Source organism: Leucopleurus acutus (genome assembly GCF_964270905.1).
Source record: "Leucopleurus acutus genome assembly, chromosome: 5".
Classification (NCBI taxonomy): Eukaryota; Metazoa; Chordata; class Mammalia; order Artiodactyla; family Delphinidae; genus Leucopleurus; species Leucopleurus acutus.
This window is the reverse complement of record NC_139147.1, coordinates 125,239,534-125,527,891: the sequence shown is the minus strand read 5'-3', so window position 1 is coordinate 125,527,891 and position 288,358 is coordinate 125,239,534. Positions and strand designations below refer to the sequence as shown.

The 288,358-nt window shown below is 43.7% G+C and overlaps 5 protein-coding genes across 12 annotated transcripts; 2 read left to right on the top strand and 3 right to left on the bottom strand.

Annotated features, from left to right (window-relative positions):
- Positions 1-14,242: 14,242 nt before the first annotated feature.
- On the bottom strand, positions 14,243-18,455 carry A4GNT (alpha-1,4-N-acetylglucosaminyltransferase; the record flags this gene model as incomplete). Its single annotated transcript, XM_082840574.1, has 2 exons — positions 14,243-14,857; positions 18,045-18,455. 2 exons carry the CDS (start codon positions 18,453-18,455, stop codon positions 14,243-14,245), a joined length of 1,026 nt encoding a protein of 341 aa, XP_082696700.1.
- A 27,701-nt stretch (positions 18,456-46,156) lies between these two features.
- DBR1 (debranching RNA lariats 1) lies at positions 46,157-57,704 on the bottom strand. The gene is made up of 8 exons (XM_082839137.1): positions 57,418-57,704; positions 56,668-56,792; positions 54,755-54,835; positions 52,511-52,596; positions 50,768-50,992; positions 47,894-47,974; positions 47,496-47,641; positions 46,157-47,012 (listed from the first exon to the last, which is right to left on the bottom strand). The coding sequence occupies exons 1-8, from the start codon at positions 57,612-57,614 to the stop codon at positions 46,319-46,321; spliced, it is 1,635 nt and encodes a 544-aa protein (XP_082695263.1). The 5' UTR covers positions 57,615-57,704; the 3' UTR covers positions 46,157-46,318.
- Positions 57,705-70,152: 12,448 nt separating this feature from the next.
- On the top strand, positions 70,153-173,781 carry ARMC8 (armadillo repeat containing 8). Of its 4 annotated transcripts, none has more exons than XM_082840478.1 (22): positions 70,153-70,217; positions 90,759-90,835; positions 106,652-106,723; positions 108,077-108,219; positions 108,324-108,421; positions 113,294-113,386; positions 118,073-118,153; positions 120,135-120,210; positions 120,307-120,397; positions 122,094-122,154; positions 124,169-124,342; positions 127,385-127,480; positions 144,520-144,602; positions 144,914-144,995; positions 149,020-149,106; positions 152,924-153,016; positions 155,576-155,725; positions 156,416-156,511; positions 163,210-163,305; positions 167,900-167,972; positions 169,374-169,467; positions 173,643-173,781. In XM_082840478.1, exons 1-22 carry the CDS (start codon positions 70,173-70,175, stop codon positions 173,674-173,676), a joined length of 1,995 nt encoding a protein of 664 aa, XP_082696604.1. In that variant the 5' UTR covers positions 70,153-70,172; the 3' UTR covers positions 173,677-173,781. The 4 variants fall into 4 exon arrangements, with proteins under 4 accessions (XP_082696604.1, XP_082696603.1, XP_082696605.1 ...); XM_082840477.1 differs by having other exon boundaries at positions 124,169-124,369; XM_082840479.1 differs by lacking the exon at positions 90,759-90,835 and having other exon boundaries at positions 124,169-124,369.
- Positions 173,782-173,814: 33 nt separating this feature from the next.
- NME9 (NME/NM23 family member 9) lies at positions 173,815-202,769 on the bottom strand (the record flags this gene model as incomplete). Its single annotated transcript, XM_082840481.1, is given in 12 exon segments — positions 173,815-174,817; positions 180,887-181,036; positions 182,451-182,605; positions 183,521-183,547; positions 183,551-183,613; positions 183,929-184,008; positions 186,825-186,900; positions 188,255-188,371; positions 190,323-190,394; positions 191,647-191,750; positions 196,323-196,380; positions 202,740-202,769. Coding segments are annotated over 12 exon segments (996 nt in total). The 3' UTR covers positions 173,815-174,753.
- Positions 202,770-217,713: 14,944 nt separating this feature from the next.
- MRAS (muscle RAS oncogene homolog) lies at positions 217,714-276,044 on the top strand. 5 transcript variants are annotated; one of them, XM_082840363.1, is made up of 6 exons: positions 217,714-217,867; positions 242,602-242,812; positions 264,404-264,557; positions 265,905-266,004; positions 270,947-271,026; positions 272,736-276,044. In XM_082840363.1, the coding sequence occupies exons 2-6, from the start codon at positions 242,620-242,622 to the stop codon at positions 272,833-272,835; spliced, it is 627 nt and encodes a 208-aa protein (XP_082696489.1). In that variant the 5' UTR covers positions 217,714-217,867; positions 242,602-242,619; the 3' UTR covers positions 272,836-276,044. The 5 variants fall into 5 exon arrangements, with proteins under 5 accessions (XP_082696489.1, XP_082696490.1, XP_082696488.1 ...); XM_082840364.1 differs by lacking the exon at positions 217,714-217,867 and adding an exon at positions 218,202-218,306; XM_082840362.1 differs by lacking the exon at positions 217,714-217,867 and adding an exon at positions 218,219-218,548.
- Positions 276,045-288,358: the final 12,314 nt, after the last annotated feature.

Here is a 288,358-nt window from a genome sequence, read left to right as displayed (position 1 = left end):
CACCAACAAATGGCTCCTGAGCCCCTACTAAGTGCCAGGCACCATGACTGGCCCTTGGGACGGATGGTGACCCAGGCAACGGTCCCTGCCATTGTTTTTGTTTGTTTGCTTGTTTTTGGCTGCGTTGGGTCTTCGTTGCTGCATGCAGGCTTTCTCTAGCTGCAGCAAGCGGGGTCTACCCTTCGTTGCGGTGCACAGGCTTCTCGTTGCGGTGGCTTCTCTTGTTGCGGAGCACAGGCTCTAGGTGCATGGGCTTCATTAGTTGTGGCGCACGGCTCAGTAGTTGTGGCTTGCGGGCTCTAGAGCACAGGCTCAGTAGTTGTGGCGCACGGGCTTAGCTGCTCCGCGGCATGGGGGATCTTCCCAAACCAGGGCTCGAACCCATGTCCCCTGCATTGGCAGGCAGATGCTTATGCACTGCGCCACCAGGGACGTCCCCCCTGCCATTGTTAATAAAAATCGTGAACACTTCTGGAACTGTGCGCTTCACACACAGTTATAAGACTTTGCATGAATTATCCCATTTGATTCCCACAACAACCCAGTGGACAGATGAAGAAATTTCAAGGTGAATACAGAGGGCAGATGACTTTCCCACAATCACACAACTAGTTAAGTGTTGGGGTCTGGCTCCAGATTTTGTTCTCCAGAAAGTCAGAAAAATACACTGAATTACCCCCCCAGAGCATTAAGTGCCAGGGAAGGAGCTAGGACAGGGAGCCCCAAGGAGGGGCCATACAGGACATTTCTGTGTCCTTTCTGCCCCCCACCCCTGTCCCACCACATCCCCAGCTGTGAGCTCCACAGGGGCTGAGACCATGGCTTATTCACATCTGTTGGATTCCAGCCCTTAGCATATTACCCGCAGCCCAGATTGCTATTGATCTGAATGGAACTGTCAAAATCTTAGAATACCTGCTTCAAGATTCTATATTCTCCGGGTCTTGGGGAACTGAGGCTATGGACCAACAAGAATTAGGATAAAGCATAAGAATGGACTTAGGGGCACTTAAGTTGTGCTCCTTGGAGAGAAACGCCATTTAGACTTAGTGAAATGCTTGATGTGCTGACCATCTGTGTCCACAGCCTAATCCTCCAGGCCGCTCATGAAAGCTTAGAGGGCAGGAGCCCTCGTGGGTGGGCACAGGCTCATCAGTGAGTAAGTGTCCCACACTGACTGTCAAGAGGTGGCAGCAGTGCTCTAGCTGGCTTCCTGAGCAGCCCATAAACCCTCATGTTTACACTCTGAGCACAGTCTGTAAATACCCAAGGCGGCAGCCCCACTCCCAGTTATACAGAATTCTGAATCAGGGATCTGAGTTCCTGAGTTTTTACTAAATCCCAAAAGTACCACCCATTTTTGTCACTAGAACCCCAAGAGTCCAATTCTCAGAAGTCCTAGGGTTCTGACATCAAATGGTGAGCAGAACTGTGGGAATTTTTTTTTAATTGGAGTAAAATTGCTTTACAATGTTGTGTTAGTTTCTGCTGTACAATGAAGTGAATCAGCTATATGTATACCTATATCCCCTCCCTCTTGGACCTCCCTCCCACCCACCCCCCATCCCACCCATCTAGGTCATCACAGAGCACCGAGTTGAGTTCCCTGTGCTATACAGCAGGTTCCCACTAGCTATCTATTTTACACATGGTAGTGCATTTATGTCAAACCTAATCTCCCAATTCGTCTCACCCTCCCCTTTCCCCACCGTGTCCACGTGTCCATTCTCTACGTCTACATCTCTATTCCTGCCCTACAAATAGGTTCATCTGTACCATCTTTCTAGATTCCATATATATGCGTTAATATACGATATTTGTTTTTCTCTTTCTGGCTCACTTCACTCTGTATGACAGACTCTAGGTCCATCCACATCTCTACAGATGACCCAATTTCATTCCTTTTTATGGCTGAGTAATATTCCATTGTAATCGTACATATGTACCACATCTCCTTTATCCATCCATCTATCGTTGGACATTTAGGTTGTTTCTATGTCCTGGCTATTGTCAATAGTGCTGCAATGAACAATGGGATACACTCTCTGACAAAAACCACAGTAAGATCTTTTTTGACCCATCTCCTAGAGTAATGAAAATAATGGGAACTAATTAAACTTAAAACTTAAAAAATAATGGGACTTAATTAAACTTAAAATAGCAAAGGAAATCATAAACAAGATGAAAAGACAACCCTCAGAATAGTAGAAAATATTTGCAAATGAAGCAACGGACAAAGGATTAATCTCCAAAATATACAAACAAAGCTCATGGGGCTCAATATCAAAAAAACAAACAACCCAATTAAAAAATAAGTGTAAGGGCTTCCCTGGTGGCGCAGTGGTTGAGAGTCCGCCTGCCGATGCAGGGGACGCGGGTTCGTGCCCCGGTCTGGGAGGATCCCATGTGCCGCGGAGCGGCTGGGCCCGTGAGCCATGGCCGCTGGGCCTGCGCGTCCGGAGCCTGTGCTCCGCGATGGGAGAGGCCACAACAGTGAGAGGCCCGCGTACCGCAAAAAAAAAAAAAAATAAGTGTAGGACCCAAATAGGCATTTCACCAAAGAAGACATACAGATGGCCAAGAGGCACATGAAAAGATGCTCAACATCACTAATTATTAGAGAAATGCAAATCAAAACTACAATGAGGTATCACCTCACACCGGTCAGAATGGCCATCATCAAAAAATCTACAAACAATAAATGCTGAAGAGGGTGTGGAGGGTTCCCTTTTGGAACCCTTTTGCACTGTTCGTGGGAATGTAAATTGATACAGCCACTATGGAGAACAGTATGAGGTTCCTTAAAAAACTAAAAATGGAGCTACCATATGACCCAGCAATCCCACTGCTGGGCACATACCCTGAACTGTGGGAATTGAAGTTGATGAGGATGATAGCAGCTATAATTTATTAAGTATCCGTGCACCAGGCACTGTGCCAGCCTTTAATATTCCTATTTCTAGCCATCATACAACCTTGTATGTAGCTATGATTTGCCTCATCTGATAGATGTAGAAACTGAGGCTCAGAGAAGCTAAGGGCCCTGCCCCAAGTCCTTCAGTTACTAAGTAAGGAAGCCAAGCTCCAAATCAAGTTCTGACTCCAAAACTTCTAATTATGCCAAACTACCTCCCAATGATGATGATGATACATAAATCCCTTCCCATTTTGTAAATTACAATACCTGAGATTTCTTGACCAAACTGTAAGGACTGAAAGAGTTTACAGCAAATCACAACAGGGTCTATGCTGGAGACCCTAAAGTCTCCCTGTATCCTGGCAGAACTTAGCCAAATACAACTCAGCTCCACAGCTTGGGTCCTGGTTGGGATGGGCAGAAGACAAAGCCAAATGAGAATGCTGCTGGTTACCTGGAAACTACACATCCCAGAGGGCAGGCACGCCGTACTTTCTGCAGACTGAATTATCAGCAGACTTCTTTTCCCACATCTGGGAATAGAAACACAAGGCAAAAATGACTCACTGTGGGACTTCCCTGGCAGACCAGTGGTTAAGACTCTGTGCTTCCACTGCAGGGGGCGCAGGTTCAATCCCTGATTGGGGAACTAAGATCCCACAAGCAGTTAAATAAATAAATAAAATGACTCGCCGTCATTAGGAAATCTAGAAGTATTAACCATCTCTAGACGTTTTGATGGGTCCCAGGAACTTCCCAATCTTAGACCATTGTCATGAATTAGTGGGACCCAAAAGAATATTTACGCTAGCATTCCAAACTCACTTCATTATTGAAGAGACAGTTTCTACCTGGGGCAATCCCACGGCCAAGAAAACAAGCCTGTCTACCACCTAGCTTTGCACACTCCCAGTGACGGGATGCTCACTACCTCACAAGGCAGCCATTCCACAGTGAAACAACTCCTGGAAACTTTACAATTCTTCTGAAACCTGCCCACCTATAATCTGTCAAAGAGAACATCCACAAAAATGACCAAAGAGCTGATTTTTTTAAACAAAATTCTGGCTGATTTTTTTAACATAAATTAACAGATAGACTACACCACCACCGCTGCCACCTTGCTGTCTGTTCTGCTTCCTCAAGAATGCTGCCAAGCTACAAGGAGCACTTGGAGCAGCCAAGCTTCCAAGGCAGCTGCCAGGCGATCATTTACAAGCCTGCCCTGACTCCCAGCTAACTTCAGCGGTGCCGTCCCAGGAGCTCAGGCGTGTCATTAGTGCTAAGTGTTCTGGCTGCCAAGGAAACCCTCGCACAGTTTGCACACAGGCCGTGCACACACCATAGGCAAGGGAGCGCTAGAGACCCCAACGGAGACAAGAGTGACCCAGGAGCTCTCCTGAAGCACTACCATTACAGACCTTGTTCTGCTTTGCTCTCTGTTTCTGCTGTTTTCTAAAGAAAGGAGTCCCCCTTTCCACTCTTTCTTACCCATAAAGTAGCAAGAGAGAGATCCACTCTACCAGGCTCACAGCTGTCCCTTACACCAGGTCTCCCATTTCCTCCCTAGAAACTTTGGAGATACTTTTAAGAGATGATGTCCTTGGTTTGGTCAAAAGCCCATTTTAAGTTTTTGCCACAAAAGGATTTTCTTTAAAATAAAAATGGGAGGTAGGGATTTGACTGACGTCTCTTCAAAGTATTTTAGAGACAACTACATACTGACAAGATCTATCTTCCCAGGTGCAAAATTGTGAAAAACCAACACTAGTTTTCACATCTAAAAGAATAGCACTTTAGAACATACTGGTGTTTTCTTTCCCACGGAGAAGTCATTGCTTCTTGGTAGTGTTTCTCCAGCTTCAGAGCCTGGGACATCAGACCCCACAAAATCCTCTCTAGAGGTAGGAGGCCTAGTGACAGATGGCACTGCAAGCGGTAAACCCTGTTGACCAGGACTGGCCCTCCCTGCAAGGGGCCCACAGGGAGGTTCAGAACAGCCCACCAAGTTGTCCCCTTCCCTCCTCCTGTGTCAGTTGAGCAACAAGCCTTTGGACCAAATTCCAGCTCCCTGGCAGAGCCCAGGTATTCTGCACAAGTGAGTTCAGGTTTCTGTTCCCAACCTGAAGCAGGTAACTTCATGCGACCATTTTATCAAGTTGGATGGTATCCAAAAAGATTCCCACGTGAGGGAGAGGTCTCCAGAGCGTTGGTGCTGACAGAGACAGACAGAAGACCGCTTATCAGCTGCTTGACTGGAGAACCAGCCTTCTCTAGGTGGGGCTGTTCTCACTGGCCAGTCCCCAGCTCTAGGGGCAGGTGTGAGGGGCTGTGACAAAGGAGAGAAACCACCCACCCCGTCTGTGGACGGAAGTGTAGGAGGCCACAGTCGGAGCACCTCACACTCATCAGGCCTCTCTTCCAAGTCCTGTTAGATACCACATTTCAAGAGACCGTGCAGGGGCAGGCAGGCCCTGCGCCTTAAGGTACAGGCCTGGGTAACCCCTGCCCAGGCCCCGCAGACCCCTCCTCTGACCCGCCTTCCGGGCCCTTGTCCCGTACCCAGCAAGTTCCCCTGGCCTTTTATCTGCAGCCACCTCAAAAGGAAAATACGGTGGCTGCCTCCTGCTACACTCCTGCCTCGGAGTGCAAGGCGGAGGAACCAGAGATGCTAATCTGTTTGTTTTTATCAATAACTCATCTCATCGGTAAAAGATCCCCCTTTTCCTACAGAACGCAAAGCAGCAACCCCACCCCCGCCCCCAATCATTTTACTTTTTTGAAAATCTGAAAATCCGAGGCCATCCTCCCAGCGAAGGCCAGTCCGGCGGGTTCAGTCATTCTTGCTCCCCTCCGGGTACCTCGGTCCGGAGCCGGCCAGGCTGGAGGCCGCGGGGCCCAAGGCGCAGCTCCCCGCCTGGACCCCGCAGGGCGCCCGAGCCGCTGCTGTTGAACCCTCTGCGGCCCGTGGCTCCGGTCTCGAACTGCACGACGCTCCCCACCCGCGCCCCTCCCGGGCTGCATTCCTGGCATAGCTCTCCCACGCGGCGCGGCTCACCTGGGGGTCCCCGGAGCCTGGGGAGCGGGCAGAGGTCGCGAGCCGGCGGCTCCGCTCCTCCGCCCCGGCCCAGCCTCCCGACTCGCTCCACCGCCCCGGACAGAGGCCGTTCCCGGAATCCTCGCCGCCGCGCCGGCCTGGGCTGCTTCCTCGGCCCGGAGTAGCGCGGGCTCTCGAGGGCGCGTGACAGAGCCTCCCGCCCACCCAGTGCTGCCAACCTGCGGGACCGGGGACGCAGAGAACCTTTGGCGCCAGCAGCCGCAGGCCCGGGGTCTCTGATGCCTCCCGCTCCCGCGACCCCAAAGAGGGGCGGAGCCTCTTCCGAGCCCCTCCGTGACGAGCTATTTTTAGGCCTGTTACGGAAGCGGGAAGGAGGGAATGCCACGTTTAATCCGTCAGGAAAATCCGGCATCCTAGTGAGTGGCTCCCAGGCCTTGCTGAGAGGCGGGGACGTCCTCCCGTCTACACACACACACACACACACACACACACACACACACACACACCCCGCCCCCCACCCAGTACAGCTGCCGGCATGCTGAAAGCTGGGGGCAGCTGTAGCCTCCTGGGCAGACAGCCCTGCCCCACCCGTCCTAAACTAAAGGGACCGTGTTGGTTTCTGATCCGAACCCCTACTGGTCCTTTGAGTAAATCCCAGGTCTGTTCAGATGGCAACCATTTTCCCCCCAACTCCCAACCTTCTGGCCAGCCTTGTGGATCCAGCTGGGAAACCCAGAACCAAAGAACTCTTTCTTTCTGGATAACAGTCTCTGACCCCTTCCTATAACCATCTGTTGCTTTACTGAGACTCAGATTTCTGGGAATTCTTTTTTTCCTTAAGCCTTCCTCCCACCCCAGCCTCAATCTGCCAAGCTGTGTCACGGGGTATTCAAAACAAAATTTCATGGGAACAAGTGTTGGCAAGAATGTGAAGAAATTGGAACGCTTATGCACTGCTGTGAGAATGTAAAACGGTACAGCCACTGTGGAAAAGAGAATAGTGGCTCCTCAAAAGATTAAACATGGAATTACCATATGATCCAGCAATTCCACTTCTGGGTATATACACAAAAGAATTAAAAGCGGAGACTCAAACAGGTATTTGTACACCCACGTTCATAACAGCATTATTCACGATAGCCAAAAGTTGGAAACAACCCAAGTGTCCATTGACAGATGAATGGATAAACAAAATGTTATGCATATATTATATACATATGTATATATTTCAGCCCTTAAAAGGGAATGAAATTCTGACACATGCTACAATATGAATCAACCTTGAAAATGTTATGCTAAATGAAATAAGCCAGACACAAAAGGACATATATTATATGATTCCACTTACACAACGTACCTAGTATAGTCAGGTTCACAGAGACAGAAAGTAGAATGGTGGATGACAGGGCTGTGGGGAGGAGGGAATGGAAATTATTGTCTAATGGGTACAGATTTTCAGTCAGGGATAATGAAAGCTTCTAGAGGCAGATGGTGGTGCTGGTTGCACAACAATGTGAATGTTCTCAATGCCATTGAATGGTACACTTGAAAATGGTTAAAATTGTAAAGTTTACGGAATGTATATTTTACCACAATTTTTTAAATGTAAAAAAAAACTAAAAGGGTGGACAGGGGCCAGGCCCAAGTAGGGATGACTGTCAGCCACCAGTTCTTGATGGGGAGTCTTGTTCATCCTCTGCTCTCCTGGTTGGGGCACCCCTTTCCCTCCAGGACTTCCTGCAGGAGGGCAGAGAAGAATCCAGGCTGTGGAGTCAAAGGCATATTTAAGTTCCACCTTCCCAGGCGGTGTAATCCTGGGAAGTCACTTACCCTCTCTGTAAAATGGGGAAAATAAACTCTACCTAGCAGGTAATTATGAGAACCAACTTAGTTAAAACATCTCAGCCCAGGGCCTGGCAGTCACGGGTGTGTCCTCCCAAGTTCAGTCAAGTGTCAGGGTTGGTAGCTTTTGCTTCTCAACTCGCTTCCCTGAAGTATACAAAAAGTAGCTCTGTGCGTGTGTGTGTGTGCACGCACGCGCGCGCGTGCACGCATGTGTCATTCCCACCAGCTTCAATTTCCCCCTGTGGAAACGGGTGCCATCTTTTGCAGGGCTGCTGTGAGCAAGGGAACTTGACGTGTACCCAGAACCACCTTTTCGGTAACGCCAAAAGCAAAAGTATTTAGATTCCTTCCTCAGCTGACCAAGACCTCGCGTGCGTGGAACCCTCACACTCTCCCTTTACTGGGCCACAGTTTGACATTCAGTACAGCCAAGAGTTACTGAGTGCCTACTACGTGCCAGGTTCTGTTCTAAGACCCGAGGAAACCAAGAGTTTATAGAGCACTAGATCACTTAGCACTAGGAAACTGTCACCTTCTGCTGTGCCACCTGTGCCACAACACACAAGATTTGGTGGCACAAGTGGGAACGGGTGTATCATCCAAGACACAGGAACAAGCCAAAGGAGACTGGCCCTAGTGGGCCACTCCCGGGGACATTCCTTTCACCCTGAGCAGCTGAGCTGTAGCTATTGGATGGACAGAAGAGTGGGTTCTCGATATCTGTGGTTTCCATTTTGCCGTGTAGCCCCTCACCTCTTCCTCAGGCCAGTGCCAGATACCAGCTCTCTGACCAGCATAGACACCATCACAACGGGTCTCCTTCTTACACTTAGGGATGTGTCAGGAAACAGTGGGACATGTCTGCTAAATGAGGGTCTACTTTACACTCTAGGGAGCCCATAGTAGTAGTGCCCTCTGCTGTCAACTGCTGGCATCACACCTTGTAAGTCAGCTCCCGTTCCAGATCCCACTTTCCTAAAGGGCATATGAGGTATAGAGGACAGGCCTCTCAGTGCTGGGATGCTGGCCACTAATGGTCCTGGAGGTGATTTTAGGTCAAAGGTGTATTGTTGAGTTTTCACAGTATTGGTGTATAGATAGACAGACAGGCGTATAGTTCGAAGGGCATTTTACATAAAAACCTGGTTTGCTGGTTTCTTCTTGAAAAATCTGAGAATCTAGCAACAAAAGGCCCGCACTCTCACATGTCAAGAATCAGCTGGAACTGAGGGGGAACCTCTTCCCTAGGCAGAGCTTACACTCTAACCCCTTCTCTGAAAAAGATCACTTTGGAGGATGTCTCTGCACTTAAAAAAAGACCTCTTTCCTCCTCTTTTGCAAAATGAGAATGCAGGGTCATTTTAACCAGGACCCACTCTCTGAGTCTTGAAACAAACACTAGGTGGGGAGGGCTGAGACAGACTGCACAAATTGCGACAAAATAGTAAACTGTTTGTGTCCTTGATATACAAAGACTAGTTAAGAAATAGAAAAACAATCCCATAGAAAAGTGAACAAAAGATTAGGCAAGACACAGAATAAAAAAATATATCAATTGAACATGTGAAACACTCAACCTCACCAAAAGTAACATAACAATTAGAGACATTTTTAAACAATAATATTGGCTAAAACTAAGTAGTGTTTTGGCACTGGTGAAGGATGGGAAAATGAGCAATTTCAAACAGGCGCTTTGAAAACAATTTTGCAGCACATATCACAATTTAAAATCCCCAAAATGTGGTAATCAGGACTACAGTATTTCTTGTACGATTAAAATTAGAATCAATTTAAATGTTCACCAGTTGGGGTTTAAGTAAATAGATTATGATATATCCTACAATGAAACACTCTGCAGCCCTTACGAAGAATATATCTTGGTATGTTAATGAAAAAAAGGTGTCCAAGACAAATGTATTGTTAAATTAAAAACAACTGACATAATAATATGTATTACATGAATCCATTTATGTTTTCTTAAACTATACATATGAGAAATTCAGGGGTGATATTCAAAATATTTAACCACTAGGCTGACACAGGGACTAGCACGCTGGGGCTGGTCTTCACGCGTTAACATGTTCTTTTTTTTTTGGCTGTGCGGCATGCAGGATCTTCCCCAGCCAGGGATTGAACCCGTGCTCCCTGCATTGGGAGTGTGGAGTTGTAACCACTGGACTGCCAGGGAAGTCCCCATCTTCACCCTTTAGTTGCTGCATTATGGGGGTCCTGGCGGGAAAGAGCTAGGGCAGATGAGGCCATAGTGGTGGATACTCGGAAGCCTGTGGCCAAGACTTTTTACAAATAGCGTGGATATATATGCAGAGAAAAGTGAGAGACATACCAAACTTGACAGTGGTACAAGAGAGACTTTCACCTTTTCCTCTGTACAATCTTACTGTTTGAAATTCTAAGAACGAGTGTCGGATTTGGAAAAAAATTAACATAGGGGAAAACACCAGAATGGCCTATATTCAAAATGTATCATGATGTAAACGTGTGGCTTGGACTCACCGAAGGCCAGAAGGAATCCAGGATCATCTGGAATCCCACGCTTCTTACCACTCACTACTCTTTTTACTTTGCCCAATACCCCCCTCACCACCATGTTTTCTTTCCAGCTTTACTGAGAAATGATTGTCATACATCACTGTATAAGTTTAAGGTATACAGCATGATTTACACATATTGTGAAATGACAACCACAGTAGATTCAGCTAGGATCCATATTCTCATACAGATACAGTAAAAAGAAAGAGAAAGAGGAAAAAATATTTCTCCTTGTGAAGAGAACTCCTAGGATTTATTCTCTGTTTTTTTTGTTTGTTTGTTTGGGGGTTTTTTGCGGTATGCAGGCCTCTCACTGTCGTGGCCTCTCTTGTTGCGGAGCACAGGCTCCGGACGTGCAGTCTCAGCGGCCATGGCTTACGGGCCCAGCCGCTCCGTGGAAAGTGGGATCTTCCCGGACCGGGACACGAACCCGTGTCCCCTGCACCGGCAGGCAGACTCTCAACCACTGCGCCACCAGGGAAGCCCTAGGATTTATTCTCTTAACAACTGTCCTATATATCACACAGCAGTGTTAGCTGTAGTCATCATGTTGTACATTACACCTCTAGTGCTTATTTTTTTTAATCATATACGTTTTAGTCTATGCATTTTTTCCCAGCACCACCAAGTTTTGAAATATTCTTTTCTACTTAAAAAACTGCATTTATTAAGTAATACATTATTAACTTATTCCCCACATTTTATTAATCAAAAACATTTTGCTGCGATGTAAAACTCCCTACAAATGTCAAATTATCAATATTGCCACAGTGAATTCATATAATCACAACCCAGCATAAAGAAATGTGACATTCAGGTTGACTTATTTGGTCCCATCATAAAACAGTTCATGTATTTTTGAAATATTGAAAATGTTTCTAATTAAACCCTTCCAAACCCTAGGGACTGGGAATGTTAGTTGGAGGACCATTTGTCATGCATTCTCCAGACGTGGAAATTAGATCCAGCGTGTGTGACCCTTCTCCTCCCTCAGAGGGCTAGCCCAAGAAGCCTCACCTGTGGAGAGACTCAGGTGAGCTGAAACCCAGCAGGGGTTCTGGGGACACAGGTCAGAGGGCAGCCATGGGGAGTAGCAGCAGGCCTCAAAGTCTCACTCTGGGGTCAGGCTGGACCTAAGAATCCAGAGCAAGTAGCTGGGAATAAATAAAGCTGGGGCAGGAGACATGACTTGCAGGTAGTTTTTAATAAGACAGTCAGAACAGTGATTCTCAAAGCGGGAAATATCAGAATGAAAGGGGATGGGTGGATGTCATTTGAAAAAGCATCATAATTTTATATATGGAGAAAAATATAAACTTATGTTTATATTAGCTGCTTCCGTTAAAGCAGCTACCAAAAAGGAAGTTCTAGAAAATCTTGGTTGATGAGTATTTGTAGAAGAAATATTAATTCTCATACCTCCTAGAAAGGGGAGGTAAACTTTTATGTGACTGTAGAAGGGCCAGCAGTTTTTAAAATTTGAATTTGTAATTTGCTTTTATAAGCCAACTGGGGTAGAGTAGGGAATAGCAGACACCCTGGGGAGCAGAGGACACTATCCCAGGGGGGATGTGGCCAGTTATTAAGATGTAAGTACTAGGGACCTGCAATGGACTGAATGTTTGTGTCCCCCCTCCCAAATTCAGATGTTGAAGTCCTACCCCCAAAGTGATGATATTAGGAAGTGGGGCCTTTGGGAGGTTTAGGACGTGAGGGTGGAACCCTCATGAATGGGATTAGTTCCCCTATAAAAGGGACCCCAGAGAGCTTTCTTGCCGCTTTCCACCATATGAGGATTCAACAAGAAGTGTGCCATCTGCCGCTCAGAAGTGGATCCTCACTAGAACCCAACCATGCTGCCGACCTGATCTTGGACTTCCAGCCTCCAGAACTGTGACAAATAAATTGTTGTTGTTTATAAACCACCTGGTGAATAGTACTTTGTTATTGCAGCCCAAGCTGATTTAGACAGGACCTTGTCTGCTTGATCCAGCAGCATCGTCAGCATCTAAATCAGTGCTTGGCACACAGAAGGGACTCAATTAATATTACTGACTGAATGTTTTAATGAATATCAAATTCAGGACTAGACATCAAGTCTCTTTTTTCCCCAGCCAATTCTCTAACAGATCCTGTAATTAACCTTACAAAAGTAAATATAACACGTAGCAAAACCATTAGCTGCCTATCCTAACACCCATTTTCTCTTCCTTCTTGAATGTCCCAGCCTCTCCTGCAGCTATATTCTGGTCAATGAGATGTAAGAGGAAGTGTTATATGGTACTCGCAGGAAGTCTTCATAAAATAAGGGAAGTGCACCTTTCCTCTTTCCTTCGTCCTGCTGCCTGAAATGCAGAAATGATGGGCTGGAGATCAAGCTGCCATATGGACCATGGGCAGGATGGCAAACAGAAAGGTGGAAGAAGCCTAGGTCCCTGATGACTGCAGTGACCATACCCGCCCTGATCTGCCTGCCTTCAGACTACTCTTACGTGAGAGAGAAATGAACTTCTATACTTCTACGTCAACGGTCTTCTTTGGGATTTTTCTATTATACTCACAGAAAGCCCACTCTTACTGACATGCGCTACCTGCACGTCCCCACTCCTGCCAGCAGGAGGCGCTGATCCCGCCTCTATGACACGGAGCACGTGAGAGTTTCATCCTCGCTCAGCTACCAGAAGCTCCACCTCCTCCGGCACCTGTAGGACTTTGGCTTCCGGAAAGGGACGGCAACGTAGCTGTCAGTGCTCAGTCTCCTTAGAACCCGCTGGGGTTTCAGCTTGAGGACAACACTGGGCTGCATCCATGCGGACAGGAGCACAGTTTTCTCAGGACCGTCCCAGGGAGGTCCCACTGGGAGAGAACGGTGAGGAAAAAAGTGAAGAGAAGTGAGGAAAAGTGGGGAGAAACTTCCTGTGTGCGACTGACTGCTGGGGGCTGGGGGGAATCCCTCTTCAGAGGACCCAGGAGAGAAAGGTCTCAATGTAGAAAACTGTGGGGTTTTAGTCCCTGTTGTGTGCAGTGTAGACTGTGTCCAGTGTGGTTCTTTGGTGTGTGGTGTCCAGCTTTCCTGGTGCTGTTTATTGAGGGGACTGTCCCTTCCCTGTTGTATGTTCTTGGCCCTTTTGTCGTAAATAAACTGATCACACCCGTGTAGATTTATTTCTGGACTCTCTGTTATGTTCATCTGGTCCGTGTGTCTGTTTTTGTGCCAGGACCACACAACTGTTTTGGTTATTGTAGCTTTGTAATATTGTTAGAGGTCAGGGAGCGAGATGCCACCAGCCTGTTCTCCTTTCTGAGAATCGCTTTGTCTATTCCTGGTCCTTTGTTGTTCCACACAAATATTAGGATCCTTTGCTCTATTTCTGAGAAATATGCCATTGGAATTTTGGTAGGGATTGCTTTCAGTGTGTACATTGCTCTGGGTAGAATGGACATTTTAACAATATTCATCCTTCCAACCCATGAGCATGTGATATCTTTCTATTTCCTTGTATCTTCTTCAGTTTCTTCATCAATGTCCTAAAGTTTTCAATGTGCAGGCCTTTCACATCCTTGGTTAAACTTATTCCTAGGTGTTTTGTTCTTTTTGATGCAGATGTCATTCGGATTGTTTTCTTTTTCTTTTTGATGGTTCATTATTAGTGGTTAGAAATGCAGCTGTTTTTTTGTGTATTGACTGTCACTTTACTGAATTCCTTTACTAGTTCTAATAGTTCTTTGGTGGAATGATGTGGAAAATTGTAACTGTAACTGATATGTGGGTGAGCATCCGCACACCTAGGGGAAGTGGAGATCAGGTGAAAGTCTGGCACTCCAGGAAGTGGCCAGTTCCACGATGTAGCACCAACGACACAACATTGGCTCTATTTGTTACCTGGGCCCCGCTCCCCAGTCACCGAGCTCTCTGGACCTTGAAGCAGGTCCCTATAAGACTTGGGACAGTGCTTACGGTAGAGGTTTTCCACCAGTGTGTTGCTTCCTCTGACCACAGCCCTCCCTTCCTGGTTCATGTAGTTCCACAGATGCAGTGCGTAGGAGTCGTTGAAGCTCGGCTCTGTGTCCCAGGCTTCATAGTAGCGCCTCCACGCTGCATAGGAGATGGGATAAAATCTTTGGGGGTGTAAGAAGGAGAAGTTTAAACACTTGAGGTCGCTCACCTCCTGGAAGTCTCTGAGTTTGCACCATACTCTCAAAATCCTTGTCATCAATTCGGGACCCTGGTGGCCCCAAATATCTGAATTGTAATTTTCCACAAAGTTTTCCATGCACTGCCACAGGAAAGGGTGGTGGGGGAGGAATCCAAACACCCCATTACTGGAGAACTGGGATGTCTGCGCAGCCAGAAAGTTGTCCTCGGGGATGGGTCTGATGGAGATGACATCAGTATCCATGTAGACACCGCCGTACTTCCAGATGAAGGCCAGGCGGGATGCATCTGAACTGACGTGGAGCCAGTATCTCTCTGCGCTGCTGTTGATCTGCAGGAACAGGTGCAAATCAGCCCCCAGGCAGGGGAAGAGGGAGGGATGTCACAGCAGGAGGCCAGGCACAGGGTAGCTGAGCAGGAAGCAAGCCAACTTCCCAAAACTCTATTTGCCAAAAGCCCAATATTGCAAATGTACCAAAATTACCTCCACCCAAAAAAGTTGCCTTTAAGTGAAAAGTGTACAGCAATCAGTATCAATGGGAAGGTTTTAGCAGCTTTTAAAGATTTCATGAAATTGTTTTTTGAAAAAAGCAGTAGAAAGATGAAACCCAGAAGGGATTTCACAATGAACCCTATGAGTCACTTTCAGCAGGATGGAAATTAACCACAAATATGAAACTGTGAAGGAAGAATTTTTTGGTAAGTCCTAAAAGTGCTGAGAACTGATAAAGAAAAAAAAATAAATATGAAAATATAAGATAGATTAATAGCTATGCTCTTTGAGAAATTGATAAAAGAATCTTAAAATGCATCCATGCCTTCATCCACTAATTAATTCCTTTAATAATATTCATTGAAGGCCTACTTGCTATTTGCCAAGCTCTAAGCTGCTAAGGATACAGCAGTGAACAAACAGATAAAAATCTTTACTGGCAGGAGATAGACAACAAACAAATAAATATATCATATGTTGGGTGTTCATAAGGAATATGAAGGAAAAAAAGTCAGGCGAGGGGGCTATGAAGGGGGCAGGATACAGCACTATCTTATCTTGTGTTCGAACAGAACACTGGATGAAGTGGGTGGATGAACCATGCTGCTACCTCCGAGAAGAGGGCTCTAGGTAGAGGAAACAGCAAGTGCAAGGGCCCTGGGGCAGGAGCACGCTCACTATGTACAGGAACAGGAAAACAGCAGTGCAGAGTAGTGAAGGGAGAAGGGTAGGAAACCAGATCAGAGCGGGGACAGGGGCGGGAGTGAGGGAGGATCCCGTAGGCTGGGGTAAAGACTGAAATGATTTGGAAGGTTTGAAAGAAAGGAGTGGTGTGATCTGAATTAGTCTAAAAGGGGTCACACTGGGTCCAGTGTGGGAAATAGATGGGGGCAGGGGGCAAGGGCAGAAGCAAAGAGGCAAGTTAGGAAGCTGTTGAAATAATCCAGGCAGGAGATGATGGTGATTTAGACCAGGGTGACGATAAAGGAGATGAGAGAAGTGGTCACATTCTGGGCACACGGTAAAGATAAAGCTGGTCAGGATGTGCTGATGGATTGGATATGGAGCTGGAGACAGAGGAGTCAAGGATAACTGAAAACGCTGAAATGTGAACAAAACAGAAATTGACTTTGAAACGAATAAAAATAAACCATTATAAATGCCAGTGTTCCCAAATGGAATGCTAAAATTTTGAATACAGAAAACACAGTAGATTTTTCTGAATTTAAATATGTTGATTAAAAGATTAAACAATGACCCTTGGCTTTTGACAAAAGAAACATTTTTTTAAATTCTACTATAAAGCCAAACGAAAGCAAGTCCACTAAGACTTTGCAGAAATCTTCACCTGAGCTATTAACGTCATTATATTGTATACAGTTGCTGAAAACCTCATGAATAATAATAGCTACAATTTATCAATAACTGTGGTGGTGGGATGAATTGGGAGATTGGGATTGACATGTATACACTAATATGTATAAAATGGATAACTAATAAGAACCTAATGTATAAAAAAATAAATCTAATTCAAAAATTCAAAAAAAATTTATCAATAACTGTTCTGATCTCTTATAATCTACACAAATCCTCAGAAATAGGTGCTATTATTAGTCCTATTTTTCAAGTGAAAAATTAAAAGGAAAGACCAAGAAGTTCAGTCATTTGTGCAAGGTAAGAGAGGCAGAGGTTAGATTTTAACCCAGGCAGTCTGACTCCAGAGACCCACTTACTTTCAGTAAAAATAAGTAAAGTTGATTCTTTGGTAAATTGGTGATTATTAGTGAACAGACCCAGATATCAAAAGCCGCACAGAAGGAAGGAAGCCTACCTTGATGTGGGCATTGGACTAACATCAACGTAAAACACGAGGCTCCCCCAGAGGTGAGCACCAGAAAGGAGATTAGGATTCTGTTTGCTCATTCCCTCCCCACCCCCTCAGTACTCATCCCTGGGCAACTTCAAGGGCTACAGTTGCCCAAATCAGTGCAGCAAATCCAGTGGTCACCAGCAAGTGATGGCACGCTAGGCCATCCTAACAGCTGGCCACCAGCTATCCTATTGTAGCCTAACTGGAGCAGAAGATACCACAGCCCGACTCCCCCAAGGTGCAAGTGTGTCCCCCACCCAGGACAGCCCACCCAGTCCCCAGGTGAATGAGAGAGGGTGGGACAGGAGTTTTCTCTTTTCTTATACAAATACCGTAGTAGGCTGAATAACAGCCACTCAGCGGTCCTAATTCCTGAAACCTGTAAATATTACCTCCTATAGGAAAAGGATCTTTGCCAATGTGATTAAATTAAGGATCTTGGGACTTCCCTGGAGGCCCATGCTTCCACCACAGGGGGCGTGGGTTCGATCCCTGGTCGAGGAAGTAAGATCCCACATGCCACACGGTGTGGCCAAAAAAAAAAAACAAAATTAAGGATCTTGAGCTGAGATTATCCTGGATTATCATGGGCCCTAAATGCCACCACAAGTGTCCTTTAAAGGGAAAGGTAGAGGGAGTTTCGCACAAAATTACAAAATTCCTAAGAGCTCCAGGAGTTTCTTGATCATATCTCAATGTAACCCAATCTCATACAGCAGCACCCACCTGATCTTTCATGAATTTTCTATTTACATCATTTTCTAGTTAAATATTGCCTTATTTCCCCCCTTAGGTGCAAAAAAAGTTTAACATAGATGGGTTTAAAACTGTCAGTGAAAAATGAATGGTCTATACACCTAGAAAATATGTAGAAACTCATTCAGTTAAGAATAGTCTCAAGAAATTCTAAGAAATAAGGTGAAAGCAAAAGGCAGCAGGGTAAAGATAAGCCTAAATCAAGTCTCTCCTGTTTCCTTGAATCAGGACTCAACACCGTAGAATGAAGACCAGGCAAGAGTCAAAAGATCTGGGTTCTAGCCTATCTCTGACAATCTAGCCTTACCCTCAGTTTACCCATCTATAAAATGGCTAGATTGGACCCATTTTCTATGGTCCTTCCCAACACCAACATTCTGAGATTCTCTGAACACTTACCTGCGTGTACCACGAAAACAGCGGTGTGTCTTCAAACAGGCTTTTCATATCCAAAGGGAAGAGGAAAACATTGTCTATTGCCGAGAGGAGGGAAAGGGCTGGGGAAGTGGAGTTTGGGGGCAGCTGCATGGAATTGTTGAGCCCTTTCATAAGTAACAGCACAGGCTGCTCAGCGTAGACCTTGGCCGCAGACTCCACAGCACAGGAGACCAGCGGGGATAGCTCCATTCTCTCTGAGGTCTCTAGGAACACGATGCTGCGCCCATGGCCCAGGAGGGCTTCCAGCCCCTGCTGGGACTTGTAGGGAGGCAGGTGGGGGAAGAGGCAGCTGGACTTCTGGGTGAACTGGTAGAGGAAGCCACAGGCAAGCAGCAGGATGACCAACAGGGAGAGCTGAAGCTTCATCGGCATGTCCACCCCTCTCTCCTGTCCTGCTCCCTAAAATCAACACTATTAATTAAAAATTATAGTCACAAAACCTGATAAAGATAGCACACAAGAAGATGATACCTGAATATCACTTTCAAGCTTAGATTTTTTAATTGAAATATAGTTGATTTATAATATGAGATTACTTTCAGGTGTATAGCATAGTGATTCAGTATTTTTACAGATTATATTTCATTAAAAATTCTTACAAAATAATGACTATAATTCCCTTGCTAAACAATATATCCTTGTTGCTTGTCAATTTTATACCTAGTATGGTTCATATTTCTTAATCCCCGACCCCTGTTTGCCCCCTGGCCCCTTCCCTCTCCCCTTTGGTCACCACTAGTTTGTTTTCTCTACCTTTGAGTCTGTTTTGGTGTTGCGTGTGTGTTCATTTGTATTATTTTTTACATTCCGCATGTAAGTGATATCATACAGTATTTATCTTTCTCTGACTGACTTATTTTAGTAAGTATAATATTCTCTAGATCCATCCACGTTGCTGCAAATGGCAGAATTTCATTATTTTTATGGCTGAGTAATAATTCCATTGTATATACATATGTATATACTGCACCTTCTTTATCCATTCATCTTTTGATGGACACTTGGCTTGCTTCCATATCTTGCCTGTTGTAAATAGTGCTGCTATGTGCATTGGGGTGCATGTATCTTTTCAAATCAGTGTTTTTGTTTTCTTTGGTTATATACCAAGGAGTGGAATTGCTGGATCATATGGTACTTCTGTTATATTTTTAGTTTTTTCAGGAACCTCCATACTGTTTTCCATAGTGGCTGCACCAATTTACATTCCCACCAACAGTGTATGAGGGTTCCCTATTCTCTGCCTCCTCGCCAACATTTGTTATTTGTAGGCTTTTTGGTGCTAGCCATTCTGACAGATGAAAGGTGATATGTCATTGTGGTTTTGATTTGCATTTCTCTAATAATTATAAGTTTTGATTTTTTAAATTCTAAATAAAATATGATCAAATCAAATCCAGCAATGTTAAAAAGAAAGGTGCATTGATTAGGTTTTATTTGAGGAATGTAAGGATGATTTGTAATAGGAAAATAACGAATTAATAGGAAAACTATTAATGAACTGCATTATTTCCACAGATTAAAGAAGAAAAGCTGTATGATCATTTTGGCTCAGTAGATGCTAACAACAGCATGCTAAAATTTGACATCCATTCATGCTTTTTAAAAGGCACAAGGAAACTTTCTTAAGCTGACAATGTCTACCAGAACATATAGCAATGATCATCCTTAATGTGAAGCATTTGAAATATCCGCATTAAGACCAGGAATATGACATGGATGTCCATTATCACTGTTACTTTCACCGTCATTCTGCTAAGTCTAACCAATGCAGTGAAACAAGAGAAAAGAATTTCTACTATGAATATTAGGAAGAGACAAAAATATCACTAGTTGTAGAAAATATGATTGCCTACCTAGAAAATCCAAGATAACTTACCAAAAAACTAATAGAACTAAGAAGAAGCAAACTGAAGGTTAAATAACTTGCCAAGATCACACAGTTAGCGGAGCCATGACTTTAACTAGGGTCTGCCTGTCCCCAAAGCTCAGGCTCTGAGCAGTTACCTGCAGTACCACCCTCTCCTTCACCATAAGCTCTAACTCCAGCCAACTCCAGGACAGCAGAGATCTCCATTCATCAGTAGTCTATTTTTTGCTTGACATGTAACTCTTTCAGAAAATACAAATCCAGTAAATCAGAGCTTACCTTCCAGCCAGAAACTTGTAGTTAGCCAATAGCTGCTGTCTTAGCAATGATGACTAGATTTTTCCTGCAACACTTTCTGATAAATCACCACCTACCCTTCAATTCAACAGTGCTGAAGGAAGTAAATCATTGACAGAAGATTATGCCAAACACAGGAAGTTCCCAGGAAGCTCCTCCCTTTGCTAAGTTGCCCTAAACACAAAGACTTGCATATTGTAAGGCGTTCACATGATTTTTCGGGTGACCTACACACTAATCCTGCTGGTTTGTGGGCCTATCAGGAGGGTTACAAGGCAACAATTTCACCTGAAGAAAACTGTATAGTAGCACAATCCTGGCGCCAGCAAAGTGTGTACCTAAGCAGTTTGGCCTCAGTCAAAATCATGGGCAGAGACTTGGGGAAGTTCCTTCACCAGACAACCCTGTAACTTGGTCCAAGCTTTGCAAACAAAAGATTTTGTTGAACGAAAAGAATATTCATCTCCACAAATAAGTAGGTAATGTAGAAACCCCAGCAGTCCAAGGGCCTGGTGATCTGGAACGAGAATTGATTCCCCGATTTCAGTTATGGTGGCTTCCCTTTGCCCAGAAGTCCCCCCTGTGGGATGTGAGCTTCCTCCCCGTCTCACAAGGTCGGCGTCACCACACTCCACTGATGTGGTAATCCCCACATTTCCCAAAATAATGTGACTCTCCTGTGGTCTGGTCCCTATCACCCCTGACAGGCACGCTTAGTAATCCTCTTGCGAGCCACCCTCTGCTCTGTCTTCATCCAGAGCCTTCTCTCAGCCATGAACAGGTATCCACAGAATGCTCTGGTGTGAACAGGGAGGTTCCCTTCAAAGCAGACATTGGATCCTGATATAGCAGCTCCTACATCAAGGGAAGTAAAGCTGTCCCACTTGTCAGTGGCTTCTCATTTTCTATGTGCCTGAGGTTCTCCAGGAACAGCTCTTTGGGTCTCCACACACTCCTATTCCTTTTGGAGCTGAATTTCTTCTCTGGACCTTGTCATTTCTAGGGTCAGGGTACCTTGGCATCTTTGCAAAAGTTCCCTGGCACTGGATAGATTGGTCATTCTTTCCTTATGGAGGGGCAGAGGAAGCAGAGCTCCTGGGCCGCACTCTGGGGTAACCAGAGGACTCCATTTGTGGGAGTGATACGTTCCTAGTGCCCACATTTCAGGTGGGTCACAGATCCTGGTGCCTTCTAGCTGCTTGCAAGATAGCCAACACCATCAAACAAGTGGTCGAGGCAGAGAGCAGGGAAGTAGTTGGTGATCTTTGTCACAGGGATGAAAGTGAGCATTAGCGATGCAGTGAAATGCTAAACACAAAAAAACGTAGGACCTGTCTGACCAAGCACCAAGTAGAGGGTATGATGAAAAGAGCAATGACCTTGGAGTCATGCCTCTACCCACTGTAGCCAAGAGTAGCCAAGAGTACTAGAGCAAGTCCTGAAACTGCCCAGAGCCTCAGCCCCTCTGTACAGTGCTGACCGCAGGCTCATTGTGAGGATGAAAGGGCTCTATAAGCCAAAGAAGCAACCCCCACTTTCCACCAAGGATAAAAATAGAATACTATTACTGTAGATGGCCTGGACTCCCTGATGACAAACATGAAGTCATTGTTGCTTTCAGATGAATGAAATCTGTTTCCCAGTGAACAGCTGAGAAGGAAATCCTCAGCCCCGTGTGAGAATTGTTGAGATGTGTGCAGAAGTCGGCAGTCAGCCTCTGGTGTCTGGGATCCTTCTGGGTCACAGCCTGATGTCCTTGCTGACTCTTTCCAAGGAGGTCTCCTGTCATCTGAGGCACTCTACCAGGAACGTCCCAGGGACCCTGGATCCTTTCAGCCTTCCCTCTCGTGTTCAGAGCAGAACCGCCTTCCCTTCCGTCTGCTCCCTCTTCTGCCTTCTCTGGACTGTACCACACTAGCTTTCTGTCTGTGCAGGCAGATGGCACAGCAGTGGCTCCTAACCTGGACTCCACAGATCCCTAGAGGCTCAAGGATACGTTTCAGGAGACCCTGGACCCTGAAGCCATAGCTTTCATCAGTACCTTTACCCTGGACGCCATTTATCCACAGTTTCTCCTACATATTCCCTGAGGAAGGTCCCTGCTCTTTGACCCTCCGTGACATTAATTCTGTTTAAAATTCCCACAGATATCTTCACCATACAATCTCAGGCCTTCTTCAACCAGCCAAGCAACCCCTAGGTACCTCAGTACAGATATCTGAGTAGAGATGTACCCAGAGCTATTTACCTTTAAGCAATGGATGGGTCTGAATACACTGGTGACAGTCACACACGCATCCAGCTATTATCTACTTTCCTAGAGTTTAGGTCTCCTGTGAGAGAGCTCTTACTTCCTACATTGCAATGTAAGCCAGACTTGGTCAATCCAATGGATTATGGAGCCTTGGTAATTGTTGCTGAGTGATGAGACCTTAGGAAACATGGATTGGTGTAGCCCCAAATAAATGAACAGGATGGGAAAAAATTCTGAATCCATTGTTCTTTCTATTGTATTTTACAATGCTGTTCTTTGGATGTTTGAAGCGAGTACAGAGAAAAGGCAGTACTGGGAAGAAAATCAAGGAACCAGCAGAGATCTCGGCACTCGTTGGCTCTGCAGATAACCTCTGATAACCTCAGTTGGAAATAGTTCAATGTTTGGATCTAGACTCCCTCTGCTATAAAGGACACACTGTGTCAAGAAGGAAACATTAAAGGAATGTTTAACAATAAATTTTTGTTTCCTACAATTACGGGTGAAATGCCTACCACTCAATTCTGTAGCTTCTTTGAACTCCAATTTACTGCAAGAAGGAAATGTTCAAGTTTACAACCCTTGTCCTGTTTTCTTTGGAGCTGTTGGAACCACAGTTCTGGTTTTTAACATTTATTAAATAAGTGGGACTGATAAGCTTGTTAAAGCATTCAGCCATTCACAGGGCAAAACGAATACACAGAGGGTAATAGCTTATCAACGTTGCCAATTCCTTTCACCACTCTTCTGACGCAGAAACAGAGACTGGAGTGTTGGGTTTCCATGACAAGAGAGGAGACCGCTGGACAGAGGCAGTTCACTGCAGACCGAGAAAGAATCCATAACCTAACCCTTGGGACACATTGAGGAGTGACATTATCAACATCAAATCTGGAAAAAAAATTTTTTTTTTTTACTAAAACTCAGTGAGTTCGTGCCAGAGTAAAATCTCCTTGTCCCATGGCAATATTTTAAACTATTCTGCATTTCCAAGAAAAAATGCTTCTGGCCTTGTGTTTCTGGAGATAATGGTTTTTGTTCTCCACACAGCCACACTAATCAAACATGCTTCTGCTTATAAAACCTTATATAGCCACCAAGAATGTGCTTCTGGGTTTTTTCTGGGTATTACTCGATTCACACATGTAATTTCCTATAGCCACCAAGAATGTGCTTCTGGGTGTATTCTGGGTATTACTCGATTCACACATGTAATTCCCCCCCCCCTTTTTAAATTTACTTGCAGATAAAAAAGGGGTTGGGGAGAAGGGCAGGGAGATAAGGGGAAATAATTGTTCTCAGTGAATCAGTTGTGCCTCAGATGCCACCCTTCCAGCTTGAAGAACAGGGTCTGCAAGAAGCCCACAGAAGTCAGTGCAACCAGTCTGATCATGGAGGGCTGTTCAAAGGGGCTTTGCTATTAACTTTTACAAGTCAGTGCTTAATCTCTTCTTCCTGTAAGGAATTGGGAACATCTTGGAGCCACCTACACCAAGTGTCCACATGACACGGGTACCTTTATAAAGACTGAGTGGCCACGAGATTGAGCACTTCCCATTCTGGCTGAAAGAAACTGTTATGGACTGAATGTTTGTGGCCCTACCCCCCAACCCGTACCATCACCAAAATTCCTATGTTAAAGCCCTAACCCCCAATGTGATGGTATTTGGGGGTAGGGCCTTTCAGAAGCCATCAGCCTTAGATGAGATCATGAGGGTGGGATCATTATAAGAAGAGGAAAACAGATCCCTCTCCCCATGAGCACAAGGAAAGTGCAAGGGAAGACCCAGCAAGAAGGTAGCTGTCAACGATCCAGGAAGAGGGTCCTCACCAGGAACCCAATCTGTACCTTTATCTTGGACTTCCCAGCCTCCAGAACTGGGAGGAGTAAGGGTCTGTTGATGAAGCCACCAGTCTGAAGTGTTTTGTATAGCAGCCCAAGCTGACTGAGACAGAAACCTCACAGTAAGCTTCTTCTCTCTGATCTCCATCCATATGCTTTCCTGAGAATCTGTTTTTGCAGTTGGAGCTGCTCTTTAAGGTTTGGAGAACTGAGACCAGGCCTCCAGTGGGGAAAGGGCAAATTCATCTGCAACAGAAACCCATAATAGGTGGAAGCGTCCTCCTTACCTGAGACCTCTCTGCCTTCTCCTCCTCTTGTCCTTCCGCACACCCCACAATCTGTCCTCTTGTTATACCTTTTCTATTTAAATGGAGATCCTTGGTCTCCCTTATCTCAGTGCCTGACAATCACCATGCACCCACTACCCAAGTCAGAAATCAGGGAGTCATTCTTTTTTCTTTAATCCTCTTGTTAATTGAAGTATAATTGATTTACAATATTACATTAGTTTCAGGTGTACAGCATAGCGATTCAATATTTTATAGATTATATTCCATTTAAAGTTATTATAAAATAATAGCTATAGTTCCCTCTACTGTACAATATATCCTTGTTCCTTATCAATGTTATACATAGTAATTTGTACCTCTTAATCCCCTACCCCTATCTTGCCCCTCCTCCCGTCTCTCACCCTCACTGGTAACCACTTCTTTGTTCTCTATATCTGTGAGTCTGTTTCTGTTTTGTTATATACGTTCATTTGTTTTATTTTTCAGATTCCACATATAAACAATATCATACAGTATTTGTCTTTCTCTGACTTATTTCACTAGGCATAATATTCTGTAGGTCCATCCACATTTGTGCAAATGCTGCAGAATTTCATTCTTTTTATGGATGAGTAATATTTCATTGTGTGTGTGTGTGTGTCTCTCACATCTTCTTTATTCGTTAATCTTCTGATGGACATAGGTTACTCCCATATGTTAGCTCTTGTAAATAACGCTGCTATGAGCATTGGGATGCATGTATCTTTTCGAGTTAGTGTTTTAGTTTTTTTCAGATATATATATCCAGGAGTGAAATTTCTGGGTTGCATGGTAGTTCTATTTTGATTTTTTTGAGGAACCTCCATACTGTTTTCCACAGTGGCTACACCAGTTTACATTCCCACCAACAGTGTGCAGGGGTTCCCTTTTTTCCACATCCTCACCAACATTTGTTATTTGTAGACTTTTTCATGTTAGCCATTCTGACAGGTGTGAGGTAATGTTTCATTGTGGTTTTGATGTGCATTTCTGTATTGGCAATATTTAACATATTTTCATGTGCCTGTTAGCAATCTGTATATCTTCTTTGGAAAAATATTTATTCAGGTCTTCTGGCCATTTTTTAATCGGGGTATTTGTTTTTTGATATTGAGGTCTATGAGCTGTTCATAGACTTTGGATGTTAACCCCTTATTGATCATAACATTTGCAAATATTTTCTCCCATTTAGTAGGCTGTCTTTTTGTTTTCTCAGTGGTTTCCTTTGCTGTGCAAAAGCTTCCAAGTTTAATTAGGTCCTGTTTATTTATTTTTGCTTTTATTTATTTTTTTGCCTTAGGAGACAGATCCCAAAAAATATTGCTACAATTTATGTCAAAGAGTGTTCTGCCTATGCTCTCTTCTAGAAGTGTTATGGTTTCATGTCTTACATTTAGGTCTTTAATCCATTTTGAGTTTATTTTTGTATATGGTATGAGGAAATGTTCTAATCTCATTCTTTCATGTGTAGCTGTCCAGTTTTCCCAACACGACTTATTGAGGAGACTGTGTTTTCTCCACTGTATACTCTTGCCTCCATTGTTGTAGATTAATTGACCATAGGTGTGTGGGTTTATTTCTGAACTCTCTATTCTAATCCATTTAATCTGTTTTTGTGCCAGTACAATGCTGTTTTGATTACTGTAGCTTTATCATATAGTCTGAAATCAAGGACCATGATACCACGAGCTTTGTTCTTTTTTCTCAAGATTGCTTTTGCAATTCATGGTCTTTTGTGGTTTCATATAAATTTTAGGATTATTTGTTCTAGTTCTATGAAAAGTGTCATGGAGACTTTTGGGTTTCCTATATATAGTATCATGTCATCTGCAAACAGTGAGTTTTACTTCTCTTCCAATTTGGATGCTTTTTTTTTTCTTGTCTGATTGCTGTGGCTAGGACTTCCAGTACTACATTAAATAGAAAAGTGGCAAGAGTGGGAATCCTTGTTTGTTCCAGATTTTAAAGGAAAGGCTTTCAGTTTTTCAGCATTGAGTATGATATTAGCTGTGGATTTGGCCTTTATTATGTTACGATATGTTCCCTCTTTTTCAACTTAGGTGGGAGTTCTCATCATGGATGGATGTTGAATTTTGTCAAACGCTTTTTCTGCATCTGTTGAGATGATAACGTGATTTTTATCCTTCCTTTTGCTAATATGGTTATCACATTGATTGATTTGGAAATATTGAACCATCCTTGCATCCCCTGAGTAAATCCCACTTGATCATGATGTATGATCCTTTTTATTTATTGTTGGATTTGCTTTGCTCATATTTTTTGGCAATTTTGGCATCTATATTCATCAGCAATACTGCCCTGTAATTTTCCTTTTTTGTAATATCTTTGGTTTCGGTATCAAGGTTATGGTGGTGTTGTAGAATGAATTTGGGAGTGTTCCATCCTCTTCTAATTTTTGGAATAGTTTGAGAAGGATAGGTATTAGGTCTTCTTTATATGTTTGGTAGAATTTACCTGTGAAGCCATCCAGTCCTGGACTTTAGTTAGCTGGGAGTTCTTTTGATTACAAATTCAATTTCACTACTAGTGGTCAGTCTGTTCAAAGTGTCTGTTTCTTCTTGGCAGGTTGTATTTTTCTAGAAATTTGTCCATTTCTTCTAGGTTGTTCAATGTGTTGCCATATAACTGTTCAAAGTATTCTCTTATGATTTTTTGTATCTCTGTGGAATCAATTGTTATTTTTGTTCTTTCATTTCTTATTTTACTTATTTTGGTCCTCTCTCTTTTCTTCTTGATAAGTTTGGCCAAAGGTTTATCAATTTTGTTTATCTTTTCAAAAAACCAGCTCTTGGTTTCATTGATCTTTTCTATTAAGTCCAACTGGTCTGTTGTGTCATTTAAGACCACTGTTGCTTTATTGACTTTATTTCTGGATGATCTGTCCATTGATATAAGTGGGGTGGTAGAGTCCCCTACTATTATTGTATTATTGTCAATTTCCACCTTTATGCCTGCTAGTATTTGTTTTATATATTTAGGTGCTCCTATATTAGATGCACATATGTTAATGAGTGTAATATCTGCTTCTTATATTGACCCTTTATCATTATATAATGCCCTCCTTTGTCTTTTGTTATAGCCTCTGTTTTAAATTCTATTTTGCCTGATATGAGTATTCCTACCCCTGCCTTCTTGTCATTTCTGTTTGCATGAAATAGCTTTTTCCATCTCTTCACTTTCAGTCTATGTGTGTCTTTAGCTCTGAAGTGAGTCTTTAGAAGGCAGCATATAGAAGAGTCTTGCTTTTTTATCCAATTAGCCACTCTATATCTTTTGATTGGAGCATTGAGTCCATTGACATTTAAAGTAATTATTAATAAGTATGTACTTATTGCCATTTTATTGCTTGATTTCTGATTGTTTTTGTAGTTCTACTCTATTCATGTGTTTTTTGTTTCTTTCTTTCTTCTTTCTTCCCTTGTGGTTTGATGATTTTCTTTAGCAGTATGCTTGTGTTTCTCTCCTTTTAGTTTTTGTGTATCTATTGTACACTTTTGATTTGTGGTTATCATGGGGTTCGTGTACGTTTACCTATAACTATATCTATTTGTTTTAAACTGTTAGTCATTTAAGTTCAACCACATTCTAAAAGACCTACCTTTTTACTCCCCTCCCCCACATTTTGTGTTTTTGATGTCATATTTTACATCTTCTCATTTATCCCTTAACTGCTTATTGTAGTTATAGTTGCTTTTATAATTTTTTGTCTTTCAATCTTCATACTGGCTCATTTAAGTGGTTGAGCCTCAGTCCTAACTATGTATTTGCCTTTCCTAGTGGGATTTTCCCTTTCTTATTGCTTCTTACTTCTTTTCCACTTACAGAAGACCCTTTAACATTTATTTTAGGGTAGGTTTAGTACTGATCAACTCTTTTAGTTTTGGTTTGTCTGAGAAGTTGTCTCTTTTTCCGTTCTCATGATAAACTTGCTGAGTAGGGTATCCTAGGTTGCATGTTTTTCCCTTTCAGCACTTTAAATATACGATGCCACTTCCTTCTGCCTGCAAAGTTTCTGCAGAGAAATCAGCTGATAGCCTTCTGGGGATCCCTGTGAATATGGCTCTGTTTTTCTCTTGCTGCCTTTAGAATTATCTCTTTAACTTTTGTCATTTTAATTATTATTTTGTTGGTGTGAGTCTGTTTGGATTCATCTTGTTTGGGACACTCTGTGCTTCCTATGATACCTGGATGCCTGTTTCCTTCTTGAAGTTTGAGAAGGTTTCAGCCATAATTTCCTCAAATACATTTTTGACCCCCTTCTCTCTCTCGCTTTTCCTTCTGGGACCCCTATAATGTGAATGTTGGTACACTTGATGTTATCCTAGAAATCTCTTAGACTGTTCTCAGTTTTTGTTTGCTTTTTTTTTTTTGGCTGTTCTGATTGGGTAATTTCCATTATTGTATCTTCCAAATCACTTGTGTGTTTTTCTTTATCACTTAGTCTGCTATTCATTCCTTCTAGTGTGTTTTTCACTTCAGTTATTGTGTTCTTCAGTTCTGGCTCATTCTTTTTTATATTTTCCAGTTCCTTGATTCTCACTGTTTCCATCTATTCTTTTCCATAATTCAGTTAGCTTTCTTATTGCTAATGCTTTGAATTCTTTATCTGATAAATGGTTTATTTCTGTCTCATTATTTTTTCAGGGGTTTCCTCTTGCTCTTTCAATTGAGAGCAGTTCCTCTGTCTTTTCATTTTGCTTAACTTACTCTGTCTCTATGAATTTAGGTGAAACAGTTACCTGTTGCAGTCTTGAAGGCGTATCCTTATGTGGGAGCATCCTTATGCAGTCTGCATGTGCCCAGTGCCTTTGTTGAGACAGCTAGATTTGACATGAACAGGAGTCACATTTTTCCTCAATGTGAGCTGGCAGCTATCACCTTGGTAGGAGGTGGGGCAGGAGATGGAGGGAGTAGGGCCAGAGCCAAGTGTGAGTCAGGGATTCCCCTCTGCTCAGTGGCCATCACCACCCTACTGCGGGCAGGGGTGAATCCCAAGTTGATTCAGGTCCTTCAAGAAGCAGACCCCAAGATGAGATTAACTGTGCAAGGATTTTGTTAGGAGAAATGCCAGTGTGAGAAAACATAAGAAGGGAGCTGTATAAGGCTGGGACAGCTGTCAAATGACAGGGCAAATCTGAGAGAAGCTTGGGTGGAAGTGTCCTAGACTGCCTTGCCCAAGGCTGTTCTTGTCTAAGGAAGGCTCAGCAAAGTCATCAGAGAGTCCTCAAACCAAAGTCAGCCACTAGAGGAGTCTTGTGTCTCCCAGGAACGAGTCTACCTCAGTATTCTTGCTACACACAGTGACTGCTGGGAGAAGCCTGTGGGAGGAGTGGTCTTGGCACAGCTCAGTGATGGATTTCATAGTGCAGTAGCTGGAGCCATTGGTCACTTATGCTCCCTCTGGTTGGAGAGCCATGAGGCACAGTCTCATGGCTGCCACAGTTCACCCCTTGAGCTGCACAGATCTACTTTTCCAGATAGCTTTGGGGAGCAGTACTTCCATGGTTCCCATGGACCTCTCTTACTGAGGGGAAACTAACAAGAAGGAGGTTAGAGGAATGAACTACAGCCCCTGTCACTGTAGTTAAGTTGATCTCAGGGCTGCAACTCATCCTCTCTGTCCTCCAAAATCCATTCTGAATTCCTTTCACCCTCAGAGATTACCTCATCAGGTGTTGGTAGCTTAGCTGGTTGTGCAACTTACCTCCCTGAAGTGCCTGAACCCTTGATAGTCATACTCTTCCTTAGGTCAGCATTGCTGCACATGTCTGTTCAGTTATCATGGGGCCAGGGAATACCAAGAGGCCCCAGATCGGATCTCCTGGGTTCAGTTCATATTCCTCCCTGCTACCATTATGTAAAAGCAGCCTGACCTCCTTCTGCTGATCAGGATCAATTACCTTTACCAGTGAAACTGTCCCCTTTACTTGCTGGTCCCTGTCACAAGAAGTCCAATGTGCCCTGCAGCGATTTGTAAGACCCTTGCAGTATCACCTGGCAAGAATCTGCTTTATTTGAGATCAGAACCTATAATACTGAAGAGTGAGTGCAGAGTTACAGGGACAGAAGCACAAAATCCTCCAATAGGTCAGTGGGGCCACTCCTATTTATAACCCTTGATTCCCAGATCCATCTACTCTTTCTATTGGGAACAGAGCACCATACACAGGTCTCTGAATTGATATGAATACACTGTGTCCTGAAGGATAGCACCCAATTCTTTCAGAGTGTTTTCTCCAAGCTAGCACTTCAGCTGCACCTTTAAGAATGTCTTTCTGAAAGCTGCCTCTGGATGGTGCAAAATGTGATACAACCAGTAGATCCCATGGGCTCACCCCTGCACCTCCCTAACTGTAAAGCGAGTCCCTGGTCAAATGCTATGCTATGTGAGATCCCGTGCCTGTAGATCAAGCATTCCATAACCCCAGATAGTGTTGTAACTGAGGCTTTGCAGGCAGGAAAGGCAAACTCATACTTGGAATATTCATTCCTGTGACAATGAAACTTTCATCATCAGGGGCTTGATGTAGTCAATCAACTGGGCACCAAGTTGCCAGTTGGTCTCCTCAAGAAATAGTGCCATACCAAGTACTCAGTGTTGATCTCTATTGCTGACAAGTTAGCTCAATCTTGGGAAGTGGGAGTCTATAATATTGGACAATACATGGCCTCCATCTTTGCTACCATATCCATTCTATTCAGGTGCCCATCATGCCAGTTCTGGGCTGGTAACCAATTGCTAGATTGTCATCAGTACACCAATGTTCCTGTGAGATATCTCACTGTTGCTTTAACTTGCACTTCTCTGATAACTAATGAGTTTGAGCATCTCTTCACATATAAGTTAGCTGTTTGTTTTCCTCTTCTGTAAATTGCTTTTTCATATGCTTGGTTCATTTGTCTGTTGGGTTCTCTGCCTTCTTCTTATAAATCTACAAATCCCTTGTAGAATCTAGATATTAGTCTTGTGTTGGTCTTAAATATTGCAATTATCATTTCCCAACATATCATCTGGATTAATTTGTCTTTGATGTCCTCTATTTAACAGATATTTTCATTTTGATGCAATAAGTACAACAGTTATTTTGTTGAATGATTTACATTTTGGGGGTCCTATTTTTTTTAAGATTTATTATTTATTTATTTATTTATTTAATTTATTTTTGGCTGCGTTGGGTCTTATTTGCAGCACACGGGATCTTCGTTGAGGCATGCAGGATCTTTCATTGTGGCACACGGGCTCTCCATTGTGGCACACAGTCTTCTCTCTAGTTGTGGCATGCAGGCTCCAAGGCACATGGGCTCTGTAGTTGTGGCACGGGGGTTCCAGAGTGCATAGGCTCTGTAGTTTGCGGCACATGGGCTCTCTCATTGAGGCACAGGAGCTCAGTAGTTGTGGCACGCAGGCCTAGTTGCCCCATGGCATGTGGGATCCTAGTTCCCCAACCAGGGATTGAACCTGTGTCCCCTGTGTTGTCAGGCGGATTCTTTACCACTGGACTACCAGGGAAGTCCCTGGAGATCCTATTGAAGAAGACTTTCCATACTCCTAAGTCACAAAGATATTCTCCCACATTTTTTCTTTTTTTCTTTATAATTTCATAGTTCACATTGTTTATTTGTTCATCTGGAGTGTACATTTGTACATGGTAAGATATAAAGATTGATTTTTTCTTTTTCTGCCTGTAGTGAACTAGTTTCTCCAACATCATCTACAGAATAGTTCATGCTTTCTCCATTGGGTGGTGATGCCAGCGCTATCATATAGCAAGTCGCCATATGTATGTCCCCATATATATGCACATCTGTCTTTGAGTTTTCTCTTTTGTTCCACTGGTCTATTTTTCTGTTCCCATAACTGTACTTCTTAAATTCCGTTGGCTTTTTTGTATGTCTTATTCTGTGGTAGGTATTGAAGAACTGCTCCTTTTTCTGATTTCCCCACATGCCTTTGGAGCAGCTGTACTGGCAGCACAGAATAGCGATGGTGAAACACTTTTCCCTAGAATAAATTGATAGAAATAAAGAGTTAAGAAACAGGCAAAAAGCTGTGACTGAATGGAACATATTCTTGGAAGAAATGAAAGAGAAAAGGAAGAGGAGGGGGTGGAGGAGGAGAAAAAGAAGCAAGCAGCCACACCTTTTGGGAAGAAAGAATTTGAAGAAGAATTTCAATTATTTAGGAGGAAAAGACCACAAACTGTTAGTGAAAATGACAGTCCAAAAGAAGTACATGACATGATAAGAACATAAATTTCTCTCGAGAGATTTCAGCAGGATTCTGGGAAAATGATAACAGCAGCAGTATATAATTTAAATCCAAATCCCCATGTAAAAACAGGCAGAACAACTAAATTGTACAACCAAAATCCCAGACAACATTTACAACAAAACTCTGTGACAAGTTATCCCCATAAATCCCAAAATACAAGTGGATGGTGACAGACCACACATAGCCCCGAGAACTCCATGGTTTCGGTTTCTATCCTAGAGAAAGCAGAGCGAATCAGTCAAACCTCAGAGGAGAAGAAACTCAAAGGATCCAACAGATATTTACTGGAAAGTGTGGCCACACTGAAAGTGGGAGGGGTTTTGTCCAGTATAATAGTGGATGAGAGCGAGGGGCTCCCAGTAAAATCTGAAGGGGCTGGAATAGCTCTGTGAGGCTTCTCTCCAACACAGAGCCTCACACTGAGGAGATACCGATAGAAATGGAACAATCAAAATTGTACAGGATAAGGAATTCTACTTCCAGAGGCAGAATAAAGGAACCAGGTTTACCCTCTCACCTGAAACAAACAAAGAATAGACAAAATAAATGAAACAATGGTTTTTCAAAACACTGAACATCAGGCAATAAAGGACAGTCATCCCTGACTGATGGGAAACAAACAAGGTAAGCCCTGTAGTTAACTCAGCTTCCTGCCACAGTGAGGATTTCTAGCCTCAGTGCAGGGAATGGGAGCCAAGGTAGAACCCATATTTTGCATTGAAAAGACAGAGCTGAGAGTCCTGGAAGATTGAGGTAAGCAGAGTACTAGAGAAAAGAGAATCACAGAGCAAAAATTCAGAGACCCACAGAGGGTTATGCTTGAGAATTCAGCTGAGTAATAATCAGAGCAGGTGTGTGAGGTAACAATCCAAGGCTGAGGAAAGAACCACCAGAAAGGATTAGAGGAAGAGTGTGTGGCACTCACACAGGACCAGAAATAGCTCCTGTCCTCACCAGTCAGGCTGAAAACCCTCATAATTCATAGGATGTTGGGTAGAGAACTCAGAATGCTCTTGTCTCAGTACTGGGGGGAAAAAACTAGCTTTACACAGCTCTGATGCTGCCTAACAGATTTTTTTTCTGCCTAACAAATTTTAAAAGCAAGAACTGAGAGGATCAAGCAGAGGAGGTGGCCAAGGTGGCAGAGTAGGAGGACCCTGAGCTCACCTCCTCCCACAGACGCACCAACATTACAACTACTTACAGACCAACTATAGCTGAGAATGACCTGAAAACTAGCAGAAAAGATTTTCCACAACTGAAGACCTGAAGGAGGAACCATAACGATTCTGGTAACAGAGGTGGAGATGGAGTATAGTGAAGACCCACACCCCTGGGAAGGCAGCTCACAGATGGGAGGATAAGCACAATTGCAGGGGTTCTCCCCAGAGAGAGAGAGGGATCCAGGCCTCAATCAGGCTTCCCAGCTAGGGAGTCCTACACCAAGAAGAGGACTCCTAGAACATCTAGCTTTGAAGGCCAGTGGGACTTAGGTTTGGGCTGCAGGGAACAGAGACTCCACTCTTAAACTGTACACACAAACTCTCACACTCTCTAAGACTCAGCACAGAGGCAGTAGTCTGAAACAACACTGGGTCAGATTGACTTGCTGATTTTGGATATCCTCCTGGAGAAGCAGGAGGCAATTGGGACGCCCCTTACGGACATAGATGCTTGGCAGCAGCCACTTGGGGGAGCCCATCTACCATAAGGACACGGGCGCTAGCAAGTGCCATATTGCAGTACTCCCTCTAGCCTGTGAGTGCTGGGGGCTTGCCTGCTCACCAAAGACCCAGCAGCAGTCCTGGGCCTCCCCAGCCACCCAAGACCAAGACCTTCTGATCATCGGGCCAGCACCAGCTCCAGCCTACTCAGGCCCACAGCCAGCTGCCCCAGGACCTGGCCCACCTCCCAGCAGGTGAGCACCAATCCCAAAACCCCTGGGCCCTGTGGCCAGACACATCAGGGTCCAGCCCTGCACACCAGTGGGCCAGCACCAGCCCTAGGACACCACCCCCCCCCAAGATTATGCACCCAGCCAAAGCAGGACCCAGCCAAGCCTGCCCCACAGAATGCCAGTACCATCCTGGTACACCCTGGGACACACAGCCAGCCATACCAGGACCCAGCCCCACCTACTAGTGCACCCACATTAGTCAGCCCCATCACAACAGAAGGGCTCATGCAGCCCACATAGCTGGCACCCCCAGAGCATATAGCTCTGGTGACCAGAGGGGAATGTGCTGCTGCTGGGTCCCAAAGGACGTCCCCTACATAAGACCACTTCTCCAAGATCAGTAAACATAACCAACTTATCTAATACAGAGAAGTATTAGGCAATACACAGAAAATTAGGTAAAATTAGGAGACATTCTGACATATTCCTCTGAGGAAATAGAAGAATATGTTACAAATGAAAGAACAAAACAAAACCCCAGAGGAAGAACTAAGCAAACTGGAGATAAGCAATCTAACCAATAAAGAGTTGAAGGTAATGAACATAAAGAGGCTAAACAGACGTGGGAGAGGAATGGATGAACACAGTGAAAAGTTTAACAAAGAGTTAAAAAATAGAATGAATGAAATATGAATATGAATGAATGAAATGAATAGAAGAATGAAATAGAGCTGAAGAATACAATAAGTGAAATTAAAAACATACTACAAGGAGTTGACACTAGATTAGATGATAAAAAGGAACGGATCAGTGAACTGGAAGACAGAGGAGTGGAAATCACCCAAGCAGAACAGAAGAAAGAAAAAGAATTTTTGTTTAAATTAGGATAGTTTTAAGAGGCCTCTGGGACAACATAAAGCATACTAACATTTGCATTATAGGAGTCCAAGAAGGAGAAGAGAGAGAAAGGGGCAGAGAAATTATTTGAAGAAATAATAACTGAAACATCCCTAACCTAGGAAAGAAAACAGACATCCAGGTCTAAGAGTCACAAAGAGTCCCAAGCAAGATGAACACAAAGGAGTCTACACATTATGATAAAACTTCAAAATTAAAGAAAAAGAATATTAAAAGCAGCGAGAGAGAAGCAACTAGTTACATACATGTGAACTCCAATAAGGCTATCAGCTGACTTTTCAGCTGAAACTTTATAGGCCAGAAGGCAGTGGCACGATATAGTCAATGCAATAATAGAAAAAACAAAAAACTACATTCATGAGGTTAAGGGAAACATCCTGCAATCCTGACTTTAGATTGCAAGTATCAGTGTGAATGCATGAGGTGTTTTGTCATGTGTGTGTATGTGTGTGCCCTTTTCCTAGCTCTGTCCATTGAAGAGGCCTAGAAACAATGACCAATCCAATTATAATTAACAATGTTTGTACCCAGATTATGGTCTTGAGATACATTGTCTTACTAAAAGAAACAAGGGCTTTTGGGGGGAAATGATTCATTTCATGCCTGAGGCAGAAAAAAGGTACAAGACGAGTCTGGAATATATTTTCACACCAGATAGCAAGGAAAGAGTCATGTCAAAATGATTCAGTAGTAGGGGTTTCTACTAACAAAAATGGGACACTCTTTGCTTTCTAAGGCATAAGTGCAACTGATTGAAACTCATTTAATATGTTTTAGTCCATAGGTTTTTAAAACTGATTGACCAGTTTTGGACTGTGATAGGGATTCAAGTCACTATCTGAAGACTGGTAAGAGAAAGAATCAAACATTTATCCTATATTTCCCATACACAATTGCACTATTGTTTACTGGCTATAAAAATAGCATTGTTATAAAAGGTATTCAAACTAATAAAAAAAATTACTGAATTAGAATATCACTATTTTTCAACTCCCAATAAATTATTGGATCTAGACATTGGGCATCAAATGCTGCTAATATCACAAAAAGAATGAAAAGCAGACATGGTGCGCCTGCTGATGAAGGAACACAGCACCACCTATGGTCTTTTCCAAGGAATTTGACCTAAGTCTGATCAAGCATCTGGCTCCAGCTGCCAATCTGCAGGAAAAACAGAGGATAGAGGAGCATGTTGAATTGCACCAAAAGCAAAATCCAGACTGTGGGATTCCAGACACCAAAAGTCCTTGAATCTCCAGCTGAAAAAGTGTAAAGAAAAGAAAAAATGAAGCGAAATCATGAAGATTAAAAGCCCCTTAAAGACATAACAATTTTTTGAATGGACAAGACTCAACTACAGTATGTAGGATTGCCCACAGGTGAAAAACTACAAAGAAACACAAGAAAGTGATTACTATAAAGACAGGATAATGGATACTTTTGGAAGAAGGGAGGATATTGAGATCAGAGTGGAGCCATGGAGGGACTTCTGGGGTAAATGGCAAAGTTCTAGTCATCTGGGTGACCTGGAATATAGTTATAAGGGTGCTCACCTAACAATAATTCAGTAACTATACATTTGTCTTGTTTAGTATTCTGATTCTGTGTTTTATTTGATTTTATAATTTTATTTTATTAAAATGACCTAAAGGGGCTTCCCTGGTGGCGCAGTGGTTAAGAATCCACCTGCCAATGCAAGGGACACGGGTTCAAGCCCTGGTCCGGGAAGATCCCACATGCCGTGGAGCAACTAAGCCCGTGCACCACAACTACTGAGCCTGTGCTTTAGAACCTGCGAGACACAACTACTGAGCCCACGTGCCACAACTACTGAAGCCCACATGCCTAGAGCCTGTGCTCCGCAACAGGAGAAGCCACTGCAATGAGAAACCCGTGCACCTCAACGAAGTAGCCCCTGCTTGCTGCAACTAGAGAAAGCCCGTGTGCAGCAACGAAGACCCAATGCAACCAAAAAAAATTTTAAATAAATAAAATAAATAAATTTATTTTAAAAAAAAGACCTAAAGACCCCATGATTACAGACTCCTTAATAGTAAGTCAGAGACAATCAAATAGTGAAGTTATACATTGCCTGTTACATAAAAACCTTATAAATAAGTAAGAAATTAAACTTCAACCCAGTAGAAAATTAGGGAAAAGCAATGACCAGGAAGTCTACAGTAAAAGAAATACAAATAGATTTCAATATATATGAAGACAGTCTTACCCATAAGATAATTAAAAGCTGCCCTGAGATACTATTTTTTATCTCTCAATGCCTATAAAGTTTAATAAAATAAGGTGTTGGAAAAGGTGTGGAGAAACAATCATTTTCACACATTGCTGGAAGCATAAATCTGTATAGCCTCATCAGAGAACAGTTAAGCTATACTTATTGAAATTATGAATTAATATATCCTGTGTCCAGTGATTCTATTACCAGGAATTTATCCTAGAGATCTAGTTGCACATGAGTGAAATGACATATATTTTCATTTGCATTGTGTTTATTTTCAAAGGATTGTGAAAAACCTAATGTCCATCAGAAGGGACTGGTTTAATAAACTTAGATACATCCATACAATGGAATAATATGCTTCCATAAAAAATAAGGAAGACATATATGGACATGCAGTCACCTCCAAGGTATATATTTTAAGTGAGAAAAAGCACGGTAAAGAAGAAAATGCGGGCTTCCCTGGTGGCGCAGTGGTTGGGAGTCTGCCTGCCGGTGCAGGGGACGCGGGTTCGTGCCCTGGTCCGGGAGGATTCCGCGTGGCGCGGAGCGGCTGGGCCCGTGAGCCATGGCCACTGGGCCTGCGCGTCCAGAGCCTGTGCTCCACGGCGGGGGAGGCCACAGCAGTGAGAGGCCCGCGTACAGCAAATAAATAAATAAATAAATAAATAAATAAGAAAATGCGTGGATTGCCACTATCATTCTCAAAAGAGAGTAGAAAAAGAAATTCAACTATTGATTGACTCTAGGGAAAGCAACTGAGTGACTAGGAAACAGACAGGAAGAGATTTTTCATCGTATGCTACTTGTACTATTGGAATTCAATACTATGTGAATATGTAAGCAATTCAAAAAAAAAAAAAAAAAACAAAGTTTGAATAAAAACAATTGAGTATCCCAACAGTGACTGATGAGCACAGACTTATGATGAGAGTTGAGAAGTTTGATAAAATTACTAATGAAGAATTCAGGCAATCATCAGGAACTTCCTATCTTGGATTCAATAAGTCAATGGAGAAGTCCAAAATGGACAAAGGAAAGCAACTGAAATGCTTTGGAATCCTTTGATATTCTTCTCTAACATTTCCTTTCCACATTTTATACATTAAAAATAAAGATAGTGGTCACATCAATAATTCACAGCATTCTTTCTTGTTACCATTGTTTTATACACTTTTAGGAACTGATTTTGAATCTTCTTTATAATTTCACTACTATAATTTATACTAATATTTAACTTACCAGATTTGCTAAATTCCCAGGATGGAGTCGATATTTTCTCCCAGGTGGTTTGGCAAGAACTGACACCCTTGCAATGTTAAGCTATCACATCCAGAATCCTAGACCATTTCCTCATTTATTTAAATATTAAATTATTTCCTTTAATACAGTTTTCAGTTTTTCTCTACTGAAGTCTTGTGCATTTTTGATAAATTATTTTCCAGAAATGTTTTCATTTTTCTTGTTGCTGTGTTGCTGTGTCTGTCACTTTTGCTTACTGATGATTGCTGTTATAGAAAAAAAAATGCTATGATTTTTAAAGTTTTCTTTGAATCTGGTAAACTTTTGTTGACCTTGTTTATTTGTATGAATCTTTTTATTTTACGTTTTTTCTTCCTATATAGGTGATCTAGATATAGATGATCTGCAAATAATGTTTCCTTTCCAACCTTTGTATCTATTTTCTTTTCTTTTTTTTAGAGATACAGCTGTTATTTTATTTCTGCTTATAGCATAAATATATACTCATTTGCTTAGGGCAAAGCCTTTTTCTCTTTCTTTATAATTTATTTATTTATTTTTGGCTGTGTTGGGTCTTCGTTGCGGTGCACGGGCTTCTCATTGCGGTGGCTTCTCTTGTTGTGGCGCACGGGCTCTAGACACGCAGGCTTCAGTAGGTGCAGCACTTGGGCTCAGTAGTTGTGGCTTGCGGGCTCTAGAGCGCAGGCTCAGTAATTGTGGCACATGGCCTTAGTTGCTCCACGGCATGTGGGATCTTCCCGGACCAGGGCTCGAACCCGTGTCGCCTGCGTTGGCAGGTGGATTCTTAACCACTGCACCACCAGGGAAGCCCTCTTTTTTCTTTTTATACAATTTTTAAAGGTTACTTTACATTTACAGCCATTACAAAATATTGGCTATATTCCCCAGGGAGTACAACCCTTCTTATTTTATAGCTTGAACCAAGACCTCCAGTAGGAATTATATTAAACAATACCTGCGGCTCAGATATCCCATTTGATTTGCTCTTGTAGTACTATGTTCCTGTCACTTGGCACACTGCCATAGTTGGAATTTCACAATTTTGGATGCGATTATTTTATTAATATTAAATTCCCTCATTGTACTTTAAGCTCCATGAAGGCTGGAATTATAACTGGTTTTTCTCACCATTGTATCCCTGGTATAGTGACTGGGACATATTCATCTCAATAAATATTTCTTGAATGAATGAATAAATATCTGGCCTAAGCTGATAAAAAAAAAACCTAATAGATGAGGGCCATACTTTTCTTATTTTGCTTTTTCTTCCCCTATCCTAATTACAAGCCCATTAACATCCAGGAGCACATGTATCAGTCAGGGTATTTGGCTTGCAAGCACCAAAACTCATGCTGGCTAAATTAAACAAGAGGGGAATTTAGTGGAAGGAGATCAAATAGGGAGTTGGGATTAGAAGATGAAAGGAATGCTGAAACACTAGGTTAAAAAAAGAGCAATTCTGAGGGTGTAGAATAGATAGTAGAAACTGCTGTAGAGTTTTGTCTGGGTACTGCCACTGGAACAACCATTTTCATCTTTTTATCTCTCTGATCAATACCCATATTCCAAGGAGGGAGCATCCAACTGTTATAACTTGAGTCACATGACTGCCTTTGGACAGGTTAGGGCAGGACACCAGTGCAGTAGTGGTGATTCCCAAAGAAATAATGTGTGGTGCCGCTACCAGAAAGGGGAATTAATGCTTGCAGGCCAAAAATCAATGACCTTTAAAGGTCCACCTGTGACATCACCATTTCAGACACTAGGATAAACTAGAAACTAATGCAAAGAGTTGGGAAGGGAGTAACAGGATGAAGGGGTTCAGAATGGGAGGAAGACATCTCTGAGTATACCTTTTTTTAAAATTTTTATTGGAGTATAGTTGCTTTATAATACTGTGTTAGTTTCTACTGTACAGCAAAGTGAATCAGCTATATGTATACATCTATCCCCTCTCTTTTGGATTTCCTTCTCATTTAGGTCACCACAGAGCCTTGAGTAGAGTTCCCTGTGCTATACAGTAGGTTCTTATTAGTTATCTATTTTATACATAGTATCAACAGTGTATATATGTCAATCCCAATCTGCCAGTTCATCCAACCCCGCCACCCCGAGTATACCTTTTAAATATAGTTTTGACAACTACAATGAAGTACCCCCTCACACTGGTTAGAATTGCCATCATTTAAAAGTCTACAAATAGGGCTTCCCTGGTGGCGCAGTGGTTGAGAGTCCGCCTGCCGATGCAGGGGACACGGGTTTGTGTCCCGGGCCGGGAAGATCCCACATGCCGCAGAGCGGCTGGGCCCGTGAGCCATGGCCGCTGAGCCTGCGCGTCCGGAGCCTGTGCTCCGCAACGGGAGAGGCCACAACAGTGAGAGGCCCGTGTACCGCAAAAAAAAAAAAAAAAAAAAAGTCTACAAATAATAAATGCTGGAGAGGGTGAAGCCTCTCCAGCATTTATTAATAAATATTATTATAAATAAATATTATAAATAAATATTAATAAATTAATAAATAAATAAATTAATTAATTAATTAATAAATTAATAAATAAATATTATTATAAATATTATTATAAATAAATAAATATTATTTATTAATAAATGCTGGAGAGGGTGAACAAAAGGGAAACCTCTTGCACTGTTGGTAGGAATGTACATTGGTGCAGCCACTATGGAAAATAGTACGGAGGTTCCTTAGAAAACTAAAAATAGAGCTACCATATGATCCAGCAATCCCACTCCTGGGCATATATCCATAAAAGACAAAAACGGCAATTCAAAAAGATACATGCACCCCAATGTTCATAGGACCACTATTTACAATAGCCAAGACACAGAAGCAACCTAAGTGTCCATCAACAGATGAATGGATAAAAAAGATGTGGTATATATACAGTGGAATATTAGTCAGCCATAAAAAATGAAATATTGTCATTTGCAGTAACACAGACCCAGAGAATATCACACTAAGTGAAGTCAGACAGAGAAAGACAAACATTATATATTACTTATATGTGAAATCTAAAAAATAATACAAATGAATTTATTTACAAAACGGAAGCAGACTCACAGACATAGAAAACAAGTTTATGGTTACCAAAGGGGAAAGAGGGGATGGGGAGGGATAAATTAGGAATATGGGATTAACAGATACATACTACTATATATAAAATAGATAAACAACAAGGATTTACTGTAAAGCACAGGGAACTATATTCAATATCTTGTAATAACCTATAATGGAAAATAATCTGAAGATATATATATGTATGTATACATATATATATATATATATGAATCAGTTTGCTGTACACCTGAAACTAACAATATTGTAAATCAACTATACTTCAGATTTTCAAAAGTTTTGACTTTTGAAACATGTAGATGTTTTACAAAGTCAAAACTAAAAGAAAAAAAGCAAAGCAAGGAAATTTCCTTCTCACACAGAAAATATACACTGCTCTCTACCTTGATTTAACGTAGTATAACCTAAAACTCACTCTTTATCAGTTCATGAGAATCTCCCATTTTTTTTAGTGTACAATTCAATGGTTTTCATATTTACAGTATATTCACAGAGTTGTGTAACCATCACCATAATCTAATTTGGGAACATTATCGTCACCCCCCAAAAAAATCACATATCCATTAGCAGTCATTCTTCATTACCCCCCATTCCCTTCCCCCAGCCCTGGGCAACCAATAATCTACTGTTTCTATGGATTTGTCTAATTGGGACATTTCGTATAAATGGAAATCAATCAACATGTGTTTTCTTTTTTTTTTTTTTTTTGTATCTGGCTTCTTTCACCTAGCATAATGTTTTCAAGTTTCATCCATGTTGTAGCATATGTACTTCATTCCTTTTTATTGCTGAATAATATTTTGTTGTGTGGGTATATATTTTATGTATTCATTCATCAGTTGAATGGACATTTGGGTTACCTCTACTATCTGGCTGTCAAGAATAGTGCTGCTATAAACATTTATGTACATGTTTTTTTGTCCCACATCCTTTTTTTTTTTTTTTTTTTTTTTTTTTTTGCGGTACGTGGGCCTCTCACTGTTGTGGCCTCTCCCCTTGCAGAGCACAGGCTCCGGACACGCAGGCTCAGTGGCATGGCTCACGGGCCTAGCCGCTCCGCGGCATGTGGCATCTTCCTGGACCGGGGCACGAACCCGTGTCCCCTGCATCGGCAGGTGGACTCTCAACCACTGCGCCACCAGGGAAGCCCGCCCCCCCCCCCACCCCTGCAACCCACATTCTTTTTTAAAGCTGTGTGTTACTCCACCGGGTATTTGTTCAACCAATCTTCTCCTGGTGAACGTTTAGACTGTTTCCAATGGTTCGTTATTACAAATAATGCCACAATGAATACTCTTGTGCTTATGCTTTCTTTTATTTTGGAGATGTATCTTTAGGACCTATTCCTACAAGTTTAATTACTGAGTCTATATAAAGAGTTCTTTATATTTTGGAAGGATGAGTCTGTGATATGAGTTGCAAATACATTCTTCCAGTTTGTCATTTATCTTTTAATATTGTTTATGGTGTTTTGTTTTGTTTGCCGTGCAAAAGTTATCTATTTTTGCATATAGTGAAAATGTGTCAGTCTTGGGCTTCCCTGGTGGCGCAGTGGTTGAGAGTCCACCTGCCGATGCAGGGGACACAGGTTCGTGCCCTGGTCCGGGAAGATCCCACATGCCGCGGAGCGGCTAGGCCCGTGAGCCATGGCCGCTGAGCATGCGCGTCCGGAGCCTCTGCTGCGCAACGGGAGAGGCCACAACAATGAGTGGCCCGCGTACCGCAAAAAAACAAAAAACAAAAAACAAAAAAATGTGTCAGTCTTTTACTGTGTCTGGATTCTGAGATACAGTTACAAAGGCTTTCCTCAGTTCCAGATTAAAAGGAAATTTACCCATGTTTTCATCTGGTATTTATATGGTTTCATTCTTCACATGTATATCTCTGATCTATTTGGAGTTAATTTTGGTATATAAAAAAAAGTTTCTTTCCCAAGGCCCAATCCTATTTATTTAAAATGTCATCTTTTTCCTCAGTGATTTGAGATGTCACTTAAATACTATACTAAATTCTTATATATGTTTGGGCCTATTTCTTGTCTTTCTGTTCCATTGGCCTGTCCTCTAATGAACCAGTACTATGTTGTTTTAATTACTGTAGAGGCTTTGTATTACGTTTTAATAGCTGTTATGCCCAGCATATGTCCATTACTCTTTGCAGGGGATTTTCCTGTCCTAACTTACTTATCCACAAGCATTAAAATCAACTTGTCTAGCTCCAGAAAGACAAACAAAAAACATGTGTTGATATTCTGATTAGGATGTTAAATTTATATGTTAACTTGAGAATTGGCATCTTTAAAATGTTGAGTTTATCTATCCAGGAATAAGAGATGATTTTCTATTAGCTCAGGTTTACTTTTGCATTTTTCGGGTGCATTTTAAGGTTTTCATTACAGGTTTTATGCATTTCTCATTAAGTATTTTTGTTGTTTTGCTTATATCATGCCACTCACTAGTAATTGTGTATGTGAAAACTATTGATTTGTATGTTCAGTTCATAACATTACTTTGCTGTAGTACTTTATTTACATATTACTTTAGTGGTATCTTAGTTTTAGTTTTAATATTCTGGTGTTTTCCAACGAAACATTCAGGTCATCTGTATAAAGATGCTTCTGCCTTTACAATTCTGATTCCCCTCATTGTTTTCACCAATATTAAAACATAAAGGAGGTAGTGGGTATCTTCTTCCTTGATTTTGCTCTCACTTTCCTTTGATGGGAATGCTTATAGTATTTCCCTTTTAAACAAGATGCTAGATTTTACTTTTCAAAAAAAATCAGAAATGGGTGTTGCATTGTTTGTCCTTAGAGCTATTACTGGGTGAATTATATGAACAGACTTCCTAATATTGAACTATCTTTGTATCAGTCATGCTGTATCTTAAAATGTGCTATAGATTCTGTTTGCTAATATCTTATTTAGGACTTCAATTGGGACTCAATATTCATATGTGAGATTGGTTTGTGGTTTCTTTGCGCAATCTTTGTCAGATTTAGGTATCAATGTTATATTAGCATCATGAAAAGAAACTGAACTTTCCTTCATTTTCTATATTTTGGAACACTTTGCATAATATTAGTGGGTACCTTTAAAAGGTTTGGTAGTTACTCCTGAAACCATCTGAACCAGTAGTCCCTCGATAACACTATTCCTTCTACAGAAATTACTTTCACTTTCCATCTCTACTAGGATAATTCTTTTCCCTTATAGGTTATTACAAAATACTGAGTATAGTTCCCTGTGCTATACACTAGGTCCCTGTTGGTTATCTATTTTATTCCCTGCTAGTAATTAATACTAAGCTGAACTGTGCCCCACATGACCTGTATAGTCACATTAAAATTAAAGCTAAAGCTAAAATATAATATGTAAAAGTCAGCAGGGTTATATTAATCTCATCAACTAAGTATAAGATTTTATGTTTGCCAATGTTTAGTACTTATTTCCTGAAATCTTATCTACCCTCTTCAGCTTCAATTATATTCGATAGACATTAAGAGCTGACCAGAGAAAATATTTATAATAAATGAAAAGGGAGCATATATAAGTATATATACAATAATGACTTAACTGTAAAACAAAATATGCCATATTTTATACACCAAAATATTTATAGTGATAGTAACTCTATGAAGGTAAAAACCCCTGTCTTACTCATCTTTGTAGTGCCATCTTATGGAAGAGTGCCTGGTACAAAGTAGGTGTTCAATAAGTGCTTGCTGAAAAAACTGAAAGTGAATAATATATGTTCTCAGAAAAAGGGGTCCTCAATCAAGTAAATATATGAAAGTTTAATATTTTTTTTATCCGAAACATACAAAGGCCTAAAGATAAAGTCGATACCTAACTAAAATTTATGTAACTTCATTATTACAAAGTTAAGTCTTGAGTCAAAGATCCAGCTCTAAAAATATAGTCTCAAAAACCACATATCTACATATAACACTAAAACAAGTAAATTGTCTTAGGCTGTATCATCATTATCCACTGCAGCATAGATGGCTTGATTCCTCCTCTTGATTTTCTTTCTTTGTTCAGGTTCATGTTCATCACTCAGCCTCTTCAACGGCACCTTGGTTAAGTCCTTTCCATCCCCCAACTCCACAGGGTCACCGCGATTCCCCTCCTTGCCAACTGGGGAACCGGATGTATCATCAGAAGATACAGTCATGGAACCTGGCAAGATCCTGATGTCAGAGAAGCTTGCAGAAAAGTCAGAAGCTTGATCAGAAGATGGTTCTACAGGTGGTGTATTCATGTCACTGTGTGCGCTTACAATACTATCATCATATTCCTCTTCTTCATCTAACATTATTTCGTCTGGATTAATAGAGGACAGGGCAGATGTGTCTGTGTTATACTCACTAGGGTCTTCTCCAGAGTCATTACTCTGCACGTCATCCTGCTCTTCATAGTCACCACACAAGTGCTGTTCTTCCTTGGCCTTCTGAAGCCTGATGTTAATGTCAGTGATGCCAAGTTGGGCACAAAATTCAGTAGTCTGAGGATTGATCCTATGAACCAACTGCATTTGTGTCTGTGGCTTGCTAGGGTCATAACAAGCAGCCGTTACACTAAAGTTACATGGAACTTTGAGGTCATGATTCAATTTTTCCAATACTTCGTTCATAGCTTCTTTTGTTGCACTGTAATCCCACCTAGAAAAGTCCAAAACAATAGCTTTTTATATTTTATCAGCTTTGGACAACAAATGATGAGCTCTAACTATGGACGGCAGGTGCATTAAAAAATAAACCACATTTCAGAATTCCACTTCATAAAATTATAGTTAACTTAGCAAAGGACCATTTTGAGATTAAAACAATTCTTAGAAAAAGCTGTCCTTAACTCACTGCCTAAAACAAGTACAAATTATTTTAATGTGTGAACCAAATCTCCATGGTCTTAAAGCTTCATGCACTTATGCGCTTATAGTTTGATGCACTTATACACTTCTTTGGGTTGGCGCTCAGCAGTCTATTTTCTTGGATCTCTCGGACGGAAAACTTGCAATTTTCATACCAGTCTATAAACTCTGAATTGTAGCAATAACTCCCTTGATTTAAAAAAATAAGAAGGTGGAGGGGACAACAACTGTGCATACAATGGAGAGGGAAAATCCGAAAGAAGGTCAGACTCACCTCGTATGCAGGCCATTATTTTCAGGCATATTCCATAGGCGCTCACTCACATTCATAAGATCATTAGTAGCCCTGAGAATGGCGAGCCATTCGGTATCATACTCCAAGTAATCAGGAGCACTGGGGTCGTGTTCTATATCTATTACCTACAAGAAGAAATTGGTGATTTTAAGAAGTACATATCTATTTTTAATATTCTAAGAATGTCAATATAACAGTAAAGTTTGAAAGGAATTTAATTTAGTAGCTTACAAACATGAATGTAACTTAAACATTCCCAAAGAAATCTCAGAACACATAGATTACAAACAGCACCGATAATTTCTGCAAGGAGACAATTTTTTTTAATCACTGGAAGAGTAAAACTATATTGCAAAGTTATTTCATTTTCTTTTTACCTGAAGAAAGTCTCTGTGTGGTAAGCATTTGTCCAGGGCTAGAAATCTGGTTGCTTTGGCTGACTGTCCTTTATCCTTGGCCTAGACAATAGGAACCATGATTTAAGAAAGAACGTTAAAACATCACAAGCAATTCAGACATTGAAAAGGATGGAAATAATCTTCATTACCCAATCCCCTAAGTTGTGTGTCAAAGGAACAATGGTTACTTTTCCAAAACAAGTTTGCTCTATACCCCCTGGTGCAATGACAAGCAAGGCACTTACACTCTCTGGGCCTGGGCTTCAATTTCCTTACAATAGTCAAAGCAGAAAGAAATGGTGGTAATGATAATGTTAAATCAAAGCAAATAACACACATAAACCAAAGCATATAACACAAAGGTTAAAGATCAGACAACGGAAGAGCTTAAAAGTAAACTGGCAGAGCTAAAACTATACAACTCGTAGAAGAATTCATAGGAGAAAATCTTTGTAACCCTGGGTTAGGCAAAGATTCTTAGAAACAACACCAAAGTAGATGTATATATATATATATACTCCATAGGATGAAATACTATTCACCAATAAAAATGAAAGAAACACTGACACATGTGACAAGAATGAGCCTCAAAAGCAAGTAAAGGAAAGAAACCAGTTACCAAAGACTATGTATTTTGTGATTCCACTTATATAAAATGTTCAGAAAAGGCAAATCCATAGAGACAAGACAGATTAGTGGTTGCCTGGGGCTGAATGTTGACAGAACAAAGACTGACAGCAAAGAGGCACAAAGGATCTTTTGGGGTGATGGCAATGTTCTAGAACTGGATTATATGATGTTTGCACAACTCTGGAAATTTACTAAAAATCACTGAATTCTACACTTAAAGCAGGTGAATTTTTTGACATGGAAATTATACTCCAATGAAGTTCTTTCTTAAAAAGTGAACCAGCAGAAAGAAACATGGGAGGATCACAAACATGAAGGTCACACTGGAAGAAGTAAAAAGTGACTCACTAAAAACAGCAAGGCAGGGCTTCCCTGGTGGCGCAGTGATTGAGAATCCGCCTGCCGATGCAGGGGACGCGGGTTCGTGCCCTGGTCCGGGAAGATCCCACATGCCGCGGAGCGGCTGGGCCCGTGAGCCATGGCCGCTGAGCCTGCGCGTCCGGAGCCTGTGCTCCGCAACGGGAGACGCCACAGCAGTGAGAGGCCCGCGTACCGCAAAAAGCAAAACAAAACAAACAAACAAAAAAAACCAGCAAGGCACATGGAGAAAGAAAGACAAGGAAGCAAGTGATGGGACACCCTGCTGAGGACCAGGTTTCAATTCAGTGGTGGGGAGGGACTGAGAGGTGGGATGCACAGAGATCACGGGCAGATCCTGGCAGCAGGGCAGTTCTGAGGAAAGATGACCTTTGGTGTTAGTAAAAGGGCTCAGACAGAATACTGGTGAAGTAAGAGGCAGTTGAGGAGCAACAAAAAGGGATTAAACATACTAATTCAGAGACACAAGTCCCCAAGGTTGACAACAGAAGACAGAATCAGGGAAAAGTAGCAAATTAGGTGCTTCAGTAGCAATCCAAGAGCATCATGAGCCCCAAGAGACAGAGGAGAGTAACACAGATGTGGGAAAGGTGACTGACAGAAACAGAAGACTTGGACGTGAGAAGAGGATAATCACGCTGGCAACAGCCCAAAGGAAAATGCAAGAGTAACCTCGCCTTCTTCTCCCAGTGAAGCTGGGGAGTAAGAATAAGCCCACAACAGAGAGGGCCCACAGGAATGTTTTCAGACAGAATCTTCCAGACCGTGTGCGAAGAGCATCACCGAAGTGTACCTCTACCGCAGAAAAGGGTTTGGTCAGGTAAGTTCAGGAAGCGCTGCACAACCCCTCCGCCATCTCAGAGAAAGGTAATGCGCATTAGCACACTGGACTCTCAGAAATTCTACAGAAGCCTCTGGGAAGAAATCCCGAACTTTGTTAACCCAGCATTTTCTAAACGTATTTCCTATGGGATACTTTATGGGAAAGTCAGAATTCAACCAGAATCAGAGGTGAAAGGAAGAACTGCATAGTTCCATTAAAGCCTAACTCTAAGTAGGTATTTATTTTCTACTTTGCATCAAGCACCATCCCCATGCAATTACCAAAGGAAAACTCTGGGAGTCATTCTAGATTCACTCCTCCCTCTGTCACTAAATCCTGATGATTCTGCTTCCAAAATCTCTCTGGAACCTGCTTCATTCTCTGTGTTCCCTCTTTGCCTTAGGTTAGAACCTCATCTTTTGCCTCCTCTGCCTCCCATTTAACATTACTCCAATCCACACACAAAACTGCTGCCAATCTAATCCTTCTGAAATGAAACTCTGACTTCATGACCCCCAACCTTCCCCATTACCTCCTGGTTAAAACCCAAACTCCAGAGCATATCCCAGAAGGCAGCTATGATCTCGCTCCAGCTTCATCTCTCCCTGTGCCTCAGCCCCAGGGACCAGCTGCACTTCCCCAAAGGCACCACGCTCTCAGACCTTCCAGCCTGTGCACACATCGGTCCCTGGGCCCAGATTACCCTGATAATCTGCTTCTTCCTGGCACCATCAACTCCTTTAGAAAACCTTCTCTATCCCTTCCTCTCTGTCCACATCCCCATCTCACCATGGCCTGGCTTAGGTGTTCCCACAGTATCCTAAGCACTTTTTGTCACAAACTTATTACACTATTTTATAATTGCTTGCTTGTCCCTTCTCCCCACTGGATACTGAGTTATTCACAAAGGGAAAGTTATCTTTGATCTCTTTCTCTAACTTTCCAACTATGCCCATAGGGCCTAGCCCGTAGAGGTTCAATAACTGCTTGTTAAATCAAAGAATAAGCATTGTGTTTTCTACCTGATGCTGCATCAAGGCTGCAAACTTCACATGAAGGTGTGCAGAAAACCAGTAAGTAGGTTTTAAGTGCTCTAAAAGTTCTGAGGCAGCGGGACTTCCTAATGTGTTATTTTCCACTTCTTGTCGGAAAAAAGATTTAGTCTTAAGAAGTTGCTTCTTATTTCCATAATGATATATACTTCTCGGCCAATCATGAGATAAGAATATGTCCATAGGCTGCTTCAGCTTTAACAGACAAAGAAAAGAAAGAAAGCTCTTAGAAACAGATTAACCAAAAGCAATCCCCTCCCTTCTCTCCACCGCCACACAACCATTTACCCACGGAGATCTGTAGATTTCTGTGTAATTCATTCTAAGAACACTTTATTTAAGGAAGTCACAGAAATACTGAGCTACTCACTCATCGAGGCAAAGAGAAACACCTTTCTCTCTGCCTGACAAATCAGCTTTATTTTCCGTGGCGAGGCAGTTCAATAGAGACACACTTTGATTAGATTGCCAATCAGCTAAGGTCTTTAGCACTGGGTTTCCAAAATCTACAACATGCACTGTTCTTTTCCCTTTTAGTACAGAAACTACTGTTTTAAGATCAATGTCCAGATTTCATGAGACTTGTAATGTAAATGATACAGTAAACCTAACCTACAGTAAATCTTTTTTTTTTTTCTGATGGACTCACATAGTAAACACCAAAAAAACCTCTCCGTTTACTACAAAAATTATATTAGAGGTATTTAAGGTAGCTGGTGTCTTCTTGGGGAGAACACAAAATATACTCCATACTGTCAAGTAATCCAAAGCAAATACTTGGACAACTAAATTAAAATAATTTAAGTAAGTGTTCAAGAAAATACAAAAGGTAAGATAGACATGATTAACCACTGAAAAGCTGGTATGGGCAATAAGCGCTACAAAAATTCAGAGAAGGGTGAGGACTTTAAACTAGAACACTGGTTGGGAAGTGAAATCTAAGCTGGGTCTCCAAGGACCAGTAGGATTTAGATGAGTAAAAGTAAAAAGTAAAAGGTAAGTAACTGTTATGAATGGGGCATACCTGTAAACATCTTTATGTTCCAGTCGAGGCTGTATTTATGATGGGAAGGGCCTGAGTTCAGTCTGGCAGGCTCTACCAGCCTGGGGGCTCTGGCAGGCTCTTAACTGTGTGGGAAGTCCGGGCAGGTTACTTTATCTATCTGAGCCTTTGGCCTCTCTCCCTTAGTGTGACAAAGTTGGACACGCTGCATGACAGAATTTGAGTGACAGTTATATGAACTATCACGGATGAAAGCTGCTTAGCCCGGTGTCAGACATTTAATGGGTTCACAAACAAAAACCTAGTTTCATTTACTCTCCAGTTGAGCCAGTGCTTCGGTTATCACCTTCACAATTTTCCCATATCATCTTCACTATTATTTTCTATTTAATATCATTATTTAAAATAAAATATTTAACACTTTCTTTCAAGTATCACTTTATTCCAATATATATTCTTCAGCCTTACCCTAAGGAATGGTAGCTGAAGTCATGGATCAAATATTTTATTTTATTATTAATCACTAAAATAAATGTATAGCCATTAAAATCTAAAAAATGTTCATCTGTGAACCTCCTAAAAACAACTCAAGATCCAAATTGTGGAAATACAGAATTGAGCTCTTCTTGGAAGTAGTAGATCAAAATACATTCTGGTAGAGAATTAGTTTACCATTTTTTCAAGTCTGCCGTAATGTACTTTTTACATACCTGTTTTAATTTGTAGACTTCAATATTTCTCACATGATAGATACTCCTTATTGTAGCTGCATTATAGGGGGGGCACTCAAAATGACCTTAAATTGAAGAAGAGAAATAAGCTATTATCAATTCCCTTAAATACTGCAAGTATAAATACATACGTACACTTCTCCAAAACTGATGCTTGTCATCAATGCTTTTGGTTCTTGAAAATTTTATTAAAAAAACACTCAAAATGCTGGTATTTTCTAATAACTGATCACCAACTATAAATCTAAATAAGTGGGAGGCTTATGATTTTTTAAATTAAATTATATTTAATTTTGGAATACATTGTTTAGTCACATAGTTTAAGATTTAAAAGATACCATCAGAAAGGTATAGGGTAAGGGGGAGCGGGGGTGAGGGAAGGATGGATTGGGAGTTTGGGGTTAGCGGATGCAAATTATTACATACAGAATGGATAAACAACAAGGTCCTACTGTATGGCACAGAGAATTATATTCAATATCCTGTGATAAACCATAATAGAGAAGAATATGAAAAAGAATGTATATATATGTGTAACTGAATCACTTTACTGTACAGCAGAAATTAACACAATATTGTAAATCAACTATACTTCAATAAAATAAAGAAAAAAAAGAAAGGCATAGGGTAAAAAGTATTCCTCCTGGAGGGTAGACCCTAGTGGGTACCTAGGGCTGGCGTGGGAGCAGGGATTAAGTTTGGCACAAAACTTTTAGGCATGATAGAGATGTTCTAAATCCAGATGGTGCTAAAGGCTGCATAACTCTACAATTTACTAAAATCACTGAATTGTATACTTACAATGGTACATAAATTTTACGTCAATCAAGCTGCTAAAACAAGCGGACAGGGTTCTCCTATTCCTTCCCCCATCCATCAGTAACCCTACCTACAGGGAACCAGTGTTAATCAGGTTTCAGTATTTTATTCCAGGGATGTCATCTATGCATATAATATACATATTTGTTTATCCTCCCTTTTCTTTCTATACAAGTGGCAGTATAATTTATACACGTTCTGTGCCTTGTTTTTTTCACTTTATTTTGGAGTTCTTTTCATATTAGTCACACATAGAGCTGCTTCTTTTTTCCTTCTTTTTGACTTCATAGCATTGCACTGTATAGTTATATCATGACACATTTAACTAGTTCCTATCTTTTGCTATTACAAACAAGGCTGAAATACATTTGTTTATATCATTTTGCACTTGTGGAATATATCTGTAGATAAATTCCTGGAAGTAGAACTCCTGAGTAAGAATACTTCTATAATTTCCACAGATGTTACTAATTTTCCTCCAAAGAGTGGTTCCAATTTGTGCCCACACCTGCCATGTAAAAGATGGCCTATTTTTGCAGACCCATCACAATAGTTCAGAATCATGGAGAACAGGGCTGCAAGGAACAGACTTGTGATTTAACAGTTACACTGAGGATGTAAGTTTTAGCTGTCAACTTAATTCATGAAATTTTAAAATCAATGTGGATCCAAGCTATTCCTTTAACTTTAAAATCAAGATATAATTCATTCAGATACAGTGTGGTATATTTATACAATGGAATACTATTCACAAATTTAAATGACAGAGTTAAATGTATCAACATGGATTTAAAAACATATTAAACAAAGAAGCAAGTTGCAGAAAGATACATGTAAAATGATACACTTATATGAAGTTTAAAACATGCTATATAATACACTGTTTAAAGCTGTTACTGATATGGTAATGATATAGAATAATCAAGTGAATGATGAACACCAAATTCAGAATAGTGACTGCCTGGTGAGGTAAGGGAGGAATAAAAGGAGAGAGATGGGACTGAGGACAGATAAACAATGAACTTCGATTGTATCTGTACTCTTTTATTTCTTAAAAATCAAAACTAAAAGTGGCAAAATACCAAATAAAACTAGATGGTGTATACACAGATAATACGTTCTAGTGTTCTCTATTTTTTCATATTTATAAAATATTTTATAATATAAATTTAAGAATAAATTAATCAGTTCATAGGAGAAATCCAATGAAAAAGTCCAACTGTATATTATGCTTAAGTTACTATGGGGCATGGAAGTTCTAAGTTTAAAAACAATTCTCAGAATAACAATACTCACTTTGCTGTATACCTGAAATTAACACCACATTGTAAATCAACTGTACTCCAATTAAAAAAAGAAAAAAAGAATGTAATAAAATATAAAAAAAAAAAAGCATAACAATACCTTTTCGATAGTCATGAGATTTAAAGATACCAGAGATTCCACCAATCCTTACACCTCGGTATTTTACTACACCTGCCAAGCCTGAAAAATTACATAGTTAAATAAAATTACTGTAGGCAAAAGCAATCATTTTTTTAAAGCAATCTTTACTAACTGAACGAACAGTTTAGAGGCCTAGAATATCATGCAGTCTTAAAATTATTTGAAAATTAAGTGTCATGATGAGGTTACTCTTTTACATAGAAAATATGCCAACAATATATAACATAGAGTAGGGAGACAGACTACGGAGGCAAGAGACTGAGCAGAAAAGAAGGAACAAATGAGACAGGGAGTGTGAAGAGGGAAACAGACATACATAAATTTGGTACCTAAAGGAATGTGGGGATGGGGCGGGGGAAATAGGGGAAAATGTCCTATGATGGATTTATATGTTATATATAAGGTATAGATAACATATACCTTTGACTTATAGAATATAGAAACCTGCAGTTTCTCTATTTCATTTGATTGATCATCTTCAGACAATTTCACCTTCTCACAATACTACAGTTGTCAAAAGTTGATCCATCAGTAATGACATAGAGAAATTAAATTTCTGAAGTTATAATGTCATCACTAGAAACACCTATAAACATTTAAATAAAGAGATGAAAGGACTGTATAGTTTAAAAGGACTAAAACTGAACCTGAACCTAATCAGGTCTATAAATCTAAATGCAGATTATAAGCAACACAGAGGATAAAAGGAACACGTTAAACAACCCAAGGAAATCCAATCAGCTAAACCCAGAATGTGGGAAATTCTGCCAGATAAATTTCCCATATTCTTCAACAAATAAACAGCATGGGGGTTTGGGGGAGAAGAGAGTGCGAAAAGGGACAGTTATAGTCTAAGAGACTTCAGAATCATGACAATCAAATGAAAGTGTGGACCTTGTTTGGACCCTATTTGAACAAGTCAACTGTAAAACAGACATCTTTGTGATAATCAGGGAAATCTGAACATGAACTAGGCAACAGATAATGATAGGTAATAGGTATAATCATGGTACTGTAGTTGTGGTATTTTTTTTAAATCCTCATCACTTAAAAACACATGCTCAAGTATTTACAGGTGAAATAATCCGATGGCTGAGGTTTGCTTTAAAATACTCCAGTTGGGACTTCCCTGGTGGTCCAGTGGTTAAGAATCCACCTTCCAATGCAGGGGACATGGGATTGAGCCCTGGTCAGGGAACTAAGATCCCACATGCCCCTAAGCCCCTAGAGCCCTCATGCTGCAACTACTGAGCCAGCACACTCTGGAGTTCCACAGCGCCCAGGCGCCACAACTAGAGAGAAGCCTGCCCACCGCGAGGAAGATCCCGCGCCGCAAGGAAGATCCCACATGCGACAACTAAAGACCTGACACAGCCAAATAAATAAATAAATAAATAAAATATTAAAAAATAAATAGATAAAATACTCCTGTCACCTCCTCCCACAAAAGAGTTTAGGTGGGGAGTGGGTTGAAAGAAGGATGGCAGAACAATAATTGTTGTTAAAGCTGTTTAATAGGTACAGAGATTCATTATACTATTCTCTGCTTTTGTGTATGTTTAAATATTTCCATTATAAAAAGTTCATTTTTTTTAATTTAATAAGAAGAGTAAGAAAAAAATTAAGGGATTGCAAATCGTACAGAAGCTCTTTGCAGTTATATTAAGTATTGCTTAAAGCACTAGATGATGCATGGACATATTTTCATGATTACCTACTTAAATGAATTATTTTAATTAAATTTTCATGATTATTTAAATCAAGAGACATTCCCAAAACACCATACATTTCAAGATGCTGATCAACTGATAAACAAATCCTGACAGGCTCTTCCATGCCATCAGACCAAGAAATTACCCACGAACACATACCTAAATAATAAATGTTTGGTGCTACCCAGCCACCATAGGGTAACTCTTGCAAATGATTTGAGGCTTCATGGTTACCCCCGATGAAAATTGTAAGAACTGGGGCCTTTTTCTCTCCAGAGTAATACCTAGAACATAAGGGTAAAGTTGTCAATTGGCATAGCAGAAATGAGACATAGAGAAAAGAAACTGGGCATGCCTGTACTATTAGGCATAGCAGAAAAGCTAAATAAGGTCCGAGGTAAAAAAAACTTGAGCTCATCATAAAAAGTTAAGCCCTTTCTAAACGAATTGTCCATCCTTGTCCTTAAGAATGATTCAGGGCCGCCACCTTGGGTTCAAGCCAACGTATATTCAATGAGGTCAAAAACTTTTGTCAGTTCACTGCAACAACCTTAGTTTCTAGAATGAGGACTAGCACATAGCAAGCGTCCAATAAAAACTCCTAGATCAATAAATGAAGTAGTCCCAGAGTCCTATTAAGCATAAAGTAGATTAACCTGTCAGTTTCTTCCTCCAGATTTTCCCCTCAGGCTGCGATCCCTTCCGAAACAAAACAGATGAATGGAAAGAAGAAAAGTAACATTTACTAAGCGCCAGTTCCTAGACACACAGCGTAAACAAAGACGGGAACTAAGAGAGACAGCTGGTCAGTGGCAGACAGGATTCCAACTCAGCCCGGGTTCTCAGCCCCCACCGCTGGCTAGTCACACCTCGCACCGCGGGGGCCCGGGCCGAAGCCACGCCCCTCACCTGTAGAAGGTCTGCATGTGGCGGTACTTGGGCGGCACGGCCATGCAGCGCAGGTCGGCCTCGTTGCGCACAGCCTGGAAGTCGCCGCAGCATAGCAGAAGGTCTATCGGTCCCGGGCCGCGCCGCTCCGCCAGCGCCAGCGTCTCATAGATCTTGTCCAGCTCGCCGTGGCAGCAGCCGGCCACAGCCACCCGCATGCTGCCGGACCAAGGCAGGGAGCGCTGCCCGCAACCCCCTAAACCAGAGCCAGCCCAGGCCGGACAACGAAGACCCGACTGATCGCTCAGATCCCGCCAACCTTAACTGAGACGCCGCCTCTTGCAATTGAGACTCCAGCAATATAATTCACTTCCGGTTTCCAAATCTCGCGAGAGAGAGGTCGGGAAGGGAACGACCAACACGGATTCCACGGAGCTTTTAAATCGTCTCGTACTCTGCCTGTTGTGGCAGGTGGTTCTTGAAGTCCGAGCAGCCTGACAGGTGCTAAAAATCAAAACCAGAGTAGTAAGACAAACAAACAAAAATTCCCGGAAATAGTGTAGTTTATAAAATCAAACTTAGGATGAACTTCTCACGGCAAAGATAATTGCCTGAAAGTGATTAGAAACGATTAAACAAACGATTTTTTAAGACACCCGAAATAAAAATAAATTTAAAATAAAACGTAAAAACTCACTGAGGATTTTGAAATTATCTCCTCGAAGAGTTTCTAAAATTATCAGTTATTTTTTTTTAAAGGGGCCAGGGACTCTTCATTTCCCTACCAAATGGTTGTTTGTGTAACTAGACTGCAAGCTCAATGAAAGCAGATGAATATCTCGAAAACATCCAGGAGGGAAAATGACCAGACTGGCAATTGAAGAATTAGTGGCCAAGGCAGAAACAAGCAAACAAATAAAACCCTTATGGCAAATTTAATCAAGAAAATAATCAAGATAATACGGAGAATAATAAAACCATCTCTGCTCATTAAAAAAAAAACTAGATAAACAATTTCTAGGAATAAAGACACCAAAGTTAATTCAAAATGAAGCAGAAGATGTAAACAAAACAATGACAATAAGAAGACACTGGGATATATACACTACCAAATGTAAAATAGATAGCTAGTGGGAAGCAGCCACATAGCACAGGGAGATCAGCTCGGTGCTTTGTGACCACCTAGAGGGGTGGGATAGGGAGGGTGGGAGGGAGATGCAAGAGGGTGGAGATATGGGGATATATGTTTATGTATAGCTGATTCACTTTGTTATACAGCAGAAACTAACACACCATTGTAAAGCAATTATACTACTATACTAAGATGTTAAACAAAAAAAAAAGACTGGGAAAGTCAAAGACATAAATCCATTGAAAGACATTTATGAGTGATTTATAGGTGATTTCTTTCAAATTTACAAAGAAGATACACTTTTCATGATATCTAAATCAATCAAGAGGGTAGAAAAAGATGGAAATCTAATATTTCCTATTAGTTTTTAATGTTTTATTTTCCCTTCTGTATTAATTTTTTTGAACTATATAAAGAACAGATAACTTTTTTGACATTGTTAAATTTAACTTCTAAAAAAAGATTTAACTTCTTCCACTTGATTTTCAATCTACAGGAATTATCTTTTTCTGGATCTTTTTTTCTCAATTGAAAAATTGTTAATTTTAATTAACTTAAAATGCCATGAACAAATCAAATCTTAAGTGCACATTTTGATTAATTTTTCCATATATAATCACCCATATCAAGATATAAAACATTTCTAGCATTCCAAAAGACTCCCTTGTGCTTCCTCCCAAGCCTATTCTCCCAAAAGAAAAACTCTAGTCTAACCTCTAGCACCGTAGATTAGCTCTACTTGTTTTTAACTTCATAGAAATGTCAGTGTATATTATGTACTCTTTTGTGTCTGGCTTCTTTCACTTAATATCTGTGAGGTTCATCCATGAATCTATGTAACTGAGCAGGAGGACCCTATGGGGCCTTCGCAGGACAGATGACCACCACCACCACCCCCCGCAATGTCCTCCACCTGCCTCTTTGTAGAAAAACTAGCCACCTAGGCCTTCTCCAATTTCCAAAGAATAAATTTAATTAGAGAAGTGAGAAAATGCAGAAGCAAAGGAAAACAAGCAGGACAAAATAATAATAGTTTAGCCATTAAACAAAGTCAAGGACATTTAGTTCCTCCTCAAGGGCTATAAATAATAATCTGAGCCAGGGAATTCCCTGGCGGTCCAGTGGTTAAGGCTCCGCACTTCCAACACAGGGGGCATGGGTTTGATCCCTGAGCCATACCATATCCTTTGAGCTATTTTGCAGATACTGAAACTCCCACCAGGTGGAAGAAGTTAACTGTATGCTGATCACAAGTACAGAGACCCCAGACTGGTTGGAATCAGAAGGTTGATGATGTTGACTCCCAATTACCTCACCACCAACCAGTCAGAATGTCCACAAGCTGATCACGCACCCACAACCCCCTCCTTCACCCTGTCTTTAAAAACCTTTCCCTGAAAGCCATCGGGGAGTTCGGGTCTTTTGGGCACTAACTACCTGGAGTCCTGGCTTGGCGCCCTGCAATAAACACTGCACTTTCCTTCAACATACCCTGGTGTCAGTAGATTGGGCTTTACTGTGAGCAAGTAAGCAGGCTCAAGTTTGGTTCAGTAACAACTATACTATAGATAGATACAGCCATAGTATACTATTTCTTATTGCTGTGTTGTTTTCCATCGTGTGAACATACCACAGTTCATGTATCCATTTTTCTGTTGAAGGACATTTGGATTGTTTCTAACAATTGTTATGAATAAAGCCACCATATACATTCTTGTAAAACCTTTTGGTGGACATAACACTTTTCCCCCTTAGATTATGCCCAGGAATGGAATCTCTGGATAACATAGTAGGTATATGTTTAGCTTTAATAGATAGTGTCAGTTGTGCTAATTTACACTTACCTATGTAATATGAGTGTTCTAATTATTCCATGTGCACAACAGCACTTGGTATTATCTGTCTGTTAAATTTTAGCCATGTTGTTAGGTGTGCAATGGTGTCTTCTTGTTATTTCCATGTAGTTTTTTTTGTGTGTGTGTGTGGTACACGGGCCTCTCACTGTTGTGGCCTCTCCCGTTGTGGAGCACAGGCTCCGGACATGCAGGCTCAGCGGCCATGGCTCACGGGCCCAGCCGCTCTGCGGCACGTGGGATCTTCCCAGACCGGGGCACAAACCCGTGTCCCCTGCATCGGCAGGCGGACTCTCAACCACTGCGCCACCAGGGAAGCCCTCCAATGTAGATTTTACAACAACATTTTAATATGTCAATTTGAATTTTCTTCTTCTGTGACCAATAGGAAACAATAATTTAATGCCATAACATTCAAAATCTCATGGTCAAAGAAGGAAATAGAAGATTATGAATAGGGATGAAAAAGTGCATCATGGCTTAGCTCTTAACTCTATTCCCAACCAACACCCCATTTCCAGAGGTCATACCGGTATGTTAATAAACTTAAGAATTCTCACTGACTTTCTCAAATCCAGAGAGAAAAAAACTAAATCAATAGCCTCAACTCCTTCCCATGCTGAACGAGGTGAAATGGGAGGATTGTGGGAGAAAAATGGATGTGTGAACAATGAAAATTCTTTTTGCAAACATGAAGGACCATTCACTGAACGGGTAGGTAAACCCTCTCCAATTGTGTGTGTGGTCCATGAGGAAAGTCCCTCTTATCGGGTGGGAAAGGAATTCCCTGATTCTGTCAGAGCAAAGACAGTATCTAGATAGAGGCACCCAATGATGAGCAAGATGAAAAAAGAAACCACATGTCAACTATGGAAACATGCTAGAAAGAGCATAAGCTGGGATGAACCTGAGCAGGTGTTAATTAAAACTTCTAAGATACAACCAGATCTTTCTCCTTTAAATCAAGTCTTTTTGTTGAAATGGTTGATTCCAAGACAGAGAAAGTACAAGATGAGCATGGATCATCTTGTGCCAGAAAACAAGGAAGTGCTCAAAGAACCTGAGACATCAAAAGGACATTGAGTGAAGGCTTTTCCACTGGCCAAATCTGAAACAATTTCAGCATCAAAATACACAATCATAGTAACAGACTTTAGCCCATTGAATAAAGTAGGAATCTACTATTCCATCCTGACATAAATAAGTAAATAAATAAATAGGAAAAGAGAGGTCTTATTTACACAAGAATGCTGATTGATAAGCATAGAAGGAAAGTTGGAGTTAGAAAATCAGAAAATCACCATAAACCATCATCATCATCATCATCATCATCAACATCACTTGTTACAAGGAAGAATTTTAATGAATGCTAAAACAATTGGGGAAAACTTTGAAGAGTAATAGGATACTTACATTGTCTCAATGTATCTATTATTTGAGACTATTTATATGATCTCAAAGTATCTTTCCAAAAGATACTAATTTTAACAAAGAGAAAAATAAGGATTTTACACTAGAGAAACCTGGCAGACACCACTTAACAGAGTGACCAAAGTTAATCTCACTAGGAATGGACAAATCCACATCATGTGCCCCTGATACATTACTTCTGTGGTATTCCTGCCAAAAATGCATAACCTGAATCTAACCTTGAAAAATAGGAGACAAATTGAAATAGACAAAATTTTTTTTAATAACGGGCCTGTCTTTAAATATATATATATAATAGTCATGAAATACAAGGACAGACTGAGAAAGATTAAAAATTAAATGATACTGAAGATTCATGATAACTGAATGCAATGTGTTGCTATAAAATACATTAGTAAGATTATTGCCAAATCTGAAGAAGATCTGTAAATTAGATAGTATTGTATCAGTGTTAATTTCCTGATTGTGATCATTTTACTGTGGTTACATAAGGGGATTCCTCGTTTTTAGGACACACATACTGAAATATTTAGGAACGTATATATCTGCCCATCCATGTATTGCAGAGGCTAGAAGCTAAGAAACTATTGGGCAGGCCAAAAAGTCCCTTCAGTTTTTAAGTAAAAATGAAAGACGCATTTTTCATTTTCACCAAGAACTTTATCGAACAGCGTATTCACCCTTTTGTTCCACTACCTTCTGCCATTTTTCAGCCAACTTCATAATTCCTTCTTCCCAAAACATTTTACCTTTTTGAGCAAAGAAATGTTCCAGGTGCCTTTTACAGTCTTCCAGGGAATTGAATTTTTTTCCATCAAGAGAATTTTGTGAAGATCTAAATAAATGGTAATCCGAAGGTGCAATGTCTGGTGAATATGGTGGGTGAATCAGAGCTTCCACAGCTAAGCTGTAACAGTTTTTGCCTGGTCATCAAAGAAACATGTGGTCTTGCGTTATCCTGATGGAAGATTATGCATTTTCTGTTGACTAATTCTGGACGCTTTTCGTCTAGTGCTGCTTTCAGTTGGTCTAACTGGGAGCAGTACTTGTTGGAATTACTTGTTTGGTTTTCCGGAAGGAACTCATAATAGAGGACTCCCTTCCAATCCCACCATATGGACAACATCACCTTCTTTGGATGAAGACCGGCCTTTGGTGTGGTTGGTGGTGGTTCATTTTGCTTACCCCATGATCTCTTCCATTCCACATTATTGCACAGTATCCACTTTTCATTGCCCACCACAATTTGTTTTAAAAGCGGAATGTTTTCATTACGTTTCAGTAGAGAATCACATGTGGAAATACGGTCAAGAAGGTTTTTTTCACTTAACTTATGTGGAACCCAAACATCAAAGTGATTAACATAACCAAGATGGTGCAAATGATTTTCAAGGCATGATTTGGATATTTTGAGTATGTCGGCTATCTCCCATGTGGTATAAGGTTGATCATTCTCAATTAATGTCTCGATTTGATTGCTATCAACTTCAACTGGTCTATCCAACCATGGAGTATCATCCAGCGAGAAATCACCAGCACGAACTTTGCAAACCACTTTTGACATGTTCAATCAGTCACAGCACCTTCTCCATACACTGCACAATTTTTTTTTCCATTTTGGTTGTGTTTTTACACTTCTTGAAATAATAAAGCATAATATGCTCTGAAAATGTTTCTTTTTTTCTTCCATCTTCAATATTAAAATGGTTACACAAAAATTCACCAATTTTGATATCTTTTTTTAATGCACACTGATATGACAGCTGTCACATACAATCTAACAAAATCGTTTTGAATGAAGTTAAAGACAATTAAGTGCTACTAGAGCCATCTTATGGAAAAAAACTGAAGGAATCTTTTGGCCAACCCAATACATTTCTTAGACTCCCTTGCTGGCTGAGGTCTGGATTGGCTTTTGCAAATGAGAAACACTTGTGTGAGGTTAGAAGGTAGAAGAAAAGTAAAAGCTGTTGCTTTTCTCTTCTGGCTCTGGAAATGGTGGTGGCAGCTCAGCACCCCAAGTTCATGCAGTGATGGTGAATTTCTCACTGTTCCTGATCTCAAGTGAAATATTCCCTCCCTGTTTGCCCTTTATTCCTTCCAATAATTTTGTAATCTTTTTGCTTAAAATACAAAAAAATGGGTTCTTTTTTTCTGTATGTTGTACCAGCCAAGATGTCATTCAAGTAAAAGGCAACAAGCAAGATGTTTTCAACCATGAAAGTGCTCCAGGGAGACAATACCCATGAGCCCCTCTTAAAAAAATGTTACTTGACAATGAAATCCAGCCAAATAAGACTTGAATAAACATAAATGACACAGGAAGGAAGAACTGTGTTTAAAAGGTGATTGGGACCTCCCTGTCTGTTCAGTGGTTAAGACTGCATCTTCCAATGCAGGGGGTGCCGTTCGATCCCTGGTCGGGGAGCTAAGATCCCACATGCCGTGTGGTGTAGCCTAAATAAATAAATAAAGTCTCTTTTTAAAAATGGAGTGGAGTGGGCGCGGGGGAAAAAAGAGAAATTAAAAATGGTCCACATCAAAAAAATCTTTTTAAAAAATGGATGATTTAAAACAGAACAGAGTGAGGGGATTGGAAATGCCATGGTAGGGGTAGGGTACTTAATGAATATAGGGTGGTTCTGGAAGACCATGTTGATAGGGTGACATATTGAGCAGAAACCTTCATTAAATAAGGGAGTGAGCTGTGGAGATATCTGGGCAATGAGTTTTCAAGTCAGTTTATAAATAAAATGTTATACACATCAAGGTAAAACATCCATCCCTGCTATCTGTATCTTATCATTGAACCAGGTGATTATGGCACCTACCACCACCTGATGGCAGCACATTCCACAGGAAAACTAAAGAGTGAGCTAGTCTGTGGTGGTAAAACTAAAGAGCGGCAAACATCACAGAGAGATAAGAGTCCTGTGGTGTCTCTAGCCTCTGAATCTTAAACTTGTCAGACATTCCATCTGGATTTCCTGATTTCATCAGATTTTTTTGTTAAAAAGCAAGCAATATCTCTTGTTTATAGGTTTAATGACGTCCAGATTCCATTCCGGTATTGTAAATGGTGAAGATTGGATTTGCTTTGCCTAGATTGTTACCTTCACGTCTCCATTTTCAAACTCATCTGCCTAATGTGGTCATCTTTGCTCGGGGTGGGTGTGGAGTTGTCTTTTAGTACCCAGGTAATCCAGAAGATGGCAACCCATCTGAAGACCTGCTGATTTTATAGTGTCTCTTTTCCTATAAATAATCGGAGCTCTTGTCTGAGCACTGATTTTGCAAGATCTGCCAGTGTTTCCACAGCTAAGTGCAGAGAAGGGGATGTCTTAATTGTTCCATTACACAAATGTTTATGGACAAGCCAAGCTCTGTGTGGAGCAACGCACAGAGCTTTGCCTGGTCTGTTCCTGTTGACACTTCAGGTCAGAGCTTGGGTGCCACCCCCAACAGAAAGACTTCCTGTGACTTTAGTCCTGATGAGTTTCCCTCATAGATGTTCCCTTTGCCCCACACCTTTTCACATATCATCCTACATTCTAATGACTTGTTCTCTTGTCTCTCTTCCCTTTTTTAAAAAAGTTTATTTATTTATTTATTTATTTATTTATTTATTTATTTAGGGCTGTGTTGGGTCTTCGTTGCTGCGCGCGGGTTTTCTCTAGTTGTGGTGAGTGGGGGTTACTCTTCGTTGTGTTGCATGGGTTTCTCATTGTGGTGGCTTCTCTTGTTGCAGAGCACGGGCTCTAGGCGTGTGGGCTTCAGTAGTTGTGGCTCTCAGGTTCTAGAGCACAGGCTCAGTAGTTGTGGCACACGGGCTTAGCTGCTCCGCAGCATGTGGGATCTTCCCGGACCACGGCTCGAACACGTGTCCCCTGCATTGGCAGGTGGATTCTTAACCACTGTGCTACCAGGGAAGTCCTCTCTTCCCTTCTTTTGAAAGCTCTGTGATAACAGGGAATGTATCTCTCTTGTTAATTGTATTACACCACCACCACCCAGCACTGTGCCTGGCACATAGCAGGTACCTAGTAAATATATTTTATTGAATGAATTAATTTCCAGGATCCTTGGTCCTCTTATTATTATTATTCTCTAAATGAGTCCCTTTTTCATTATTAAAGAAAAACAATTGTTTAATACATAGTGACTCAGTTTTTTACACTTAAATTCTTCACTCTGTGTTTCCTAAGAACAAAGGTATTCTCTTTATAACAACAGTACAGTTATCAAAATAGGTACATTAACGATGGTACCTCATCTACAGAATTTGTTCACATTTTGCCATCTTTCCCCTTGATGTCCTATATAGCAAGAGGGAAAATGTTTTTTTCCAGGATTCAATCCTAGATCACAAGTTGTATTTAATAAGTGTCATGTCACATTATTTTCCTTTCATCTATAGCAACTCCTCAGCTTTTCTTTGTCTTTCAGGCCAGTTTTGGAGGATGTAGATGTGTTGTGTCTCTCAAGGTTTGTCTGATGTTCCCTCATGATCACACCCATGCATTTTTGGCAGGAATACCACAGAAATGATGTTGTGTCCTTTTCAGTGCATCATATCATGGTGTCTATTTATCCCATTAGTGGTGATATTAATTATAATCACTTGAATAAAGTGGTGTCTACCAAGTTTCTCTACTATCATTAGTAACTTGTGGGGAGGTTCCGTTTCTCATCATATTCCCACCAGTTAGTTTCAGCATCCATTGTTGATTCTTGCCTCAAACAAGTATAACTCATATGGTTGTCAAGGGGTGGTTTTCAAATTCCATCATTTCTTCTATATTTGTAAGTTGGAATTCGAGCACAGCAATTATTCAGTTATAAAAAGAGCATTTTCTTTTTTTTTTACTGTGGTTTCTAATAGAGGACTTTTTCAACATCTTACTAATTCTGCTTTATGTATATACATATTTTACACCCACCAAGCACCTGAATTATGGATGCATTATTTCCCATTGCAAAGCCCTTGTAGATTTTCCTTAACTGGCTGGTTGCTTAAGTGAGTGCTCAGTAATCCCATGTGGGAGAGTCCTATCAGGTCCCAGGGGATTATGTATGAGAGAGCAAATTATTGAACCTCTCAGAGTCTCACATTTTTGTCTGCTTGAAGGCAGGAACCATGTCTTTATTCCACTTTGAATCCCTAGTACAATGTGTGCGCCAGTAAACCCACAGTTAGTGTCTGTTGAACTGAACTGTATCTCCTCTGCACAAGTGTTAGTCTATTTTCTCTTATTAATTTATTTAAAGAATCTCTTCTGTTTTCAAATCTTTTAAAGGGTCTTCTAAATTCCTTTTGGGATCACTCAGTTTTTGTTTTGAATCTTTCTATATTTTAAGCTTTCCTTTTTTTTTTTTTTTGCATAGGTATGTTTCTACTTTCAAAAATACAGCTTTATTTCTCTACCCTGGCAGTTCCATTTAGATATCTATAAATACTTTTCAGATTTCTTTCTTGCTACTTACTTTCGATTGTGTATTTCTACTTTTTCTTTATTAAACTCGCACTTTGTTGTCATTATTTTTTCAGAAATTAATACTGCTCTGAGATAGGGGAGGATGGGGAGAAATTTCGTTCCTGTTTTCAGGGGAGTCCATGTGGCTATTCCCGCTCTCCACCACTGGGCCAAAGTTTTGTTGTTGCTGTTACGTGGAGGCTGAATCAATTTTTTTTATTACCCTCAATTTCTACTCATTATTTAGGTTTGAAGGATGTACCTAAGATTATTTAGTAGCAAAATTTGAACTAGAAATGGGATTCCTGATCCCAAGCTTAGGACTTTGCTAATCAATGCTTCTTTCCTGTAAAATGGCTATGTCAGTTTTCTGGAAATAAAACAGAAAAGCCTGGATGCTTTGAGTCATGTTCCCTAGCCCCTCCTCACTCTGATTTCAGCCACAGCTGTAATGATGGTTCTGCTGCAAGTTCAGGTGCATGCTGCCTGTATCCTACCTCAAAGGAGAGCCTGCAGATTCTGCTTTTCTGCATCAGGTTAAGGAAGCCCTCTCTGTTCTGTGCACAGGTACAATCCAGGAGGGTAGGGAATTAAAAGCTGAGGGGAAACCCTCAACTAATATAGGATGGGAGTGGTGGATTAATACTCCAACCTCAAGATGGATAGCTAGGGGGTGGGGCATGCTGTATGTTTTTCAGGGGTCCTTAGGGAATAGGCAGTGACTTCAACAATGGACCCTTTTATTGACTTTTTCTCCTTTCTTTTCTCACTCTGGCTGATCCATCAATTCTGTTGCATGGAAACACTTTCCAAATAAACTACTTGCACCCAAATCATTGTCCCAGGATCTGCCTTTGGGGGTGCCCAAACTAAGCCAAAAATTCATTCAACAAACATTTACTAAGTGAGTAGTCTATGCTAGGCAGTGAGATAAAAGACCTGGAAGATAAAATTACTAGTGCCTGCTCTGAAGTGTATAATGGGGAGACAGACAAGTAAAATATTACCCCAAAAGTTAGAGTCTATTGTTGGAGATGCTATGTTAGAGGCAAGAACAGAATGATGTGTGAAGACATGAGGGAGGGGTCACCTAACCTATACTTAGGGGAGGGGCTTCCTGGAGGATGTATTGCTTGAGCTAATTAATGACATGTGGATCAAATACAGCTGCAACAACTCTATATCATACAAATGTCAACTGAAAATTTAGTTGATACCTCTGTACACTCTGTGTAAGGGCTATGCTCTGCTCTGTTGTGGTATGTAGTACATGACATGATTCTAGGTGATACACGGATGGACATTTGAACATTTTTGTAGTTGTTATGTTAATGTGTACTAGAATAAAAATTAGGAGCACAATACACTTGATTTTTCAGAGTATTATGATTTAGGATGAGGCTAAAATTATTTAATCAGTTGAAATTGGCTTTAAAGAAAAATATTGAATAATAATACCTGGGTGCAGATTGGCAAAGATTGTGTGGGTGGTATGCAGAGTACTGAAGTTTGGGAAACAGTGCTGCAGCAGGAAGAAAATCTACAATGAAATCACTTCTTTCCAGAAAGTCAACAGTTTGTTAGGGGGCACAGGCCCATAAGCGAGATTAGTACCACAATAAATTCAGAAACCAAGTACAGGGGGAAGATAGGAAAGCAATGAGGAGCAAAGTGAAGGAGAGGCTAGCTACAACATCAGTTGGAAGACAATTGCTCTAGTACAGGGGAGAGGTAATAGCAGCCTACATTAAGGAGCGGCTATAGCAATGAGAGAAAGACAAGTAATATAACAGGTTAATTGCACTCATCCTGTGAAAACCTTGCTGGTTGTGAGCAGCATGAAGTTGAAACCTGTTTAGCCAAGTCCAGGGCAGTTTTGTTCATATACACCCAAACACACAAATGGAGTGGGAGAGCTGAATTCATCAATCAGAAAATAGAATTAGAAGCATATTTTTATTTGGCCTCAATTATCAGAGGGTTTTAGTGTGAATTATTCAGATATTTGACTCCATTTTTTTCTGCTTGACTCAGAGGCTGCAGAAATGCTAACACATATATAACGTTTTCTACGTTCCAGGCATGTTCTAAGAGCTTTATATTTTCCATCTTCATAGCCCCTTATTTTGCACAAGAGGAAACTGAAGCATAGGAGTTTAAGTAACTTGCCGAGGTAATGCAGCTCTGTGAAGTAGCAAGGATTAAACTCAGGCGTTCTGGCTCTAGAGTATCTATTCTTAACACTACACTAGAATAAAAGGGTCGGGCAGATAATGCTGAAACAGGTCACACTTCAACGTTGGATCGTGAAACACTCTTACTGGTGGCAGGAGCCCTGGTTCTGAGATCACAGTTTCTCCATCTGTAAAATGGAGATAATAACGACACTAGGAGTTTGGTGCAAAGAAGGAGTGAGATAATGAATGTGAAAGTGAACTTCAAATTATGTATTTGGCTCTACACACCAGTTTTTCGGAATAATGAGTACGCGAGCTCAAGAAATTGCAACAAATCAATCTGTGACGCTTACAGCAAGACTCCGCCCATGAGGCTCCGCCCCTGAGGCTCCGCCCACCGCGAGCCGCAGGTGGGGCCGGCCGATCTTCTTTGCGCATGCGGAAACTGCTGCGCGCTCCCACCTCTCACCCAGGCTGAGAGTAGCTGCCGTTTCTGAGAGGACGATTCGTAAGGAGGCCCCTGGTGCGGTTTCCCTTTGCTCTCCCCTCTGCGGGCCCTGGCCGTACTTCAGCGGTGTCTAGAGCGTGGTCCGTTCTCGTCTACCTGCCTGACTTTCTTCAGAGGCAACTGTGGTTGGCCCAGTAGTCGGCTGTCGAAAGTGCCGGCCCCGGCGCCGGCGCCGGCCGCAGCCGGGTGGGAAGGCTCAAGATGGCGTGCCTGTTGGAGACCCCAATCCGCATGAGCGTCCTTTCGGTGAGTTACCGGCCGCAGCCGCTTGGCTGCCCGCCTGCCCGAGAGCTCGGGCCCAGCCCGCAGCATTCACCACCAACGCGGCGTGCCTCCTGGGCACCACTCCTTGGGGTGGCCTCCGGCTCAGCTCTAAGCAGGGGAGTTGAGAGAGGGTGGGCGGGGGGGAGAGACGGGACCCGGCCGAGCCCGAGACGTCTCCAACTCCGGGAGCGCTCACCGGTGCAGGTTCTCAGGACGGCGTCGGGCGGGCCGGGTGGTTGGACACACGGGCAGCTGGCCCGGCGGCGCGGCTTGGGCTTTGCCAGGCGTTTCACCGAGCCTTCTTACCGATGCCTCTTTCCTGGGGCCGAGCGCTTTGCCGTGTGAGGCGCCGGGTTTGCCGCTGGCCTGGGGGTGAGCGCCCACTCAGCCCTCCGCGGCTTTGGCAAAAAGAGACGGAGGCTTCTTGGCTCCCACTGTCTCGGGCTGCCAGGCCAGGTCTGTGTGGCTTCTATCGCGTCCCAGCACCCGGTCACAGGCTAGAGCTGCTTGCTTCTTGGCAATGGGAATTTCTTATCAGCTGCAACGTCTCCTAGTGTATGTGGTTATTTAAGCCCCTTTTCTCCGCTCTGCTGCGGAGTCTAGAGGAACCTGTGACTGGCCTTCCTTTTTCCTTCACGGGGAGTCAAACGTTGAAAAAAGAGATCAGATTTTCCTACTATTGAAAGAAGGGAATGTGTTGACATGCTTGGAAGTAATACCTAGTTTGTTCGCTTAAATTTAAAAATGAAACTAAAACCTTCACCTTTGCTGTGTTGCTCTTGAGAGAACCAAGGACCGGGGGTGAAAGTTACTAGGAGATAACTTAGAAGGGTTTTGCAACAAATGAGAGCTGTCCAGCTCTGAGAATGGTCAGTTTACCAATGGTCCATTTGCTGTTGTTGGAAACAAGCAGGCAAAGACTGGTTGACCATCTTTTAGACTTATCGTGGAAGTCAGTCTGATGTTGAGAGGATGGTTGGATTATAGATGCCTTGTCAGGTACCTTGAGGCTGTGGCTCCAGCGGGTTTCTCTTCCCTGACTTCTCCCACAAACACAACTCACCTGTCTGGAAGCACTTAGGACATTTGCTGCAGTTCACAGAGCATTGTGGCATATTCCACCTTGATTTATTTGGGCGGGAGCTGTACACAAATTTGTCCTCTGATCCATTTCAATAGTCCCTTTTCTTATTTTTAAACTGTAGCTGGGGAAATACTGCTCACCTAAGCATTGAATTAGCTTGTTACTCCACCTCTGACTGACACCTAGGAACATTTTGTGGGAGAGCAGGCCAATGACTTTCCCTCATTAGCTTTTTGTTGTTTTTTTAAGTATGCATCTGGACTGTTCTCAATTTCCTTAATTATCTAGCTTATCCTTCATTTGAAGCTTCTTTAGTTTTTGTACGTTGTCAACCCATGTAGTGTACAGTTGAAATTTTGGGGGTTTTCACTCCCTCAGTAAATAATATTTCCTATTTTACTTTATTCAAAAACTTCTTGAAGAGTATTCCCTACTTCTAGTGGGCATTTGCTTTAGCCCTAGTCTCATTGGGGGCTTTTTTTTTTTTTTTTTTAAGGTTTTCACAGTCCCAAAGTTTGGTCTTTCAGTTCTTCAGTTCTGGAGCCTTGGGAAAACAGACCTTTGGATAAATGATTTAAACTGTCTAAACTCACTGATTATAATAATTTCAAGTGAAGCCTGTACCTTTCAAAGTTCTACCTAGGGCACCACTTTTTGAAATACAAAGTGCAAGTGGAACAGGAATTAATCATCAGAAATTATCTTGAAAATAATTGGTTCCTTTAATAGGCTACTATTTTGCACAACACCCAGTGCACAGTTGAGCTCAGCTATGCCTTCAGGAAGCTCACCATCTGAATGACTCCATAACCTGAGAAACATAATTCTCACCAGAGGCAGATCAAATGGTTTTAAAGAATTTCCATTCAAGGCCCTTTATACCTTCTCCTCTCTGAAAGATCTCATTCATTTTTATAACCTTAACTGTAATCAACTCACACATCTACATTGGCAGCCTTGACTGTTCTCCATCTAGTCTCACGTCTTCAGTTGTGTGGATGTTACCCATCACTTTCCAACAAAGCACATTCCTTCTCCTAAGAGAACTTAGTCCTGACTTCTCATTTCTGTTAATGGTATTATCTTTCATGGATCACCCACTGTTAAACCACTTGACTCATCATTGACTCTTCCCCCTTTCATGCCCCTATAGCTAATCAGTTCTTAAGTTCTGTTGGCTCTTCATTCTCAGTGTTTCTCACATCTGTCTTTTCCCATGACCACCCTCTCATGCCGGAACTTATCATTTTGTGCCTGCATTACCACAGTTCCTTGCAGTTATTTTTACTGCCTCTAGTGTCTTATCCTCTTAGTTGAATTCAGTTCTCTGCATTTATTTCCCTATACAGCACATCGGATGCACCGGTTCCCTGTTTCAATTCTTCAGTGGGTTCCTGTTGCTGAAAGGCTGATGTTCATATTCAGCTTTGGATATAAGATTCTTTATCCTCTGCATGAACCTCCTATCCCATATAAACTGGCTTTCTCAAGTTGAAGTGATCTTGGGTTCTTACAAAACCCAGTAACTCTTGTTGTCTGCCTGCTCATTTGCACATATGAATTAGAGCTTTGTATAGGTTTATTCATGTAACATATTTTGAGCTTCTGTCATTTGCCAGGCATGGCATTGGGTTTGGGAATACAGTGGTGAGCTAGACTGTCTTTGCCTTCTTGGAGATTAGCCTAATGGAGAAAATAGACATCAAAATGTCACACAGTTTTTTGTGAATGGTGATTAGTGTTATGAATGAAAAATATAGGGTGCTGTACAAGCATGTAATAGGGGAACGTGTTCTAATATGGAGAGCAAAGAGAGCTAGGGAAGGTTTCCCTAAAGAAGTGACAATGAGCTAGAGTTCAAGGACAAGTAAGAACTAACTAGAAAAACAGAAGAACATTCCAGGCAAAGGAAACTGCTTTTGCAGTGGCCCTGAGGCTTTTAATAATTAGTCTGTTTTATCTTCTTAGAGAGTAAATTAATTCAGAGGTAAGTGCTTGACCTTTTCTTCTTCTTAACCCAACTACTTTTTATAGCACTATGTCTTTCATATATTAGATTCTCAATAAATATTTGATTGAACTATTTATTTGGAGGAGTTGGACAAAATCTCCAGGTGTCTTTCTAGGCTACACCATGATCACCCCATCCCTGTAATGCATTTAGCATTACAACAACACTGTTTTCAACAAATTTATAAATTTTCCCATGTTTCCCAAACTTTTGGGTGATTTTACATTGATTGCATTTTTTTAAACTTTTTATTTTGAGATAATGACAGATTCATAGAAAGTTGCAAAGATAGTACAGAGAGATCCCTGGGTATACTGTACCCAGTTCCTGTGTTTGGTCACATTTTATATAACTATAGTACAATATCAAAACCACAAAACTGATATTGGTATAAATATGTATACAGTTCTGTAATACCATAGTCAAGATCTCCCTCATGCTACTTCTTTATAGTCACACCTGCCTACTGCCCCACACGCACTATCTCTAACCTCTGGTGACAACTAATCTCTTCTCCATCTCCATGATTTTGTCATTTTCTATAATGTTGCATAAATGGAGTCATACAGCGTGTGATCTTTTGAGATTGGCTTTTCTCGCTCAGTGTAATGCCCTGGAGATCCATTCGAGCTGTTGTATGTATCAGTAGTTTCTTCCTTTTTACTGCTGAGTAGTATCCTGTGGAATGGATATATAATATGGATGTTTGAAAGATAGTTTGCTTAACTGTTCACCTGTTAGAAATTTTGGGCATTTCCAGTTTTTGGCTGTTATAACCTGCTATGAACAAACATGTACAGGCTTTTGTGTGGACATAACTTTTTGTATCTCTGAGATAAATACCCAATAGTTCAATTGCTAGGTTGTATGGTAAATGTATGTTTAATTCTTAAAGAAACTGACAAACTTTTCCAAAGTGGCTGTACCATTTTACATTCCCATCAGTTATGTTTGAGAGATTCAGTTTCTTTGCATGCTCACCAGCAATTTGGTATGTCATTATTTTTTATTTTAGCTGTTCTAATAGATATATAGTGATATCTCATCATGGTCTCAATTTACATTTCTGTAATGATTAGTAATGTCAAAAATATTTTCATTACTTACTTGCCATCCATATTTTATTGAAATATGAATATTCTATTGAAATATGAATAAAATATTTTAGTGAAATATGAATAAAATATTATAGTGAAATATTTTTTCACGTCCTTTTGCCCACTTTCTAGTTGGACTGTTTTTTTTTTTGTTTTTTTTTTGCGGTACGCGGGCCTCTCACTGTTGTGGCCTCTCCCGTTGCAGAGCACAGGCTCAGTGCTCACGGGCCCAGCCACTCCGCGGCATGTGGGATCTTCCTGGACCGGGGCACGTACCCGTGTCCCCTGCATCGGCAGGCAGACTCTCAACCACTGTGCCACCTGGGAAGCCCTGTTTGTTTTTTTACTGTAGAATTTTGAAGTCTCTTTATATATTCTAGATGTGAGTCATTGGTCAGATGGGTGCTTTGCAAATATTTTCTCCCCGTCTGTAGCTTACCTTTTCATCCCCTTAAACATAGGTTAAAAAATGAACTTTGATCTTAATTTCACACCTTGTACAAAAATTAATTCAAAATGGATCGTAGATTTAATTGTAAAATATAAAACTTTTAGAATAAACAAAATTTGCAGAACCTTGGGCTTGGTAAAGAATTCTTAGACATAACACCAGAAGTATGACCTATTTTTTAAAAAATTGGTATCAGACTTGAGATGAAAATTTATGCCTTTTGAAAGACCCTGTTAAGAGGATGATTACACTTTACTTTGGTCAGTTTGTAGTGATTTGAGAGAGACAAGATAATAAAATGCTTTTGAATCATACTGTAGGCTGGCACAGACAGCTAAGGCCTTTGTTACATTTATTTCCCAGTGCCATTATGCCTATTTGATGAGCAGTTATTTGCACTGTATAGTGTATTCCAAGTCTGGATATTCCTTGATTATGTTCTGTTCTTGATGATTATAAGCATTTGTTGGTCTTCAGGTGCACAGTGATTTGCTTTCTTACATGGACAACTGACAAGAGCTAAAAAAATTTTTTTCTGTGAGGTTAAGCTCAACTATCTTATAAGTATGAATTTGCCCTCTCTTGGTTTTTAGTAGTAAATGCAAAGTAAAATCTTGTAAGCACATTTTAAAGTTTCCCTTTTGTTTTCTCTACAAAACACCAGCAAGCACAGGATATGTCAGGAGGCGGTCCTAAAAGAAAACCAGTATGAACTTCCTAATCTTTAATGGCAATGTGGGAAGAATGGGAGATGCTCATCGTATGTTTCTGGACATCTTCTATCTTTTTAAGGAATGATTGCCACCTGAATTCAGACAGCGAATGCTCAGGAAGTCTTTTAAGCTTTACCAAGAGTTAGGTAAGGTCTTCAGTTTCACTTGGATATTTATATCTAGCCTTCTTGTCTCCTCCCATTCTCATCAAGAATTTTAAAGTAGTACCAGGAGCCAGGAATTTCAGTTACTCTGACTTGTATCTTTTTGATTTCTGATTTGGCCGTTTTTTGCAGTGTAATATGTTATGTTGGCTTCTAGGTAAAGATATGGATTTATTGACAAAGGATGATTTCTGTTATCTTCTGGAAATTGGAGAGCAGCTGCCTTCCCTGAGCTGTAGTGCTATGATCCTTAGGACTGTTTAGCTAGGAATGAAAAGTATTCCAAATAAGAGCTGTTTTGCAGAAACAGCCCCCACTTGTCACTTTGGTAGAAGAAAACTGTTTTGATCTCATTTCATAAACTCAGAAGAATAAAGAGTTAGCTACATTCTCTGGCATATTCATAAAGCAGTTATTGGGGGAGGGGGAATGATGAGACGGTGTTATGCTTTCTATTAAAAATGAAAAGTTATGGTCCAGTGGGAAGAGTTTCCAGCCTATAGAATCTATTAATATTTGGAGATCTTTACCACCTGCAAAATGATTAGAGAACACATGATTCTTCTGTTTCTGGAGTGTTTTAAGAATTTATTAAGCTTTCAAAAAGTTGTAAGATGTGACTGATTGGATGAGGGGAATGAGGAAAAGGAAAGAGTCATAATCATGATCAAGCATGATTGACAAGATTTTTAGTTTTATATCTAGGTGGTATCCTCTACTGAGATGGTGAGGATTAGGAGCTGAACGTGTTAGAAGAGTAAGGAGGAAGAATGAGTTTCATTTTGGACATGCTGAGTTTGAAGTGTTTTATGGGAATTCATTTAGAGGTGTCCAGTAGGCAGCTGGATATTCTGGAATGTTTTCCACACCACCAAGCAATTCTCTGGTTCTCTATGGATACTAGCTGGGTGTCCTACAATTTAACTCAATTCTGACACTATTTACTTGGAGATAGTGTCAGATTCCACAGGTTAAGTCCTGCAAGACTGCCCCCACCTCAGACAGCAGTTGCAAGTCCAGGTTGTTCTCCTGTCCTCTGACTGACCAGTTATAAATCAGGGGTTCCCACTGCTCCCTCCTCAAATTCAGTCATTTGTCAGAATGGTTCACAAAGCTCAGCAAAACATTTATCTTATAAAAGATTCAGATGAACAGCCAGGTGAAGAGGTACATAGGGCAAGATCCAGAAAGGTCCCAAGTGCAGGAACTTCTGTCCATGTGGAACTGGGGTGCACCACCCTCCTGGCAGGTGGATCCATTCACTTACCTGGAAACTTAATCACGTTTTATTCAGGAGTTTTTATAGAGCGTTAATCTCCAGCCTCCCACTCTTCCACTTCCCAGAGGTTGGTGGATGGGACTGAAAGTTCCAGCCCTCTAATCACTTCGTCTTTTGGGTAACCAGTCCCATCTTGAGGCTACCTAGGGGCCCCAGCCTATTCGTTCATTAGCAAAACTCTTGAAAGATGTTCCTTATGAATAAGTAAAGACATTGATGTCACCCAGGAAATTTCAAGGTTTCAGGACCTCTGTGCCAGGAACTGGGAGAAAGACCAAATATATTTATTAAACCACAGATATAGAAGTCTAGTGCTTAAACCTGGGGAGATGATTATTATTGGTAGTCATCAACACATTGACCGAGTTCTTAACGTTTTAAGGGTAAGAGGCTTAACACCATCTTCCCCAGAAAAACATGCATCTGCCTAAAGAATCACATAATTTCAAGGGGCTCATAGATTCCCTGAAACCCACACATAAATCTTGAGTTAACAGTTCCTATTCTTTATTCATTCCAAAGTCAGTCACAAAAGCATAGAGCAAAATTTAAAACTCATTTTCAATCATTTTGGAATGGTAAAAATTGTAACAACAAGGTTTTAAAACTCACGTAAGGTATCATATGGGGGATTTGGCTCTGAAGAACTGTAATCTTTTTCCCAGATTATGCCAGTGATCTTCCCCAAGGTGTACTGTTTGTACAGAAAGGGCTTTGTGTAGCAGATGGTATAGCAGGCCTGGGAGGCAGAGCTAGATGAGAGATCTAAGCCAGGACAAAGTAAGGCACTGTGGATCTGGGCATAGGCAAAGTGGAATAGACAGAAATTACAAGTGGCCCGTGATACTGGCATAATAGTCACAGGCCACAATGTGGGTGATGGGTCAGGCAGATCCTGAGTGGTACTGTAGTCGGAAAGCTAATGCACCAATTGCTGGAAGTGACGGGCTGAGTATGAGTCAAGCACCATGGATAGCTCTGAGGCAAGGGTGTTTACTGCCTCTAAGAATCTGAAGCAAATAAAGCCTTTTGGGGAAAAAAAAAAAATCAGAAGGCAGCTAGCCTGTCTGGACTGTACCACCTCTGAGGTGTACCATGAAAGATGGTACCCTGGATCTCAAAGTCATTACATGATTGCAGTCTTGAAGAATAATTTAAACTATTCTTATGGTCAAGGACAACATCACCCGTGCCTGAATGGCCTCACTTTGTTATGTCAGGATTAAGAAGTAGGCATTTGAATGCATCCTAGTGGATTTCCTGGGCTATCTTATCATTTTGGAAGGCATCTAAATGAACCTTTGCCAACCCAGAGAATACCTCAAGCTTTATAAAACTCACAATCCTTGTCACTCTAATGTCCCATATTAGGTTCTTGCTCCCTTGGACTTCCAGATTCTGCTGTTTTGCACCATAAATCCTTACATGGTCCACTTACTCTGTCCAGAGGGATCTCTTCTTGGTCCTCAGTCTTCAGACATTCTTGTCTACATTGAAGAGTAAATGAATAGAATTTAATAGTGAGAAAGAAATCGTCTAGACCCAAATAGCTCTTTGTGATTTGTACCATACTTTAAAGGGATAAACATTGCAGTACCTGATTAGAAAGAAGCATGAATGCTAAATTGCTTCCAGTTCTTGAGACCACCTAAGCATCTTTATAGCATGTTGATACGACATACAAGGGCTATAATAATATTTTATTACATTAAAAACTCACTACTGTGCTCTGGTTTTCCTATTATGAAAAAAAATCCCCCTTTGGGTAAGTAAAGTTATGGAATCTTTGCCTGAAAGAAGCCTGCAGATAATCTTTAGTTTGTCCTTGTCTGTTTTTTATTGATGAAAACTGAGAACCAGAGACTGACCTGTCCACTGTCATATACTATTGTCTATGAAGTGTTGTAGTCAGATTTCCAAACACATAGAGGAAAAATTTGTGTGCACAGCCTTACATTTTAGAATTTTATTTTCAAACTTTATATGACTACTGATTTATTAGCTCTTTATTTTAAAATAAGTTCTCTTAACATGTGAAATCTGATTTTCAGTCTTAATTACTTATTGAGAGGTCAGGGCTGCTTCTTATCCAAGTAGATTAAGTTTAAAATTATATATTTCAGTATTTTCATAATTGTGTTTATGAGATTGAAACATTATATTCTAGGAATTTTGGTTGTCATAAGTATGTTACATTCTGCACTGATGGGACCCAGCCAAACTGAAGTGCCATTTTATAAACTTCCCAAAGTTGCTAGAGACTGCAGAAAAGCAGGGCTTTGGTGAATTTTGGGAGGAAGGATGCTGCAAACCTCTAGGATCACCTAAGAATTAATCCCATAATAATAAAAAAAAATAGTTTAGGGCTTCCCTGGTGGCGCACTGGTTGAGAGTCCGCCTGCCGATGCAGGGGACATGGGTTTGTGCCCCGGTCTGGGAAGATCCCACATGCCGCGGAGCGGCTGGGCCCGTGAGCCATGGCCGCTGAGCCTGTGCGTCCGGAGCCTGTGCTCTGCAACGAGAGAGGCCACGGCAGTGAGAGGCCCGCGTACCGCAAAAAAAAAAAAAAAAAAAAGTTTAAAAAATACTATGTGATGGGTCTGCAAAAATTGAATGAGAATCTGATTGAATCCTAATGGGGCCAGAAGTTTACTAGAATACAAAAAAGTAAAAGAAAGGAAAAATCAAAATATCCACAAAATTTGGGGTTTACTTAGGCATTTTCTTCTAATTTTTCTTCCTTTTGGAGGCAAGTAGGAATTTTTTAATACATAGGGAGGGCATGATAGCCATCTGCAAGGAAAAGGTCAGTCTTTGTTATATTATCCTTTTTTGTATTGTTCCAGAGGGAGGTAGGGTTTTTTTCCCCTCAAAGTTAGGAAAAAATTCTCTAGTTCCTGGACTTCAAATTGAATAATTGTGAATCTGTGAGTGATCTAAGCAGTACAGTTCTTTGGCATTTCAGAAAATTGTCAAAGTGACAGTAGGAAGCATTTGTTTGGACTGAGAGTTGGAGGCATCAGAAAATCAAATTTTCGTTTCAAAATGTTTGGGATGGAGAAGAGGTTCTGGAGCTCCCAGCTGACTGGAATGTTAAGAGCTGTTTCAGTCAGTAGTTCTCAACTCTGCTAGACTCCACATCCCCTTCTTAAAACGTATTTTGAAGCACCTCCTTGGCTCTCCTGGAGTGAAATTCATAGATAACTGCTCTTACATGTAAATTTTTAAGAGTTGGCATAATGCCTCAGCTGTGTTAAGGGAGAAAGAGCAGGAAACTAATTTATATTATTTAAATGAGTAAATACTCAGGTACTAGAAAGAAGTAATAAAATAGTGATATATTTACAAATAAGGGTAGTTTAGCTGTAAATACGACTGCTATAAGACAGTGATATAGGTATGATGTGATGGCTACTTAAATACAATAAGTGATACTGTTTTTGATGTGATTTTTTTGAAGTGAACAACTTTTGATAAAGTTCCTAACAACACAAAGTACACCCTTTCCTGTATTCATGTGGGAGTTGCATTCTTGGAAAATGGTATAGTAAAATGATGCGAAACACATTTTTTGTTTATATGTAAAATGGAGTTAGATTCTAGGCTCAGGCAATTAAAGTTTATTTTCCTACATGACTGCATAGTGGAAAGTCTTTTCGAGTATGGGCCTGTTGTCCCACTCACTGCAGGACATCTAGCATCCTTAGCCCTTGCCCACTAGATATCAGTAGCACCTATTGCCATTTTGACAACCCAAAATCACTTCCATAGATTTAAAGAATATATCTTAGGCAGTAGTGTCCCTGTTTAGAAGTACTGTTTAGAACTACTGAGATGCTGAGTGTATGGGGTTCTCTGGGGGGGGATGTATTAGTACACTTCCCTCTTTCTCTCCTGCACTTCTCCCTCCCCGCAGCTTGTGCAGTGTATAGTAAAAGGAGATGGAAATAAAATGTGCTATTAAACATTTCCCCCCATAGCATGTATAGCCCTATAATATTCTATATCGTTTATTTATTATGTTTATTGCTTTTTATCTTTCTCCCCTTGCTGAAATGTAAGCCCTGCAAAGTTGGGCTTTTTTTGGTTCTTGCCTAGAACAGTGCCTGCATAGCTGTCTAAATATTTGTTGACTGAATTAAAGAGTACAACTTTAGCTTTGTTTTGTATTCCCAAGTGTATACTATATCACTATAATACTAAACTGCGTTTCTCAAACACACCACATTGCTTCAGAACTCTTTTGCGTGTGCTGTGCTCTCCGCCTAGAGTCCTTATCTTTTTTTTCCTCCCCATTTCACCTAGCAAAATAATACTAGTCTTTCAGATTAATCATCCTTGCTGCTTAGATACCACCTCCCATTCCACCCCTAACTTCAGTTAATTGTATCTTCACCTTTCTTTTTATCTTGTGTTCACTTTTATGGTTACACTTATCCTGTGTTAGAAGTGACAACTGTAACTTTCTTACCTATCTGTTTCCTTTCTGTGCTGTGAATGAGTTGAGGGTAAGGGACTCTATCTTAACTCTGTTACCAGCACCTAGTAAATTAAATATATTCACATGTTGAATTTCAGCATGAAATAGGTTTTAAACTGAAGCTTTATAGAGCTCAAACATTCTGTTTTTCGGGTTGTGCTCCTTTCATCTCTTCCCTAAACCAGGATTTTCCCTGACAATGCTGAATGATCAACATTATGAACAATTTTATCTTGAAGTTCCTAGTAGTTTGTGGAATAATTGACACATGAAATTTTGATTAATATGGCAACAACTAGTTTAAACATTCATTTCTCAGGGGTCAGAATTCCCCAGTGAGATTTGTAATATTCCAATTTCTGAAGAACATGTGAATTAAATGAGAAAATAGATATGAAAATACTTTGTAAACTGTAACATACTAAACAAGTGTCAGGTATTATAAAAATATTTGTATTCTGTCTACCTTTTCTTTCTGATTTGGTGTATGGGTACGAGAACACTATAAATTGATTATTCCTTGCGATTTCCCTGGCAGTACAGTGGTTAAGACTCTGCGCTTCCACTGCAGAGGGCACAGGTTCGATCCCTGGTCAGGGAACCAAGATACCTCATGCCAAGGTGCAGCCAAAAAAAAAAATTACTCCTTGAACTATATATTGGTATTCGTAGCTGTGATTTTATATTGTCTGAGTCCATGGTTATACCTACAGTTATAATGCAAGTTAGTAATAAAAAGTGCACTAAGGATTACCTTACATATTTTTAACAGTTATTTTAAATCTCAAGTAATGAAAGTTTAGATTTCTAAGGTCAGCATTCAAATGCATATTTATTTCTTGCTAAGTACTTAGCTTGGTCTGAGAAAAAAGCTGCTATCGGGTGAGGAAGGGTATGTCTGAATAATTAGGCTTTAATCATGAATATGACTATAAATAACTGAGAAGAGCATTAGTACATTTGTTAAGGCAATTATATTTTTTATACAAAAATAGGCTTTTCCTGAAATCCGTGTTTATATGGTTCATTTACAGTTTATAGGGGTTTTTCTTGTGTGTTATCTCATTTGATCCACACTCTGAGCTATGTGGTAACGTTACCATTTTATACTTGAAGAAACAGTCTCAAAATATTATTTTTGCCCTATGTCACAAAGCTACCAAGTGGTAGAACTAGGTTTCAAACCCATCTTCTGATCCCAAGTCATATATTCTTCTACCATTCAATTCCTGAATATGGTAGGATTAAAGAACATACTATTTTAATGAAATACACATAGAGCAAGATTTTAATGAAATAAAATAGTTTGATATTTTCTTATTTACACTTAAACCCTCACTCTTCATTGTCTAATAAACCCATTGTTTCACTTCAGGTTTTAGAACTTCAGTTGAACGAATTTACTTCTTCTATTCTTTGTGTTAAATCCCATTCGTGGCAAGTCTGGGACTTAATAATTTGGCATTCAGAACCTTTCCCGAAGAATTTTTTTCAAAAGGCAGGGTTTTAATTTACGCCAGTCATGCGTAGTTTATTCAGAAGGGCAATTAGAGATTGTTCTGGTTTGCTTTTTCAGTATGTCTGACCAGTTTTCTGAGCTATCTCTAATTTATTAGAGATAAATTTTGTGCCACTAAAGAGGAATAAAAGGTAGGGCGAGCATATAAGCCCGGTTTGTCTCCAACACTCTTCATTTATGTGTTATTCTGTGACAAGTATTAGTAGTGCCCTCTTTCAGTCTTAAAATTATCCTGGTTTGGATGATAAATTTGAAGGTATATTCATTGTCTGTTTATTGTTATGTAACAGATTACTTAGCTGCTTAAAACAACATTTATTATCTCACAGTTTCTGTAGGTCAGGAATTCAGATGTGGCTTAGCCCCAGAGTTCCTTGTGAGGTTGCAGTCAGGGTGTCAACAGGAGCCACGTTTCAAGGCTCAGTTGAGGGAGAATCCATTTCCAAGCTCACTCACAGGATTATTGGCAGGATTTAGTTCCATGTGGGCTGTTGAAACGAGGGCCTCAATCCCTTGCTGGCTCTTGGCCAGGGGCTCCCCTTAGTTCCATGCCATGTGGGGCTCTCCATAGGGCAACTTACAACATGGAAGCTGGCTTTTGACTGAGGGAGGGAGGGAGAGACAGACAGACAGACAGACACAGACATGGACACAGAGAGAGGGAGAGCTCTGCAGCGACATCCTATCACCTCCACTGCTTTCTGCTTGCTAGAATCAAGTCACTACAACCAGTCTTCACTCAAGGGGAGACATCACAAATGGTCACCCTACTAAAAGGGAAATTGCTTCCACATTAATAGTTCTCCACAGTGGAACGCAACTCATTACCTGTTTCTGTTTTCCTTCAAGAAGAAATTTGCTACAAGCTTCTCTTCCTTCTTTAATGTTTAGTACCTGTTCATACATATGTACATTCAGCTCTACTAAATTCTAAATACTAAGTCACAAATTTGGTGTATACAAACTTTCTGCTTGAAAGGATTCATGTACATTTTTACATAATATAATTTGGAGGGGTGCTATTAAGCATAAAAATGTAACAGTTTTTAATCTATACGTTTGTGGTGGCTTCTGCAGCTTTGAATGGGTACAGTAAGTTTAGAGCTAGGTTTCGAGGGCTTTCTAGGTCATTTGTTTGAAGCCTTGTGCCAAAAGGCAGAGGTCATAGTGTGACCCTGGCTAGCACTACTCTCCTTCATGGGCACAGACTGTACCCTGAGCTTTAGCTGGCTGCTTGGCACATTCACTGGATCGGTTGGGAGGATGGAGGATCACTGTGTGTACAAGCCCTTCCAGCTACCGGAAGCTACAGAGTAATTTAAAAGGGTATTAGTGTAATATTCCATTGTATATATGTGCCACATACAATGGAATATTACTCAGCCATAAAAAGAAACGAAATTGAGCTATTTGTAATGAGGTGGATAGACCTAGAGTCTGTCATACAGAGTGAAATAAGTCAGAAAGAGAAAGACAAATACCATATGCTAACACATATATATGGAATTTAAGAAAAAAAATGTCATGAAGAACCTAGGGATAAGACAGGAATAAAGACACAGGCCTACTAGAGAATGGACTTGAGGATATGGGGAGGGGGAAGGGTAAGCTGTGACAAAGCGAGAGAGAGGCATGGACATAATATATACTACCAAACGTAGGGTAGATAGCTAGTGGGAAGCAGCCGAATAGCACAGGGAGATCAGCTCTGTGCTTTGTGACCGCCTGGAGGGGTGGGATAGGGAGGGTGGGAGGGAGGGAGACGCAAGAGGGAAGAGATATGGGAACATATGTATATGTATAACTGATTCACTTTGTTATAAAGCAGAAACTAACACACCATTGTAAAGCAATTATACTCCAATAAAGATGTAAAAAAAATCTTAAAAAAAAGAATAAATGAAAATATTTTCATCAAAAAAAAAGAATAAAAAATAAATAAAAGGGTATTAGTGTTTTGAAGTGAGCATGAAGCCACGTCTTGAAAGAACAGATCATCAGACACTCTTTTAACCTTTTGGCCTCTGTGGGCAGGAGGGAGGAAGAAACTCCAGTGTTTGTCCTATTTCAGGGGTAAATTAGTGCCTAGATCAAACTGTCCCTCCCCAACATTCAGGATTAAGCTCTTTATCTCTGTTTACATTAACTACCACAGGAAGCCCAGGACTCTAGGGTCCTTCCTCATGCGCATGTGTCTCTGTCCATTTACTTTTCTATCCAGAACCCTTGCCTCTCTCCCACTTCTTTCACTGGGTTTCTGTTATCCTCACCCTCTTGTCTGAACATTTCCTTCATCTTTTTGTTTAGACTGAAACCAGGCTTTTCACCTCTTGACACCCTTTTCCTCAGCTTTCTCCTGCAGTCTTCTCAGCTGTTGGCTCTTTTTCTTCCCATATCCCTCATATCTCTAGGCCTAGAAGTGGAGACAGAGAATTGCTCCTCATTGCTCTTTTCAGACCCCTCTCTTCCCTTTTCTCTAAACATTCCAGCTCTGAATCTCATCAGACTCTACCTTGTAGTCATCTATAGATCCTCTGGATCATTCCCCCTCATTTCTTTAAGATTTTAGCTCCTAGCTCATGTTCACTTTTTCTAGCACTATTTCTGTGATAATTTATGGAAATTTCATTACCTATGTAGACAATTTTTCTAAAACTCTAGACTTGCCCAATGATCATATCCTCTGTGTTCCCTTGAGGTGTTTGTCCCCATGGTTATTTCCTAGACCTTGACGTTACCAATAACTAAAACCCCTTCATAATCTCTTCAGTTTTACAAATTCTGGTCACCACCTTCTGTCCTCCCAAACCACTCCTTCTACCCGAACACCTACAAGCCTTCGTCAATCCCCCTGTTACCTGCATTCTATTAATCCTACCGCTTTTTCATTGGTCTTCAATAGGCCTGTCATTATAATCTCAACTTTGCATATACCCTCAACTCAGCTGACCCATTCCTTTGGCTTTGTCATCCTTGCCTGGTGAAATTCCAGCTCTGGTTAAATCTAACTCTATTATTCATGTCTACTTCTGTATATTTTAATGTAGCTGGAGAAAAACACAGCCATGCTGACTGGTCTCATTTTAAATTCATAATCATGAACCTCAAGAAGGTTAGTGCTGCCTGGCAGTCCTGGTATATTTTCTGGCCCATGCTGTGTTTTATTCCTTCTGTTCTTCAGTCTCGCACCCAACCCCGCAATTTTAACTTTCAGAAAATAGAGATAATCAGAGAGAATGTCCACAAGCTCTCATCACCGTATCCACCTAATTTATTGCCTCTGACTGTTGTACTTTCCATGTTCTACTTGGTCAGTAAATCCACTTCCCTCTCAATTATTATGAACGTTGTTCCAGAAGTTCTCCCCCTTCCCCAGTGCAGCATGTTTTTCTTTATCAAAACAAAACAAAAATTTCCGTCGATCAATAAGTATGCTTTAATTTATTCCGGCTTTTAAAAAAAAAAAAGGCTCTCCTGACTTCGCTTGTCCCTCTAGCTCTTACTCTCTTTCTTCACTCCCCTTTACAGTGAAACTCCTTGAAAGAGCTGTCTGTGTGTACTTTCTCTAATTCCTCTTTTCCCATTCTCTCTTAAACCCTTGCCAAGCAGGCTTTGACCCCACCACTCTGCCCACACTGTTGTTGTCAAGATCACTGATGACCTCCATGTTCCTAAGTCTAATGGTCAGGTCTTAGTTATTATCTTATGCTACACATCCGTAGCATTTGGCATATTTGATTACTCCCTCCTTGAAACCTTACCCTATCTGGCTTCTCAGATTTCCTCCCACCATACTGGCTGCTTGTTCAGATGCTCCAGAGTTCAGTCTTCAGGCCTTGCCTTATCATGGTTATTCCCTAAGTGAACTTATCCTGTGTATAATCTGTCAACTCCCTAATTTGTATCTCCCACCCACAACTCTCTCCTAAACTCTAGACATATTCAACTGCTAACTTGACATTCTCACTTGGGTGGCTAATAAAATTCTCAGTCCTAACATGTCCAAAACTGAACTTTTGATCTTCTCACTCAAACCTGCATCTCCCACAGTCTTCCTCATCTCATTAACTGACAACTCAGTCTGACTTTCTAGGTGCTCAGGCAAAAACTTTAAGTGTAATCCTTGGCTCCTCTGTTCTTTCACACTCCACATCTACTCTGACAGCATATCCAGTTTGATAGTCATTTCATCTTTAACATTTATCAGGAATCTGAGTGACTCTTACTACCTCCAGAACTCTTGCCCTAGTCCAGGCTTCCATCATCTCTCTGAAGTGACAGCATTTCTAATTATTGAATAGCCTCCTCCCTAGTCTCCCTGCTTTGTTCCCTAGCCCCCTCCACACATTTGTCTGTTTCTAAAGTTGCAACCAGAGCAGTCCTTTTAAAACAAGTCAGTTCATGTCTCTACTTTCTCAAAACTCTCTAATGGCTTCCCAACTCACACCATAAAAATAAAAATCCTTACAATGACCAACAAGGGTCTATACCAGTGTTGTCCAGTGGAAAAATAATGCCAACCACATATGTAATTAAAAATTTTCCAGCAACCATGCTATACAAGTAAAAAGAAAACATGAAATTAATTTCAATATATCTAATTTAAACCAGTATATCCAAATATTATTTCAACATGTAATCAGTGTAATGAATTATCAATGAAATTGTTTTACTTTTTTATATCAAGTCTTCAAAAATCTGATGTGTATTTTACACAATTTTGATACCAAATTTTGGTTGGAAATACTTGATTTGTATTTTGATTGGAAATACTTGATCAGTATTTAGGTTTCATGAAATTTACAGTTGAAAGTAAATTTACATACTTAAATAATTCACAACATTCTTAGAAGTTTTCTAATAACTGAATCCAGTATTGGTTTTTAAATTTTAATTTTAATTAAAGTTTAAAAATTTTAAATTCAGTTTCTAGGCACATTTCAGATGCCCAACAGCCATGAGACTAGTGGCTATCATATTGGACACCACAGCTCTTTACCATCTGGCCACTCTTCTCTGACCTCATCTCCTACTGTTTTCTCCTTTGCTCATTCTGCTCCAGCTGTTATGACCTCCTGTTCTTTGATCCCAGCAGACACTTAACATTTCAGAGCCTTTGCATTTGTTGTTCTCTTTGCTTAAAAAGCTTTGCTCCCAGGTAGCTGCATGACTTACTCCTTGACCTTTTTCAGGTCTTTGCTCAAGTGTCACCTTTTAAAGAAATTATCTCTGACCAACTTATTTAATATCTGCACCAATTGCCTTCTCTCTCAAAGTCTTATATTTCAGGCTGCCTTTTGAAAGACGAGAGAAGAGGGCTGAAAGGGGAGAGACTGATCTACAAAGGAAAGCAGTGAAATATGAGAAGTGTCCCATACAAACAACTAAGTAAATTTGTTAAGCAAAAACATAAGAGTAAAATCAGATTGAACAAGTGACTATATCCTCTCAGCTTGCTGCTACCTAGGCAGCTCAGAGGATCACTTTTGTACATAGGACTGACCCCTTTATAGATGTAAGCTCTTTAAGTGCACTGTTCTGCCTTCACATCCTCTTGTATTTTCTTTGGCACCTAGCGTAGAACTTTGACCAAAAGGCAATCTGAACACTTCAATTATTGGCTGCCCATTGATTAGCCTTTTGTGTTTTATATTCTGTGGTTGCCTTTCTACCTTCCTCCCTTCTTTTTCAGTGCCAGCAACTGGTATACTTGCTGATGGTATTTGTGTGTTGGCTTCACATGCCTTATGGCTGTGGTTGTGACCCTGATTCTTTCCTTGTCTGTTCTCATGCACTCTTATTCATTTTCCAAAACCAACTCCTCTAAGAAATCTTCACTATGTATTCTTCTGTTTTATATTCTAGTAGGGAATATAAACATGTAAACACAGTTACAATAGAATATGAATTCTTGAGGGGAGGGACCATGCCTTACTTTTTTTTTTGGCCTTTAATGCCTTCCTCAGTGCCTTGCATGTAGTAGATACGCAGTGCTTGTTAAATTGAATGAACCAGGCATAGAGCAATAGAGTTGCTATTAATGGGAGAAATTTATGTTGTTTAAAATAAGGTCTTAAACCCAAGTACCTTTTTAAAAACCACATTGAGAGGCAAGAGATGTAGAGCTGTGGGAGAGTGTGTGGAGAGAAACAGTAAAATCAAAATCTTTCCTTACATAGGAGGGAGTCTAAGAGTCTGAAGTTCACAGAACTTACCACGTTGGAAAGTCAGGAAAGCACATGTGCTCAAATGGAGTGAGAAGACATATCTGTTTGTATTATAGGAATACTGTTTTCTGTTTTACCCTGGATTTTGCTCTTGTGTATATTGTTTCTTGATATATTTGTACAGTTGTTTGCATCCCTACTTAACATTTGACAGTCTGACATCTGGGTAAAGATCAGCCCTCATTTGTTAACCAGGGGATTGAGAGAGATAATTAAGAGTCCTTCTAACTCTGTGATTCTGTTATTTTGAGGAAACCAGACCCCGTTAGCAAGTACTTAATGGTACCCTATTAGGCACAAGAATTTTCATCAGTTTGGCTTATTTGCTGCCAGTTTGTTCTTTATAAATGGAGTATGTATTAAAAGTGGGTACTTGAGTTGCCTACAAGGGTATTTTGGTTGCAAGCTCATAATGCGAAAATACACTTAGATTTTGGATTAACTATATTGTCAGGAAATTTGAGTTTATAGAATTTTTTCCAGAGTTATTTTTGGAGATTCAGAATTTTAAGCTGGCACTGTGTCTTAGCAGTTAACTCTTTTCTGATCAGGGGTTCTGGGTAAACTGGAAAAGTATTTCTTCCTCTCTATAATAATTTATTGCTAATGGGTCATAGTACATGAGCAGCATATTCCAGCAGGCATCAGGAAGAAACAGCAAGGGACAAAAATTCTTTTTTTCTGGTTCTTAAACATGTTCTTTATTTTAAATAATGTTAAGTATTGAAAATTAAATATAAAAAATAAGTATGCCCCCCAAATAAGTATTACAAGAAATAACATAATAGTGCAAACCCCAAAATACAAATAAAAGGAGGTAAGTGTCTCCCCTGCTCTTCATATTCTAACTCTCCCTCTTCTGCCCAGCTTTAGGCAGTTCAGACTGGGTAGCTCTTTTGGACCTGATAAATCATCCTAATTCTTAATTTTTTTTCCCTCACAGAAAGTGTGACAACTCCTTTATATTCGTTTTTATTTTTTGCATATGTCTGCTTCCTAGCAGTATAGCTCTCCTCTGCATCACTCTGAGAGTCTTCCTCTTGCACTAAGACTGCCCTTCATAAACTGTTCATGAAGTCCTTACCCTTTTTTCCTTGCTGAGAATCAGATTTTCCCTCCCTTTAGTGGGTATAAACAGAAGCAACATTCCCATGTTTTTTTCGTGTGTAGGTGACATCCAACAGTTAATTAAGAAACTTAGCTTGCTTCTCAATACTTAACGCCCAGTTCTTCCATCGGCAGAGCTTGCAGGGCTCACTGCAAAGGTCCCACTGTCTAGTTATGTTTTTAGTGAGAACCGGGTATCTCTTTCTTCCCCATCTTATGTTTTATCTTGTCACAAGATTTTCTCAGATAGATTTAATATAATAAGTATTTATAAAAATTCTAATGCTTCTACCTTAAGTTAGATTATATAGCTGTTTGATGTTATGGGTGATACTGTGAATTTGTGATTTGCACGGCTTCAGATGTCATAATTTTTCCCCCCACTTTCTAGGAAGTAACAGCTAGCAGTCGCCACTATGTTGACAGGCTATTTGACCCTGATCCCCAGAAAGTTCTACAAGGTGTCATGTAAGTAGTATGTATTTAAGAGTCTATCAAAAAGTCTTGTTTGTTTCATGTTTGAATCTGTCAAGTATTATAATTCTGAAAATGCAGGGTTGTAACTTTTTTCTTCTGTTTTGGAAAGACCCCTTGACATTCATGACTTTAATATGGTACTATAAAGAATTGTCTGTTGGATAGTTAACTGACATGGTTAGCTTCATTTTTTGTAGAATACTTGTTTTACATTTTAAAAAATGTTTACTTTGGAGAATGCTTTTGTGACTTCCATATCCAGCAAAAGCAAGAGAGTAAAATTGATTATCTTTGATAATTGGAAAGCGGGTGGGAGAATAGGTCACCAGGGTTTTGGGCTTCTTGTTTTGCTTTGTTTTTGGTTAACTCATTGACTGTCTTTAAGGTTTGAATTTCCTAGTGATGTTCTAAATACAAGAATTTAGAAAGCAGTCATTAAAAAATTTAAACTTTTTTTTCCCACATTTTAAATAAACTCTTGATAACCTAAATGCCCTTCTTTTCTCCACAATTGCCTCATGTTTAATGAGAGGAAATATTTTTAAGCAACATACCCGAGGTGATTATTCTTAAAAAAAAAAAAAAAGTGGGACAAGTGCAATAAAATTGCAAATGATTGAAAGATGAATTCTCTCTCCTAAGAGCAGATTTTCATGCTCTTATCACATTACTTGTAAGAAAGAAGGTCTAGCCTAAGGCGACTGACTCATAGGGTTGGGAAACACGGAGCACCCACAGGGCTGAGCTGTGTCCTGGGGAAGGAGGACCCAAAAAAGGTCAGGATGAGATACATTTGGGATAGCAGTGAGGGCACAAATGAGTCCCTTTCTTCTTAACCCTGTTAGTGTTATCAGCAAGATAACATCTTTAGTTTAACTCTTGCTCAACCATGGCAAGGCTAGGATGCGTCCCACTTCCAAAAAAAAAAAGCTCTATAGCAGGGACGTCTTGAGAGTGTGTATTTGTAAAGTAGAGGCAAGATAAGTAAGGCTGCTTGACTCTTCAAATTGAGCTAGAAGGGAAGGTGAGGAGCTGGATGGAGATCCACCTGGGAAACTCGACACCTTCTCTTCACATCTTCTCAGTTTACAGAAACAGGAGATGATATTTCTTGTTTTCTCATTATGTTAACTTTGCCTTTGTCCCCTTAACTGGGAGACTATAATGATTTAATCAGCACCTTTAAGTCTAGTTTGATTAATACCAGGAAAAGTGGTATTAAATCTGTCTCTTAAATAAATCAGTTTGGGTTGTACCTACACACACAAATTAGTGGAAGAGATAGGTTTAATTTGACATTCTTTCTTAGACAGGCAGACACTCCCCCACACAAAGCTAGACACAGCTTTGTATATTGCTAATCCTAGATATCACTTAAGATTCCTCAATAAATAGTTCAGCTGGAAATGTCAGACTCATTAAGTATTCAGTAAATGATACAAGATGATATTATTGTTGTTGTTGTTTTCATTATTACTGCTTCTGTGGCAGTTTAGGAGAAAGGTAAATTTCTCAGTCAAGGATTCTGCGTGAAAGACTTGTATCTTGAGTCATATCTGATGTGAGTAGCTGATTCAAATGTTGTCACTGTTAGAAATTTCTCATTTACCAAAAAACACTGTAGCTTTTTTAAAGGTGATTAAATATCAAATAAGGTATAAAAAACACTGGGAAGGGTTTCCCTGGTGGCGCAGTGGTTGAGAATCCGCCTGCTGATGCAGGGGACACGGGTTCGTGCCCCGGTCCGGGAAGATCCCACATGCCGCGGAGCGGCTGGGCCCGTGAGCCATGGCCGTTGAGCCTGCGCGTCCGGAGCCTGTGCTCCGCAATGGGAGAGGCCACAACAGTGAGAGGCCCGCTACTGCAAAAAAAAAAAAAAACCACTGGGAAGAGTGTATTATTTCAAACTAGCTATGGTATAGTTTGATAGACTTAGTGCCTCTTAAAAAATTATCAAGTCTAAGACACTTAGCTGTCAGCTAAGAAGATAAGGAAGGTTTGTGTGGAGGGATAGTGGAGTGGAAAGAGCATGGGCTTTCAAGTTGGACAACGGTAGGTTGGATACCTGGTTCTGATACTTCCTAGTGGTGTCCTTTCCTAGTACAGTGCTTGGGCAGGTTATTTGATTTCTTTGAGCGTCAACTTTATCATCTGTAAAGAGAGAGTAATACTGCCCATCTTGCCAAGTGGTTAAGAATTAAGACAGAAATATAACATTCAGTGCCTGGTATGTTGTGGATACCCACAAATTGGTACTTAAATGGTTAGTAGTTATTGACCCTAATTTAAAACAACTTCAAAAATAAGGTGATTCTTTTCAAAGAAGAGAAAGAAAAACTAAAAAAATGTCAGAGATAAAACAATTCCCACCGAAGGAGAAGAAGAGGGAGAGGAGCTAGAATTCTTGATTCAGACAAGAAAATCTGAGTGATAACGCGTTCCAGTAAATGTGATTGCTACTTAAAATACTAAAATCTATTTAGAGTTTGAAACGGACAGATCACCCAAAATCTTTTCACTTTATGGCCTTCTGGGGGCGTGTGTAGTATGATTTGATAAAGCTTTCTTTACCGCAGAGAGAAAAAATTATCCTTTCTGACTTAATTCTTTCCTGAATTTTGTTACTGTCTGAAGATTAATTGTACGTAGTCAATTGAATGAAAAATGAGTTAAATTTTTAACATTTACTTTTAAGTAACCTTGTCTAATACAAGAATAATACAATATTGATAGAGGAAAAGGGGGAGCCAAAATGATGTTTAGGAAAAGAGAATTGACCAATTCTTTTCTTTTATTTAATACACATTACACAGCCACCGTTGTGTCAGTCATACAGAGACCATTACTAGACCAAAAGAGGCAGGTAGAAGGAAGGTGGCCACAGAGTGTAAACAACCAAAGGTAGCCTTCTGGTTTTAGGGAAGTAAAAGACAGAGGCTGAAGTAACCAGCTTTGAATCCAAAATATCCAATTTGAAGGACATAAAAAAGAATTGATGACTAGCTTTAGCTATGAGACAACCAGAGCTCTATCATTTTTCTAGCAATATTAGTCTGATTTTTCACTAGCAGGAAAAACAAAATCGAAGAAATTAAAGATGAATAATAACTTTTCATCAAGGCCTCTAACTAATCTACTCAGCTGAGTTAGAGCCATAGACCTATGCATAAATATAGGGAACTTCTTTGTAGATAACCCATGTTGTGAAGGACTGTTTTACCTAGTCAGTGAGTATGCCTTTGAAGAATACTATTAAACATCAGAACTGCTTAAGTTTAATTGTTAAAGAATGAGGAGTTATCCTAGAGACAACTTTTTTGTTTATAGTACAATATTTAGCATAAATTTGAATGGTCCTATTATACTAAAGGTTTGAAAACAGAATTAGGTCCTGAAAAGCAAGGTTTCAAATGTGTAACTGAGTAGTTAATGGAGTAAGATAGGAGTCAGATATGAGCAGAGAGAACAGGGCAATCAGCTGTGTAGGTCATAAACTACAGCCTTTGCAACTACAACAGAGAGTAGGTACATCAGATAAACTATACCGTATTGCAAATTTTCAGCTTCCTCTAGTGTGGTGATCTGCGTGTGACTTTAAAAAAACAATTACAGGATGTTTTTGGTGAAGTTACCCTGGTATTAGCTCAACCATGGTAAATTTCATAGTTGCAGAAGAATAACTGTTGAAATGTTTTTGTAGACCTTGAGTTAAAGCTGCTTAAATATTGTGCTTTTTTTTAACATACCTAAATTAGAGCACCTGAATCTGGTTTTGACGTTAGTGATTCTCTGTGAAAAAAATCAACAGATATCCCCCTGTGGCCTTACGTTGATATTCCCTATGTTGAAAGGCAAAAGATGATACAAGCAAATGTGGCTGGCTTTGTAGTTTCAAAGTTGAATCAAACTAGAAAACTAGATTGGCTCTTTCTGGTAAACTAAGGCAGGCAGTTGTGGATACTGTAGAATTGTGTGGTTTTCACCAAGTATCAATTTTTAAGAAGTGTCTTCTGAAGTATTTTAATATACTGATGAAATAAGTTCATTTTGGTAATGGTTTTGGTACTTCATTCTCTGGTTCCAAGCAAGTATGTACCTCTGGTTTCAGTAGAATATAGGCACTTTCCATTTTCTTGCATGTCCTAAAGATATGAGCTCCCATAAAATGAAGCCTCTGGCTTTTGGAAATTTTAAATTAAGGATAAGTTTTAGGCTAATTCAAAAGAAATGTCCTGTTAGTTACTTTCAAAAGTGTTACAGGTAAACATAAGTGAAGATGACCTTAACACCAAATGAAATGGTGTGATTCTGAGAGTTACTTGTTTAAAACTTTGTATTCTGAGACAGGTTAGTCTGGTTAAAAGGGTAGCAAGATTTTCCAGAAATTGTTAGATCAGATTGACATAGTTTTGTGTACAGATATATAAGCTGTTTATATATGTATGTGATACTAACTTTGAACATCAAAAATAGCTGAATATTTGTATGCATATCTGTATATATATCTTTTCATATTTATAAGCCACTTAACTGTATGCTTCCATATTCATAATGTTCTAACACATTTCTGATGTTCTTTGGAATGATTACATATATTAAAAATATTTATTAATGTACTGTAAAAATATTTTACATTTATTAGTGCAGTTATTACATTGCACTTTTCATTTTTGGAGAATGTAAGGTGATTTGTAATCACCTGATAACTCTGATAAAACAGAGTTAAGTACAACTCCTAAACTAGTGTTTATAAAAATCGGAACTGTATCTGACGCTACCCTACACTCCAGAAATCTACACCTCAGGGTAATTTGTTGATAAGAATGAACTGAATTACTGTCAATTCTCAGTTCTGTTCAATTTATACATATAGTAGGTGCACAATAATTGCCTAAGTTGACTTGAAATGAAGTTCACTGTAAATCTCTCAAGTACCTGCTGAATCAAAGCCTTATGTTAAAAGTAACTTTAGTTTGAATAATAGATCATCATTATCCACTTCTTTTAAAATTGGCAGTTCACATATGATGATGGTGATTTTGATTGGAATATGAATAATCTCATTCCTTAACCATGCTGGATATTAGAAACTTATTGTACTTGGATGTTTGGATGTTACATTTTCCAAAAAGAACATCATAATAATTATTATTACAGGGTCAGAGCAGTGATTAAGTTTGTAATTTTCCAAGTCCAAATAATTTTGTTAAGTTGTTTACCCTGTTGCCTTATTATAGCTACCCACAAATACGTATTTCTTCCTTATGTCTTATGAAAACTCACTTTTCATAAGTAGGTCAGACGTTAGACTGTACTTTTCCGTATCTACTGTACTTTTTGGCTACTTCATGCCAATTAGACCAAGAATGAATGTGTAGTATTCCAAATAAGAGCTGCTTCAGGTAAGTGAAGAGTCATACTGGTTCAAAATGAAAATGACATCATTGATCTTTAGCTTCTGGCCCCAGCCTTCAATGACTTTAAAGATAATTTTCTATTTTTAGATGATAATTAGGTTTTCAGTTAAAATTTATGGTGTCTTGACTGTTTAGGAATAATATGCTCATACCTGATTGACTTAGACTTTGTCTCCAACAGGTCTAGGTTCCAATTATTATTTTTTTTACTTTTCCTACTATTTTAATGACAAAGTGTGGTGTTTACTTTCTCTCTTGGTTTTGATCACAAATCATAACACTCTGATTTAGACATATGCTGTAGTAGGCACTGCACATCTCATTTTTATATTCAAGACCTTTTTCTCTACCACACTAAAAATTAAACTCCTTCAGAGCAAAGAAAGGAAGTAGAAAGGTTAACCTCCATGTAAAAGTGGGTGCATTTTGAGTCCATTTATTACCGGGCAAATTTAAGGTTCTAGCTAGATTTTAGCCGAAAATGTTCTCTGCCAAATGCATTTTTGTAACATCTTAATATCGACTCCTCTATTCCCATCCTCAAGGAGTAGACTATCCCCAAGGCTTACATTTTAGCTTTTCTACCCAGATATTCTTATCTCATCTCAAAGATAATTCAGTATGTATAAATTCAAGATAGATCCTTGTCTTGCTAAGGGATTTATTCTCCAAACTTCCTAGTGTTCTCTGCACCCAGGCACCCAGACTTGAAGTAGTCACTCAAGACATGTCACATATCACATTTCCTGTACCTGTCAAACCTATCAAATCATCTTGTTAACTGCTTCCTTAAAATGTCCTCTCTATTAATGGTTCCTATGCTGCTACTTAGTCTCATATAACCAGATACCTGGATGGATTGAGTAGTTTTTTAAACAAACATTTATTGAGTGCCTATCAGGTGCTAGGTAGGCATTGTGCTAGTATGGGAGTATATAAGAGTGAATAATTAGTCACTGCTCTGGGAGATCCAAAAGTCTAATGAAGGAGTCAGATAACTAAAGAGACAGTTCACTGTAGTTTGATTAGTGAATACTGTGATAATGATAAGCACAGAGGGTCTTGGGACCACAGAGGAAGGGCATCAGCCGTTTAGTTGCCTCTCGACTCTAGAATTATCTGTATTCCAGTCCATTCCACATTCAGCTTATCTTCCATTGTCATTGCTTCCTTCATGTCCTTTTTCTGATCAAAAACATGATTTCTCCTTAATCCATCCCCCTTTAGTTTGTCTCTTCTCCCTTTCACTTTTCTAACTTTGTTCCATGCTTAATGTTCCACCTTAAAAGGAACCTTCTTTTCAATCTTGGCTCCTGGTACTGCCCCAGAAGTATGCCATATTCATTTCCAGTATGGTTCCTTTTGCCCTCCTCATCCACTTATTCAAATCCTAGCCATTTTCTAAGGTCCATCTTAGTTCCTACCATTGCTTCAAAACCTGTGAAGCTTGTCTTATCATCTACTTTTCTCAGCCCTATAAGCACACTATTTATAATATACACTGCCTTACATTGTTAGTGTTATTTTTGTCATCTCAAAAAGATTGTAAACTCTTCAGATCAGACATCTCATTATGTGATGCTTTTGTATCCTTCATAGAGCCTAGCACAGTGCTCAGCTCAAAAAGTAATTGTTGAATTTCAGTAGTATGTTAGTAGGGCATTCCACCTCCTCCAATATTAAGGATTGATGGACATGAGATTGAGATTATATATTTCTTTGATCTACTGGGAAAAGGATGTCTTGCCTAAAAGATATGCTTTTATTTTGCATAAAAATGTAAATTGAAAGACAGGAGGAAAAAGGAAATTCATTTACTAAATTCTTTTGTCTTTTCTCTGAATGCCTGATATCACTGGAGGTAATGGAAAAAACACTTGGCATAAGGGACATGGGTTGAGACTGGCTCTGTCATTTATTGTGGAGCTCTGAGAAGAGCCCAAACCCAAGTCTTAGCTTCCTCATCTGTAAAATGGGGTTAATATTACTCAAGATTGTGGTGAAGATTAAATAATGGGTATGGAATGCTTTGTGAACTTCAAAGCAATGTGTAAACCCTGCCTAGTTTTGTTGTGCTCCCATCTTGATAGTTGTGAGTTTGTATTTTACAAAAATACGGATTTCTATATGGCATGTTTTGTGATCCATTGATAGTAACTTCTCTGATATTTCCAGGTCAGACTGGTTTCTTGCCTCTGAAGAGGAGACAGACTTCTTTCCTAAAAAAGTAATGAGTATGTTATGATACAGGCCACTAGGAGGGATACCTAACCCAGACTTGGGAGTTGTCAGGGCATGCTTCCTGGAGGATGACACTGACATAGAAGCTCAGACCTGAAAGATGAGTAAAATTGGCCAGGGAATGATATAAGGGAGGGAATAATAAGGAAATGAAAGAGAGAGAAAATAGCTACACTCTGGGAACTGAAAGAAGCTTCATTTGGCTGGCTCTGAAATTGAATCTTACCCTGTACTTAGATCTGCTAAAAATGAGTATATGTATTCATTATTGTCTCTTTCGATTTTAACTCTTTCATAGAAATGATCTTCTGGTACAACTGAATAGAATTTATTTGCAGGGCGTTAACATCTCTTCCTTGTCTAGTATAGGTATATTTTACTTATTAGAGCCAGAGCAAGAATTGTTTTCTTTAGACATTGGTCCATTTTATTAATTGTGTTCTCTTTAGCCTGCGATTACTCTATAACTACCAGCTGCCTCCTTCGTGTCCTTTTTGCAAACTATTAGGAGAACTGGAAAGTTGGTTTTGGAGTTTTTGTTTGCTTTTGTCTATAAAAACATTTAATCTGGCATGGTTTGAGGTATTTGGGTTGTGTTTATAAGGTGGGGACACCTCATTTCTGCTTCGTTTAGGAAGAATGGGGAGAAATCTGAGAAAATGTTAGGGTTGGGAATTCCAGAATAGAGAGAACCTCCAGAATGGCACCTAGCATAAATAAACCCTCAGTAGATAGATAGCTACTGGACAAATGAATGTACTGTGTTGGTATAGGCAGAACACATTAAGAGAAAAGAAGAAGATGAAAGAAGATGACAGACTGCTAGGTTAGGGTCTATAAGCTGACAACTGGGAAGCAGGTCTCTAAGAAAACAGCAGACATCCATAAGGAGGCAGGAGCTTAGATGTACAATTTATCATCAACTATGCTTTGCTCAGGGAAGCTTCAGTATCACATAATTTTATAATCATGTATCAGAACTTGGTTAAAACCTTAGTAAACTTCATTCAGCTTAGTCCTCATAAACAAAAAATACTCCTGTTGATCCCCTATAAACCATATGGAAGATCTGAGGGATATTTACAGAGAGAGAGGTAAGGACCTGAAAAACAGACCACCCTCAAGCACTGAGCTGAAGGAAGAAGACTAACAGGTACAGTGTTTGGCTCAAGACTTGTGAAAATGCTATTCAAAAATCTGTGGGGAGAATCAGCTTTTAGCAGACCACTACGTCATAGCAGCATTTTTCTGTAATAATTGAAGAAGGTAATTAAGGAGAGGGGTATTATAATTATTGTTACCAGGGTTTTCTCAATGCCAGTGAAATTGGTTGGTACTGGAAACACAAGCTGACAATAACATTTAGTCACTGATTTTCTTAATAACTCCCCCCCCCGCCCCCACTTTCTACTCTGTTTTTCTATAAGATCATGGTTTGCCAGTTACAGAACTTTTTCAGAATTGTAACTTTCATGGTCAGCAAAAAATTCCTGTATACTGTAGAGCTATACCTAGAAGAGAAGTCAAAGAGATCTCAGTAAGTAATTAGAGAAATGTATTTTGGAATATGAAAAAAAGATAATTTATAATGTTTCAATATGTATGTGCTTAGGGGTGACCATGTTAGAAAACTTAATGAGGTATGAATGCAAGAGCAGAAACTGTGGACTGATGTCAGTATGGTATTGATGACCCATATACCATGAGTGCCACTGATCTGATTTTCCGAAGTGAAATAACTTTTAATGAAAAGTATAGTCTTGAGCAGAAGCAAGAAGAACTATAATCCTGCAGCCTGTGGAACAAAAACCACATTCACAGAAAGATAGACAAGATGAAAAGGCAGAGGGCTATGTACCAGATGAAGGAAAAAGATAAAACCCCAGAAAAACAACTAAATGAAGTGGAGATAGGCAACCTTCCAGAAAAAGAATTCAGAATAATGATAGTGAAGATGATCCAGGACCTCAGAAAAAGAATGGAGGCAAAGATCGAGAAGATGCAAGAAATGTTTAACAAAGACGTAGAAGAATTAAAGAACAAACACACAGAAATAAACAATACAATAACTGAAATGAAAACTACACTAGAAGAAATCAATAGCAGAATAACTGAGGCAGAAGAACGGATAAGTGACCTGAAAGAATGGTGAAATTCACTGCTGAGGAGCAGAGTAAAGAAAAAAGAATGAAAAGAAATGAAGACAGCCTAAGAGACCTCTGGGACAACATTAAATGCAACAGCATTTGCATTACAGGGGTCCCAGAAGAAGAGAGGGAGAAAGGACCCGAGAAAATATTTGAAGAGATTATAGTCAAAAACTTCCTTAACATGGGAAAGGAAATAGCCACCCAAGTCCAGGAAGTGCAGAGAGTCCCATACAGGATAAACCCAAGGAGAAACATGCCGAGACACATAGTAATCAAATTGGCAAAAATTAAAGACAAAGAAAAAGTATTGAAAGCAGCAAGGGAAAAATGACAAAATAACATACAAGGGAACTCCCATAAGGTTAACAGCTGATTTCTCAGCAGAAACTCTACAAGCCAGAAGGGAGTGGCATGACATATTTAAAGTGATGAGAGGGAAGAACCTACAACCAAGATTACTCTACCTGGCAAGGATCTCATTCAGATTCGATGGAGAAATCAAAAGCTTTACAGACAAGCAAAAGCTGAGAGAATTCAGCACCACCAAACCAGCTCTACAACAAATGCTAAAGGAACTTCTCTAAGTGGGAAACACAAGAGAAGAAAAGGACCTACAAAAAACAAACCCAAAACAATTAAGAAAATGGTAATAGGGACATACAAATTGATAATTACCTTAAACGTGAATGGATTAAATGCTCCAACCAAAAGACACAGGCTCGCTGAATGGATACAAAAACAAGACCTATATATATATGCTGTCTACAAGAGAGCCACATCAGACCTAGGGACACATACAGACTGAAAGTGAGGGGATGGAAAAAGATATTCCATGCAAATGGAAATCAAAAGAAAGCTGGAGTAGCCATACTCATATCAGATAAAATAGACTTTAAAATAAAGAATGTTACAACACACAAGGAAGGACAGTACATAATGATCAAGGGATCAATCCAAGGAGAAGATATAACAATTATAAATATATATGTGCACCCAACATAGGAGCACCTCAATACATAAGGCAACTGCTAGCAGCTATAAAAGAGGAAATCGACAGTAACACAGTAATAGTGGGGGACTTTAACACCTCACTTACACCAATAGACAGGTCATCCAAAATGAAAATAAATAAGGAAACAGAAGCTTTAAATGACACAATAGACCAGATAGATTTATTTGATATTTATAGGAGATTCCATCCAAAAACAGCAGATTACACTTTATTCTCAAGTGCGCACGGAACATTCTCCAGGGTAGATCACACCTTGGGTCACAAATTAAGCCTCAGTAAATTTAAGAATTGAAATCATATCAAGCATCTTTTCTGACCACAACGCTATGAGATTAGAAATCAGTTACAAGGAAAAAACCATCAAAAACAAAAACACATGGAGGCTAAATAATATGTTACTAAATAACCAAGAGATCACTGAAGAAATCAAAAAATACCCAGAGACAAATGACAATAAAAACACGACAATCCAAAACCTATGGGATGCAGCAAGAGTAGTTCTAAGAAGGAAGTTTATAGCTATACAATCCTACCTCAAGAAACAACAAACATCTCAAATAAACAATCTAACCTTACACCTAAAAGAACTAGAGAAAGAAGAACAAACAAAACCCAAAGTTAGTAGAAGAAAAGAAATCATAAAGATCAGAGCAGAAATAAATGAAATAGAAACAATAGCAAAGATTAGTAAAACTAAAAGCTGGTTCTTTGAGAAGATAAACAAAATTGATAAACCATTAGCCGGACTCATCAAGAAAAAGAGGGAGAAGACTCAAATCAATAAAATTAGAAACGAAAAAGGAGAAGTTACAATGGACACCACAGAAATACAAAGCATCCTAAGAGACTACTACAAGCAACTCTATGCCAGTAAAATGGACAACCTGGAAGAAATGGACAAATTCTTAGAAAGGTATAACCTTCTAAGACTGAACCAGGAAGAAATAGAAAATATGAACAGACCAATCACAAGTAATGAAATTGAAACTGTGATTAAAAATCTTCCAACAAAGAAAAGTCCAGGACCAGATGGCTTTGCAGGTGAATTCTATCAAACATTTAGAGAAGCACTTAACACCCATCCTTCTCAAACTCTTCCAAAAAATTGCAGAGGAAGGAACACTCCTAAACTCATTCTATGAGGCCACCATCACCCTGATACCAAAACCAGACAAAGATATTACAAAAAAAGAAAATTACAGACCAATATCACTCATGAATATAGATGCAAAAATCCTCAACAAAATACTTGCAAACAGAATCCAAGAACACATTAAAAGGATCATACACCATGATCAAGTGGGATATATCCCAGGGATGCAAGGATTCTTCAGTATACGCAAATCAATCAGTGTGGTACACCATATTAACAAATTGAAGAAGAAAAACCGTATGATCATCTCAATAGATGCAGAGAAAGCTTTTGACAAAACGCAACACCCATTTATGATTAAAACTCTCCAGACAGTGGGCATAGAGGGAACCTACCTCAACATAATAAAGGCCATATACGACAAACCCACAGCAAACATCATTCTCAATGGTGAAGAACTGAAAGCATTTCCTCTAAAACCAGGAACAAGACAAGGATGTCCACTCTCCCCACTATTATTCAACATAGTTTTGGAAGTCCTAGCCATGGCAATCAGAGAAGAAAAAGAATTAAAAGGACTCCAAATTGGAAAAGAAGAAGTAAAACTGTCACTGTTTCCAGATGACATGATACTATGCATAGAGAATCCTAAAGATGCCACCAGAAAACTACTAGAGCTAATGAATTTGGTAAACTTTCAGGATACAAAATTAATGCACAGAAATCACTTGCATTCCTGTACACTGATGATGAAAAATCTGAAAGAGAAATTAAGGAAACACTCCCTTTTACCATTGCAACAAAAAGAATAAAATACCTAGGAATAAACCTGCCTAGGGAGACAAAAGACCTGTATGCAGAAAACTATAAGACACTGATGAAAGAAATTAAAGATGATACAAACAGATGGAGAGATATACCATGTTCTTGGATTGGAAGAATCAATATTGTGGAAATGACTGTACTACCCAAAGCAATCTACTGATTGAATGCAATCGCTATCAAATTACCAGTGGCATTTTTACAGAACTAGAACAAAAAATCTTAAAATTTGTATGGAGACACAAAAGACCCCAAATAGCCAAAACGGTCTTGAGGGGAAAAAATGGAGCTGGAGGAATCAGACTCCCTGACTTCAGACTATACTACAAAGCTATAGTAATCAAGACAATATGGTACTGGCACAAAACCAGAAATATAGATCAATGGAACAGGATAGAAAGCCCAGAGATAAACCCACGCACCTATGGTCAACTAATCTATGACAAAGAAGGCAAGGATATACAATGGAGAAAAGACAGTCTCTTCAATAAGTGGTGCTCGGAGAACTGGACAGCTACATGTAAAAGAATGAAATTAGAACACTCCCTAACACCATACACAAAAATAAACTCAAAACGGTTTAGAGACCTTAATGTGAGGCCAGAAACTATAAAACTCTTAGAGGAAAACATAGGAAGAACACTCTTTGACATAAATCACAGCAAGACCTTTTTTGATCCACCTCCTAGAGTAATGGAAATAAAAACAAAAATAAACAAATGGGACCTAATGAAACTTCAAAGCTTTTGCACAGCAAAGGAAACTACAAACAAGATGAAAAGACAACCCACAGAATGTGAGAAAATATTTGCAAACGAATCAGCGGACAAAGGATTAATCTCCAAAATACATAAAATCGTGCAGCTCAATATTAAACAAACAACCCAATCCAAAAATGGGCAGAAGACCTAAATAGACATTTCTCCAGAGAAGACATACAGATGGCCAAGAAGCGCATGAAAAGCTGCTCAACATCACTAATTATTAGAGAAATGCAAATCAAAACCACAATGAGGTATCACCTCATACCAGTTAGAATGGGTATCGTCAGAAAATCTACAAACAACAAATGCTGGAGAGGGTGTGGAGAAAAGGAAACCCTCTTGCACTGTTGGTGGGAATGTAAATTGATACAGCCACTATGGAGAACAGTATGGAGGTTCCTTAAAAAACTAAAAATAGAACTACCATATGACCCAGCAATCCCACTACTGGGCATATACCCAGAGAAAACCATAATTCAAAAAGACACATGCACCCCAATGTTCATTGCAGCACTATTTACAATAGCCAGGACATGGAAGCAACCTAAATGCCCATCATCAGATGAATGGATAAAGAAGATGTGGTACATGTATACAGTGGACTATTACTCAGCCATAAAAAGGAACGAAATTGGGTCATTTGTAGAGACGTGGATGGATCTAGAGACTGTCATACAGAGTGAGGTAGGTCAGAAAGAGAAAAACAAATATTGTGTATTAACGTGTATATGTGGAAACTAGAAAATGGTACAGATGAACCAGTTTGCAGGGCAGATATTGAGACACAGATGCAGAAAGCAAACGTATGGACACCAAGGGGGGAAAGTGGAGTGGGGGGTGGTGGTGGTGGGATGAATTGGGAGATTGGGATTGCCATATATACACTAATATGTATAAAATGGATAACTAATAAGAACCTGCTGTACAAAAAAATAAAACAAAATTCAAAAAAAAAAGTATAGTCTCCTTTTTATTTATAAGGCAGGTACAGTACTGAAAAATACGATTTTCTTTAGGATTGTGCAAAAAAGGCTTTCTATTTTAAAACTATGGCCAGAAATTTCCAGACTCTCTCTTAAACTTCTGAAATGCCCATGGAGTCTCTGATGCCTTCTTCCATACTTTGAGAATCACAGTGTTCTAATGTTCTATATTAAGATAGCACTACTGACCAATTAGCGTAAGTTTTTTTAATTAAATATTTTATTAGTACTGGGCTTATTTTGAGCTATTTGTATTTTCTCTGCCTGTCTTTTGGGAACAACCATGTGTTTGTGAACCAACTGGTCATTGATACTCTTTTTATGGAATAGAGTGTTACTCCTGGTGAAATAAAGATCTGAGTATAGCTAGAATAAAAAATACTGGTGAATATATGGGAAATATAAAAGATTTTTTCTTATTTTTAAATCTCCTTAAAAGATAAGTGGCTTTTAAATCAAAAATAATACAATATAGGGAATTCCCTGGTGGTCCAGTGGTTAGGACTCCGTGCTTCTACTGCAGGGGGCATGGGTTCAACCCCTGGTGGGGAAACTAAGATCCCACAGATCTCACAGCACAGCCAAAAAAAAAAAAAAAAAAAAAAGTACAGTATATTATGTTGTTTCTAACTAATTTAAAAATAAAACTATGACAGCAGCTCAAAGAATGGATGGGAACATGGAAGTATATGCTTGCAAGGCTCTTAAAATACACATGAAATGGGACAATATCCCTTGAAGATTGACTGTGTTAAGTTAAAAGATGCATATTGTAAAGCAACCACTGAAAAACAACAAAACAAAACCCAAAGAGGTACAGCTAATAAGACAATAAAGGAGATAAAATGGAATCAGAAATATTCAGTCCAGAGAATTCAGAAAAAAAGGAAAAAAGGAAAGTCATTGTCCCTGAAACAAGATCAGATCTGTTCTGTCGGCTGGCTGCTTTTACTCCCTACTCCCAGAGCTGTGCGTGAGAAGATGGCCTATATTTCTTTTTATTCAAAGGATTGGTAGCCTTTTTGAAGAACTCAACTTTCTTTGTATTGGAAGTCTTTTGCCAATACTCAAGATGTCTCTCATTCCCCCCTCCCCCCACCTTGCTACTCTCCTGTTTTACAGCCCCAGGTTTATAAGGTACCTATCTCTGTCCCTTCTCTTTGGCACTCCAGGTGGAAAAGCGTCAGTGTTTTCACTTTGTCCCTAACTTCTGTACTTGCCAATCCAAGATGTTGCATAATAAAGATAAAGTGGGATGCATTGATCTTTTATTTTTCTGTGATGTCTCAACATACCTTACCCTCTTCTCTTTCCCCTGAATTCAGAGACATGAAAAATGCTGTAATTGGAAACAACAAGCAGAAAGCCAACCTCATTGTTCTAGGAGCTGTTCCAAGGTAAGTTTGCTGTCATCCCCTTTTCTGCTATTCATACTAAGTTTTGAATGTATTTCTCATTCTCAACCATAAGACCTATCTTTTTTCTGTATTGTCTGTTCTTATTTTTTTTAAATAAATGCTTTGAAGTATATGAAGCATCTCTTTAAAAAAAAATTAAGGTACCAGGGAATGGAATATGAAACAAATGTATTAATACTTTTTAGAGGTTCAGGAAGATCATTGACCCTGCAATAAAAGGATGTGTTGTGTAGATAAGCAGTGTACACCAGCCTGAATCTTCCCTGTCTCCTTTGCACTCTGGCAGTTTTTGTATGATTGGATAATAATTTATTAGGATTCGCAAAACCTTTTTTGAGTTTAAAAAAAATTCTTGGTTTTTTAACCCTGCTTTTTTAATTTCTAATTTTTCGAATTTGCTGGGTTTTAAGTTAACATAGAAAGTTTGATTTCTTCTGATGAAGCTAATAAGCTTCCTTTTGGTAGACAGTGACAGTTGTATAACTTCCTCTTTGCCTTTGCTACCCAGAACTAAGTTTTATGTGCAATTGCTGTAAGTTTTTCATTCAGAATTTTTTAATGTTTTGGTTTTTTCTCTTTCTTCTTTTCGATCTTTTAATATAGGATTAATGGTTTTATTGTTTTTAACGTGATTGACCTTTGGTCACTATAAAGCTGTCAGCAGCCTTTCTTAGGGAATTAGTGCTCAGTATATATAAATATGCTTTAGAGAACATGAAGGTTCTACATTAGAACATAAAGGAGATGGTCATAAGTGGTGGATGCTTAGAATTTGGGGAGTATTTATTTGTCAGGCTGGCCTGGAGTAGAAATAGGATCTTCTGATCTCCCAAATAGGAGGACTGGAGAAAGAAGAGAGCTTCCCTTGCTTGAAGAGCAGCACAAGGACTCTGAGTATTCCCTCTAGGCTAGATCTCTGTGATCTCTGAACTGCAGTATTGGGTATTCAAGGTCCTTAAGATCCGGCAGCACTTGGCTTTGGGAGTCTTCATATCCTGGAGTGGCAGATAACGTGGACTGTGGTGCTGCTGTTTCCACAGAGATCACTTGTGGACAACTTTCAGATTCACAGTTCTGATAAACTAAGATTATATGATAGTTCTGTTGCTCAAAATGAAGAAAATCTCTTTAGATCCACCCCCACTCGATATTCCATTATTAAAGTAACAGCTTATATAAAAATATGACCATTTCCTAGCCCTCCATAAGCTCGCCAACCATATTTTCAGTGTGTGGGATGTATTGGTAGCCTTTTTCTGTAACATTACTTTTAGCTAATGTTTACTTTTAAGTTTTTTAGTCTCTTCTGTTTATCAAGTTCTTTCTTTTTAGATTATTGTACTTGCTTCAGCAAGAAACCTCAAGCACAGAGTTGAAAACCGAATGTGCAGTGGTATTGGGAAGTCTTGCTATGGGTACTGAAAACAATGTTAAGTCTCTACTCGATTGCCATATTATCCCTGCCTTACTGCAAGGTATGTAAAGAAGTCATTTTTATACAAGTAAAAATTAGAATCAGTTTGCAGAGTTTTAAATATGAGTTGAAAGGATGAGTCTCAAATCTGTTTTCTATTAATAGGACTACTGTCCCCAGACCTGAAGTTCATTGAAGCTTGCCTCCGATGCCTGCGCACCATCTTCACCAGTCCCGTTACTCCAGAGGAACTACTGTATACAGTGAGTTTTAGGTGTTTTTGAATCATCAGTTACATTTTACTAACAGCATACTTCTAATTTATTGGGTTGACCAAAAAGTGCCTTCAGTTTTTAAGTAAAAATGAAAGACACATTTTTCATTTTCACCAAGAACTTTATTGAACAGCGTATTCACCCTTTTGTTCCACTACCTTCTGCCGTTTTTCAGGCAACTTCATAATTCCATCTTCCCAAAACTTTTTATCTTTTTGAGCAAAGAACTGTTCCAGGTGCCTTTTACAGTCTTTCAGGAATTGAAATTTTTTCCATTAAGAGAATTTTGTAAAGACCTAAATAAATGGAAATCTGAACGTGCAATGTCTGGTGAATACGGCCAATGAATCAGAGCTTCCCAGCCAAGCTGTAACAGTTTTTGCCTGGTCATCAAAGAAACATGCGGTCTTGCGTTATCCTGATGGAAGATTATGCATTTTCTGTTGACTAATTCTGGACGCTTTTCGTCTAGTGCTGCTTTCAGTTGGTCTAACTGGGAGCAGTACTTGTTGGAATTACTTGTTTGGTTTTCCGGAAGGAACTCATAATAGAGGACTCCCTTCCAATCCCACCATATGGACAACATCACCTTCTTTGGATGAAGACCGGCCTTTGGTGTGGTTGGTGGTGGTTCATTTTGCTTGCCCCATGATCTCTTCCATTCCACATTATTGCACAGTATCCACTTTTCATTGCCCACTACAATTTGTTTTAAAAACGGAACTTTTTCATTATGTTTCAGTAGAGAACCGCATGTGGAAATACGGTCAAGAAGGTTTTTTATCCTTAACTTATGTGGAACCCAAACATCAAAGCGGTGAACATAACCAAGCTGGTGCAAATGATTTTCAAGGCATGATTTGGATATTTTGAGTATGTTGGCTATCTCCCACGTGGTATAACGTTTATCCTTCTCAACTAATGTCTTGATTCAATCTCTGTCAACTGTTCTACCCGACCATGGAGTATCGTCCAGCAAGAAATCTCCAGCACAGAACTTCACAAACCATTTTTGACATGTTCAGTCACAGCATCTTCTCCATACACTGCACAAATCTTTTTTTGCGTTTCAGTTGCATTTTTACCTTTCTTGAAATAATAAAGCATAATATGCCGAAAATGTTGCCTTTTTTCTTCCATCTTCAATATTAAAATGACTACACAAAAATTCACCAATTTTGATGTCTTTTTTTAAATGCACACTGATATGACAGCTGTCACATACGATCTAACAAAATTGTTTTCAATAAAGTTAAAGACAGCGAAGTGCTACTGGAGCCATCTTAACGGAAAAAAATGAACGAACCTTTTGGCCAACCCATATTTAGCATCTCAAAACTGATCTTAACTGTGATAACTGTGTTGTAGAAAAGTCTCAAGAAGTGTTTGAAGTCTTGCTAATTTGCAAATATCAAACGTTCTAGGCTTTGTAAAGAAGTGAAAGATCGTCTCAGATCTTGAGGAATTTGTAAGCCGTTTTTTTTCTTTTGGTTTTTGTAAAAAGACCCTTCTTAATTTCCTAATAGGTACAAATTAAGGAGTATATTTAATGCACTCACTATAGGTTAAATCCAGTAGAGTAGGCTTTGTAGAGAAGGTAGAATTCAACCTGGTCTTGAATAATGGATAAGATTTCAAGAAGCGGAGAGAAAAGAAGCTGTTCTAGGAAACATCTGTGTAAGAGAGAATATGCAGGACAGTGGACAGAATAGTCTAATGCAGGAAGGGAATCCGTGTTCATTTCGGCTGGAGAGGTGAACCAGAAGCAACTTGTTAGAGGCTTACTTACCAGGCTAGAATGAGAGTATGTGAGAGAATCTAAAGATCTTTAGAGTCATTCAGTGGTTTTCAAAAACTTCAGGGAGTATTAGGGGGTGTTTTTATCTGTTGATTACTTAGGACTTTCTTAATAAAAATTATCCAGACTAGTATTTTTCAAACTCTTATCCACAGTCCACAGTAAGAATGATATTTTCCACTGCCATACTGTGTGTGTGGGGCGGAAAGGGGAGGGGGTGAGGGGTGGTGGAACATCCTGAGATAGTCTTCACAAAACAGTTACATAAATGTGGTGCCTTCTGATTTCTGTTCTATCCTTTTTCATTAAAAAAAAATGCTGGTTGTGATTCTCTGAGCTGACACACAGAATGTCAGAGTTTCAAAGTGGACACATAATGAATCAGAGATCTTGTCCAGAATCATGTTTTACAAGTATTTCAAGAGTATAAGCAGTCAAGAGGCACAGGCAAAGCAGGCAGGGAGAGGGAACATGCCACGTGCCTCCACAGTTTGTTTTTCCTACATTAGGCCCTTGCTCCTCTGGCTTGTAATGATGCATAAGGTCTGTGAGGTTTGTGGGTCACCTCACACAGCAGGGAGGCTCTAAATTATGAAACATCTCAATTTTATACCTCAGGGATTTGTGCAGCATTCTTCAGGGAGCTGTGCCTCATAAATCCAAAGACTGTTTACTACACTGGTTCTCAAACTTGAGCATGCACCAGAATTACCTGGAGAGCTCATTAAACACAGAATCCCGGACTCTACCTACAGAGTTTCTGATTCAGTGAGTGTGGGGTAGGGCCTGAGAACATGCATTTCTAACAAGTTTCCCAGTAACTTGAGATGCTACTGGTCCACGGACCACTCTTTGAGAACCACTGGTTAACTGTAAGCACTTCTAAAATGGGGACATCCTCCTCAAAACATTCCACATAGAAGGACTCTCCATCTGTTTTCCTGAAAGTCCTATTGTCATGTTTACAAAGAAATTAAACCAGTCACCCATCTTCTTTACCCTATAAGTTTCTCCCCAACCCCCAGCCCAGTAATGGGGGAGAAATTGATCCTGGTTAACTGATTTAGCTCCTTCCTCCTCCCTCTCTAAACTGATTTCATGACCCACTAATGGATTGTGGTGCATAATTTGGAGAACACTAGTCTACACAAACTTAACTTCTTTACATAAGAAAAATTAAGACACAGGGACATTAACGTGACTTTCACAGAGAGAATACCTAAATTGTGAAACAGTTTTATCCTTCAGAGACAGTGGAGAATCCATGAAAAGTGTTAGGTGGGACAATGACAGAGAGTAGTATTTAGGTGTAACTGACTGACATCTGTGAGTTGGATTGTGTAGAGGCCAGCTACCATGGCAACTCAGGCACTAAACTAAAGACAGCACAGTCCTGTTGAAGAGGGCAGGATGTCTAGTTTGCAATCCTGTTTATCAGATGGGTGACTGGGGAAATTATGTAACTGTTCTTTGCCTTGTTTAATCAACCATAAACTGCAGATATATAACACAGTTGGCAGAAAGGACGCAGGTGTGAAGAAATGAGATAGGGGCTATTGTCACAGGAAAACTGAGGGGTGAGAGAGCTATGGAGGAAAGGAATGAGGTGGAAGTAGTTTTAGGAGCGTAATAGAGGCTCTTCCTCTCAATTGCTGCTTCTCTCTCAGCTGTTACCTACTTCCCTATCATCTTTCAGTGGAACCACTGTCATCGTTATTCCTGCCACCCCAACCCCGCATCTGTAAAATAGATGCATACTTTACATTCTCATCTCTTCCCTTTTTTAAATGAATTTAGTAGCTGACTTTCTTTGAAATTTTCTGAGTGTTGTTTATTTTTTTTGTCCACGCCGCGCCGCTTGCGGGATCTTAGTTCCTTGACCTGGGATCAAACCTGGGTCTATGGCAGTGAAAGCGTTGAGTCCTAACCCCTGCACCTTCAGGGAATTCCCTCATTTTGTTTTTAACTGCTTATGACAACACAGGGTTATACTAACAAGCAAGGGGAAAAGATTCTACTTGTAGGCATCAACAACCTATTTTCCTACTTAGCTTTTATGGATCTTGAGCATTCTTTTCTTTCTGAGGGAAACCCCAAATCTTGTTTATCCCAACAGTGGTATTCTGGTATTCTTTTAAGTTTCCTTCCTTGCCCTCTGTTGTCTTTTGTCAACGGGTGGTCTGTGGACCAGCAACATCAGGTATCAGTTGGGAGCTTGTTAGAATGGAGAATCTTAAGTCCTACTCCAAACCTAGAGAATCAGAATCTGTATATACAGAATGTCCCCTGGGAACATACACGCAGTGCACATTCATATTTGAGAAGCATTGCTACAGGACTTGTGACAGCATTGACTAGGGGGCTTGAGCTAAGTCTCCTTTACCATTTGTGGTTCAAGCCAAATATTATTTCAACATTTAATTCTTTTTGCACTCAAGAAAGAGGAGATTTTTGGAGAGCCCTGCAGCAGGTTGGGTGGATTCTTCTGTCTTGTCCTGTACCATCGTGTATGTTGTGAAGTGTCAGTAGTAGGCAGAGAGTGGGCTATAAGTGAGAAGTTGCTATTATATAAATTGTGAAGACTGAAATTAGCTAACTACAGTTGTTATGAGTGTTAACCTGTTGCTGATACTTACCAGAACATCTCAGAGATCAAAATTGTCAACTTTTATTTTAATACAGTAATTCCTCCTTATAAGCAATGCATTGTTACATATCTTATTAATATGTCACATTTTGGTTTCAGAATAGATTTATGTCAAGTCTTATTGAAATTATTTTGTTTTATTGTGGGGATGTAGGCTGTTTATGGGAGAGAAATTGAGAATTTCCTGTTCTTGTATTTTGTTGTCAAGGATGAAAATTGAAGCCCCTTTCCTTGTCCTTTGCCTAGACAGTTTTGATTGCCGTGTTGCTTCTGTGTTGTGTTCCTTAAAGAGACTTGATTTACTGTCATTAAGATAAGAGGCTTACATATGTATCTGCTCGTGGAAATCATTTGTTAGAGATACTTACTGTGTTTGAGTTCCTTGTTGCTGTGCTCTTCTTCCCTTTGACTCCAGGATGCCACAGTGATACCGCATCTCATGGCGCTGCTTAGCAGGTCCCGCTATACCCAGGAGTACATCTGTCAGATCTTCTCACACTGCTGTAAAGTAAGAACCAGAACAAATGTTCTCTATAATATAAAATCTTGCATGTCCTCAGGAGATGTGCCTTCTGTGTGTATCCTCCTGTAGTTAATCTATACACATATAAGCAGACTTATGTATTTTCCCCTCTTTTTTTTTTTGACACAAATGGTAGCATACCATACATACTGTTCTGCACCTTGCATTTTTTACTTAACATCTTGAAGGATATTCCACATCAGTACATGAGGAGTTTCCTCATTCTTTTTTTTTTAAACAGATGAAGAGTATTTTATTGTATAGATGTACAATAATTTATTCAACCAGTCCTCTATTGTTGGGCATTTAGCTTGTTTCCAATCTTATTTCACAGCAGTGATGCAGCAAATACCCTGTATGTAAGACATTTTATAAGAAACAGAATTGCTGAGTCAAAGAATGTGTGCATGTGTAATTTTACCACATGTTGTCTTATATTGGAGGTTATACAATTTTATACTCCTACCAGCAGTATATGCTCATGACTGTTTTCCCACACCCTCAGTTTCCACATTGTTGGAAATTGTTTTAAGTGATCTCTTATAAGGAGAACTAAGAGAGATTCTTCTCTCCTCTTTGTTGAGAGGAATTCAGTTACTAGAAGAGCCTGAACCTAAACTGAAGAGTGCCATGCAGTGCTACTTATTTTGCTTCATAGTTTACATATTGAGTGTACTCTTTTGATAACCATAATTTGCTAACTTTTAACCAAGTCATTGTTTATCTTCTGATAAGTTTTTCAGGACAGCATTACTTACCTGCTTATCACTTATAATGCAAATATAAAATGAGGAGTTTGGGGAACTATAGGAAAGAAGGAAAAGTGAACAACTGCATACTAAACTAAGAAGATCACAGATCTATGCTATTTTAGAACAGTTTCCAAAATATAACTTAAGTCAGTTCCTTTCAGAAAAAGTAACTATAGATTATAACTAACTACAGATTATAACTTAAAACCCCTCTCAAATCCTAGCTGTCATAGCCTATTCTATTCTATATATAAAGACATTTAGAATTTAAGATTTTTGTCAAAAGTCTCTGAAGTTTCTCCTCCTGGATTGCTTTGTGAGCATGTAAGCCAACTTATAGGACCAGGGATGTCAATTCCTTAATCTCTTGAGGTGGGCAAAGAAAAGCTTTGAGAAAACAATTTCCAACATTAAATGATGTCTTACAGCCAACCCTGGTAGATAGGTGGAGAAGGATACTCCAGAACTATATGCCTCATTACAAATCTTTCAGCATCTAGATGCAAGTGCTTGAGAGCACAGCATCTACTAGTCATAATCACAGTAATCCCAAATGGACACTGAAAATTGGACCTGGAGGTATAACTACTACATGTCAAATTATGAGAAGTTTGAATAATCCTATCCCTGTAGTTACCCAAATAGTTTTTAGAATTGCTCTTCAGGAACTTCTCAGTGCTTTTAGGCTTGCTCATCCGAAACTTCTCAATGCTGTTTTAGCCGAAATCATAGATAATGGAATACTGTTAAATTACTAGTTCTTTTGCTGGAGATAGATAACGGAATACTGTTAAATCACTAGTTCTTTTGCTGGAGAGAAACTTATGCTGAATAAGAATTTACAGGCACCCTCATGCCACTAACAGAACTGAAGAAAATTAAAAACCTGAACTCATCTTTCTTTTAGCCTGATAATTAGCATTTGCCATGGTAATTAGATGACCCAATTTAAGTAGTCTGAGATATAACTAGACCTCAGGAAACATTATAGCATGTATAAACCCAGTGACAACAGTAATAGTCTAAAATACTATTTATTTTCCTACTGACACACTAAAAACATGTATCTTTGAAAGCAACTGGTCTGATGATCTCTGTATGTCATTAATTATAAAAACCTTTTATTTTCATTTTGTTTATGAAAACAATAAATAAAATTCATAGTAGCATTTTAAGACTCATTTACAAATTTTCATATACTAGTATCAATATTAAATTTGCATACTTTGGGCAGGAGAGACAGAAAAAGAGATTTCTAAAGCATTTGTGTTGTAAACTAATCATAGTTATATTTTTGAAATTCTCTCCCTGATTTATTAAGGAGCAAAAAAAGGCTAGTAATAATATTAATTGGAATTCTAACTTCTACATTGTTACCACTTAAGCAGTGACTCAGATTTCGAGACCTATCTTTTGGGGTTTAGGATCATGAGGGCTTATGTGCTTCCCACACTGAGAGGCTGTTTCACTAACTCCAGGTTCGTGCAGGTTGATTTGGAGAGACTAAAGAGAGAGTTGATAATGGAATAATAGTTCCTCCTCTTTAGTTGGTTCAGCCACTAATTCCTTCCTTGCAGTTGTTTTTACACAATCCTATCTATGACCATAGAGAGGAGGAAGAGCTTCTTTTGTAACAAACATTTGCTGCAATTTGGGCAAAGAATGTGAGGGATTAAAAAGTACAATATCTTGTAAGCGGTGGGAAACAGTTACGTACAGAGAATTGCACTGTGCTTCACCATCATTTATAAATATAACTCCAAGACTGAAAACAATCTGAATGTCTAACTATAGGATACTAGTTAAAGTATGGGACATTTGTACAATGGATTAAGGCCAAAAAAGAAATGAGAAAGCTCTTTGTGTACTGATATGAGTGATCACTGAGATACATTATAAAGGAAATAAGAGGTTTAGAGCCATGCATACATATACTTATATATGTATGTATAGTATATATATAGTATTTGTATGTAGTATTTTATATATATTATATATATAAATATATAGTATTATCCTACTATTTGTGTTAAAATAGGGGGAAAGAATGTACTTGTGTATTCTTCTTTGTCTTGAAGAATATAAAATAATCTATTAGTATTAGGTCACCTCAAATCAGGAGAATGGATTGGCTGAATACAGTGGAAGAACAGTGAGGTACAAGGGGGTAGAGGCAGCCCCCTGCCTACTTAGCTGTTCTGCTAAACATTGCCTGTATATAAATTGGGATGTTAAAATTTATAAGGAAGGCAAAAAAACCTTAGTCAAGGTTAATTGAGGCTTATCTTCATAACTTATTCTAGTTACCTACTTGTTAATAGGTAGAAAAAATGGGTCAGATTCTGAGGAGACCCTTCTTTTCCTTGGCTCCCCCTTTGTAGTCTCCACCACTATCCTTATAATGAATAAGCCAGAGACTCCTATGTTTCAAATGAGTCAATTAATAGTGAGACATTAGAAAGTACCAAAAATATGTGATGGGGGTTTGCTTGAGTAAACTGTGGAATATTATATAGTGATTAAAAATAAGAAATTAGAAGTTAGAAAATGTATAGAATCAATTATACTTCAATTTTTAAAATGTATGTAAATTAAGAGAGAAATTGCTGAAGTGTTTTTTTTTAAGGGCTCTTTTTAAAAATGTTTGTTTATTTAGGCTGCGCCGGGTCTTAGTTGCGGCAGGCGGGATCTTTAGTTGTGGCATGAGGACTTCTTAATTGCTGCATGCGAACTCTTAGTTTTGGCATGCACGTGGGATCTAGTTCCCCGACCAGGGATCGAACCCGGGCCCCCTGCATTGAGAGTGCAGAGTCTTACCCACTGGACCATCAGGAAAGTCCCTAAAGGGCTCTTAATAGTATGTAAAATGTTTAGGGGATTGTTGCCTATAAAATAGAGTATGGCTCTTTTATTAATCGGAAGTATGAATGCTAATCTTCCCACTTCAAATGATGGATATTTTGGTCCAAGAAAGAATGAGCATCTGCAAAACAGTTGTAACTTGGCTGAATAGTGAGTTGGAGAAGTTGGTTTGAGAGCTTTTTTTCTAGACTAGGAATTGGTTTCCTCTGGTGAACCCAAATAGATAACCTACCTTTCGGTGCTACACTTTTCTCTCCTAAATAATGATAAGCATGAACTACCATCCTTGCCTTGGCTTTAATTGACTTTTCATTATTTGAGTGAATTGGTGGGACATAAAAGAAGTGAATTAAGTACTGGCAAATTCAAAGCCTTGCGTTAATCTTTAGCTTGTGCCATTTTGAAGATCTTCAGTAAATTGATTAGTAGAAAACAGAGTTGGTAAAAAATAAAATACCTGAATTTTTCTGTTACTTCACTTTCTTACTCTAAGAAGTGATAATTTTAAGAGAAATGAGAGAGAAAGAGAACTAAAACATGCTTACTTCTCAGTTATGCAGTGCTGTGTTTCCTACCATCCACTGCTCCAACCTCCCAGATGTGTTGAGGTAGCTTAGGATCTGGTCCAGTTTCTCTTGTAATTAATTAGTTTTAGAGTTCCCCTGACTAGGTCATCAGTCTTAAGTTGTAAGAATGAGTACACTGTCTCCTGTGGGCAATAGGGTAAGGGTGTGCACGTGAAATGCAGAATCTGGAGTGCTTTTGTTGCTGTAATGGTGTGAGGGCCTATGCCAGGATAGCTTCTGTGCCCCCTTCCTTATTTAGGGAGCTAAGGAGGCAGCGGTTCTATGGAACTGAGATGAGAGGTAAGATATTACAGCCCTTTGCAGGACTGAAAACAGTGTCTATCCTGCTTTTTGGGAATGGGTTTATACAGGAGAAGGGTAACTAAAAATTCTACATTGTAGTGAATGTGGTTTTCTCCATTTAAGTAAATGTTTTATTGGAATGAATCTTTACTCTTCTTAATGTATTATTATATTCTCTTTTCTTACAGGGTCCAGATCATCAAACAATTTTATTTAATCATGGTGCAGTTCAGAATATTGCTCACCTACTAACCTCAGTATCTTACAAAGTAAGATGTTAAAAATTATGGCCAGACTTTTATACTTTATTTTGGGCTTCTAGAGTCTTGGTCTGGAAAGAGGCACACATGTTTTGTTGTTTCTTTGGTAGATATTGTGATCAAGAATAGTATTTTATCAGTAAAATGTTATGGGGCATTGTTTTACCTCTAGAGAGAGTACACTTAAAAAAAAATCTACCTTGCCTTTCCTTTTTTTTTTTTTCCTTCAGGATATGATTGTGGTATAAGTTCCTATTGATTTTTACCTGTGATCATTAGTAGTCTCTTCTGGTATGGTGTCAGTGCCAAAGTTGCAAGTGAGGTTATGCCTTGAAGTATGTAGGAGCAATGGCTTGCTATAACAGGAAAGACCTTGGATTTCCTATTTGAAACCTTTATTTAGCCACACTGACTGAAACTTACAGCATATACTCACATATACATCAACATTTAAAATGTGTTCTGTTTTGTATTTTGACTTAGAAAGTCAAGGGTTTTCAGTTGTGTTAATTAAATTTCTTTACTATCTCTTATATATAGGTAAGCAGTGTCATGATATACTATCAGGCATTTAGTTAAAACTTTGGTCATTTCATTATTGTCCAACTGGTAAGTTGTAGCAAATATTGGGACACTGTCTTTATTGTGTCACATTAGAACTAAATATGCTAGGAATTTCCTGTAAAGCAGAGAAGCTGTCATTTTTGTCTTCTGTCCATTTGCACTGATCCTAGTCTGCTCTTTTTGTCCTTAGCTTTATTGCAGGTCTGCCCTGCTAATATGTACATTTTCCCTACTTCAGACATCCAAAGTTAGATCTTGGTGAAGATCTCACAAGAATAGGAGTGGGGAATGGAACCAGCTTGAATAGCCAGAGGCAAGGGAAGGACATATATGCTGAGAGCTGCTTCCTCTGCTCTGTACTGTGTGTAGGCTGAGACCAGTCAGCACTTGTATGTCAAGAAACAGTTGCTGGGGTGGCGATTTACTGTTCTTGTTCTTTTCCATCCTCTGGCTTCATTAAGTTCTTCATTTCTTTCTTTTCTTTTCCACACTAGACTTCCTTATCTACTATGGCAAGTTACAGGTTGTAGAAGGAAAAAGGTTTTGGTAACATTACTCTTGCCAAGGTTTGCTCCACTGTCAGAGTGTCATGAACATATTCTAGGTTCCATCTGTAGGCACGTGCTTGTGCTGCAGAGCATTGCCCAAGTGAGGGACAGAGCTTCTTCACACCTCAGCTACCTATCCTGCCAATCTCAGGCTCCACAGGAGAACATCATATATAGACTCAGGCTTGGAAGTGAGGATGAGGTCATCTGGTGAAAGCTGAACAAAAAGAATGAAAAATAACAGCTCTCATAGGAGCTCCTGCAAATTATAAAATATGTTGTATGTGGTCAAGAGTTTGAGCCCTCGGTATCATCCCAGACCAGTTACCTAGTTTTGAGGTATAGTAACATAATTCATAAGTATTTCTAAAGTTAAATTAGTTTAGTCCTTTTCAAACTTTTTTCATAACTTTCTTTCCTCTCCTGTTCTCTTCCCCCACTCCCCATCCCATACACAACTACAAGAGTACTCTTTTTTTTTGGTCTTCTCTTCAGTTCTCTGGTTTGTAATTTGGGAAGAAGAAATGTCCCACTTGAAAGGCAATTAGTAATTGTTATTAAGTTCCCTTTGCCTTACCAGCATTGTATTTTTTACAGCGTTCTTTTAAATTTGAATAGGGATTTATCTAGTTCCATTTTAGTTGCTACTTCCTCCCTGTTTTTTCTTTTCTATTATTTCAAAATTAATTTTAACTTTTTATAATTTTAACTTACTGTACTCTTCAGATATACAGGTCTTATTTTTATTCCCTTGAGTCCTTCCTTTAGTACTTTAGGCAGATTTAAATAGTTATTTCTTCAGAAGAGTTTAGATTCTGAGACATTAAAATTCATATTTGCAAAATTAAAATAAATGCTTTGTTCATTTATTTTTACAGGTTCGAATGCAGGCACTGAAATGCTTCTCAGTTTTAGCTTTTGAAAACCCCCAGGTATCGATGACCCTGGTAAATGGTAGGCTGGAACTTTCAGTGGCACCTACACAATTTAATTTATGAACTTTGTAGATTTAAAGAATTCCTTAATCTTTGTTGTTTGTTTTATTTCTAGTTTTGGTTGATGGAGAATTGTTACCACAAATTTTTGTGAAGATGTTACAGAGGGATAAGCCCATTGAAATGCAGCTCACATCAGCAAAATGGTAAAGGTCAAGACAATGTGGGAAGAAAGACAGTGCTTTATCAATTTAGAGTATTTTTGGACAGCCTAATGAGCTCACTTTCAATCCCCATCTTGTTTTGGGATTTTGAAATTTGAAAGTCATGGGATTATCTCATACCTTCTTAAATGGATGTGAGTTTTATACTCAGTTTACTACTAGTAGCATGCACAACAAGAACTCTCTTATAACATCTAAGACTACCTACAGAAAATTACTTCATTACATTCCCTTCTCCTTGTATTTCAGTTGAAATGACACAGAATTAGATCAGATTTAACCAACACATATTATGCTAAGTATTATGGCAGGAAAACATAAAGATATAGAAATAGTGAGAATTAGTTGAAGTTGATAACCAAGGCATGATTTCAGAGAATGTGACTTCTCAATTTTGGAAAAACAAAACAAAGATTCCTCATAGAGATGTGACCATTTATAAGATAGTTATGTAAAGTTCTTATTAGCACAGTTCCTGGCTCATGTAAGCATTCAGTACATGTTAATTCTGTAATTATCAATACATTACCAGATAGGTTTAACACCTGTTATGTAGGGTTCTGTGCTAAGTGAATGGTTTAGTTTCAGTATTTAAGAAGCTGTGGCTCTCTAATATTTTGGCCAGAATGAGTTTTCAGTGAATCACTCCTGCATCATGAATTGTTTTCTGTTTGTTTATATGATTTGTATTTTTTGTTTGTCTGCTTTTTTGTCTTCAAAACTGAGCATTTGCCTTTTTGTTAGTAAGGTAATACTCTCATGGAACTGGTTTCAAAAAACAATGTAGTAACAAATCTTAAGATAATGATAACAGCTATAAAGAATTCATCTCCTGCAGTGTAAGTAAGGAGTTTTACTGACTTGTTTATAACTTTCCCTAGAAGCCAGAACATGGGGTATTTTAGGCTTTTTTCCCTCCAGCTTACCAAAGGAATCTAATTCAAAAAGGAAATCCATTAATTTAAGTTTCTTAATTGCTTAATGTTCAGTATTTGCTTAGAGAGTAGAAAGTAATTGTATTCTTATTCACAGCCAGATATAATTGTGAAGGTAAATTGTTTTTCAGTAGAGCCAAATCACTAATTAATTCTCAAAGCCACTTCTGGTAACCTCTGACTAGTTAGTTAATATCTTAACTAATTAACATGTTAACTAGTTAATATCTTAACTATCTTAGCTAATAGGGATAGCTATAAGTGTTACAAGTTAAATGCTGCTTCTGTGGTACTTCTACCACTGCTCTTGGAGTTGAAGTATCCCAACTTAACTTCATTTAAATTTAGATACTTTGTTAACTTTATATTTTATTTTAAAATTTTTTCCTTTTTATTATGGAAAATTTCAAACAAAAAGTATAGAGAAAAGTATAGAGAATTCCAGTGTGCCCAGCACCTTGCTTTATCGTTTACCCATTCATTCGGCCATTTATTTTTAAAACAATTTTGTAGGTATTTTTAAAAACTTCTGGCTTACTGTCTGCCTATATCACATAGTTTTCTTTGACTATTTAATTAACAGAATCTCAGATAAGGGAGTGTCAAAACCTTCTCCCTCAAGATAAGTAAGAGTAGTTGTCTTTTTTTTTCCCCATAATATCTTAAAGGCAAGTAGGTGGTGGTGGTTGTTTTTAAAGCTTTAAAACACAAGCAAAAACTTACTTTCTGCCATCTTATTCCAGTTTAACTTACATGTGTAGAGCTGGAGCAATTCGGACAGATGACAACTGTATTGTATTAAAGGTGAGTGAATTAATTCTTTCTAAAAACGTGAAAATTATCCAGGCATATAAGTGTTGAATATAAATATTTGTATTCCTATTTATTTTTACACATTTATCACTATGGTATGCGTGCACAGCATGAAATAATATTAAAACACCATGCTTTTCAGTGGGATGACATGTAGTTTTAGATATGTTTTGAAAGTCAAAGTAAATCTTTCCTTGTCAAACCTTTTTCACTTTTATGGCAATTAGAAGGATGTAAAAATTATAAAAATGTATAAAATTCAGGTTAAATAGAAAATATATTTTAGTCCTTGATTTTCATTAAGTTTGCAACACAGTTTTGTAGGCAAGCAGTTCACTAACTCTATAGATAAAGACTTTATTTCACCCACATGGCAGATAATCAAAAGGCATAATGAGAAAGAATAAGTAAATAACACATGAAAGCAATCATCATTATTGTGGTGTGTCAGATGCAACTAGAACTCAGAAAAGCCCAGATAAAAGACTAGCCCTTAAAAGTCCTAAGACCTGGATTCTGGTTTTAGCACTTCCACCACTGACTGGGTCGGTAGCCTTGGGCACATCCCTTATTCTTGTGGTGCCTCAGACCCCTAATTATGAAAATGGAAGCAATAATTCCTGTTCATCTATCCCAAAGGGATATTGAGAATAACAATGTATTAAATACATTAAACAGCTTTTAGTTATAAAGAACAGAACAACTGTAAGTAAATTGATAGTGTGTCACTTTATGAATGTGAGATCTCATTATCAGTGTACAAAATGAACCCAAGGTTAAAAGAACATTAAGAAGATTAATGTTTCCTTTAGTCTTTGGTGAAGCAAGATAGTTTGATGAGATCTGAGGACCCCCTAAGTAAATAGCACTGCATAGAGGGCTTCCATACCCTTACTTAACTGCTCTCCCCCTCCTTTTCTTTCTCATTGGTAAACTAGGTTAATAAGTATCTTCTTTGTGTAGTAGTTGTGAGCATTAAATTCAATAATCCATGAGTTTATGGTATTGATAAATGTTGGTAACTGTTCCAAGGAAAATAAGAATAGGCTTTCTTCTTGGAAGCCTAGGGTCATATTTAAAAGATGGAACCAGCCTGATAAGAAATCAGCAGTGAACAATAAGGTGCTGAACTCTGTGGTCAAGCTATAATAGGAACTTAGAAAAGAACAAAGCATAGTTGCCTGCGGTTGTAGAGGAAGTCTTCCTATAATTCTGATGTTTCAGTTTCTATTTCCACATTATCCTTTAAAGTTGATTCATCAGCCTTAGAAATATAAACATGGGATATTTTTATTGAGAACCTAATGTAGAGAAATTACCAAGACCAGTGCCAAGGTTTTTGAAGGACCTCAGAAGTAAAATTGGACTAGTAGATATCACAGTCATTCCAGGGAGTTCTCTGGAGAACTCAGGAACTGTGATTGATGCATTCCACTTGGATTACAGGAGAACTGGTAGAATCTGACTAATGGGAAGATCACTGAGTTTTTAAAGCTGTATTTTGTTTTTGCAACTGTAAGTATTAAACTCTAAACAAAAATTGAAAGTCATCCCAGCTATATCACACACATTAAGGAAAAGATAGCATACTTTTTCTAAGGCAAAATCGTTCCTAATTAAACTGCTGGATGTATTTTAGGTAAATAAATACGTAGACAGGGCAGGAGCATCAGAAATGATTTATTAGGGATTCTTAAATGTCTTTTGTAAGGTTGTACAATAAAGCTTCAGTCTTATCGATCACAAGAGCCTAATTAGACTTTATATTAATGTGCTTTGAATATATGTTTAGTTTAGTGTGCCAGTGTAAATGATTAATATGCACTGAATTTTGTGTGTTTTTACATTCCAAAAAAACCTTTTATTTTCTGAAAGTCTTTATTGAAACATTTGATCACAAACATGACTCCCAGTAAAAACTGTGGGGTTGATATAGTTACTATATGATCTCCATCATGCTTTTGCGTTTACCAAAAAGCAAATAATTAATATCACTACCTTCCAGACATTGCCTTGTTTGGTTCGAATGTGCAGTAAGGAGAGGTTACTAGAGGAGAGAGTTGAAGGAGCTGAAACACTCGCCTATCTGATTGAACCAGATGTTGAGCTACAGAGAATTGCTAGCATTACTGATCACCTCATTGCCATGCTTGCTGATTATTTCAAGTATCCCAGCTCTGTGAGTGCCATCACTGATATTAAAAGGGTATGTTCTCTTTTCCTTTTCAGCAGCTCAAGAGAGGGATTTTTAAAAAGATTTTCTTACTGTTCACTACTTTTGAACCAATTGATAATAGTTCAGAGCCCTTTTAAATAAAGAAATCTTTTAGTAACGTAGATGATGTCACTTTATGAGTTTTGAATCCAGTTTGTTTCATGTTTATTGTCAGAAGTTTTTTTAGTAAGGAGATAATCAGAAAATTGCATCCCAAATTCCCAGCTAACCCCAAAATAGTGGGGTCTCTAAGCTGGTTATTGACATTATATCAACATCATCTAATGCTATTGAAAGTCCCAGAATCAGCTTTGTCACTATATTCTCATTCTTTAGGACAAGGGTAATCTTTTGTTCCAGGCGACTGAGTGGCTTTATTTTACTCTCCGCCACTGTCTTTTTCTTTTGCTACCTTTTCTTCTAATTTTTGCCATCTCTTCTTTCTTTTCTGCAGTTTCAAACTGTGCTTTGGGCCTGCTAGTGACAGCTAAAGCACCATCTAACCTCTAGTTTGAGACCATCAAGGACCAAATTGTGCTAACTTTTTCTCAAACTATAAGTTCCTCAGAATAGGTAGATATTCTTTTTGGCTTTGTTTTTCTCAACATGTTTGTCATATCCACTTCTCTAAGCATGAGAGATAAATATTCTGTTAGAGAAAGTTTATTTAAGGAGGTCATGGTATAGAGAGCATTGCCTCCTAAATAGTAACCAGTACTGTTTCACAAATGTGACTGTATTTTTGATGCCACTGGTCCCAATGGTAAATTTTTTTTAAACTATTCTCTTGACCTCTCCCATGCCCCTGAGTTCCAAAAAACTTCATCCAGTAGGCAACTGTTCATTTGGCATTTAACACTGAAAATAAAACAAACTATTAAGGGTATAACTTTTCTCTGCCTCAGAAAGGGCCTAAAATAACTTCCATTGATATTTGTATTAATGTACACTGCCCTTTATGTATTAAAGTTATGTGCCTGCTCTTCCTTCAGCAGTATTGTTTTTCTAGTAGAAGTGATAGGTTATATTGAAGCAGCTGCCTTGTCTGTTTTCCCTCTGGCTACTTGCTCACTGACACAGTAACTCAAAGTACAAAGACATATGAGCAAGTCCTAACTATAGCCTCCTGAACACCCTTAGCTGACCATGGCAGCAAGGCAAGTAGAACACTTTGATGGACATGAGAGTGAGGAAACATAGTTACAAGAACGTCTAGCTTACACATGTGCAAAACATTTAACTAGTATATAGAAGATTATCCCTTTTCTTAGGGTTTTTCCATTTTATTTCCATCACAGTAAAACTGGAATAATAATAACTTTTTTAAAAATCTCCTAAACTTGAATATTAGTTTGTTTTGTCATCTTTATTTTTGATGATGGATTATCCAGTGGTTTCTGACATACAAGTATAGGTACTAGACCCATAAGAGAGACTTTTTTACATGTTAATAAATGTCTGATTTTCATTGTATTTTAGTCCAAGTCAATATTCTAATAAATGTTATGACTGGAAAGTAGTTAAGACATAAGAATAGATATTTTAGAACTTACACATCAAAATGAGTGTCATATATTGGGAGGTTCCTCCCATAAACCATCAGTACCTGCTTTGATCAAAATATTTGGGGAGCTACTCTTAATAATTGCCTTCAGAACCCAACTGAGTTTTAGTTTTTTACTGTGGAGTTTTTGTTGTTGTTGTTACTCTAAATGATGTTACCCAGTTGGATTTCCCCCACTTCACACACCAGTGACAGTTAACTTAAAACTCTCTTAGTCGATGAAAATATGTTATTATTGTCAGGGTTTTCTTGCTAGTGTGCCATTCAGTTCTTTAGGAATGTTCAAAAGAGGGTCTCAGAATATTATGAACAACACCTATATCTTTGCATAAGGGTGAACCTTTCCAAGGCAACTCATTTGGAAAAAGTTGTAATCATTTGGATAAGTTATATCTCTTAGTTATAAAATTATTTACTGATATGCCTTATATATTTACTGGTTCATATTTAGTCACTGAAAGTGTCCTGAGAACATGGTTCTCTTTTATTTTTATGGTAGTTTGGTGATAAATCAGGTATATGGAAGAATTGATAACTGAGAAAGCCAGTTATGCATATGAAAAGATAGCATTAATTGTTTCATACCAGTAAGTAATTTTAATAAATTTATCCCCAAAAAGCCCCCTGAACATAATTCTCAGATAGCTGTAATAGGTAGTAATGGTTACCACGGTCTGTTGTTTATTAAGCATTTTTACAAAGGTTTTCCTGCTTCTAAAAGCTTTTTAAATACTGAAATTTGGTTAGCACTATTAAAGTTTAGGAAAACCTTCTAAAGATACTGTTGCAGCAGCACTCAAGTTATCAGCTGTATTCCGGGGTTAGAAAGGCCTGAGTGTGCCATTTTTTTTGTTTTGTTTTGTTTTAATTTAATTAATTAATTAGTTGCAGCATGTGCCCTGACCAGGGATCGAACCCAGGGCCCCTGCATTGGGAGTGTGGAATCTTAGCCACTGGACCACCAGGGAAGTTCTTGTGCCGTGTTTTTTGAGAGCATTTCAAAGAGTTGGTGGGAAATTCCCTGGTGGTCCAGGGACTCTGTGCTTCCACTGCAGGGGACACGGGTTCGATCCCTGGTTGGGAAGCTAAGATCTCGTGTGCCACGTGGCACAGCCAAAAAAAAAAAAGAGCTGGTGCTAGCAAGCACCAGTGCCACTAAAGCTACCATCTAGAAACACTGAATTTTTAAGGCTCAAAGGTTCACAAAGATTTTTCATATACCAGTGTCACGTTTTAGACAGAAGCAGACTGCAAGAATTCCAGGTCATGTTGACACAGACACAGCAAGGTCTCAGTCATATGTGAGCAGAAACCCAAAATAACCAGCACTGATACGTTAATAGTTGTTAAACCATATTTTTTCTTCAACTCTAGTTTATTAGTTTTATTGAAAATTTAATTTGTGGACTGGGTTGGAACGTATCGTTTTTTCCCTCCCATAGCTTGATCATGACTTAAAGCATGCTCACGAACTTCGCCAGGCTGCATTCAAGCTCTATGCCTCTCTCGGAGCAAACGATGAAGACATCCGGAAGAAGGTGAGTCTGGGAGAGGGGCGTCCCCCAGTCCTGACAGCCAGCAGGCAGGGAGTGACGTCAACCTGAAAGTCGTGGTGAAGAGCACTAACAGTGACTGTTTGAATATAATAAAACAGAGTGACTAAAGGCATAATTGAAGAATGAATGGGACCCGGATTTGGGGGGTTGTTTGTTTGTTTTTAGAACATAGAGTGGCATGGCCGTGCTGGAATGACAAATAACTGGCGTGCTTTGTTGTGTCATTAATATGGATTATTGTGTTGCACATTTTTGCATGTGTTCTGATAAAAATCAATTCTAGCACTGTGAAGCTTCAGACACCTTGAAAGACCTAACACTAGAATTGTAAATGTTATTTATGGAAATACTTTCCAATGCCATTGAGAAGTTCAAATCTCTATTGTATATTGTTCTTTGATATGTGGCTTAGTTATGTTTTGATTTTTTTTTGCTACTGTGCAAGTTCGATGTGAATAAAATCTTTGTGGAATAATGATTTTATGTTTAGTGAGTGGTCATCTGAATTTTCCAGCTCCCAAAAAATGTGTCACTGCTATAGCACCTTATGTTATTACAGCCTAGTCCAACACTGAGCTCATGTTCTTTATGAGAATAGTTCTAAGCAGGGAGTAAAGTATTGTGGTAAGCTCTGATCTGGCTCCCTCCACAAACCAAAAGCCTGGCACTTACTACTCAAAAAAAACCCCGTATAATCTAATAAATTATAAACAAGGCTTTTAGGAACATCAGTAAATTAATTCATATGTTCTGTCTTGATGAGCCATAGCAGAGAGAGCAAATTGTGTATTATTTACTGAATGTGGCAGTTTACTAAATCTCCCCATCTTGCATTGGTATTTTAAGGAGCCCTGTGAGAGAAATCACGAAGTATTGGGACTTTAACATGATTTAGAGAAGTACTTTGGGCTTGTAGAAAGAGAAGTATGGAATTAACTGTAGGTTTATTGAAATAAATTGTACCATTCTTGGAGAAAATTGAAATTAATAGCAGTAAGATCAGTAAGATTAGATATGTAAGTAGCTTTGCTTTAAAATCAGTGCAGAAAACACAACTAAGCTGAATGTTTTCCATGTACCTCAATTTAGTTCAGTTAACAAGATGTTTTTGACTTGAAGTGTTCTAGTAAATATCTATGAAAATCCTTTTTGACACCTCTAAGCTTTCATTTGTAAAATGTTACTTGAAGGCAAACATACTAGTGATATGATTTTCCCTATGTCTAATCATGATTTATGAATGTTGTTGTTCATATGTTTCATTCAGTTTAGGTACATGGTGTATTGCAAGGGAAGAGGCTTTTATGGCAATTCATATAGATAAAACATTTTTTAAAAATTGACATGGACTGTATAACTTAAACCATCCCCAAACAAATCATTATGTATTTATTAGGGCCCAATGGAAAGAGGAGAGGTATTTTACCCAGTCTTTTAGTTGAAGAAGGCCATGCCATGGACTGAAAGGGAGATAGATAGATGGACCAGAATGGGGGAAAATAGGATGTCCATTTGTACTTCTTTGTACTTTTTTGTTAATAAACTATTGTTTTGGAATTAATGACTTTAACTTGTGATATCATGTTCTAGAAATATAACGTAACAGTCTGATGATCAGTAGTCTATTAAAACTTGTATTTATAATGTGTATAATTTCCTGGTAAGGCTAATCCTGATAATTTCTGTAGAAAGATAACAAATAAAGAATAAGTTATAATTATTATAGTTTTTTGTGTGTGCTGAAGAAAAGATACTATAGTATGCCTATGTAATGGGGATTATATAGAGTTTTTAGGAACATATTTAATTTCTGGGAAATCAAGTGAATAGTTCATAGCAACTACTGAAGAGAGAAATTGTAAATTGGAAAATATAAAGTAATTTTGTGATAAAATCTGCGTGAAAACGGTTCTTAGGAGTGGAGAATTTTTATTTTCAGTGTATAAAAATGATAAATGTTAACTCTTCCTTTGAATGCGTTTATTTCTATTCTATTTTTGTTGAAATAATTATTTGGATAGATTTTTATTTACTTTCTCCATGAAATATTTATTTACCTTTTACACTTCTGCCTTAACGTTGATTGTATTTCTTTTTTTGGTGTAGATTTTTAAAGTACAATGTTTATTATTGTTTTATTTTTTAATGCAATTTTTATACTTGCCAAGATGGAATTTCAGTTTACTGAGTTGATGAGTGGACAATCTCTGAAAGAAATTTCAAAAACTATAGACCTATTTCCACCCCATCCCTCACCCCACCCCCCAGCCAAACAAAAAGGCTTATTTATTCCAGGATAAAAGTATGAAATGTTCAATTGGTCTGCCCTTTAAATTGAAGATGGTAATGTAATTCAGTAAATATAGGAAGTAACATATATCCCATTGCCCTATTATGACCAGTTAAGGGAATGAGGCAGAATGAATAGAAAACTAAAGCAAAGAGATAGAGACAGTGAGAGGTATACACAGCAGTAAAGGAGAAAGATACAAGCCTCCTCTCTTCATGGAATTATGGCTCTATCTTATTGCTTGTAAAGACTGCAAAAGGCCTGCTGTGATTTCATTTCTTAATAGCTTCTCTCTGGGCCACACAAAATTAAGCTGAAGACTGAATATGACCTGTAGGTCAGAGATTTACCACTCCTGCTTTGAAGCAGTGTTAGTGTGTTCTCATTAAAAGAAACCAACTGTATAACAAACAGTCCCTGGAACCTAATAAGCAGTCAATAAATATTGTGGAGTGGATACAGAGAGATGAATATAGAAATGAAAATGCAGAAATCATACACAGAGTGATATTTCCCTTAATACACCTAGATCTTTCTGTATCCTTCTGTGCAGAGCAAAGTTGGTATCCTAATTCCTAGCTTGGCATCCTTTATCACTCTGTGGCATATCTACAAATTTCCTGATTTCCTGTGGTGTCCTGTCAGTGAAAGGGTGGAAAGAGTCCTGCGGTGAAAGTGGAAAACATTACCATTGGCTGTGACATGAAAAGGGAGAAGAAGCCCAAGAAAAGATGAAGGACCACTCACCTTGGCAACAGATGTGGCCTGGCCATATTAAACTTAGAATAATTCAAGGATTTTGGTTAGGGAAAGCAAGGGCAGAGCAGGAGTTAAGAGCTTGGTGAAAGAAGGGTCCAGAGCACATTAGCAGTAACTGCACTGACAGCAATGCCAGGTAAAAATTAGCTGTAATCTCTGCCATGGGGAAAGTCTGCAGTTTCTAACAGTAGTCTTTACCACCTAGTAATGCTGACTAAGAAGCATAAGTTCAGTTAATGGGGCAGTAACAAAGAAGTTAAGACAACTAACAAATTATTTTAAGTACTGGCATCTCAATCAAAACCCCAGTCAGTTGGCTAAGTCATGCAGAGGCAGCAGTGGCAAATTACAGCAGTCCTATAATTGTGAGGCCCATTGTTTTATAACAAAGAATTGCTTTTTTGAAGACCATCACTTGATTGGTACCTGTTGATCGTCAATTAGGTTGGAAATTTAAAAGGATGGTCTCTCTTCTACTTTCTTCAAGGAGCTTGTAGAATTTATCAGAAATAGCTAGGAAGTGTAAATTGAGGAAAATTAGAAATTTAAAATATAAATTAAAATTCAAGGAAATTAATAAACTTAACAGGACGTTATTTTTATTTTTGATAAAAATAAAACATGTTACAAATGTAGTACTTATTGTAGCCTTTGCTCCTTTGAGATATCTGACTAATGGAGCTTTTCAGAAAGCTTTCCTCTTGGATTTTGAGTACTTACATTTTAGCTGGAGATCCCTTTTGAGGAACTAGAATGTAAGCTCCATGAGGGCAGGGATTTTTTATATTTTGTTCCTCACTGTATTCCCAGCATCTACAATACTATGGGGTGCGTAGTTGGCACTTACCAATATTTGAAGAATAAATGGGTGAATGGAAAAAATGAATGGACAAATGAATATTTGAACTCTATTGCAAAATTGCATTGTTAAGCACCATTAATTGTGTTATATATGGGCCTCTGCGTTAAGAACTTCCATAACTTTGCTAGCAATTTTACGGGTATGTGAAGAGAGGAGATTTAAAATAGAGGAAACCTACATCTGATCACATAGGCAAGGGGTTTCACTATACTAGCATAGAGAAAATGTAGGAAATTCCCATTTTCAAGAGGCAGACAATACCAAGGGCGTGTCTTCTACTTCTTTGATGTAGGTCAAAGAGAACATGTTTTATGGTATGGTACTTGTTCAATTTTGAAATAATTTTTACCATTATTTCTTAGTTGTTTTCCTTTTTAAATGTATGATATTTAAAAATTTATAACATTCACAAGTGTGAATCTGGACCAGTTTTTTTCCCCTAGGGATAAAAGTACGATTTGGTTTATAGAAATTAGACCGACTGTCAGGAATCAGCCTATCCTATAAAGTGATATACACCTGTATAAAATATTCTCAATGAATGTCAGATTTTTATGAAAATCATAATTAGTGAAGGTCAGTAATTTAATTCAATTTTACATAGATTGATTGAACTGCCTACATTGTATAAACAATGTCAGATGGGTGGAGGGAGGGGGAAAACAGTAAAGGTGAGATAAAGAGGAATAAAGACAATAAAGCCTTACTACTCAGCATTTATAATAAAACCTCAGTACGTCTGAGGAAAGTAAGGAATGGTCAGTAAGAATTTGCTAGGGGCTCAAAGAATTATTTGGAACCAATTAAAATGGATATGGTGATATCAATGGAGCAGTCCTTGAATCACTTTGGAAATTAATAATTTAATATTTTCTAAATGCCTTTTATATCTTCAAGAATTGATAACATAAAATCGTACGGTTTTACTCCCTGGCGAGGGCAGGGGGGTGCCTGTGGAACAGTCACAGTGGTGTGTACATGATGTATGTGAAGAAGGTAGCAAAGCGTGAGATGGTTTTTTCTTTTTAAACTGAACAATTTTTTTTTTCCTGGGCAATTTTTTTGAGAAGTACAGGGAGAAAAAAATAAGAAAATAAAAGGAAAACAAAGAAGAATGAGAATTTTTCTACTCTTTTTTTCCTAGCAAAGGAAGTTATATCTACAGGGACATTGTGAGGATGAGCTCTCTAATGTATTGAAAATGTTTAGCATGGTGCCTGTAGGTGCTCAGTAAATTGAAGCATTTATTAGACTATCTTAAATAACTTCATTGGAAGATTAAAAATAAATATATATTTTTAAGTATTGGGAGAAAAGCTGAACAGTGTTGGGGCATAAATAAAGAAGGTTTACAGTGAAAACAGTGATTTTATGCTATAAATTTCCAAGACTACTAGTTATTCCTTCTAGTAAAAAGAATATTTATACTTCAGAAGCATCAGCTCTTTTTTTTAGTTTATCTCTTATTAAAATGACAAGATGTCTTCTTACTCTTATAATTATATTTTTAAATATATTTAAAATACTTGTTTTCAAAACTCTTTGTTGCTATAGCATACCCTCTGAAGCACCAAATGTAATACTGCTTTTCTTGGAGTTAAATAGAATATACAATATAAATCAATAATTTGTTAGTATCATAAGTAGTTGATGTCTTGAGAAAAGTAAGGAGGCCAAATTCTGTCTAATGTTGTTTATCTAAGTATTACTTATTACTGTCTGTGGTTGCCATAGATGTCATTTCTCCAAAGGGTCATCATTCATATGAAACCATATCTCAAATACATGTGTTCAAATTTTGAACAAATGTAAATCTTCTATGTTTTAGAAGTTACACGATTTTAAAGTATATTTGTAAATTTAGGTCAGTTTTTCTTAATATCTTTCTGCTATCTCTTAAACTTGATAAGCACTTCACTTTGAACATTTTAATCATTTGTTATTGCTTGATTTTATTACTAGTTGGTCTTCTGTGTAACAGTATAATTGTACCATGAATTTATATTTTAAAACATTTTGTGAAGTTCAGTAATTCTAAATGATCATTTCAAAGGTACACTGTCAAAATTCTGTATTTGTCTCTGCCGTGAAATCAGGCAGATGCAAAAAATTCTTTCTGAGCCTTAGTCTACATGTTGAAACAAATGCCTTGAACATTTTGAAGGTTTTCGACGGTACCACAGAAGTAGCACCCTTCAGGACTTGGTTCTGCTACTGAATAACAACAAATTCATTCAGAATTCAGAATTCCTTGACTTAATCTGTGGTTAAATTGTTAGTTATCGTCTGAAAGCTAATCTACCAAAGAATTTTAAATGAACTCTGCAACACTGATTCATGATGGTAAGTATTTTTAAAGAGTTCACCATGACAGGACCAGGTTTTGCCACTTGCCCACAGTATTGAGACCCTTGGCCTTCAGCATACTGAAAGAAGCAAACCTGGGAGTGATAATGCTATATACAGAATAGAGGTATTTATAAAATCAAGTAATGAACTTATATTTCAGAGTTTCATTAAGTGGAGACATAAAATTGAGTGTTTTACTGTTATTTGTGGTATTGTAGTTGCATAAATCATTGAATTATACTTCTTGTTTTTTTTTAAATAGGAAGTACAGATTGATTGTTTCATTAGTTATTTACAATCTAAGACAGGTGATTATAAACCAAGAAATGGGCTAAAATATGGTCTATATTAGATCTGTAGAACTAAAATTAGTGACTTAGTTGGATTTTCAAGAATTTTCTATCTGGAAATGAATGAAATGTTTGGGATGATAAAATTTGTGGAGTAGTAGACCTTGAGAAGATTGAGTTTGTGATGAAGAACCAGAACCAGTGCCACACTCTTTCCTGTGATTAAAATGCTAGCACAGGAGTCAGCAAACTATATCCTGTGGGTACTTATTACCTATGTAATTATCCTGTAGCGTGTGAGCTAAAAATGGTTTTTGCATTTTTAAATGGTTGGAGGAAGAAAACCGAAAGAAGAAGAATATTTCCTGACATATGAAAAGTAAATTAAATTCAAATTTGTGTCCATAAAGTTTTTCTCTCTTTATCTTTTTTCAACTTTATTGAGATATAATTGACAAAATGTCTATCAAGTTTTATTGGAATATAGCCACGTTGATTTGTTTATGTGTTGCCTGTGTCTGTTTTGCACTACAGTGGCAGGTTGAGATGTTGGCTGCACAATCACAAGGCCCACAAAGCCTAAACTAAAATATTTACCATCTGGCCCTTTGCAGAAAAACTTTGCCCGCCCTGTGCGAAAACTGCGTAGCTTAAACAGAAACGACCATAAACCAGTTTGATGAAAAACTGCATTTCCCATTTGCCTCTTCGCACTGAACTACAGAAAGAAATGGGACCCTACCAAAGCCCAGGATCGGGGTGGGGCGCGGAGATCAGTTGTCTGACTTCCTGAAAGAGAGGCATTATCAAATGTTGACAGTATAACACTGTCACTGGATTCTTTCCTACATGCTGATTCCCTTGTTTGAATGATTTTGGCATGTGACAGAACCCAGACAAATTGGGTAATAACTATGACTTTTGGTTATGGTAGGATAACCAAAAGATTATCTGTGTATTAGATTAGATTAGTGTATTGATCTGTGTATTAGATTAGATTCTGTGTATTGATTAGCAGAGTTGCCAGAATAAGATTTTTCACCATGCCAATGAGAAAAATTAAGATCCAGTTGCCTTATTAAGCAAATATCCATTCAGCCTTTGCTATATACAAAGCCTTGTGTTAGGTGGTATGGGGGCATGTAAAAGGCATGTAATTAAGTATTTACATCAAGAGATAATCTGTTTGGGAAATGAAATTTAACAGAACTACCATTTATTGAGCACTTACTGTGTGCTGGGCACTGTGCTGATAATCAGCGTTAGCACATTATCTCCCTTAAACCTTATACAACCTTGTAAGATAGCTATTGCAGATCAGGAACCAAGTGATTTGACCAAGACCACACAGCTAATAAGTGATAGCCCGTGCATCGTGTCCCAGTCTCTCTGACTCCAAAACCTATGCTGTTAACCTCTTCATTACTTTACTCATGTAGAATTAAATGCCATTACTAGAGCCAAATTATGATATGAAATGGCGAGAAGTGTCACTGGAGAATGTGTGATAGTCTGAAGTAGTGCTATGAATTCAGAAAACTTAATAGTTTGTATTAATTGGTTGCAAAATATCAGATTCAGAAAATGTGTCTTTTCTCTCACACAGTTTTTGGTACAAAGTGGATAATGAGATGCTTTAATCATGTCCATTTATTCATCTGGCATTTATGATACACCTCCTCCTTTGTGCCCAGGAATGAAGCAGAAGACTAGTGTGTACTTGTGGGAGCTTACAATTTAAAGCAGCTAAGGAATGAGACGCTAAATTGCTGTGTAGTTATTCCAGGGCCTTGGGTGCATGTAAAAAGTCTCATCTGCATTGAAAGCCGGTTTTGCCGCGATCCACCCAGATATGATTAAAATAAGGCTGTAATTGAAGTCCATTTATATACTATAAAGAAGTTTACTTAAAAGCATTCTCACCTTTTCCTTCCAAGGTATTAAGGAATGAAAGATCTCCATATCTGTTTTACTTCTGCATAATTGGAAATGTTTTTCTAAGGCCGCTATCTTGACATGATTACACTGTAAATTAATGTTCTGGAAAGGAAGCATCCAGAGTTAATGATGTCATTTCAGAATTTTATTTTGTAGACAGCTTCCTTATGGAGTAGATTTAAACTTGAGGCAGCATTTTGAAATCTTTTAGTAGTTATCTCTTATCAAGCTGTAATGTTCATAACTGGAATGTAAGCTCCATAGAAGCAGTATTTGGTAGATACTATGCTTGTATTTATTGAGTAAATTGTGTATGTCTGGACAATAGAATTCAGCCAGCCAACCTGTAGGATAATTAAGACTACAGGTCTTACACAAAGCTGTGGTGTGCACAGCTTTGTGTAGAGTAGGGGCTGAGCGGGGCCACTGTGTTGCACAGTTCTTAGGGCAGTGCATCATTCAGATCCCTGGCAAACAGTAAGAGATGGAAGGGAAGTTTCTAGTTCTGTTGTTTGAATAGTCACTTATAATGGTTTTATTTATGTGCTAAAATAAAAGTGTAAATCAGCAGCTGTTTAGGTTCTATTCTGCCGTAAAGCTAATGGTTGAACTTTAAAAATTGAACTCTTATGTGTAGAGAAATATTTTTTTGATAGAGGAAGTGTTGATTTATTTTTAGACATTATAAGTATTTCTCACACACTGTGTTTGTATTTTTGGTTTTAGGAGAAGGACAGGTCGGGCCAAGAAGTTCTCTCACTTTTCCCTAAAGTGTAGAAAAGTTTAGAACTTTGAGTTTTTCTTCTAAGCATTTAACATAAATGAAGGTTCCCAGCTATTAAGAAGGTAAAAAGGCCCTGAGGTAGAACTTACAAAATACCACTTAAAGAGGCTTAAAAGCAAGAATGAAATATAGAAGCTTAAAAACAGGCCACCCTAAGAACCCCCTCCTCTTTGTCCTCCACTTCTAAAGTGAAGTGATAACTGCTCCCAGGCTTAGACCTGCAGGAGAGCTTAGGTGTTAATTTAGTTCAGTGCCTTCAAGAGAAAGGACCAAAAGGAGGCCCTGCAGATCAACTCTTACGATGTTTTGTTTTTCAATTTCCCTGGCTAAGATGTTACAGAAAAACCCAAACGAAGTTTTGGGCCAACCCAGTATTTCTCCCAACCCCCTGTCTCCCAAGATTGTGGAGTTAGAGAAGTCTGGTGTGAATGTGGATGTAAAGAGCAATAGAAGACTGAGAGAAGGGAAGAAATGCTTTGTAAAATGTTTACTGAGACTCCAGAATACAATGTTTTGATCAGTAGTCTGTCCTAAGAGAAGCTGTGATCTTTTAGAAAAAAAAAAAAAAAAGAGCCTCTGGTAAAAACTACCTTTTTTTTTTTTGCGGTACGCGGGCCTCTCACTGCTGTGGCCTCTCCCGTTGTGGAGCACAGGCTCCGGACGCGCAGGCTCAGCGGCCATGGATCACGGGCCCAGCCGCTCCGCGGCATGTGGGATCTTCCTGGACCGGGGCACGAACCCGTGTCCCCTGCATCGGCAGGCAGACTCTCAACCACTGCACCACCAGGGAGGCCCTACCCTTTATTTTTTAAATATTTACTAGAGGAAAATGTCAGAAATCTTAAATTGGAGCAGTGGCAAAGATATGACATAGGATAGGCTGTGGTTGGGAAAACCTGCAGTTCTCATCCAGAGCAGATGGGGCTTGTGGCCTGAGAACAGTAGGATATTAGTTCTCTTTAGGTGGTATCTGCTGAAGCTAGATCCTGATTTTAGAATGGAGATCAGATTATAAGGGAATTGAATTTAAAAGTCAGTGGAACTCACTCTGGTGGTTTCTTCACAGTGTTTTCTTAACTTTTCTTCATTGACTTGCATCCTCTCTGACCTTTGGCGTTTATACTCCAACCCAAGCTGAATGGTTGATTTGTCATTTTTCTCTCTTGTAAGTCCTGTGAGTTGTACCTTTTCTTTTTTCCTTGTCAGTCCAGTTTATTAATGATGACCTCTCTTGCCTTTTATAGTATATGCTAATCTTTTTTGGCCTAGGATGTCAGTATATAATATGTAGTTCGCACAGCACTGCTGACTTTTTAAGTTTTCTTCTTTCCTCATTTTCAAATTCAGGCCTCAACTTAGTTACTAAGGCTAAGCAAAAATCTTATCCTTAAGTGCAGTGAGTAGAAAGGACCTCACACTGGAAGTAAGAAAACCAGGTGGAGCCCCAGCTCTGCCTCAGATTTGCCTAGAGAACCTGGACCAGTGACTTAATATTTCTGAATTTCAAATTTAGTTGACAAATTTCATTGTCAACTAAAGAAGGTGGATGAGTTTATTTCTAAGACCTCTGTAGATTTTAAGTACTCAAGCATTTCCATGATATGCATGGCAGCATATCCTTAAGTATTCTGTGGCAAAATCAGAATGGTCACATCCTAAAACCTAGGAAAGTTGGTTTTCCATTTTTAGGGATAGATCCCTCCCCAGTCCCTTACCAATGCTACTCTACCAGATCAGCTGGCTGTACATGTTTATCTCACTCTAGTGTTTACTTTGTTATCTCTTAACCCTTCTCCTTCCTCCCAGCCTCTACCTCATTTCCAAAGCCAGTCGACTGCACTGTCATCCGATCTTGTGTTCATAGGGCTCATCTTTAAAAAAGATAAGTTAGATGAGGGGCTGGACCTTAAGTAAGTGGCCCCAAGTAGGAAAGACGCAAGTGTGTGCCCTGAGACCCATCTACATTGACACTTATGAAACTGAAGCATTGCCATCTACAGCTAACAGGTTCAGGGCTGTTGTAGATCCTTTTTCCTTGCCACACCTACTCTTTCTTCCTGACCTCCCTGTGCTACACTCTGCTTGACTGCTTAGTCCTTGCTGCTTTAACTAGACTTTCTGGATTTGGTACCTTATCATCTTAGCTCTTAGATGGCTGCCTCTCCTGACTCATGAAGTTTGATTCCAAGTCTTCACTCTTTCTGGAGAGTTCTGTCTTGTTATCCTCTGTTGGAACTCTTTCTAGGAACCTTTCACAAAAGCCCCTTTGGAATTAAATTGTGTTTGCCTGGCCATTGTGCACATTAGCATAAGTAATTGACATTAAGAAAATCCGACTCCCTTGACTCCGAGCCCACCTGCTTTGAATTGTCTGAGAAGTTTGGTGACACCACTAAGAATCTGCCTGGTTTCACTTTCCACATCTTCTGCTTGATCTGGTTTTATCACAGTTCAGAGTCCACACTGAAGTTTGTAGTACCTGGAAAATGCTTCATCCTGGGTCTTGCTGGAAGAATAGCCGTGTCTTGTCTTTCTGTTTGTTTATTTGTTTTAACTCTGTAATCCTTCAGTTCTTCAGTTTTCTGAGGAAGAGATGGTATATGACTTGGCCACAACTTAATTATGGATCCACTAGTGCTCATGGAGGGCTAGGGAATTCCCTTTTAAGCTAAGGCCACCTTTATCTTGTTAACATTCCCATGTGTGCCATGAACCTCTGCCTTAGGATTATCTGGGTTCTGCATTTCCCCCATGACCCTCTAAGCTGACTACCCTTCTCTCCCTGAGGCTGTAGGGATCTCCTGTCCCAAGACAGGGGCCTCAGGTGCTGTTCCAGTAGATCTTCATCTACTCCTACAAGAGCTGCAATGTCAGAGACAGAAAGCTTAGCAAAAGCATGTAGTTATGAAGACACCAGCAGAGAGGTACACAGCACCTAGTCCATTGACCTAAAGTGTGGTCAGTTTAGGGTACAGCATATTTTTGGGGATTTAATTCTATAGTTAAATGTACAAACCAGTCCTCTAAAAGAGCAGAGATAGAGAGATGGCTCCTCCACTCTGAGGATTCAGGCCACTACTGATATTCCTCCCGGCCAGGCACAGTGTCTGTGTATCTCTCTCTCTCTCTGTCTCTCTCTTTTAAAGCAGATTCAGCAAGCTATGCCGCAGGGTATATTTGCTGAGCTATGGCTGAGGAATCTCCCAACAAGAATCATGAGGCACAACAGCTTCAAGCCCCACTTGGCATTGCTCTTATATCCTGGAAAGACCTAAAGATCCTTTGTGGGGGCTAGGACTTGGCTGTCCATTATTATCAAGGCTTTACAGCACGGTACTGGGGTCGTTGAAAATGTGTTTTGTTGTACTTGGCTTTCCAAGCCCAGATCTGAGAAGCTACCTAGTGCTCTGTTAGACCTTCATGTGGGTCAGAGGGCTATGGCAGCAGCCACTGCCAGTTCCTTCCCAGCTGACCTGAAAACTTTTTCTGTGGATTTGATTCCAAACCTTTCCCTACCTCCTAATCACATTTTTCTCCTCATTTTGGTTAGTGTACTCACTGTAATTCTCCTTTTATCCCTGCATAGGCACTCTCAGTAGCCTCAAGGCTACAGTTGCGGTTAGATCATGTTGCTCATTCACGTAGCCTCTTAGGATACTCTTCTGGATTAGAATCCTAGATTCATTTCACATTCTGAATTTGCATCATTTTCACCCACTTGCTCCCTGACTGATACCTTGATGGAGAAAGTAGATCAGACACTCACGTAGTGTGCTTTCTGGAAACCTAGTAGCGTTACTGAAGTTCCTCCGTGACGAATTTAGTTACAAATCTTGGCCTCCTACTGCAGATATTTTGATAGACTATGACCTGTAGTCCGAAGGGAATATACTTTCAGGTAGTCCTACTGTTTTATATCCTAAATCAGGAGAAAAGTTTTCCAGCCACCTATAGCTATCCTCCAGCCCAAAGTGTCAGCCACCACACCCCCAAGAAACTTGAGAGAAAGCTCAAAGCTCCACTCTATGTTGCAGTGACTGACCACTAACCTAGCTCTCCAGTGTCCTCTGGCCTGAGCCAGAACATTCTCTGGTAAGGTCATTAATGGCCACTTCCCAGCCTATAGTAAAACTCCCATTCTTGACAATGGATGTTTTCCCTACTTACCTTTTGTGCTTATTTCACTCTGTTTGCCTTAAGCCCGATGGCCTGTGTCAGCTCTTTCTGACATGGATTCAAGTGGCATAGCACTTGAATAGTTAATTGCACTTGCTTGTTCAACACTAAGTTTGGTGGGAACAGGGCTCTGTCTCCCGCATTGTATCTTCCAGTTTTAAAACCATGCCTAGCACTCAGTGGACACTCAGATGTTTGCTGAATAGGTGAATGCGGGTATGTAAATAGGAGCTGTGCCCTGTTTGCCCTTCCTTGCCTAATCCCTGATTTTGTCCCCCTGTCCTGCACTATCTCCAGTCTCTTCTAACCAGCCTTGCTTCCCGTGTCACTTCTGAACAACATGATAGTTTTGCCCAAGCAGACTAACACGATTTTTATTTACCTGACTGCAAAGAATTGGAGGTAAAATAATCATTGCTCTATCCTCTCATTTTACTGAAGGCCCAGAGAGGTCAATTGAGTTGCTCAGAAGCATAGAGCAAGTCTATACGCCTACATGATTGCTACACCTGTCCTGTAGATGTAGCCTTGACAGATTTACATCTTTGGTTAGATGTGGCCGGTCAATATTATCCAGAAGTCTCTTTCAAGTCTTTCCCATGCCCAGGTTTCTTAAGCACCAGAAGCCAGTCTAATAGTATTTCTCAGTTCTTGGAGAGTAATCATGTGTCCCTGTCTCTGCCCCAGCCCCCATCACTTTATTTTCTGATAATGTAGTTACACTCAGTACAGGCAGCTGTTTCTCCCAAGTTATCCCTTCTTATTCTCAAGTAAAATTTATTTCCCAAGCCACTGGGAAGGAGCTTTCAGACTTCTGCATCTAGCTATCCAGTGCCTAAGACTTTTGCCCCAAGTTTTAATTTCCTTCCCATGCTAGAGGTCCTGGTTTGGCCTTGTCTTTTTCAAGAACAGTGGCTAGTCCTTGACTGAAGTAACCTGTCAGTCAACCAGTCTTTGACAGTTGCTGTAGCACAAAAGATTAGATAACTTGGAAAACACTATAATCCCAAACAAATAGTAATAAGGTCCTAACTAGTTTATTGGACTGAGACTAGTAAAGAAATGAATATAAGGTGTACAGTGCAAAATCACTTGATTGGGTATTCAGGAAGAGATGGAGTCAAAATTAACACAAATATAGTGCCTGGGTGACTGGGAGAATAACAACAGTATCAGAGCGACAGACAGACAGATGTAGGGAAAGAGCAGGCTTAGGGAGGGAAGATAAACTCAGCGTGGGACATAATGAGTTAGACGTTCTACCAAACATTGTGGAACTTACGTTTGTGTTTAGCAGGCAGTTGGAAATATGAAGCTAGAGGTCAGGAAAGAGAATTACCCATATCAAGCTGATTTTGATGTCACAACAGTGTCATTTAAGTAGAGTAAGGATGAACAGAGCTTTGGGACACATGTCCATTTAAGGAGGGGAAGGGGTGAGAGGTCTGTAGCTTAAAGAGGTTAATGTTTGGGCACTTACGTCTTTTAAATAGGAGTGGGAATGGGAGGTGGGGCAGGCTGAGGAAGAGGATCCAGTGGCGTGGGGCAGAGTAAAGATGCAAGAAAGGGGTGGGGGAGGGGGCAGGGATTTGAGCTGTAAGTACCCAGCTTCAACAATACAGGAGTGAAGAAGAGAGGTATGGAGACACGTTAATGAGAAGGGGGAAGTTGAGGCAGCTTGTGTCCCAGAAAGAAAGCAATGTCCCTGCAAAAATGAGGTGAGCTCAGAGGGACTGAGGGTGTGAGGGAGGTAGGAAGCGGAAGCGTTAGAGGTAGGAGGTAAACATCCTAAGGAGTGTGGGAGTCTCCTGCAGGGGAGTGCAAGGCTGGCGGGCCCTCGGTGAGGACTCCACTGAGGGGGGATGGCGTACCCTGAGAGACCAGGCAGCCGGGTTTGGTGGTTTTTCTACTGTAATACCAGCAGTTTGGGATCTGAAGCAGGAATGAGTTGTGGGAGGACAGTGGAAAGGAATCTAATATGTGGAGTATCTGAGCAGGGCATCCAGGTGAGAAAGAAAGGCATATGAGGGTCCGATAGATAGGCAGACGTTCCGGGGCTGGAAGTGACAATGAGGACAGAGGGTGGATGTGCATAAAGGTAACGGTGAGATTAGGTTTGGTCTGGAGTGAGAAATAGATCAATATGTAAGTTTTCTTCAGCTACCTCGGAACCTGCAAATCACTATGTTTTTAAAAAATGACCATTCCTCCTGCCCTACAACTGCAGTGTGGTTCTCTGTTCCTAATAGTTGGTAATCTTCTCTCAGGCACTGTTCATTTCAACTCTGTTTTCTTCTCTTCCCATTCGGCTTGAACATCCTGAGATTTCTCACCCTCTCCTGTTCTGAGGTCAGCCTTTAACTCCTCTCATTTTAGTCTGGGGCAGTGACCCTCAACCTTGCCTGCACACTGGACTCTAACTGAGGAGCTTTTTAAAAAACTACAGGTGCCTAGGCCCCGCGGCAGAGAATCTGATTTAATTGGCCTGGGACTTTGTTAAACTCCACAGGTGATCTTCCTACATGTTCCCCAGCCAGGTGAAAGTAATGACTCCCATTAATGTGTTGCCCACACTGGGAACTACCTGATGAGCACAGGACTACTCTAACCAGGGCAGTGTTACAAGCATGGCTGAGCATAAGGACTCCAGAGTCAGATGCCTGGATTCCTGTCTCAGCTCCATGATCCTAAGCAAACTCTGGATTATCTAGAATCTTCAATTTCCTAATGTGCTGATGAGGAATAATAATGCCTACAAAAGGCTTAAGTCACATAATGTAACATGCTTATTAGCACAATGCCTGGCACATAGAAGTACTCAACAAATAATAGTTGTTTTTGTTAATATTTGTGTTTTGATAGCATTAGCATTTTTTCTTAATATGCTATATTTCCGTAGGACCACACAAATTAAACTTTATTTCCTCCACACACTATTTTGTATCTATGCATTGTTTAATGAAGGAAAATCGTAGGCTATCTTGTTTTTAAATTTCAAAAAAATAATAAAGCTTCATGATTGTAATGATTACATGTAGCAGGACTTGGTGCTACAGTGAAAGTTGGCAAGGATTACTTTTCTAAATATTTAGCTTAATTTCCACTTGCTTGGGAAGAAAGTAGCCACAGGGTGGCTCTGTCAGAAACCCACAGATTTCTTTTCATAAGGGCTGAGTGTGGACCATGATTTTTCAAGAAACTCACTCTGGCAGGAGAAACTCTGGCAGGAACCTGCCCAATGGTAGTTCAGTCGTATCTTGCTTTTTCTCAATACTGTTTATGCAACACCTCTGCAACATTAATCACATGTAATTATTGTTTTAAGTGTCTTTAAAAATAAATGAAGAAACATAATCTGCCCATAAGCCTGTCATTCAGTCTGGCAGGTCCTTGGTGGGGTAGCCCTACCTTTCTGATGAGCTGCCTGCCCCCACTGCAGAATGGTTGTTCCAGAGGCAAAAACTCTTGCTGAAAACATTAACTTAAAATGGACATTAACATACTTGCATTTACAAGCAGTGAAGTTTGTCATCTTCGTGTTGTTATTTATGCAGCATTAACCTTTTTCTCCAGATCATTGAGACTGAAAATATGATGGACCGAATTGTGACTGGCTTGTCTGAGTCTAGTGTCAAGGTGCGGTTAGCTGCCGTCAGGTATGAGCTTTAAATGGCCTGAATAAAAATCCTTTGCCGTGTGTTTAACCTGTTTCCTTTCCGGACCTTCACCGAGTAAGCACAGAATCCAAATGTTACTTGAAAGTATTCTCAGGTGAATTCATACAGTGCGTAACACTATTTAACAGAGAAGCTAGCCTGAAAAGCCTGTGAAGTCCTGAAGTAGTTGAATTAACGATGCCTGTAGATAAACTTGAAGTGTATATTAGTAATTGTGCAATGCCAAGCAGTGTGTTTGAAAAGTAAAAGTTTCGGCTTCTTGTGAAGCTAATTTTGATTATTCTTTGTAGATGTTTGCACAGTTTATCTAGATCTGTGCAGCAGCTTCGAACCAGTTTCCAGGATCACGCCGTGTGGAAACCTTTAATGAAGGTAAGAAGAAAGCAGCAAGTCCACACCTATTCCCACCGAGCCTTTAGTGTGCGAGGTAGCTGACAGCACTCTCTGGTCTAGGAGTGTATCTGATTTTTATGTTAAAGCGTTTTGAACATTTATCTCCTCAGATGTGATGTTTTAAGCCTCTTTAGAACGTGCAGAATGTATTTCTGAGGTCAGCATCTCGTGTGTGACAGGGGAAGTACATGCCTGGCTTTCTTTCATTAAATGAAACTCTAGTTACTCATCTGATCTCCCTGTGTGTCTAGTATTACACTTTAGACTTATATCCAGAGTCATCTTTGTAATTTTTAGTTATAAAAAAGAAAGGAATCAGCCATTTACAGATATAACCTGCTCTTAGTCTTTTGGCAATCCCTGGATATTTTTTAAAACAATTATTACTTCCTGTCTCTCTATTCCAGAATGACTTCTTTGTTAAGACCTAAAGGTCTTTCCTTGAGGGCCAAAAAAAAAAGAAAAAGGTGGTTTGGGTCAAATAATTATCTGAATTGAGACTTAGAATATGCACAGGTTGCTACTAATAATGTTATCCCTGATACAGTATAGAACCACAGGTCAACTTAGTCTCACCATCTTTTTTTTAAGTAACTATACACCTTGCATTTAATCAACAGATTTATTTGTTTAAGCTTTTGGTTTTTTGTTTTGCTTTTTAGTATCTACTGTGAAAGCCTCTGGGCACAGTAAGTCTACCAAAACTTTTTACTGCAGAGCTCTTGCCCCCAGCTTAAAGCCTCAGGTTATAATAGAGGCATAAGTATGGTAGAAATAGTTGGGGGAGGCTTCAGGCAGGAAGATTACAAAGTAGCTTTGAATGCAAAAGGAAGTCAGGAGGATTTTCCAGGGAGGAGTAGCGTGAACAGAAACATTACGCTCTCCTTAGTAAAGGGATTTTACTGTTGCCACTCTTGCTTGTTCTTAGATTGCACCTTTTTCATAGCAGCTTAATCTTGATTTATTGATTCTGTCCATTCAAAACAATTTTCTTAAACATATCACTTTAACTTTTTTTTTTTTTTGGCTGCGTTGGGTCTCCGTTGCTGTGTGGGGGCTTTCTCTAGTTGCAGCGAGCGGGGGCTACTCTTCGTTGCGGTGCACAGGCTTCTCACTGCGGTGGCTTCTCTTCTTGCGGAGCACGGGCTCTAGGCGCGTGGGCTTTAGCAGTTGTGGCACGTGGGCTCCAGTAGTTGTGGCACGTGGGCTCAGTAGTTGTGGTTTGCGGGCTCTAGAGCACAGGCTAAGTAGTTGTGGCGTGCGGGCTTAGTTGCTCCGCGACATGTGGGATCTTCCCGGACCAGAGCTTGAACCCGTGTGCCCTGCATTGGCAGGCGGATTCTTAACCACCGTGCCACCAGGGAAGTCCCCATTCAAGATTTTTAAAAGTGCTCTCCTGTTTCCCAAAATAACTGCCAAATATTTTCTCTGGAGCCATTTTCTCTGATTGCTCAGCTTGGTACCCCTCTCTCATATGAATCAGAAAGAAGCAACATATGGTTTTTGACTAGTTCTACCTGGACAAAGGTCTGGTGAGCAGTCTAAAAGGATTTTGAGCACTTGGTTACGTGTGGGTATAATTACTATCAAACTACTACTATGTTGCACATTTAAAGTATAGTATTAAAAGCCTGGAAGTAAATGAGTGATTTATTTCAGATACTTTTAGGTGTCTCTTAGTTCAGAGGCTGTTTGCATGTCTATTGATTCTTTTTCCCCTTTGCTTTTACATGTTTTTAAATGTTGGTTAGCAAACCACAAGAGAGCAGACATTTGATTTTAGCTAAAACTTTTATTTGTGATTATTTTTTGTTCTTATTTTGGTGAAATTCTGTTTGGTCAGTGTTAGATGTCAACTTCTGAATTTCACATGTTATATCTTATACTGTAGTGAGTAAATGCTTTTAAGAATCTCATAGAATCTTTTCTGTTTTAATTTATTATGTAATTTGAAAATGAAACTTATAAAAGCAGATTAATCTCTAAAACAGTAAATAATACTTTAAAAAGTGAATCATGTCAAGCAAAGCAACTTTTTAAAACAAGTAATAGCCATTTATTAATGTTTCTTTTAAAAGTTACACATTTTTAAAGTCATTTTTTTCTTCTTAACAAAACACAGAATGCCCCTCCCCAAAAAATACCCTGCTCTGAATTCATATGATTGCAAATTCCCCAGCACATAGACCAGAAACAAAGCAACTTTTTAAAAGCCTTGATAGGCGCTCACTTATTTCAGTCAATGATTCTAAGTAGTATAATTTTGGAAAATGATTATTTGTCTTAATTCAAAAGCATTCATTGAGCACCCACTTTGTGCAATGCCATTTAGTTGATACAGGCCTGGATAAATTAGACTATAGATATTATTATAGATTATTCCTTCAAGAAGCTTAAATTTGTTAGTAGGAAAAGAGGTTGGCAGGGCTGCACAAAGAATTTGAAAGTGAACAGTAGTAAGGACCCTAAGAGAGGTCACAGACAGTAGCAGTGGGCACTCAGGGGAGGATAGGATGACTTCTGATAGGAAGGGCTCCAAGGAGGCTTCTGGAATGGGACAGCCTTAAGGCATGGATAGAGTATATACCTGAGAGACATAGGAAGGGCATGGCAAAGGAAGGGAAGGGTGAAAAGGGTGTTAAAGTGGGTTGTGGCACACACAGAGATCAGCCTGCATGGTATATGAGATGTGATCTTTATCAACTAGCTAATGATTCACAGAAGAGTTAAAACACAGTATCTTAGAAGAACTGCTTCCATTTTGTAATTCTTGCTTGTTCTTAACTTGGAAACCTCAGACTTGATTTAGCTGATAATATATTTAACTCTCTGAATTTTTTGTGATGATCCATTTCCATTTGCGTAACTAGAGCTCCTAGGATTACTTTTGGGATCATAAGCCTCATCCTGATCTGATTCCAAATGCAAAGGATTTATTTGAAGTGGATATTGCGTATACGTGGTAGTGTTTTTGAAGTCTTCTCTCTTAGAATCTAGAAAGAGGAGGTTCTGATAATAGCTAATGGCAACGAACCTTTGTCATCATGCTGTGTTGTTTTCTGAGTTCAGTAAGAGTCCATGGCAGTTAGTTTGCTGTATAACTGCTATGTGCCTGATAACAACAATTATGGCAGTAAGTTACCTTTTTTAAAACCTTATTTATATAACCATTACTGTGTGACAATTACTGTTGTAAAATCTTTTCATATATTAATTTTCACATAAACTCTATGAAGCAGACACTATTATTATCCCCATTTCATAACCAAGGAATTCATACACCTAGTTAGTGGTTAAGCTGAAATTTGCACTCAAGCATTCTGTGTTCTTAACTGTGATGCTATGCCGCTTCCCTTATTATTCACCAAATCACATTTAGTCTTAAATAGTCCCATCAAGGAAGTGTTATTTTCCTCAATTTGAAGGCTCAGAGAGGTTAAGAAATGTGCTTAAGTTCACACGTCTAGTAAGTGGAGGAGTGAGGGTTGGAACCAGGACTGTGTGATTCCAGTCCTGAGAACCAGTTCCCCACCTTGCCCTGCCTGAGTAGTAGCTTGATCCATCCATGTTCCTAGTCAAACAAGTCTTTCCAGAGACATCAGAAAGTCTCAGGTCCTCGGGCAATTCTGTGGTTTCATAAGTGGCCTGAATATGGTGGAGTAAATTGGGTTAACTTGCCCTAAAGCAGTTCTGTGGTCTTCAAACTTTTTACATAGAGCACCCGCTCCCTGACTTGTGTCTATCTCCTTTTCCATGTAGCAGCCCCCATCCTGGAAGTGGGGCTGTAGCTTCTCCTCCAGCAAGATAGATGTGAGGGCCTTAGTCAGTCATAATGACAGCACTATGTAAAGTTTCACTCGATGTCAAGTGGATCTTTCCTAACTATCTCTCCAATATGAGAAATCAGTTTGAAAGATAAATTGTTTTTGTTCTCATTTATTCTTGTGATCTTACCCCCATGGTTGCAAACCATTAATAGTATCTTTTATTTTTAATCCCACAGGTTTTACAAAATGCACCAGATGAAATCCTAGTAGTAGCGTCTTCCATGTTATGTAATCTTCTTCTTGAATTTTCTCCAAGTAAAGAGGTTAGTGTTGATTTTCTCTTCCTAGATGACTTTTGCCCGGCCTACCTAGAGTTTAGTTAAATAGTTTTCACAGTAGTTGCCATTGAAATTTGAGGATTGGTGCTTAAAAACTATTTCTGAATTGTTTGGTTTGGGGGTGCGTATTAAATCATTTAAAAATATGATTATCATTTCCTCTTATCCCTTTTCTGCCTGGCATATGAAGTGTATTTAAAAGATATTACAGCTTGCAGTCAATCTAAACTGCCTACAACTGCAAATGTAGGAAATAATTACACAAGTAATAGACTATTTTCAAATTATATTTACTAAAGAATACATTAAGACCCAATTTTGTAAACCAGGATTACAAGTCATTTCAAGGGATAAATGCTGGCATTGGAAAATAATCTTTTTAATTTTTAATGGTAATGGTAGTTGTTTAGGGAAGGATTGCATTTGGGGATTTTTTTTCCCCTTCTTTTATGCATTTTATAAATTGTTTGAGCATGCATTATTTTTATAATAGGGAAATGGAAATAAACTTTAATAAAGGAGGGGGGAAACCTTACAGATTTAGTTTTATCATGTTAAAATATCCCTGGCCTGCCCAATCATGAACTAGGTTTAGACACCATCCTTTATTAAGTACATTTAGTCGTCCCATTGGTTTTATCGTGTTAAAATATCCCTGGCCTGTCCAATCGTGAACTAGATTTAGACACCATCCATTATTAAGTACATTTAGTCGTCCCATTTTGATGAATGTCTTTCTACATTGTAACACCTTCAGGCTTTTGACTGTTAGGAAGACATTACTAACAAGGTGGAGATTCAGAGACAACTATTCAGCAAGCAGAAATCTTGGAACGAAAAGGGAGAAACAACTTCCTTCAGCTGTTCTGAAGGAAGGGGAAGGCGAGATAGGATACCAGAGCTTTTGTCTGTTCCTCTGCCCTGGTGGTGGGGGTCTCGGCTGAGGGTGATCTGGCTGCAGTCAGTGCAACACTGGTAATCATCCTGGACAGCTCTTGTGTTGCCTCAGATCCACCTTCAGAATATTTAGGGTCTAGTTAGAAAGTAAGTAAGATGAACTCAGGTATAGGATCATTAATATGATTGATTTTTTAATATTAAAAATAAACTGGACTCTTAACTGGAAGGGAAGGAAATGGTATAAGAGCATTTTTTGGGCCAGTTGACAAAATGGGAATATGGACTATAGATTCAAAAAAAGTATTGTTGTAATGTCAGTTTCTCTGAATTTGGTAAGTGTTCTTTGGTTATCTAAGAGAATATCCTTGTTCTTAGGAAATACTCATTGAAGTATTAAGGGTAAAGTGGCATGATGCCTGCATTCTACTTTCAAAGGGTTCAGAAAAAGACAAATAATGTGGATATGGGTGTGTAGAATGAGAGACATAATGATAAATATGGCAACGTTAAAAATTGGTGAATCTGGTATACAGATTGCCAACAAACACATGAAAGGATGCTCAACATCACTAATCATTAGAGAAATGCAAATCAAAACTACAGTGAAGTATCACCTCACACAGGTCAGAATGGCCATCATCAAAAAATCTACAAAGAATAAATGCTGGAGAGGGTGTGGAGAAAAGGAAACCCTCTTGTACTGTTGGTGGGAATGTAAACTGATACAGCCACTATGGAGAACAGTATGGAGGTTCCTTAAAAAACTACAAATAGAACTACCATATGACCCAGCAATCCCACTACTGGGCATATACTCTGAGAAAACCAAAATTCAAAAAGAGTCATGTACTACAATGTTCATTGCAGCTCTATTTACAATAGCCAGGACATGGAAGCAACCTAAGTGTCCATCGACAGATGAATGGATAAAGAAGATGTGACACATATATGCAATGGAATATTACTCAGCCATAAAAGGAAACGAAACTGAGTTATTTGTAGTGAGGTGGATGGACCTAGAGTCTATTACACAGAGTGAAGTAAGTCAGAAAGAGAAAAACAAATACCATATGCTAGGGCTTCCCTGGTGGCGCAGTGGTTGAGAGTCCGCCTGCCGATGCAGGGGACGCGGGTTCGTGCCCTGGTCCGGGAAGATCCCACATGCCGTGAAGCGGCTGGGCCCGTGAGCCATGGCCGCTGAGCCTGCGCATCCGGAGCCTGTGCTCCGCAACAGGAGAGGCCACAACAGTGAGAGGCCCGCGTACCGCAAAAAATAACCGTATGCTAACACATATATATGGAGTCTGTGCGGGGAAAAAAAAGGTTCTGATGAACCTAGGGGCAGGACAGGAATAAAGACGCAGATGTACAGAATGGACCTGAGGACACGGGGAGGGGGAAGGGTAAGCTGGAACGAAGTGAGAGAGGAGTAACAGTGACATATGTACCCTACCAAATGTAAAATAGATAGCTAGTGGGAAGCAGCTACATGGCCCAGGGAGATCAGCTCAGTACTTTGTGACCACCTAGAGGGGTGGGATAGGGAGGGTGGGAGGGAGATGCAAGAGGGAGGGGATATGGGGATGTATGTATACATATAACTGATACAGTTTGTCATATAGCAGAAACTAACACAACATTGTAAAGCAATTATACTCCAATAAAGATGTTTTAAAAAATTGGTGAATCTGGGAGAAGAATATATGGAAGTTCCTTATATTAGTCTTGCTATTTTATAAGTTTAACCTATTTCAAAATAAAACATTTTTTTAAAAAACTGCACAATTTGTATATAAATCTGCATTGCTTAAGACATTTCTAGAATCCACTTGAAAGATGGCCTTCTAAGCATTTGTTAGTGATGGTACATCAGTCCTCTAAGGCTTGAATTTTTTAGAAACTACCAAAACCTATTTTCAGCCAAGTATCATAAGTTAAGTAGTCAGACTAACGCATGCTATTTTAGGTATAAAATGTGATATGACCATAAAAGTACAAGACTGTTTTGCTTGTATGATTGATAGATAGTCCTGAAAGTAGTTCTAAAAGATGAATTCTACAGCATATTGATGAATAAGATAAGCAATTTGTAAGGAAGACAGTTCCATTCTAAACCAGCCATATTGCTTCATAGTCACAACTTGTAAAGGACACCTGAGACACATGCTGCATGAAGCAGGGGTGGCCCTCTCAGAGGAGGGTGAGAAGAATATGGATAGGTAATGGGATCATAAGGGTATGTGTGAAACGTACACATAATTAGGGTATCTCCTGAGCCTTTCAGGACTACAGAGAAAAAGAAAAAGGTTTATTTTGGTTTTTGGATTTGTGAGAGTCATTGTTCTTGACCTTCTCAAGGTGATTTTTTTTTTAAGATTTTTTTCCATCATTCTTATTCTTTTTGTTTGTTTTTTCATCTTTATTGGAGTATAATTGCTTTACAATGGTGTGTTAGTTTCTGCTTTACAACAAAGTGAATCAGTTATACATATACATATGTCCCCATATCTCTTCCCTCTTGCGTCTCCCTCCCTCCCACCCTCCCTGTCCCACCCCTCTAGGTGGACACAAAGCACCGGGCTGATCTCCCTGTGCTATGCGGCTGCTTCCCACTAGCTATCTATTTTACGTCATACAGAGTGAAGTAAGTCAGAAAGAGAAAGACAGATACTGCATGCTAACACATATATATGGAATCTAAGAAAAAGAAAAATGTCATGAAGAACCTAGGGGTAAGATGGGAATCAAGGTGATCTTTATGGCTGCCTCACTGCCTGCTTTGTGAAGGTTGCTTGGAATTGGGTAAGAGTAGGAAAGAAATAGGAATCAGAGTGCCAGGGTATATATACACTTAGTTAACAAACCTGACTTTAAAACTGTTTTTTCTCCTTTCCAATCACAGCCAATTTTAGAATCGGGAGCTGTAGAGCTACTTTGTGGATTAACCCAAAGTGAAAATCCTGCTTTACGAGTGAATGGAATTTGGGCTTTAATGGTATGTTTCACAAAGAGAAGGGAGCAGTTATCAAAGTTAAAACTAAAGAATGTGTTTTTGAAATGTCTGGAATTTTCTTTTTTAAAAATCTTGCTCTTTTGGCCCAGTTTTCTAAAGACTTAGGACCTAGAAGACTTCATTCACCTTTCAGATTCAAATGTAAGCAAGTTGCTTGGCCACTGTGTTCCTCGGTTCTCCTGTTTGTTAAGAAAAGCAGACAGGTGTTGAAACTTGACATCTAATTTTGGGGAAAAAAAGGTTTTCCTCCTCATGAACGTATTGATATCTGTATAGCACTGCCTACTTTACAAAGTACTTTCGTGTCTCCTTTATAACGTCTTTGTGAAATAAGCTAGAGAGTACACATATTTTACAGGTGGGTAAGCTAAGCACAGAGCCATTAAATAACTTCCCCAAGGTAACAGAATTGGGGTATACATGCTCAATGATTTCTTAACAGTTTCTAGTAAATAATTTATAATAATCTGAATTCTAAAACTATATAACTATGAAGTCAGAGAACCATTTTTCCTTACAACTTTTTTAAATAAAATTTATTGAAATTGAAAATAGAGTAATTCTCCATGAAGTTTTTAAACATAATTAGAGTAGTTATAATTCAATACTGTGTGCCAGACACTAAACTAGGTGTTTCATATTTGCTATCTCTAATTTTTATTTTACATTATATTGGTATATATCCACCTTACAATTGGGAAACTGGAATGTAGAAGGTAAATGAATCATCTAAGGCCTCACAGCTAATAAATGATGGAAATGGGTTCTGAACCTGTCCCAAGCCCATATTCATCTCCCTGTACTGTGCTATATATCTGCTGTCTTTTCACACGAACTTTGGATGGAAATAATCATCTTCCAAGAAAGCACTGAATGTAGTAGATTCACAGTTATTTTTCTCCTTAACTTACCAGCTTTTGGCACTTCTCTTTCTTGAAACTCTTTCCCAGGACTTAATTTTTTTTTTTCACCTCCCTTTGTACTTAGCCTCCTTTTCAACCTCTTTCTCAGAGAACATTCCCCCGAGTTTCAGTTCCCAGTTTCTACTTCCCTTTACACTACAGTTTCAGGGACTTCATCCATTCTCATGGGTTCAACTCCCCCTAATAGAAGAAGTTGCTTTGGAGTATACGTATCCAGATGGAACTGTACCCTGTTCACCAGGTCTGTCACTTAAATGGCTAATGGGACTTCATTTCAGGGCTCCCTGACAAGCACAGTTTTAATGTTGAAAATTGAATTTATCCCACTCCTCAAATTCATATTAACTATCTTATTGTCATCAATTTCCATATTATCAGTTATTATGTTCTCTGTCCACAAAATATAAAATTCTCTTTGGCCTGGGTATCTTGACACCCAACTCAGTACTCTTTTTGCTCTGCCATGTTGCCTTGTGTTATTAGGTAACTTGATGTTTCATATGTCTTAGATCCTTAATTTTAAGAAGTTCCTGGAGGGCAATAACCACATATTATAATACGTTTCTAGTTTACAAGAGATTTTTTTATACCAAAAGTTGATGTATGAATTATTTGGAATCAGCCATGTTTTTTTTTTTTCCTTCAGACCTATTATAGCTTTAGGTTAAGGTGGGGTAATCCATAATGTGTCCAAAAAGGAGAAAAAGGAGCAAAACAGCTCCTGCCCATCTGGGGCTGCTAGTAGGTTGGATACACCTCCTACCCCCGAGAGCTTCCTGCATGATATGGTCCAGTGGATCAGCACCTAGCATAGAACTGTGAACACAGTAGGTGTTTTCTGCCAGTAAAGTTAACAAAACCCACTACTGGGCTTCCCTGGTGGCGCAGTGGTTGAGAGTCCACCTGCCGATGCAGGGGACGCGGGTTCGTGCCCCGGTCTGGGAAGATCCCACATGCCACGGAGCGGCTGGGCCCGTGAGCCATGGCCGCTGAGCCTGCGCATCCGGAGCCTGTGCTCCGCAACGGGAGAGGCCACAACAGTGAGAGGCCCACGCACCGCAAAAAAAAAAAAAAAACACTACTTATTTTCATGCATAATAAGGGAGTACATTTAAGTCTTTCTCAAAGTGCATGGCACAGTATAGTTGTCAGTAGTCATTTTGTTATTAAAGTGCACACAAGCAACATGATGACCAGAAGGATATTCTCAAAAGTAACCAAGCTCATAGATACAGAGAACAGATTGGTGGTTGCCAGAGGTAAGGGTGGGGATGGGAGAAATGGGTGAAGCATTTGGCTTTTTAATTTAAATAAATTGAATTTTAAAAAATATAATAGTAGATTTTGTATTTATTTGAGAAATCTTAAGACATGCAAATGCCGTGTCAGGAAGTGGTCATAGTGCTCATAGAGGAGTATGTATAGGAGTGACAGTTATCTTTCTTCTGACAGACAGAATTATAGGTGATTAACAGGAGTCAGAAAAATGATGTGACTTAACCTTAAGGATTTTCTGCAGATTCTGTTTATACTTTGAAAATTATCAGAATTACTATTAAAATATAATTTAATAATGCAAATATAGGCATGATTCTTGAAACTTCTTTAATCCTTTCAGAATATGGCATTTCAGGCTGAACAAAAAATAAAAGCAGATATTTTACGAAGCTTGAGTACTGAACAGCTATTCCGGTTATTATCAGATTCAGATTTGAATGTGCTGATGAAGACATTGGGCCTTCTTAGAAATCTCCTCTCTACTCGCCCAGTAAGTAAAATCACCCAGGTTTCCAGATTAGCTACCCCTGCATATGCATCACAAAACATTGCCCGGCCTCTCTGCTCCCATCAACATCTGCCCAGAAGTGTGATTCAAATGCTGCCCCTTCCCAGAGAAGCCAGGAGTTGATGTTTAGACCTGTCACCTTCATAGGTGTTCTGGGAGCTGTTTCACCATATGGCCACCTAACCCTCCACTCCTGCACTGCCTCTCCTCTCGTTCCTCCATGCTGGATGGGAGCCTGCCTTGACTTGTTACTTGATTTGCTGGCCAGGATGGGTTTTCTTGTCTGCCTAAATGACTTATCTCTGGGGCTTCAGCTTCTTTCCCTTTAGAGACTCCTTCTCAGTGCTATTGCGTAGATACCTCCCTGCCCCGCCCACATTGACTGGATTGACCTCTGAAGGTGTCAGCATGGAGAGCAGTGGGCATATGTCACAGCAGGAGAGGCTGAGCCTTGGTGTGGGGTCTTTCTTATTGTTCTCTAATGTTCCCTGAGCAACAGGGTCAGCGGCCTTCAGGCAGATAAAGAAATGTGGGTGGTTCCCTTCTCTGTGCCTCACTTGTTTTCTGAGTCTTCTCTGTACATTGTTTAACTTTTGGAAGTCTTCTGTTCTTTTCTATGGTCTTTTTCTTTGTTCTCCAAATCATAATTGTGGGTTTCCCATTGTTTTGCAGCACATAGATAAAATAATGAGTACTCATGGAAAGCAAATTATGCAAGCTGTCACCCTTATTTTGGAAGGGGAACATAACATTGAGGTCAAAGAGCAGGTATGTGTTCCTTTTTTTTTTTTTTTTTTTTGTAGGAATATCTTCTGAGTGTGAGTGCCAGGAGATATCGTAGTTAGGAGTCTTCTGAAATATTCAAGTCTGCAAAAGACAGGGTGCTGAGATCAGAGGTGCTGTAGAGACAAGAAAGTTCTGAGGGGAGATATCCTTCACCACCCCTTAAACTCTCTTCAAGAATTCCTCCTCTTGGGGCTTCCCTGGTGGCTCAGTGGTTGAGAGTCCGCCTGCCGATGCAGGGGACACGGGTTCGTGCCCCGGTCCGGGAAGATCCCACATGCCGCGGAGCGACTGGGCCGGTGAGCCATGGCCGTTGAGCCTGCGCGTCAGGAGCCTGTGCTCTGCAACGGGAGAGGCCACAGCAGTGAGAGGCCCGCATACCGCAAAAGAAAAAAGAAAAAAAAGAATTCCTCCTCTTGGAATGGAAGAAAACATGACCAGAGTCTATACTTTTACCCTCTGTGTCACGCTCTGTACATACTATTCGTCTCTACAGGGATGGCCACCTCTGACCATCCTAGAGTGAATCCTTTCTCCAGGATTCACTGCTTCTAGCCCTCTATATCACCATGCTCTGAACTCAAATTCCTACAATTCCCTGATGAAATAATCCCTTATGCTGGAGACATCTTTTTTTTTTTTTTTTTTTTTTTTGCAGTACGTGGGCCTCTCACTGTTGTGGCCCCGGACCAGGGCACAAACCCGTTTCCCCTGCATCGGCAGGCGGACTCTCAACCACTGCGCCACCAGGGAAGCCCTGGAGACATCTTTTATTTCTTTATTCTCATGCTTCCCAGTTCCTTATTTCTATCTCATACCCCTACTTTCTGTTGTGTTTCAATAGGGCAAGTTTAAGGTAGGCATGAAAATACAGAGGCTATGCGTTCATCAGGAGACAGTTTGGGAATTACTTTTCTATAGTTGCTGGGATTTATTATAGGATTTTTAACATAGTATATATTTTGTCGTAAAAGGAAAAGTCACCTGCAAACTTAAATTTTTAACACAAGATCTGAAGTTATGGTAATATTCAGCTTTCTGACATAAATGTTGGCTACATGGGTGTGTTCATTTCACAGCTCATTGAGCTGTACACTTATATGTATGGAAGAAACTTGCCCAAGGTCATCATGGAGAGTTGGACCCAAAGTCTAACTGCAGGGCCCACGCTCCTTATCCTCTGTGTTCCTGAGTTAGGGTAGTTCATCAGGCTTCAGAAGAACAGTCCAGGAAGCAAGAGTGGTAGGACTTGGGAGCCGTGTTGGAATTTGTGAGCAGAAAAGGTGATAGATTTGACAAAGTGCTTTTAAGATGGATGTTTTAGGTGATTTCTACTGAAATTCAGTAATAAACAACTATGTTTTTTGCTTAACAAAAATTTAACACAGAAAAACTATGATCTTGTAGGCATCACTGAAATTAGGGTGAATGAGATTTGTTTCTGGAACACAACAATAAAGAAGAGGCAGTGTTCAAAATAAACTGTTCTACCTGGAGAGCATAGAAATTTGTTTACAAAGACAGCTCACCTAGATAGAATTCCACGAACTTGAAAAGCGAAGCAAGGTAGAAAGGTGAGGCAAGATTTGGATGAAGGCAAAAGAAAAGGCCAACAACAATGGGGTGTTTTGGCAGGATACAATGATACCCTCTCACAGATTTGGGTGATGGTCCAGAAGTAGGTGACTCTGGGGAGGCTTAAACTGTCTGGTTTTTAGCTAGAAGTTTAATTCTTCTCAAAAGTATCAAAAGATACATTCTTTTCTTCCGTTTTTATTGAGATATATTGATATACAATAAGATACATGTATTTAAAGCATACAGTGTGATAAGTTGACATATATAAATACCATGAGACAATCACCATGATCAAAATGGCGAGCATATCTATCACTGTCCTTAGATCAGGAACAAGACAAGTATTCCATTGTTACCACTCCTATTCAACATCATACTGAAACTGCTATCGAGTACAGTAAGGCAAGAAAAAGAAATAAAAGGCATACAGATTGTAAAGGAAGAAATAAAACTCTTCCCAGACAACATGAAAGTCTGTGTAGAAAATGTCATGGAGTCAAGCTAAAACTAGTCAGTGAGTTAACCAAGGGCACAAGAAGAATCAATTGTATTTTTATATACTAGCATGAACAAGTAGAAATTAAAATTTTAAAAACACTATCGTTTACAATAGCTCAGAAAAAAATGAAACTATGTATAAGTCTCACAAATTATGTGCAGGATCTGTTTGCTGAAAACTATAAAACACTGATAAAGAAAGCAATCTAAGATCTAAATAGATATATACCATATTAAAATGTCATTATATATTACCCTTTACATATGTTGTTGGATTCAATTTACTGAAATTTGGTGAGGAATGTTTCACATCTATATTCATGATACTGGTGAATAGCTTTCTTGTGATGTCTTTGTCTGGTTTTTGATATTGGAGTAATGCTTGCCTCGGGGAATGAGGTGGAAGTGTTCTCTTCAATTTTCTGCAAGAAAATTTGTGAAGAATTGGTCTTCTTTCTTTCTCAAATTATGGTGGTATGTACCAGTGAAGCCATCTAGACCTGGTGTTTCTTTTGTGGAAAGGTGTTTAGCTACAAATTCAATTTCTTTTATAGAAATAGAACTATTCAGTTTATCTGTTTCTTCTTGAGTGAGCTTTGACATTATGTCTTTCAAGAAATTTGTCCATTTCATCTATGTTTTCAAATTTATTAACATAAAATTGTTCAAAATATTCTCTTATGTTTTTAAAGTCTGTAGTATTCTTTGCAGTGAACTGTCTTTTGTACTTTATATTGGTAATTCCTTTTTTCCTGATTCAGTCTGTCTAGAGGTTTATCAATTTTATTGATCTTCTCCAAGAAGCAGCTTCAGTTTCATTGATTTTCCCCCCCACCTTTATTTTTCTATTGTCTATTTCAGGGGTTGGCAAACTTTCTACAAAGGGCAAGACAGGTATTTTAAGTTTTGCAGGCTATACAGTCTCTGTAGCAACTTCTCAACTGTACTTTTTTTTTTTTAACATCTTTATTGGAGTATAATTGCTTTACAATGGTGTTTTAGTTTCTGCTTTATAACAAAGTGAATCAGTTATACATATATCCCCATATCTCTCCCCTCTTGCGTCTCCCTCCCTCCCACCCTCCCTATCCCACCCCTCTAGGTGGTCACAAAGCACTGAGCTGATCTCCCTGTGCTATGTGGCTGCTTCCCACTAGCTAGCTATTTTATGTTTGGTAGTGTATATATGTCCATGCCACTCTCTCACTTTGTCACAGCTTACCCTTCTCCCTCCCCATATCCTCAAGTCCATTCTCTAGTAGGTCTGTGTCTTTATTCCCGTCTTACCCCTAGGTTCTTCATGACCCTTTTTTTTTTCTTAGATTCCATATGTATGTGTTAGCATATAGTATTTGTTTTTCTCTTTCTGACTTACTTCACTCTATATGACAGACTCTAGGTCCATCCACCTCACTACAAATAACTCAGTTTCAGGTTTTTTTATGGCTGAGTAATATTCCATTTTATATATGTGCCACATCTTCTTTATCCATTCATCTGTGCTCTTCTAACCTGAAAGCTGGTATAGACAATGTGTGTAAGCACATAGACATGGCTGTCTTCCAGTAAAACTTTATTTACCAAAACAGGCATTGGGTTGGGTTGTATTTGGTCCACAGGCCATAATTTGCCAATCATTACCTCTATATCATTGATTCCAGTTGTTCATATGAGTGTGTGTGTGTGTTGCTTTTATCTCTGCTCCCTAGCTCATGTGTTAAATTGGCTTGGCCCATGAACTAAATCAGTCTCTTTAAGATTTGGTTTCTTGTCTCCTGAGAATATTTACAGAAGGAGTACGTGGGCTTCAAAGCAGAACTCTAGGTCACTCTGCCATGCTGGACAAGCCTGAGGATGCATAGGTGTATTCTAACACTCCAGGAAGGGGAATCACTTGCCTATCTTGCTGGCCTAGGCTATTCTGAGGACTATTTCCTGAAATCCCCCCTTATACCCACTGTCTTAGTAGGTAAGAGAGGGGTGGTTCTTCCCTAGGTGAGTCTAAATTCTCTTCCATGGTTAGAGTCCAAATCTGTTTTTCCCCCTTGCTTTCCCCTCAGTCCTGAAAAATTCAAGGGTGTTGTGCATGTCAAGACTTCTGACAGGCTCACCATGTACCGGATCACTGTGAAATCTGATGTCTTCCTCAGATCATCTCTCTCCCACTTCTGGGGCATATCAAGGTCTCCTCTTCATGATTTAAGTACGAATGAATAGTCCCCCAGTGCCTTGGATCATAAATTGCATTTTCTGTTTCCTGTATCCTAGAGGCAGCCTTTTTTGGTTCAAACCTCAGGACTCACTCCTTAACAATCTAGTTACTGCAGTGCTATAATCTAGGAAAAATAAGATCACACACCCTTTAAGATATCTGAGGGTTTGGGCCATAGTAAGAAAACATTCTCCTCAGTTAGCTATAACCTGCAAGCTTAATTAGCTTAAGTCTAGCAAAGAGAAAGGTTAAAATTGGAGAAAATTATTTGAATCCAGGCACCATCTCCACCTCTCGTCACTTTCTTTGAGTAATTCCTTACTCTGCTCCTGGACTCAGTGTCACTTCCTCCAAGAAGCCTTCCCTGACCCTTGCATTATCACACAAATGCACTTAGTACTTTCTCAGTTCTGTTTTTTTTTTTTTTTACATCTTTATTAGAGTATAATTGCTTTACAATGGTGTGTTGGTTTCTGCTTTATAACAAAGTGAATCAGTTATACATATACATATGTTCCCATATCTCTTCCCTATTGCGTCTCCCTCCCTCCCACCCTCCCTATCCCACCCCTCCAGGTGGTCACAAAGCACCGAGCTGATCTCCCTGTGCTACGCGGCTGCTTCCCACTAGCTATCTACCTTACGTTTGGTAGTGTATATATGTCCATGCCTCTCTCTCGCTTTGTCACAGCTCACCCTTCCCCCTCCCCATATCCTCAAGTCCGTTCTCTAGTAGGTCTGTGTCTTTATTCCTGTCTTACCATTAGGTTCTTCATGACATTTTTTTTTCTTAAATTCCATATATATGTATTAGCATACGGTATTTGTCTTTCTCTTTCTGACTTACTTCACTCTGTATGACAGACTCTAGGTCTATCCACCTCATTACGAATAGCTCAATTTCGTTTCTTTTTATGGCTGAGTAATATTCCATTATATATATGTGCCACATCTTCTTTATCCATTCATCTGATGATGGACACTTAGGTTGGTTCCATCTCCGGGCTGTTGTAAATAGAGCTGCAATGAACATTTTGGTACATGACTCTTTTTGAATTATGGTTTTCTCAGGGTATATTCCCAGTAGTGGGATTGCTGGGTCATATGGTAGTTCTATTTGTAGTTTTTTAAGGAACCTCCATACTGTTCTCCATAGTGGCTGTACCAATTCACATTCCCACCAGCAGTGCAAGAGTGTTCCCTTTTCTCCACACCCTGTCCAGCATTTATTGTTTGTAGATTTTTTGATGATGGCCATTCTGACTTGTGTGAGGTGATATCTCATTGTAGTTTTGATTTGCATTTCTCTAATGATTAATGATGTTGACCATTCTTTCATGTGTTTGTTGGCAATCTGTATATCTTCTTTGGAGAAATGTCTATTTAGGTCTTTTGCCCATTTTTGGATTGGGTTTGTTTTTTTGTTATTGAGCTGCTTATAAATTTGGGGGATTAATCCTTTGTCCTCAGTTGTGTTTTTACCTCAGTTGCACCACAGTGAAATGTAATTGTGTACTGGCTTTGGAGTTAGGGAGAGTGTCTTATTCCTGTCTCAGCCTGTTGCCCAGTGGAGTGGGCGGAGTGCATGCACATTATAGGTGCTCGGCCAACGTTTGTTGAACTGCTAGGGCTGTCACTGGCTCAGTGTCCCTGTCACCATCCATTCACTTTTACCTTAATCCTTGCCTCTTGCTGGTCTGGCTGTGAGAATGTAACAGCCAACGAGAACAGTCTTTTCCTCCAGTACCAGCGTGCTGATTGTCCTCATAATGAGACTGTCCTGCCAGCTGGCACAGGCTCCCTCTATCCTCCACATTAGGCCAGCCTGGACTAAGCTTCTTCACACATTTTGCTTCCCTTTCTGTTCCTCCGGTAGGGTTCAAAAAAGTCAAGAGGTCCTCATTGCATGTGGCTAGTGGACGGGGATCCAGAAGGTCATGAGCTTGGAAGCAAGTGGTATTTGGAAGGGGAGGTAGGGGGGAGTTATAACACCTTTGAAGTTTCTACCAAAGAGACTACCTCTTTGAAGAAACCTTGTGGGTTAGTAGCAAGAGCTTCTCTTAAAAATGAAATTTTCAAGAAAATATGAATAAATTACATTTTCCCTATGATTTATGTGCTAGCATGAACTATGGCTGCCTTTGCCTAGCAGTGATGGTTTATGCCCAGAAAGAAGCCACTGAAACATTTGGGCTCTCTTTTAGCTAAGGCAGACTTTCCTTAGATGTGGTTACTTTTGTTGGCAATGACGTTATGAGATAAGAAATCAGGGCATTCAGAGTGGAACCTGTGAGAATCCATGTACTTCAGATGGGAAATTGCCTAAGTTCTTGAGAGAGCTTGAGTCTGAGGACTTCAGAGCTTTCCTGATCGCTGGCCCTTTGTTCTTTTCCAGACACTGTGCATCCTAGCCAACATAGCAGATGGGACAACGGCAAAAGAACTTATTATGACCAATGATGACATCCTGCAGAAAATCAAGTATTACATGGTAGGCCTTTGTCCCCTTCATGGCTCCACACTAGCTGCACGTGAGAAGGCAAGCACTGTAGCACTGTTAGCTCAAAACGAATTGTGCAGAGATTAAACAAAGAATAGACTCCTCCGTAACCGATTCCAGAAACTCTTCCATCCTGAAGGGAAAAACGACACCAGGCTCTTGAAGCTTGTGCCATTCCCCACCCTATCGTCTGATTGCCTTCCTCTTACACAGTGAGAGCTTGGGCTTGGCCTTCTCTCAGTGCCCCCAAAACTTCCCTCTCAAAGCTTCAGTCCTATACAGATGAACCCTCTAGCCTATGGTATCTCTGGCTCTTGTTCTTTGATTATCTGCTTTCAGTCACAATCTGCTACGTACTTGCAAACACCTCAGCCACCTACTGCCACGGCCATACCCGGGATCTTGTCATCACCAGAATCTGCCCATTGCCAAAATCTGGAAATCAAACATCCATCCTCTTTTCATTCTGTCAGCGTCTCCTAGCAAAACCCTAATCGTGGATGAACGTGTCTTCTCTTTGCCTCCTTGTCGGAGTTAACAACTGCAGAGAAAGGCACAGAACCAGGCTGACTGGTTTCATGTTAAATTCACACTTACAAAACCCACATGGGCACTCAGCACTGCCTGGTACCCTCCTGTGATTCTCCAGCAAGCTAGCACCTCCATTCTCCAGAAGAATAGGTTCTTACTTTCTCCTCATTCTTTAAACCTCACCTCTTATCTCCCTCATCACTCTTAGTGGTGACCTCACCTTTTGTTTTACTAAGAGAATAGAAGCCAAAATCCTTCAGCAGTTCCCTATTACACCTTGAATAAAATCCATCCCCCCACTTTTTTTTTTTTTTTTTTTTTTGTGGTACTCGGGCCTCTCACTGTTGTGGTCTCTCCCGTTGCGGAGCACAGGCTCCGGACGCGCAGGCTCAGCGGCCATGGCTCACGGGCCCAGCCGCTCCGTGGCATGTGGGATCTTCCCGGACCGGGGCACGAACCCGTGTCCCCTGCATCGGCAGGTGGACTCTCAACCACTACGCCACCAGGGAAGCTCCCATCCCCCCTTCTGATGGCCTGTGCAGTCCTATATGACCTGACTCATCTGTATCCCCCAACTTCTCTCATTCCCCTCTTCCCTTTGTTCACTACACTGACCTCTTTCGACTCCTGGAAGAGGCCATGCATGTTCTTTTCTGCCTCAGAACCTTCACACATGCTGGCTCCTCTGCCTGGAATACTGTTCTCCCCGTGGGATGCCTTCTCGCCTCTCAGATCTTAGCTCTGCTAACACTTCCTTGTGGGCTCTCATCTGCGTGGGTTATTCTTTGTTACGGCATAATTGAGTGAAGTACTCCCTTCAGAGCACTTAGCTCAATTATCGCAACATATAGTTGTTTGTTTGTGTGCCTACCGACTGTAAGCTCCCTGAGGGTAAGGACTGTATCAGTTCTGTGCACAATTGTATATCCATGACCCTGTACAGTGCCTGGCCTTTAGTATATGCTTAGTAAGTATTTGTTGAATGAAAACCATACTGCTTCAACTGGGAACTCCCTTATCTTTCCAATACCAGATCCACATAGTATCTCTGTAATGTTCTGAAAGCTTCTCTGGACTTCCCATACCCATTGAGGTACACCTGTCTCTCTGCTGCTGTTCAGAGCCAGACTTAAGAGCGTCTTCTGCGTGTGCTGTCTCCTTCCTCACCACTAAATTCACTCTTTAGCCCACTTCATCTGGCCTCCAACCCCATTGCTCAACTGAAACTGTTCTGGTTAAGGTCACCATCCTATTATGCCAAGTCCAAAGGATGGTTTTCTCTCCTCAACTTTCCTCACTTATAGTGAATTTCAGCACAGCTGTTTCCTCCTCCTGGAAACATTCTTTTCTCTTGGCCTCCATTCCATTATGCCTCCCTGCTTAGCCCTGGACCTTTATCTTTGCTCTCGCACATGTACTATTGAGGTTGATGGTTCATACCCTTTGTTGCATGGTGGAGGAATCTTTCAAAGACTGTTGCCTTGCCCCTTTCCTCCTGAGATTCTGATTTAATGGTTCTGGGGTGTAGCCTGGGCATCAGTGTTTTTTTTTTTTTACAGTTCCCCAGGTGGTTCTTAGGTATAGCCAGAGCTGAGAACCACTGGTTTAGGGAATCTCATCCACTCCCATGGCTCTTGCTGTCATCCCTATTCTTTGTTTGGTTTCTGGGCTCCAGTTCAGTAGTCAGTTTTGATAAATAGATTAGGCATTATCTTACTTACACTGTCATGGTATCAAGCAGTACAAAACACAACCACAATAATGGTTACTGGCCTTCAAAAGCCATGACAACAAGCTTCCCTGATGGTGTCTACAGCTTTACAAATGCTGGTTCTTTTCTTAGTGGGCAGGAGGGGGTAGGGGAGCAAGGTCTGAGGGTCACACGGAGGGTATTCTCCAGCCTAGACCTCTCTTCTGAACTCTGGACTTGTATATCTTCCTGCTTACTCAGCATCTCTCTGTGGCTGTCTGAAGCTTCTTGAGGTTGGTGTTTAAAAATCGATTCTTAAGTATCTCCCCTAAACCTAAATTTCTCCCCTCCTGGCCTTTTCCATCTGAGTAGAGTGGCTCTGCCATCTACCCATTACTCACACCAAGGAGTCAGTCTTTATTTCTCCAGCTCCTTCGTCTCGTAATCCAGTTTATCAGTAGGTCCTGTTAGCCCAGCCCCTAGCCGTTCTGGATGCTGTTGACTTCTTTCTGTCGCCGCTGCTCTCACCCTAGTTCAAGCCATAGCCTCTCATACCTGACTGACCATAACAGCCTCCCAGACACCTCAGCACTGTCACTCCAGTCCCTTCAGCCTGGGTAACCTTCTAAAAATGTAAATCAGGTGTTGTCCCTCCACTGCTTAAATCCTTCAGGGCTTCCTGTCAACTCAGAATGAAATCAGTCCTTACTCTGGCCCGCAAGGGCCTACAGTTTAGCCATGCCTACATCTCTGAACTAATGTTACTCTACTTTTCCTTCTCAATATGCATAAGCTCTACAGTTTCTTCTTACCTCAAACCTTTTCGCAGACTTTTCCCTCTTCTTGGTACCTCTTGCTCTTTGTACACCTGTTCAAAGAGCACCTTTGTTCTTCCTATTTTTTATTCTTCCTCTGTATAAATATTGCCTCCTTCAAAGAGATCTTTTCTGTCCATTTCACTTAAAATTAGGTTCCCACCCCTCCACCCTCCAGTTTTCCCTATCACAGCAATTTGTTTCCTCAAAAAATGTTTATTGAAGGATGGATGAACTTATATGTAGTAAATACTTACTGTTGTATTATAAATAAGTTCATTTATTCAACAAATACTCATTGCTGGCCTGATGCTGGGAGCAGATGACACATTTTATTCTGTTTTGTCTTAGTGGAGCCCCAACTGGACAGCTCTCTAAAAGTCTTGGCAGGTAGGAGGGAAAAAGAATCACCAACCATAGAATTCTAATGAAGGAAGGCATGTGCTTTTCTTTGTCTCTGCTTAGTTCAGATATAGTTCTACCTGGCAAGACGCGTCTGTCTCAGCCTTCAAGAGACTGTTGAACATATATCGTGTCATGGTATTTCACAGATATGCATAAGTTATTTAAGTGTAGTGGGGACTTTCTTTTTTTAATTGACCAATTAAAAAATCATCTGTAACACAGAGATCGGACTTGTGGTTGCCAAGGGGGGGGATGGACTGGGAGTTTGGGGTTGGTCGATGCAAACTATTACATTTAGAATGGATAAACAACAAGGTCCTACTGTATAGCACAGGGAACGATATCCAGTCTCCTGGGACAAACCATAGTGGAAAAGAATATAAAAAAAGAATATATATACATGTATAACTGAGTCACTTTGCTGTACAGCAGAGATTGGCACCGCATTGTAAATCAGCTATACCTCCGTTAAAAAAAATCATCTGGAAAGATTGTTTTACCACTGGGTCCTCTTTCATTTAGGAGAAAGCACTGTATATGGACAAATAATAACTTAAGCAAAAATGGTTGTACTTTCAGTACATAAAGAGAAATAAACCAGAAGTGTGTTTCAGGAAGATAGGAGGCTCCTTAAGAATAGTAGAGACTTAGTCAAGTTTTTGTGATGTGCCTATAGAAATAAGAGTACTTTGAGTCAGATACTCAGTAGCCAAAGAGATGAATACTAAGTGCACATCCATTCCGTTTATTGGCCCTGCATGTTTCCTCCCGTAGAGAAAGCATAGTCGAAAGCACAGACTTGTCATATGCCAGTGTTCCTGTGTGTATGGGTTGAGTGATAAATTGCAGACTGCACCTGTGGCCCTAGAGGTGTTTTGTGTGGCCAGCCAGAGGGTTTCTGAAATTTGAGTGTGAATGTCTTTTGGCAAGGCTTCACTCCCCAGTGTGCCGGATTTCCTACCATTCTCTTGTCTTTAGCCCGGCCTGTTCACCCATTAGTACTAATTTTGTGGCCCCTCAAGACATTTGGGTTTGAGGTCCCTGCTTCAAACTTTTAGGCTATTGGAATTGCCTGTGGTACGTTACCAAAAATTACCTCAAATGAGATTACCTCTATTTTTGTTTCCTTTTCTGCATCAAATAGGGTCATTCACATGTCAAATTGCAGCTTGCTGCTATGTTTTGTATATCAAACCTCATATGGAATGAAGAGGAAGGTAAGAGATTGGTGAGATTTGTTCTGAAGAAAATTATGGGAAGGAAGCTCTTGCACAGGAAAGGCATCAGGTGCCCCTGAAATCCTGGGTAGAGGCACCACTCACTGGCCCCCAAGCCCCCAACCGTGTCACCTTGGTATGAATGAGAATCCATGGGTCTAGTTAACACTGAGCCCCACCGTGGAGTCAGCACTGTTCCAGATTACTGAACGTGAGGGTGGAGGAGACCGTAGGGAAGTGAGTGACAGTCCTTGTCCTTGAGAGGGCTGAGGAGGAGGATGGTGAGATGCGCTTGAAGATGAGAGGTGAGGGTGGGCAGGAGGGTCGGCCTTTCACTGTGAGCAGGGGCCGCACATAGAAGGACGACAGGCAGATAAGCTTAATGGAGAAGAGGGTGCGTTGGTGAGAAGGGAGAGACACACTGTGCCTGGTGGGGCAGCCAGTCTGCGAGGAGGCCCCTATAGCTCTCCACCTTGACTGTGCATTAGAATCACCCAGGGACTTTTGCACCAGCCAGTTAAATCAGAATCTCTGGGGTGGTCTCCAGACGTAAGTGGTTTTTTTAATTCCCCAGGTGATTCCAATGTACAGCTAAGGTAGTGAACACGTGCGGGAGAGCAGTGGGTCTCAGTGCTGGGTTGGCTGCGTGAGAATCACCTGAGGAACTTTGTAAAATGCAGATGTCTGGGCTCTACCCCTAGAGATTCTGGTTCACTGGGTCTCAAGAAGGTGAATGCATGAGTGAGTCACTGTGGGCTCTTCAGGGGTGGAGGAAAGAATCCAGGAGAATTATCCTCCTTAGCACTGTGTCCAGAACAAAGTGGAAGGAGGAAAAACTGCATTCAGCGTGCAGGCCGAGAGACCAAGTAACAGCCGGGTACCAGGGAAACAAGCTGCCCTCAAGGAGGTCCTAGTCTAGTTGGAAGATAGAACACAGCAGTGTGGAGTTGGAACTGCCACGTGCTAAGAGGCAGCCGGAAGTGCTGGGAGGTCCGAGGAGGGTGGAAGAGAATGGAAGGGGAAAACAGGACTGGTTTGGGGTAGGAAGAGCCTGGCTAAGTATGTCCAGAAAGAAGTGATGAAGATGGGGCCTGGTGGCAGGGCCTCGTGCCAGGCTGAAGAAGCTGACTTTGACCCTGTGGTCCATGGAGAAATTAATCCAGCAGCAGAACCCAGATGGACTGCGGGAAGGAGGGTCAAGAGGCAGGGAGACCAGTTAGAGCACTGTTGGAGAATCCAAGCATGAGGGGATCTGGCTGCACTGGGGAGAGTGGAGGGCGAGGGGGCGGAAGGGGAGAGGGCAAAGGACACTGGTAAGGCTCCCGATTGTTGGCTGTACATTAAGGAGAGAGCAATTGCCTGGGCCATGTTCCCAGTAACCTGCTAGCTTTCATCTCTCAGGCTCACAAGAACGCCAGGATAAATTACGAGACATGGGCATCGTAGATATTCTGCACAAACTGAGTCAGTCACCAGATTCAAATCTTTGTGACAAGTGAGTATCAAAGTAAAAGGGCCTTGCTTTGGGGTATGTTGCATTCTTTTATGACAGGGTTTGAATTGCTTAGTAAGTCACATAGCCAAACTCAAAATCTTTTAGATTCTTGGATTCCCTTTTTCATCTGTGAGTCAACTGTGTGACATTTGAGTAAGAGATAAACTAATAATTAGCAGATTATTAAAGATTCTCATCTTACTCTGAATTGACATGAGCCCAGGCCACCTTAGTGGGACTCTGGAGAGGATCCAGAGGTTATTCCCTTTCAGTCCCTCGATCATTAGAATAGAAATGCGTGTGGCCTTTTGGAGAGCAGAAATGAAGGCCAATTATAAAAACATTCATTAGCTCAAAACCTCACTGAGCGCCTGCCTTGTGCCAGCCTGGCCTGGCTGCTGGGGATGCAGCAGTGACCACTAAGGAGTCCCTGTCCTCAGAGAGCTCACCTTTTCTGGGGGAGGCGAGAGTCACAGTCAGAGACCCCTCTAAGCTCAGGATAACCGAGATTGTTTTTCCTGGCTGTGGACCCTTCTTATAACACAGCCTTCGTTTTCCAGCTCACTTTCATTCTCCACGCTCGCGAGCAGGGCTCAGAGTGCTCCATGGTCTGGCTCTGCCTTCCTTGTGCTGCCCCCTCCCCTGTGCCCACCCTGTGCTCCAGCCACACCTGCCCTCTTACAGTATCACCCCTTCAGGCATTTACACCTTCTGTTCCATCTGATTTGCCATCCCAGTCCCCTCGCCTCTGAATCCCCATTCATTCAACAAATATGTGTATATATTTTAATACCAACCTTACCAGGCACCGTTTCAGGCATCGGCGATATAAGGGTGAATAAAATTGATGACAACCTTGCCCTCATGTAACTTACATTCTAGTACAGAAGACAGATAATAAGCAAATGATTATGTAATATGATAGCAGATAATGAGAGGTACTACGAAGGTATAAGCAAGGGTGAGGGAATGGAAAGTAAGAAAGCTTCTTGTGGTATAGATTAGTCCCAGCCTTTCCGAGGATGTGACATTTGATCAAAGACCTGGGTGAAATGAGAGAGTCTTCCAGGCAGATGCTTAGAATAGTATTCCAGACAGGGGACAGTGGGTTCAAGGCCCTGAGGCAGGAATGCTTGAATGTTCAAGAAACAGCAGGAAGACCAGTGGGGCTGGGGAAAAATGAGCGAGGGGGAGAGTGGTAAGAATTGGACACAGGGAGGCAGTGGGAGCAACTGAAGAGCCTGGTAGACTGTGGCAAGGACTTTGGATTTTATCCGGATTTTAATAGGAAGTCAGTCATTAGAGAGTTTTGAGCGGAAGAGACAGTATCTGATTCAAATTTTTAAAAGATGGCTCTGATGGCTGTGTAGAGAGTGGTCTGTAGTAGGGCAGGAATGGAAGCAGGGAGACCAGCTAAAGGCCGTTACAGTCGTGTTAGATAAGGGATGAGGGTAGTAGTGCTGGGAGTATTGAGAAGTGATTGGATTCAGGATTTAATCTAAAGGTAGAGCCAACAGGTTTGCTCATGGATTTGATGTAGGATGTTAAAGAAAGAGAGGAAAGGGAATTGCCTAGAGTTTTAGCATGAGCAACTGAATAGAGGATTTGCCAAGATGGTCATTTGCCAAGATGGTGAAGAATAGAAGAGAAGTGGGTGAGGGTAGGGAGAATCAAGGGTTCTTGTTTGGTGTGCCAACTTTTGGATGCTATTAGATATCCAAGGGACTCGGGAGAGTGGGGCTGAAGATATGAGTTGGGGTGGTATATAAAGCCCTGGAGCTGGCTGAAGTCACTTAGGGAGAATAAACGAGAGGAGAGAAGACAGGAGGGTTAAGGACCATACTCTGGGACACCCCACTGCCACCTTTAGGGGAAGATGAAGAAGGTCCAGCAAAGCAGCAGGAAGAACAACCGGTGAGGCAGGCAGAGACCCAGGTGCACAGGTGTCCTGAAAGCAAGGGCGGAGAACGCCTGCACAATGGCCATCCGTCCTTCAAAACTCAAATCAGGTTGTCACCTCCGTGGAAAAATCTTGCTGGATCCTTCTGCACCCTGGCTCCCAGGCCTTGCTAAGGACCCCTCTGTGCTCCCGTAGGACACAACACATGGTGTTGTGGCTATCAGCTTGCTTATCTGCTCCACAGAAGGGAAGAGGCACTTGTTTAATTGTTCCTCAAGTGAATGGCTGGGCCAGATGGAGCACAAAGAGCTGGGCCCCCTTCCTCCCTGAAGCTTGCCATCCAGTGTGTTAAGGACAAATCCCCGAATAGCTGCAGCCCCCACCCTGCTGCTCAGATGAGTGTTCCATCAAAGGCAAGTCAGGGCCGGCCACATGCTCAAGGTGGGATTTGAGCTGTACCTTGAGGACGGGAACCTTCATGTCTACCTCCACAGCAGTAGTAACAGCTGCTGGCTTAAATGACAGGCTCTGTCAGCCCGTCTCTTCTGGCCGAGAGCCAGACTATTCCCTGGGTTTCTTTTCTTGTGTTTGTTCAGAAATTAAAATAGTTCTGCTTAAAATCATCTCTGGGATGACCTGGAAAGAGGCCTCACCAGCATGAAGTGGGATAGTTTTAAGCCCTGGCCTGCATTTCTTAGACCAATCTGGTACTGTTTCCCCAATTTCTGTGGCACATACGTTGTCAGCAGTTCTTAAACCCCATTAAAAGGGTCAGGGTCTGAGCTACTCTACCTCAGTCCATTTAAGGAAAGGTGACCTTGCCTACAAAACCATCCATCTGAAAGACTCCTTAGATATTAATAGATAGCAGAAAGATAATGAGGGCACAGTCTCTGAGGTCCGATATAATCAGATATAGCCAAACCCTTAGAAAGATCCAGAAGGAGTCTGAATTGACGATTTTAAAGAGTAATACAGAATTTCGATCAAGACCCTCATGTGGGCTTTCCCATCATAGTAAAAGTCTGTTACCTAAAGCCAACATCTTTCAGGTTCTTTGTCTTTAAGGCTTTGTGATCCTTTGACTTTCAGACACTTACAGATGAGGAGCTATTGCTAACTAGGCCTCTCCACCCCAGCCTCAGAGGGCCTCAGGTTTGTGAAGTTATGGTCAATAAGAGGTAGCCTGTGGCATTATTCATAAACTTATTTCCTAACACAACGACCTTGTAGAACCCAACTTGCTCATAACTTGGAGTGGTCTGTATGGAGCTCTCTGTTCTGATGAACTGGACTATTTGCAACTGTCATCTTTACAGAGTCTTAAATAATTGCAAGAATATCCCTTAGCACACCTCTTTTAAAACTGTGGATTGTATCCATTACTGCAGCAAAGAAACTGCGCTTGAGTCCAGCTTATCGCTGCCCAATCTGCTTTGGTATACTTTCATCAGCTAATAGTAACAGAAAAATTTAACGTTTTCTTTCCATAACTTAGAAGGGGATATCATTGCCAAAATCTGACTTCCTAACTTCCACAATTGCAGCCTTTACCAAATCATGATGGGAGAGTAAAGGAGGCCTTCTGAGTCCCAGCTCAAAGGAAGGCACTTTAATAAGGATCAGGATAGGTTAAGGCATTGCCCACATTGCACCTTTTCCTCTCCAGCTAGCTAACTTTTTCCCTAATCACTGTAACAACCCACATCCCACATCAGTCAGTGTTATCAGGCATAATGAGAAGAATGGGATAAAATTGTAACCTCCCTTCCTCGGTTCTGAGGCATTTGAACCACCAGACAGCCTCATCCCAGGGGCTCTTTGCCCCTCCCACGCACCTTCTAATCAGCCCCTACCCACCTCTTCCTGGGTCAGTGTTCCTCTTAGCTTCCCAGAACCCTAAGTGTCCTCCCCAGTGTCCTGCAGCACTAGATAAAACCTTCATGGCAATAGGAGAAAGTCAAGAATCCCAGATCCATCACAACTATATGCCATTGACAAAGGAAGATTATAGAATGTCACTGGGTTGCAGCAGCTATAAGAACAAGAGCAGGACCACAGGAAGAGGATGTAGCCAGCATGGGTTTGACGTGTGTGCTGACCACAGATCTCTGCCCTTTACGGTAGGTGTCCCACTTACCTACCGTAAGTAGGTACCCGATTCCCTTGGGGGCCCTACCTTTTTAGACTTTCCCGGCTACCATGTTTGAACCATGGGCTTTTTACCTTAATTACACTTCTGAGATGACGGCTAACAGGAGCTTTGTGATTGCAGGGCAAAGATGGCACTGCAGCAGTACCTGGCGTGATGGGAACGCCCTGGGCGCCTGCGAGCATCCCACATCCTTGTTAAAGGAAGTACAGGAACTAGCCTCATTTGATTCCTTCTATTTGCACAAGTCACCTTGGACTGCAGGGAGCTGTTTTGCAAAAGCAATTTGGTAGGCTTAGATCTCAAATTCACCTTGAGAACATTTTTTTGAGGTAGTAATTTCCTCAGAGGACTGTTGTGTTTTGTTTTGTTTCTTTCTGAGCTACCTGGACTCTTTATTAGAACAATCAATTATTTTCCTTTGGACCTACAATTTTTTGCCTATGCTGCAGCCACTTTGTGAGTGAGAATGGCTGTGCGTGCGTGTGTGTGTGTGCGTGCGTGTGCGCGTGCGTGCACGTGGGTCAGGATGAATGGACGTGTGTGTGTGAGGGATACCTCAAAGTTTTCTTTTCTTATTTTGTGTGAAAATCTCTTTTCTACAGATTTTCCAGGGTTTAAGCATTGCTTGCTGTATAAAAATCTTTACTGAATTATATACAGTTTGAATGAAATGTTATTTTAAAAACAAAACGATTGTTAAGTGTTCCATAAAGGTTATGTTGGATTTTGGTCAGATGAATATTTGTAAGTAAAAAATATATGCATTTCTGAACCTCAACTTACATAGATTTTCTTTATAAAAAACAAAAAAAGAAAAAAACAAAACGAAAAGGTTGGCTATAGTTGGCCTGAATAACAGGCACGATATATGGTGCTGTGCAAAATAGTAAGCTAGCATCTTATACTGCCGTCAATATCAGCAGGTACAGAGCCTCTTTTCAGCCTAATTCAGTAAGCTCTCAGGCTTCCAAGTCAGATGGACAGGGTGGAGTGGAGTGAGGCGACAAATACACCATAGGTTTTTTGAAACATCAAAGGGAAGTATAACTACTGATAGTGAAAGCCCAGCCATGACTGGTGGGCTATGCTTGGCAGGAACTGAGCACCGGGAGCCTCCCAGCTGCCCTAAATCCTGTCACTGGTATAGCAATATATGGCAGGATTTAGAACCAGTCATGGAACCTTAAGCTCCAACTAAAGTAGGTCATCACTTCGTGGAAACAAAGTCCGATCACCTTGTGCTTCCTGAAACAGCATATATCACTGTGAAACTAAAGAACGTCCTACAGACGCATCTGTAGGAAGAAGCAAAGAACAGGATAGTTTAGAAAGCTGTTTTTCTCTTGGCTATATTCAGCAAATTCTATATACTTGTCACTCAGGACTGCTATTCAGTGTGTGCTTTTGTAAAATGAGATGGAAATTTTAGTAAGCGACGCGGCTAAGATTTTTTCCTGCATGAAGCCCAAAGCACTGACGTTTGAGAGAAGGGAAGGGGGTCTCCCCAGGAGGACCGCAGTTGACCGCCTTTTCCAGCCACTACTGCTTAGCCCTTCGGCAGCCCTCAGCTTGGCACACGCTCCAACTTCTGGGTCCGCTTCAAGGTGAACTCAAGGAGGTTGCTCTTGACTGTTTAAAGGTACAACCAGCCTCGCTTTTCCCTTTGCTCTGCGAAGTTCAAAGGCATCGCGGCCAGGAAGCGAGGTCTGCGGCCCAGAAGCTTGCCCTGAGTGCGTGCACCCGACGGGTTCCCCAGCCCACCAGCCGCTCCTGACGGGGCACCCCATCACCAACCTGCTCCTTCCCTGGAAGAGTTAAATATGTTTGATTGCAAATGAATGTTTTTAAAGTGTATTTAATGCCGTTTTTTTCTGTTCTCAACACGACCACCCAAGATTCAAACACAGAGATTTCCAAGTTGTTATTTTTTCAGAACATTACCGATTTAAAAATCTGTCACAACAGGAACTTGGGTTTTGTGCAACCATCAGAGTGCTAATGTGCAGAAGCCAGTTTAAAGAAAATGGAGTGTATTGGGGGAAAAGCCTTACTTAGGCCCACTCATTGGCATTGCTAGTACTGGGAAAATATCCTTGGTTGGCATTTGTAACACTAAACACTACAGAGTTGGTATTTTAAGTACCAGGTAAATATAAATAAACCAATATGAATTGCTGAGACAATCTTGAACCCAGATAGCATTGGAAAGTGGAAAGCCCAATGAAATGACACTTTCACACTTAAACTCTGTGGATAAATCTTGCCTGTGGCTATAAACAGATGGTCAAAGAAAAAGTGCTTTACTATGATTAACTTTTCTGAGTTGAATGAAGGAAAATGTATTTATTAAAACAAAGCTGTTTGCTGCTTTATGCAGGTGCAGTGTTCAGTCAGCAAGGAAGTGGGAGGAATGGGACGTGGTCTTGTGTTTCCACCCAAGTTCTTAACTAAGCTTCTCGCTCTCTCTAATACTGCATTCTGTTTCTCCTTTTGTGCCCTGATTGTAACCCAAAATTTATGAACTAGAAAAGAATGTCCAATTTAATAAGTTGCATTTTTTTCCTTAAGCACTTTATGCAGAACAATACATGTTCTTCTGGTAGTGTTTGGATAATATGATTTTAACACATGCTAATAAAAGCCAAGAAAAAAGCATGGCAACTTCTAAAAAGGAGTCTGTTTTCCAAATACCTAGAACATTAGGAAACATTAGAAGATGATGTGTACTGGCTTTCGGAACCTGAGATTCTTGGTGAATGAGAGGCTGGGAAGTGACTTTGCATTTCAGAGGGGGGGCCAGCGCCCTCAGGTAACTGCAGCTTCCAGGGGCCTCTGCAGCGGTCTACGGCCCCCTCTTCCTGGTCTTTACAGGCGGCCACTTCCAGCCACCAGGACTCCCCACTCCGTCCTATGCCACTCCTCCCCTGCCACCACCCACTGGACTCAGGCCCAGAGCTTGTCAAATGACCGTCTGCACAGACGCCCTGCATTTACTGGGCGCCGCCTTCTCTTCCCCATCTCTGAAGTGTAGGGACGCACCTCCTGTCTTTTGGCCTCACTAGAACGGGAGAGAGAACCAAGGGCGCCTGCCCTAGAGCGTGGGGGGAAGATGGTGAGGCGATTCCCCCGCCACAGGGGAAACTTGGAAGCGAGGCCTGGGAAGGGGGGACTGACCCCAGATCCTGCTGGAGAGCCGACGGGGAGGTTCCGGACACCTTGCCACCTGGGATAGGGGCCGGTGCTTTCCCAGTCCTACTCCTTTGCACTGACCTTCCCTGGTTGCTGGGCAGGGAGGTATGTGTCAGTTTCCAGCATGAGGGAAGTTTTGTTCCATGACCTGGCCTCAGGGAAAGCGGAGGGGGCCCCCGCCAAGGCCACATTGGGACCCACCGAGCCACCTTCCTCCCTCTCTCCCTGCAGCCCTGGCTGAGTGGAGGGCCTGAGCTAGTCAAGCCGTGTCCTTCACTTCGTGGGGCTAGGCCTGCCCTCCACCCTGTCAGGCGCTCACACCCAGGAGGAGCCTTAACGCCTAAAATGGCACCCACCCTGCAGGCCCAGGGTCTCTGCCAAGGAGTTCCGTCCTCAGACAGTGAGCAGATATTTCAGCCTTCCTCCAGATGGCTGCCAGCTGGGTGTACCCCCAGCAGTTCATTCAGAGCCACACAGCACTTCTCTTCCTCCCCCTCTGCCCTAGCCCCATTCTTTCCGCCAGGAACCTTCTGGACTCTGAGAAAAGAAGCGCCCTACCGTGCAATAGAAGGAAGGAGCATGTCATCACACCTCCCACCCCGGCCCTATCACCTAGCGTCCCTCCTGCTTTCCCTGTCCCAGCCCTGCCACTCCCAGCCGCTTCCTGGGGAGGCTGAAAGGTCATCACAGACACCAGCACACACGGGCCAGTTCCCCCACCTGCTCTTCTCTGTCCCCTGCTTTCAGAGGCCTTGGTCACTCCATTTATTACCTCTCATCTCTCCAGTGATGGGAGTTCGGCCTCCCAGCTTCCGGGGAGACTCTAGATAGCTGTCAGCTGGGTGTACCCCAAGCAGCTCATTCAGAGCCACACAGCACCTGTGGTGTGGAAGAGCAGGCGTCGGGCCCTGTTGCCAGCTCTGAGGTGAACACAGGCCAACCGAGTCCCCGTCTCGAGGCCACTCACAAAGGGAAGAGCACAGCCCCATGGTGGGCTATGTGCCTGGGGACCTGGAACAGTAGATTCAACTCTCCTGATGGATCCTGTCAGGGAGGGCTCCACTGGGTGTTTCTCACAGAGGCCTGTGCTGATGCGCTGAGCACAGTGGGCAGGCATGTTTCCATCTAGAGGTGACACAAGGTCATGGGAAGCGCAGCCACCCACCCGCTGTCACAGGCCACCCGGTGTCCCCGCCTTCTGCAGCCTGACTCATCCTGTCGCCGGTGCCAGCACGGAGGGCCTCATGCTACAGGCTGGGGGAAAGAGTAGTGCATCCGTAAAGGACAGTCTTCTGGGAGCTAACTACCCATTTAAAGAGCTGCTTCAAGTCATAAGCACGGAGCCCCCTGGAGAAAACCAGCAGATGAGAAGGAAATCTCTGCCATTTGCCTCGTGGTGTAGAAGAACACAGCCTTTTCCTCGGTCAGAGAGGAAAGAGTGTGCCTGGGCTCAGTGAATTTACAGATAAACCAAAGAGCAAACCGGTGAGAAAGTAGCTGGCATGTTACTATTCACAGGGGTAAAGCTAGTTCCTGAAAACCTCCTGTGTCCCATGGAGGGACAGCTAAACCAGGCAGTAGTGAAAGGGGGCGCCACAACTAGGAGTGCTCAGGTTTTAAAATCAGGCTTTAGCCAAAATCAGAAACCAAAGAAATGGGGGAAGGGGGCATCAAGAAAATGAGATGAACCCTGGTTCCAAATGTAACCCCCAAGCATTGCTTTCTGAACATGCCCTGATTCGTGGAGAAGAATCTGGCATATTCCAGGACTACCCTTGTGGCCTGGGTGGGCAGCATGAACATTTAAAGCTGATTTATATCTGCCCCCATGTCAGTAAGCCCTGAAGTGTCACATTCAATCTTGTTGGACTATTTTCAAGTCCGTCGTTACCAAGTTAAGCTCTAAAATTGTTTCATCCATAACGTAGATTTATTACTGGGAAACACTGTCCTCTGTAACTCAGTATCCCCTGAGATGACACTGTATCACGGCAGAGTTCAAGGACTGATGTCCATTTATTTTCTAAAATCCCAGAGATGGCCAAAAAAAAGTACATGTTCCATATTCGTACTGTTTAATAAGGCAGGAAAGTGGATACTGTTATTTTTATTCATGAACGATAACTAAACCAAAAAAGTATTGGTGCTCAAAAGAGGAAGTTTCAGTTCTGGAGGTTTCCTTACGTGCAGCAGATATGAGTGCACTGGCGCTTCATCTCACGGCCTCAGCCTGGTCGCAGGCCGCCTTGTCCACGTCCTCGGGGGAGTACAGCGCCTCACCGGCGCCCTCTCCTTCGGCCTCGAGGCCTGTGGGACAACAGGCATGCTGTAGGACTTCTTACAGCAGCCCTGTCCGCAAACTGTCCGCTAAGGAACAGCGGAAAGGGGAAATCTAAGTACATCACAGACGGTGAAGTTAGGGGTCAGGGTGGACGGAGCAGCAGAGAGAGGTCCTAATATGTGTGTTAGGGACTCGGAAAAAATTAGAGCAAGTGACATTGGTTGAGCACTTGATGTGTGTCAGGCCCCAGGCTAAGAGCTTCACCGTGCTTTGTCTCCTTATACCTTCACAAGAGCCCTCTGAGGAAGATGATTATTATGGGGCTATAATGGGCCTCTCATTATCTCCATTTCACAAATGAGGAAACTGAAGTCCAAAAAGGGAAGTAACTTTCCCGAGGCTATTCAGCTAATAGATAGTGGAGCCAGGATTCAAACCCAGGATCCTGTCTCCAGGGCCCAGAAGAAGTGCTGGGTACGTGGAAAGCACACTCTGCCCCTGACAACCGAGAAGGCACAACATACATGTCAGACAAAGGGGCAGAACACCACACCCCAACGAGGCTGCACTTACTCCCACGTGTGGTCTAGGCTCAGACCCTTCTGGAATTGTTCCCTTTGTTCATTATCACCTGAGGCCAAAAAATCAGGCTCGCGTCTCCCAACACTCTCCCCGATGGCCCCCGATGAGTGGTGCCCAGCCAGTTTGCTCTCCTTTCCCATAGTCATACCTACTTGTTTCCAGTCACCCTCCCAAAAGGATGACGATGTCACATGACCCTGGACACATAAGGAAACACGTCGTGGGCTCTCCCTGAGGGCAGGCCCCCAAAGGAAAGCTGGTCTTCGCAGTAACACACCAGAGTGAGAGTTCTTCCCACAGAGGATGGCTTTGGAGAACCATCGCCCGCACTTGGATGTTCAGACTTGGGTCTCTGGTCCACATAGAGCCACACTTCCCGGGACTTCTCAGCTCCCTAAACTCCATCACACTCCCAGCTTGTCCCTCAGTTGGCAGCAGGCAGCACCAGGATTAAAGGAGGGCCAGCAGGGGTCAGCTCCCGCCCTTCCTTTCCTCGCCCTCAAACCACCTATTCTTGCTTGATTGGATTCAAATCTTGACGAGACCATGACGAACATTTCAAACATTTAGGTAAACCGGCTGGTTAAAACCCAAACATTTAGGCACACGGGGGTTATTACCGTTTCAGATCTGCAGGCAGACTTCTCCCAAGAATGCCTCCCCTCACATCCTTTGCTTTTCCCAGGATGTTCACCCCCTGGCCCCTTCCACCTCACTTCAGGCTCAACCCAGAGACGTGCAACACGGTGACAGGAGCAGCACGGGCCGTGTCTGGTTCTTCCACTCGTGGAGTGGGGTGAGTCACGTGCACTCTGAGCCCCGTGGGTTTCTCACCCAGATGTGGAGGTGGGGATGACCCAGCATGCTTTTCCCAAAATGTGGGCTCTGAGGGATATGAGAGCCATTGCAGCGATGGGCAGAGGGCCCTTCTGTGAAACTCTCTGCTTCTCGGTGACCCCACCAAGGGCTTGATGGGGCACGTGGAGCACAGAGAAAGTGAGGGAATAACATCTGGCCTCTGCCATGGAAGTGGGCTTCCAGAAAGTTACATTTTCCAGGTGGTTTCCACAGGAGAATGCAAAGTAACTTTGTAACGAGAGTTTGACTTCAAAGTAAAAATGCAGCCAAAAATGTAATGAAAAAGCAAAACTGTTACTCTGAAAACACAATAGAGCAGGACTGCCGCTAAAGTTATGTAATGGGCCCTGTTTCCCCAGCAGGCCCTTATTAGACGGAAGACTTGGTTACCACATAGTTACTGTCAGTACCCGCCCCCCATCCCCGCTGCAGATTTAATACAGACCAGATCTGCCTGGATGACTTACCCAGAGGGGCTTCCGGAACCTGGTCTGAAAACTTAAAACTGGGGAAGAGCAGTGTCAGTTCCCGGCGGGCATCTTCCGAGTCCCGGCTTCCGTGGACTGCATTAAAGGGCATTTCTGTGCCATACTGAGCCCGGAGACTGGGAGCATGCAAAACGTACAAGAAACGATTGTCTCATTTGAAAAGAAATGTTTTGCTCTCTGGCAACATGGCCACCAGCTACCAATCAGCAGCTGGCATTTCTGTGACATGGCTTTCTCTGCTGGAAACGCCAGGAACAGCAGCAAGGATGATAGTAGCCGCGGTGTTCTGGGCACGTTGCCAGTGCTTAACATACCTGATCTCATTTCATTTGTGCGGCAGCCCTGTGAGGGAGACTCTCATGATCCCCAGTTTAAATATGCATGAGTTATGGTGGGAGCCCAGGAGCTGCTAGTTGATTGCTGTTACTACGGGGGCTAGGCTAGCACCCTGCCGAGGGCTTGGTACAGGTTGGCATAGTTAATCCCCCAAGGTCCCCTAAGATAATAACAATATTGCTAGGACTTCCCGTATGTCAAACAATGTTCTAACTTCTCTCTCTCTCTTTCTCTTTCTGTCTCTCTTCATCTGAGGCAGGTCCTATCCTATTATAGTTCCCATTTTCCAGATGAGGAAATTAAGGCAGAGGGATTAAAGCATGGATGACCCAGGGTCACACAGTTAGTAAGAGGAAGAAGAGAGATTCTAAGGTCGGTGCTCTGAACCACAACACTGTACAGCCTCCCCCGACAGGTGCTCATATCCCCCTTTTATAGATGAGAGAACTGAGGCTCAGAAAACTCAAGATCTGAACCCTGGGCTGTCTTTCATCAGCCCAGGCTGCCTCATATATGAATGTTCCCGGCCCCCTACAACTGTTATGTCACAGTAAAAACTGCAGTTACTTAGTCTCTTGCTAATTTCTTTCCTGTTGGTGAGGCCTCTCTCAGCTTCAAAGGCAAGACACAGTGGATTTGGCATTGGTGGTGCAGACCAAGGGAGCAGACCAAGGCAGCCTAGTGCTGTGTGCAGAACAGAGTGCTCAGACTCTAGCGGGCCTCAGGACACCTTGGGTAGGAGTAGGGGATGGGGGTTGAGGAGGTGAGTCTACACTGCACATTCCTAGGCCTCACCCAGAGTCTCTGACTTGGTAGACCTGGGTGGGGCCCTGGAATCTGTATTTCCTGGGTGAGAGTTGCAGGTGGCTCTGGGACCCCATGACGGGACCCTTTGGCTACAGAGAGAAGAACAGTGAGGACCCAGCTGCAGCCTTCAGAAGAGGGAAAGAGGCAGCAAGGAGTCACCCAGTGAAGAGCTGGGGACTGGATCAGAGGGAGAGGATGTCAGGGTCTCCTCAAATACATAACAGGGAGGTCAGGGACTCCCCTAATGTGTGACAGAGAGGGAGCTTCATGGCCATCGGAGAGCCTTCTGTGTTACCCACGGTTCTGGGCTGAACCTCGAGCAGGGCTCTCAGCTTCCTTGGATGCAGGTTCTGAGGTGGATGCGAGGACCACAGCTGGTGACATCACCTGTCAGGCTGCTCCCTCCTTGCCACATCGGGGTCACAGGGTCCCATGAGGGTTTGCCAGGCGGTGACCACTTCCTCGGTGCCCTCAGTCCTGGTGAGGTTGAGGAGGTGGCTTGGTCCACGGCACATGTGATGTACCAGCTTCTTAAATGCCTCCTGGCACAGGGAGGGAAGACGGTGAGCCGGGGCAGGGGCCCCAGGGCCTGCAGAGCCCACACACAGGATGGGAGAGCGTCAGTGAACGGCCTTGCCACCGGCCTGCATGCCCGCGGAGGGCCCCGGGGAGGCGGGGGGCCTAACCACACCCAGATATAAGTTAAAGGCAGGAAGATGAGGCTTCGAGTTGACTCCCGTGGGGTTGAACATGAGATAATAAGTTAGGTGGGAGCATTTAGAAGACCACAAATATGGAAATCATGTGGGTGCTGGATAACCAGGGGATGCGGTTGAGACTGTGCAACCCTTCCCCCTTCTTCAAGTAGCAGTACTCAGGCTTCCTTTGGGGAGAAACCCTTCCCCATTTCACTTGGTCCTAGGCCAGCTGACAACCACAATGCCTATCCACCCCTCCACATACACACCCCCTCACCTGAGAGGTGGAGCCCAGGCTCGCTCACCGATACCCTCCCTCCCAAGTGGGTGAGTCACAAGCAGAAGCAGGTGGAAAGTGGTTGGGTCTGAGTCCCCCAACAGCAGAGCCCGAAGTGACTGTCCATGAGGTTTCGCTCCCAAGGGCCCTACCCCTGCCTTGGTTCTTCTTCTCCCCACACCTTCTTATGCAACTCCTTCAACTCTCTTCAGTTCTGGGAGTCATGGAGTGTCCCTCCGATAAATTCCTTATTTCATCCCTTAAGTTGGAGTCAGACTCTCATCCTTGCTACCAAAGAATGTCTCCCTGATGCAGCCCGTAATTATGATTCGGAGACCAAGTTCACGGCTCACTTGCTGTTCATATTCTTGCTGTTCATAATACTCTACTTTCTCCCAAACTAATAGCAATCTATAAACACAACGTTGGAGAAAGAGAAAGAAATGAGAGTGTTTTGGATAAGTGGAAGCAGAGAAGCTGACCTCTCCAGCTCTGTGTTGGTAGAAAAGTCACATTTCTGCTTCTCTCATGGCTCTCTCTTTATTTGTTAAAATGTCAAACCCAGCTTCCTGGATCTGTAGGATACATATATATATATATATAATACATACATATATATATATATATATTCTAAAAGGGTAAAGCAAGCCCAAATTCACATTTCAATGTGTTGAGAGTAAAAGATGACGGAAAAGGCAACATTAAAAGCAGTGGAGACCCTCGTCCTCCAATTCGACTTACAAATTGTAAGTTACTTAAATGGAATTTTAATTAAAACTGCTTAGAAGCCTTCTTTCCCCCCGAGGACCCTGCTACACAATGCCCCACCCCTGTTTTTCCACCAGAGGAGACATGAGGGTAGTCTGTAAGGTAAGCGTTGTCTCTCTCACCTTCGTGATAATCTCATCCGTCTTCCCATGGACCCGCATCTGGTTTAATGACGCCAAGGTGCAGGCCTTCTCTGATGACACTGCAACAGGCTGGCGATGGTGCTGTCAGGCGCTGGGCTCTCGGGGGCCCCTCCGCAGGGGCGTGCAGCCCCGCACACAGCCCCCGGCTTCCCTCCCCTGGCCTCCTGGCTGTGCTTGTGCAGACCTAGACTCTAGTGGATGCAGGGGTCTGGCTCCAGACCCCAACCTTAGCCTGGCTGCAAGGGACAGAGACGCACGCAAGGGACACGAACCTGGGAGGGAGGGCGTGGGGAGGGAGGAGAGGACGGGAGATGGGGGAGGAGGTCAAAGACAACTCAGGAACAAAAACCAGAAACAACCAAAAGAGTCGGCTCTTGTCCCTTCCTGTCTGTCACCGTGTCGTGATCCTTGACCTCTAAGTGCTGCCGACCGTGTTCTCCTCTCGGTGTGCCTTTTTGCCTTTCCCGGCGTGTGGTCAGTAGTGGCTGCCCCAGGCCCCGAGTTGGCATGACTGGTCAGGGCCAGCACATTCTACCAAACTGCGCCTTCAGTCTCCTCTGTCTCTGTTCACACTCTCCTGAGAATTGGCCAGCTCATTGCTTGGAGCCCAGGCACCAGTCATAGATCACCAGCCAGTCTACTGGTGGGCCGTGTCCATAGGTCCAAGCAGCGGTGGGGATGAGGAAGGTGCCGCGTGGCCACCGTCCACCGCTCAGGCCCGCAGACGCCGTGGGGAGCCCTGTGTCTGGGCACAGACTCATCCCTGTCAGACTCCCGTTTGTATGGACTTGGCCTTGGTGAGCTACCTACACTCTCCACAGACTCTATATCCCCCCACGGCCTATTTTCTCTTTTCAACTTCTATATCAGTTGTGTTGTAGCATGACAGTATCTGCACCTGAGGAGGGCCTCCTACTTTGAAAAATCTAAAAAATGTGGACTGCCAAGGTGTGAATCATTTTAAGCAAGCCAATTGATTCATTATTCCGTGAACACTATTTCTAACATCATATGAACACTTGGACTTTAAGGGACTCTTACAATAAATCCCCTTATAAATGGACCGATTCATGAGACCGCCTAGAGGTATAGGGTGAGAAGAGAAGAGACCAGGGCTGGGGCCCTGAGAACTCCAGCCTGAAAAGGGAGCAAAAGAAAAGAACCCAAGGAAGGGGAGGTGGCAGAGAGGCCAGAGAAAACAAGAAGGAAAACGAGAAAGGTCTCGACATCTCAGACACCAGACGAGAAGAGGGCTTTGAGTAGGAAGACGTTGGGGACATCGGCCAAGCCCACAGAAGGATGCCATAGGCTATGACTGGAAACTGCCCGCTGGATTTGACACCAAGAAGGTCACTGGAGCCTTGGGGAGCGGCAAGGGGGCAGGGGCGGAGGAGAGGGTGGCCCAAGGAGTGTGGACCACGTTCAGGAAGCTAGGCTCGGGGGAGAGGAAGGCTAAGGGCAAGGATAGGCTTTGGGTAGTTTTCTAGGTGGAGAGACCTGATTTGGGAGAAAATAATGGGGAAGGGAAAAAAGAGGTCATCCCAGAAAGAGACAACAAACGTTTCCTGCAGAAGCCAAGTCGCTGATTTCCTTTTCACACTTGGTTTCTTGCTCTCCTAAACTGTGCCTCTTCCCTTGTTAGGATCCAACTCAGAAAGTCCTCGTCATCCACACGTGAATAAGCAGCTTTTCTATTTCAGGGAGTAATCAGAACTTCCTTCTCTCTCCAGCTCGGTTCTTGAGCTGCATCCTGGTCTCCCCTGGTGTCTCAGGGACCGTCAGGAGGCACCTTGCCAACAACAGCCTCTCTAAACTCTGGCTTCTCTTCCCACTGTCAGGTCAATGTGTTCTTCTCGTATTAAAGGTTCAGGAAGAACAGTAATGCTCAGGAGTGTAAAATCCATGAGTTAATACTTGGGGCATAAGTGGAAGAGGGTGCAGGGCTGTGGGGAGGGAAGGGGTTCAGTACAGCTGACTTTCTGACACTTCAGAAAAAAGGCGAAAGAAGCTCAAACTCTTTAGCTCAAATAAGGACTAAGGGAACACCAGCATCATTACTTTACCTTATTAGCGTCACTCCCTCCATCTTACTAAGGGAGCCTTTCCTGATGCCCAGAAATTGCCATGAAACTCACAGTTGTTATAACTGAACATGATCAGAAAGCTGTGAAATGTGCCCAAGATGCCATTAAAGGGCAGGAGGGACACAACACAGTATGTTTGAAGTCAGGTGATTGGAGACAAAATATTTTATGGGTTATCTTCCCAGAGTTCAGATCGCTCAATAAACTGATTACTCATATATTTTATAAAGACACATCAGGGACTTCCCCGGTGGTCCAGTGGTTGAGACTCCGTGCTTCCAGCAGAGGGGGTGCAGGTTCGATCCATGGCAGGGGAACTGAGGTCCCACATGACGTGCAGTGAGGCCAAAAAAGATTAAAAAATAAAAAACACACATCAGGGCATCCTTGGTGGCGCAGTGGTTAAGAATCCGCCTGCCAATGAAGGGGACACGGGTTCGAGCCCTGGTCCGGGAAGATCCCACATGCCGTGGAGCAACTAAGCCCGTGCACCACAACTACTGAGCCTGAGCTCTAGAGCCTGCGAGCCACAACTACTGAGCCCACGTGCCACAACTACTGAAGCCTGCGTGCCTAGAGCCCATGCTCCACAACAAGAGAAGCCACCGCAATGAGAAGCCCGTGCACCACAACGGAGAGTAGCCCCCGCTCGCCGCAACTAGAGAAAGCCCGCGCCCAGCAACAAAGACCCAACACAGCCAAAATAAATTAATTAAAACAAAACAAAACACACACACATCAAATCCAAGTCTGCTCTGCCTTCTTGCCATGCTTGTTGGTTCTGTACTCACCCGCATCCTCATCGTCACCATCTTCCTTTTCGTGGGAAAAGCATTCATCTTCATCAGAAAGAGCCTCATCTTCAATCTAGTACAAATTGGTCATGGACAGTAAGTAGTTAGCTAATTAAAACTCCACAAAGACCTTCAAAAACCAGCAGAAGCCAAATAGGTAAAGTTCCTAAATGCAGAGCAGAAGAAGAGGGTCAAGATTATCAGCTTTGGGGCTTCCCTGGTGGCGCAGTGGTTGGGAGTCCGCCTGCCGATGCAGGGGACACGGGTTCGTGCCCCGGTCCGGGAAGATCCCACATGCCGCGGAGCAGCTGGGCCCGTGAGCCATGGCCGCTGAGCCTGTGCGTCCGGAGCCTGTGCTCCGCAACGGGAGAGGCCAAAACAGTGAGAGGCCCACGTACCGCAAAAAATACATATATATATATTATCAGCCTTGGAAACTTTTCAGGAACCTTTTGAGTAGTTGGGTGGTAGGGAGCGGGGGAGGGAGAGCGATTGAGGACCAGGAAATCCATGCTGATCTTAAGGTTTAGAGTCTGCCTGTTTCCACGAGCATCAAGTAGAAACTAAGGAAAAAGAAAGATGAAATAGAGAGTTGTCAAGAAGACAGAGTAAGAATTGAAATGCAAGTAAATAGCAAGCAACTGGCTACACAGTGCAGGTAGTACAGAGAGAGAGGTCATTTATCTGTGGAGTAGGTACAAGCGTCTGTGATTTTCTTTCTTGGGGAAAAATTGCCACTTTTCTGGGGAACAAATGGGATTTGATTCCAATCCATTCTATGAAAACAGGGCTTTGCTCTTTGGAACTGAATGCGAAAACGTGAACAGTGAACGCGGAATAACGTTAAGGCTCCTTTGGCAACTGCTCGGGGCACCAGGAGATACTTCTTTCTACCCAAGGTGTGTCGGTTTCCAAAGGCTGCCAATTTTTTGTGAAAAACTCGCAGTCCACGTTGTCCTGGAAGTAATTTACCAAAATCACAAGCAGTGCTGATCTTGTTTCTTAAGGTAATGACCCCTTTCTAGTTAAAGAAATGAACCCTCTGGGATCACAAGTCAAACTCAGGCATGAGAAGGGAGGGCAGGTCACCAGGAGAGATTTCCCCCTGAGGCTGACTCCTTGTGCCCACTACTGGATTCGGAACTTCATGTCCGTTTCTGAATTCGTTGTCAGGGTTCCAGAAACGCTGTTAAGAGATGCAGTGGGGATGAAAGGGAAATGGATAAAAGACGTTAAAGTGTTCTGGATGAAGGGGACGACTTCAAAGAAGATTTCCTAGTGGGACTTGCACCCTCCCCTGAGCCCTCAGAGGCCCCCAGCCAGCGTGGGCATGTAATGCAGCTTTCCAAGGACAGTGAAGACATTGGCGGGGCAGGGGAGGCACCTGCTGGCCTGGCCTGGGGGACCCTCGTGGGCTGGCCGCTTACCACTCTCCGCTCTCTGCCTTCGGCCAGCACAATCTTTTCGGCCTGCAGCTGCTCTCGGATGGTTTTCTGCAGCAGCGGGGCATTTGCTCCTCTAACCAATGCCACCAGCTCCCCTCCCTAGAATACAGCACAGATGTCCTGCTCAGACCACACGATGCGCAACCTCCTTCAAGAGACATGAGGTTCCAAGAGCTTTGTTTACGAGCGTGCCCAAGGTCAAGGTCTGCGGACCCCAGGCCCACAGCCTCCATCCACTTCTCTGCCCCCTACCCCAGGCTCCTCCCTTCAAAACTTCCTTCAGGACAGCGGGGAGGTGGGGGAGGACCAGGGCGCACTGGGTTGTGAGTGACTAAGTGTGGCCTCTCCTTGACTCCTTCACCCAACGAGTATCAGCTGAGCACTTACTATGCCAACACCAAGACAGAGGCAGAGAACAGAAACACTAAACATGAAAAGACATAGCTGCCACCCTCAGTGAGTGGGGTGCCAAGTGGGGAGAGAGTGGTCGTGTCAGAGAAACAGTTGCAATAGAATAAGAACATTGCTTTCATGGGGTACTTGGGATTTGGGGCAATAATTGATCCCCAGCTCCATCTGGGGTGGTCAGGGAAGACCTCACAGTGGAGGTGGTGTTCCCGGTGAACCCGAGTTCACCGCCTTCGCTTTTTCAGAAGTCTCCCTGCCCGTCACTCATGGAAGCTCACGTGCACTGGGTTCTCCTTCTGTTTCCATCCCACCCTCAGGGGATGGCCGCTGTGTGACTGTGATGGGCTGCCGCACACTCCCACACGGCCAATTATGATTCATGCTTTAATCCCGCCCACTCCAGGCTCAAGCAAGAAACCCACTGCAGTAAGGATCCCATTTCTGCAACTGAGCTCTGATGCCAGTCTGGCGGAGGGCACTTTCATCTCAGCGCTTCCCACCCCTGCTCCCTCCCCCACCAGGTTTCTTCGTAAAACCTCAGTCTCCCTCGAGAAAGCCGAAGCTCAAATAATGTTTCACCATAAGCTTCCAACTTGTAATACTTGCAGTGCCGAGGGCAGGAGCCCAAAGTTTTCCAAACTAAACAACTCTGGCCCCGGTTGGCAGATCCCAGTTTCCCTGACTGTGCTGTGAGGGGCTGGACCAGGTCAGGAGGAGAATATCAATCCACTGTCTTCAGGGCCTGGCAGGTGACCTAAAACCAGGAAGCCAGGTGTGAGACAGCAGGGGGGCCCTCAGGGGCCTGGAGCCCCGGGTGAATGTCACAGCCGAAGGCAGCCAGATGACCTTTCAAATGCTGAACCACTGGCCGTCATCAATCACCCCTCTCATTTCTGACTTTGTATCAACATATCTTCACATTTTCCAATGAAACGAAGGTGAATACAAAGCTTGTCTACCCCACGAGGGAGCGTTCATGTTTGCTGAAAAGTCCCCTCTGCGGAGGTCTCCAAACTCTGCACTGAGAGTGAGACCTCAGTCAAGAGGTTCACTAGGGACTTCTCTGGTGGCACAATGGTTAAGAATCCACTTGCCAATGCAGGGGACACAGGTTCGATCCCTAGTCCCGGGAAGATCCCACATGCCACGGAGCAGCTAAGCCTGTGCGCCACAACTACTGAGCCCACGTGCCACAACTACTGAAGCCCGAGTGCCTAGAGCCCGTGCTCCACAACAAGAGAAGCCACTGCAGTGAGAAGCCCACACAGCGCAATGAAGAGTATTCCCCGCTCACCGCAACTAGAGAAAGCCTGTGCGCAGCAACAAAGACCCAACGCAGCCAAAAACAAACAAACAAATAAAATAAGAGGTTCACAAACCAGAAAGAGCACAGGCCTCTGAGTGAGTCCTGCTCTGTCCCGGGTACTGCCCTCATGAAGGCCCCAAGCCCAGAATGACTGCCCAGAGCTCCACCCATGAGCAGTGCCATGATTAAGGGCATCTGTCCTCGGCCAAAATAATAGAGTCAGGGAGGAAACAGCATTCACTCGCTGGGAGCAGTGTGGCCTCTTGGTGAGAGGCGTCCATCTGAACCCTTGTGATGTGCAGCCGTGGGACAGTTCTGGACTGAAAATGTACTTACTGCATAAAACAGAAAGGTCGGCTCGCACCTCCCTCTGTATTTTTCGAGGACATCAAGACAGTCCGCCTCTGCCTAAAGGAAACAGGCTGTCAGCAGGGCGGGTGCAGGGACAGGATGGTGGGAGAACCGTGTGGGACACACACACCACACCCCCCATACAGAGCACATACACATCCATATTGCATGCACACCACACACACACACACACACACACACACACACACACCAAACGCACATACTCCTCATCCCCCACATACCACACACCGCATACATACCACACACACGTATACATACCACACACATATACATTACATATACATACCACACACATACATACCACACGCATATACATACCACACACATACTACCAGCACACACATCCTGCTACACATGCACGTGCATACGTTACGCATAATATACACACATCACATATCACATCCTCCCACACACCACATACACACATACACCACACACGTGCACACACGTACATCACACAGTGACTGCCCTCCCCAGCTGGAGCCCTGGCTTGCTCTCTCTCATGCTCCTTCTTCTAATGCCTTTCATCAGAATCTTAACAACTGTCAACATACTGGTAAAAAGTGTTGCCAGTGTCATTTTCTGAGGAATAAAATAAGGAGGATGTGACAGTTTGTCCTGCTCCGGATCAGGGGAGCTCCACCACTAACATCCCACATCTGCCCCGAGTGGCAACAACAGAGGAAGGTCCTCAGCTCGCCTCCGGGTCTGATAAAGCTCCCCAGCCAGATCCCTCCTCCGCTCACTCCACAGAAGCCTCACAACCCATTCCCACGGGAGGAGTGCAAGCCCTGGGAGCCCAGCTTCTCAAGAGTTAACGCAAGGGAGAGTCTCGCCTGTGTTCACCGTCTCTGAGCCTCAACCCGTGCAGCTCCTCCAGTGTCTCTTGCATGCTTCTCTGGAAGTGATTCCCATTTCCATACACTGACCTGAGTAAACGTTTGCTGAAAGTTCCCCTTTAAGGAGCAAGGATAGAAATCTTAAACCCTGTGCTCTGGAAGTGAAACTTCAGGGTTCACGGTGGACACGAGCCAAGAGGGAGTGTTGGCCTTAAAGTGGCCGCACGCCTTCCCGGCTCCGGCATCAGGGGCAGCTGAGCCCACAGGGACTGTCGAGAGGCAGGGTGTGGGGGAGGCTTCCTCTCTAGAGAAACTGGTATCAGCAAAAAAAATCCACAACGGATGCCTTGTCGATGATCTGAAAAAGGCCCCTCAAACTTCCTCTTCCTGTTTTAAAATTTTTAAGGTTTTTACAAGTTGTGTCACATTGTGCTGAGAGAGGACCTTACTAATGCAAAATGCAGAAGGTCCAGGCCGACCTCGATCCTCATCTTCTGGAAGAGGCTCACCACAGGCTTGCAGGGGCCGCACCAGCCTTGGTAGACGTCGACAACTGCGTGGACCAAGAAGCAGGAGCGCTCAGCAGGCACCAGCGCCCCGCACGTCAGGCAAAATCGATACCTGCACATTCCAACCCCCTCCGATGGACATCTGTTTGCAGGGATATTTATTTCGTGGTTAAAGGGATTTATTATCCCAGCAGAGTATGAGCGAGTGTGGCAACACAGCTTTCCTTCATGAACTCAGTGTTCCTAATTCTAAACACAGTGAAGTGAGTATGGTGGAAAATCACTTACTTAACACGGATCCTTTGCCTTAAGGGGCTTTCAGCTACATTCAGGGTCAGGCCTAGCACAGAGAAGCCCTCAGTACGTATTTGAAATAGACTGAAACTATCTCTTCTAAAAGGAAGAGGTCACTGTAGGTGACCTATCAGGATGCAACCAACTCTCAGCTACTTTGGTAATAAACATAGCATTAACCTTTCCTCCTGATGCATTGGAAGCCACTTGCTTTGGGTAAAGGAGAGTTTTATCTTTAAAGCTTTACTTTATCAAATCAACATTATTCTCCTGGAAAGTGAACCTGAGAGAGACCTAGGTGGAGACTGGGGCGCGTTTTTCTGCTTTGGTCCCAGTCTCTGGAGTGTGGTGGGACTGCGTGTGAGGGACCCTCCTGTCTGATTGCACTAGACCCCGAGGCCTGTAAGAAGCTAAGCAGCGAAGCCATGTGCACCGGATACGCACCAGACCTGCCCAGCCCAGTCAGACGCAGCAAGTAAGTGCTAGATGGTGATGGACCGGTGGTCACATTTTAAGGAAGGATGTCTTCCTAAAGACCTCAGCACTCAGAGCTCATGTCTGATCCACACAGGGGGTGTTTCTGTTCTGCAGTTAGAGTGCATCCTCATGGGGTCAGAGTGTGGACCCTGCTTATAAACTACCAGCCCTGCCAGCTTTTTTACTTTTTTTACTTTTTGAAGGTTCACATTTCAAAATTTTCACATCACATGAGAACTGTTAATAAACCATGATATAAATTACCTTTTTTTTGGCCATGTCACATGGCTCGCGGGATCTTAGTTCCCCGATCAGAAATTGAACCCAGGTCCTCAGCAGTGAAAGATCAGAGTCCTAACCACTGTACCACCAGGGAATTCCCTAAATTATCATTATTAAAATTAGCATAGACTCTGGCAGCACTGTCTTAACGCTGTACTGTAGGACTCAGGGGAGGAGGCTTCGCAGTGGAGAGGCGACTTGCATTGGGCATTGTGGAAATGCCAGGCTTGGACGGGCAGACAGGGAGGCCATGGTGGGAAGCATGGTGGGGGAGTCCAGGGGCCGCTGCGGTTGGGTTGATCAGTGGTGGCAGAGATCACTGGAGGAGTGGGGAATGTGGGTTTGAGGAGTTCCATCCTGATTTACTAGGCAACGAGGGTTCACCGTAAGTTTTAGAAAGGAGAGAGAGTTAATATTTACTGAGCTATGAGAGAGCATCTGCACTTTGCTTTTCTCTCAAAAAATCCAGCAAGATAGGTATCATTATCCTACCATATAAATGAGGAATGAAATAACCAACCCAAGGTAAAAAAATAAATAAATAAAAATTCTCAAGCAGTAGACCCGAGTTTTGGACCGAGGTTTGTCTGATGCCACAGCCCGTGCTCTTTCAATGACTCCGGGAAAGAAGATGCATGAATTCAACAGTATGGGTTAGTCCAGCCAAGCAACATAGTTTTGCAGAGAAAGGGAGAGCCAGGCTGGCTTTAAGAGGGACGAGGAAGCCAGACCCAGGGGTGGCTGTGTTGAGGGAGGGGAGAAACGAAGGCATCCCTGAGACTTTGAAAATGTAGTGGAAAGACTGGGGGTGGCAGTCCTGTGGGTGTGAGAAGGACCACCTTTGAGCCCGGCAGAGAGAAAGCACTGGGTGGAGGCAGGGAGAGAGCATCTGGGGAGGGAGGAGAGTGAACTAGATTCCAGACACATTGCATTTCCAGTGCTGACCAGAGAGTCTAGGGCAAATAGCCCCAAAGTCAGCCAGACACCGGCAGAGGCCAGAGAGAAGGATCTGGTTCTCCTCAACATCCAGGCGGAGGATAAAGCTTCTTTGAGGCTCCTTTGAGGACAACAGCTTCACAGTTGAGGGATTTGGAGATTTCAATAGACCACAGGAACGGGAGAGAAAGGCATTTGGGTGACTCCAGGAAAAAATCCTTGAAGAATTAGAGGACCCTGTATCCAGGCCCACCAAGGAGAACAGGTTCAAGCCCCAGCAGGAAAAGATTGGGACCTAATTAGCTGCCAATCTCTATGCAGGGTTTGCATTGCTAGGTCAGCCTAGTCATTTGTACCAGCTTCCCATCTCCTCTTGCACTCCCTGGCTCTACGAGGAGTGGTGGTGACAAAGGCACACTTCCCACGGTTGTGGGAGACAGGTGGCTGCGGACGGGAGAGGAAGTTATGAAGAGATTGACTCTGAAAGGCAGGAAGCAGAAAGAGAAGCAAGGAAAGGAATGGCAGAGAAAATGAAAAGCGGGGGTGTGTGTGTAAATCTGAATAGACTTTCGCGTGTTTGAAGGCAGATGGAAGCGAGCCAGCAGAAGACCAGAGTTCCAAGATGGTGGCTGACCTTGGAAGCAAATCTCTGCTGCTTCTAGAAAGAGGGAGGAGCCTGAGTTCCTGGCGACTGCTTGATGAAGAGGGGCAGACGATTGCCCGCTGCCTTAGGTCCACACAGTTCCCTCGTGTCGTGCTTCGAGCAGGACTCGACAAAGTCCACGCTCAATAGATTAGGGTGCTGGAACGTGGCACGTCCTCCAAAAATGAGGAGCTGGTGGCTTTCTTACTGTTGTTAAAGAAATAGAAGTCATGGTGGTTTTGCCCTGGAGCCATGTTCCGGTTGCACGCAAGGCACATGGACAACATAGTTAAGACCTGGCACCATCAACAAAGCCTTGTATCCCTCAAGTAGTAGAGTGTGGCCAGACTCATACCCACATCCTGGATCAATGGAACCGCATTTATTAAGAACCCACTCGGCCCCGGGCCTGGACACGTCTGCTCCTGATGAATGAAAAAGACAATGGTCCTGTGCTAGAGTCTGGGGGAAGGCATGGAATGCCTACCTTCACAGGGGCCACACCAGGGTGGGTGTGTGCTGGGGGTTGAGACAGAGACACCAGGCGGAAGTGACCGCACAGAGGTTCAGGAAAGATTTCATGCAAGGAGGCTGCTTTAGAACTGCCTGGGGATGAGAAAGGTTTCTACAGGTTGTAGAGGGGTCATGATATTTCAGGTAGTAGGAACAACGTGGGTACAAGTGAAGAAGAGGGGAACTTGTGGCATGTTCGGGAAACAGGTTGGAGCCGAGGACAAACCTCAGGGGACAGTGGGTGAAGGGCTGGAGGGATGGGGGAGGGGGGCTTGAGTGCTGAAGTCTTGGGTGCAGGGGCAGCGATGGAGAGAGATGAGAGCAGATACCAGCTGACCCAGCAGATGTATTTATAGAGAGAACTGAGCAGACACAGAAATGGAGCCCAGAGATCTCTAGAGGAAAAGAAGCAGAGAAAGAAAGGTCGGGGAGCAGCTGTGCTGGGCAGCCTCTAAGATGCCGCCGGTGAGCCCTGCCTCCTGGGATTCAAGCCTTTGTGTAACCTTCTGCCTTTGAGTGCAGGCTCCACCCAGGGCGAACAGAACAGGGCAAAAACAATGGGATGTTACTTTTGAGATTAGGTTACAAAAAGGCTGGGACTTTCGTATCTCTCTCTCTCTCTCTCTTTCCTCCCTCCCTGAGCCCTGCTTTGGGGGAAGAAAGAAGCTACAGGTTGTGAGCAGCCTTATGGAGAAGTTGACGGCAAGAAACTGATGTCTCTGGTGAACAGCTAGCAAGGACCTAGGTCCTGCCAATGGCCACAGGAATGGGCTTGGAAGTGACCTTCTAAGATCTGCCAAAGCCAAATGACTGACGTTGGAAGTAAATCTGACTCAGTTGAGCCTTGACATTCTCTGTGTGACTCCGTAGCTGCAGCCTTGTGAGAGACTCCAAGTCAGGCACCCAGCTAAGCAACCCCCGGATTCTGGATCCACAGAAACCGTGGGATAATACATGTTAAGTGTTATAAGGCACTACGTTTGGGGGTAAATTGTTGCTCAGCAATAGATAATTGATACAAGGATGACAGCGACAAAGAGGCCCAGTGACAGTGGCTTTGCTGTTTCCTAATGACTGTGCAGCCCCTGGTTCCACTTGCTTGGGTTGCCTGTCTCTCCTTCCAGCACTTGAGTTCTGAGAGATCCCGTATTCCTTTCAGTACCTTCCCCTTTTGTGCCTCAGGTAATTAGAAGAGGTTTCCGTTGCTTAACACCAAACAAGCCCTGAGCATGGCTAACCATAATCTAAAAGAAGGGAACCCTGCTATCCGGCAGTACTGACTAGTTTCCTGAACTGAACTCACAGATGTTCAAGTCAGATATGTATTTAAACACAAAGAAATTACCTGGTTCTTTATTTATGAAACTCGAGGTTATAGGAAAATGATGCTCTTTGCAGTTTTCTCTTCATGGTTCAATATGTCATTTGGCAATTTTGAAAAGGATGGGTCTAAAAAATTATCTTAAATTACCAGTTAGTCCTTTGGAACTGAGCATTTCCTCCCAAAGTTCCTGGGTACTGATGTTGACCTAGCATCAAAGAGAAACAAACGCTGTATTACTGAGGGTGATGATGGGGAGACAATTTTATGTATTCATTTGTTCCAGGTATCTACCTATTGTTCTCTCTCGCTCTTGTTCTCTCTCTCAATGAAATACTTACAAATACAGCTCAGCTGTCATCTTTCCCCAATCCTCTCTTCTCTTTTCTCTCTCCTCCTGCCTCCACCCCCAAGAATAACCACTATCCTAAGAAAATCTCATTTAAAAAATTTTTTAACAAAAAAAAAAATTTTTTTAACTTGTTACTTGTCCAAAAACACTATATAAAATTGTTTCGTGTCCCTAAATATGCATAAATGGTACCATACTGAAGATATCCTTTTTCAATTTGTGTTTTTACTCAACATTCAATTTTTTTTAATTAATTTATTTTTATTTTTGGCTGCATTGGGTCCTCGCCGCTGTGCGCGGGCCCCCTCCAGCCGCGGCGCATGGGCTTCTCACTGCAGTGGGCTCTCCCGCCGCGGAGCACGGGCTCCAGGCGCGCGGGCCTCAGTATCCGTGGCTCGCGGGCTCTAGAGCGCAGGCTCAGCAGTTGTGGTGCACGGGCACAGCCGCTCCGCGGCACGTGGGATCCCCCCGGACCAGGGCCCGAACCCGTGTCCCCCGCGTCGGCAGGCAGGTTCCCAACCACTGCGCCACCGGGGAAGCCCAATATTAAATTCTGACATTTATCTGTATCTATGTACAGAGAGGTACTCATTTTTTTGTGTGTTTTTATACATTTTATCGAGCTATAAATTATATATAATGAGATACACAGAACTAAATTGCTACGAATCAATGAGTTTTGACAAATGCACACATCCAGGTAACCACACTCCTATCACAATACAGGACATTCCATCTCCCAGAAAGTTCCCTCCTTTCTCCTCCCGGTCACTCCGCAGTCCTCATCCCAGGGAAACACTCATCTGCTTTCCGTCAGAAGTTCTTTCTGGGCTTCCCTGGTGGCGCAGTGGTTGAAAGTCCGCCTGCCGATGCAGGAGACACAGGTTCGTGCCCGGGTCCGGGAAGATCCCACATGCCGTGGAGCGGCTGGGCCCGTGAGCCATGGCTGCTGAGCCTGCGCATCCGGAGCCTGTGCTCCGCAATGGGAGAGGCCACAGCCGTGAGAGGCCCGCGTACCGCAAAAAGGTCATTTTGCCTATTGTAGAACATCATATAAGTGAAATAGTACAGCATGTCTTATTTTGCACTGGCCTCTTTGGCTCAGCATATTTGGGGGTTCATCTGTGGAGTTGTGTGTCAGTGGTTTGTTCATTTTTATTCCTGAGCATGTTCCATTGTATGACAACATCACAAACTGCTTGATAGAGAGTTTGGGGCTCTTATGAATAAAGACTTAGGAACATTCTTGTTAAATCTTTTTGTGTTCGTGTTCTCAGTTGTCTTTGGTAGGTAAATACCTAGGAATTAAATTGCTGGGACATAGGGTAAGTATATATTCAGTTTAATAGGAAACTGCCAGTGTTTTTCCTAAAGTGCTTGAACCATTTTAAACTTCTCTCAGCAAAGTATAAGAGCTCTGGCTGCTCCACATTCTCACCAAAATTTGGTGCTGTGAGGCTTTGAAAGTTTAGCCGCGCTAATGGTGATGTAGTGGTATCTCAGTGTGGCTTTCATTTCTTTTCCCTGATGACTAACGGTATTGAGCACTATTTAATGCACTTGTCAGTCATTTGTATGTCTTCTGTGAGAAGTGTCCATTGATCTGTCCATTTTCTTAAATTGGATTGTTGACCAATTTAAAGTATATTATTAGATTATATATACTTTTGGTGGGGGACAAGTTCTTGTCAGAAATATGTATTATAAAAAATTTCTCTCCAAGTTTGAGGTTGGCCTATTAATTTCCTTAACAGTTTTTGTTGAGCAGAAGTTTTTAATATTGATGAAATCAAATGGATTAAATTTTAGTTTTATGGTTAAGGTTACTATGTCCTTCTTAGGAAACCTTTCCTCAAAGTCATAAAGATGCTCTCCTATTTTCTTCTGGAAGCTTTACAATTTAGGCTTTCACATTTAAGCCTGTGAGCCATTTGAAATTAATTTTTGTGAGGGAACGATTGGGGTTAATTTTTTTTTCATGTGTAAGTATAGTTGTTTCTGCAAAAGTTGCTGAAAAAAATTTATTTCCCTATTAACTTGCTTTGTTGAAAACCAATTGATTGCATAAGTATGGGTTTATTTTGGACTCTATTCTGTTTTATTGACCTATTTATTCTTATTCCAGTACTATACTATTTTGATTACTGTAGCTTTATGATAAGTCTTGGAATCAGGCCGTGTAAGGCTTCCATATGTGTTTTTCTTTTTCAAGATTGTTTTGGCTATTCTAGCTCCTTTACATTTTCATATACATTTCAGAACCAGCTTGTCAATTTCTGCAATTATTTTAACTGGGATTGCATTGAATCTATGGATCGATTTGGGATAAAACTGAAATCTTAACAAGACTGAATCTTCCAGTACATGAACATAATGTTTCTTGACACTTATTAAATAGTCCTTAATTTTTCACAGCAACGTTTCATAGTTTTTGGTGTGTATGTTTTGCACACCTTTTGTTAAATATATCCCAACATCTACATCCTAAGTAATTAACAGTTGTGTTTATTGCCATTTCTTCACATTTTTCTCTTATCTATCTACAAAGTATTTTGGTTTATATCAGAAATGAGAATCAAAGAAATACATATTATAAATAGTACATTATTAATAGTGTACATTTTTGTATAATGTTTTTATTTGGAAATAATTTCAAACTTACAGAAAATATGCAAGTACAGTGTAAATAATCTTTTCTTGAACTATTTGAAAGTAAATTACTAACCTGATTTCCTGTTATCCCCGAACACATTATTCAACATAACCACAGTACAATCATCAAAGTCAAGAAATAAAGACTGATATATTATTACTATCTAATCCCCAGACCCCATTTAAGTTTTATCAATCATCCCAATAATGTCCTGAATAGCAAAGGATCTAAACAGAATCATGTGCTGGATTTATTTGTCAAGTCTCTTTAGTCTGTCTTAGTCTGTAACAGTTCTTCAGCTGTTCTTTGATTTTCATGACCTTGATACTTGTGAAGACTACAGGAGGGTTATTTTGTAGAATGCCCCTCAGTTTGGGTGTGTTTGGTGTTTCCTCCTGATTAGAAGCAGGCTGTGCATCTTTGGATTGGTTGGAATGGTTGAATTGGTTAGAACTGATTGGATTAGTTGGAACTGATTGGGATTAGTTGACACTAGTTGGACTGGTTGGAATTAGTTGGATTGGTTAGAACTGGTTGGATTAGTTGAAACTGGTTGGATTGGCTGGAATTAGTTGGATTGGTTAGAACTGGTTGGGATTGGTCGGAACTGGTTGGCTTGGTTGGAACTGGTTGGATTGGTTGGAATTAGTTGGATTAGTTGGACCTGGTTGGATCGGTTGGATTGCTTGGAATTAGTTGGACTGGTTGGAACTGGTTGGATTGGTTGGAATTAGTTGGATTAGTTGGAACTGGCTGGATTAGTTGGAATTGGTTGGATTGGAATTGGTTGGATCAGTTGGAACTGGTTGGATCAGTTGGATTGCTTGGAATTAGTTGGATTGGTTGGAACTGGTTGGATTAGTTGGAACTGGTTGGATTGGCTGGAATTAGTTGGATTGGTTAGAGCTGGTTGGGATTGGTCAGAACTGGTTGGATTAGCTGGAACTAGTTGGATTGGTTGGAGTGTCAGAATCAGAAGAATGTTCTCTCATATTATCCTCTCAGGTGACACATACTGTTGATCTGCCTCCATGATGATGTTCACTTTGATCACTTGATTAAGGTGGTCTGTCAGACTTCTGCACTGTGAAATTATTCTCTTTCCCTTTGTAATTAATAAGTTTTTGTGGAGAGCTGCTTTGAAAAAATATAAATTAAAAGACCATGACAATTACCGCTCATTGTTAACACAGGTATGCTAAGGTGTTTGTCTCTTTAAAAGGGCTGGAAACATGTAACATCTGCAAATCCTCTATTAAACACCCATCTTTCTAAATAATTCAGGCTTCCATACATTTTTTGTTTCTATGAAAAAAAAAGGAAGAAAAAACAGAAAAGTCTTCATGATGCCTTACATGCCGCAAGAGAGTTGGACTGGTGTCATCCTGAGCCCACAACTATAGTCCTGAGGAAAATGATAGAACTCAGGAGTCCTCACCCTCTCTCTCATAACAGTCACTTTCAGAGACTCAGCTGTCAGTCAGTGGCAACTCTCTGTGGTGCACCCCCATCATGGACTGAGCCACACCAGGGCCAGGACTCTGGACAGCTGAAGAACCTCACTCCTAGGAGCAGCGCAGGAACAGAGAGGTATGGGAAATACCTGGACCTCGAGAAATCCTACATGAGGTAGAGAATGAATGGCGAATGTGTGGCACCTTTTGACCACACTGTCTCTTGATATCCTGCAATTCCTGTCTTAGTCACAGAAGGAACCCTAAATAGTCTTACCCAGAGAGAGAACAGGGTTCCTGGGTTGGCAGACCCTAAAGCACTGCTTTCAAGGAGTTGACCTGGTAGACAGGCAACGCTTACACAGATGCCTCAGTGCATAGCCACCCCGACCTCAGCAAATGGGAGCACTTCCTTTGAGGACCGCAGCGAACTCAGAGCTCTGAGGAATACGCGTGGAAAAAGAATTGGTGAAAAATGCTATTACTCTCAAAGGGGATATAAGGTATAGACACAAGAAAAGACAGTCGTATGGGGCAAAAATCTTAGAGCCACGACAGACAGCACTCAGACCAGCCTGGAAATGTCTAAAGAAGTCTCATCATAACAACTCTGCTGGTTATGCATTATCCGTCCTGTTTACATAAAGAGCATGGAGGCTCAGAGAGGTTGAGGAAATCATTCACAGCAATAAGTGGTAGGACCAGGTGCTTAGAATTGATTTACAGACAGAATACAGCCAGAGGAAAAGTTTTATAACTCTAGAGTACTAGAATATCAATGCTGGAAGGCCCTTAGGTATAATTCACCCAACATCCTCATTCCACAGGTGAGCAAGCTATAGCCCAGAGAGGTTACATGATTTATCCAAAGTCCCGGAGCTGGCTAAGAGAAGAGGTAAGAACTACATCAAGTCTTCGACTTCCAGTCCGAAGATCTTCCCTCCTCCCCCACCCCGCCCCCTGCACACTATCCTCAGCCTGACATTGCTTTCCCCCTTTTAAAAATCACTAGGCTTTTGGAATTCACATGTAAAGTGCTGGTGCCACAGAGAACAATAAAGGAGAAATCAGATGACTCAAGACCACTGCCACTCTTCTCTCCAGGAAGTGCCTAGAGCCTGAGCACGTACCCTGATGGACTGAACTGACTATGAGACATTTTAAAGTGTGCTTTCAAAGGTATCCATATTATACATCATCCAGATGATCTTATGATAAAGCCCTCCCTTCCGCTGCCAGGACCCATGCCTGCATCACTTTAGAGTCAACCACCACTTACTGTCCAGGACCAGGGAATAAAAGAGCAGACCCTGGCTTATGGAGTCACTTATCACAGGCACAAATGAAGTAAGGCACTCTATAATGAAAGTGCAGTGCACAAAATATCAAAACATATTTCTTGAATAAGCGAATGATTTTAGAGAGTAGTGGTGTGAGAACTGGGTCTGCAGAGAGGGCATAGTTACAGACACATGACCAAACTTAAAAGAACCGATACCATATTCTCTCAGCAAGCCACAATTATACTTCAGCAAAAAAAGATGTCAACATCGAATTATACTGATTCATATTTTCTTGTTTTTTTAGTTTTATGTTAATTCATGTTTGAGTTTTATGGTTGCATAAGCACTATAAGCATAAACAGCTTACACCCAAGTTTATGTGTGTTTATATTTAAGTGCACAAAAAATTTGTCATCACTAGAGATCCAAGATAAGGTTTTTTTTTTTTCCCTTTAAGATGGAAGGTACAATATTAAAGTTTGAGAAGGCTGTCTGTCACATACTACTGGCAAACAATATCTTTTTTTTTTTTTTTGAGGTACGCGGGCCTCTCACTGTTGTGGCCTCTCCCGTTGCGGAGCACAGGCTCCGGACGCGCAGGCTCAGCGGCCCTGGCTCACGGGCCCAGCCACTCCGCGGCATGTGGGATCTTCCCGGACCGGGGCACGAACCCGTGTCCCCTGCATCGGCAGGCGGACTCTCAACCACTGCGCCACCAGGGAAACCCACAATATCGTTTTTATACTCCACTTCCCGCTCCACACCATCCTCCTCGCCCCCCAACCCCAGTCAAGTGCTGGAAGGAAGCTCCTCTTTGAGGCTTACCTGCAGGGCCATTTCCTTCTTGCTCCCCATGGCACTGCAAAGAAGACAGAAGCTCTGTTACTGACAAAACGTTGCGCTGATCAGCAAGCCGAGACCCTCCTTCAGACAAAGCCCCCCCGCCCCTTTAAGTTAGAGTGGCAGCAAATAAACGCAATGATGCAAAATGAACACCCCACGGGAGAAGCAGAGCTTGCGGCCCGCGGGCTCATGGCTCGCCGGAAGATTTTCTGAGGATTTGCGGAGCCCCTTTCCCGCCCCGGAGCTGGCCAAGGGGTACGCGCAGAGGCCAGAGTACGAGCTCCCGGGCCACGCAGCCCGTCAGGTATCCGAGCGCCTGCCGAGGAATTCGGATGGAAAAAGTCTACAGAACCTTGCTATCCCTACTGTTCCAATTTATTCCTGGGAAACTGAGTCACTGCAAACAGATACACCGTCTTCAACCAGCAGCGAGAGTTTCCAACAAAATTTGCTGCGACCCAGCCACGGTCGTCATGGCAACACAGCGCTGGCCTAAGGCGGCCAAGAAATAAACAGGAGTACACATAAGCCACGCCTACTCTGAGCCCAGCGGAAAGGCAGGAGGGTGTCCCGCCCCTTGCTGTCAGAATTGGACTGTAGGAACACTTTCATTGGCTAAAGAGTTTGTCCCTGTCTGGGACATATGAACCCCCCAAGCAAAGACCCGGTGCATCCATGTACTGTAGAGTTGCATCCTCGAATCCCTGCATCCCTTCTGTCCCACCAGGACTGGCATGCAGCTTTTCTGTTGCTAGTTAATACATGCCGGGCAGGGGTGGCTCCAGGGTTTGAGGGTCGGAAGAGGTTCCCTTTAAGACAAAGAATACAAAATTACAAATTCAAAATTAAGTATGAAAGTCAAGTGGAGCAAATAGAAAACAAGTACAAACCTGTTGTAAATGATCTACACCAATTAAAAGACGGAAATTGTCAATGGATAAAACAACAAGGCCCAACTGTATGCTGTCTACAAGAAATCCACTTTAAATATAAAGACACAGGTTTAAAAGTTTAAAAAAAAAGACACTTAAAAGTAAAGTAAAGGGGTGGAGAAAGCTATGCCATGCTAACACTAATCAAAAGAAAGCTGGAGTAGCTATATTAATTTCAGGCAAAGCAGATTTCAGAACAAGGAAATGTATCAGGGATAAAGAGAGGGCACTACATAATGTTAAAGGGATCAGTTCTCCAGGAAGACATAACAATACTTACTGTGTATGCACCTAACAACAGAGCATCCAAATACGAGGCAAAAACTATCTGAACTGCCAAGAAAATATAGATAAACCCACTATTATAATTGAAGACTTTAACACCACATCTTTAGGAATGAGTAGATCCAGCAGGCAGATAATGAGCAAGGATATAGTTGAACTGAGCAAACATCAGCCAAACTGATCTAATTGACATCTAGACAATACTTCCTCTGAACAGCAGAATACAGATTCTTCTCAAGTTCACATGGAACATTCACCAAGATAGGCCACATGCCACGTCATAAAAATACCCTAACAAACTTAAAAGAATAGAAATCATACAGAGTATATCCTCAGACCACAATGGAATTAAACTAGAAATCAGTAATAGCTGGTGAAAGACATCTAAAAGATTTATATAAATGGAGAGATATTCCATGTTTGTGGAGAGGAAGAATCAATATTTTTAGATGTGATCTATAGATTAAACACAGTTTCAGTCAAAATCCCAGCAAGCTATTTTGTAGATAACAACAAACTAATTCTAGATTTTATGTGAAAAGATAAGAGACAAAGAATAGTCAACACAACAGTGAAGAATAACAAAGTTGGAGAACTGACACTATTGGACTTCGAGACTTACCATTAAGCTACAATAAGCAAGACAGCATTTTAGTGAAAGAATAGATACATAGATCAATGGAATAGAATAAAAAGTGCAGAAAAAGACCTGTACAAATGTAGTCAACTGATCTTTGACAAAGGGGTAAAGGAAAGTGATTGTAGAAAGAATGGTCTTTTCAAAAAATGGTGCTGGAGTAATTGGACATCCATTTGCAAAAAAAAGTCTGGACATAGACCTTACACTTTTCACAAAAATTGACTCAAAATGGATCATAGACATAAATATAAAATGGAAAACCAAAAAACTTGAGAAGAAAACAAAGGAGAAAATCTAGGTGAACTTGGGTTTGGCAAAGACTTTTTAAGATACAACATCAAAAGAATGATCTGTGAAAGAAAAAATTTATAAGTTAGATTTTATTAAAATTAAAAACTTGTGCTCTTCAAAAGACTGTTAAGAGAATGGAAAGACAAGGGAGAAAATATTTGCAGAACACATATCTGATAAGGGACTTGTATCCAAAATATACAAAACTCAACAATACGAAAACAACCCAGGATTCCCTGGTGGTGCAGTGGTTAAGAATCCACCAGACAATGCAGGGGACACAGCTTCGAGCCCTGGTCCGGGAAGATCCCACATGCCACGGAGCAACTAAGTCCCTGTGCCACAACTACTGAAGCCTGCGTGCCTAGAGCCTGTGCTCCGCAACAAGATAAGCCACCGCAATGAGAAACCCGCGCACGGCAAGGAAGAGTAGCCCCCACTCACCGCAACTAGAGAAAGCCCGCGCCCAGCAACGAAGACCCAACACAGCCCAAAATAAATTAATTAAACAAATAAATTTATTTTTTTAAAAAGTAAACAACCCAATTTTTAAAATGGGCAAAAGATCTGAACAGATACCTCACCAAAGAAGATATACAGATGAAAAGTAAACAAATGAAAAATACACTCAACCCCTTTTGTCATTAGGGAATTACAAATTAAAACAATAATGAGAGACTTCTACATACCTATTAGAATGTCTAAAATTTTAAAAAAGAACTATGTTAAATGCTGGTGGAGATACAGAGCAACAGGCACTCTCATTTATTGTTGGTGGGAATGCAAAATTGTACAGCCACTTTGGAAGACAGTTTAGCAGCTTCTTACAAAGCTAAGCATAGTCTTACCATATGATCTAGCACTTGTGCTCCTATATATTTACCCAACAGACTTGAAAACTTATGTGTACACAAAAACCTGCACATAAATATTTATAGCAGCTTTATTCATAATCACCCAAAATTGGAAGCAACCGAGATGTCCTTCAGTAGGTGAGTGAGTAGTCTGTGTTACATCCATACAATGGTATCTGTAAGACACAGCATTACAGACTGGGTCTACTAAGTGCAAGTGATGTTTTTGGCCACATGGTGGTGGTTATTCAAGTTCTTGAATCGTTTGAAATCTCCCTTAGATCTTAGTTCCCAAAATAAAATTCAAATCAGGTACTAAACTCCTCCTGCCAGCACTCAGAGAGATAAAGACTTTTTATTCACTTTAAAAAGGTTAGATTTCTCATCACGTGGTCTCTGCTATAAAATGCAGTCACAACTTTGCCAGGCTAAAACACAGAAGCAAATATGGGGAATAACATGTCTTTACACCCTGATCTTACACTTACTGTCCCGTGTAATTAGTAATAGCAATGCTTTTTACTTTCAAAAGTGTACAGTTTACAGGACTTCCCTGGTGGCATGGTGGTTAAGAATCTGCTTGCCAATGCAGGGGATACGGGTTCGAGTCCTGGTCCGGGAAGATCCCACGTGCTGCAGAGCAAATAAGCCCATGTGCCACAACTACTGAGCCTGTGCTCTAGAGCCCGCGAGCCACAACTACTGATCCCGTGTGCCACAACTACTGAAGGCTGTGTGCCTAGAGCCTATGCTCTACAGTAAGAGAAGACACCACAGTAAGTCCACACACCGCAACGAAGAGTAGCTCCCGCTTGCTGCAGCTAGACAAAAGCCCACGCACAGCAACGAAGACCCAACACAGCCAAAAATAAAAAAATTTTTTTAAAGTGTACAGTTTAAATAGTATGGAACCTCCTCAATTTTCCCCCAAATGGGTCACTCCAACTTTTAACATCTTGATTTAATGAAATTTCCATCTGTTACCTACTTTATGACATGGGTCAGTGATTTGATTGCTTTGCCCAGAAGTCAGATACCTTTTTCAAAGACACCCGTTTTAATTAAACCCATCCTAAGGAATGTACTTTTTCCATTTGTTTGTTTTGCTTTGTTTACTGCAAAAACTTCCAACTTAAGTGTTACCACTGTGCTTTGGAGTTTGAAAGACTGGAAACAAACAAACAGACAAAAACCCTTCTTTCTCCTGCGAGTTATGTTCATTGCCACAAGGTGGTGGTTTCCTCAAGGGAAACACTTCTGTGATCCAAATTGAACACCAGGAGCATTTTCTCGATTAAAACTCTTCAGAGCCGTGATGTGACCATGTAAAAGAAGAATGAACCTACTCGCTTTAACAGCAAATCACAAACCAGAGCAAATTATTTCCCCAGATAACTTCCAGCCTTCCATGTTAGATAAGAATGTATACATATAATACATCTTTGTCTAGGCTGACAAATATCTCTGCTTCTGGATATTATGTTTTCTTTTTCCATAAGTACCAGCATGTCCCTACTGTAACTTGCTCTGAGGAAGGCAGCCAGGAGTCATAGAACTGGGAACTTTCGAGTCTAATAGGCTTGGGTGGGCCCTGGACCTACCACCTACTGCCCGTGTGAGCTTGGGCAAGTTACTTCAACTTCTTCAACTTCCTCAGCCTCGGTTTCCTCGTCTTTAAAAGGAGGAGTATAATACCTACCATTCAGGGATGTTGTGGAGAGAGATAATGCCTTCTAAAGTTTCTGGACAGTAAAGCCGTTACTGGTATTGTTGTTAAAGTATCATGTTTGGAGTGTAGGATCATTGCTGGGAGGTAGCTTCCCAGTCAAGGATCAAGATGACCGCTCCCTCCCTTGCCTACAGATGGAGCCATTGGATTAGTTTTCCTCAGTCAGGGTGGACACGGTTAGTGTTACTCGGGGGCCTAAGTGGTGAAGTATCAGATGTAGAATCTTCCACACTCTGCCCCTAGCTGCCAGCTTGATGTTACCAGGATGGCTTTAATGACCAGAAATTTTACTTTTTTTTTTTTGAAATTTTACATTTTTGATGAGATTTAATTTACCAATTTTTTATTCTATTTATTGTTTTCTTTGTCTGAAGAGATCTTTTCCTAAGGAATCTTTGCCTACTCCCATGAAGACATACCCTTTATCTTAAAGTTATAATACTAGAAATTATTTTTTAATTATAATAAAAGAAGTTATTTAAAATTCACATTTAGATGATTAAAATTCACATTTGAGATGATTCATCTCAAATTCACTTTTTCATTGACATTTTTATTGAGATAATTATAGACTCACACAGTTGTAAAAATAACCTTGAGAAAATCTTTGTACACTCTGCCGAGTTTCTCCCAATGGTAACATTTTGTAAAACTATAGTATAATATTGCAACCAGGATATTGACATCAATACAATCCACCCATCTTACTCAGGTTTCCCTAGTTTTAGTTGTACTCATTTGTGTGCGTGTGTGTGTGTGTGTGTGTGTGTGTATTAGGTTCTATAAAATGCTGTCATATTTAGGTTCATGTATTCACCACCATAGTCAAGATCCTGAACACAAGGATCCTCTGTGTTGCCCTTTATAGCCACAACCACCTCCCTTCTACATATCTCTCCCCACCAGTCCCTAACTTCTGGCAACCAGTATTATGCCCTCTGTTTCTAAAATTTTGTCATTTAAAAAATATCTAGTATAGCACAGGGAATTCTGCTCAATATTCTGTAATAACGTAAATGGGAAAATAATTTTAAAAAGAATGGATACATGTATATATATACCTGAATCACTTTGCTGTACACCTGAAACTAACACATTGTTAATCAACTATACCCTAATATAAGATAAAATTTTTTTTAAATGATATCTAAATCATATCACACAGTATGTAGCCTTTGGGGATTGGCTTTTTGTCACTCAGCATAATTCCCTACAGTTGTTGCATGTATCAATATTTTGTCCCTTTTTAATTGCTGCATATCCCACAGTATGGTTGTACCACTGTTTCAGATTAATTTTTGTGGAGGATATGAGATAGAGGTCAAGGTTCTTTTTTTATTCCATATGGATTTCTGACTGCGAGCATCATTTGTTGAAAAACTTTCCTTTACTCCATTGGATTACTTTGGCACCTTTGTCAGATATCATTTGGTTGTTAAGCGTGAGTTTCTTTCAGGACTCTGTAGTCTATTCCACTGATCTATTTGTCTATCCCTATGTCAGGACTCCTCTGACTTGATTATTATAGTTGCATAGTGTTATGAGCTGAATGTTTGTGTCCCCTCGGAATTCATATGTTGAAACCCTAATCCTAATGGGATGGTATTTGAAGGTGAGGCTTTTAGGAGGTAATTAGGTTATGAGGGTGATGCCCTCATGAATGGGATTAGTGCACTTATAAGAAGAGGCCAAAGAGTTAGCTAGCTCTCTTTCTGCCATGTGCCATCCTAAAATTTGTGTAGACATCTAAGGTCTTAATTCTAAATGGCCTCTGAGTTCTCTAAACTTCGCTAATATTTATCTCAAAGATTTGTGTGTGTCTTGGAACACTACCATATACATATTTGTTTTAATGTAAAAAATAATGTTTTAAAATCCTAACCATCAGAGGTCTAAAATTCTTCTGTCTTGTTTGTTGATGGGGTGATGCTATTGGATTTCAGAAAATTGAGCTAAATTGAAATGAGCCAACCTTGCATTTTCAGTTTCAAAATCCAAGCAATTTCCCTTTTTCTGACTTGGTATTATAATATTTCAAATACTAAGACATGAAAACACATGGCTACAAATGATGATCATTTTCCAATCATTTTGCAAGCTGGGACTGGACATTATTCAGAAGTGGTGCTGAGGATGCTGGTCCCAGGCTCTGAGCTGCAGAATGATGTTGGGGGCTGGCCACATTGTTCATGTGGCAGGGAATGGCTCTCACTCAAGATCAGCTTCTTATCAGCTGCCAGGAAATGGGTTTTTTCATCAAAGGGTTTTTTTCAATGAAGACAGATTTCTGACACTTAAAATTTTATTTTTTACCCTGCTGTCAACAATATAACTATGATGAGCCTGCATGTAGTTTTCTTTGTGTTTATCCTTTTTGGAATTCATCAAACTCCTTGAATCTATGGATTTATGTCTTTCACCAGTTTTGGAAAATTCTCTGCCATTGTGTCTCTGAATACAGTCATTTCCCTCTTTTTGAAAGTTCACTTTATGTCACCTTGCTTTTATAAAAGACCTACATTAGTACATGTTTTCACTAATAGAAAGAAATCCATAGAGGCTTTTCACTTTTAAGGAAAAAGGAAAAAATCAAAAATAACATTCAGCATTTGTTTTGCATGGAGCTGTTACAGAGGCAGCAAAAGTAGCATTGCCACGCTCCTTCCCAGGAACTACATTCAGTGTCTCAGCATCAAGGCACCATAGCTTTGAATGGTGTCTGTGAGCATGTGTGCCTTATTTCAATTTATTTTGTGCATCTATTAGCACAAAGGTAATTGCTATTTCATTTTATACTATTTCAGCCTATGAAAGTTTTCATAGGAACGTTCTACTTTCAGATAGTGGGGAAAACCTGTATTGCTTCTGTTTCATTTTCTCTCTCTCCTCTCCTTCTGCGAATCGGGTGATATGAATGTTAGACATTTGAATATGTCCCACATATCTTTTTGATACTATTATCTCTTTTTCTCTCCATCTTTTTTCTCCCTCTGTGCTTTAGTTTCAACATGTTCTTTTGACTCATCTTCAAGTTCATTAATTTTGTGCTCAACAGTGTTCAATCTGTTATTAAAATTATCCAATGAGTTCTTGATTTCAGTTATTATACTTTTTAAGTTCTAGAATGTTCACTTTGTTTTTATAGTTTTGGTTTTTTGGTAGATTCCACTTATCTGGTGCCATTTTTCTCCATCTAATCTGTCTACATTTTTCTCCACTTTATTCAACATATTAATCTAAGTGGAGGTATTATGAATTTTTAAAGTACAGTTTACCCTTGAAAGGCACGGGTTTCAATTGCACTGGTCCACTTTTACATGGATTTTTTTTCAATAAATATACAGGCAGGTGGCCCTCAGTATCCACGAATTCCACATCCACAGATCCAACCAATTCAACCAACTGCAAATCGCAAACTGAACACATGCTCTGAGGTTGGTTGAGTCTGTGGATGCAGAACCAGCAGATACTGGAGGGCCGACCATGGGGCTTGAGCATCTGTGGATTTTGGTGTCTGCATCGGGTCCTGGAACCAATCCCCTGTGGGTACCGAGGGATGACTGTGTAATACACATACAGTGAAATGTATAAAGTGTGCTAATCATTAATGCACAGCTTATTGAACTTTCACGTTGGTATATATTCATAAAAGCACCACCCACATCAAGATACATAACACTTCTGGCACTTCTGTCCCACCCAAGCTGTTATCTTCCTCTCGCCCAAGAGAAAACCACTATTCTGACATCAATCACCATCAGTTAGTTTTACCTTTTACTGGACTTCATAAATGTCTTTTGCATCTGGCTTCTTTCACTTAATATAGTATCTGTGAGATTTGTTCCTGTTGTTTTTGTATCATTCTTAGTTATTGCAGTAGAGTATTCCATTGTATGAATAAACTACAACTTATTTATTCATCCTCCAGTTAATAAACATTTGGATTGTCTCCTGTTTAGGGGCTAATTTCTCTTAGATATATACCTAGGAGTAGAAACGTTGAGTCCAAAGGTAGCTGTATGTTTAGTCTTAGTAGATTCTGCTAAACAGTTTCTCAAAGCCAGTTGTGCCAGTTATCAATTTATTACCTCTCAGATCCAAATCCATACTTAATGACCTGCCCTGTGCTAATGGAGCTGGGCCCTGCAAACATTTCTCCTTTGCCATCTGGCACAGTGTTAAGGTTTGTCAGTAGGGAGCACTGGCAGTCACTGCAGGAGAAAGAGGACTCTCTTCCTGGTTCTGATGTTCTCACCTGGAAGATTCCTGCAGCATGTGGCAACCAGAAATACAAAGCACATCTCCATGGGCAGCTTCCTCCAAAACCCCAGAGGTTGACCTTCCAATGCATCACTCCTGGGGGAAGTTTTCCAGCAATGTCCACGGTGTGGCGCCCTTCCATGGATGGCTTCCCTCGGCACCAAGAGGAATGCTTTCCAATGAATGCCATCTGCATAGACCTTCAGCAAACCTCTTCATCATCCAGTGGGTCATGGCTACATAATCTCCAACAAGGTATGGTTCTCAGCCCCCTGGTAGAAGGTGAACGTTGGGACTCATACAGACTTGTTCCTTCTTTGGGTGCTCTGTCTCAGCCCAAGAGGCTTCTCCCGACATCTGCTATAACTATCTTCTTTAGAGTTTTCTTTTCTCCTTAGTAGGTAGTCCCCTCTAATACTTAATAATTCTTTATATTAAAATTTCCTGTCCAAAGTACTGTGTAGTTTCTGTATCCTGCATACACCCTGGCTGATGCATGGATATACCATTTTACACCTCCACAAGCAGTGTATGAGAGTTCCAGGTCCTCCACAGTCAGAGTCCTGTCTACTGACTCCAGTATCTGAATGATCTGGGTGTCTACAATGTTTTCTCTTCCTTATCAATTATATGTTCATGCCTCTTCACAAGACTAGTTATGTTTTACTATACACACACATGGTAAATAAGAAGTAGAGAGACTCCAGATGATGTCATTTGACCCACAGTGTTCCCTCTTTCCTCTGACAAGCAGGTGGGTTGAGGAGTGATCATCTCAATCCATTGAAGGATTGAGCTGGGTTGTGGCTGGGTTTCAGTTTTTACAGGACTCAACGTATCTCCGGTTTATCCCTATTCCTCATGTGTGGATTTTGATTGAGAGCCTTGCAGATCTCTGTCTCCTAAGCCATGGAAGGTTATGGAGAGTCAGCTCTGCCCTTCAGAAGTTCCCGGTCCAGCTCTCTGGACACTGTCCCCACGGAGCTTCAAAATCTGGCAAATCTCAGGAGGAGGCAGGAGCTGGCCTTGTTTTTGAGGCAGACTCTTTCTTCTTGGGAAGGCTTTATTTTCTAAGCACTGTGGGACTTTGGAAGATTTCACTCTGCTTTTTAGATGCATTTAGATTCGTTCCAATACCATGTGACCAGTAAAAGCTTTACTGGTTTCTCTTTATTCCATTAGAAGTCTTCTTTCTGGACAAAGATTGATCATCAGCCAGTGCCCCGAATTAGCAAATGTCCTTGGGGAGGGGAGAGGGAACAGCTGGAGAGCCTCATCTCATTTTGTTGCAATAGGAGAATTGACCAGCCGCAACCTACCACGTCCTACTTAGAAGAGGAAATCTCCTGGGCTTATGAAACTCAGAACTCTTTTCAAACTATTGTCCCTAGCATGTGTTTCAAAATCTTAGAGTAGACTTTTCTTTCTTGACAAATTTCTATCATGTCACTACCCTGAGGCTATAGGTGTCAAAACACGGTTCACGGGCTTCACTGGTGGCGCAGTCATTGAGAGTCTGCCTGCCAATGCAGGGGACACGGGTTCGAGCCCTGGTCTGGGAGGATCCCACATGCCGCGGAGCAACTGGGCCCGTGAGCCACAATTACTGAGCCTGCGCGTCTGGAGCCTGTGCTCCGCAACAACAGAGGCCGCGATAGTGAGAGGCCCGCGCACCGCCATGAAGAGTGGCCCCCACTTGCCACAATTAGAGAAAGCCCTCACACAGAAATGAAGACCCAGCACAGCCATAAATAAATAAATTTAAAATGGAAAAACAAACAAAAAAACCCCCACGGTTCAGTGTTTTTCAAACTGTAGGTCACAACCCATTAGTGGGGCATGAAATCAATTTAGTAGGTCTTGCTAGCATTTTCTCATGAAACAGAATAGAATAGAATAGATCAGAGTGCATGGCACATAGTAACAATAAGTATTGTTTCATGAAATTTTTGTTGCACTTGTGTGTGTATGTCTGTATTCTGGTTTGCAATGTCAAACCTCTTTATTGCTATGGGTTGCAGGCCAAAATGTTTATTTATTTATTTTTAAAAATATGTATTTGGTTGTGCCGGGTCTTAGTTGCGGCAGGTGGCTTCCTTAGTTGTGGCATGCAGGCTCCTTAGTTGCGGCATGCCTGTGGGATCTAGTTCTCTGACCAGAGATCGAACCCAGGCCCCTGCATTGGGAGCATGGAGTCCTATCCACTGTGCCACCAGGGAAGTCCCCCCAGATGTTTAAAAACCGCTGGATTTTAGTTTAAACAGAGGAAGGACGAAGTGGAGAAAAATAAATGATCAGAAACAAATGTTAGTTGAGTATGGACAACTCTGGGGAGAAGTTTGGCCATGAGTGGGAAGTCGATTGATTAAAAGCTGCTCTTCTGGGGGCTTCCCTGGTGGCGCAGTGGTTGAGAGTCCGCCTGCCGATGCAGGGGACGCGGGTTCATGCCCCGGTCTGGGAAGATCCCACATGCCGCGGAGCGGCTGGGCCCGTGAGCCATGGCCGCTGAGCCTGCACGTCCGGAGCCTGTGCTCCGCAACGGGAGAGGCCACAACAGTGAGAGGCCCGCGTACCGCAAAAAAAAAAAAAAAAAAAAGCTGCTCTTCTGGCCCCAGAGAGCAAGAGGGAGCCCATGCAAGTGATGGACCACAAGCATCAGTAACCTTAAGCATCAGAGAAGAAAATCTTGGGAGGCCTAGCTCCTAGAGGGGCTGGGGCAGCTGTGGCAGGTGCAGAGGGGTAGCAGGGAGAGCTGAAGCTGAGAAACGGCGGAACCTGCGTTGGTAAAGCCCATGACAGCCCTGAGAGAAGACCATGGAGTTCCTGGTGCCAGATCACTGGCCAAAGGTCTTGTAGTTGGCACAGAAGAAAGGTCAGCTGAGGGAAAGGACAGGCCTGTGGGTGCGGTGAGGATCTTCGGCTAACCCATCGTTGGCGCTCCAGGGTCAGCAAAAGATAAATTCCAGCCACAGGCCCGAGGAGACTGGGACTGGAACAAGTGCTAGTGTTTTCTTCACCTTCTCCCTGCTTTCCCAACACCACACACACACACACACACACACACACACACACACACACACACAACTGACCAACCTGCCCGCCGAGGCCACCAGACATCGGGGAGAGAGTGGAGGCTCTGTGTTCAGAAGGCTCTGACTCTCAGTCCACTGGCTGGGTTGGACTGGGCTTATGGTCTCCTATGTCTAAAGCAGGGCCAGTGAGACCTTCTGCCCGGGTCCTTGGGAGGCGTGCAGACCCATCACTGTGCCCGTGTCTGGCATGCTGTGAGGGCTCCGGAGCCCAGAGCTGCTTGAACCCCCAGGGTCCGCACTGGGGCAGAGTTCTGGAGGAAGGTTGTGCCACCGTGACCTGGCTGGCTCCTGGCCCTGAAGTCCACAGGCCCCCCGGGTTTGCCTACTGAACCCCAAGACACCGGTGTGGGTCTTCTGTGAGGCGTGGCACTCAGCAAGGTTTGGGCAGAGAGGCTGGCACGGGACGCCCTGCAGCGCATCAGGCATGTTTGCTCTTGTCGCTGAGCGGGGAAGTTCTACCCTGGGTCACAGCTCCGATCTTTGTCCTATTCCAGGAACTGTCTCCTGGCCTCGGGTCTGGCCTAGGACCTCAGGGCCTGAAATTTGGCCTGAGCCCTGCCTGGGTTCTTGACCTTCTATCATGCCCCATGCACACCTGGTCAGCCATGGGGATCTGCTGGAGTTCGGGGAAAGATTTCAGCTCAGTCATACCTCAGCCTATAAGGTTTTCTCCCTCCCTTCACAGCTTAGCTGATTGGTCTTTGCCCATCAAACCCTGGCTCCATCAGCACCTCTCACAGAAAACCTGCCCTGGGCACCTGCCCCTCCCCACACTGGGTTACGCGCCCCTCCTCTGGGCTCCCTCTGCGCCGCCTCTTGATTCCACACCACTTACCCCTCCGCTGGTGCGGAGGTAGGACTGTGCACAGCACCAGCACGTAGTAGGTGCTCTGGCAGCATTTACTGAGGAATGAACCATCAATCCCAGGCCTCCCTTTTCTGCTCAGTGGTCCTGTTCTCTAAAGCTCCTGTTTGCCAGCAGCTGAGCCCTGCTTTATTTCAGGGCGCAAAGAGCAGAAGTGGCAGCCCAAGTGGGATGAACACCCTGTTGTAAGACCCCAGCCATAACCTGCAGGGTCTAATCTCACCATTAGAGAATCCCAGGTACTTGTGTGTGATTACTAGCTGGTTAAGTTCCATTTCTAAGGCAAACAGGTTCTTAAAGCTTTGTGTATGAAAGGGGTATAAAGACAAAGCTTTGACTCGCGTGCAGAGACAACCAGGACACACAGACCCCTGCCTGCCTCCCCCAGGGCCTGTGGTAAATGGAAGGGGGAGGAAGATGCAGGTCCCAGGCCAAGACCAGCCAGTCAAGATGAACATCTGTCCCTCAAGGCCCCTCCTCAACCAGTTCTTTTACTCCCTACCGAGATGAGATACTCTTGATGGTACCCAAACCTTCCCCCGAGCCATGGGGACCCGAGGGGTCCACGGGGCCTTCAGAGCAGCAGGTGGGAGTGGCTGCAGGGGGCACAATAGCTCTCACCAAATGGCTGCTTGGATGCCTGGGGTGCCAACTGAAACCACCATGGCATGAATGACTCAGGGTAGCAAAGTTTCCTGAGACCTGGGGTGGTGGGCGAAGCTCTCAAAATGATAAGGGAATGAGTTCCCCAGATGTGTAAAGCTGGTTCCAAGTCATCATCAAGGTCCGTCTACAAAAAGAACATCCTCAAAAAATGACACTGATAATCTAAACTACAGTGAGATACGCCCCCCCCCCCGCCAATGGCTGTAATCAAAAAGAGATGATAGGGCTTCCCTGGTGGCGCAGTGGTTGAGAGTCCGCCTGCCGATGCAGGGGACACGGGTTCGTGCCCCGGTCCGGGAAGATCCCACATGCCGCGGAGCGGCTGGGACCGTGAGCCATGGCCGCTGAGCCTGCGCGTCCGGAGCTTGTGCTCCGCAACGGGAGAGGCCACAACAGTGAGTGGCCCGCGTACCGGAAAAAAAAAAAAAGAGAGATGATAACAAGTGTTGGTGAGGATGTGGACACATGGAATTCTCATACATTGTTGGTTAGAATATAAAATAGCACAGCTGCTTTGGAAAACAGTTCGGGGGTTCCTCAAAATGTTAAGCATAGCTAGCATATGACCCACAAGTCTACTCCTAGGTATTGATATATACCCAAAAGGAATGAAATGTTCATACAAAGACTTGTACACTAATGTTCATAGCAGCTTTATTCATAATAGCCCAAAAGTACAATCTGTCCATCAGCTGATGAAAGATAAACAAAATGTGGTGTATCCACACGATGGAATGCTATTCAGTCACGACAAGGAGTGATGTATTTCTACATGCTGCAACGTGGATGAACCTTGAAAACATCCTGCGAAGTGAAGGAAGCTGGGTCACAAAAGACCACATGTATGATTCCACTTTCATGAAATGTCCTGACTAGGCAAATCCACAGAGACAGAAAGTGGTTTCCAGGGGCTGGGGAAGGAGCAGGGAATGGGGAGTGACTGCAAATGGGTTCGGAGGGTTTTGTTTGTTTGTTTGAAGAGGGGGGGTGTTATGAAAATGATCTGGAATTAGGTAATAGTGGTGGCTGCCACTTTGTGACTATACTAAAAACCACTGAATTGTCCACTTTAAAAGCTGGAATTTTATGGTATGTGAATTACATCTCAATTTTTAAAATAAGGAAAAAATGACGCCGATGGAGAGGAGTTAGAGGAACTGAAACAATGAAATGGATCGCGAGTGTCGCCCGTCCCCGTCCGTCGCCTCCATCTGAACGAACTTTAGGCCCAGGAACCTGGCACCGAGAGGGCCTGGGGGAAGCAACGCTGGGGACTGGATCGAGGAAGAAACACGGCCCGGGATTCGAAGGGAACGCGGTTAAGGTGGCGGGCTGGGATCGCCTAGGTCGGGGGAGGCGTCTGCAGGCTCAGAAGTTGGCCGGGCGGGAGCGGAGATTTAAAGGCTGGAGTGCAGAGGCTCTTAAAGAGGCCCGGGCGAATTCCCATTCGGCGTCCACTTTAAAGCCAGCTCCGCCGCGGAGAGGGTAGGACCTGGGTAAGTGCGCGGGGCCACGGGGGAGGCGGCGGCGGGGTTCCGTGGCCGGGTCCGCTCGCCCTGCCGGGTCCGGGGCGCTCGGCGCGGATGGCCTGAGCATCGGGCCGCGCGTCCTGGGAATCTGGGGCCCGCGGGGTGTCAGGGTCGCGGCGCCGGGCCCGGCCCCCACTGCGCCCACGGCGGCGGCGCTCTATTTTTAGCAGCCGCTGTTGCATTATAAGGAATGCGCGGCGCGCCGGGCGACCAGGGCGCGCGCGGGCTGCGCGGTCGCTTTAAGGAGGCGCCGGGGCGGGGACAGGCCAGAGCGGCCGTCAGGCCGCGGGCCGGGAGCCGTCAGTCCGGCTGCCGCGGGGCCCGGCGGGCGCGGCGCTCCCTTCTCGCCGGTGCGGGCATGGAGGAGGCGGCCTGAGGCCGGAGCCGAGCCGGGCTGGAGCGCGCGGTGAGCGGTCGGGCAGGCTGGGAAGGGAGGGCACCCGGCCGGGCGCTTTGTTCCGGGGGGGAGGTGTGGCCGCCCCGGGCCCGGCCGCGCTCGCCACAGGCGGACTACGCTCAGGGGCTGGCGGAGAGTGGCCTTTTGCCCCCACGGCAGGCTCCAGCGTGACGGTGTGCGATAGAGAATTCGGAGACGATCGAGACCCCAGTGAGAAGGGCCTGCCCACCGCACAGAAAGCCCCTTTCATGGTAACCGCCCTTGGGTTCCTTGTCTGCCCTGGCGAGAACGCGCGGGGAGGTGGGCGGCGGGAATCGGGTGGATGGAGGCGGAGTTGGGGGATCTTTCCCCTTTTAAAATGGCGTTAACGAGGGCAGGCATCGGCCGAGGGAGTTGTCAGATTCATCTGAAAGATGAAAAGCAGGCTGCTTCATAAACCTTTGCTGCGCCGGGGGCCTGGGTCTCTGGTCACAACCAGGGCCCGGCTCATTCATTGACGGGAGCTGCAGGGGCGCCCACCGAGTGTAGGGCACAGTGCCAGTTACCGCGCCGCGAGGAAGGTAGGGGTGCAAACTGAGCGACAGCCCAGCGTGGTCGGTACTGGGATGAGGGAAGCACGAGGGCTGTGGGAGCAGACAGCGTGGAAGGGCAGGGAAGGCCTCCTAGGGGAGGTGAGGTGATGCCTGGCGGGAGCGTGGGCACTGGACACCAATTAGACTTTGTGGCTGGCACTGAGGTCTGTGCTGGCCAGGGCCAGAGCCGAGGCTGGAGAGGTGGACAAGGGCCACTTCATCCCGGCCCTGATCCCCGGAGCTCTGGGACTACCCCTCCTCCTCCCACCAGCGCCTACTCCGAGCAACCCTCCTTGGGCTTGAATGGTTCTTGCCCCTTAGGACTCACACTGTATCCTGGACCTGACCAGAGAGGGTGACTGACAAGGCTCAAAATTGTGGCCTCAAAAGAGTGACCTCCCCGGCAGCAGGAATGATAAGGAAATCTGACTAAAAGCCCTGAAGCTCCGCTGTAATAACAGCTGCCAGCAGGGCTGACACAGACCAGGCACTTGACGTGGATGTGCTTGTTCATCATTTGACAAGACTCCTGCAGAAGGGCTTTATCATGACCCCCATGTGCAATGGGGAACAGGGGCTAGAAAGAGTAACTTGCGCAAGATCATATCTAGGGTCCATGATGTAGACCCTGCAGCCCCTCAGGCCCCTCTTGTGAGGGTCTGGCTGACCTGGCCTGAAGGCTCCAGGTGCAGCTTGTGTTAGGCTTTGGCTCTATTGCCTTTCACTGGTTGGGTGAAGTGTGGGGTGGCGAGCTGCTGGTATTAATAACTGACACGTGTCAGGGGCTTTGCAGTGAACAAAGCACTTTCACCAAGACAGTTCTTAGAGTTTCTCCTACTTTTCTTCCCAGGAAAGAAACTTGAGCTGGCTAACATTTTTGTAAGTCTCCTAATTTCCTGTAAATCGCATGTCCCTGCTGACTGGGGCTGAAAATGTTCCATGAAAACATTCATGGTTTTGACCCCCAGTCTGTTCTCACTCCCAGCCAATTAGCTTTTCTGTCTGTGGTTTAAGGTGTAGTTTGTCCTTTCTCTGCTAGGTCAGGAAGGTTGGAGCTTTAATGCTCTGGGGTTTTCGAGGCACAGAGTCTGCCAGCCTCTTTGGGGGTGCGGGTGGAGGTTGAGTAAGCCGGGTGCTCTGATAGAAGCTGCCCCCCGCCTCAACATTTCCTTATGGGGGGGCAGTGTGGCCCTCTGCTGAACCCTGGTGGGGCAGTGACAGTCTTCCAGGGCTGCCAGCTCTGTTTGTACTTGCCACTACTTATGTTTTCACCTACCTAAGACATCTTTGTGACAGGTATAACTTTTATTAGCTGTAACCACAGGTATTTCACACTTTCAGTTGATCTGAGCTGCTTATAGAGAGGCAAGTCCATTATCCCTGGGGTTGGTTCCTGAGCTTGAGTGATCACCTGGCACCAGGGAGGACTTCTGGGCTCTGATGGACTGAACTAGCTCCTGGGGTGCCTGGTCCTAACATCAGCCTGATTTACATGGTGACCAGCCTGCCGCATCAAGTGACTTCTTGGGGAAATGTGGCCTCCATTTTATATTTCACATCTGGTGTCATCATTGTCTACCAATGAAGTCCCCCCATATGGAGCGTGCCTCCCTGCAAGCGATTGAAAACATACCTGCTCATGAGCATCACGTAGTTTGCACAAACCATACACATGTGAACGAATTGGGAACACGTTCTTGTGCAAAGCTGGGATGTTCTCAAGGGTCCAAAGAGTGTGCATTGAGTTCCAGAGGCTCTGTACTTACCTGGCCGGGGGCAGGTATCTGGCTGGCTAGGAGGTAAAGTTACCTTTGTCTGGGGATGGGAAAAAGGAAGGAACTGGGTGAGCTCCCTGTGCCCGGGGCATCTGGCAGCTATGCATGGTCTAGAGGCTGAGCAGAGAGGTCGAGCTTTGAGAGGAATTTTGTTGGTGGACTCTGAGGCCTTGCCACCCCTCACCGTCTTGGGTGATGGCCACTGGGCCCTGTGGATCAGTGCGGGTGCTTTTGGCTGTAAATAACGTAACCCAAGTCATAGTGGATTAAGGAGAGCTTAGATCTCCCAAAGATGTTCTCAGCTTTTGTGAAGTCTCTGGCCACAGGGATGGGATATTAGTGCCACTTCCAGCAAGTTCTTGCACGGGACAGGCAGCCAAGAGGGCTGAGTGTTCAGAGCAATGATTTTTTACCTTCTTGGGCCACTGCCTCTTTAACATGCCAGTGAGAAGCCCGAAGAAAAGTTCCTTGGATGTATGAAGTTGGGCATTCAGTTTGGGAGATGTGTGGATCTCTGAAAATGAGCCCTGGATCCCAGGGTAGATCCCTTGCTTCACTGCTGTTCACTGAGGACCTACCCTGGGGCTCTGCCCTCCCAGCCAGGCCAGCAGGCTGTCATGGTAGAGCCGGTGTCAAGAGTGGAAGTAGAGCGGGACGGGTGTCAGTTCTCAGCTTGTGAGTGGAAATCCATGCAATCAGCTAGTGGGTCTGTCTTGTGGAACTCTGACTGAGAGGGCAGTGCCGCCACCTCCTGCTTCAGGCAGCAGAGGATGTTGTCGAGGCCGAGGTGACAGCCATACTGCACTCCCTGGTGTCTGCCATGCATCCCCTTGGTGCCCATCTCCAGCCTTCTAGGTAGTGTTCCTGCTGCGCATAATGAGGCTGGTCCCGCCTGTTCTGAGATTCCCCCGGCCTTCCACTGAGCTCCACCACTGAGCCAAGGGCCTGTAGCCCATTGGTACAATCCATGGCAGCTTTCTGCAGCCATCCCCCTTGTAGGGGTCATGAAGTAGCAGTGTGTATTTAGCTTTTTAATGTCGCTATCATTGTCCTTTAGTATTTTTAAAATTAATTATATGTATTTATTTTTGGCTGCGTTGGGTCTTCATTGCTGTGCGCGGGCTTTCTCTAGTTGTGGCGAGCGGGGGCTACACTTTGTTGCGGTGCGCGGACTTCTCATTCTGGTGGCTTCTCTTGTTGCAGAGCATGGGCTCTAGGCATGTGGGCTTCAGTACTTGTAGCTCATGGGCTCCAGAGCGCAGGCTCAGTAGTTGTGGCACACGGGCTTAGTTGCTCCGCGGCATGTGGGATCTTCCCGGACCAGGGCTCGAACCCGTGTCCCCTGCATTGGCAGGTGGATTCTTAACCACTGCGCCACCAGGGAAGCCCTCCTTTTGTATTTTTGATAGCTTTACTCGGTGGAACCTGGTGATGGCCCGATGGCCAAATGACAGTGGGGGTCATCATTGGTTGTGAAATGACATTCTGGGTCTCAGAGAGGCATATTTTCACCTACGGAGCCTGGCATCTGGCCACCTAAATGGATAAAACATCGTGATTTGGATCTGGGTTGTGTTGCTAATGAGAGTTTGGACGGTACCAGGAAGGGATTTGGCTGTGCGGTGTGTGGCAGTAGAAGGAGGGAGGGGGTATGGAGAGTTCAGCGCTGTGATTCAGGTCCTCTGTGACCGTTGACAGGGCCTTGGGAGAGTCCTGTGCTGCAGGGGCCCAGGCTCTGTCTGCGACTTCTCTGCCCCGCCCTCAGGGTTGTCATGGGGATTAGATGAAACACACAGATGAGAACATGCTTGGGAGACCAGAAAGGGCCGTAAGAATTAAGAGCATTATCAGTATTCAAGCAGCCTTCAGATAACAGAATCATAGACCCAGAAGGGGCCCCTGGAGCATATTCAGTCTCAATTCAGACCCAGGAGAGCACATTTCTCATAGTGATGAGGGAGATGGTTTTAGGTGGGACACATTTTAATAGTTATATGTATATATACACACACTTACTTATGTGTACTATAAAAATACAGGTATGACATCAAACCCTTTTTTTTTAAACTGGCTATTTTACTCAGATTAAGGCTGAGTAAGAATTTTAAGTTAAAAAGTATGGTGATTTTAAGGTAAAGGTGAAACCAGTAATAGTTCAGTAGTAGACAGATACAGCCCAAATGGGAAAGTGACCCCTTGAGTAGAGGCTGGGAAACTTTCAACAGGGGGCCCCTCCGGTGCAGCCTGTGAGGGGCGGGTCTTAGCTGGACGCTTTCAGAGGCAGGGTGCTTGACGCCCCTTAAATCAGTTTACCCCATTTGGGGATTCACTTATCCTGGCAGAGTTCTTTTCTTTCTCCCTTGAACCTGTCCCGCTGGATCTGTGCCACGTGAACCTTGACAATCGTGCTTTTCTCCAGCACAAGCAGCCTGTGCTTTCTCCAACTGCTCCTCAGGTGGCATGGCTTAAAGACGGCCTCTCCGGAGGTCTACCCTCTCTCCGCTCCCTCCCTCCCGTCTCTTCCTTCCCTTCCTTCAGTGAAGACTTGTGGGCTGGGCTGGGGTAGATGCTCTGCATTGGCCATCTCTAAGCCTCACAACAGTTTTGCTGTTGGCCTCTTACAGGTGTGGAAATGGGGGCTCAGGGTGGTTAAGTAGGCATCCCCACGGCCATGGCCTGAGAGCAGCAGAGCCTGGAAGGAGTCTCACCAAGGTCTGTCTGGTCCTGGAGCACATGCTCCGTCTGTTACTCGGTGCTGTTCCCAGGACTGATGACTTTGGTCGTTTGATGACACGCCCCTTCTCTCCTGGTGCTCATGGGACATGGCCCACAGGGTTCTGGCCATATATAATCAGTGCTGCAGTGGAGTGAAGGCCTCGTGAGGAGAGGGGACAGAGCAGTTCATGCACAGCGACGCTGTGAAGCAGCAGAAGCCACGGAGGTGCAGGCGTGGCTGGTTGGCAAGAAAGGCAGAGGGAGCCTAGATGGAAGTGGTTTTCCCCGACTCTCATTAATCTCACTGTCAACCAGGAACCCCTCCATCATTTGTGCCCTTGGTATATTTTTTAATTTTCAAAAATATAAAAAGATGAAGGATAACATATAACAAGCACCATGTACCCGTTACCCCAAATGAGCAGATGCGACCGTTTTGCCGGCACCTGATCCCTTTGGCAGGACTTCAGCGCATCCTTGGTCAGGAGGCCTGGCTGGCTGGGCCTGCCCTCAGCCTCCGGCTGGCTTTTAGAGCCTTGCTCCCAAGTTTCCATGTCTTGGCTCTTTTACCTCCACGTCCCCAGCGAATTCACCGAAAAAGCCACCTGGGTCTCCATCAAGGTTGTCGATAGATCCTTTTGCTGCCTGAACTCACCCCGGGGAGGAATGAGTGTGCATCTCGGGATTGAACCTTTTTCAAAAAGTTCCTCTATCCGAATACATACTTGCCTTGACCACTGTGGCTTCAGGCCAGGCTGTGGAGCATCATTTAGTCAGAGCTGCCCAAAGCGAACTGTAATTTAAATGGTAAATGTATATATTTGGAAAAGAGAGAAGAAAACCCCATGATTTTCTTTTTATCATTAGATGACACCGATTTGTGAAGCCGCTCATCGTCCACAATCTTGAGCAGAATACATTTCTGGTCTCAAGTGCAGGACCGCTTTCCAGGAAGGAAGACCAGAGTGCAACGTAGTACCTTTGTAACCCCTAACGTGGCCTTGCCAGCTCTCCCTTTCCTCGGCTCTCACAAAAAGATGGTGTCCCAGGTGTGTGGTCCCAGCTCTCCAGCTGCAGAGGGGGAAGCTCTCCTTGACGACAGGAGACAGGAGAAGGCTTCTCCCCCAGCTGTTTGCAGCCTCCTGCTACCCGCCCCGCCCCCGCCTGACTCCACTCCTGGGCTGGAGCCTGACGTGGCCCATTTGCAGGTAGCTTGGGCTTGACTTAGGACAGATAGCAAAGCACCACTTCTAAAGCTGCGCAGAAAAGATGAAAAACCTTCTGGAAAAGCCTTGCATACCCAGGCAGATTCCATTTTCAAGGAGTCAAGGAGTTCAAACTGGTGACAGAGATGTGAACGAGTTTCGTAATAGAACACGGAGATCTGAGGCGGTCCCCGAGTTTTCTTTACTAAGTGGTGAGAATGAGTTGAAATGTTTTCCATTCCCAAGTTGCCGACAAAGGATAACACTGCCTGCGTCCTTTCCCCTGACTCCATGGAGATGCTGCAAAAGCCAGCAAAGGCTGGGACCCCAAAGACCTCAGAAGGACCTGCTTTGCTGGGGTTTGTCTTGCAGTAGAAGCGGTCAGAGACTGTACCAATGAAGGCAACTAAGCATATTCTAAAGTCAATTCCTATTGGTTTATGCAAAAATACACATACGTGTTATGTTGACGGCCTACTTTTTAAAGAAAAGCTTTGGTTTAAAAAGAATCTGCTCTACATACTGTGTGTTAGGCCGTCCCTAGTATCCTAACTACCCAGATTAAAAGTACAAATATTTGTAGGCATGTGGTGCTGTGTGGAGATTGCTGAAGATGCGCTGGAGTTGGGGAGGCCCACTCTCCGCTTAGGGCTGACTATTTTTAGGGGGGCCTGGGGACAGGTTCTTGCCTCCCAAAGCATATTATATATTCACTTCAAGAGCAAAATTCATTTTAACTCAGTTTCAGTTTTTTTTCTTCTTCTTCTTTTTAGCCTTTAGAACTTTAACACACCTCTTGAAAATTCCCCCTTTTAGATGACCGCCCAATTCACCCCTTTATATTTTAAATCCACTGGGAATGGAGGTCCCCGGGGAAGAGGCGGAGGCAAATGCATCTTTCTTGGCGAGTACCATTCTCTCACAAGGAGGCTCAGCAGCCCAAAAATAGCATCTATCATGTTCTTCTTTCAATGCCTGCTTTATTGTAACTGGAGATGATGGGAAAGGGTGGAGCCACGGTCCCAAAGCCCCGGGGGCATATATTAAATACTAACTTGTAGGAGATGTGTCTTCTCGGTGGTCCCTCCACACCCACATTCCTCAGGTTGAGATTCCCCGGGCGACAGAGTCAAAAAGGCCTAGCATTCCCCATACGCTCTGCACACCCATTCTCTTCCCGCAAAGGAAGTCAGGCCCCAGTGGCCTGCTGGCGCTCCCGCTCCCGGGAGCGAAGGTCAGCTGGCATCAGAGCCTTCCGGGCCACCCCACTCAGTGACCCCCGGCCCTGCCTGCCCGCAGTGGCCCCAGTCCACTTATCTGGGGCTGGGTGGGTGTTTCCTGCATGTTTGAGATTTTAAGCAGGAAATCAAAATAAAGAAACAAAGCCTTTGTTTTACTTCTGGGCTCAAACTGGGGATGGCTGGAGGGATGGAAAAGGGGAGTGGGAGCAGGTCACTTAGCACTTGCACCAAATAACCATTCTAATAAAGCACTCAACAGGGGCTGTTTTCTCCTTAGGGCTGGTGTGTGTGGATAGGAAAGCTGGGTGGAGGCTGGGAGAGCCTCTGTGTGGAAGGAGGAAGGAGAGGGCCCCAGGCAGGGTCTGGCACCACCAGATTGGCAGCCAGAGGGGCCTCGGAACCTCAGCCCTCCCTCCCTTCCTCAGAAGACCCACAGGAGAGTGGGAAGGGGCCCGGGCTGCAGGCCAGAGGGCCCCCCTGCTGAGTCTCTGCCCCCTACCTGTCCTCTGTGTGACCTTGGGCAAGTCCCCATCTGCCGTGGGCCTCCCTAGCGGTGTCTGTAATAGGGACAGTGCTGCTGTGACACATGTCTCAGGCATCCCCACCCCCCTTTCTCCTCTAGCCCGGTCATGCGGGGCCAGGCCCTCATATGTGGAAATGGAGAGGTGCTCGCCCCAATAGATCTTCATTCTTCCCCAAAGAGTTTCTCCCTGTGCAAGTTTTCTGAGTGTATCATTTATTTTTCTTTGAAGATTACGCAGTCGTTGATGGAAACCGTCCCCATCTGCAGTGTTTCTGGGGATTGCAGGGTGGGGACCATGCCAGCAGGCCATCTGAGCTCCGGGGTCAGCTGCCACACTTTGCGTGGGTACCATGGGCGTGGCTTCCTCATTCCCTAAGCCCCGCTGAGCCACGGCTATTGTACGTAACAGGCTGTCACCAAGGGCCTCTGAGAAAGGGGGCTGCCCGTAGCTTAGAAGGGGGCAGAAGTTAAAACTGAGCGTCAGACACCCTTCCCTTGCCTGCTCACACCCTTGGAGACTTTCTCCCCGGCTCTCTGTCTCCTCAAGCCTAGCTGACTGCCATTTTCCAGGGACCAATTTTTCTGGGCACTTTCCCCCAGAACTTCTGAAAACTCCCAATTGCCATTACTTTTGACTATAGAGGAGTAAAGACATGGAGACAAGGCTGGGAGCCTACCCTTTTACCCCTGAAAAGAGCCAATAAAGAGCTTGTCTGAGCAAGAGGCATGCACCCCAGACCTACACCGTGACCTTCTGCAGGAACCACAGCAGGAGCTGTGGGGTGGTTACTGTCACTGTTCCAAGCCAGGTCAGAGTCTTAAGTCGGGCTTTCCCAATGACCAGAGCAAACTCAAGTGTTAATCTTTTTTCCTTTGTGTTAGGACAGTGTTCAGAGTAGCTGTGAGGATTAGAGCTGATGCAGATCAAGATATTTATTGAGCATCTTCTTGGTGTCAGGCATGCGCTGGGCTCCAGAGATACAGTGGAGAATAAAACGGAGGATGGGCCCTGGCCTCCTGGAGCTGACAGTCTGGTGGGGAAGACACATTACATCATAAACAATTAGGCAACTGAGTGCAGCATGCAAAGTGCTGTCAAGACAGACAGCTGGGTGTCTAGGGAACTAGAGCAGTGACCTCACCTAGTCTGAGGTGCTGATCAGGGAAGTGTGGCATGTGGTCAGGACGTGATAAACAGGCATTCTAATGATCGGCCCTGGCCACAGCACTGGGCCTGATTCCACCTCCAGCTGATTGCTGCTACCCACTCACCAAGGATACTTTTGCACGGAGAGGTTTATACATAATTTGTCCGAGGTCACACAGCTAGTAAGTGGCACAACCAGGATTCAAAACTGGGTCCGTTGGATTCATTTCCACGCTCCTGACATCTGCTCTGCCTCCAGCTTTACCCTACTTGGGCTCGTCCCCCGCCCCCCCCACCACCACCCGATAGCATGGAGCTCCACAGTTTCTCCTTTCTCTGCACCCCCGAAACAAGCCAGCACGGACTGTGGGTGGCGATCATTCCTCAGATCGTCCCGGAATAGAATGTGCTTCCTTGCTGAACCCTGGGGTGGCCCAGCGGCAGGAGCAGTGATCCTTCATCCCGCTGGGTGGCTGAGGTCTCCCTGAAGAGGAGGCTGCGCTGTGCGCCTCTCGGGCTGAAGGTGGTGATTCAAAAGCAGCCGCTTCCTTCCCCTCCTGCCCCGGTCCTGAGTGCTCTGGGGCAGCCTGGAAAGCAGCCTTGTGTGGCCCCAGGAATCCTTCTGTGCAATTTGGTGGAGGGGATGTTGGAGAGAGTTCCCACAACATACTTATGAGGATGACGATGATGATGACAGTAATAGTAACACTTTCTGTGCCAGGCACTGTTCTAAGCACTTGCGTGTATTGGCTCATTCCGTCCACAGAAAAACGCTGTGAGGTGAGGACGTAGATAACAGATGAGGAAACGGAGGTGCACACCCGGGTTGAGTGATTTGCCTGACGTCACATTCCCAGCAGAGGGGCAAATGCTTTGATTCATGACTTCTTATAAAAGTGCTGTATATAGAAAAAAGAGAGGTGGGCGGCCGGTCCCCTGGCCAATGGCGGCGTCTAGATGTCTCCTGCCCCTTGGGAACGGAGTAGGTCTGCCCACTCTGCCCTTTGCCCCCTCTGCATCCAGGACTCGCTGTCTGGCCTGGCCAGGCTGGGTAGGAGGGCAGGAAAGATGCAGCCACTCTATAGGGTTTGGGGAGAGAGATGTGAATAGTGGCCTCCTCCCCTTCCGGAGTTTGGCAGGGTCCCTGAGAAGACATCCCTCCCCACCTCCAGCCTGGTTCAAGCCTCCACAACAAGGCGGCTGGACCCTCCCACCCTGGTCCTGCTTCCCTGGACTTTCCCTTTGCTGAGGAAAACCCCACACCTCCCCGGCCGCTCATTGCGCCTCGTGTTCAGGAAGTTTCCCTTTTGTTTTGCCCCAGCCCTTCTCTGCAGTCTGCTTACTCCTTTCGAATGGGGATTGGGTCACCTCTCCTCACCTCAGGGAAGGGCCTAGATCCTGTTTCTTTCTCATTTTGGGTCGAACATAAAATTTTTCACATTTTTCATTTATGATGTTTAACCTTTTGAATACAAACGATGGAAACAAATCAAAGCAGCGGTCATTTTTGAATGTGCCTTTCTGCCCTCTTCCTCCGAGGGCTCTGCCGTGCTCCTGGGGTGGCTGTGTGCTCTCCACCAGCTAAAGACGGCTAGACCGGAAAGTTTCCAGGCTGAGTAAGCCCTGCAGCTGCTCCGCAGTGTCACTGCCACTTCCTTTAACCTCACACCTCTTTGCGGCCGAAGCTAGGCCAGGCCAAGGCAGTGCCAAGGGTCGTCTGCCTTGGAGTGGCCACACCACTCAATGCTGGCATGCTCGAGGTGGCAGGGTAGCAGCAGGTGCCCTTATGGGCTGCCCGCCCCCCACCCCAGGGAGGTGATTTATTTGGCTTATATAATGTGTAAAACTTTTTAATTGGTAGCCAACATGTAAAAAATCATTTTCACATAAAAATTCAGATTTCTGGCTACCCTTTAAAAATTTTGACTGTCTGGAAGCCCCGTTGCAGATATGCTTCTGTCATGGCAGTCAGGTGGTGGAAGGTACCAGTGGCCTCCTGTTTACCACAGGCCCCACTGCTCCCTATTGCCTGTCCCTGTCCCCTTCTCTCATTTATTGACCTGGCCTCTGCCTACACATGAGTTTGGGGTGTCCATTTGTCTCCTGAGTCCCTCTTTCTGCTATTGTAGGGTGAAGCAGTTGAGGTAGTGGGTCAGGTAGGATGCGGGGGGCTGGAGTTTCACCATTCAGCCCTGGCAAGAAGCGTCCATCTCATAGGCAGGGGGTTGCTGACATAAAGGGAGGCCTGCCGCCGGCATCCAGGCTTTCCCTTTGCTGTCTGTCACCACCCCTGCCCTTCTCCTGGGCCGCTTACCTGCTGCGCTGGTGTGAAGCCATAGGTTCCAGGAGGCAGCAGCTCTGGGCTGGGGCAGCGCTGAGGGACAGCCTGTGAAGCTGTGCTCCGGTTGCCTCCGCTCGGGAGAAAGACAGTATGAGAACCTCTGCCTTGATGCCATCAGGGAGTTCTGGGGACGGGGTGTGGCATCCCCAGCCCGAAGGCAGGGATGGTCAGGGAGCTGGGCCCTGGGAGCAACAGGGGGCTCAGTGCTTGGGAGTGTGGCTGACAGGGAAGGACCCCCTTACGGTCACCCACTCCTCCTCTGGGCTGGTGCTCACATGGTATCTCCCTTGTGAGGGCCACCACCCCACTTCTCTGTGTGGCTCACAGCACTTCAGCCTACCCGCCACCCAAGCAGAATCCCAGCCAACTCCCAGGGTCACCCCTGCATTTGGGGAATGCAGACGGCAGACGCCGGAAGCGTTTCTGTGCGGAAAGCCATGCCAGGGCTCCAGGGTGACCCCGAGATAAGGAAAATGAAGCCCAGCCTGTAGCCCCCAGCCCCAGCCCCGCAGGGGAAATGTGACAGTAAAACAACTCCCAGCTCCTAGCTTTGAAGGGAGAAGAGGCAGCGTGGCCATGTGGCTGAGCCGGGAGCTCGTGGTCACTTGCAGGCGGCGATGCGTGGCATGGACAACCCTGGAACCTCGGGGACCTCAGGGGCTAAACAGAGCCTTCTCCACGAGGTGGCTGTGATGAATCGGCAGAATAGCGGCTGCAAAGCACTCTGGCTGCCACCTGCCACCTGGCGGCACTTCGTAGACGCAGGCAAGGCGGCTCAGTGGAAGGAGGCCTGGGGAGCAGGAGAGGCCGGGAACGAAGGGGTGGCTTCGGGAGCCTGGGGCGCAGGGCGGCCGTGCCTCCTAGAAGGAGTGTTTTCACAGGCCAGGGAGAGTGAAGAGGCAGTGCGGGCAGACAGCATTCCCTGGCAGACTCCGTGAGGCCCTACGAATTGGGCACCGCCCCTGCCCCTGCCCCCAAGGACGCCGTACTAGGAATCAGTGGGAGAGAGGCTCTGGGCGCCGGGACGTGATGCCGGGCAGCTCAGGGAGGGCCCGTGGGGAGAGCTTCAGGCTCCGGGGCGCTTCCCAGGAGGAGCACTGCGCCCGGGCTCGGTTGAGGGGTGGCCGCGCTGGAGTGGCGGGAGGGCGGCGCCAGTGAGGGGGGCCCAGGCAGAGGGCAGAGCCAGCCGCGGAGGGAGATGCGCCACGAGGTCTTGGCCTGGGATTTGAGGTAAAGGGCTGTTGGAGCTGGCGGGGGAGGCCGAGGAGAGAGGGGCAGGGCGGGCTGGCGGGGGTCCCGTGTGCGGGGTTGAGCCTGAGCAGCCCGGGGTGTGGGGGGCTTGCAGGAGCCCCTCCTCCAGGCATGGGCCGAGGGAGCAGCTGAGTCAGGATGCGGAGCGGAGTGCCAGCCTTTGGGGAGTCTGAGAGCCTCACTTTAGGGAGCCCCAGAGTGTCCAGAAGACGACCCTCCGCATTGGGGTGATGGCCAGGGTGACTTTCCCAATGGGCATGCAGATGCCGGCCTGAGGCTGGGAAGCTCCTCCTCAACTGCGGGTGGGACTGCCCGGCCCTAGGGAAATCGGAATGGCCCCCAGGACTGAGAAGAAGAATCCAAAGATAAAGCCACTTCCTCCTCTCTGCCCCTCGAGGAAGCTGCGGGCCGGGCGGCAGCCCTGCCCCTCACCCCTGGACTGAGTGCAGCCCCAGCCTCCCTGTGGTGGTGGGACATGGGGACACAGGGGGCCGGGCATTGGGGTGCGACCTCAGCCCGTGAGGACGTGGGCCTGTGAGGGCCAAGCGGCCAGGTGGCAGCACCCCCGTGGCCCGGGGATGCCAGTGGAGCACGTTGTTCTGAAGGGTCGTGCGGACCCTGAGACACCGAAGCCCCCGTTAACCCCTCAGCCCGGAGACCCCCGCAGACCCACCCAGCCGCCTGGACTAGCTGGGTGGGGAGTGGGGCAGAATTCTAGTTTTTAGCTGTCGTCTGGATGCCAAATCCCAGCTTCACCCTTTCCCAAGCCGTGCCCTCGGGCACATGCCTTAGAGCCTCTGACCCTGCTCCCCGCTGGTAAATGGGGAGGCCAAATGCCACCCCACACAGCTCTGCCTTTGGGCCTTTGTGGCCATGCCAGCTCCGCCTGCGTGACCTTCCCGCTCCCACCGGCCCTGCAGCCCTTTCCCGTCTGCTTCCCGTCTCCTCTCCTCTGAGCTTCTGGAGCCCTCAGTTTGTCCTGTGCGAGTTATGCAGCGTCCGCTGGGCTTTTCTGGCTGGTGAACTTCACTGCGGTCATCAGAAAGGGCTGTGGGCCTGCTGGACCATGCGGCCTTCCAGCGAGCCTGCATGGCGCACCTGTGGGGAGGGGAGGGTCCGGGGGCCTCGGAGTCACGCGGGGCCCCTGTGCTCCCCACCGCCTCGCCCTGCAGCCCCTGCGCTTGTTCCTTCATCATTCTGTGCTGAAGAGCAGCCACTGCGTGCCCGGCACTGTGCTTAGTGCTCTGGATACAAAGACAGACGCCCCCAGACGTTAGGCAGCCAACAGGAGCTCCTCCCCACTCCCCTTCCCCCCGCACCGCACACGTCACACATTCTGCGCTCCAGTCACACGTGTTGCTTGCAGAACTTGGCACCTTCTTGGTTTTCCACACCTCTGTGCTTTACAGCTTTGCAACTTCTGGTCCTCACCTCGGATATGCTTGTCCCTATCACTTCCCTTAGCTGATACCTACTTGGCCTTCAAGACCCCATTTTGTCATTGCCTCAACCGGGAAGCTTTCTGCAATGCCCCCAGGCTGAGTGAGATGCCCCCCGCTGCCCCTGTGCTCCCACTTAGGCTTGTATACTGTAGTCCTCTGTCTGTTTGCCCCTCCCCCACACACACCCCATGAGCCCCAAAGCCAGGCGCTGGGGCTCATTTATCTCCGTCTCCCCAGCTCCGAGGACCAGGCACATTGGAGGTGCTCTGGGAGTACTGACTGGATGTGCAAGGCTCCCGGATCTGACCCTCTGTGTGTACTGGGAGAAGGGTGGCCAGCACCGGTGGCCTGTCCACTTTCTTCCTCCTGGATCATTCTCCTCTGGGCTCAGGAAAAATGGGCCCTTTCTCATGTCATGTGTCCTTAACAGGTTTTTCTTTCCAAGGATAAATCCACCAAAACAGGAGGAACCCAGAGAGGGGCTAGGCTTTAGGATGGAGAGCACTTCTGGGTTTAAAGACCAGAGGGAGAAACCGTTTCATGCCGAGTTCCCAGCAATTCGGTATCTGCTGCGCAGTCTATTCAGTGAACAAGCATCTCCTGAATATTTGGGGAAATGTCTTTGAGGAGCTTAAATCTCCTTCATCATTGGGTCAGCAGCATGCGGGGCTTGTTGCCCTACAGCATGGCTGCAGGAGACTGCCCCCCAAGGCGGAATGGGGGAGCTGAGACCAGCTGGCAGATGGGCGTGAGAGCGCCCCGAGGACGGAGTGGCGAGGGGCTGAGTTCCGTTGAGCTGTCATCTGTGGAACCAGCCAGTTTGCAGGGCATAAGCTCAGGAAGGACTCTGGAGAGGCAGGAGGGCTTCCTGCAGGAGGAGGGACGTGAGATGGACTTCGAAGGATGCTGGTGATGGTAACTCCCTGATGTTTATTGAACGCTCTCTATGGGCCAGACACTGGGCCAAGCAAATATATGTAGCCTATCATGACCACCACAAGTCAAATGCTGCCACTGTCCCCACTTTTACAGAAGAGAAAACCGAGGGACAGAGTGTAAGTAACTTGCCTAAGGTTGCAGCTGTGCGAGTTCCTAGCTCAGGCTCCTTGGTGAAGGGCTCCAGTTGAGGCGCCAGCCCCCAGCTTGGCGGGGAGCAGCCGGTGTGTAGGACCACAAGGAGACAGGCTGGGGCAGGGACCAGCACAGTGGAGAGGGGCCCGACAGGGGTGCTGAAATAGGAGGTCTCAGAAGCCCCTGGTGTTCCCACGATGCTGGGCAGCTGCCTGATCCCTCAGCTTTCTCCCTGGTCTCAGGGCAGGAGCACCTGGCGGTACCAGACCTGTGCCCTATTTGTCAGACTTTGTCCCAGTTGGGATGGGGAGCGCGTGTCTGTTCCCAGTGACTAGTATTTACCCTGGGAGCCCCTTGGGCCCTGACCTGCTCGGCTGCTTCTCCCACAGGGGCAGCAGTCCGGCCTTGGAGGCCTCCCTGACTCTGACACCACCTCCCTGGCTCACTGCTGACCTCTTCCCAGCACTTCGGATCTGCTGCCTCTGGCCTGGCCCGAGTCTGCACCCACCCACCACTCTGCCCGCCACGAGAAGTTGCCTAGCATGATGCACTGGCCGTGGGCTCTGGAGCCACACTGTTGTGGTTTTAGATCCTGGCACTGCTGCTTTCTAGCTGGCTGACCTTAGAAGAGTTACTTTACTTCTTTGTGTCTCAATTTCTTCAATTGTAACACGGGGACAAAGTTATACCTCATAGGGTTGTTACGACAACTAAATGAGTTAATTTGGTAAAATCTTCCAACAGCATCAGACACATCGCCTACGTTAATTAAGTGCTCCTATCATTTTTAACATGATCACCCTTGTAATTATTATAGCAGGTCATTTCTGGGACTCATAGCGCTGGGCTGTAGATGGCTAAGCTCCAGGCTCTGTCAGGAGGTACTCACACACTAGCAAGTAAGACCCTAGTGTTAACAGTTGTGATATAAGGAAGCACGTGGTACTTGGGGTTCGTGAGTAAGGTCAAGGGCCTGGCTTACATCAGGCATTGGCCTTTGTCTGGATCTCAGGACTCCTGTCTGATATTTCTGCCCTGCTGTCAGCAGTCCAGGTGTGGTCCTGGCAGAGGAACTTGGATTTGATGGGGTAGAAAAGCAGGGGCTGATGTATTACCCAGAAGACTTGGGTAACAGAGTTCTCCAGAGGTAGCCAGGCAGGCTCCCCAAGAAGGTCCTGAGCCCCTCCCATGGAACAGGACGGCCAGTAGGTGGGATGTTTTGGAGGGAATCTAAAGAGTTGTGGGTTCGATCTGGGACGGCAAACAAGTTTCCTCTCCGGACCAGTCACCTGGTTGTGGCTGCCAAGGGTGCTGCGTTGAAAAGGGTTGTAAGACTGAGCAGGAAAGAGGACCACGATGGACTGTGGTATCTGCCATTGGCTCTGGGAAAGCGGGGGAGGCACCCATGCCACATACCATCCAGACCTGTTGATGTTTAAGGTCCTGTACAGCATAAAACAACACACGGTTGGATTGGTGGTTAAATCTTAATAATCAAGTGAGCTGAATGCACTGGCTTCCCAGAGGGGTAGAGTGATGCAGTGACAGTGCTGGGCTGGGATTAGCAAAGGTGGGAGACAAAGGGCAGAGCAAAGTCTTAGGGAGGGGAGAGTGGAGCCTTAGGGATGCCAAGTGGCCTAGACCCCTGGCGGGGCCACACGCCACTTTTGCACAGCCTGCAAATCAGCAGCCCTGGGGAAGCTGCCCATTTCTGGGAATTGTGCAGAAGGGAAGGGCAGCTCCTGGAATGCAGAGCCGTTTCCTCCACATGGGTTGGGTCACCCCCCAATGTATCCTCATCCCCCTGCACTGGGCACACCCAGACGTCACAGAGATGAGATTAGCTTCCCAGGGCTGATTCAGCTCAATGTGAATGAAAGTCCATCCACTCTCCCAAGAGCTGCATTAATAATGAATGTGTCCCCCTCTTCCAGCTTTATTTACCAGACAACTTGTAGTTTGACAGATGGGGTTAGGGGAGGTCTTTAAAATAATTAGTATGGAAATAGAGAAGCAAAAAGCAGTGAAAACTAAACCTTCAATTAAGTTGGTAGCATCTTTGGGAGAGGCTCTGGGATGACCACTGCCACAGCTCCTATAGTCAGAGAAGATGAAGAGTGCCCTATGGGTTACGAGTCACAAAGACAGTCAAGGAAAAGTCCTGTGATGTTGCAAAACTAATGACCGAAAGAATTCTAGGCAGTGCAGCACGACGTTTCCAAGCCTGACCTTCGGTGTCTGATCCACCTACTGCTGATGCCCACTAAATAGTGGGGGTTGTTACTGCCATGTAGCCTCTCCCGGGCACCTTTTCTTCTGGCTAGGACCATGACATCACTTCGGAAGTGGTGCTTGGGGGATGGGGAGCATGGAGAGGCCAGGAAGCCCATGAGCCCCTTGACAGTGTCTGCAGCCAAAGCCATTTCTTTTACCATGTGCCCACTTAGAAACATGGGCAGTGTTCTGGGCTGTTCTTCTGGGAAACAAGCTCTCTAGAAGCCCTAGAAACTGGGAACTTGGGGAGAAGGTGGCAGATTTGGTAAGAGATAATAACCACTGGGCACTGCTGTTTTGGGGGGCTGCTGGGGCCCATTGCTGTCCTAGGATTTGTTACTGTGTTGGGTCCTCCAGCAGCCCTATGCGTTCAGGTGCTCTCAGGGCCATGGATGGGGCAAGCAGGGGTCCAGATCACTAGGCTCTACCACATTGCAGGGAGCCCAGGGGCCCAGCTGCTTTGCACATCAGTGCAAATATGCCCTCACTGGGGGGCCCTCCAGTTCCCCCCCCCCCACTGGGACTGTAATTACACATTCTTGAGGGTCCTGTTCTGTTTTATAGATGGGGAAACTGAGGCTCCCTGAAGTTAAGAAACTCGCTCCACGTCACACAGGGAGTCCGTATCAGAGACACAAGTGGAACTCAAGCTGCCTGGCTGAAGAGTCCAAGGCTATGCCTGACGCTCCACCCCAAGCTGCCCCCCTGAGAACAGAGGGGGCTTTGCACAAGGCTTCCCAGGAGGTCTCAGGAACTCCCTCCAAGCACACTTTGAAAATTGCTGGGTGAAAAGGTTATTCTGGGGTCATGGGTCCACCCAGCCCCCACTTCCTAGGGACACGAGCCTACCCCTGTCCGAAGGGAGGGTGTCACGCCCTGCTTATTGGGCCAGTATGGAGTAGTCAGTCAGCGAATACACCCTGAGGTTCCCACGTGTTGGGCCCTGCCTGGCCCTGTGAGAGGTCAAGAGAATGAGGAGACGTGGCTGTTGTCCTCTTGGAGCTCCCCCGTTGCTGGGAAGACGAAATCTGCCATTCAGGAAACAACTTCAAACCAAGCAGGCCTGGTGCTAATCGTGGGGAGAGAAAGGGAGCAAAAGACAGCCACCAAAAAAGTTTATTTCTCAGCCGAAAGATGCCTAAAGTTTTCGTATATACGTCATTAAAATCGTCGGGGCAGTGATACTGCCTTTTAGAGAGAAGTTTCCAGTTTGAGCCGGGGTTTGGGTTGCTCGGGCACTGGGAAGGGCTCTGGGAGCCGTGGTTGCCATGGGAACCAGCGCTCGGCGCCTCCTCCGCCCAGGGGCTGCGGTTCCAAAAGTTGGTTTCTGAGTGGAGTGGGCTGTCTGGAACCTCGGAGCCATTTCCCATGGAAACAGTGTTCTAACTGATGGGTGACGTTGCCACACGAGCCTATTTAATCTGACTGCAAGGGAGCTGAGGTGGCAGCGGGGCTTCTGATGGGGGCGGGGGAGGAGGCTGGGAACCGCGGAGCCTCAGAGTGGAGGGAGGGAGGGAGACTGTGGGTCCGCCTCTTCTGGGAACAAAGTAAACAGGGCGAGAGAACAAACATTTGAGCACCTTCTTTAAGCTGGGCTCGCCTCATACATTTTAATTTCCCGCTTAGAGCAATCCTGCAAAGGATGATTCTCTAGCCAACTCATCTTTCAAGTAAAAAAACTGAGGCTGTGAAAGGTTAACTCGCCCAAGGTCGCTCAGCTGGTGGGCAGGAGAGTATCAGGCACGGAAAAACGGTAGCGAGACTTTAAAGGGAGCCCCGGGCCCACCTTATTCCACCCTCCCACCGCGAAGGGGCCATCTATGACCCCCAAATGGTGAAGAACCAGCGTTCTAGAATGATCTCCAAGGTGCCGTCTAGTTGAATAGACTGGAGAGGAGAGGGATGTCCTAAATGGAAACAGTTTGCTCCTTAAGCACCGACCAACATTTTATCCTGTGGTGACTTTCGTCATAGCCTCTGGTGACTTTAAAAATTCTTCCTCCACACCACGTGAGATCAGCCGATTTTGTAGGAGTGTGGTGCACGCCCCTTGGCGTTTTGACTGCCCTCCCTGTTTACAAAGACATCATTTTAGTCAGGGATTATTTCGGGGGAGGTTGAAGACTGGAAAAACATGTGCATGAAGAGAAGATCTGGCCAAGAGCCCTTATAGATTGAGGGGTTTTCTGGACTCATGGTCCCGCCTTTGTAAACCTGGGCTCACACTTGCTTCCAGGAAGGGTCTTATCTGTGTGATCCGTCTGACTTGGGAGGAGGAGGGAGACAGTCCCAAGGCCTGGCTGGGAGAGCTGCCCCCTGAGCCCTCTGCGTGGGGAGGCCAGTGCTGTGGCTGGTGGGTTGTCTGATGGTTGTTCAGAAAGGCCATTGTTGGGCCCCCAGTTCCTCTAGCTGACGTCTGTCCTTGCTGATGCGGTGCTGGGCCTTGGTGATCCAGGGAGGGACGAGATGCATCCCTGCCCTGTTGTGTACAGTAAGTATAGAAAACTTCAAGTGTGGTGGTGGGCTCTGCAGCAGGAACTGTGGGGCACGGGGTTGAAGGGGGTGCCTCCCGAGAGGCGATTCCTCGGCCTGGGCCTGACCTGTGAAGAGGTGTGCGCTCTCCCCAGGGCCCCAGTAGGAGGTGGGGTGGGCAGAGGGCTCCATAGGGCCACAGGGCACACTGGGGAACACAGAGTTGCTTGGGAGAGAGTACTGTCAGGGGCTGCAACGTGGGTCCCACTGGAGAGGTCAGCGATGGCAGCCAGTGACTGCCTTGAATGTCCAGGGAAGGGGCGAGGACTTGACCCATCAGCCATGGGAAGCACTAAAGGGTTTCTCCCCACGAGGGACCCAGTCCAAGGTTTGTGTTAACCGTGCATTCTAACCCTGTTCCACTGAGTCTGCGGTGGGAGGGAACCCCAGATTGGCCCCCCGTGGTCTCTCAGGGCCCAACTCCTGAGTGCAGGGCACTGTGAAAGGAAATCAGCCCTCATCTGACCATTTCCTGCCAGCTGCCTTGCTTCGCAAGCAGAGGGCGATTTTTTTCAAGTCCCCAGGTGGTTCTGCTGTGGGTGGTCTGAGCACCGCCTCAAAGGTTGGTCCTCTATCATATTTACTAGTGTATTTCTCATCTTATTTTATTTTGAGAAGAAAATCAAGGGAAACGGTTTTCCTTCCCGATACCTTCCCACCCACTTAGTATTTTTTTATTCACGTTGCTGCCAGCGAGAAGGGAAGGGAGCTTTCATTTTTATTTATTTTAATTTTTTTTATTGAGGTATAGTTGATTTACGATATTATATTAGCTTCATGTGTACAACATAGTGATTCAAATTTTTTATCGATTATACTCCATTTAAAACTATTATAAAATATTGGCTGTATTCCCTGTGCTATACATCATATCCTTGGAGCTTATTTATTTATTTAGTTTTTACATCTTTATTGGAGTATAATTGCTTTACAATGGTGTGTTAGTTTCTGCTCTATAACAAAGTGAATCAGTTATACATATACATATGTTCCCACATCTCCCTCTTGCGTCTCCCTCCCTCCCACCTATCCATGTGGTCACAAAGCACCGAGCTGATCTCCCTGTGCTACGCGGCTGCTTCCCACTAGCTGTCTATTTTACGTTTGGTAGTGTATATATGTCCATGCCACTCTCTCACTTTGTCACAGCTTACCCTTCCCCCTCCCCGTATCCTCAAGTCCATTCTCTAGTAGGTCTGTGTCTTTATTCCCATCCTACCCCTAGGTTCTTCATGACATTTTTTTTTCTTGATTCCATATATATGTGTTAGCATACGGTATTTGTCTTTCTCTTTCTGACTTCACTTTTTTTTTTTTTCACGGTACGCGGGCCTCTCACTGCTGTGGCCTCTCCCATTGCGGAGCACAGGCTCCGGACGCGCAGGCTCAGCGGCCATGGCTCACGGGCCCAGCCATTCCGCGGCATGTGGGATCTTCCCGGACCGGGGCCCGAACCCGTGTCCCCTGCATCGGCAGGCGGACTCTCAACCACTGCGCCACCAGGGAAGCCCGAGCATTTGTATCTTCTTGGAAGGGAGCTTTAAAAACAGCCTCTTTCATAGGCAGACACGTTCATGCTGGCTTAGTGTCACCATCCTCCCCAGGCTAGGACAGCGGTTCATTTTTGTCTCCCTCACCTCCCCTCTGGCCCCTTTGGACCACCAGCTCTGTCACGTGGGAGAGCTCAGTGTGTTGAAGGCTCAGCTTAACCCCACTGTCATCCCCACTTAGGGGGAATGGGGGAACCAGATGCTGGGGCTCAGCTGGCACCTGGTCCTTCTATCCCGCACCAAAGGAGTTTTAAATCCCCACTCGAAGGAGAGGGAATCGCACATTTTCAGGTGGCCCGAACATTTTATTTGGTGGAAATATTTTTTTTAACATCTTTATTGGGGTATAATTGCTTTACAATGGTGTGTTAGTTTCTGCTTTATAACAAAGTGAATCAGTTATACGTATACATATGTTCCCATATCTCTTCCCTCTTGCGTCTCCCTCCCTCCCACTCTCCCTATCCCACCCCTCCAGGCGGTCACAAAGCACCGAGCTGATCTCCCTGTGCTATGTGGCTGCTTGGTGGAAATATTTTAATACTGTTCAGCTTTTCTGATACACAAATAGAACACATGCTTGTTGTAGAAAATTGAAAATCTTAGAAAGTGTCCCTAAGTCTCCTGTAGAGACGGCTACGTGCCAATCCCCTCTATGCCTAGAACCACCCTAGACATGTAGATTCATAGATGGTAGCTTCATGGAAGTGTAATCATATGTACTTGCTGTTTTGCAGACTGGCTTTTTTTTTTTCCATGTATATTATAAACCTTTTCTAGGCTAGGGAATATCGTCCTTCTGAATGGCCGTATAGTATTGCATTGTATGGATAAATTTTTCTTTAACTTGCCCCCCAGTATTTAAGTTATTTCCATTTTTACCCCTGTTCTTAACATCTTTGTACACTTGTCTGATTACCTCCTTAGACTACATTCTCACATGTGGTATAGCTTTGAGAGAGGATATGTCTGTTTTAAATTTTGATGTACTTATGCAAGTGTATTCTCAGTCCAGTTTGGACAGATTTACATTCTCACCCACAACGTGTAAAAGCACCTACTTCCCCTGCCACTGCAGGGAAACCCTAAATGTCAACATCAAGCTTCAGTAACTGCAAAAGATTATGCAATGACTCTCGCCTATAGCCCCATGCAAATCAGCGTGGCCACATAACCTACATTTGTGTCTAACGTCCTTTCTGTTGAAATCTAGAACGGAGGACTCTTTTAGAGCTAAGAACAACTGTGAAAACCCAGCCCTTTAATCTATTACGTAAGGAAACTATGGCTCAGTCAGTGGCCTTCCTGAGCAGCAGTGATTGCACATAGGACACACAGTTCGTTGTCCCCTGGCGTGCTGCCTGCCCCCCTACCCTTCTATGAGTCCTGAAGCTACCCAGGAATGGCCCTACCAGAGGTGGTTTGTGCTTTTCCCTAGTTAGCATCTTAGGCCCCTGGCAACACCCTCAAATTGTTCTTTAGGCGACTCTCCTCCCTCATCCCGCACCAGTGTTTAGCCTTCGGTGCTGTCAACCTCCTCCTTCTGGAAACCCTGGGCTTCCATCACTGTGACAGATCCTGGTTCCCCTCCTATTTTTCTGAATGCTCCTTCCATGCTCTCTGCCCGCCTCTCCTCCTTGGTACTTTGTGATGCAGTTTCCAAAGTCACTCTTCACTGCTCTGCCATCACCTCTACACAGTCAGTCCTTATCTGTTCAGGCTCAGTTGCTCTTTAGGATCCTGGTCCCATATTTCCAGCCCCTGCCTAGTCAGCTTAGCTCAACGTTTCTCAGCCTTGGCACTATGGACATTTTGGGATGGTTAATGATGTGTTCTGGGGGTGTTTTCCTGGGCATTATAGGATCTTTAGCAGCATCCCTGGCCTCTGCTGACTAGACGCTGGGAGCACCCACTTGGTTTTGGCAACCAAAAATATTTCCAGACATTGCAGATATCCCTGGGGGACAAAATTGCCCCTGGTTGAGAACCACTGCCTTAACTGGACTCAACGTCATCAAAATAAAACTTATCCCTGATCCTCCTCTTCTTCCTCCCCAACTAAAAGAGGGGTTGACCAGATGTCACAAGAGTCTAACATGACTTTCTGCATGATAGAGGCTGAGGAGATGAGAACAGAGCCAGGATCACAGAATTCTGAGAGTTGGAAGGGGCTCAGAGACGCTGAGCTCAGCTGTGCTAAGCTGTTGTGACTGTCTTTTCCTTTAAGCTCAGACAGCCTCCCATTCTTCTCAGCACCACAGTCCAATGACCAGAGTTGCTGTGAAAGGCGAACCTCCTTGCCCTCCCTGCTCAGACTAACGCCCACGTGTTTAACTGTACAGGACTAGGGCGGAATTTGATGGTGGAAAAACTTCGTTGACATGGCCTTTGGCTGGTTAAAGGCCGTGTGGCATTATATCCCCAAGACCGGGCCTGGCACATAGTTGACATTCAGTAAATGGTTGAATAAATCATTTTAACAGTTATTGTCTCTGGGTGAGGGACCTGGGGTAGCACTTTTCTCTTGCATGTCTTCATTTTCAAAACTTTCTACAACTGGGAGTATTTGTTACTCTGTAAGAAAGGAGGAAGCCCCGTGAATATTTTCCCCTGAGTCAGAGAAGAAGCAGCCCCCTGTCTCATTCCACATGTCTTGCCTCCCCAGGTCTGACCTACCAGCAACATGGCGACCAGTGCCGTCCCCAGTGACAACCTCCCCACGTACAAGCTAGTGGTGGTGGGAGATGGGGGTGTGGGCAAGAGCGCCCTCACCATCCAGTTTTTCCAGAAGATCTTTGTGCCTGACTATGACCCCACCATCGAAGACTCCTACCTGAAGCATACAGAGATTGACAACCAGTGGGCCATCTTGGACGGTGAGACGCGATGCAGCCCTGCCTGTGGGTGGGGCGTTACGCGGGGGTCAGGGAAAGTCGATAGGCTTCAGCAGGGCATGCCAGTTTCTTCTGTGTTGCCATTATGGGATGGCTGGTATAAGGCTGTGTATGTTTTCAAGGGTGAATTCTGAACAACTCTGTGGAAACCAAAATGTGTATTCAACCAAGAGGCAAGGCTAGAATCAAGCCAACTCAGTGATGTCATGTTTATTTCTCTCTCATCAGAAGCTCTGATTAACATTTATAGATGTCTCTAGCTAATTAAAAAGGGGGAAATCAATTTTTTCTCTTAATAAACATAGTTTATTTGATAATTGTCCCTGGGGTGGGGTGGGGAATCTTGCGCCTGACATTGTGTTTCTAGTTTAGTCTAAGTTGGTCCGGAGTAGCAGTTCTCAAAGTGTGGTAGCCAGACCAGCTGCAGGGGCACCAGCAGGAAACTTAATCAGAAATGAAAACCCTCAAGCCCTACCAGTTCAGAAATTCTGAGGGTGGGGCCCAGCAACCTGTGTTTTAACAAGCCCTTCAGGTGATGAAGTTAGAGAACCACTGTTCTAGATTCTTACTGATTCTTACTTTATACCATCTCAGTCTCGAAGCAAAGAGCCATTAATCATAGAATGTCATTCTATGACATTTGAAAACCACTGGGATACAAGTCCTCTCTCAGACATGTGATTTGCAGATGTTTTTTCCTAGTCTTTGGCTTGTTTTTTATTCTCTTAACAGTGTCTTTCAAAGACGAGAGTTTTTAATTTTGATGAAGTTCAGTTTATCCGTTTGTTCTTTTAGGTGACTCTCCACCCCGCTTCCTGTTGTGTCTGAGAAATCTTTGCCTGACCCAAGGTCACAAAGGTTTTCTCCTATGTTTTCTTTTAGAAGTTTAATGGTTTTAGATTTTATATTTAGGTTTATGATCTATCCTGAATTAATTTTTGTATATGGTATGAGGTATGGGACAAAGTTCATCTTTTTGGTATATGGATATGCAGTTGTCCCAGCACTATTTGTTGAAAAGATTGTCCTTTCCCTACTGAATTGCCTTTTTTGTACCTTTGATGAAAATTGATTGTCCATATATTCTGTTTGATCTATTGTCTGTCTTAACACCAATAGCACACTGTCTTGGTACCTGTAGCTTTATAATAAGTCTTGAAATCAGGTACTGTTAAATCTCCAACTTCATTCTTTTTCAAAGTTGTTTTGGCTAGCCTAGGTCCTTTGCATTTCCGTATGAATTTTAGAATCAGTTAAATTCTAAGATTCTAGATTTTGATTGAGATTGCGTTGATTCATATTCGTATGGATGAATATGAGGAGAATTGACATCCTAACAATGTTGAGCCTTCCGACTCACGAACACAGTATCTCTCTCCATTTATTTAAGTCTTCTTTAATTCGCTTATCAATTGTTCTGTAGTTTTGAGTGCATAGGCCTTTTACATATTTTGTCAGATTTATACTTACCTCTGTATTATAAATGATACTGTTTTTTTTAATTTCAGTTTTCAATTGTTTATTGCCAGTATATAGAAATACAATAGAATTTTATATATTGTAACTTGCAGCCTTGCTAATTACTTATTAGTGCTAGTGGCTTTTTTATGGGTTCTATTAGGTTTTCTGCAGAGATGATCATGTCTGTGAGTAAAGATAGTTTTACGTCTTCCTTTCCAATCTGGATGACTTCTGTTTCGTTTTCTTGCCTTATTTCATTGACTTAAAGACACACTTGTCTTGTTCTTGATCTTCAGGAGAAAGCTTTCAGTCTTTCAGCATTAAATATACTGTTAGCTGTAGGGTTTTTATAGATGCCCTTTATCACGTCAAGGAAGTTGCTTTCTATTCCTAGTTTGCTGAGAGTTTTTTATCAGGAATGAATGTTATGAATGACATTGAATGTTATCAGGAATGTGATATTGTCAAATGCTTTTTCTGTGTCTATTGAGATAATCATATGGGTTTTTCTTTTTTAGTCTTTAATATGGTAAATTACATTGATTAGTTTTTCTAATGTTAAACCAAGATTGTATTCCTGGGATAAACCCCACTTGGTCATGATATATTATCTTTTTATATATTGTTGGCTTTGATTTGTTAAAAGTTTTTTAGAATTGTTGCATCTATGTTCTTTTTTTTTAATAAATTTATTTTATTTATTTTATTTTTGGCTGCATTGGGTCCTCGTTGCTGTGCACAGGCTTTCCCTAGTTGTGGCAAGCAGGGGCTACTCTTCACTGCGGTGCACAGGCCTCTCACTGCGGTGGCCTCTCTTTGTCTCGGAGCACAGGCTCCAGGCATGCAGGCCTCAGCAGTTGTGGCACGTGGGCTCAGTAGCTGCGGCTCACGGGCTCTAGAGCACAGACTCAGCAGTTGTGGCTCACGGGCTTAGCTGCTCTGCGGCATGTGGGATCCTCCTGGACCAGTGCTCAAACCCGTGTCCCCTGCATTGGCAGGCCCACTCCCAACCACTGTACCGCCAGTGAAGCCCCATCTGTGTTCTTGAGAGATGTTGGTCTGTAGTTTTCTTGTAATATCTGAGTAATTCGGGCTTTATAGAATGACTTGGGAAGTATTCTCTCTTTTTCAATTTTCTGGAAGAATTTCAATGACATTGATATTACTTCTTCCTTAAATGTTTAGTAGAATTCACCTATGAAGACATCTGGGCTTGGAGTTTTCTTAGTGGGAAGGTTTTTAACTGCAAATTCAATTTCTTTAATAGATATAGGGCTATTCAGATTATCTATTTCTTCTCCAGTGAGCTTTTGTAGTTTGTGCCTTTCAGAAACTTGATCGTTTCATCAAAGTTATCAAATTTATTGGCATCAAGTTCATAATATTCTCTTATTATCCTTTTGTATTCCGTAGGATTTGTAGTGATGTTACATCTCTCATTTTTGATATTGGTAATTTGTGTCTTCTCTTTTTTCCTAATCAGGCTGGCTAGAGATTTGAAAATCAATGCCATTGATTTTCACAAAGAACCAGTAAATTGATTTTTCCCATTTAATTCTATTGATTTCCATTCTTATGTTTAGTGTTTCCTTTTGCCTTCCTACTTTGGATTTAATTTGCTCTAATTTTTCTAACATCTTAAAGTGGAAGCTGATGTCATTGATTTGAACATTTCTTTAATAAGATATTCATTTTGGTGCTATAAATTCCCCCTATCTACTCATTTAGCTGTATCCCACAAATTTTAATATGTTGTGTTTTCATTGCCATTAGGTTAAAAATACTTTCCAAGTTCCCTTTTTATATCTTCTTTGACCCTTAGGTTATTTAGAAGTGTATCATTTAGTTGCAACTATTTAGGAATTTTCCAGAGATCTTTCTGTCATCGATTGCTATTTTAGTTTCATTGTGTCAGAAAACATACAATATATTATTTGAATTCTTTAAAACTTATTGAGGCTTGTTTTATGACTCAGGATATGGTCTATCTTGGCAAATATTCCATGTGCACATGAAAAGAATGTGTATTCCACTCTGTTGGGTGGGGTGTTCTACGAATGTCAACCAGATCAAGCTGGTAGTGTTCTCTAAGTCTTCTGTATCCTTACTGATCTTCTGTCTACTTGTTCTGTCAATTATTGAGAGAGGGGTGTTGAATTTCACAGTTTAATTGTGGACTTGCCTATTTTTTTCCTTTTAGTTCGATCAGTTTTTGCCGCGTGTATTTTGACACCCTGTTGTTAAGTGCATAAATGTTTAGGCTGGATCATCCTCTTGATGAACTGACCTTTTTATTATTATAAAATGACATTCTTTATCCCTGGGTTTCAACACTGTGGCCTAGAAGCTCTCTCAGGGCAGTAAGCTGGGAAGCTGAACGTTCATAGGTGCCTTTCCCTGTTTTTTGTTTGTTCGTTTTGGCCTTGGCTTGCAGGATCTCAGTTCCCCAACCAGGGATTGAACCCAGGCCACAGCAGTGAAAGCCCAGAATCCTAACCACTAGGCACCAGGGAACTCCCATGCCTTCCCCTCTTTTGTATCCCATCTCTCAGGGGTCACCATCCTTTGTTGCCTGATGTCCAGTGTCTTGAAATCCAGTTTCCTATATTTTGTCTGTTTTTTGGTTGTTTAGGTGAGAAGGTAAATCTGACCCCCCGTACTTCATCTTGGCCAGAACCAGAACCAAATCATCACTCTAAAAAAATAGAACAACTTTGTGTATATACACTTTAAAAGGGCAAATATTATGGTATTTGAATTTGATTTAATTAATTTTAAAAAGCATCCCTTAGGGTTTGTCTGCCGCCCTGGAACTTGGAACCGTTCCACCAGGTGCCAAGCACATTCTCACGTCAGGGATTTGTGTCTGGTGTTCTCTCTGCCCAGCACGTTCTTCCTGCAGAAAGACAGTCTCCTTCATTTAGCTCTCCGTTCAAGTGTCCCTTTGTCTGAGAGGTCTCCCCTACACTAGTACTCACCCCACCCCTGTCACTTCTGTCCCCTTGCCCAACTGTTTTTCTTTATTCTGCCTTTTACTGTTGAACATATATGTGTTCAATATATTTTTCTGTTTGTTTGAGTTTTTGTCACTCCCCACTAAGGAGTAAATTTATGAGAGCAGGGACTTTATTTTATTTACTGCTACATTCTCAACATCTAGAATACTGCCGGGCTCATAGTAGGTCTTCAGTAAATGTCTGTGGAATGAGTGAACGAATGAGTCCTGAGCAATATATGTGCAATCATAGGTTTGATGTGCTAGCTATATTATTTGCCAACTGACATCAAAATAAATATATATAACCATTAAAATTAAAAACATTTATGCACTTTCTAAAATCATCTCATGCATCACCCATTTGAATATATACCACTCTTTGGGATATACTGAGTTAAATAAATGTAAACAGTTTCTTTACTGCAGGGCTTGAAAGAACCTTCAATATACAAACATACGTTATAAGTATATTGGAAGAATATATTATCCTTAGGGTTTCCCAAAGGACCATTTTTTTGCACATCATTCTGGGCTAGTTCCACAGAAGACATTCTGAAAAGCATTGCATAATGCATATGTAAGAGAGTAACGTCATGCCTGGTTCAATAAATATTATTTCTATCTACTGCCATATTAACTTCTCTAACTTTTTTTTTAATGATGGAGATTTTTTTTAATGTTTGTTTATTTATTTATTTATTTATTTATTTATTTATTATTTATTTGGCTGCACCGGCTCCTTAGCACATGGCTCCTGAGTTGCTGCATGCGGGCTCCTTAGTTGCGGCGCATGGGCTTCTTAGTTGTGGCATGCAGGCTCCTTAGTTGTAGCATGCGAACTCTTAGTTGTGGCATGCATGTGGGATCTAGTTCCTTGACCAGGGATTGAACCCAGGCCCCCTGAATTGGGAGCATGGAGTCTTAACCACTGTGCCACCAGGCAAGTCCCTCTAACATTTTTTAAAAGTAACTTTGGATATTAGATTACCCAAGGTTGTTTCTAGAAAAAAATTTTTTTTTCCTCAAGGGTGGTTTTAGGAAGATTTGGGGATGACATTTAGAGCAGTGGAGGAAGCATGGCCACAGCATTACTTTATAAGTGTGAATTTGCAGAGCTTGTGTTCTGAAGCTCCTGGGCTCCCCTTAGGTGCTACGCCTCTGATCCTGCCCCCAGAATCAGGCCTGATTTAGGGCATTGCCCACCCAGGCCTGCCTCAGGAGTAGGTACTGGATTCCCAGATTAGCACACTTCTCTACTCAATTAGGTCTTGTTTTAAGAAAAGAAAGACTTAAAGCATTACAGCTAAATACTAATTAGTCTGGCATTTAAAAGGTTGTCCCATATTTGGGGAACTTTAATCAAAGGCTGGTTGTATTAGGCTTGGGTGTAACTCTGACCCCTACTGGGGCTGAACTCTTCTGGGGTTGTTGGCTGCCCTGGGATGGACGGGACTACCCGTGACATCCTTCTTCCCTGGAGCCCACAGCATCCCGGGGGAGGTGCTAAGCCTGGGATGCCTGCCAAGCACTCTGAACTCTGGGGTTTCTCTTCTTCCAAATTCAGAAAGAGAAAAACATGGCAGCTTGATAATGATGATGAACAGGAGGAGACAATAATGATATCTGTTGGGCAGTTACTGTGTGGAAGGCCCGTGCTATGTACTGTTCATCCTTACAAACACTATTGTGGTAGCTACTTTTGTTATCACTATAAAAATAAAGCACGGAGGGAGTCACACAGCCAGCAATGGTTTCAACCTCCCTTTGTCTCCTATACTGTCCGTCAGTGTGGCTGGGTGGGAAAACCTCTCCCACCTCACACAGTTGGTCCCTGCGCCTCTGGGAATGGAGCTGAAATCCCAGGGAGAAGGGGGCGTGGCCTGGACTATCAGGGTCGGCAGACACGCACCTGCCCTTCCAGCTCCTTGCCCAAGGTCTTCAGAGGACCAGGGGCTCCAGTTCTGATCCGAATCTCAGAGCAGAGATGCTCAAACTTGCTCAGGGGGCCTTCTCTGTGGTTTCCATACTGAAGAGTCTCAGTCTTCCCACTTACAAACCTATTTCTTGTTGTCTTTCAAGGAGTCTCATTGCCCTGGTGCTCGCAGAATCTAAAAGACAGGAGATGGCCGACCTCAGGGGCCAGCAGCCAGGTTCTCCAGTGTCTGTGGGGCCCCCCAACATTGGAGCAAGCCTGCTCTGTGTTCTTTCCCACAAGGGTTTGGGACCTTTGTCTCACCTTCCAGTGTTAAGGGCCCAACTCTGGGGGCATCGCCTCCTCATCATCTGGGTCCCACCTCTGCGCTGTGGGGCTGCATCGGCTCCCCATCTCCCTCTTCGGGGGTCTGTGACTTTGGACCCCGTCACCCTGTCTGTCAGCTGTATGACTCCCCGTACCCCAGTTCTCCGGCTTCATGAATCAGGAAGACCCGAGCCTTAGTCAAAGTCCTGGAGGTTTTTTGTTGTCGTTGTTGTTTTTTGCGGTACGCGGGCCTCTCACTGCTGTGGCCTCTCCCGCTGCGGAGCACAGGCTCCGGACGCGCAGGCTCAGCGGCCATGGCTCACGGGCCCAGCCGCTCTGCGGCATGTGGGATCTTCCCAGACCGGGGCACGAACCCGCGTCCCCTGCATCGGCAGGTAGACTCTCAACCACTGCACCACCAGGGATGCCCAAAGTCCTGGAGTTTTGTGTTTGTTTTTGTTTTTATTGTGGTAAAATATACGTAATGTAAAACTGACCATCTTCAGCATGTTTAAGTGGACAGTTCTGTGGCATTCAGTACATTCATATTGTTCTGCGACCATCACCCCCATCCATCTTCAGAACATTTGCATTTCCTCCAGCTGAAACCCTGTACCTGCCAAACAAGAGCTCCCATTTCCCCATCAGCCCCAGCCCCTGGCAACCCCCATTCTACTTTCTGTCTCTATGGTTTTGACTACTCTAGGGACCCCGTACGAGTGGAATCATACAATATCCGTCTGTGACTGTCTTATTTCACTTACCACATGGTTCACCCATGTTATAACATGTGCCAGAATTCCCTTCCTTTTTAAGATTGAATAATATTCCACTTTATGCATCTACCACATTTTGTTGAGCCTCTCATCCGGCAATGGACATTTGCGTTTTGGCCATCGTGAACAAAGCCGCTGTGCACGTGGGCGTACAGATATCTGCTCCAGTCCCTGCTCTCACTTCTTTTGTCTTGGAGTGCTTGCCTGCCTGTTCTTCCAGTCTGTTTGGAGCTGGAAGGCTCCTGAGCGCTGTGGTATCAGCCCCCTTTACTTTACACCTGAGGAAACTGCAGTGCAGATGGAGAAGTGACTGCCGGGCTCAGACCTCTCTAGAGGCAGAGCCAGGCCTAGGGCCTCCTCACTCTGCCAAGTACGTCCCATCCTGTCAGCCTGCCTCCCACTCTGGCCCAAGCCTCAGTCCTGCAGGGTAGGATATTGACCAAATCTTCTGCCCACTTAACAATCTGGGCCTTCCCACCCACATGGCTGCCAGCCCCGCCCTCTGCCCAGCCAGCCTCTGGAAGCTGGCATCTTTCTTCCATCGACAGAGGACAGTGGCCTTGCGGACACCCCTTCCCACCTAGGGGCTCTTGGGCCCCGCTCTGCAGCCACTCTGTCCCCGGCAAGGGCTTAGTCTCTGCAAAGAGCGAAAACCCTGGCTCCCCTCCTGCACCCTCAGAAGCTGGGACGTTTCCACCCTGGCTTCTGCCCAAACCGCAGACACAAGTGCTGTTGTCTTCACGGAGGGGCCTGGACCTGGCTTTTCCCTGAACACTTGAATCCACATTCTTTCTGGGGAGGTGGGGGGAGGAGGACGTGGGTAGGGCAGCAAGAGGACAGGAACACTTACTGAGAGTTTTTTCTGAGCTGGGGGCTTTGCATGGTGGGCTCTATGCTCAGCAGCCCTTAGGCCAACTTCAGAGTAGACCCCTCCTTGTGGCCCCCACTAAGAGGGGGGTATGGGCAGAGCTGGCCGTCCTTCCACCCGTCCTCCCACCCATCTTCCCCTTTCCCTGCCCACAGTGATGTGGGAGGGATTTCCCTCTTTCTTTTCCTTTCTGAGGGAGCATGGCCGCTGGCCTGAGATTATGCAACTCAGCCCCGCAGGCCTCTCTGCCTGACCCTTCATCTCACCTCCATCAGCCATCACTGCTTGAATGCTTCCAGTGACGCAGAGCTCACTGATCTCCAAGGTGCCTGGGGCGGTGCTTGCTGGTAGAAAGCCCTTCCTGACCCTGAAGCCTGGTCGCTGTCGCTCCTTCTGCCCTCAGCAGTGTTAGCAGCTACTGCTGGACAGCTGCGGGAGCAGAAGGTCTGCGTTCCCAGGGGGAGGGCTCTTGGGGACACAGGGTAGCAGCGGTGGCAGCAATTTTCCGATGGTACGGAAGTATTTTACCATTTCACCCACTGGTGCAGTAGCACTGGTGTGTACTGGCCGAAGAGCAGCTGTACTCACCTGTAAAGTGAAGACACTAATCTCAATTTAGCAGGATTGCTACAAGGATGAAATAAAGCAATCCCCGTGAAGCACTTAGCACAGGGTCCAGCCAGTACGCAGCAGTACTACTGTTGAGATACATGTATATGTATAACTGAATCACTTTGCTGGACACCTGAAACTAACACAACAGTGTTAATCAACTATACTCCGATATAAAATAAAAAGTTAAAAAAAAAAAGAAACATCACAGATTGTAAGCTCCTTCAGGAGGGAGACTTTGCCCACCATTGTATCTCTGGTGCCAGCAGCGCCTATTGGGTGCTTAGTTATTGTTTGTTGAGTGACGGAGGGAATGCAGCGCCTTGTGAAGCTCAGCACATAGAAAGCCTCGGTAATGCTTTTGTTGCTAGGGCTGTTCTAATATGATTTATATTCAGAGAGTGGCTTGGTGCTTTCAAGAATAGGTCCTATCACACGTGCAGATGAGGGGTCACTGACCCATCTGCCTGCATCTGGGGAGGTCCAGAGTGAGGCTTAATCCCCTGACTTGGAGCTTCCACCTCTCCCCTCCAGTGTTGTGTGGATCGGTCCCCGAGACGTATGTATGTGGGACTATTCACTAGTTCATTCTAGAAATACTTCTGGGTACCTGTTGCTGTCTTTGGGGCGCTTTGCGTGCAGCAGTTGGCAAAGCCAGGGCCCTGCTCTCATGAAGCTTCTGGTAGAATGGGGGAGACAGGGCATAAACAAATATGTACTGTGTCAGGTGGCGATGAATGCTGTGAAGGAGAATGAGGCAAGGTAGAAGGGAATAGACAGTGAGGACAGGGTTGCTATCTTATCTGTGCCCATTAGGGAAGGCCTTCCCGATGAGGTGGTGTTGGAACAGAGACCTGAAGGGAAAAGCTGTGCCTGTACCTGGGGGGAGAGAATCTTGGACAGAGAATCAGGTGCAAAGGCCCTGAGGCAGGGATGTGTTTGGGGAATAGCTAGGAGGCTAGAGTGCAGAGGAAGTGAGAGAGAAGCTAATAGGAGACATCAGGGAGATAGCTAGGGGGCAGTGATCGTCTAGGGCCTTGTAGGGAAATAAGCCACTGGAGGGATTTGAGCAGAGGACGGGCATGGTCTGACTGATGTATAAAAGGCTCACTCTGGCCGTGGTGTGGACAATAGACCAGAGAGGAGCCAGGGCAGAACTAGGGAGACCAGTTAAGAAGCTCCTAATGGTAGACTAGGGCATCGATAAAGGAGGTGGTGAGAAAGAGAGTCTGGATGTATTTTAAGGAGGAAGTAACAGAATTTGTCGATGGAGTATGTGGGATGGGGTAGGAGTATGGAGGGAAGAGCCTTTGACCTGGACAACGGGTAGAATAGAGTTACGTTTATCAAGATTAGGAAGACTGATAAATCAACTATACTTGAATGAAATAAATTTTTAAAAATATTTTAAAATAAATTTTTTAAAAAAGCTTAGAAAGACTGGTAAAAGCAAGTTTGAGGGAAAAATTAAGAGTCTAATTCTGGATGTGTGAAATCTGAGATGCCTTTCACACATACAAATAAAAGTCAAACCAGCACCTGGGGTCTGAGTCTGGAGTAAGGGGAGGTGTGCAGGCTGGAGATGGAGACTTGGGAGTTGCCACATGAAGCCATGAGACAGGAGACCTCTGAGAAAGTGAACGTGTTTAGAGACAGGGTCCCGGGATTGAGCGCAGCGACCCACTGATGCTCAGAGAGTGATTAGGGTCAGAGAAGAAGCAAGATGCAGTGACATACCAAGGCCAAGTGCAGAAGGCTCTTCAAAAAGGAGGGAACCATCAAGTGCATCAGATGCTGGTGAGTGATCCAGTGGGATGAGGACCACGAAGTGTCCACTGGATTTAGTGACACGGAGGTCATGGTGACTTGACAAGCTCAGCTTTGATAGAGTGGCCTGATAACGGTGGGTTCAAGAGAGTGGAGAGGGGGAGGGAGGGAGACGCAAGAGGGAGAGATGTGGGAACATATGTATATGTATAACTGATTCACTTTGTTATAAAGCAGAAACTAACACACCATTGTAAAGCAATTATACTCCAATAAAGATGTAAAAAAAAAATAGAGAGAGTGGAGGAGAGGAAGGGCAGGCAGTAAAAACAGATCAGTCAAGGAGTGTGGCTGTAAAGAGGACGAGAGAAATGCACAGTAGCTGTAAGGTGTGAGGTCAAGGGGAGGGGTTTTTTATTTTTAATTTTTTCTTCTTTATCTTTGTTCATTTCTTTTAAGGTGAAAGAAATTATACCATGTTTACATACTGATGGAAATGAACCAATAGGGAAACGGATGATGCAGGAGGGGGAGGAGACAAAATAGTAGCAATGTGCTTCCATGGGTGACAGGGGACAGGATCCAGTGGGCAGCTGGAGGGATGATGGTCTTGGACAGGAGTAGGCCGGGGCGTCCACCGCAGAGAGGGGAAGGCGGAGCACATATTTCAGAGAAGGGAGGTGGGTTTTTTCCCTCAAAATTTAGATATAATTCCCGTGTAAAATCCCCCCCTTTTAAAGTGTACAGTTCAGCGGCTGATAGTATATACACAAAGGTGTGCAATCACAAACTGCTGACAGATTTCACAGATCAGCGAGCCCTGGAATCACCACTGTCTCATCCTCGACATTTTCATCACCCTCCAGGAAACTCACACCCATCATCCGTCATTCCCCCCACCCTCCCCTCCCCCCAGTCCCCAAGCCACTCATCTCCTTTCTGTCTTTATGGATTTTCCCATTCTGGACATTTCACATGTGTGGAATCATATAACATGTGACCTTTGTGTCTGGTTTCTGTCCCCTAGCACAGTGCTTTCAAGGTTCATCCATGTTGTAGCATGTCTCAGGATTTCATTCCTTTTTATGTGTGAATAATATTCTAGTACAGTTGATCCTCGAACAACGTGGCGGTTAGGGGTACCGACCTCCCTCGCAGTTGAAAATCTGCTTATAACTTTTGACTCCCCCAAAACTTAACTACTAATAGCCTGCTACTGATCAAAGCCTTTACCAAAAACATAAACTGTCGATTAGCGTGTATTTTATACGTTACATATATTATATACTGTATTTTCACAATAAAGTAAGCTAAAGAAAATGTTATTAAGCAAATCATAAGGAAGAGAAAATACATTTACAGTACTGTATTTATCAATACCATAAGTTTATGTCATCTGTTTATATCTGTCTGTCAGTACCTACATCACTTTTGTCTTATAGGATACAAAGCACTGTAGATATTATATGTGTTACTAACACTAAACATCAAAAATGAAAGGATACTATGAAAAAGAAGTTCATATTTATACACAGGTATAATGATTCATGCATTGATAACAAAGAAGCAGCGACATGAGCACTTTATGGTAGCCTAGTGTAACCGATACAGCTGTTTCCCAGTAGCCTAGCTTTAACACTAATGAATGAAGCGTTATAAAGTTTTTACAGCATACAGTATTACAGTCATATTCATAATACAGTACTGGAAACACTGTTACTTTTTTTTTAGAAACCACTTACTCGTGATGATAGACTGATACGCAGTTTCTCTAATTACAAGCTGAGGAGGGGAAGAGACATACTCTGCAGTTATGTAATTCTTCGAAAGCAAAGTTATAAAACAATAAGAAAACTAACAGATTAGTAACTTTAAATATCACTCACCTTATGCCTAATGTAAGGATAGGCCATCCACTTCAATACAAGTCTTGCACACGATGTTCTACACATATATTTTTGTATATTTATTGAAAAGAATCCCCGTATAAATGGTATAAATAGACCTGCTCAGTTCAAACCCATGCTGTTCAAGGGTCAGCTGTATATGGAGGGACGACATTTCGTTTATCCATTCATCAGTTGATGGACACTTGGGTTGTTTCCGCTTTGGGTCTATGATGAATAATGCTGCTGTGGGCATTGGTGTGCAAGTTTTTGTGCGGACATGTGTTTTCAGTTCTCTTGGGTACACCCCTGGGAGCGGAATTGTTGGGTCCTGTGGTAACTCGGTTTAACATTTTGAGGAACTGCCAACCTGTTTTCTAAAGTGGCTGCATCATTTTACTTTCCTCACCTGCAGTGTATGAGGCTTCTGCTGTCTCCAAGGCGGGTTGGTTTGGACACTTGTGGAGTTTAGCTCCTGATAATCTGTTTCTGATCCTCAGCCGGGGGTGGAGGCTTGAGGAGAGAGTAAGTGGTGGGAAATGGTGGCCTGAGAATGGAGGGACTGGATGGGGATGTGTTTAGATCTAGTGGGTGTTCTAAGGGTGCCCTGCGAGCTGCTCTAAGGGAACCAGGCCAGCTCAGCCGAGCTCTCTCCTCCTGGCTCCACGTGGCTGCCCAGGGGCAGATGTGGAGTAGGTGAACGGTTTGGGGAGACCAGGTGGGGGTGGGGGGAGGAGGCATAGCCTCCAGGACTTGGTCTTCCATCCCCACAAACCTCAGGTGTTCCGTCCTCACCCCTCCTTTTAGGCCTGCCCCTCTTCACAGGCCTTGGGGACACTGCTGCCAGCTCCTCACTCAGGGACTGGCAGAGCCAGGCCGGGACCCAGGCCCCCAACTGTCTCTGGGATGCTCCTGGGTCCCTGGTTACACAGGTGAGCCCCGCTGCTGCTCTTTCCCCTCTTTCTTCTCTTCCCTCCCTGAGAGCGACATGGAGGTGGGGTGCGGGGAGGTCCAGGCTCCTCTAAGAATCCCACAAAGCCATGGATCCCCTCCCTGAAAGGGTGTGCACCCACACATGCAATGTGCCCACCAAGTCCATGAATCTGTGGGCCTCATGGAAACGTCTCCCAAGACCTCCCCCACTTTACCCCACTCCTGCAGCTGCAGCGGTATGGTCATGAGAACAAGTGTCCCCTGGGGCCGGTGGCCAGCACTTTTCCCCTGGGGTCAGCTAGTCAAGGTTGGGGCCACTGCCAGAGGAAATCTTCCCCCATCGCCAGGGAACCAGCTGGCGCCTGCCACTGGGTTTTAGCTCCCTCCCCTTAGAGCGGCCTGGCTCCCACACTGGGCCAGCACTGTGGAGAAGGAGAGAGCGGCCCTTTTTCTGGGAACAGTGCCTGGTCGATGCATCCAGCCCTCTGCCCGGCACCCAGCCTGCCCCGTGCACACCCTCTCCCAGAAAGGGGAGGCTTCATCACTATTGACCCTCAACGAGGTGGCATTTCTTAATGGCAGTCTTTTCTTAGGAAGAGCACAGGCTTCGCTGCCTGACTGCCCTGTAAAATGGGCACATCCCTCCTGCCTTGCACAGTGGGCCCGTGCATGAGAAGGGTATAGAAAACACCACGCATGGTCCTTGGAGGCATATTATCTCCAGAAATGGTCATCTGTGTTGCTTCATATTCCAGAACCCTTACTTCACCCTGAAGGGTGAGTTATAGGACTTCAGAAGTCTGTTTTTAGTGGTTTCCCTTACAGCTGGCGTGAGCTGCTTGAACACAATAACTGCATTTCCTGTAGCGTGCGTGCGATTTGTCCAGTCATTCTGTAAATATTTTTTGAGCCCTTCATTGGGTGCTGAAGCTTTTGGGGGACCCAGGGAAATGAAAGCCAGACTCCCACGCTCTGGGGTTCCACCACCTGGTGGGGAGCTGAGCCCGGCCTAGAGGCACAGTCCGGGAGGAACCAGAGCCACACACACCAGCAAGGGTTCAAAGACGGAGGTTGGAGGTCAGAGGCCGGCGGGGCCCTCAGGAGAGGAGGAGGGCTGTAGCCCTTCTGGAGGGCAGCTGGGGGGAGCCCCAAGAGGGCATTCTGGTTGGAGTCATGGCTGGGCAAAGGCCTGGAGTCGAGACACAGCCCGGCCAGGTCCACACCCTCTGGTTGAAGCAAACAGCCTGGATGAGCTGAAGCAGCTGGGCCTTGGGGAGTTAGAGCACCCTCCTCCCCAGCGTGTGGCCTTAAGCAGATCCCTTTAACTCCCTGGGCCTCAGTTTTCTCATCTGTGCAAGGGGGACAGTAATACCTTCTTTCCAGGACCATGAAAAGGACTGCACGGACGTGTGTGTGCAAAGCCCCAGCGCGGCGCTTGCCGCCAGTCAGAACAGTGAGTGGGACTGCGCTTAGCCAAAGAGCTTGGACTGTACCCTGAGCTGTGGGCCAGTGTCAGAGCCACCAGACCCCTTGCCAGGGTTTGCCTCCCTCTGGGAGCCCTGGAGGAGGAGGAGGAAGGAGAGGGAGAGACCTAGGGAGGGGGATGGGGGGAGGGTTCAGCAGGGACCCAAGCAGGTGCTGCCTCCATGCTGGCTGCCCGCCTGCCTGGGGCCCCATCCCCGCCAGCATGTGGGCTCGGCTTCTGAATCCACCAGATCCAAGAACGGCTCCAGGGTTTCCACTTAAATCCTCCTCAGCAGCACTGCAGGGCCCGTCCACCCCCGGGTGGGAAGACTGGGGCAGGGCGGATGGAGATGCACAGCACTGGCCCCCTCTGTCTCTCTCCTCCCTCTTTCTCCAGTCTGGCTGCCTCTGTCTGTCTCTGTCTGTCTGCCCGTCTGTCTCGCTCACACATGCACACATTGGCAGAACACCTCTCACAGTGACTAATACTTCCTGTCTCAGGAGTCCTCCTACCTTCATGACATCAGGCATGGGGGATGCAGGCAGAATCATGATTTTTTTTTTAAAGCATAGCTGCCCGTTTTCTGCAGCCTCCCCAGAAGTCTTGGAGGCAGAGCTGCTGACCAGGGGCCTATGACCAGGCTTTTGCAGGATATGTGGAGGGGAGGGGTGGGCAAGGGTGGACCGCAAACCAGACAAGGCCCAGCTCGGCCCCCACTCCTCCCTGGTTGAACCTGCCTTCCTGGGGCCCAAGGTTTGGAATTTCCAAGGCGCCCTCAACTCTGCTCTCCCCCCTTGGCCCCCATTCCCTGTGTTCCATGTCCTCGGGGTGCCCCTGTTCATTCTTTCCCCTCCCTCTGAAGCACACTGCCTTTGCTTACACCCTGGTAGCCTCTGCTCGGGGTCCTCCTCCACCTCTTCACAAGCACCCTCCTTCAGCCCCCTCCCTCTTTGGATGCCAAACTCTCTCTCCCCTGACTACATCTCTTTCCTTTCTGGACCTTCAATAGCTCCCCAGTGCCACCCAAGTTCTAACATTTTAGTTTAGGATCCAAGGTCCCAGCCTCTGATCTCCCTGTCTCCTCTTTCTCTTTCTCCCTCCTCTTCCCAACACAGACCTTTTCCCCCAGCACACCAGCCTCCTCACTGCTCTCTCCTTTCCAGCCCCCGGGCCCTTGCCCATGCTGTTCCTCTGCCTACGAGGCCCTTCCCCAGGCTCTGTCTTTTTTTGTGTGTGTGTGGTACACGGGCCTCTCACTGTGTGGCCTCTCCCGTTGTGGAGCACAGGCTCTGGACGCACAGGCTCAGCGGCCATGGCTCACGGGCCTAGCCGCTCCGCGGCATGTGGGATCTTCCCGGACCGGGTCACGAACCCGTGTCCCCTGCATCGGCAGGCGGACTCTCAACCACTGCGCCACCAGGGAAGCCCGATAGTTTCTTTTATACTCATGTTTCTGTTCATTTCTGATGACCCATATGACTTATGCTTTCTGGAATTTGTTGAAATTTTTATTTATGGCCTAATATATGGCCAATTTTTATGACAATTTCACGTGCGTTTGAAAATATTTATGGTTTTGAATGTAAAGTTCATTCTTTCAGTCTCTCAGATTACATTTGTGAATTGTATTATTTAACGATAAATCATTATTTTGGGAGTCACTTGTTCTATCTCTAAGGGAGGACTGTTCAATTCTCCCACAATGATTATGGGATTTGTCATTTCCTACTGTTTTAAAAAATTAGTTTTTTATACATATATATATATATTTTAGGCAACATTCTTATATGCTTATGACTCATGACTTTGGCATTTCTTGATGCTGTACTTTTTCCTATTATAAATACCCTGGTTTGTTCTGTTTAATTCCTTAGCCTTAAATTCTGTTTTGTGGATGCATGTGGCTAGCATATCCTTTTTTATCTTTTCATTTTTCACTCTTTCTGTGTCATTTTGTTTTAGACATGTCTTTTATAGTAGCAGACAAGTGGATTTTGTACTGAGTATCTGCTTTTAATGGGTGAATTTAACCCATTTGCATTTACTGTCATTCATCATAGATTTATTTCTGCCATCTTCTTTCATGTCTACTTTTTTTTTTTTTTTTTCAGTACGCGGGCCCCTCACTGCTGTGGCCTCTCCCGTTGCGGAGCACAGGCTCCGGATGCGCAGGCTCAGCGGCCATGGCTTACGGGCCCAGCCGCTCCGTGGCATGTGGGTTCTTCCCGGACCGGGGCACGAACACATGTCCCCCGCATCAGCAGGGGACTCTCAACCACTGTGCCACCAGGGAAGCCCTCATGTCTACTTTTTAAACTTTCTTATTTTTGTATAGTTTCATTGGATTGGTCCCGTTTACTTAGTCCTGTTTTTCTTTCCTCTAATGATTAGGAAGCTTTGAGTTTTATTTCAGGTGGTTATTCTATATACATATGTGTGTATATACTTATGTTTTTCTATCAACATCTGGATGTAATCAATATCTTTAAACTCTTCCCAGATAAGGCAAGCACTTTAGTAATGACTTACTTTTTCCCAGCCCATACCCTCACATATAGATCAGCATAGATTTTAGTTCTAAATTGCCATTCATTTTCTCCAAGTTGTGTTATATTTATTTAAATTTAACTCTTAGGTTTTGCTGTTTCCTTTGCATACCATTGGTACCATTGTTTATAATACCACTCGTCTTTCTTTCGTGGATCTGTTTTTCACTTTGCTGGTGTATATCCTCCAAGAATTCTCTTAGAAACTGTGGGTAATGTAGTTTCTAAGGCCATCAATGTCTGAAATGACTTTTTCTCCATTCTAGAGGGTCCATTTTGATTTTCAACTCCCTGTTGAATCGTTTTTTTTAAGTTCTGAATGATCAGATTTTTAAATATCTTAGACCGCTAGTTTTTGTTTTGGATAATATACACCCTCAAAATCTATGAGCATATTAGCTACAATATTACCTGAATGTCTTTTGCTATTCAGTTCAGGCCTCCCCATCCCCACTTCAGCCAAATCCATGCCATTTTCGTCTGTTTTCTTGATTGCATTTCTGAGTGGGATTTACTTAGGACCAAAGGCTCCACTCCCTCTGGGTGAAGGTGCAGTCTTCGTTCCCCACCCCCTCCCTAGGAAATTGGGGAAACTGCCTCAGTCACCCCACTGGTCCTCAGCTGTAGATCTTATTTTCTTAGCCCCTTCATTTGATATCCAGACCAAAGAATTCTAGGATATCAGAACTCAATCCTGAAGACCCAGGAGCCCTGCCCCGCCTTTCGTCCATGAGGAGACCGAGGCTCTTGTGCGTGGGGCACAGCCTGGGTCCGTGTGTCCGCCGAGCCTTGCCCCTCGGCCATGCTGAGTGACTCAGGAGGGTGTGCAGGGGCGACAGGCTGTGGGGACGAGGTCACTTTCTCAGGCACGGGCTCAAGATGTCTCCTGAGGAGACGTGGCTTCCTGGGGGTCCTGGATAGCCCGTCCTGTGGCTTTCCTTGCCATCCACACACATGTAGATGGATATATCCTACATCTGTATCTCTTGCCCCTCTTCTCAGTTTCTGACTGAAGTCTGCAAATGCCTATTTGAAACCCACATAGGAGTCTGAGAGGTTCTGAAGTGTGTGTCAAAAACTCAGCCCTGGGCTTCCCTGGTGGTGCAGTGGTTGAGAGTCCGCCTGCCGATGCAGGGGACGCGGGTTCGTGCCCCGGTCCGGGAGGATGCCACATGCCGCGGAGCAGCTGGGCCTGTGAGCCATGGCCGCTGAGCCTGCGCGTCCAGAGCCTGTGCTCCGCAACGGGAGACGCCACAACAGTGAGAGGCCCGCGTACCGCAAAAAAAAAACAAACAAACAAACAAAAAAAACAACTCAGCCCTCCCAACCCTTTTTTCACCGTCTTCCCCACCTCGGGATATGACACCACCATTCATTTGGCCCAGGCCCCAGACAGCCACTGTCCTCAACACTCTTCTCTCCCACTCCCACGTCTGCATATTTCCACCCAGAACGCCCCGCTCCTGTTGGCTCTGTCTTAGAAAGTGGCCTAAGCCTGGTCACTTCTCACAGCGTCCACCCCATCCCACCGCTGGTCCAGCCCTCCATCCTGTCCTGCTGGTTATGGCATAACCTCCTACCTAGTGCCGCTGCTTCTACTCTTGGTCTGGGTTTTCCCAACAACCAAGATAAACTTTTCAAATGTCCTATAGATCATTTCGCTCGTTGGCCCAGTCTCTGCGGTGGCCCGTTTCTTGCTTAGAATGAAGTCAGCCTTACCCCGGTGCAGCAGCCCACACCCCCCATCGCCTGCCCCCACCTCCTATCCTCCACTCACCAGTCCCTCCGCTTTCCCAGGCCAGCGGGCCTGCCCTTGCACACCTCCACGCACTGTGTTCCCTCTGCTGGGAATGCTCTTGCCCTCGGCCACGTGGCTCCCCCTCCCCCATCATTTAGTCACTGTTCAAAAGCTTCTCCTAGAGACGCCATCCTTCCCTATCCAAAACGACACCAACTTCTTCCAGTTTCCTTGAACTGGTGCCATTGTTCTTCATAGTATGTGCTCATCTTTACTAGATATAATATTATCCATTCATTTATCTGCCTTCCTATCAGAGTATTATGTAAGTCCTATGGGAGCAAGGATTTTGCCCCATTCCCCCTGTATCCATAGTGCCTAGAACACTGCCTGACACACAGTAGGCTCTCAAATATTTCCTGAATGAATGAATGGATACATGAAACCAAATAGACTTCACATTCATTTATTCATTCAACTACTATTTGAGTACTGTTTGTGCCAGGCTCTGAGTAGATGAGTGACACACAAACCAGGTCCCTGCCTCTGGGAACTAACAGTCCAGCTGGGGGCCTGTTCATGGGCAGTGAGAACAGCATCATGAAGGGTCTGTATGGGGGTGGTGAGAGTCATGGGGGCTCAGGAGCAGAATTCTGTGAGTCAGAGCCTGCTCACCAAGCTAGGGGAGCAGAGAGGAGGGGTGGCTGGGGGAAGGAGTCCCAGGCCCGGAGGTGGGAGAGGACACAGGCTCACAGCAGACGCTCCTATAGGGCTTCTTTGTGCCAGCACTGCTCCGAGGGCCTGAGTACATTCACTCAAAACAGCCCCGACGAGCCCCATTTTAGGAAGAGGAGGCACAGAGAAGTGAGCTTGCCCAGGGTCACACTCTAAGGATATGAGGAGCCAAACTCAGCCCAGAACCCGGCTTCGAAATCGGTAACTAGCCGCTCCGCTGCGTGCAGGAGAGGGGAAGTGAGTCTGGGGCAGGGGCTTGCAGGCCGCTGAGGGGTTCAGATTTCACAATGCCCACAGGGCTGGAGCCGGCCAGGCTTGCAGGTCTAAAGGGAGACACCCCCGCCCGCTACGCCGCTGAGGCTGTGACCTCTCTCTGAAACAGTCAGGGAGAGCATTTTATCTCTGGAGAATAGCGGTGCGGGTAGTGGAAGAGATGGATGGGTTGGGGGGAAGAGCCTTTGTGGAGAGGTTCCCCCCGCAGCCTCCGTCTCCCCAGCTGCCTCAGCTCCCACATCCCACCACCCTGTAGCAGCCGCATCCTAGGTGGCGAGGGCCCCGGCTCTCAGGGGGCTGCTGCTTCTCCTCGCCCTGCCTGGCGTCTGTCCGCACAGAGACTGAGGACCCTTCCTGACCCGGGGATGGCCTCTTGGGGCTTCCATCAGGCTTGTCCCAGGGCTCTCCTCCAAAGGAGCTGCAAGGTAGAGGCATTGTGTCCATTTTTTTTTTTTTAGTTTATTTATTTTTATGTTTGGCTGCGTTGGGTCTTCGTTGCTGCGTGCGGGCTTTCTCTAGTTGCGGCGAGCAGGGGCTACTCTTGGTTGTGGTGTACAGTCTTCTCATTACGGTGGCTTCTCTTGTTGCGGAGCACGGGCTCTAGAGCGCAGGCTCAGTAATTGTGGCTCACGGGCTCTAGAGCGCAGGCTCAGTAGTTGTGGCACACGGGCTCAGTAGTTATGTCTTGCAGGCTCTAGAGCACAGGCTCAGTAGTTGTGGCTCGCGGGCTCTAGAGTACAGGCTCAGTAGTTGTGGCACACGGGCTTAGTTGCTCCGCGGCATGTGGGATCTTCCCGGACCAGGGCTTGAACCCGTGTCCCCTGCAGGGCAGGAGGATTCTTAACCACTGCGCCACCAGGGAAATCCCATTGTGTCCATTTTACAAAGGGGAAAATGGAGGCTCAGAGAGTCAGGTGACTTTCCCGAGAATCAGCTTGTAAGGGCTGCAGCAGGGCTCCAAGCCTAGGTCTGGGGACTCCAGAGGGGTTTTGCGGCAGAGTCGATCACTGGCTTTATGAGGCTTTTCTGTAGGCAGAGAATTAAGGCCCAGGGAGCGCCGTGGGCTGGAGTCAGTGGGTCCACAAGTGAGTCAGTTAGAGCCGCACACTGAGGTGTCTGAGGCCCCGCTGGACCCTTACCAAGCACAGCCTGGAACCTCCTGGGGGGAGCTCGATGGAGCTACCCGAGGGGCCGCAGCAGCAGCCTCGGGGTCCACAGGCCCCAGGGGCTCCAGGGTGGGTGGTGACAGCCCCTGAGCGGCCTCATCCCACCCCAGTTCTGGACACAGCCGGACAGGAGGAGTTCAGCGCCATGCGGGAGCAGTACATGCGCACGGGGGACGGCTTCCTCATCGTCTTCTCGGTCACGGACAAGGCCAGCTTCGAGCACGTGGACCGCTTCCACCAGCTCATCCTGCGCGTCAAGGACAGGTGAGGGCGGCCAGGCTGGGACCTCCCCATGCCTGGCTCAGGGTGGGCTCTGTCTGTCTGTCTTTCTCAGATCTTCAGGTGAAAGCTGAGGTTCGAGGGGCAGAGCTGAATTCAGACCTTTCCACACAGCCAGAGGAGTCTACACGCAGCCAAGGCCTCGAGGCGTCCGCCCCCCCCACCCGCCATCTCTCCTAAACTGTCCGATGAGTCAAGGAATCATCAATAACATCTGTTTTTCAGCTCCAGTGTAACCAAATTTTATTACAGTCAAAGAAAAAGTGAATTTTCTCTCCGGCGTACATCGTAACTGGTTACATCACATTTGACTGTGGGATTTCTAAGCCCCTATTAAAGGCTCGTGTTTTCCTTAGCATAATATGGCGTAGCTAAATAATTTGGAGTCTGTTTTAAGCCCAACTGGTCTTTTCAGTTAATTGGCTCTTAAAGAGGCAATGTAAAAGTAAAAGGACAGACTAATAGGAAAACAGCAAGCTTTGAGCAAATCTCGAAAATTCAAAATTTTCGGAAATTTCAAAATTCGAAAAATCCAGTTAACACTTATCTCAAAGGCAAAGTGTTAATAACTTTTCAAGGTAAAGGGATATACACTCACACACACATACACACATATACACATAGAGCTCCAAGAGACAAATGTGGGTTAAGCCCCTGACTATAGGAATCTCTAAAGAAAAAACATACATGACACAGATACGGGAAAGTATTCAACCTTCTTGCTAATCAAAGAAGTGCAAGGAAGAAGGATAAAGTACCATTTTTCACCCATCAAATTATAATTTCTTTATGAAAATACTCAACGCTGACAAAGACTGGCATTTCATTCACGTTGGGACAGCAGTTTGGCCCCATGTGTCCACGGGAATCTTTAAGGCAGACGTGCCTCTTGATCCCCGCCTTCCACTCTTGGGAGCCATCCTGATTTTGCGGCTGCCATTTATTGAGTGGCAGCTGTGTGCCAGCCCCTGGCCCTGGTGCTCTTCACAAGTCACTGCCGATGGCCACAGCATGATGGCCTGCACGGGTGGCGTGTCAGGGTGACTGGGAGATGAGAGGAAGCAGGTCTGGGAACCGGGCCGCTGGCCCAGTCAGTGCTGAGCCAGGGGATTCCCAGGAGGGCCTGCACTCACCTTGCAACAGGCCTGAGGCTTCAAACCAAGGCAGCCAGCAGCCCCCGGGTCCCTCTTCCATTCCAGGAGATGTGGAGGGAAAGACTCTGAAGTTAACCCAGCCCCATAGGGAGGTGCTGTGTGCTGTGTCAGGCCTGAGGCGTGGGTGCCCCGCCTTCACCAAGGGAAGCTCACAAGCTGCTGTTCCTTTTTTTCCCAGGGAGTCATTCCCGATGATCCTCGTGGCCAACAAGGTTGATTTGATGCATTTGAGGAAAATCACCAGGGAGCAAGGAAAAGAAATGGCCACCAAACACAATGTAGGTGGTATGTGTGTGTGTGCGCGCACGTGTGTGTGTGCGCACGCGTGTGTGTGCGTGTGTGTGGGTGTGTGTGCGCGTGTGTGGGTGTGGGGGGGGTGTCGGGGTGAGGGCTCAGGGGATGTCAGTGCCCCCTCACTCCTGCAGTCCTAGTCTATTGGAATGAAACACAGGTCTCCTAGGTAGTGGGCTAGGTCCACATAGAGGCACATGTGATGTGGGATATTTTGTGAAACAAGACAACAGGCCAGAGAGAAAGCACCTTCTTGGCAGTCGTTAGAGGCCCTGCTGTCGAGAGCAGGTACCTTCACCTCCTGGCCCCGACGCAGCAGGCTCCTCGCTGGGCTGTGCAGAGGCTTGGCTTCGTCCCTGTCTCTGAGCCAGTGCCTGACTATGTTCAGAATCGTCAGATGAGCCGCCTTCACTGAGCCCTGCTCTGTGCCAGGCATTGTGCTGGGGGAGCATCTACTCCCCACAACCACACACTGAGGTAGGCACCACTGTCTTCAGCAAGTGATCAAACCGAGGCTTGCCCAGGCCACACCGTGCATGTCAGCAGACACCTTTGGGTTGCTTTTTTTTTCAGTTCACTGTGATGCCCCTTTGCCCACTGGATGGTGGGGTCACTGGGCTTCTTCCCACGCCTCCCCCCGCATTAGCACAACCATGCCCCAGCCTCAATGGTCAGTTATGTAGAAGTTCACCCAGCCTCCTGGAAAGTCTGCAGGGTTGCCCCTTCCCTCTGCCCGGTGGGCCCAGCTCCGTAAGTAGAGGGAGGGGCCCACTGCGAGTTCGTTTTGCTTGTCTCTGCCTTCTGTGTTTATTCACGTATTCATTCAACAGTCCTAGGCCCTGGCAAACAAAACCCCTTGCCTCAGGGTGCTTGCTTCTAGAGACGGCAGCAAATTAGAGCGTGTCCGAAGGTGACATGTGCTCTGGGGGAAAGTAAATCAGGGAAGGGGGTAGGGAACGTGGAGTTGGGGGCTGTTTTTACACATAGGTGGTCAGGGAAAGCCTTACTGGAAAGGTGCATATCAGTGAGGACTGACAGGAGGTGAGGGAGTGAGTCCTCTGGATATCTGGGGAAAGCATGTTCCAGCAGAGGAATAATCAGTGCAAAGGCCCTGAGGTGGGAGTTTGAGGAACAGCAGGGAGGTGAAAGGAGGCCAGAGCGGCCAGAGCAGGAGTAGGAGGGGTGAGTAGCAGGAAGTGAGGTCAGAGCGGGGGGGTTAAGGCCTTATGGGCTTTTGCTCAGAGTGGAGGGGAAACCACTGGAGGGTTTTTGTTTTTTTTTTAAAGAAGATGTTGGGGGTAGGAGTTTATTAATTAATTTATTTATTTTTGGCTGTGTGCCAGGGCTTTCTCCAGTTGTGGCAAGCGGGGGCCACTCTTCATCGCGGTGCATGGGCCTCTCACTATCGCGGCCTCTCTTGTTGCGGAGCACAGGCTCCAGACGCGCAGGCTCAGTAGTTGTGGCTCACGGGCCCAGTTGCTCCGCGGCATGTGGGATCCTCCCAGACCAGGGCTCGAACCCGTGTCCCCTGCATTAGCAGGCAGATTCTCAACCACTGCGCCACCAGGGAAGCCCCACTGGAGGGTTTTGAGTGAGGAGTGACGTGGCCCGACTCATGACTGAACAGCTTCCCTCTGGCGCCCGTGTGGAGAAAGGTCTTTGGGGGTTGCACCATAAGCCGGGTGCCGGCTGACGTGCACCCGCATGGTGCCCGTGGAGGTGGCAAGGAGCGGATGGATTCTGGTGTCTTTCTGAAAGCCGACAGGATTTGTCCACAGACCGGATGTGGGGTGACAGAGAAAGGATTTGAGGAGGATGCCAAGGTTTGGGGCACGAGGAACTTTCAGAAGACTGGAGTTCCACTAGCCGGGCAGGGCGACAAGAGCACCAAGGACGTGGGGAACACCAGGAGCTTTGTTTTAGATGCTTAGTTTGAGGAGCTGAGGGGATAGTCAAGTGGAGGCGTCCAGACTGCTGTCAGATACACCATCTGGAGGTAAATATTGGAAATCAGCAGCATGTGGGTAGAATCTAAAGCCATGAAACCAGAGTAAATCTTCAAAGTTCTCATCACAAGAAAAAACAGTTCTGTAACTATATATGATGGATGTAACTAGACTCATTGTGGTGATTATTTTGCAACATATACAAATATCGAATCATTATGTTGTATACCTGAAATTAGTGTTATTTCAGTTCTACCTCAATTTTGTGTGTATATATAATTGTGTATTTATATATACACACACATAGAGGTAGAGATAGAGATATATACACACAAAAAGAAAAAAGCCATGAAGCCCAGGGGAATGGGTGTAGTTAGGGCAGGGGTCCCAGGCTTGAGGCTGGCGACACTTCGGTGCTGTGGGTATGGGGAAATGGGAGGAAGCAGCAAAAGGGACAGAGTGGTCAGTGATGTGTGAGGACCAGCGTGGGGCCTTGGGAGCCAAGGAAAATAAATGCCTCGAGGAGGAGGAAGTCATCAACCAAGACAGGTGTGCTCAGAAGTCTCCAGGTGAGCACTTGGAACTAACCTCTGGGTTTAGCATTAGACGCAGGCCTCAGACAGTAGCGTGCCTGTTCCCTCCACTGGCCAACCTCCTGCACAGAGAGAGGCCAGGAGCCATTGCATCCCACAGCCTCGGGCTCCGCACGGTGAGCTCATGCTAAGAGCCTTCACAGACCCCTGGGTGGGTGCGTGGCTGGCTGGGGACGGGGGAAGGGCGCTGCACGGGGGTAGCAGCAGCCCCATTCTGCAGGTAAAAGGGAGTGAGACACAGGGGGCTGAGGGAATTCTGGGGGCTTCACGGCTGGCGAGGAGTACCCACCCATCCCTGCTAGAACCCAGGTCTCCAGTCTCTCAGCTGACCTTGCTCCTACCGCGAATGCTGCTGCCTCATTTATCATTCGACCAAATGACCCTGTGAGCTACTGTCCTGATTTTAGAGCTCATAAGGCAAGTTCTTTAGCTGACCAAGGCAGGTCGCCCCCATCCAATGCAGGAAGGTGGCATTTCCTGGCCCTTCGGTGGAGTCGTATAGTACTACCACTTATTGCAGGGTTTCCCTTAGTTTAAGTCTTGTTACTACGACACCCTAGAATTCTAAGAACCCAGATAATGCACATCAGTGTTTCTTCAGAAGCAGGATCCCTAGAAAGAAAGCGGAGGCGTCTGGGGACCTGGGCGTACTACAGCGGCGTGCCTGTGAGCAGGCAGCGGAGGTCCGAGGCCCCAGGAGCCTGGGACTTACGAGCTGGCAGGATTATAGGATGTGAAGAGCCTCCGGGGAGGTCCCAGCCCCAGCTGCCCTCCCGCTTCCCCGCTGGGTGAGTGCGCACAGGGAAGAACGCTGTCCTGCCCTCACGAGCTTGCACAGGACTCTGGCTCCCAAGAGCTATTGGGGTACCCGCCATGCCTAGAAGAGGCTCCGCAGCAGACCTCAGCACCTCTACCTGTCCGTGCCAGGCCATGTGGGAAGTGCAGTGTGCACTTGGTCCAGATCTTGATTCTCTGCTGGCCACCGTGTGGCCTTGGGCAAGTACGTCACCACTCTGAGCTCAGTCTCCCCAGCTGTGAAACGGAGATAACCGCTTACCTCAGAGGGTTAACGAGAGGATTAGTGAGGTCAGGGACGTTGAGACCTGGGAGGCCAAACAGCCCACGGTCACCTCAGTGAGCAGCCTACAGTCCAGCAGCCTACAGTGGAAGGCAGTTAGTTTCCTCTCGGGGTTATCAGAGGCTCAAATATTTGTCAAATGAAAATTTCCAAGGTCTGAGCCATGTCCTTTGTACTCTGCCCTTTGTGTCTGGGTCGGCTAGAGCAAGCCCCTGCTTGAAGCCACAGCAGTGGGTGAACATCTGATCTCCCGCGATGATGGGAAGATACTTTATGATGTGTTCTGGGCGATCAGTTACGACATGCTCCTCTAAGATAACGACTTACCCTGTTACCCCGGACCCCCATGCATTTAAAGTGTTGATTGTTTTTATTTTCTTCGCTGTGCTTTTCCTTTTCAAGTGTGTTATAATGAAATGCCTTAATTTTGTAATCAGGAGAAGGTTGCGAAAAATACCAAAGTTCTTCAGTCTAATCATGATTGGCTCACCTGCATCTCATCTAGGGGGCCTGTGCGTGTTGTCCAGAGTCCACACGTTCGCCTCTTGTTGGGGGAGTGGGCATGAGCCTCCTGACTTTGTGGGGTCCCTGTTAAAGGAGAAGACCATGTCCTGACCTCATGGAGCCTTTGTTTTCCTCCCTGTGCCAGTCCGAGGCTTGGGGTAGACATGGCCCTATAGGGTCCCCTCAGCCACATCTCGCAGTTACTGCTGCCTTCCAGCCGGGTAACGATCCTCAGCCTTCAACATGCAGACATAAGCCTTCTGCAAACATGGCTGAGCTCCGGGCTCATAGTTGCAGACCAAGCAAGAGCTGGGCCAGGCAGACGGTTGAGGTCGGTGTGGGGTGCATAGACCACCAGGGTCGCCAGGGTGCAGAGTCCTGCCCAGGGCCAGCCTCGCCTCAGCCTTTCCCACCGGCGTCCCCTCTGGAGGACCTGAGAAGAGGGGCAGAATCCTCTAAGGTAGAGAAATAGACCTCAGAGAGAAAACTGAATAGAATCAGAACATACATCAGTTTGATAAATGAAACAGTCTTTAGTCTTCAAGTGTCTAAAAAGATCATTTTTATTCTGTTGTTAGGGGGCTCTTAAATATCTCTGTGACCAGAGAGCACGAGAGAATCAGAAAAGCTGTCAGTAAAACTTTCTGACTTTATAGAGTGAGAAACCACTGAGGGCTTGAGGTCGTAGGAGCTGGGCTTCCACGGGGGCTTCGCAGGGTTCCTTGGGGCCTCTGAGAACTTGCCTTTTTAGGGAACAGGCCTTTGTAACGCTGTTACAGGAACTCCATAACGCTGCTTTGCCTTCCAGATTCCGTACATAGAAACCAGTGCCAAGGACCCACCTCTCAACGTCGACAGAGCCTTCCATGACCTGGTTAGAGTAATTAGGTGAGTGAGGCTCGCCTGCCTGGAAGCAGGGCCTCTGTGGCCAGACGGACACCGGGAAGGCTGGAGGAGCGTGGTGCCGTGTCTGAGGCCCAGGCTGGGCAGTTCTGGGCCTGGTTTTGGATTTCTTTTTTTTTTAATTTAATTTATTTTATTTATTAATTTTTTGGCTGCATTGGGTCTTAGTTGCGGCACACAGGATCTCTGTTGCAGCATGCGGGCTCTTCATTGCAGTGCATGGGCTTCTCTTTAGTTGTGGCACCCAGGCTCCAAAGCACGTGGGCTCAGCAGTTGCGGCACGCGGGCCTAGTTGCCCCACGGCATGTGGGATCTTAGTTCCCCGACCAGGGATCGAACCTGCGTCCCCTGCATTGGAAGGCGGACTCTTAACCACTGGACTGCCGGGGAAGTCCCTAGTTTTGGATTTCTTACACTTCTGTCCATCTCTGTCCTTCCCACCTACCTTTGCTCTCCCCGACTCCCTATGCGTGAAGCCACAAGCTAAACAAAGTGCTTTCCTGCGCGAGGTGCCTCCCTGGCCTCCCTTCCATCCTGCAGCTCCGGCTCCCCGAGGGCAGCGCCTCCATCCTGCCCCCGCTGTTCTCCCAACACCAAAGCTGCCAACACGGTAAAAAGTAGGCCATTCTCCTCTTCCCTGATGTCAGAGCACCCCTTGACGTTTCACCTGAACAACCAGCATTCTGATCCCCAGGCTGCAATCACAGAGGCTTTGTACATGTGTCTCCTTTCCAGCCCCTACCCACTGTCGGTCTCCAGGGAGTGTCAGAAATCCCAGGCTGTAGTCTCTTGTGGATTCCTTTGCATAGTCAGGTCCAAACCTTAATCATCTCATGTCTAGACGACGGAGACAGTGTCCTGGCTGGGCTCACTGTCCCCCCACCTTTGCTGTTGCCAAAATCTTCAACGTACAGAGCGGCCTAACCAGTGGTTCTCAGACAGCATGCATTTGGTGTGTCGTCATATGCCGACCTGTAGGGCTGTTGCTTAGTCATGGAATCTCCGTGCACTTCCCAACCTGCCGCCTCTCAGCCCCCCCAGTGCGTGCACACACTCACACCCATACACACACACCCGGCAACCCCCTTTTCTCATCATTCCCCAGCGTGGACTGTGGTTTGCAGCCTTCACCTTATGCTTTAGCTGGCAGGCCTGCACTCGGGAAGCGATTTTCTCATGGGCCTTTGCCTGGAGTTAGGAGATGCTACCACACCAGGAGGGGGTGATGTCTTGGTTATGGACCTCGAGTTCCAAGGGCAGGTTTTAGATGTAGGAAAAATGAACAGGAAACACGTAAAAAGCTTTTGTGCTCAGTTGACCTGTCATTTTATTTAAAATATGAAACACAGACATAGAAGCCAACCTTGTATAACATATAACGTAGCTTGTGATTGAAATAAACATAGCCACAGCATGGTTATCAGGAAGTCTCACCAGTAGCATGACAGGTTTTGCTCTGTCCTCTCTCCCTTCCCACTTCCTCGCCTTAGAGACACCGTCCAGGACAGGCTCTCTTCCTCCAGCATCCAGGACAGAGGCCCCTTCTCCCCCTTCCCCTCCCCCTCCCCCGGCCCCCTCCCCCTCCAGAGCCAGAACTGGCCTCCCAGCCGCAGACCCAGGGGCAAGGAAGGAAAAGGCAGGGAGAAGCAAAGCCCTTTCTAACGTTGTTATTCTGCCCTTCCTTGTCTCAAAAGGCAACAGATTCCGGAAAAAAGCCAGAAGAAGAAGAAGAAAACCAAATGGCGGGGAGACCGGGCCACTGGCACCCACAAACTGCAGTGCGTGATATTGTGATGGCCCGAGGCCCTGGGCACAGTGACCGGGAACTGGCCAGCCCTTGGGACCCCTCCACTGCCTAACCGCACTGAAGACCATTCTAACCATGACCCTTGGCCCAAGGACTTGACACAGGAAGGGAGAGAGGGAGGGTGGGCAGGGAGGAGATAGAGTCTGGCTTTGCTGGAAGGGCACGGGCTGCCCTGTGTCTCAGCAGCAACGAAGAGGCAACAGTGAACAAAGCAGCATCCAAGTCCCTGTGTTGATGCAACCCGGTCCCTCCCCGCTCCTGGTGGCTGTGTTGTTTCTTTGAACTACGTAGTGTGGGTGTGATGTGGAAGTGTTTCTCCACGTACAAAAGCAAGCCATGATCACGCTTCCCCACCCCAACCCCGGTCCACAGTGTCTGAGCTTGGGTGTCTTTTGTAGATTTTTAAATTATTTTAGGGATTGTTATTTTATTAAAGGGGTCTGTGCCCACTGCCTGGTGAAGTTTCAAGTCTTCAGCAGACCTCTTCTATAATATGTCTGGAATATGGTTGTTTTTTAACTGAAATTTCCCAGCCGTGCCAAAACTCAACTCAACGTGAAAGCAGAGTGACCGAGAGACCAGAAGTTCACGGGGACCGTGGCTGGAGGCCTCGGGAGGAACGGACCCTACTCATGGCCTCCTGTAAACTGGAGAGAAGAGAGATGTGTGTACCCAGAAGGTTTTACTGTGGTTGAGGATGCAGATAGCAGGGAACAAAATTTTGTTTTGCTGAGGGGAGAGACGGGCACGTCAGTTTTAAAAGGGCTTCTCGTTACCCTGGAAATATATAAATTTTAAGTAAGTTTATTGGAGTCGCAAAAGTGTTCGTGTATTTTTCAGGTGGTGTGGGTTAAGTTCTGTGTTCTTCGCAGCCGTGGGAGAGGGCTTTCTCCCATCACCTGTGCTGTCTGGTGCCTCTGATACAAACACACTGAACAGGCGTGTACGGTCTCTGCGTCGAAGTCAGCTAACATGGACACCATCTGGAAAACTCTGGTTCGTGCTAAATCTTAACCAAAAATGATCCAGTACTGTTCTTACTGAAACAGCACCAAGACCTGAAGCCATTTTCCCTTTGAGTCAACTGACTCACTTCTTAAGCCCAGTCAATGAGCAAAACCCCTTGAAACATTTGCAAACTTAGTATTACAGGTTGCCTTTCTGGCAGGAACTTTTATTAACCTCTTGGATCTTAACTATGCTATATAAGTGGAGGAGAAAGTAAGGTTGGGGTGCCGACATGGCTCCCATATACCTGTTTCTACAAGGGGCCAGCCCCCTAGCTTCCTGACCACGCCCACCTGCCTCTCAGGTGCTGCTGGTGTGAGCCAGACTGGGGCGGGATGGATGGACAGCGCACCCTCGAGAGAGAGTCAAGAGATGAGGCGGCCGGCTAGTGACCTTAGTTTCCATCTGTTACAAATCAGGCCACCAAGCAAACTAGAATATCCCTAGTGAGTGGCCTGGTCACCATTTGGAGAGAGAAACCCGGGTAAAGTGAGCACTCAGCCGGACATCGAGACCCCTGGATTCTTCCCTAGTTTTGAAAATGCGCTGAGTTCCTAACTCAGCAAGATCACCAGCAACGTGGTGGAAGGGGAGCGCAGCCAAAGAACGGTTCTGATGCCGGAAAAAACAGTTGGGACTTCTGTTTGTTGGAAAATCAAACTTCTTTGTCTAAATGGCCCTTTTTTTCTGACCCTAAAAGGAAGGATAACAAAGAATATTCCAGATCAGGCACTTCAGAGCTTCCCAAGATCCTGTAATGTTAATGGGCCTTCTAAACACTAACAGGACAAGGCTCTTTCCAACCAATACGCTCCTCTGAGCCACACCCTAGCAGCCCAGGTGCAGTTGGGTGGCAGCTGCAAACTGGAGATGAGGAAGAGGCAAGACAGCGGGAAGAAGGAAGGATGGAGGTGCGGTGATGGAGCGAGTTGGAAGAGCAGGACAGGAAGCCCGGCTCACGGGGCAGCGTCCGCTTCAGAAAGGTCCCGGGCACGGACCACCACCAGCACCCCTGCCCACGGTGGAGCCTGCAGCTCCCTGACGGCACCGGATGGGGGAGTCTTGTTGGAAACAGATCAGTTGACTGAGAACGAAGCCCTTAGCTGTGAATGTAACCAGACGAAGAGATTCCAGCTGCTTCTAGGCCCTCCGCCCAACAGGGCAGCACATCTGCCCCACCCCCGGCCCCATCTTCCATCTCTCCTGCACTCAGCCCACAGTGCCAGAGGGAGAAACTGGGTGAGGGATGGCCTTCTGCAGCCTCCCTGTTGAGCTAATGGTCGGCCTTCGTCTCCCGTGACCTCATTTTCCCCATAGGTGAGATGGGTAAATAACACTTTTAAAAGGCGGTTCTTTGCGTTTTAGAGAACTGTGGACACTTGTGGCAGTGGGGGCTTCTGCACAGGCCTGAGTGGAGCATACCCAAGGGCATCCCCGGTACACGGTCACCTGGCGGGGTCAGTCTGGAAAACCAGTTGGTCGTGCTACTTCCTGACTGTGGAGCCCAAGGGGACTTGTGTCTTTGGTGGCATTCTGGTGTTCCCACTGGTTTTCCATCTGAATTAGTGCTCCCTTCATGCCTGCTGGAGCACACCCTTCCTGAAATCCTCTCACCCCATGCCTCTGCCACTGTGTGCTCTCAGATTTCCTTCTAACATTCTTCCACCCCTCCCCCACTTAGAGGGCTCTTTTCTCCCCAGCAAGTAATGTTAGCCATCCTCTCCACCCCCAGCCTGGGGCGATGGCCACTGACTTTCCCTCACAGGGGACATTTGGATGGCTTCTGTTAGGACTTTGCCCCCCATCTTCTTGTGGAGAATGCCTGTCAGCCTGGTGCGGCCTGCCTTGTGTTCCTAGGAAGAGTGACCCACTAACACGTGGCAGCTCTAACCCAAAGGCCCCTCGGACGTGTTATAGAAAATCCGGAGCCAGAGACAGTTTCCCTCCATTCGCAGCCCATTGGATTAGAAAGTCCATGTCGGGTTTACTTAGAATGAAAGATACTTGAATTACTGAGCGCCCGTGAGCGCCCAGCTTCTGTTACACAGTGTTAGCCATTGTCTACACAGGTGGCCATTGTCGTGAAATGAGAGTGATGCCTGAAGATCTCAATGATGCTTGAGCCTTTTATGTAACTTTTATTAAGTCTTTGTGTATCCCAACTCATTAATAAACAAAAGAAGAGGAACACTTGTCTGTCTGATTTCCTCTTACTCAAATATTCCTGACGTTTTGCTGAGAACAGTAAACGTTGTCAGCGTCCGACCCAGAACACTGCCCTCTTGCGGAGAAGATAGCTGGTGACTCTGAGGGTTGTCTCCGTCCTGCCGGTCTCCTGATGTCCAGCAGCCCTGGATATGGGCTCTGCCTCTGACTTTTATGTGCCTTTGAGCAAGTTACCTGCTTTAATCTTCAGCTGCCCCGCCTGTGAATGGGACAGTGGTGTGCGCTTCCTAGGCAGACGAGGGCTAAAGCTAAGTGTGGGCGTTCATGGTACAGATCCCAGGAATGATGCTCTTTGTAAAGGACACCGATTGGATTGTCTGATGTTGCTTTTCATGAACACTGCCCCCTGCCCCCATCTGCAAGATCACAGTCTTTCATATAGTGTGATTACATTTCTCTTTTGATTGAAACTGCTGGGTAGTTGGCCAAGCTGAGCCTCTCTGGGTCTTCTTCCCAGGGAATAGAGGGCCAGAGCCCTCTCGGTACTTCTTTGGGTGATGACAGCTGAAGCGTGTAAACTTGGAGGCTAGGGGTGCTTCTCACACCCTCCGCGCTGGGGGCAGAGAAGGCCGGACTGCAGACTAGAGCAGGGAGGGGTGGTGTGGCCGCCTGCCCATTCATCCCTCCCATGCAGACTTCCTGGGCACCACCACGTGCCAGGCATTGGGCTGGGTGCTGGGTGGTGGTGAGCAGAGCAAAGGGTCTTCTGATAGATCTCCTTTAGTCCTGTCTCCTTTAGTCCCGTCCTGACCTACTCAATCAAAACCTGCATTTTAACAAGATGCCCAGGTAATTCACATGTGCGGTAAAATCTGGGTATCACTGCCCTACGACATCAACCCCAGCATTGGAATGAAATCTAGCCTGGACCTGAGGCAGGAGATGGATGGGCCCCAGGCTGAGCCGCTGGAGTTGGTCCCCTGTGGACAGACACTCCACGATGAAGACAATAGCAGGAGGGAAGAGGAGCTGAGCTCTGCCCAGATAAGAGACAGAGACCACCTGTCCCTCATTCTGAGGCCAAGGAGAACTTCCTGACTACACATGCGCAGAAAGGCTCCTCGGGGACCAAAAGGGGAGGGGCATCATCCCGTAGTAGGTGATGTCAACCTACCCATAGGCCTCTTCACTAGAATCCATCTTGGCTAAGAGATGTGCACGCACACTGGGGAGGACGCTGAGTTACACCAGATATACCAGATACGGACTCAGAGCCAGGCAGAGCAAGATGATTGGCCAGAGGAAACCCGGAAGAAATGCCCCATACAAGTGATTCAAACTACTACGAGGGCACGACTCTCCCTCTGAGCCCACCCATGTGAGTCTATTCACACGTACTCTTTTTTTTTTTGTATTTTTTGCGGTACGCGGGCCTCTCACGGTTGTGGCCTTTCCCGTTGCGGAGCACAGGCTCCGGACGCGCAGGCTCAGCGGCCATGGTTCACTGGCCGAGCCGCTTCGCGGCATGTAGGATCTTCCCGGACCGGGGCACGAACCCATGTCCCCTGCATCGGCAGGCGGACTCTCAACCACTGCGCCACCAGGGAAGCCCCTCACACGTACTCTTTTTACTCCTAATAAACACTTCATTTGTTTCACTACTTTCCATCTCTTTGTGGAAATTCATTTCTGTCTCTGGTGGTCTAGTGGCTAGGATTCAGCGCTCTCACTGCTGCTACCTGACTTGAATCTCTGGCCGGGGAACTGAAATCCCGCTTCAAGCCACTGCAGGCCGAGGCCGCCCGAGATCAGACTCACTGTGCCTCAAGACGCAGTTCAACCACGTTCACCCAGGGGCAGCCTCATCTGCTTTCAACTCAGCAATTAGAGTTTGCTCCTCTGCCTGGAACAGCCGCAAGGTTCTGCCTGGCCAGGCAGCGAACTCAGAAGTATCCCCACAGCCAGCAAGTGGTTTCCTTAATTAAGGGAAGTGTTTACACAAAGGCAAATTGGATCCCAGTTTGCTTCTCAAACTCTCTAGCATTTTTCTGAAAATGTGGACAACCACATTCAATGCACAGAGCTGAGAACACATAAAGGCTCTGTGTTCTTGGCGCTCTCTCTAAAGGTGGGTGTTCTGTGCCAGCTAGGGATACTCTCATCCCCCAAGACTTTCACTTTGCGGAGCTCCACCACCGTGCCAAATAGCGCACTATCATGCTAATGTGAAATTTTAAACCCAAGAAAAGAAAACTGAGTTCCTACCACTCAAGAACTGATGGATGCTTTCAGTAGAACTTACATCCTGGCGATGATGTGGGAAACCAAACTCTGACTCAAACCAGCTTCCTACTCAGTCACGGGACCCGCGCCTGGGGTGATAAAATAATCGGGCGGGTGGTTCTCAAAGTTGGGTCCCCAGACCGGCAGCTTCAGCACCACCTGGGAACTTGTTATAAATGCAAATGATCCGGGCCCATCTCAGACCTACTGAGTCAGAAATTCTGAAGTGAGGCTCAGCCCTGTGCGCTGTAACAAGCTCACCCGTGATTCTGGTGCTCCCTAAAGTTTGTGAACCACTGAATTAATACCTGTAGGTAAACATGAAAATTCCTACCACATGGAGGTAAACGGCAGCTTGTTTTGTTCTCGTCGGCAAGACAGCAGCCGGCTCTCTGGGCAAAGTTGCCCAGATCCTTCCCCTCTCCTTCCTGTGTCTGATTAACGAGGGCCCCTTAAGGTCTGGAGCCCAGGGACACTAGTACAGAGGTTAGTAACCTTGGCTCCGTGAGGTGACAGGTGGGGTAGCTGACCCCCTCTCGACCCCTCCTCAAAATCATATGCAAAATTGTATGTACACATGCATTCTTCTGGGAAGACAATCGTTTTTATCAGATTCCCACCATACCACCATGTTACCCAGTGAGAAAATGAACCGGCCCCTTGAACCTCTTTTTCTGTCTGTGGGCCCTTCTGGTAGTTTCAAGGCCACTGAGAGTGGGGAGAGGAAATGAAATGAGCAAAGGTCCATCTTCTAAGCAGCTCTGACAGCATCCTTCACACGTCCCTGCATTGCTCCCACAACATCCTGAGGGAGGGGGCGGCCTCAGCCCTTCTCCCCGTCCCCCACATGACTCAGTGTGTGACCCACACACGATTCTCCCACCTCTTCCCACCGGGGTTACCACCACCTGCCACTCAGGCCCCAGCACCCTGGGCCAGAATTGGCAAAGGCGAGAGGAAATTCAGGATGCAGTGTTGGCCTGGGAGCACTTAGCCGGCCACCCCAGGCGGGAGTGGGGGCTGGGAGCCAGCTGCAGAGGAGGGATGTGAGGCGTGTAGCGAAGGCACTTGGTGTCCGATGCCATCCTCTCAAATTTGTAACCAGTGGTTTGCAAAGGGCCGTGTATCAGTGTTAGCATCACTTCGGGAGTTTTGGAAGGAATCTCGCTGCCCAGGCCACACCCCCAGAGGATCTGGTGCCGTTGGCTTGGGTCAGAGCTCCCCAGGGGATTCGGCTGTATGGCCAGGGCTGAGGCAACCAGCTGGGTTACACTGTATGATGGTCCCTTGAAGCCTATGGCTTCTCAGTGAAAACTGGTTAATAAAAGAAACAACTGCACGGAGAGCCCAGCCCTTGGTAAATGAACACTTGACTACGAGCCTCTGGGAGCCTGACTTAACTTGTTGACTGGTCTGGTCCAATCTACAATGACGTGTATGTCCCCAGGTCCAGGGGAGGGCCTGGGGCTACAATGTTAATGCTGAATGTTTATTAAATGGATTAATAGTTATTACAGGTATCAGCAGATATCCATGTCTTCAAACCTAAGTCAGATAGGTTCCTACTTCCCTCCTTCGCCCCCAGTCCCCGGCCTATGGCAGCCCCAGGGCAGCTGCAGACTCAGTTCCTGAGGGTCAGTGTCCCACAGAGGCTTCTGCCTCTGACTCCATCCCACAGACTCTCCACTCTGAAGTTCAGCCTCTGCCTCAGTTTCCACAAGGGAAGCCCACTCTCAGTGGGCCTTCAACCCATACCTCGCCAGACACCCTCCCACCCACGCTTCCCCCAGCAGCGGCCTCCCCGGTCAGCTGAACACCACCCCTCAGGTTATCTCCCCCTTCGCCTGGTTCGCTTTCTTTCGTCACCATCCCATAACCCCTTCCTAGGGTACAATGTGGTTCCAACTGGGGGACCAAGGTTCCCGTTTGCCTGTGACAGAGGAGTTTCCTGGGATGTGAGACTTGCAGTACTAAACCCAGGACAGACCAGGGCAAACTGCGACAGTTTGTTCCCCCTATTAGTAAGAATGAAAATTTTCACCTTGTTCTATAACAGCAATACTAATAATTATCAATTAGGTGGCCGTTCTCAAACGTTAGCATCCATCAGCATCACCTGGGAGGCTGGGTAAGATACAGGATTTTCTGATTCAGCAGGTCTGGGCTAGGGCCCGAGCATTTGAGCTTCTCCCAAGTCCCCGGGAAGTGATTCTGAGAACCCCGAATCAGCTAATCCATGTTACTTGGTCTGCACAGGTACTTAGACCTCACGCGCTAGTTACCAGCGAACATTTCGTGGAGCTTACGGTAAGCCAGGCGCTGAGTTACTTGTGCATATTATCTCACCCCGTGGGGTAGGTGGTAGGGCCCTTGTTCACAGAAAGGGAAACCAAGGTCCAGGGACAGCCAGGGCTGACAGGGCCTGGCCTTGCACGCAGATCTGTCTGGCTCCCAAGACTGTGCTCCGTCTACAACCACCCCGGCCTCGCTGAGGCTGAGCAGGTCCCACCAGCCACCCCACCCTTTTTAAATTTTAACCTGTTTGAGGCAAATCTTTCACTACATCTCCCACATCCCCGCCTTCTTCCAAGTGAGCTGAATGCAGATCAGCTTCCCCCGAGTGACTCAGCAGAGGCATTTTGAACCTAGAGCACTGTCATTTTCCAGAGCTTCTGCAGTGGGCCTCCTCCCAGGGGCACCGCCTAGCCCATCTGCTGCCTTTTTCCAGCCTAGTTTTTCTGAGCAAGGCCAGCCAGCCAGCACTTAGCAGAGTGGGTGAAACCCCAGCGGCCTCAAGGTGTAGTCTGGGACCTCTGGCCTCCAGCCCATGGGAGCAGCCTGCAGCCAGGGGCCCCCTGGGACCCCTCCTCAGCCCTACTTGAAGGCAGCCTGGAGGAGCTCTTGATGCAGGGCACCAGAACAACTCCTCCCCTGCCCCCACAAGCCCCCCAACAGTTCAGACTTTTGTTCCTTCTCTGCGGTTGGCATTATTGGTGCGCAGAGCTGCATGAGGTGGTGCCCAGAGCACGGCTGCCCGGGTCTAGCCCGGCTGTGCCACAGGCCGGTGACTTGGGCAAGGTGCCTGACCGCTCTATGCCTCGATTTCCTCATTTGTCAAATTTTTAGGTTTGAATTAGGTATATACACTTTTCAGAATAATGGCTGGCACGTAGAATCTCTTATTTAAATGTTAGCCAAGATCCCAGAATCAAATCAGTAAATGCCTTTGGAGTGCCTACTAGTAACTACAGACACCATTTATCGACCACCTAGCAGTCATTGTGCTTTGCCTGGGTCACCTCACTTAAGACTCGGAGGGGCTGGGTGACAGCCCCAGGAAGTGAGGTGCTAGGATCCAGGCCAACCTGTCCCATGGGGCCCCACTGCCTCACTCGTGGGGCAGGTCCAGGGCTGGGAATCAGCCGTCCTCCCTTGGAGGGCCAGCCTAGACGGCTCTGTCCTACACCCCCATCCTCTGGCCTCCGCTCCTGCCCTCCCACCCCTCCCCAGTCTGCCTCCCTCCCCCGCCCCGAAGCTCTTCACCACCTGAAGGGCAGCTTCCAGACTCCAATCACTGCCTGTTATCTTCTCCTCTCCTGGTCCAGGGCTACTCTGAGTTCTGCTCTTACCCAGCTCCCCTTGTCAAGCAAAACATAGTCTACCTTCATGGGAAGCAATTTGGCATCCAGCATCAAGAGGTTTAAAACACCCTACCCTAAAAATTCCACTCCTGGAATCCTTTCCTAAAGAAATCATCAAAGTTGCAATGAATGATGAACAAAGATGATCTTTGCATTCATACGACAAAAAAATTGGAAATGATCTAAGTGAACAATAATTGGGAATGATTAAATAAATAATGCTATACCCACATAATGGAGTATTACCCAGCTATTAAAGAGAAAATGTGTGAACCAGCATAAGAAATGTACATTTCCTTTATTTTCACCATCCCTGGATGTTATCATCTTTTTGAAATCTTTGCTTAATGGAAACGTGAAGAAAATTGTATCCGGTCTCTCTTTTATTTTCATTTCTTTGACCACCAGTAAGACTGGACGTTTTAAAGCTTGTCAGGTTTTATTCCTTATAAATTGCCTATTTATGCCATCTCTTCGATTTTCTATTGGAAATTTCATTTTTCTTATTTATTAGTTTTTATATATTATTGACCACTTCTAGGTCATATTTATTGCAGAAATTTTCCTAGCATCGAATTAATCTTTTAATCTTATTTATGATTTGTTTTTACACTATAGATATTTTTAATTTTAAATGTTTAAAACTATCATTTTCTCCTTTATGGTTTTTTGCCTTTGGTGTGAGACTAACAGGATCCTTTCTCATCCAAATATTATTTTATTCTAATACCTTTATATTTACACCTTTTTTCCAGATGACTTCCTATCCATTAAATAATAAAATGGAATCACCCATATCTCATACCATTGTAGTGAAGCTCAAATGAGGGAATTCAGGCAAAGCTCTAGAATCGATAACGGGCACATAGTAGGTGCTCTGTCATCGTTAGCTATCATTAACTTAAACTTTACTTCATTGGAAATGCATTCTGGGGTTCCATGTAAAATAGGTTTCAGCTTTGTGTTAAGCCAGTTGTCCCAACAAAAAGCCTGTGTCTGAAAGGTAATCCTTTTGTTGACCCCAGAGTTCCAGAGGGAATTTCCTTTGCAGGGCAGTGAGCTGGGAGGGCGTGAGGCTGCCCCGAAGCTCCCTGTGCCCGCTCTCACTCAGGAGTTGCCCCCGTGCTAAGTTCAAGACCTCTGCCACAGCAGGTTTCCTAAGGATAGGGGACAGAGCCAAGACATGCTCAGCCTGACTGCCATCTCCTTTCCCAGCCCAGCTTCAGGGCCTCCTAGCCTCAGTCGTTCCACAAACCCTCCCTTCACTAGGGCCTCCGGGACCAATGAGATCCGTGTTTTCTCTGACCACCCCCCTCCTACAGCCCATTCAGTCGGCTGGGCCAAGGTCACCAGTGGCCCCCAACCTAGACAGAAAGTCTGGGCAGGAGCCAGGGGAAGGACAGGCCCTTTGTCCTGCACTGGGTGGCAGTGAGGGGTTGAGGGATGCTCTACCCCCGGGCGAGGGAGGGGGTGGCACCCGGCCAGGCTCTCTGGCCACTGCTGGTTCCTGGGTCCAATAAGGGCCAGATTTCCTCTGTCTGAAGCTGAAACAGGGTTAATCCCTCTCCCTTGTCCTTCACCTCTGCAAGGAAGTTCTTCAGAAATGACACACATGTTCGCTGGGGCGCAGGGGAGAGGTGGGGTAGCTGTAAGTAGCATCACAGTTTGGGGAAGGAGATGGGATTTATTGACAGAGACGCCACTTTCTGTCAGGCAAAGAGCTGAAAGGCCACTTGTTGAAGGCTTGCGCTGTGCCGGGCGGGGCCGGGGCTACCGGGTGTGAGGCACCACTGCCATGGCATTTGTGTGAATGGTGCCCCGGGGCCGCACAGAGCTGAGCGCTTTCACCACACCACGCCTCACTGCATCCCCAGGAGGAGGACACGCAACTCCCCTCAGGAGAGGAACCTGAGCTTCAGCGATGTTAAACCACTCCCTCCAGTTCTCACAGGCCCCAGTGGCAAAGCCAGGACCTCAAGTGTGTCCTCCATGTGAACTCCCAACTGGGATCAGAGGACACTGCCTCACCAACGACGTGGCCTCGGCAAGTTATGCCAGCTCTCTGGGACCGGGTTCCGTCATCTGAAAAACAGGCTCATATGAGTGTTTCCCTCTATTGTCGTGAGGATTAAATGAGTCAATGCATTCTAAGAGCTTAGAATGCTGTGTCTGGCATATACAGAGAATGTTCTCGATACTTCATTGCTGCTGTTCTTGGCGTTACCAGCATTGTTTTCGTAGTGGTAGCAGCACTGCTACTACGTGGGTATGTGCTGTCCGCATTTGAGGTTCCCCTGGCCTGCTCCGAGAACGCCAGGGAAGCCGGGCCAGTGTCCCTCTTGTCCACCAGGTGGCACCATCGCAGAGAGGATGGGTCTCTTTCCAGCCTCACGGGGTTTGCACCGGAAGGCCGCCGGCTCAGCTCCCCGTAGGAGTCCTAGGATAGCAAGAGTCAGACCCCTCTACAGCCTGCCCCAGCTCTCACCCTGCCCTCTCGGACCTCCCGCTCTCTCGAAGGCCTGCTTGGATACAGCTTCACGTACACCCTGGGGACCCCGGGTCTGGCGTGTAGCAAGTGAACACACAGGTCTAGGCTGGAGGACCCTCTTAGGAACCGTTAGATGAACCCCTCTGGGTCTACACACCCACCACCTTGGGAGACCCCAAGTCCCTGGCCTCTGGCCTGTTCACTCTGCAACCAGCACTTACCAAAACGTTGTGTGTGTGTGTGGGGGGGGGGGGGGGGCTCTGCCTCAGTCACAGCTGGAGCTTATTAACAGGGCAGATTCCAAAGCCCCCCTTGGGCCAGTGGTTCTCAACAACTACACGTCACCTGGGAACTTGTAAGAAATGCAAATTCTCCCCGCTCCAGACCCACTGAATCAGAGACTCTGGGGTGGGGTCAGCAACCCGTGGTTATCAGGCCCTCCAGGTGATTCTGCTGCACTGGGCAATTTGAGACACGCCGGCCGGCATTCTCCCCTCTTCTACCGCAGCAGGAATCCCTCTCTCCAGCGCTCCGGTGGGTCTATGTTATGATTGCCAAGGGGCTGAAGTGTTTTGTCAGTGGTGTGGTTAGCGGTTTGTGCGGTGTGCCACCTGACAGCGTTGTGATAGGTACTTTCCCGTACGATGGTGCTCAAAGCTATCGTGGTTTTCGTTTTTAATCTTGATGAAAATGTGTAATGTTTTCATGACAGTTGCTTAGCGAATAGAACCTGACTTGTGACAACCGACTTCACAGATTATCAGATTTCATGATCTCTCTTGTTCCTAGCAACTACACTACTTTTCTGCTCTGAGGCAACGGGAGGTTGCACTGAGACGTTGACAGAGCCAAGGGGGAAGAGATGCCGGCCCTTCTCTTACCCGTCCCCTCCCCCCATGATGTTACGAGAGCCCCGACCCTCGGCAAGTGCCAGGCCTGGGAACGGAACAGCATGGTACCCGGAGGAATGGGTCTGTACCTCTCATTCCCCCATTCTTTAGGAAGCTCACAAACTCAAATAGACAAACTTTTCGCAGAAAGTGTGAACAGTTCATTCCTTTCCCTCTTGGTCACCTCTAAGAGAGGAATTTCACAGAACTCAGCATTGCCATCCAAATCCCCCACGTGTATGGTGAGAGAGAAGAGAGAGACTTATTTCCTGTGAAAATGGACCTGGTGGCATCATGTAAACAAGGCTCTCTTACTGATGCTGGAAGGCAACGGAAAATAAAGATTTTTAAATTTTAATTACAAACAAATGTGTTTGTTTCTCAGAAACGCTCAACCCAGTTCTCATGATTCTATAAATAGAAGAGTAGTGGGTTGAATAGTGGCCCAAAAAAGATATGCCCAAGTCTTAAACCCCAGTACCCGTGAATGTGACTTTATTTGAAATTAGGGTCTTTGCAGATGTAATTAAGTGAAAGCTATAGTGATGAGATTATCCTGGGTTTAGGGTGACCCCTAAATTCAATATCTGGTGTCCTCATAAGGAAAAGCAGACAAGATCAGAGACACAGAGGGGAGGCCATGTTAAGACGAAGGCAGAGATTGGAGGGAGGCAGCTACAAGCCTAGGAATGCCGTGGATTCCCGAGAGCCTCCAGAAACTAGGAGAAGGCATGGAACAGACTCTCCCTCAGAGCCTCCAGGGGAACCAATCCCGTCAACACCTTAATTTCAGACTTCTGGCCTCCAGAACTAGGAGAGAATGAATTTCTGTTGTTTTAAGCCACCCCGTTTGTGGTAATTTGTTAGCGCAGCCCTAGGAAACTAACACAAGAACATATGTGCTACTTTATGGCAATAAATGTGGAAGCCTACAAAGAAAAGCAATGATTTTCTAACGCAGAGTATATTGCCAGATATGACCCAGAGAGAGGAAGAAAATGTGAAGAAAAGAGTAACAACAGAAAAACTTGGAAACATTGTTAAAGATTTATCACTTTTTAAAAGGCACCATGGGACTTCCCTCGCGGTCCAGTGGTTAACACGCCACACTTCCATTGCACGGGGCGGGGGTTCGATCCCTGGTCAGGGAACTAAGATCACGTATGCCTCATGGCACGGCCAAAAAAAACAAAAAACAAAAAACCCCGGCACCTGGGACGTCCCTGGTGGCACAGTGGTTAAGAATCCGCCTGCTAATGCAGGGGACACGGGTTCGAGCCCTGGTCCGGGAAGATCCCACATGCCACGGAGCAACAAAGCCCATGCGCCACAACTACTGAGCCTGCGCTCTAGAGCCCACGAGTCACAACTACTGAGCCCATGCACCACAACTACTGAAGCCTGCATGCCTAGAGCCTGTGCTCCGCAACAAGAGAAGCCACCGTGATGAGAAGCCCACGCATCACAAAGAAGAGTACCCCCGGCTCACCTCAACTAAAGAAAGCCCGCGTGCAGCAACGAAGACCCAATGCAGCCAAATATAAAAAAAATAATTAATTTTAAAAAAAACGGCACCATGCCAAGACTGTTTTACACCTAAGTTTACTTAACCAAAAGAAACAATTTCCTTGTTACTCAAACTATGCAAAACTATACGGAAAAGCCCCTGAGTAATTTCATAAAGCTAGAAATACCTTCGTGTCCAAGTCTGGTAAAGCACGTAGAAAACAATCAATGAGAAATTTCGTGTATGAAATAAGGACAGACGTTAAAGTATACTAATAAATCAGGCCATGTATGAAAAGCACACTGTGCCGTGATCAGGAGGATTTAGTCCAGTGTGCGGGGCTGTAAAGGCAGTGCTTCCTGATGTCTGAGTTTTGGCAGAACCTGGCAGGCCAACAGCAAGAGCAGAGCTGGCAAGCACCTCCCTTTCTTGAGGGAGTCACCTGACCTCTGCCAGCCCATGAGAACGTCCATGAGGTTAACTGAGGGGCTGAGGAGGAGGCAGAGTGAGGGAGTATTCGGAAAGCAAGTGTTGCCAATGAGCGTACCCTCCCTCACCCTGGCCTTCCACCTCAAGTCAAAGGACAGGCTCCTGAAACCTGAGGGACACAGGACCCAATAAAGACTCAAGGTCAGAGACTGGCTGGGGCTGCCCTTGTCTGATAGCAGATTATGGGTGAGGACTGTCTTAAGAAAGATGAATGGATAAAGATGATGTGGCACATATATACAATGGAATATTACTCAGCCATAAAAAGGAACAAAATTGGGTCATTTGTAGAGACGTGGGTGGATCTAGAGACTGTCGTACAGAGTGAAGTAAGTCAGAAAGAGAAAAACAAATATCGTATATTAACGCATATATGTGGAATCTAGAAAAATGGTACAGATGAACCAGTTTGCAGGGCAGAAATAGACACACAGATGTAGAGAACAAACGTATGGACACCAAGGGGGCAAGGTGGAGGGGGAGTGGTGGTGGTGTGATGAATTGGGAGATTGGGATTGACATATATACACCAATATGTATAAAATGGATAACAAATAAGAGCCTGCTGTATAAAAAAATAAATAAAATAAAATTCAAAAACAAAAAAGAAACGCAAAAAAAAAAGGCCTGCACTTCAGACCTTCAGGCCTTCAGCAGTGGCATGTGCATGTTTCCTGTGGGCCAGAGGTGGACCCTAGGGAAAGAGCGGTGCTTAGTAGAGATTCCCCACACTGGGCAAAAGGACAGCCAGGGGACTGAGGGAAGAGGTTGACACTATCAACTCGAAGAGGCATCGCCTGGATCAAAGTCTCCACAGGAAAGAGCCTCAGGGTTGGGGAAGCAAAGCCCTCCTCAGTAACTGCAAGAGCAACACACCCCAAGGGCACCAACACCAGGTGACAAAGTACCAAACTAGTAGGACCTTCTCACTCCTCAACTCTGCTCTATCCCAGAGGGCCCCTGTGATTGTTAACTCTACATGTCGGTTTGACTGGACCATGGGGTACCCAGATATTTGGTTCAGCATGATTCTGGGTG

Bases quoted from the DNA above. Each gene is read 5' to 3' on its own strand.
- ARMC8 (XM_082840477.1), top strand. From the start codon at position 70,173: ATGGCGTGCCTGTTGGAGACCCCAATCCGCATGAGCGTCCTTTCG. The intron at 108,422-113,293 runs GTGAGTTTTAGG...CTTTGACTCCAG, and splicing joins CAGAGGAACTACTGTATACA to GATGCCACAGTGATACCGCA. The intron at 144,996-149,019 runs GTAAGAAGAAAG...TTAATCCCACAG, and splicing joins TGTGGAAACCTTTAATGAAG to GTTTTACAAAATGCACCAGA.
- DBR1 (XM_082839137.1), bottom strand. From the start codon at position 57,614: ATGCGGGTGGCTGTGGCCGGCTGCTGCCACGGCGAGCTGGACAAGATC. The intron at 47,642-47,893 runs GTAAAAAGAAAA...TTCTTCTTGTAG, and splicing joins CACACAGAGACTTTCTTCAG to GTAATAGATATAGAACACGA. The intron at 47,013-47,495 runs GTGAGTCTGACC...GGACTTTTCTAG, and splicing joins AATAATGGCCTGCATACGAG to GTGGGATTACAGTGCAACAA.
- MRAS (XM_082840363.1), top strand. From the start codon at position 242,620: ATGGCGACCAGTGCCGTCCCCAGTGACAACCTCCCCACGTACAAGCTA. The intron at 264,558-265,904 runs GTGAGGGCGGCC...TTTTTTTCCCAG, and splicing joins ATCCTGCGCGTCAAGGACAG to GGAGTCATTCCCGATGATCC. The intron at 266,005-270,946 runs GTAGGTGGTATG...TTTGCCTTCCAG, and splicing joins AAATGGCCACCAAACACAAT to ATTCCGTACATAGAAACCAG.